At 36.2% G+C, this 288,358-nt stretch overlaps 4 protein-coding genes across 11 annotated transcripts; 1 reads left to right on the top strand and 3 right to left on the bottom strand.

Annotated features, from left to right (window-relative positions):
• Positions 1 to 27,090: 27,090 nt before the first annotated feature.
• Positions 27,091 to 149,752, top strand: LOC121425582 (1-phosphatidylinositol 4,5-bisphosphate phosphodiesterase epsilon-1-like). 4 transcript variants are annotated; one of them, XM_041621676.1, is made up of 41 exons: positions 27,091 to 28,705; positions 45,677 to 45,867; positions 50,952 to 52,019; positions 55,890 to 56,175; positions 59,420 to 59,661; positions 60,319 to 60,434; positions 62,855 to 62,969; positions 64,172 to 64,711; positions 68,302 to 69,003; positions 91,376 to 91,534; positions 94,837 to 94,999; positions 96,140 to 96,411; positions 107,050 to 107,195; positions 108,903 to 109,137; positions 112,969 to 113,159; positions 114,477 to 115,242; positions 116,115 to 116,261; positions 117,647 to 117,875; positions 118,335 to 118,484; positions 119,317 to 119,502; positions 120,744 to 120,955; positions 122,543 to 122,665; positions 123,302 to 123,406; positions 126,445 to 126,552; positions 127,436 to 127,552; positions 129,174 to 129,332; positions 129,901 to 130,045; positions 130,983 to 131,127; positions 131,632 to 131,936; positions 132,580 to 132,781; positions 133,650 to 133,774; positions 134,225 to 134,388; positions 135,140 to 135,401; positions 137,636 to 137,835; positions 138,883 to 139,008; positions 139,456 to 139,647; positions 141,495 to 141,566; positions 144,108 to 144,254; positions 146,215 to 146,430; positions 147,069 to 147,156; positions 147,697 to 149,752. In XM_041621676.1, the coding sequence occupies exons 1-41, from the start codon at positions 27,121 to 27,123 to the stop codon at positions 147,834 to 147,836; spliced, it is 10,842 nt and encodes a 3,613-aa protein (XP_041477610.1). In that variant the 5' UTR covers positions 27,091 to 27,120; the 3' UTR covers positions 147,837 to 149,752. The 4 variants fall into 4 exon arrangements, with proteins under 4 accessions (XP_041477610.1, XP_041477611.1, XP_041477613.1 ...); XM_041621679.1 differs by lacking the exon at positions 27,091 to 28,705 and adding an exon at positions 32,765 to 32,845; XM_041621678.1 differs by lacking the exon at positions 27,091 to 28,705 and adding an exon at positions 37,082 to 37,349.
• Positions 149,753 to 170,201: 20,449 nt separating this feature from the next.
• On the bottom strand, positions 170,202 to 218,515 carry LOC121425149. 4 transcript variants are annotated; one of them, XM_041621146.1, is made up of 20 exons: positions 218,309 to 218,515; positions 203,296 to 203,482; positions 194,807 to 194,895; positions 194,120 to 194,229; positions 191,249 to 191,350; positions 187,722 to 187,972; positions 186,874 to 187,096; positions 185,400 to 185,525; positions 183,937 to 184,090; positions 181,542 to 181,681; positions 180,896 to 180,997; positions 179,082 to 179,175; positions 178,553 to 178,716; positions 176,297 to 176,398; positions 175,141 to 175,257; positions 173,767 to 173,861; positions 173,065 to 173,224; positions 172,475 to 172,616; positions 171,640 to 171,761; positions 170,202 to 170,670 (listed from the first exon to the last, which is right to left on the bottom strand). In XM_041621146.1, exons 1-20 carry the CDS (start codon positions 218,358 to 218,360, stop codon positions 170,470 to 170,472), a joined length of 2,733 nt encoding a protein of 910 aa, XP_041477080.1. In that variant the 5' UTR covers positions 218,361 to 218,515; the 3' UTR covers positions 170,202 to 170,469. The 4 variants fall into 4 exon arrangements, with proteins under 4 accessions (XP_041477080.1, XP_041477078.1, XP_041477077.1 ...); XM_041621144.1 differs by lacking the exon at positions 218,309 to 218,515 and adding an exon at positions 204,382 to 204,862 and having other exon boundaries at positions 178,553 to 178,707; XM_041621143.1 differs by lacking the exon at positions 218,309 to 218,515 and adding an exon at positions 204,382 to 204,862.
• Positions 218,516 to 236,912: 18,397 nt separating this feature from the next.
• On the bottom strand, positions 236,913 to 244,528 carry LOC121425308 (pancreatic triacylglycerol lipase-like). The gene is made up of 6 exons (XM_041621335.1): positions 244,400 to 244,528; positions 242,954 to 243,240; positions 241,198 to 241,426; positions 239,590 to 239,720; positions 238,794 to 238,957; positions 236,913 to 237,374 (listed from the first exon to the last, which is right to left on the bottom strand). The coding sequence occupies exons 1-6, from the start codon at positions 244,443 to 244,445 to the stop codon at positions 237,242 to 237,244; spliced, it is 990 nt and encodes a 329-aa protein (XP_041477269.1). The 5' UTR covers positions 244,446 to 244,528; the 3' UTR covers positions 236,913 to 237,241.
• Positions 244,529 to 246,693: 2,165 nt separating this feature from the next.
• LOC121425643 (pancreatic lipase-related protein 2-like) lies at positions 246,694 to 260,458 on the bottom strand. Of its 2 annotated transcripts, none has more exons than XM_041621775.1 (5): positions 260,318 to 260,458; positions 249,965 to 250,248; positions 248,680 to 248,908; positions 248,100 to 248,251; positions 246,694 to 247,034 (listed from the first exon to the last, which is right to left on the bottom strand). In XM_041621775.1, exons 1-5 carry the CDS (start codon positions 260,370 to 260,372, stop codon positions 246,729 to 246,731), a joined length of 1,026 nt encoding a protein of 341 aa, XP_041477709.1. In that variant the 5' UTR covers positions 260,373 to 260,458; the 3' UTR covers positions 246,694 to 246,728. The 2 variants fall into 2 exon arrangements, with proteins under 2 accessions (XP_041477709.1, XP_041477710.1); XM_041621776.1 differs by lacking the exons at positions 246,694 to 247,034; positions 248,100 to 248,251; positions 248,680 to 248,908; positions 249,965 to 250,248 and adding exons at positions 253,259 to 253,653; positions 254,465 to 254,616; positions 255,193 to 255,421; positions 256,487 to 256,770.
• Between the last annotated feature and the right edge of the window lie 27,900 nt (positions 260,459 to 288,358).

Here is a 288,358-nt window from a genome sequence, read left to right on the forward strand (position 1 = left end):
ATTTATGCTCCTTATTTCCTAATGAATTATATTTACTGTTTAAACTAAAATTTTGTATCATTTTTTGCTTATCTATGTTTATACAGAACATAAAGCCTTATTATTATTATTTTTTTTTTCCAGTTAGACATAAAATTTGAAAGTTATAGCTTGTCTATACATTATATTGTACCTTTTATATTGTATGTGTGTGTGTGTGTGCGTGTGTAATGGTGTATTTGTATATGTGTGTATGGAGGGGTGTGTGTGTGTGTGTATGTTTATGTGTAATGTATACATGTATGCGTGTATGTATTTGTGTGTATGTGTGTGTATATATGTATATATATGTGTGTGTGTGTGTGTGCGTGTATTGATGTGTATGTATGTGTAGACATAATATAATTATATGCAGCAAATTAGCTTTGCATCCCTCTCCCTATCTCTATTTTCTTTCTATATTCTAGGCAGTTGTTATCGTACTATTGTCCACCTCATGTTCATGTGTTGTGTTGTTTCGTGTTATTTACTATTATTACTTGCCTTTTCGTTATCTTCATGTATTACTTTACGTATATTTCTATATTCCTTGTATCTATTTTTTGAGGGGTCCACATTATACAAGCTTTGCTTTTCAGTGGACCCCTCCATTCTTCTTATGATATATAATTGCGTTGATTCAATTATATCTAATGATATTAATTATATTGATTTAATTTGACATGTATGTTAATTTATATTTAGATTACTTTCAAATATGTATTTTTTTTCTTCCAATATTGAATTTTGTTCATGCTATTGTTTATTTTATTTAAATTGAATCAATCTATTTTGTACTTATTTGTATCATTTTGAAGAATGAAAATAAATTTGAATTGGAGTGAAGTTGAATGTGCGCAGCACAGGGCGAAAAGGGCACCTTTTCTTTTGAAAAGGGCATTTAAGAAAAACATATCAACAGTGTCGTAATGGGGCAAACATTTTGAGTGGGATAGATATGTCGTATCACGTGAATTTATAAGAAGCTGCGAGCAACCAAAATTGATACATTTTTATAACGAAAATTCAATTTTGTGATAGATTTTGACAATTAATATTCAGAAAAGAATATCATATTTCACCCTTCTCTATTTCCTTTTCTCTTTAGAGCCCCCCCCCCCCATCTGCACACTTCTGCTTATCTACCTTCACTCACATGACTCATGAAGGTTAAGGCACAAAGGATTATCCTTACATCCTTACATGTTTTGTAGTAACATGTGAAAATGAGAATATTGTATTCTTGTTTCAAAGGGGCACTCGTTAACCTGTAAAATGGGTCCTTCTCAGATGAAAGGGGCACAGAACAAGTTCGTGTGCGGTACTTTTCTTGGGTAAATAGGGGCTCTTACAAGAAGGCAAGGTGCCACTTGCTCACACATAAAACGGGTCCTTCTCAAGGGGCACAGAGCACGTTCGTTAGGGGTACCTTTCTTGGGTAAAAAGGGGCACTGATTCGAGAACGGGCACTTACAAGAAGGCAAGGGGCACCTGCTCATTATAAAATGGGTCCTTCTCAGTTGAAAGGGGCATAGAACACAATCGTGCGGGGACACTCTTATGTAAAAATTGGCAAAGATTCGAGAAATTGACTTTTCTAACATACAAGTTAGGTCCTTCTCAGACGAAAGGGGCACAGAAGACGATCGAAAGGGGGCTTTTTGTAATGAAAGGATATTCACAAAGACATGCCTAGAACTGTTTCACCGGAATAATGCAAATCTTTAAAATTCAATAACTTATTTATTAACTGATTTTGATAAAATTTTCAGCATTTTGCTTTGTGAATTTTACTCTATTTATTGTAATGTAAATATTTTCAGCCTGGATCATCCCTTTAAAATTGCGATTGTCATCAAGCCAGTACTGCATTCTTTATTCGGAGGATTGTTTTTCTTGTTTTTTTCTCGATAGGAACACGACCGTTGTCGAAGTCCTAGTACATGAGTTGTATTAGAAGATTTTGTGGAATAGATGATTAGTCATCAATCAGCCTGGCTCAGAGCTTAGTAATTGATGGCCTTCTTTACTTCCTCCAATATTCCATCTTTAATATTGACCTATATCCATACCAAAAAAGGGTTTGGGAAAACTTTAAAGAGTCATATTCGACCATTTATTTATTTATTTATCAACAATATTTCGACAGGATACCCAATCAACATAAAGATTTATCTCCCTTGGGGTCCTGCATATTAAAAAAACAATTACAATACATCTTGTTATACACAAATAAGTTAACATGAGAAAATGTACATACATTATGATAGAACATAATAGATGAAGTCAGATATAAACGAAACTATCAATATCTATTAATTACGTACATCATTAGAAAGAAGGGAACATACATACATAGAACATAATAATTGAAATTGACATCGGAGATATTAACTACTAGAAAAAAAAGCTGCAACTAGATTAAAAGGTTATCTTTTAAATATTTCTTAAAAATTGAGAGGGAATTTATGTTTTGAGATTCAGTTTGAAGACTATTCCATAATGAGATGGCTTGATAATGAAATGAGTGTTTGAATGATTCAATATGAAAGTTTGGGAAGTATAACTTATTTTGTAAGGAACTTCTTGTACAGTGTGAATGATTTTTTTTCTAAAAGTAAATAGTTCAGACAGATATGTGGGAGCAATACTTTTCATGCATTTCAACATTAAAATAAATATAAAAATGTGAACTTTGACTTTTATCTCCCCAGGCAATACAACAATAATCTAGAATTGGCAAACCCATAGCATTAAATAAAGTGAGTAAAGTATTTTCATTGACACAACATTTTCAATCATATCACGTGAACGTAAATTCATACACGTGTGCTTATTATGAAAGAGTAATTATGGTATAAAGGTCATCTGAATTTTATATGCCCATCTTGTTTGAGCTTATTTACTTCGTTTTCAAATTTAACATAACCATACAATGAATTTCTAGTGTATTTTAAGGTAAATTATTCTTTCAAGAAAAGTAAGCTTGGCCTATCACGCACAAAATGCAAAACAAAACTATTTCATGGCATTCTCTTTATTTTGCTGTCAACTGAATCCGATCCTGATGACTGGTGCTCGTGTATGTTACACAGCAAAAACTGTGGTGTTAACCGGTGTACATAGAGGACCACACCAGTTATTTTACACCGGTGTTGAATTGGTGGTGTTAGTTTTACACGTATAGGTGTTATTACAACACCTTTTCTTGTTACTTTTACACTCTTTGGTGTAATATGTTTAATCTCTAGGGTGTAATTTTAACACCTCATGTTGTGGTCCTCTATTAACACCAATTGGTGTCAATTTTAACACCGCAGCTTTTACACTGTAATTTTCGTTTGTGTTTGGGGACGGAGAAGGGGGAGTGAGTGATAGAATATAGTAAGGATTTTACAGACGTAGATCAAGATGATAATGTTTATAAATATACGTCTGAGACCGAATTTTACCCCATTATTTTAAATACATTATCCAGTTTTAAACCGCAGTCGGCTTCAATTTTCTGAATTGTAGTTGCATGCCACATAAGGTCTCCTAATGAGCCTTGGCGTACGTCCCCAATTCCTTTAAAGGACAAGTCCACCACATCAAAAAGTTGAGTTGAATAAAATGGGAAAAATCCAACAAACATAACACTGAATATTTCATCAATATCGGATGTAAAATAAGAAAGTTATGACATTTTAAAGTTTTGCTTAATTTCACAAAAAAAAAGTTATATCCTGGTTGGCATACAAATGAGGAGACTGATGACGTCATCCACTCACTATTTCTTTTGTATTTTATTATATGAAATATGGAATATTCTACTTTTCTCATCCTTGTGAAGTGAAACAACTATTAATTCCTCCCTGAACATGTGGCATGAGCGTTGTTTAATACTATATGATTCAGTCAAGTTGGTCCTCATTGTCATTGTCTCTCTCTCTTTCTCCCTCTTTCATCTTTTCTCTTCCTTTAGGGGGGGGGGGTTCACATTATACAAGCTGTGCTTTTTAGTAAATCCCCCTTTTCCACAGATATTTTTCTTCTATCCAAACCATATATTATTTGTCTACAAAATATTTTGTATTATTTTTTACATGTCAGTTATCATGATTATTATCAATGTATTGTAAATATTTGTTATATTCTATGAAAATGATTTGTATCAATATTTATGTTATTTCTGTTGGAAATAAATCTGAATATGATCTGATCTGATCTGAAATTTACAAAAAAAAAAATTGTATATAATTCAAACAATAAAAGACAAAAGAAATAGTGAGTGAGAGACATCATCGACTTTCTCATATGAGTTGTGCATATCACTGTTTTGTGAAAATAAGCAAAACTTTTAAGTATCATAACTTTCTTATCAGTATTTTACATCCGATTTTGATGAAATTTTAAGCGTTTTGCTAGTATGATTTTTCTCTATTCAAATCAACATTTTTCTATAGGGTGGACTTAACCTTTAATATTCTCCTTTGCGCATCCCTTGACACCAAGCCCGTAGATGACGTTAATGACACGTATCAAGAAACTAATTAATAGGGATGGTAGCTGATTGAAATGAAGTGAGAGATGCAGCAAAGATGGTGGATAGAAGACGAAACACTTAAGGGATTTTTCTATTTTGTCATGGAAAATTTATCAGTTCAGATAGACATATCGTATGTGCACAGGAATACATTTTAACAGGATTTTGTGCACTGTAAGGCGAGGCACACATTACACGCTATTACCATGGAAAGTATATTAGAACACAGTTTTTAACGGCTTTTCCCATTGTATAATTTTAAACATTTTTTTTTACTTGTCTTTACTTGGGTTGATTCAACTTCAGATAGGTAAGATGTTTGTTCCCACCGCCCCCCCCCCTAATTTCCTCGTCTCACTGTAGCCTTATTTTCAAATATCTTTTGTACCACAATCGTAAATTTATTTGTAATTTTGTTATATTCTTAATAAATGTTTCTAAAAAGTTTTAAAACCATTCTTACCGATGTGGCTTATGATACTGAGTGAAGATCCTTCGGTCAATTCGTCATCTTTTAGTGTAAGGTAATTAGTGAATGTATCTTTCCATTGCATTACGTCTAACCCCCCCCCCCCCTCCCTTTTTTTGTGGTGAACTTGTACATCTAGGTCTATAGTGAAAAATTCGCAGAGCGGCACCCAGGTCCCAATTATTTAAAGGTAAATGCTAGTTTTGGTAACGATATCAAAATGAGTTCGTACAGAATCCAATGAAATGACCACCAAAGTGTCTGTTTGTATAAATAAAACGCATGTGCCAGAGAATTCTGGAAGAAATTGTGTAATTGCTGAGAAATCAGCAAATAAGCACAGGAATCGGGTAGGGCGTCGGGCCCGACGCTCTAAGCAATAATTATACATTGTCCCACGTGCGCTTATCTGTGTTGGGGATCTTCGGTGTGAACATTTTTCAGCGTAGATTTCAAGATTTCACAAAGTTCAGTTAATGTAACTGTACCAGATCTAGATCCTCGATGATATACTGACAATTATGCCTTGTTTTACAGACTTTCTCATGAAATCAGTGTTTACTGCAAATAGTGGAATTTCTCTTTAACTTGTTTGGTTAAAGTGATTTTGCATTAGAGAGGATAAGCCTAATACATTCTCTATTAGGGAAATGTAAGTAATCTTAACAAGGGAATGTCGCCAGTTTTGTAGATGAAAATGCTTTTGCGTGGAAGAAACCGCATTTTACGATGGAAGCAACATTATCAGTTTTGTGCCGACAAAAATAATAAAGCCCCTGAAAGGTGCGCGGAAGAATCCAGGATGGTTTACATGAAATGGAGTGTATATGTGACATGATGGCTAAATATACTGGCTGAGGTTTTAATCAAAAAGAAAAAAAAAGGTGTATGCTTTCACAATGTTATACTGAGCGAATGTCAGGGGAACACATCTTTGCCCATGTCACACCAACAAAGCTGACCACATTACGATCTAAGATGTTACGTCATTTCTAACAGCATACTATTGGTCGTTTTCGAGGTCGTGACTGTATTATAAAGAATCAATGTGTTCGATACTTGACCAGGTTTCCTGAGAACGTGAGACAGGAGACAGCAAAATAAGGAAAGAGACTGAAAGAAGGAGTGGAATAGAGAAAAGAAGAAAAGTAAGGATTTATTATTATGTGTATAGATAAAGGTCAAAGAAAAGGGGAAAGAGTGTGGGAGAGAGGGAGAAAAAGAAGGAAATAAACACAAGGGTTAAGAGATGGAACGAAAGGTGAATTAAGGAGAGAGAGAGAAAGAAACGGAAAACACACAGAGTGTGAAGGAAGCATGCAGAGAAAAAGAGACATAGCACTGTCGCATACGGACGGGGGGGGGGGGTGGTGAGGGAAAAGGAAGGAAAGATACGTGGGGGTTGGCAGATGTTTATGAAACACAAGATTCGATTTGAATATACATCATCAGACATCACACATCATGGTTTGATTTTAAACAGTAAAATAATAACTGAATGAGATATGGCATGTAAATTCGTTTTCAGTGAAAAATAGACATTATAGACATTATAAACGTTAATGGAGGTGAGAACCTGCATAAAAAGCAAGGGCAAGAAATTGAGAGAGTGGGAGAGAGAGAGAAAGAGGGGGAGGGGTGGCAAACAGAGAGGGAGGGAGCAGAGAAAAGAATATTCTTTCCCGGAATAAACCCCCTTTAGAGAGATGTCATGAACCCCCGAGAGATCGGGTAAAATACTCTTAAATCTTCGCAATGACTGATCAGAAGAATAGACCTGCTATGAGCGGGCATTCATCAAGTATGCGAGAAGCAAAGGTCCACTGAATACACGTGCCTCTTTTCGACTGAAATCTATACTCGTCTATACCCGAGTAAAATGATTATCGAAAGTGCAACACTCTTTCTCTCTTTCAGAATTTTTCTCCTCTTTTAGCCTCCCCAGTTCAAGATCGAATCGGGACATATTGTAACACCATCTTCGAGTGTTTCAATTACGCTCTACATTACAATACACCTAAGTCTCCTCTGTACATCCTATCAGGTTTTGTTAATTAACTTCGGTCTTTTCTTGTTTAACTCACCACCTCTTCACTATGTCAGATAAAATCCCCATTCTTGAAGATTGTCATTGGCCTCCATATTCCTTCATTCTGCGCAATCCCATGATAATTTGTCAAATTCAAATTTTTTTTAGGACGTCCGTTCTTTATATCGACCATGTGCATTCGGATTGTTATCATCTGTGTATAAGAATGATGTAAAAAAATCGAATTCATTAAAAAGAGCAGGGGATGATATTGCTGTAAAATGTCAACCGGTTAAATGTGAAGTAACGCCAAAAATCATTGTCAGAAACCAAGGTGCGACAACGCCAGTATATAGACCAAAAATAATTATGACCGAACTACGGGTTGCAAAACGTGCGACTTCATTAAGCATCCAGGATACCTGTATGGAAAACTTGTATCAATCAATTGAAAATATGTAAATCGGTATATGCAACAAGCGTAGATTGTGATAACTTTAAATTATCAAGTATCATCCTTAAATTGAATTGAAGATTCTACTTCCGAAACATAATTTATGCATGACTACAAAGCTATACTTGCTCAAAACCAATGTAATATAAATTGATAGTTTTAGCTGTATTTTTTTAGGTTAAATATCCTTAAATTAATTATCTTCTTGGCTTGTCATTCTTCATCATTGATGTGACTCCACTCACTTTCGCCGAGATCGCATCATCTTACGGCGTCAATTATCTCTACATCTTTATGATGGTAATACTCACCTCTGATACTTCGTCTATACGATGGTCCTCGTAATCCTTTAAGTGATGCCTCCAGTGGCGTAACTACGGGGGGGGGGGCATGGGGGGCACGTGCCCCCCAATCGGCTGGCCAAAAAAAAAACGGGCGAAAAGGAGAAGAAGACGGAGAAGAATGAAACGTATTGGGAAAGAAGAAATTATTGTACACTATAATGTTATAATATGTTATGGTTATATTGTATAACATATTTTTTCATAACTTTATGAAACATTATTTGCTCAGGGCCTATTTGTTCATTATTCCTGGTACTCGCATTGTGTGTTTAACCATGTTAACGAGATATATAATCATGTTGTACTAAAAAGTCTTGTTTTTCAAGTCAATATGCACCAAATATATTTCATCGTCTTTCGAGTTATTATTGTTTTATGAAGTGACATATGTTTCTTTTTCATGACTAATTAAAGTGATTGCCCCATTTTAAGGTCTGCATATAAAAAATTCCTATCCGTGCTTACGTTCGAATTAGTGGATTGATGATATATGTCTGCTCTTCATGAATTCCTAAATTCAGTCCTTAAATGTCTCTTTTTCTAATCTAAATATAAAAAAGATTCAGCTCGCGCTTCGCGCTCTCATCAATTGGTTAGTGAAATACGTATGGTTTTAGTAGATTTCTACAAACAAGCCTTAGAATGCCCCTCTTCAGATCTGAATTTCCTATATTTTCAGCTCGCATTTTGCGCTAGTGAGATGCGTATGATAATTATAATTACTATGACTACAAAAGGCTCTTCATGTGTTTTGATGTGATTCTAACAAAATCAGCAATCGCTTGGCACTCGCATTAGATGACTATGGTGAGATATGTGTACTCGTAATGGATTCTAAAAAAAGAAATATTCCTTAAAATGTCCCTGTTTGGAGTCAATATATACAAAATTTTCAGCTCGCGCTTTCGCGCTCGCATGATTTTGTTAGTGAAATACGTATGGTCTTCGTAAATTCCGACAAACAAGCCTTAAAGTGCTTCTCTTAAGGTCTGAGTTTCCTAAATTTTCAGCTCGCGCTTCGCGCTCGCAATATTTGATTAGTGAGATACGTATTTTAATCGTGATTACATGACTACAAAAATCTCTTCATGTGTTTGGATGTAATTTTTTAGAATTACGTGATTATTTCACAGCGCTATCTCTCTCTCTCTCTCTCTCTGAAAAGCTTGCTCTCCACTGAGGATCCGATCAGCAAATAGGAACTATTATTACAATTTTGTAAAATACTGAATCATATTTTATGGTTTTGAATGCATTTATTGTCGTAACTATTAAACTGTGCACCACAACACAGATTGATGGCTTTAAGTTTGGAATTTTCGATATTTTGTTGACGTTATAAAATGCACCCTTTCCCTCAGTCGAATCCAAACGTACAGTATACAGTGCGTATCAAAAAAATATTACACTTTGAAAAAGCCCTGGGAATTGAAAAATATACACCATGAAGGTAATTTTTTCACATGTTATCTTGGGTTTGGGTCTCATCTATCCAATGAAAGTAAAAGTTTTGACAGAATGTTACACTTGAGAGAGCACTGTTCATTTTTGTAAAGCTCGCAGAAATCTGTTTGCACAGAAATGCTTGTTTTCACGCGGTGTCAATGGGAAAGGGCGAAATCAAACTTACCCTGCGAAACATTTCTCTTACATTTCCCTTGCACTTTTGGTCAATTGAAATAAGATAGATACATTCAAGCATTTTGTAACAATTTTCCCACCCAAATAGAAATTTCAACACTTAGTAAGCACAACCTTTACCCCTCTTGTGCCAGCTGGATCTTAGGACATAACTGAATCTGAACAAAAATTTATATCAGACATCTCCAGCATTTTTTTGACTAAGTTTTTATCTTTTAAAGTGGGTTTACATGTCATTTTTTATTAATACTTGTTTCTCCACACTTTTCCCAAGCTTGACAATGATTAACAAAATGAAAGCCAAGCCTAAGCCGTTTCATGTAAATTACAGCTCAGTGTAAAGCAAATATCGTCACGATGGCCTCGATGTGTGGGGGAACGGGGTTGGGCGCAATGAACTCTTCGAAGAATTTTTGGCAAGGAAACAGGTTAAAAAAGTTTAAAGATATCTTCATATCAATTTTACAAGCTAAATTTTACGTGTCCGTGATTATTAAGGTCGACTTTTATTCAAGCAACTATTTTAAAGTTCTGCGCAAATCATTTTTCACTAACTTTTCAAAAGAAAGTGGTGCTCACTCAAGCGGAAATATTTTTCAGAAGTTATATCCTAAATTGCTTAAATGGATCTGTACCAATGTTAAAATGTGGAAAAATGATCGGGATATTACAAATGTATAGTTTTAAAAGATTTTTTCTAAGTGTAAACTTTTTTTTGATACGCACTGTATTACTTGATTGTTTAACCATCATTTCAATTCACAGAGCAGCAAAATTTCCAAAGAACATTGCTGTTTATAATATTGCAGGAGATTGACTCCAAAAGCGGGCGATAAAGAATAAAGGCAAGGTCGAATACTTGGGATAACAAATTAAAATAGCGCCTGCATTTAATAGACTATGTGAGCTTATTCGTCCCTCGCTTTGACATTTCCGTTTAGAAGAAGCGTATGGAAAGCTAAACACTTGAAGGAGAAAGCGAGCTTCGCTCTCCTTTCTTTGGACGTAAAGAACATCGTATTTATTGACCTTGTCTTTCCACGCATCATCCGATATCTATACAATAGACTAGGAAACAGAGAGTGACAGAAAAGGAGAGAGAGAGATACATTCAGATATTAAAGAAGTTAGAGGGATGGAGGGAGACAGACAGACAGACATACAAACAAACAGACAGACAAACAGACAAACAGACAGATAGATGGAGCGGAGAAGAAGAAACCCAAGAAAGAACAGTCGTCCAAATGGCCATACTCTATATTTTTGTTATTTTGGCTTTGCGAGCAACCATACTTTAGAAACAACCATATACTCTTATAGTGTATCTTTTCTAAATCAACTGATCCGTTCTTTTGTTGTTGAAAAGTCAATAGTTACCTTTAAATTAAATACAAACCTCTTATCATATAATCAAGCCTATGGAAAGGCTACCGAAAGGTATCGTATATTCAACATATTGGTGGTTTGCTTATTCTCTCTATGTGGCTATAACGAGAAGAAAAAAAATCAGATAAGATGGGTTAAATACATCTTCTCGTGGTAAAAGCAGATTTATTATTTATGGGTATAGAGGTATATCAGATTGCAGTCATGAGAAATGGCTTCAGTCTTCCCAAGTTTTTCGTTTAATGTGTACTGAGGAGGATCGAATATCGCTTGGGTAAAAGCCCGCCTACGATGGTTAAGAAATCATTTGACCGTGTGCATGCGGAAAGGACATTCTAACGTTACCATGGTATTGTGCTAACATGCCGTAATGACACCAAGATATTGATGTCGTTTTTTCGTGGCGTTCTTCAATAGTATAAAGGATGTTAAGATGAGAAATAATATTCCAAGTCATTTCCCAAGTCAGACCTTGCATGAATTATAAAGAATGAAAAGATTGAAAGCTGTTTGTTTTATTCCATAGTCGTGATTTTTTTTAAACAGGGGCACACCTAGTTACCAATAATGCATTTAGCATATCCATTTATTTGAAAGCAGGATAAAAGAGCATTGGAGATTAAATGCCATGCTCATGGGCATAAGTGCCGCGGATCGAACCCCGGACTTTCCATGTATAGCCAGGCGCCTTAGACCACTCGGCCACGGTACCTCCATGGTATTATATTCGATTGCATTACTACAAGTTCTTTGTAAACAACCTATGATATGATTCACTGTTTAGTTAGATAGACTTATATATTCATTGGGGAAAATCTACCTAGCATTTCTCCATAATATATGGACTGAATATTCTTCAGCCAATATTGTTAGTCTTGTTCGGGTAAAGAGAGGGGTGGTGTGCGAGCGATTGTGTGCGTGTGTGCTGGGGCAGTGATTTGTATAGGAATCCCATTGATGATGAATGATGTTCAATTTAAAGAAGTCAATAGTGACACCAAGGAGGCAGCTCCCTGGCGACGCAAGTGGTGAAAATAACCTCTAGAAATTTGCCATTCTAGACTTTGTGGTTTGTTGGCTACATGCTTAGAGTGGCCATGTACTCATTAGCAAAATCAATTACTAGAATTACAGAGAGAGGATGAATGTTCAAACACTGCTAAAAGAAAAGGGACCCCTCTGTAAAACAGCGTTGATATGTTATCAACGCTGAGTAGGGCAATCCCTCCGTCTATTTTAATGACAATTTCTTTGTAATTGTACATATATCTATCGTTGTTGTGACTTTTAATTGACGGAAAATAAATATAATACAATACAAAAAGCGAGTACAGTCTATCTGAACATTATGGACAAGCTGACAAGTAATCACCATTCCCCTCCCCAGACCCCAGAAGAAAATAAATAAATCAATCAAATATAAATGAAAATGATATAAAGCCGAAAGAAAGGAAAAGTGAATAGTAAAATAGGGAGACATTATACTGAGATACAGTGACATTCTCCAAACGAGGGATAATACTGAATTTTAAAAAAGAAGTAGAAAGAAGATGGAAACAGCCAAAGTGGAGGAAAGTGATGGAGGGGGGGGGGTACACAGATAGTCAAAGGAGAAATAGGACTTGTAGAATATATAGATAGACGGGGGAGACATGGGAAGACTCAGAGAAAGAGAGACAGGCATACATGTAGAGGGGGGGGGGGCATGGCGACAAGGGGGCGTTGGTTATCAAGATGCGAAAATAGTACTCCAACAGAATACATTATATGGCATAATGTTGAAAGAGGATCAGAAAGCTCCATCTTGCAAAGAGTGGGGATGATGAGTAAGCGGTATCCGTTTGAGGTACCCTTAACGACGCCACAACTGATAGCCCAGGATTGCTGTCTTACGAAGATATTAACCTCTGGGATCCATAAAGGTCACAGCTTTTATGGCACTCTTCCATCAACTCGGAGATGATAACGGAATTCTGATACTTTGGGGTCAGATGCTTGTTCTAATTCTTGGAACATATAACAATGGAAGAAGCGGGAGCAAGAAGGGTTACCGGTAATCCATGTAAAGAGATAGGTGTTGAAGGTCCAATACTATCATCCCAAAATGTTGATGTACCAAAATGGTTCAGTCTTTGAAAGTAATAAAAAAAGATTGAATTGGGAAGGGTAGTTTAACAAAGAATGGAGCAAGAGAGAGGAGAGAGAGGGAGAGAAATGAAGAAAGATGAGAGATGGAGAGAGAGAGAGAGATTGGAGGAGGGCGGGGGTGAAAGACAACATCAAACATACACATACACACACGCACCTCCACATACGCAACCGAACACCCTCAACCATGTCGACATACCTCATTAAAAAAAAGGTATCTGTAAAAGCATGCACATCATGTTGTTACTGCATGTTGTGTAATTGTGAATAAACAAAATGAACAACCAAAAATAAGCAAACGCACACACACTCTCACACACCCACATCCACCACCACACACTTCTACACCCCCACACACGTTTATCCACATTGTGCCGCACTCGACCCAGGTGAGGTGAATGGGTACCCGGTAGGATTTATTCCTTGAACGCTTTAGCGCCTATTAATATGGCGGCTCAGCTATAGCCGGGGTAATAATATGATACCAAGTATCAAAGCGCAGTTGAGTATATGCACGTAGTAACTGCGCTATATATATTATTATTATTATTACCCACACTTTCTCTTTATTTAGACTGAAAGCAAGATATGATCGATAGGTTTATAAATTATGAATAAATAAACAGACTTATGAAAACTTTACAATCGTGCTCAATAGAATAATCAATAATTCATGAATAATTGTCTGGAGATTTTAAACACATGGTGTAAGGCCTCATCAAAATGTGTAAGTTGGCGTAGATGAATGTCTAAATTTAAACTGATTAAAGGCTAAGAAAATCATAAAAACACAAGACTCATAAATCCAGCGCACAATTTTTCCAGGCCTCCCCTATCTCCCCTCTTTTACCAAAATGAAATAACAACCAAATCTCTGTATACCGCCTTTGCTACTTCTTTCAAAGGTCATTATATATTATTATATACAATATATTATTACCCCAGTGAATTGTGATGCAAACGTAATATAATCCAGTCTTTTCTCCCTGGTGACTTAGCACGAATCTAATGTCAAATTCTAGGGATGTAACAGGTTTTATTGAGTCTGTTTGCATCGTAAGATGTTAATAGCTGTCTCCTTGATCAGTAAAGTTTGTTGAGTTGCGTCAGATACAATCACTGCTAAATACGAACCTTTTTTTTCAACTTGCCAAGTTAGATAATTTCCCCTTTTTTAGGGGGTGATCATTTTCCTTTTCAATGATTTATCCTCAGTTCAGTCAGTTGCCATGACATCAAAATTATATGGTTTTTCTTTAGTTTTTCTTAAGTATGCTCCCAAAAAGTGAATAAAAATGAATTATGATGACGAAAAAAAAATGAAAACGTTAAGAGTCTTTTCATTTGTGAGGGGAGGGGTTGAAAGGTTTATCTGATATTTCGGTCTAAGTTTTATTGTAATGCCGCTAGATTAAGAATGAAATAACATGCTGTGGTACCTAAATGCAGCAGATAGAATGTGTAGAAAAATTAATAGCGGATCGAATAAGTATGTACGCGTATATTCACCTCCCTCCTTTTCTTGTAGAAAATCCAGTAAGAAACTCAGACACTTATGTTGTCACTAATAGGTTGAGTGATACGAAGTAGAAATTAAAGAAAAAAATTATAATATTGAAATCAGCGTGAAAGTGTATGTGATCTAAGATTAGCAAAGTGACAAACTGCTATATTAGTGGTTATTTTCCTATATTCCACACCTGGCCAAGAGTGGTATTGTAGTCCCTCGAAGGATGTTATCCATCAACCAGAACTTTTTTTTTTGTATCTTAAGATAAACACGAAATTGATAGATCTCTCTGTTTTTAGGCACGAGATGCGGGTAGCCATTAGACAAATGAATGAGGATGATTAGTATGTCACTTATGAAGCATTTGTTGATTGACTTTTTTTAACGTGTCCCGCCCTTGTCCAAGTCATCATTCCAAACCTCAATTAGTGGGACTATAGTAAGCAAACTATTGATTGACATTCAATAGAAAGATTACACATTGTATACTGAGAAGAGATTACAGGCAGAGAGCAGAACAGAGAAAGAGAGAGAGAGAGAGAGAGGGAGAAGGGGGTAGAGGTGAAGAAGAAAACTGGAGAAAAACAAAACAAGAGTGGGAAGAATAATATTCGGCTTTATTTTTTTAAATAAGTGCACACCTATAGTTACCAGTAATGCATATAGCATTTCCATTTATTTGAAAGCAGAAAAAAGAGCAACTTAGATTAAACGCCTTGCTCATAGGCATAGGTGACGCGGCCAGGGATCGAACCCCGGACTTTCTATGTACATGTATAGCCAAGCGCCTTAGACCACTCTGCCACGGCATTGAAAACAAGATTGATTCATAGTAGCCTCGGTACCGATTAAATGTAATGGTAATGTCACATTGTCATATCAGTAATAATAATAATAATAATCGCTGGATTTATAAAGCGCTTTTTGCCAGAGGATACAAAGCGCTGCTATTATTACCCCGGCTTTAGCTCGAGCTACCATCACCGGCGCTCAGTGCATGCAAGGAATTACTCCTGCCGGGTACCCATTCACCTCACCTGGGTTGAGTGCAGCACAGTGTGGATGAATTTCTTGCTGAAGGAAAACAAGCCATGGCTACGATTCGAACACACGACCCTCTGTTTCAAAGGCGAGAGTCAGAACCACTAGACCACGACGCACCCACAGTAGGTGTATAATAAAATCTACGTAAATTTGTGCTTAAAAGTTTAAACACAATGATAAATTACAGTCGAGGATATCGTTTCCTATTCATAAGGGGGTTATTCGTTTGCGTTTTATAATTTAAATGCCATATCTGACATAAAGTGACGTAAATAATTTTGGGAGGGTATATGGCTCACAATTGTATTCCGATTGAAGTAAACCATGGAGGTAAATTGTACTTCCATGAGTAAAATGAGCGAGTCATGGCTTGAGGTTTTTTTTCCTTAATGAGGTAATCACTAGTTCATAGTTTTACCGATCTATATACTCACTTCATTCTTTCCCCCTTTTTGTAGCACGTGTCCATTTGCTTCTTCTTTTCTCTATATTGCGCCATGATGGATACCGGAGCATTACACATCTTCACATTATTTTCATTATCAAGAAGGTATACTACCAACAAAATTGAAAGAATGAAAAGATATCAGATTATCCAAATCCATTTTCCAGTTTATATATTATCGGATCGAAAACACGGGGTCCCTATCGTAATCCCAATACTCGAATGTTGAATCATAATCGTTATAATGTTTATTTGACAAAAAACAATTCCTTCTGTAATTCTTAAAATGTTATATCTCAGTTTTCATTTTATTTCTTTCAGCAAGAAACTGATCCACAATGTGCTGCACTCAACCAAGGTGAGGTAAATGGGTACCGGTAGAAAGTAATTCCTTAAGAAGCTGTGTGCGCTCTGAACGCCTAGCTTAGCCGGGTAATATAGGAGCGCCTTGAGCACCTAACAAGGTGGATATGTGCGTAATATAAATACCGTATATTATTATTATTATATTATTTTTTGTTTCTTAATTCACTTTTTTTGGGGGATGAAGTTTGCTTAGAACTAGACTGCCAAAGCACAAGAAAAACAAAGTCCTCACTTTCAAATAACATATCTGGAAATATTCTTTGAATCGAAGACCAATAAATGTCAAAGTTATACAATAAACTTTGGAGGGAGGATAATATAGGGTTTGTAACAGCAGTTTTTCTTTTGGAAGAGAGAAAAACCGTTTGAGGCAGTCAGGAGATGTATGATAATATCACGTTGACATTTTCTATCTAGCGCCATCCTACACCCTTCTCTGATGAGATACAGACATGATAATCTATAGTCTCTCACCGCTATCCGAGAAAGAATTTATTACGAGAGATATTTGATGAAAATTGTGTTGCTCCCTTTTCAATTCAAATTCAAAGCTTAAAATGTAAATGTTAAAATGGTGTGATGATAATAGATAATGCACTTTTATATTGTATAGGATCTTTTCGTCGTAGGGGGACGGGGCTTGGGGATCTATCTCGCTATCGTTCTCGCTATTCCGTTTACGATATTGAAGAACATTATCGCGCGTATGAAGTAATGATGATGGGTTGGATAGAGATCATAAGGTAATGAAATCATTGGTTTGAATGGAGTTTACAGAGCAAGAAGAACAAACAAACAAAAAATAAAGAAAATGTAGAAGAGGGGGAGAGAGAGAGATGTGAAGAAGGCATTGTGACGCTTGGATATTTACAGAGGGGGTGTAATGATGCAATAAAGATGACCTATTTTTGTTGAATAATTGATTAACAGGTTTAATTCAGAATTATTTGATCCAAGTCTTTTTTGTTCTTTTTTCTTCTCCTTTTTCCAGTACTTGAAAAATCATAATCGTCCGTCAACACCTACGAGCCCCCCCCATCTTATCGCTCTTCCATAGATGAAGGATGTGATCTCAAGAACATTATTGATTTGGTGAAAGTAATAGCAAGGCCTTGCATCCAAATTACGTACACAAGTCAAGCTTTTTTCTATCTAAATCTATCCATTCATCAAATTGAAGTGTGATCAATTTCAGAAATCCCAGAGCAAAATTGATTTTTCTTTTCATTACTTTGCATGGGTAGAATTCGTTTTTTGGTACAGTCATTCATCATTTCTGATTATGATCATCTTTTCATGCAAAACAACATACCCTCGTGAAAACGATTTTGATTGTGACATACCAATCGAGATATATATATATAGAATGTTGTCTATGTAAAAATAACTGAAACTGTAGGTCGACATTTAAATCAAATTTTATCAATACAGCATGACTATCTATTATGACTATCTATCTATCTATTTATCTATCTATCTATCACTCTATCTATCTATCACTCTATCTATCTATCTATCTATCTTTATTCAAATTTGATTTAATTTACAGCTTCGCTCACCCCAGGCTACCATGGTCTTTAACCTTCATCGCTAGGTACAATATAATCCTATCAAATTAGTTCATTATTTGGTTCAAATGGACAACAATATACTTTAAATGTGCACATATTTATTTCGTGGTTCACAATCGTACATGGAGTATTGTACCCACCTCCAACTTTGGCGTGTGGTATTTTTTAATGCAATAAATTTGTTAGAGTCGGCAGGTATATGCCTGGCGCGGTGTCGTTTTGCACGAACTTAATGGACAGGGGACTGAAGCAAATTGATCGGATTTGTTGTTTAGCTCAGTCCGAATCGTGGGAGGATAACATGTTAGGGATTGGAAGGATTTAACTTAAGGGAGGTGAGAGTTGAAGGGTGGAGAAAGGGCTGGTTGGGGGAGATGGAGAGAGAGAGAGAGGCTGTGTGCGTGTGTGTGTGGGGGGAGGTTTAATAAAAGGGAAAGAGAAAAAAGAGTAATACATAGGGAATCAAAGAGAGAAAAAAAACGAGAGAGGGACAGAATAAAATGGGGGAGAGAGAGGGGGAAGGGAACTGTCCAATAGTAATTTAGAGAAACATAATTAGCGTAAGAAGGGAGGGGGGAATGTTGAAGAAATGTAGAGAAGGCAATAGAAATGAAGCGGGGTGAAAAAAAGTGAGGATGCGAGGTTGAAAGGGGGCGGGCCTCTAACCGATTTCTTAATACTTTACAACTTTAGACAATTCTAATTTATTCATACAATATAGATTCCAAATTATCGGTAAACTTTGTTCAGGGCTTAAGGGAATTTTTAGTGATGCTCAACCCCAACATTTTCGTCCTGATGGAGGTTGTTGAGAGAGGAGGGGTGAGAACTGAGAAGATGATTAAGAGGGATAGAGAGAGGGAGAGAGAGAGAGAGTGGAGATATATATAGGAACATGAAATATAAACTGAAGATATAGAACTAAGAACAAAATCATTCAAGCTGTTAGCTTATATAATTATAATGTAAATATAATCATGTCAATAATGATAATTTAATAAGCAACGAGAATGCTGCTAAGTTAAAAATTAAGAATAATTTTTTCCTGCTAATTACCTGAAATTTATTCCTACAAATTGAAAAAAGAAATAATGGTAAGTTATGATGAATTTAAAAATTCGACGATGTTCCAAACGAAGGAATATGTCATTGTATCCACTGTATGCATTTCGAAAAAGTTCTGTTTTCAAACAAATGAATAAACAAAAATGATAAGTGCCCTTGCACTGAGTTTCTTTCTCAAAATCGCGGCTACAAAAAGCCCTCAAGCCATTTATGATCACTAAAGATGCATTGCTTATCTATCTAGCGCCCCTCGCGTTGGACCTTAATCAGTGAACTGAATTTATATGTTGTGGGGTATGTACCAATGAACATCTCTTACTTCATCAAAGATGTCAAACACAGACAAAGAAGAGAGAAAAAAAATAATGTCTTGAAATTCATAAGCAGAATTTTTTTTTTGGGGGGGAGGGGGTAATGCAAAATTCTAAACGCTCTACAACCGAGATTGCCTACCCAAAGAAACATCATACAATTTAGTATTTGTATGTTTATTTTCTTTTATGATGTTTTACAATATCAAACACACAATGAAACATGTATGATAGATTTTATATGATACTGAAATGAATATTATACTGCTCCTCAACATAGAGCAATAGCCATGAACGTCATTTTTCAACGGTTCCGTGCATTGATATAGACATAATGATACCACTTAAAGCGTTTGGGGTAAGATGGTTGTGAATTCTTCTCACACTCTCTCTTATTTATCTTGATACATGCCTGTATCGCATACACCTGATACATGCTCCGGGATATATCCCCATAGACAGGAACCATTTATCCCATTATGATCAGATATCTCACGCTTATTATACCACGCTGCAAGAGATCCCATTATTGACGAGATATAAAGCTATTAAGACTGGACATTGCCGCGTGCTATCTTTCATTGGGGGAGAGATAACCTTATACTCAACACCCTCAAGAAATATGGACAAAAGCTTAGTTTCGGTTACTTACTGGTCTTGTAGCTTTACCTGAGTTCTCTATATCTTTCCATAGGGCATGAATAAGAGTATAATATCCTTATTGTTCCATATCCATTTCTAGATAATGATGCTTTTTTTTCTTCGGGGATAGTTCTCCCGCCCCCTCCGCTTCTACACTGTAAAAACTTCGGTGTTGATTTAATACCAGCCCGGAATCTATATATGTCCACACAAGAGAAGTATTGAAACAACACCAGTTTGGAATCAAACCGATGCTGTTTTAATACTGATTGGTGTTGTATAAACACCTATCTGGTGTTAGACAAAAACGAAACTGGTGTTGTTTAACACTTCTCTTGTGTGGACATATATAGATTCCGGGCTGGTGTTAAATCAACACCACAGTTTTTGCAGTGTACCGTCTAGTTTCACGCAGAACTCCATTTCTTCTTCAAAAGATTGGAGTAATGATGATAATTTGACCGTATATAATACATCCAAACGATAGCCTCGATAAATAATAACTCTTATTTACCCATGTTTGTCACTTGACATATCCCAGTTTAAACCTTCACTGCAAAAACACCGGTGTTAATTTAAGACCAGCTATCTATATCGGTCCACACCAGAAAGGTGTTGAAACAACACTGATATTTGGCGTTAGGCTGACACCAATTTGACATTTGAGCAATTAGTGTTAAACCAATATCGCTTTGATTTTTAATTGGTGTTGTTTCAACTCCACTCTGGTGTGGACCGATATAGATACCGGGCTGGTATTAAATCACCTCGGTGTTTTGCAGTGTTCTTCCCCCACCCACACTCTTAACACTGGGGTGATATGTAAAACCAGTTGGTGTCCGTAGATGCCCACTCCCTGATGTAACATTAAAAAGTATAAAAGGAACAACGGAATGTGTCGTAGTAACACACATTGGTGTTGAACACTAATATTTATATTCATTTCTATTTCCATTTTTTAAAAGTAAACTGACTGGTTTAACACAAAAGTTTGCTGTGCAATATTTCGGGATCATCATATCCCTTTTCTTAAGCATCGAATGATCAAAGCTGATATACGTTATTTCGAATGGCATATCATCCGTCGGTTTGAAATCCGTTTCTTAAGTGAGGCTGCATCATCAATTTATACTCAGTCTGGAACTTATCCTTCATTCTGTCTCGATCACTTTTCTGAATATGCCGTCGAACTCTTGATGACGTCATGTCGATTAGGCTGTCAGGGTACTCCTATATTTATTCAGTGTCCCACACCGACTCTTTGAAAACTTGGAATAACAGCAATGTTGCAAAAATGTTTATCGCAAGAGCTGCAATGACAGTAATATCATTAGTTGTACTTTCAGTGGTCCATTTTTCGTCGTCGTCGCCTTCTTCTTCTTCCTCTTTTTTTCTCTTCTTCTTCTTCCTTCTTCTTCTTCTCCTCCCTCTTCTTTCTTCTTCTTCTTTTTCCTTTTTTAATTCTTCTTATTCTTCTCCTCCTCCTCCCTCTTCGTTCTTCTTCTTCTTCGTCTTTCTCTTCTTCTACTCCTCCTCTACCTCCTTGTCTTTCCCCTTCACCTTTTCCTTCCCCCTCTTTTTTCCGTCTTCGCCTTCTTCCTCTCTTCTTCTCATCTGCCTCCTCCTGCACGTACTCCTTATCAATAATCTTCCTCTTTCAGTCTTCCTCTCCATTTTCCTCAAACAATGATCCAAAGCGCAAATCAAATCCAATATCCCATGTCCACTCCAAGGTCCCGCCACCCTCGCCAAGAAATGCAAGATGAAATGTGACTGGAAGACAAACTCAAACCATGTCTCATATCGATTTTCCCCCAAACCCTTGGGTTAGAAAAAGTCTAATATTTCTGTGAGCGTCATACCTGACTGATATGAAGCCGTTGTTTGGGAGCATGAGGGATAAGCAATTGACCTAGTTACCAAGTCAGAGTGGTAATGGTGTGCAAGGTAAAAGAAGAATCGGTAATCCAGGCGTGCGTAGAGAAAAGGTGAAACGCGCGACCCGGTAAGGCATCTGAGATCAACTAAGGACTTGGATGCGCCTCCATGACAAAGATAGAAGAAATGGGTTGAAACTTTCACAACAGTCTTACAGTCAATATCAGACTGGAAACCATAGTGATACCTTGAACAATGTCTTGATTATCCACACCCGGTTTCATTTGGATCATTGTTTAATTCATCCAACAGTCACACCATGAATAGGTAGTTTTCACATTTAGTACGGGGGAAAACTCTCTATGTACAACGCATCGATTGCAATTGAAATCACAATGGAGAACTGAGAGGCTTTTGTCGAAAGTTGATGGACCGGCCGTCCCGGGACAGCAGATCATCCGAATATTTGCACCGGACGAACAATTGCAAATAATGTCGTTGTCCAGAGTCAAAATATTCCAATGCTGACCCGGTCCACGAACTTTCGACAAAAGCCTCTCAGTTCTCCATTGTGATTTTAATTGCAATCGATTCGACTTGACTTGCCTTTTCAAAGGAATTCAAGAAAGTTTCTCCTTAGTAAATGCGAAAAGTTCGGACTGACTATAAGCTGACGGATGGTTATGTCATTGGTAACAATGTATTAAAGCGTTGGTCGGTCTGGAATTGATTTCGAGGGTGAGACTGTCGCATTAGAGAGAGAGAAATAAAGAGATTTCAATGGTTTTATGCACCGCGACGCAAAACAATTTCAAGAGCGTAGAAAATGTAATGTCAAACGCCCTCTTTGACAAAGAGCAAACGAGAAGTCTTTGTCGAAAATTTGTTTCGTGTCATCTGGACAAACGACATACTTGCAATTTTTCCCTCAGCTCCGAGACTTATGACCGAACTGCTGGTCCGATTCAGTAATTTTCCACAAAAATTATCAGCTGTTCATTGTCAATTGACCGGCATTTTCAATGCATTTCATGTGTTTTTCAAGTCTTTCCGCGTCGCGCTTGCGAAAACTCCCTAATCTTCCGTACGTTGCGACCACCAAATTAGGTAACCCTACCGGGACCGTCTAAATAATCTTTTGTAGCGGATTTTATTATTACTATAGATAATGATATTTGTTATTGTTTTTATTATTGTTATTACCCTTATTGTTATTACTCACCATTATATGTGTAATCTCCTCATATCATCATAGTTATGCATGTATTTGCTGAAATTCAGCTCAATTCAATTTAGTATTTCCAATTGATTAAAAAGAACATAATAAGAGCAAAATATGCAGGTAAAGACCAAAATAAGTGAAAACTATCATTAGAACATGAACAACAGAAGTATGAATAAAATATTTGAAAAGATAAATCCAAACTTACCAAGTTTTTTAGAAATGTGAAAGTTAAAAATTAGATAATTATCCAATATATTTGATGCTTTTCATTGATTTGAAAGAATCACGAGGTCTTTTGCAACTTTTATTTCAATATCGCCTTTATCTGATTATCAAGATGTATTTGTTTTTGAAGAAAATGTTTTCACACAAACACAATCTGCATCGGGTAAACATCTTAAGTCTCGCCATTAATTCATCCCAAAGCAGTAAGAAGTCCGATTCTTAGTTGATCGTGGCCTAATCGAAACGGCATTGACGTTTTTTGAATGTCACGCCAAATCAATAATCATTAATTATGCTGCATTCGATCCCACATCCAACATTGATAGTTCTCTCCATCATGCAGTTCGATGTATCCTCCTATTTCTCTTTCTTTTCCTTTTCTCTCTTTCTTTCCTTCTTTCTTGTCTCTCGCTGTCCATGTATCCTTCCCTCCCTTAGTATAATTGTAGCGTCTTATACGTCCCACCTTTTCTTAATATTAACTCGCATCTATGTCCTTTCGTAGATAAATATACACTCCGTATCTTCGCATAACTTTTTATTTACCCCTCCCGATATTGCAAAAGAGTTCTATTCTGTGTGATCTAAATATTATGAAGAAAGCTTTGTAAATTACTGTGAACGACCAGTGATTGCGAATTACGATTAGAGCTAACCAAATGTTTTTTTTGTACTGCATGGTCCTCGTTTTGTCCGCATGGGTTTGAAATGCAAATTAGATGTTGCGTCTCTTTGATAATTATGACTTTTCTTGATTACGATACTGAAAACAGTTGCTATGATACGTCTCTTACTATCACTCTTTTGTGGTTTCGTTTTTGGTAAATGAAGTTACTTCTTGTCAGAACAACTCTTCCTACGTTTGTATTCGTCCTTGCGATTACTTCAGGTTTTCTACCCCCCCTTAATGACTGAGCATTGCCGAGCTTCTGCTTTTAGTAACAAGGAAAGTCACATTAAAGCTTTTCAACTTTTTTAATAAAAATGATATGTTTATGGTTGATAATCAGCTTGGTATCGTTTGATGTAAAACAAGAAAATAAAGGAATTTGAATTGTCAAATATAACTATATTATGTACGTGCTTGTCAGAGAGATTTATAGAGGAACGTCTGTGTCAAATGGAACTTAGAACGATAAAATCATCTTGAGATATGGAGACCAGAAGTTACTTTTTGTCAGAACTACTCTTTATAAAAAGTAATTATTCGTTCTTGTCATTATTTCAGGTTTTCTATCCCCATTAATGATTGAGTCTTTCCGAGCTCTTTTTTTTTTAGAAACATGGAAAAGTCGCATTAAAGTTTTTCAAATATGTTTAATAAAAAAAATGAAATGTTTATGTTTGAAAACATTTTCGGCGGATGCCAAACAATTTAGGGGGGACCACAAATTTTTCGTCCTTGCCATTACTTCAGGTTTTCTACCCCCCCCCCCCCTTAATGACTGAGCATTGCCGAGCTTCTGCTTTTAGTTACAAGGAAAGTCACATTAAAGCTTTTCAACTTTTTTATTAAAAAATGATATGTTTATGGTTGATAATCAGCTTGGTATCGTTTGATGTAAAACAAGAAAATAAAGGAACTTGAATTTTCAAATATAACTTTATTATGTAAGTGCTTGTCAGAGAGATTTATAGAGGAACGTCTGTGTCTAATGGAACTTAGAACGATAAAATAATCTTGAGGTATGGAGACCAGAAGTTACTTTTTGTCAGAACTACTCTTTATAAAAAGTAATTATTCGTTCTTGTCATTATTTCAGGTTTTCTATCCCCATTAATGATTGAGTCTTTCCGAGCTCTTTTTTTTTTAGAAACATGGAAAAGTCGCATTAAAGTTTTTCAAATATGTTTAATAAAAAAAATGAAATGTTTATGTTTGAAAACATTTTCGGCGGAAGCCAAACAATTAAGGGGGGACCACAAATTTTTCGTCCTTACCATTACTTCAGGTTTTCTACCCCCCCCCCTTAATGACTGAGCATTGCCGAGCTTCTGCTTTTAGTTACAAGGAAAGTCACATTAAAGCTTTTCAACTTTTTTAATAAAAAATCATATGTTTATGGTTGATAATCAGCTTGGTATCGTTTGATGTAAAACAAGAAAATAAAGGAATTTGAATTGTCAAATATAACTATATTATGTACGTGCTTGTCAGAGAGATTTATAGAGGAACGTCTGTGTCTAATGGAACTTAGAACGATAAAATCATCTTGAGATATGGAGACCAGAAGTTACTTTTTGTCATAACTACTCTTTATAAAAAGTAATTATTCATCCTTGTCATTATTTCAGGTTTTCTGTCCCCATTAATGATTGAGTCTTTCCGAGCTTTTTTTTTTTAGAAACATGGAAAAGTCGCATTAAAGTTTTTCAAATATGTTTAATAAAAAAAATGAAATGTTTATGTTTGAAAACATTTTCGGCGGATGCCAAACAATTTAGGGGGGACCACAAATTTTTCGTCCTTGCCATTACTTCAGGTTTTCTACCCCCCCCCCCCTTAATAACTGAGCATTGCCGAGCTTCTGCTTTTAGTTACAAGGAAAGTCACATTAAAGCTTTTCAACTTTTTTAATAAAAAATCATATGTTTATGGTTGATAATCAGCTTGGTATCGTTTGATGTAAAACAAGAAAATAAAGGAATTTGAATTGTCAAATATAACTATATTATGTACGTGCTTGTCAGAGAGATTTATAGAGGAACGTCTGTGTCTAATGGAACTTAGAACGATAAAATCATCTTGAGTAATGGAGACCAGAAGTTACTTTTTGTCAGAACTACTCTTTATAAAAAGTAATTATTCGTCCTTGTCATTATTTCAGGTTTTCTATCCCCATTAATGATTGAGTCTTTCCGAGCTCTTTTTTATTAGAAACATGGAAAAGTCGCATTAAAGTTTGTAACTAAAAGTCGCATTAAAGTTTAATTAAAAAAATGAAATGTTTATGTTTGAAAACATTTTCGGCGGAAGCCAAACAATTTAGGGGGGACCACAAAATTTCTTTGACAAGCAAAAACAAAAAAAGGTTATCGACAAGAAATTTAGGGGGGGACAGGTCCGCCTCCCCCCGCCCCCCTCCCCCACTTCCGCCGCCTTTGTTTGAAAATGAGCTTAGTACCGTTTGGTGTGAGTTATATGTTATTATCAGGATTATGCAGATCTCAAATGTCTATAACAAACAAAGTTTAAGAGGATTTCATGTCCAATTTGATGAAAGACTGATATAAGATAAAGGAATTTGATTTTTTTAAACATATCATGTCAGTGCTTGTCAGAGAGATTTATGGATTCATGTGGGCGCGTTCTGGTCTATTGGTTCTGACTCTCGCCTTTCAAACAGAGGGTCGTGGGTTCGAATCCTATAGCCATGGCGTGTTTTCCTTCAGCAAGAAATTTATCCACGCTGTGCTACTCTCGACGCAGGTGAGGTGAATGGGTACCCGGCAGGATTAATTCATTGAATGCACCAAGCGCCTTAAGCAGCTGGAGCTACAGCCGGGGTAATATATATAGGGCGCCATTGATAGGCAACTAGATAAATCGGCGCCTCATAAGTGCTATATATTATTATTATTGTTATTATTATTATTGTTATTATTATTATTGTTATTATTATTATTGTTATCATTATTATTACTACTATTATTATTATTATCATTATTATAGAGGAACGTCTGTGCCTAATGAAACATAGAAAAATAAAATCATCTTGTGATTTTGAGACTTGATCAATGTATTCTAGAGGGTAACAAGCTTTTAATTCTTGGTTTGTTCCTATGTCCAGGCCCGGCGTCTGGTGGAGGCGGTCTGTCGTCGAATGGAGAAACAAAGATCACGAACGGGTCTAGGAGCTGTTCTCAAATCGTCCAGGGGGCGACGAGCAAGCTTACAACCAAGTGAAGAAGCTCCTAGATTAACATCCATTGGTCGACGTCTCAGTTCGTTGACTAAAGAAGGTCCGCCCCACGGTCCTGACCATTATCCCCTGGGCTCACCGAGTTTTGGATCACCGCTAGGATTGGCTCATCCTAAACCAGCAGGAAGGTTTGGTATACCAAACAACAAGCTTCCAAGTAAGTTCCGCAAGTTCTCCCTCCCAAAGTTGAAGAGCATCCCTTGCATAGCAGCATTGACGATCAACATGTCATTGTTGGTTGGTGAAGTCGAGAGTCCACCAGGTACCGTGCTTGCCGATGCCCAACTCCTTCGACTCGCCATTCAAAGAAATAATGTGGAGAGTGTGACAGAGGTTCTTGATCGGCATTATGAGTTGTTCAACGTCGGACCCGAAGCAGCGACTGCACCATCAACACCTCAGCCACACAGGCGAAGCAGAAGCGATAGTTTGCAGGTGGAGGTCCTTTTACAGCAGAGCACTGCACTCATCAACAAGTTCCAAGATGGAAGGGTCACTCCTGAACCAGAAGAAGAAGAACCTGCGGAACTGAAAGACACCGTTCCTTTGGTATTCAAGAATGCACTTCATCTGGCCATTGCTCACGGGTCTCTGGATGTGGTTCAACTGCTTTTGAAGCGTGGTATTGATCCTTGTTTGTCTGGAAGATGCAGATACAGTCGGCAACCTACCGGGCAATCAGATGAGACAGGTTCGCCTACCAATGGCCGGTACAGCTATGTAGACATTGACGATGCTTATCTGGATAGACCTAGTTTATTTTTCGCTGTGCATAACGCAAGTGCCGTCATTGTTCGCATGTTACTTCGGTATGGTGCTGTACCAGACCAAACGGACTGTGATCGTTGTACTCCTTTACATGTGGCTGCAAGGGGGTTTCATCAACGATGGGAATGCGCTCAAGTACTGCTTGTCCATGGAGCCAGTATATTGAGCCCTGATAAGGATGGTATCCGACCAGTAGATCTGGCTCCTCGTCTGCGGAAGCTCCAAAGAAGGATTCTCCTAGATCACCTTGACGTTCTATCTCCGGACAATCTTCACCTGCATTGTGAAGATGGTCCAAGAGTACGGATTAGACCTCTCCGTGATAGCAGAAAGCATTCATCCGGTCTGATGGCATTACCAAGGTTTGTCGCTCGTGTGGCACGATCAAGGTCACCGAACACCAACGAAAAGGATCGACGAGCGACAGTGTGTGTATCAAACGATAACGAGGCCGAGGAAGAGAAGGCAAGATCACGGGCGGGGAGGAAGATGAGCTTCTGGGGCTGGCCTAAGAGACGACGTAAGTCCCGTGAGGATTCGAAGGACAGTGATTGTGATCCGGGTGAACAATCAGCCCCTTGTGGAGTTGCTGTCAGTGTTTCCGGGACACCAGGTGGCTCGATGAAAGAAAATGTACAGATCACCACAGAAACTGAAACACCAACTAAGAACCCGACAAGGAGAACAGGAAAAACGATGCTGGTGTCAGCAAACATTGGTAAGTTTAGATTTACGTTTATTCACATTATCGTCATATTACTTGAAAAAAATGAAAAGAAAATGAAAACGATTGAAACCTACTAGTTATCTCTTTAACTTAACTATAACACAATTATTCACACCATTATTTAAACAATAACCACAAATATACAAAGAAGGCCATTTGTTTAAAGACTACGTTGTATAGGCCTACATTCAACAAATTTCATTTTAATGTTTACTTTTCTCTTTTCTTTCAAAGAACATTATTGAATCATTCATAGCTGGCATTTTTCCCTTCCTGATCGGGTACGGTAATACGAATGCTTTTCATAAAATTCACTATAAGGAATGAACATGATTAAGACATAGAAAGAGGAGAGAGAAAAAGATCTAATTCATTGCTATTGGATCTTTAACATCTTTATCCCCTGGAGCCTTTAACCTATGTCTTCCTGGTATATCATGTTACTCCCAGCATAGCCTAGTGACGTATATGCCGAGTCTTCCGTGGTAATTGTCAAATCACAAATGAATCCAATTCATAAACTCCCTGTCTTTCATTAGCCATACTAAATTGAGCCAGGGCTAAGTTGGCGATTGAAATGATAATGGGGTTTGGGAGGGGGTGGATGGAATGAAGGAGAGTGTACATCATGCGAGAGGTATTTCCATGGGGGGGGTGGGTGTGATAACGTGACAAGGGGGGGGAGGGAGCGCTGTGGGAGTGATAGCAGGAACTGCGCACCATATGCAAGTGTGGCTATCGGGGGGGGGGGGGCGGAATTTTGTCTGTGTCGGTAGCCCCACCCACCAAAAAATACAAAGAAATTATATCATTATTAATCCCTCTGTATATTATGAATTACATTGAATGTATTCCGAATTGTGGACCTCAAATTTAAGCTTTATGCCATGTCAATGTTTACTTTCTCCAAGGAGCTTGAAGCTCCTTGTTTTTCTCCCTTTTTGTGAGTGTTTACATCAAATTGATATACATGTTCGAATAGCAACTTAATTTCGTAGGCTATGATCAATGTGAAAAATTTAACATGTTTGAGATCAATACATTTCCTTTAAACGAATATATCAATGATTAATTAAAAATATTATATCATTATCTATGAATGCCCTTTTAATTTCGGTGTTCTATAACTATATCTGATCATATGTTCCATCCCATAAACTTTTCTCCGATGAGAACACTCACACGAGGGAAATGAATGAATAAAAAAGAAGCAAGAATTATAAGTTCATATAGCACGCGTTACTGGTAAAATATCAAATTTCTGGTTCACCGTTCGACTTGCATTTGTCTCGTGTCGTCTTAATAATAAATGACGTTCACCAGACGTAAGAGGGGTTCACACTGTCCCGTTACCTGAGTGCGTTTGGTTTCCATGCGCACAAACACACACGCATTTGGGACTGGGTGAGAATTACTGGCGTAGATCAACCGATAAGGATGGGTCAGTGAGAACGATACAATACTCAAATGTAAGGATATCTTCTTATCACAGCCGCCCAAATATCGTGACCTTTAAGTCTTTTGCTGACGTACTCTTAGTTGATAGACAATAAAAACTGCGACGGCAGAAGGAATATTTATCTCCAGGGTATCTGGAAAGGGGCACTAAAGAAACATTTTTGAGGGGTATTTAAAATATGGCACGAAAAGAAATAATATAAAGGGTTTTTGCATCCGTCAATTGATTATGAAAAGTTGTAACCATGGTAACATGAATCAAAACGTTAACTACATGTATCAACCAATCAGAAATTTGCTCTATTAGGTCAATGCACTTTTGCCTCACCCCCCTCCCTCCATGTCGTAATATCTATTCTTGATCATGATTCAATCTATTAAGAGGAGGATGATTATATTAATGGGACATCAAATGATGCAAGTATGGTTTCAAGTGACATCAACCAAGAATTATATATATATATTGTCCAAAGTGCTATACAACTTGGACCAAAAGAAACTATAGCATTTCCACCTGAATGACAGGGAAATAGTTTTGATTGAGCAAGATAAAGTTTTATAGACAGGAAGACTCATTATAACACTGCCAGTCAATAGTTTCAAACTTTGTAAATTAGATCAATACTGATTGCACTTTAATGATAAAAAGGGAACGCTTCCTTTACACGCATATATACATGTATATATATATTTATATATATATCAATAAAAAGTTTACACTTTGAAAAAGCCCTGGGAATAAAAAAACTATACAACATGCGGATACTTTTTCACAAATAATCTTGGGTCTCATCTATCAAATGAAATTAAAATTTTTGACAGAATGTTGCACTTGAGTGAGCACTGTCCATTTTTGTTTGCGCAGAAATGATCGTTTTCACGCTGTGTCACGGGCAAAGGACGAAATCAAACTTACCCTGCGAAACATTTCTCATACATTTCCCTTGCACTTTTAATCAATTGAAATAAAACAGATAAATTGAAGCATTTTGTAACAAATTGCCAACCAAATTGAAATTTCAACACTCAGTAAGAACAACTTTTACCCTTTTTTTTTCTTCCAGCTGGATCTGAGGATATAAATGAATCTGAACACAAATTTATATCAGACATCTCCAGCATTTTTTTCACTGAGTTTTATATTTAAAGTGGGTTTACGTTTCATTTTTCATTTAATAATTGTTTCTTAACACTTTTCCAAGCTTGACAATGATTAACGAAATGAAAATCAAACCTAAGCCATTTCATGTAAATCACAGCTTAGCGTAAAGCAAATATCGTCACAATGACCTCGGTGTGTGGGGGAGTGGGATAGGGTGCAATGCACTCTCTGAAGTGTTTTGAGCAAAGAAACAAGTTTAAAAAGGTGAAAGATATCTTCAAATCAATTTTAATAGCTAAATTCCACGTGTTCTTCATGATTAAGGTTTACTTTTAATCGCATAACTATTTCAAAGTTCTGCGCAAATCATTTTTCACAAGTAAGTGGTGCTCACTCAAACGGAAATATTTTTCGACAGTTATATCGTCATTTGCTATAAATACAGCTAGAAAGCATGGAGACGAAGCCTGGTCTGGGCTTCATCAGATTTAATTACGAGCTTACGGCCATTGGGCCTCCTTCAGGTATCTGAAGATGTATAAGGAAATTTCAGCCTATTGAAGACATATAAAGATAAACACCATCTTACATGACTTTAAAACGAAATGGAATGATAGCATTACTGTTAGATAATAAAAAGTGGGCCAAGTCCGACAGAGAATAGAGTAAGATATCCATAATCTTTAGTGTCATAAAAGATTATGCAACAGCGGCGAGTTGGTTGAGAGGTGGATGCAAAATCGTGTTGCCGCAATTAGGAAAGTTAATATAAAGAAAATAAAGGGATGTCGGGCGGGTGGTGTAAGATTATTTTAGGAATAGGTTGGGGGCGATGTCACAGAGGGGTCTGGTTCAGTTATGGACAGTTCTTGGGTTGTAGTTTATGATCACAAGGAATTCTCATCATTCCCTGGAACAATTACATTAAAAAGAAACGAATCTGTCCGTTGTCTTCCTCAAATGCCCCCCTCCCGATCAACCTTCCTACCCCTCCCTCCATCACTGGCTGATGGAGATACGATGTGTCAATGCTGCCATAGCCCCCTGAATGCTACTGTCACAGCAACGAACCCGGCTCAAGACCGATCAAGGATATTACGTTATTTTATATAGCATCATCGGTCGGAATTGAGATCGGCTTCGTTGGAGTGACGGTGGAATAACGAAGACAAGATTGGAACACGTGGTTATTCTGAGAGAGAGAGCGGACTCGAGTCAACACAAATGAAGCACGACAGTTCACCGTGGCATTTTCTAGACAGATTTTTTTTGGGGTTGATATCAATAATGCAACCATGTACGTTCTGAGCCCTGGAATAGTTATCTGCTGAAGATGGCATTTGATTGAACAGCGCTATGACCGAGTTTCCTACTCTCTATTACAGTCCGAGTACAATGGTCGAGTACCAGGATCCTGTTTTCTTTTTCTCTTCATATTTCAAAGATACCGTAATCTGTTATCTTAAGCTGATGTGAACATACCACTTTTCAAAATAAGTCCAATGATTGTCAGGGACCAATCGTGTGCAAGATATTGTTTTTCGATGACGTGTGGACCAATCAGACGGAAGGTAAGTCGAGAATATATTTATCGGTCATGTGATAGATGACGGAATGCTTATAGGTGTATGAATGTTAGACTAAATCAGTGATGGCATTGTAATTGATCTTCGTATTTGTAAAAATGGTTAAATGTGGTTTGGAAGCCAATAAAACCAAAATGTACTTCCTTTTGAAATGCTTAATTAATTACTGGACCGAAAAGTTTATTAATTTTGAACTGTTGTGTCGCATCACATAGACGTACTCATGAAGGCTGGGGCGGGGGGGGGGGGGCAAGTGGGTAGGATGGTTTGGACAAGCAGGTGAACTATTTAATCTTTTTTATATTAACTGACGGGATGCTATATTGTAGATTCAAAGATAAAACAAAAATCAACGAGTTGAAATGTCCTTTATTTTTCAAAATGTTCATTTTAATCCCCTTTTTAGGCCTAAATATATTCTTTTAATTCAATTGTGCTCATATGGCATTAATCATTTACATGAATTCCTAGCCTGTATGGTCATGACAGTTTGAAAATGACATGGTTTGTTGAATCTTTGAAGGGATCAATATATGAGAGACAATTAGACAGTATCGTTCATCAAAACAGCATCGTTACCCTCTCCCCCTCCTTCTTGCCAACATGATTTACACTCTTGTTTCGGCTGTGTGACATAATAATCGGAAAGGTGCCAGTCGTGTCTACTTTGTTCTGTTTCAAAGTTACTCGTTTTCCGAGTTACCTTGACTCGAAATTAAGTGAATTTCAGCCGATGCCACTCCGTGTTAAATCAACGCGGAACTTGTGAGTCACTTTAACTGGGAGCAAAGTTGACTCCCAGATGGCACTATTCCGAGTCGAATTCGACTCTGCAAAAACAAATGTGTATTATTTCATTTGTGTAAAATTAAGATGTCCATTAACGAATGTTTTTTGCTCCTAATCAGCTAGCGTTGAGCTTTGCTAAAGTATGAAAATGCTCAAAACGCTTCGATCACTTAGATCGCTATTTTTTTCAAGACAGTCGATTCTGTATTTCTTTATACATACACATACAAGAGGGTTTTTTTGTATGAATTAAGAAAATACTTCCTTGACGCAATTAGTCGCATGATGAAAACATACTGAAAAATAGAATGAAAATAGTTTAACGATATTTCCTATCGTGATGGCAACCTACCAGTCCACAAAAGATCTAAAACATGTCCCAAGCAATGTATAGACAGAGCTGAAAACAAAGCAAAAATAAAAATTAACCCTCGATCAAACAATTTCGTGATCGGGTTGTTGTATACCACGTGTGACTGACGTCACAATACAATAATATACTACCGAATAGGATGTATGACAGGAAGGAGCATACACAGAAGCAGATGCATAGCTCTGCTCTGTTTCCGTTTTAGATAAAAAAGAACTGACATGTTGTTTCCGGGATTTATTTCTCTTTATTGCAATTTTCAAATCATACAGTATATAGGCATGAAAATACGAATAATGGATTGTGTGTAAGAGCAGTACACTATGTACATGTATGTAAAATACTGTGTAGTTTAGTGAAGTAAGCGGCCCTTTTTTCAATGAACTTTCGATAAATTTCTTTCAAGTCTAGATATGGATACTTACAAACTTGAAAAGAAAAGATATTGTATTTAAATGAAAATTCAAGAATTTTCATTGTTCGATAATGAATTACACCATAATCCGATGATCATGATAAGTAAAAAACTGTTAGAATATGTTTCGTCATACTAATCATCATCATCATCATCACCACCACTATCATCAACATCATCATCATCATTATCATTATCATCACTATCATCACCACCATAATCATTATCATCACCACCACCACCACCATCATCATCATCATTGCTCATTAGTTACTAGTCCATCTATATCGTTAAGTAATTAGCAAAACGGTATTGGCCCCGATGAACTTTGTCATTTTTGTGAGTGCCGAATTATAAAAGCCCTTTAAAAAGAGGCCGTCGATTGATTAAGCTTACTCGACCAAAGTGTGTTATACTTCACCTTTTCTACTCTATAGAATATCCCACCACAGTACAGTTTTCACGACATCTTTACTAATTAACCTATTGTTGGCTCAATACTGTTTGTAATTGTGTCTCTGAGAGAGTAGGAATTCGGGTAAAGGTGGAAGAAAACCTAGTATACCCTGTTTTCACAGGTTAATGCGAGTAAGTACATACAGTAAAGGTCGACGGAATGATAGTAAATACCTTGAAAAAAAAATGACAGACATAAAATAATTGCGCAACAGATTTACGAAAGAATACAAATAAAACGGAAAACGGACATTTTTTTTTAATAAGATCGGAATAAAGAGGGAAAGAGAATAATATAGATTAGAGAAAATGAAATATTTACGGGAAAGAAAAAATTGATAGAATTAGAGGATAAGTGTCCATAAGAAAGTAATGGAGAGACAGAGAGGATGGGGTCGGGGGAGAAAAGAAGCTGGTGAAGCAAAATTGAAGAAAAAAAGGAATGATCGGCACTGATGAAAAGAGACACCAATGTAATCACTGCTCTGCCAGTCGCATCATAGCAACGGTGCATAGCAACGGGTAACTGTGTACACAACCGTTCCCAATTTGAATTACCCCACGCCGCGTGTAGGGATGACGAATCAATGAAACATTTCGTAGATAGAGAGGTGCTAAAATGACCTTTAATCTGCTGAGCTAGGGAAGGGGAGGACTGGGACGAGGGGGCTGTTAGAGGGAAGGTGTCAATAGCGCCCAGCCGTAACATTACCGAATCAGGATAATAGAAACATGAATTAAGAGCCAAAAAAGGACAATGCCAACGTTGATGAAAATAATCTTAACAAAAGTATTGTTTTAGTCACCATCATTTATGACGGTATAAATAAAGCGCGTTGCAAGTTATCTCAGATCGTATAATTATTATATCATAATCCAATTCTATCATTTCAAATTCTGATTGATTCATTTTAAGAATTGCTTTCTAGCCAGGTATTCTGATTTATTTCATCACATTAAAAATAATGAACACTTTAACAATGTAGCTTTCTACACTATTCTTTTTATAAGGAGGTATCTCACTGGACGGCTAATGCTTAAGAACGTTTCAAATTTTGATTCTTGCGAATGTTTGCTTGTAATATCTAAATGTAGTTACAAACTGCTTTAAAACGGAAAAAATATGTTTGCAAGAGATCGACGTACATTTTTAATCAGAGGATCTATTTTATACGCGAGTCATTTGCTCATTTGATCGCTATTTTTGACGAATGAAAGAGAACTTCAGACAGCGGCGGATCCGGGATTTTCAAGGGGGGCGCACATTTGCCAGAAGAAAAATTTGACTAGCCAAAAAAAAGTTTTTTAACAAAAAATTAAGGACATTTCGTCCACGAAAAAAATTGACAAGCAAAAAAAGTCTGCAATTTCAAGGGTGGGGGGCACACTTCTGTTTTAACGGCATTTTGGTATTTGACATTACAAATTTTAATGGGCCTCTAAGGGGGGGGGCACGGTAGACTTTGCTCCCCCCCTGGATCTGCCAGTGACTTGCAAACGCCAGCAATAATTAAAGGAAAACAGTTTCGGAAAGAAATTTTGAATATGTTTAAACTTTCTTTGCGACAAGAAAAACTGTTTTCAGAAACGAAAACTGTTTAGGAGCTTTACTTTGGAATCTTTTACGAATCCTGGCGAAATCTCTGATTCGTAACGTTCACAAGCATTCGCCGCTCAGTCCTGAAATAACCCTGTGCTGGCCAATCTATGCTATTTATTTTTCCTGAATACATGTTTAAAATAATTAAGACAAAACGTCTTCTGTCGAGATGATACCATAGGTGTAAGGTAAAAAAGACAAGCGGAGACCATGTTTCTACTTCAAGAAACAATGTCTCAATGGCCCTTTTTTTAGCTATAGAATCACCATAACAGTATAATAGTGTTGTTATACGATCCTCGATTAATACAAACAGAAACAATGATAAAAGAAATAAAGGAAAACAGGGCGCTATGAGTCATAGGTAATATACAAATAATACCTCGAATTTGTTTGCCGTGTTTTCTTACGACTTAGCCTGTAAATACGAATTCGTTGCTCCGTTCCTTATTTCTGCATATTATTCTGTTATCTTAATCTTATGTGTTCGATTTACATCCTGATAAACAAACACATTCCAGGATCACCTCTAATTTATTGAGAAATATTCAGCTTCTGATGTTTCTCTAGGAAGCCGACTAAGCACTTGTTACTTTTGATCATGACAGAGAAGGTCTACCAGAATCAAACCGGGTCTTCAATTTGGGACCCAATCTCCTCTAAATTCCTCACTTTCTGGGCTGTATCTTTCAGATATCCAAAGTAATGAATTAATTTCAACTAACGTCATAAAAGCGTTGTATTTATAAAAAAAAGTGATGGGGGATCTATAAGAAGTTGATAAGAAGTAGATGAGTGTTTAAAATGGCGTTTCCGGTCAGACGTCGACGCATTGGCCAGACTCTCGAGACTATTCCAGGTATGTTACTTGCCATTTGCTATGTTTTCCTATACATTCGAGTAGTATTATCCTCACTAAATTGTTCTTCTTTTGGTGGAGTGGCGGGAGATTTATTATAGGGAATCATGGAGATATTGACGATACGCTGCTTGTTCTCTATTCAAATCATTATCCAGTTTTAGATCAAAATATAAAAAAAAACATTCTGCTCGCGCTTTGCGATCGCATTATTAATGTAGAAAGATATCTAATTACTCATCCTTTTTATGATGTACAAAAATCATGAATAGAGTGTTCAATTTTTAGGTGTAAATCTCGGATTGTTACGCTCGCATTAATTTTATTGGTTAGTTATATTCTTATCTTTTTTACGATTTTTCCTTCTTTGTTTGATCGTAGATATTCTATTATTGTACTCTTCCGAAATAGAGACTTGCATGATGATGCGTCGTAAAATGCCCTTTTACTATTAACACATTCGAATTACATGTTCTGTTGAAACAAAGTTTTTTTTTATGATGAGAATTAAAGCTTACTAGGCATTGCAACAAATGTACGCAAACTAGATTTTATTAATTGCACTTTTAACAATAAATTTGAATTAAATACAATTAATTACTTGGTGGACAGGATTATGTGTATCAATGTGGCATGATCTGTATAGTGCATATTTTTGTTTGCAAACTTAATTAAAGGCCAAGTCCACCTCAGAAAAATGTTGATTTGAATCAATAGAGAAAAATCAGACAAGCACAATGCTGAAGATTTCATCAAAATCGGATGTAAAATAAGAAAGTTATGACATTTCAAAGTTTCGCTTATTTTAAACAAAGACTCACTCACTATTTCTTTTTTTTTTTTATTGTTTGAATTATACAATATTTCAATTTTTACGAATTTGACGATTAGGACCTCCTTGCCTGAAGCACAAAATGTTAAAATATTGGAATTTCACGTGTTCAGGGAGTAATGAAACTTCATTTCACATGACAATGACGAGAAAATCAAAATATTTCATATTTCAAACAATAAAAAACAAAAGAAATAGTGAGTGAATGACATCATCGACTCTCTCATTTGGATGTAGCTGGCTCGTTCATATAACTGTTTTTGTGAAATGAAGCGAAATTTTGAAATGTCATAACTTTCTTATTTTACATCCGATTTTGATGAAATTTTCAGTGCTATGCTTGTTGAAATTTTCTCTTTTTATTCCAATCAAGTGTTTGTTGGGGTGGACTTGTCCTCTAACAACTCTCTACATTCTAACAGAACACTTTATCGGAAAAATTCATCCTGGAATCTGTACTTTGTGTTCAGTGTTCCTTCCCAAATGAAAGCATTTGTTATCCTTGTCTCTACCAGATTAGAAAAAAAGAAAGATGAACGTGAGTTATGTATAAACTTAGAAGGAGCATTGGTTCATGATTTATTCATGTAGCCGCCCATGTCTGTCTCTGATCGGAAAGAGGGTATAGCAATGGCAAGAGAGGGGCGAGAGAGGGAAGGTATAGAAAAACAGGAAGTGTGTATCTTGATGAATTAGTAGTTGTGTGCGTGAGAGGGGTGATATATGGTGGTTTGGGATGTGGGGTATGTGAGTGCGTGAGAGGGTAGTTTATGTTGGTTTTGGTTGTGGGGTGTGTGTGTGTGTGATAGAGAGAGGTTGGTATATGGTGTTTATGGTTGTAGGATATGTGTGTGTGAGAGGGTGGTATATGGTGTTTATGGTTGTAGGATATGTGTGCGTTAGAGGGTAGTATATGCTGGTTTGGGTTGGGGGCATATGTGTGCATGAGAGGAAATATATGTTGGTTTGGGTTGTGGGGTATGTGTGTGCGTGAGAGGGTAGTTTATGTGTGTTTGAATTGTGGGGTATGTGTGTGTGTGTGTGAGAGAGAGAGGGTGGTATATGGTGGTTTGGGTTGTGGGTATGGTTGTGTGTGTGTGCGTGAGAGGGTGGTATATGGTGGTTTGGGTTGTGGGGTATGAGTGTGCGTGAGAGGGTAGTTTATGTTTGTTTGAGTTGTGGGGTATGAGTGTGTGAGAGAGAGAGAGAGAGGTTGGTATATGGTGGTTTGGGTTGTGGGTATGGTTGTGTGTGTGTGCGTGAGAGGGTGATATATGGTGGTTTGGGTTGTGGGGTATGTGAGTGCGTGAGAGGATGGTATATGGTGGTTTGGGTTGTGGGTATGGTTGTGTGTGTGTGCGTGAGAGGGTGATATATGGTGGTTTGGGTTGTGGGTACGTGTGTGCGTGAGAGGGTAGTTTATGTTGGTTTCGGTTGTGGGGTATGTGTGTGTGAGAGGGTGGTATATGGTGGTTTGGGTTGTGGGGTATGTGTGTGCGTTAGAGGGTGGTATATGGTGGTTGTGGTTGTAGGGTATGTGTGCGAGTGTGAGGGTGGTATATGGTGGTTGTGGTTGTAGGATATGTGTGTGTGAGAGGGTGGTATATGGTGGTTTGGGTTGTGGGGCATGTGTGTGCGTGAGAGGGTAGTTTATGTTGGTTTGAGTTGTGGGTATGTGCGTGTGTGTGAGAGAGGGTGGTATATGGTGGTTTGGGTTGTGGGGTACGTGTGTGCGTGAGAGGAAATATATGGTGGTTTGGAATGTGGGGTATGTGGGTGCGTGAGAGGGTAGTTTCTGTTGGTATGGGTTTTGGGGTATGTGTGTGTGTGTGTGAGTGAGGGTGGTATATGGTGGTTTGGGTTGCAGGATATGTATGTGTGTGTGTGTGAGTCGGTGGTATATGGTGCTTTGCGTTATGGGGTAGGTGTGCATGAAAGGGTGGTATATGGTATTTTGGGTGTGTTGGGGTGTGGGTTTTATTTGCGTGGGAGTGTGGTATATGTTTTAGGGGATGTGTGTGGTAAATGTGTTACATTGTGATTTTGGATGTGGGTATAAGTGCGTGAGATGGTGATACATTTTCATTTGTGTTGGGGGTTGTATGCGTGAGATGATGTTAATATGCTTAGGGATGTGGGGTTTATTTGCGTGAAAGAGTAGTATAGGACGGTTTGGGGTGTGGGATATGTGTGTGTGATGGTAATGGTATGTGGTGGTTTTGGGTGTGGGTTATGTGTGTGCGTAAGAGGGATGCTATATGGTGGTTTAGGGTGCTGGGCATGTGTGCGTGATAGGAATGATATGTGGTGGTTTTAGGGTGTGTGTACGTGAAAAGAATGGTATATACGGTAGTTTGGGTGTTTGGAATGTTTGCGAGAGAGGGAAGGTGTGTGGCTGTATGGGGTGTGGGATTTGTGTGCTTTAGTGGGGTGGTATATGGTGGGGTGTGAATATGGGATGGTGTACAGAAAGTCAGAGAAAGAAAGAGAGAGAGAGTGAGTGAGCAAAATGGAGGGACAGATTGGTGAGTGCGTGGGTGCGGATGGGTTTGTGTGCGAGGGAAGGGAGAGCGTGAGAAAGTTCGAGATAGAAGGAGGTAAGAGTTGGTGGGAGTGCTTAACGTTGAACATGTTTTAGTGAGGATGTGAGTGTGTGGGGGTGAGACTCACCCACAAAAACATGGACATAAACTGGGTGATGAATTGCGCAAGGTGCCATTTCCGTAAAGACGTGTGAAATGCGTGTAACAGCTGTCAGAAGCAGGGCTCTGTTTGAAGCTCCTTGGCGTCACATATCACATGAGTTGAATAAGAATTGGACGAACCCACTGCGTGTTGATTGAATCATCATGGCATGCGATCGGATGCGAGCCACCGCATTACAGCAGACACAATGTAACATTAGTGCCCCCCCCCCATCCAGTATCAATCGAAGAGTCTCGATTGCATGGTTTCATGTCTCTCGTCAACTATCATTTAGGATGCTAACGTGATATTTGGTAAGGATAGTTCATCACCCCCCCCGTCTTCTTTCTCTCTGATAAATTTCATTAATATCATCCATAATCCTGTGTTTGATGTGGAGTACGTGTATCAACCAGTGTTCTATTAGTTCGCTCTGACTCTTAATTACTGAGATCATGCGCGCTTGTTGCAGTATCACTCCTTACAATTTCAGTCTGGCAGCGAGTGAATATACTAGCATATTAAGTTGGAAAATGACTCGTAGATTATTCTTTGATATCGCAAGGGTTGGGTTGATCTGAGCGATCTTCATTAGATCTTATGTTTTCAATGCACGAGTGAGAGAGCTCCCAGGAGAGTTTTGACGTTCTTAAGGGAACATTGGTGTTCAACTGATTGGAATAAAAATGTTCATGGTACTCTAGAACTATTCGGAAAACAGTTGTGGTCCTTTTCGAGACAACTTTGTTACGGTTTTATGAAAAGGTACGTTTTATTCAATCATTCACGCCGCTGTTTAGAGGGAAATTTCGTTTCAATAGTAAATGCCCTTACTCGTATTTATTTGAGTAAAACATCTCGAAATGTCGAAATGCAGGAAGGCTTGGGAAGAAGTAGCTATTCGTTTGTTTTTGAGGGGTAAGAAGGAAAAAGTGGTCTCACAAATTTAGAAAATCATCATGAGAACATCAAATATACCGTATCGTTGACCCGTTCAGACAATTCCTTGCTCTATATTATGATGAATTAATTTTATCAAGTTCCCATCCTTCGTAAAAATGTACCAATGTTATACTACTGTTGTATCAATCATTTATATGATTTAGACGATTCGTTAGAATGTCCTCCATATTCAAATTATGAAGTAAAGATCCTCCGTTGCCTGTAGATTGCGTAAGTGTTGTGTTTGTGTCAGTTATTATAATCACGGTGATAATATCGATGGTAACCTTTAAAAGTGATCAGATCTTATGAGCATCCTCTTGAAACGATCTCCCATCCTTCTATAGGCGTGAATTTTATTACCCTTCTTCACATAATATTGAGAGAAGGATTGATTTAAAGTTAAAGGGACTTGGAAGCGTTGGTGAAAATGCGTTTGAAAATGTGTCAATGAGATATTCCGTTATTGGTGACTATACCAATCAATTTGTCATTTTCTGTTTTCGTTTTGCCTGTTTTATTTATCTTACCATGCATACCGTGTAAGATGTTCACGTTGATGAAAACAGTGTTACATTTGCAAGAATACATGGTAAGATTGATTGTCAAATTTTGTGCAAAACTACACTTTGTCCGTTTAGCTTGTTAAAGCGCTTACGCTTCGCATTGATTCTAAAGGATTTATTCAACATCACTGTGAAGTCATATGTTATTAACATGTGCATGTTATCATGCTATCAACATGTGTGGCAGGGTATTTGCCACCACAAAATGATGTCAAAGCATGCAGGTAGTAATGAGAATATATATGTTTATTTTTGTTTGTAGGGGCATAGATAAATGTAAAAGAGTAGACAATTTTGAGAAAAGTAGACTGGTGAAACAAATCCAAAAAGAAGAATGATAATAACGATAACACTTTGTTCTTTTATAGCGCATCACACAGAGCAACTATGCGCGTCCCTATGCGTTAAAAGTATAAGAAAAGCTAGGGGACATGAAAGGAACATGTAGATACACTTCAATATGGGAATATTGGATACTGAGTTAACTGGAATATGATTTAAGTGTTTTGCAAGTATCACTTGACAGAAACTTTGAACTTCTCTAAATTACTTAGGCATATCAAAGCAGGAGGAAGTGCATTTCATAAAGTAGCGAGGGCGTGTGAAAAAGAACGTTCACCTTACGACTTAGCTGAGATGGAACAATGAATAATCCTTTTGAGCTTGATCTGAGAGTACGGGAAGGGCAAGGGCGGTAGTATGATACTAATTCTGTTAAATATGAAGGAGCAATATTATCAAAGCATTAATGCGCAAAAACTAAAAGCTTAAATAAAATACGGGAAAGGGCAGGAATCCAATGTAGATTTTGTTGAACAGAAGTGATTGACTCATATTTCTAGGACTTTGTTACTAATATTGCTACTCAAATTTGAATCGTCTGCAATTTCTTGATATGGCGATGTGTTAGTTCAAAAAGAAGACGAAAATAATTGTGGCATAAAACAAAAGCATGCACTAATTTTTCATTGGTGGGTCCGTACGAAAATTCGCGAAGTTTTATAATCTTATGCAAAGCATATGAGCTTGCACGACATTTTTGAGATGTAAAATTCTCAAATGTCAATTAATTATCAAAGATCACTTCAATATTTCTACAAGATCTGTTTGCCTTGTATATACAACCCATCAAGTTCTAAGGCAGGATGTTGTTTCTGTATCTCGAAAACGTGAGAAAATGTGAAGAAACTTTGTGTTTCTAGTATCTAGTTTAAGGCTATTCAGCTTAGACAATTCTTTGATAGCATGAATTCATTGTGTTATTTCAGTAGTTAGATCAGAAACATGTGTCTTTTATAAGTAATATAGAGTTGCGTGTCATCTCTTTAAAACGATTTCTGCACATTTTATTTATGTATTATTGATTCCAGAGGGGAGGTAGAGAGTGTAAATAAGATTAGACCCAACTCAGAGCCCTGTGGGACGCCTTGATTTAAAGAGTGGAAGGTTCATTGCTCGTTTCCAATATTGACACGATGGCTACGACCTAAAAGATATGACTCGAACCATTTCAAAGCCGTGTCAATAATCCCAAGTCAATGTTCAAAACGATTTATATCATGTCTAATGGTGTTAAAAGCTGACGATAAGTCTTGTAAAATCAAAATAACCTCTTCACCCTTGTCTAATGACATCAGAATATTTTGTAACCTAAAGTAAAGCTGTTTCAACGCCTTAAAAGAAATGTCTCAGAATTACACTTCACGTAAGATGTCGTATGTTTTCGTGGTCTATGAATATAGCCATGGTTGTAATAATGTAAAAAGAGTGTGAAACACTAACAAATTTGTTTTAATAACGTGTCACTTTTAGCCACGCAGTAGTAGAGTATCTCTTAAAAGGGAGCAAAGTTTAGTTTGGTCTCGCCTGCATAGCAGAGCGAGACTATATAGGCGCCACTTTTCTGAACGGCGGCGGCGTCAACATGGAAGTCTTAACCAAGGTTAAGTTTTTGAAATGTCATCATAAATTGCGAAGTATGTGGACCCAGTTCATGACACGTGGACATAACGATAATCAAGTACTATATTACTTAACATCCTGTCTGAATTTCAGGTCACATGACCAAGGTCAAATGTCTTCTAGGGTCAATGAACTTAGACCATGTTGGGAATCAACCTCGAAATCTTAACTAAGGTTAAGTTTTTGGAATGTTGTCATAACTGTAAAAGTTTATTAACCAAGTTCCATGAAACTTAAACATAAGTGTGATGGTGTATCACTGAATATCCTGCTTGAGTTTCAGGCCACGTGATTAAGGTCAAAGGTCTTTTAGGGTTAATGAACTTTGGCCATGTTTGGGTATTTCTTGACTTGCCATCATACCTTTAAAAGATTATGGATCTAGTTCAATAAACCTGGACATAAGAGCAATCAGGTATCACCGAGCATCTTGTGCGAGATTTAGGTCACATGACCAAGGTCTAAGGTCATTTAGGGTCAATTAAAATTTGGCAATGTTGGGGGTTTGCTGAATTACCATCATAACCATGACAGTTTTAGATCTAGTTCATGAAACATGAACATAAGAATAATCAAGTATCATTGAACATCCTGGATGAGCTTCAGGTCATATGACCCAGGTCAAAGGTCATTTAGGATCGACGAATGTAGCATTTCATATCTTATGAATGTCGTTTGTTGTGAATAATAATTCAATAGTTGATTTTCAAAGTCCGCTCTGTTGCTATATTTAATGGCGTAATGCAGGCGAGACTGCCAGAGGCGTTTAACTTGTTTTTGCATTCTGCGCAGTATATGGATTCATCGAAAAAAATTGTGATTTTTTTTTATTTTGATCGTACTTGTTGGGGTAAGTTATTTTTCACTACAACTCTTTTATGTTTCCCGATATTAATTAAATTGAAATAAAAGTTTAAGTTTTCAATTGTCATCCCAGGATCGAAACTGTGGTCACTATATAGAGAAAGACGTATTGTATTTTATAGTTGCCCTCTTCTTCATTTTGTAGGTTTCATTCTTTCACCCGAAAAATACTTATAAAGGTATTTCCAGATCATGAATTCCATTTTCCCCATTGTTCTGTAAATCATTCGTTAAAGTGTTTTCTTTTGTTTCTCGAAGCTCATAGTGTCAGTTTAAAATTTGGAACTTTGAATTTCCACAAGAAACATATTACAGTGTTTGAATGCAAACTTTATCAACATCGAGACTTCAAAGACGTCTCTTTAAAACAATTTCACTGCCTTTCTAAATGAATATTATGATGGATTGTTTTTCCTTTTTGTTTTGTTAATTTGTTATATTTAAATCACACTTCATGTTTCTTTCCTTGTTAACAGATGAGTGTTACGAAGCCTTGTTGGCAGAGCAGAGTGTTGAGACACTAAAACGTCTTTCTGGGAATAATGAATGCATTCCGCTCCTTCTTAATCGCCTACCACATTGTGTACCTCGTCTGTTAACATTAGCCAACAGTCTAGGAGAAGAAATTAGCCAGAGTATCAGTCAAATCGTTCTCAATCTTACACAGGTATGTAAATATTTTGTATTCTTAAACAACATTGATTAGACTACTTGGTAAATTAATGTCTTGTCAATATTTAGACATCCGGACCCCGTCTTACAAAACGTCGAGATAGATTAAAATCAGACTCAAATTACTATTGATCTGGAACACCTATCTGTGAGCTACATGAATGTTTGAGTTTAATCTGAATCAAAGGACTTCGCACACCTTACGACTGTTACACGATCCGATTTTGGAACAAATCGTATTTTGCTTATTTTCTGAAAATGTGAATTAAAAAGTATTTCTTGATTTGAGGTTCAAATTAACTGTAAGAGTACAAATGTATGGGTAATGTAAAGTGTGGATGATTGCAAGCATTAAGTAAGTAATCTTGAGTAAAGGTCAAGTTGGTTTCAAATCGTTAATCATACGATTGCTATGGCGTCATGACGACTCGATATTCAATTCGCTTTTATTCAACCAGGATGGTAGAATAATCGCAGATTTTTTCAATAAGTGTTCGTATGGTGATTTAGAACTTTTAACTAAAATGTTTTACGTTTTAATATTCGCATAAAATGTACTAATTTTATTCTAAAATCGCATCGCAGGCCAATCGTAAGGTGTGCGATGGGCTGTGTAAGACAGGGCACTGGTTATTATTGCATATGGCTCCGGCCAAAATGTCTGCTAAATAAGGGGAAATCGAAAATGTTGCAACGTTTGCTTACATTGTTTATTATTATTCATGTGTTGAATTAAGCTATTGCACTATAGGTCCGAGATAATTTTAGTAGTACAGGGAACAAAGCCATTGTGAAAAATTAGCACAATGCTTGGTGTTATTGAAGAGAGAAGGAGAGAGACATAGAGAGAGGTATAGAGAAAGAAAGAAAGAAAGAAAGGAAGGAAGAAAGAAAGAAAGAAAGAAAGAAAGGGGGAGGGGAGATTATTTACAACAATATTCAACTACAGCTCCTAATGACCTATAACGAATAAGAATAATTAAGGTAGAGTTGCAGAAAGGGAGGATTTTTAAATAAATGGATGGGAAACATCCCAAAAGAGCGAAAGGAATCAGACGAAAGAAAGAAACATAAAGAAAGCCCCCCCCCAAAAAAAAAATAAATATATGGATATAGAAATAAAGCTGATATTCACAATAAGGAACTGCCTTTGGTGGTTACAGCTTTCCTTCAAAAGAAAAAGATAATTGTTACCCGGTGTATCTTCTTAGTTATGTCATGCCTGTGTTATGAATGATTGATTCACATTCGTCGTATCTTTGTTGCTAAGCACGCCATGATAATCTAGGTAAATATTGACACCATTTTGTTTCCCGCTCATTACGAATGCAGCTATATGAGGGGATCTTCATGCTCATTACCCGCCAATGAGGGTGGTCTGTAAACAGGTTGTATGGCAAGTCCAGAAGAAATAACGTTGATATAATGAGCTGAAAGTTGTATTCAAAAGGGGACTTTTTTAAAGCTGTACAAGTATTAGCAGCTAGCATTTTTATTGTTGTATGAAATTGATATCCATTGGCATTTGACATATCTTTATGAAGTATGAAAACAACATAATGACTACAGGATGCACCGATGAATTGAAATCTTACATCGCTGAATACAAGGTTATTACATAAATATGTATATTTAATATCTGTCACGTTTACCCTTTAACAGAAAGTGGGTGGGGGCAGGGGGTGTGACAGTGCTCTTATGGTTTATTCAAGGAGTAAAACAATGAGAGAATAAACACAAAGAAAACGGAAGAAAGAATATCATATACCAAGAAAATAATGATATAAAAGAGATCTGAGTAGTGGAACTTTATGCTACAGCTCTTATTGAGAAAAATTGATGTCACCTTTAGGACATCCTACCTTCTCTCAAAATGTTAGTATCCGTAGTCTCCATAAACAGCCCATGCAGTGACTTATGGGGGCACAAATCTAAATCGGCAAAATGTATATATTGTATACGGAAGCTTCTAAAGGAAGATTTTACTGGCATGTGAATTCTCTACGATAATCCTCATGATGCGGGGAATAACCCCTTTAATACTTCAAGCCACATTTCATTCGATCGACTCGCCCGCTCAATCAATCGCCTCTAAATTAGTATCGGGGTCCGGTTTTTTGGTCGGTCTCGTCTCGTCTCGTTAACCATACAGCACGGGAAGAGGTGGGCGAAATTGAATAAATGTTATTAGAACTCTGACTAAGACGAAGAACAGATGTTCATGTTGACAGTCAGTCCAAGCAGAAATGAAATACTGCAAACCTCTCACCCATGAAATGTAATCGTATGATAAAATGATGGAGTACTAATGAAGGGGAACGATTCGATTCCGGGGAAGAGGGGCAGATTTGTTTCCATATTCATCAGGTTTAAACTCGCAATATATATACCTATTCGTCGTGTAAAGGAATCAGTGGATTGCGTTTTTAAGGTCATGCTTGGTAAATGAAAAAAACTTGTAAATTTCGACAAAAACATTACACAAGAGAGAGAGATTTAGGGGAAGGGGGGGGGGGGAGAGACACACACACATTGACACATACACAGAAATAGGGGGTGAGACGGAGATATGCGAATAGGGGAGACTAAAATAACGCAAATTGCTGTTTTTAGACGATGTGGATTAAATTTGTTCATATTAATCATGCTGATGGAATACCATCCGTAAACCCAATTTATATCTATCGTATAGACCCATCCCCACCTGTGAAATAAGATGCCATGTACTCCATCGATGAAATCACGTGATCAACATGCTTTGATTTCCAAGAAAGACAGGATGTTTTTCGGATCAAATTGCTCAAATTGTGAACAGGTTCATCATGATTATCATACACAGACAATGCAATTGAATATTTTTTCAGGAAGAGTCTTGCTTAATATTCGCAGTCTTGTGAATCTGTGGGCCCTAATTTATAACCGGTTTTCATTTCATATTTGATAGTCTGAATTGTTCTGGTTTTAAACGATTTCATGCCAATTCTGATTCAATAAACATGACAACTTGTAATTTTGGATGATTAATCCCTGTATTATCAAAGTGATTAAGGAAAATATTAAATTTCAGTGGTTTCTGATATACTAACGCCGAGTTGATAAATTTTCCGCAGAGAAATGTGCCCAAATTATTATTCAACTTTGTCGGACTCCAATAAAATACAAATGACAGGACAGAAAATCTTGATGAAAAAGTTAAATTTAGCACATATATATGTTAATAGGCACAGACTGACATTGCTCCGGCCATTTTGTATGCCCACTGCGTCGGTGAATTGTCTAAAACCGCTTTCGAAGTAGTCACTTTTTTTATGCCAACATGCTTTATGGGAAAGTTTGATTCTATGATGCAACATATCTATCTTAAGACTTATGACTTCTCTTCACATCTTTCGTAACACAAAAAAGTCATGGAAACCTTTCACTTTTTGGATGCATAAGTAATTCGGTTTTCATTTTTTCTTTCAGATCTTCTCAGTTTATATCCTGTGGCATGTTGACTTCCTCATTTGTATTTATACTAATCATTTCATTTACTATGACTCACCCTTTTCCATCTATAACAGCAACTGCTACAAATTTAAAGGTCAAGTACACCTCAGCAAAATGTTGATTTGAATCCATAGAGAAAAATCAGACAAGAACAATACTGAAAATTTCATCAAAATCAGATGTAAAATAAGAAAGTTATTATATTTCAAATTCTGCTTATTTTTAACAAACTAGCTATATGAACGAGCCAGTTACATCCAAATGAGAGAGTCGATGATGTCACTCACTCACTATTTCTTTTGTTTTTTATTGTTTGAATTATACAATATTTCAATTTTTACGAATTTGACGATTAGGACCTCCTTACCTGAAGCACAAAATATTAAATAATGGAATTCCAAGTGTTCAGGGAGGAATGAAACTTCATTTCACATGACAATTACGAGAAAATGAAAAAAAAAATCATATTTCAAATGATAAAATACAAAAGCAATAGTGAGTGAGTGATGTAATCAGTTCCTCATTTGCATAGCGACCGAGATGTGCATATAACTGTTTTGTTAAAAATAAGCGGAATTTTGAAATGTCATAACTTTTTTATTTTACATCCGATTTTGATGAAATTTTCAGCAATGTGCTTGTCTGATTTTTCTCTTTTTATTCAAGTCAAGTTTTTGTTTAGGTGGACTTGTCCTTTAAGAATCAAAGAGAGAAAGAGAGAGAGGGAGTGAGAGAGCGAGAGGGAGGAGAAAGAGTGGGAGGAGAGAGGGGAGAGAATAAGTGAGAGGATGACAACGATGAAGAATGGGGAGCAATAGAGACAAACATACAATTTATTGTAATTCATGAATGAAAAGCGATTGTGTTTTCCGGGGGGGGGGGGGGTCATGAAAGGACTTTTCGGACGTTTTATCCGACAGTTACCATAGGAACAAGGCCTCTTAGCCAATCAAAATCAGGAAAAGATGTAAGATCTGACAACTTGTCGGATGAAAATGTTGATGAAATGCTCTCCAGGTGTACATAAAAATCATTAGTTGATAGGGTTTTTTTTCGTGAGTTAAGGTCGCACTTGCATTCAGGTTGCTATGTTTCGCCTATTTGAAATTAGAAAACGACTTTTTGACATTCTAACACGGTGTGGATAAATGAAGATGTCGCCACGGGCGAGGATTTTTGTTTTTGTTGACAAAAAATGATTAGATTGAGAAAGAAGGCAAAAAGGGAGGAGGGGAAAGGGTGAAAAACTTCGAACTCGACATACTCCTCTATCCTATTACCGGGGACATTTTCGACTGCTGCTGCATGCCTGACGCAAGTTACTCTTGCTTGATATACAAGCCTTCATTTACAAATGGAGACTTTACGATTCTCGCGCTCCTGATAATTTACAATGGGAATTTCTTAGTGCATGCATAATGTAGGATTTGCAGGTAAAATAGACTTCAATCTAGCTGGCATGTCGAATAGATTACGGTACGCTGTCAGTGATGTTGCATTAGGTGATTATACGTCTCAAGGGCTTCCATCGACTCAGGCAGTATCTACTTGATAACTCATGTTTTATCATTATGTTTTGTTTATATACAGTTGATAAAAGACGACTTGGAGGAAGGTCTCTTGTTTGAAGTGCCGTATGGATCTGCCCAGAGGGAAGAGAGTTGGGAACATTTGGCCAGCTTGTGCAAGTTGGCTGTGTTGCTGTTTCCTGCGTCAGGCTCGGTTCGTCTAGCAGCCATCGTGACCTACAATCAGGTGCTTGAAACATTCCTAATGATGGGGGACCAACAGACAGCGCAGAGGAGACTAGGTCTCTCGCGCCAAAATGCGGAGGATGCCAAAGATGGCCCGTCCTCCCTCGAACCATCGGAACCCAAATCACCCAAGAGGGGTGGATTCGTGCAATCATTACGTAACAGTTTCAGACGGAAATCGTCATCGAGTATCGGACCAAAGCAGGACTCACTCTCACCGAAGTCCGCAGAGAAATCAAAGTACCTGCAGGTCGAGAGTGCAGTTGATAAGGACAATCTTTCTACATTCCAGACCACATCTTTGTCAGCAGTCCTGACAACCCTAAACCAGGTTGTAGCCCGTGATGACCGCATTGCCCAACTGAAGGCGGTCATCTGTAGGAATATACCAGAAACGGACATGACGATGATTCCTAGAACTGGTCCAGGAAGTCGGCGAGGTGTATTTAGTCATCGGACATCTTACACCTCACATGGACACCGGGACGATTCCAACCAACCGGTGGTTCAGGCGGCACTCCGCTTGTTATCTTCATTAGATATTAACCTCCTATTAGAATGTATCCAGACCGTCGGCATCGCTCCTGCCACACCCTCATCCAATACCAAACTCCACATTTATACGACTAAGCCCAGGGAGAAGACTGACTGTAAAGCCAAAGGATTCCCGACCACATCTATCCCAGGGATTCGGATATCCCAATCCGATGATGACAATCTCGATAGTCCTCACAAGACTAGTGATAAAACTAAACCAAACAGTACCGATCCTGTGCGACAGGCTAGGATTCTATCAGCGCGTGCTCTGCTAACCATTGCTAGCTTGCCAAGCACCAGAAGAGCCCTTGTTAGGGTGGAACATCTTCATAGACTCTTAAACGTCTTGGAGCCGACAGGAGACAAGGTAAGAACCGGGGAATCATTTCTTGAAGCAAAGAATCCGTGACTTCACAGTGATTTGTTATATATGCTACTGCAAATCCTTGCATCTAATCGGCTGGAAGCCAACTCTTATACGTGAAAATTATTGACAAAACTTTTCATGAAATGTTCCTCTCGTATCACTTGCTAAATGTATGTACTATTAATTGTGCAAAGATGTAGCGATGTGTCAAGATTGTATTGTTTATAATTTTACTTGCTATATGCAACGTTTTCCAGAAGCAGGTGGGAATATGCAAAAAAAAGCAACCATTTACGATTTTTTAAATAATATATTATGCATACACAATGTGCATGTCTCATCAACTTCATTACTAATGCATAAATCGTAAAAGCGTGGGTTGCGCTGGGTTGAACGACATTATGAGACTCTCCGCCGTCAAACAGAGTATTTCTAAACACTTAAAACTTGTTCCTTTATATTCTATGTAATATACTTACATCGTGGTGTTATATCACGTCTTTATTCAAGATCATATGGAAGATAAAATTACATAAGTACCAGGCCTGGCAACTTATCGGTTTTGCCGGCAGATTAATTTTCCATAATAACTTGCAATAAATTAAAGGCCGTGAAATAGACCCCGCCTCGTATTTCATCTACGAATAGGGTAAGGTTTTAGGATAATATTGCTACTATATGATAATATTATTTTACTTTTCTATACTACTACCACCACCACCAATACTACTACTACTACTATTACTACTACTACTACTATTACTACTACTACCACCAATACTACTACTACTACTACTACTAAAACTACTTCTACTACTACTACTACTACTACTACTACTACTACTACTACTACTACTACTACTACTACTACTACTACAACTACTACCACTACTACCACCACCACCACCAATACTGCTACTACTACCACCAATACTACTACTACTACTACTGCTACTACCAATACTAATACTACCACCACCACTTCTACTACTACTATCGAAATTGTGTTGGTGTCCAATGGGCGTACTCTGTATCATTTTTTAATTTTTAACGTGCAAGAGGATATGTCCAAATTTGAAAATAAATCATCCACATTTGCATTGAAAATAAATTATTCTTACCTGCAATATCATTATGTTGTATTTAAGTGCATAGTTAAAAAGCAATGTTAAAGTTATTTTAGCGAATTGACACCAATTCTTTAAAATGAGTAAAGATGTTACATTTAAAAGAAAACTAAACGAATAAGTAAAATTAATGAAAACAAAAAATTTAACGCCAACGTAAACAACTTTTTTCAAGTCATAAAAATCTGGGGGAACGTGAGTCATTATGATAACTTACAAAAAGACGAAATAACGAAATAATCTTTTTCTCAGGTAGAGACAAAAACATAATACTAACTAATCATTGGCAGGATAGATCCATATTTGAACTTTGTGCCATCAAAGTGCAATCTGTCTCATCTCGGGTTTATTCTCCGATACTCTGTGATAATAATCAATCGTGGCTCGTCGCTCTGAAATCGAGAATCATACAATATTCATGTCATGTATGGATAATTATTGAGAGTGTTCGTAGGCTTTATTGACGGTGATTAATAAGCCAAAGGCTTCCACATCCCCGACTTACGTCATTGGTTTGTATCAAAGATTAATGGAGGTAGACCCTGCAAGGTCACTGACAAGGTCATAAACATTTATAATGTTTGATGGATTGATTTTAAATTCACTATTCCTCCCTGGCTATCCCATTCTCATTTCACTTGCTGTAGTTGGTAAAAGTAATTAAGGAGAGAGAAAAACTAAGATCAGGGGATGATATGTAAAATGCCCTGTATGTTATATTGATGCCCATTTTACCAAGTCTCAAACTTTTCAATATTACTACTTATCTTAATAATCAAATCACACCCTTTTTTTGCGGAAATTTTATTAGGGCATTGTATTATTCCAATTATCAAATTTACTAGCATGTGAATTGCAACACGCAGAGGTTTAGGCGTGATATAACAGAATATTTATCCTGATAAACAATTTACAGAATCTCTATTTGTGCTTTAACTTAATATACATTTCAGTGATACTTATTTGTGTGATTTCGTCACTGAATGAGAGGCTGGCCAACGGGGGGGGGGGGGGGGGGGTGGGATGTGTTACAAGAAAACATATGCAATCAATTGCCAAAATTCTGATGAAATTTTACAATCAATAGATCAGTTTTAGCTAAAGCAAATCATTTTACACGCCATGTTGCAAGATCAGTAACCAATTAGAAATTGTGATTAATTGCAAGACATTAATTTAGGGGCCCCCAATTAAAGTTGCAATTGATCGTAAGTAATTGTAACGCCCTCTAAGCGTGCTATGTGTTAGAAAGGAATTAATAAATAAAGGGGGGGGGTCTCCAAACAATCAACATTTATGATCGTAACCATGGTAACCATTTAAGCAGCCTTAGGATATAGCTTACATGTAGGTTGAAAAGCATGAAGTGGACTTTGAAGAAAACTTCGCGATTTCAGATTGCTTAATTAGCATTACTACTAAACATTTAATATCATGAGAGGAAATGTGTGTTGAGAATGGCGAAACAATCCCGCACTGGTTTCATCTTCGATTTTCCCTAATTTTGATTTTTTTTTCTTCTCACTACCACCCCCATAAATTTTTATCTGAACGTGCAACATCTCACCTCGTATCTACAACTCCATAACACTTATAAAGCTTTTATTTTCATGTAAAACTGTAAAATTGAATCCATCATGAATCTAAACATTCGAGATTTTATCAGAGAGATCAAGGATAGGACGTGAATAAGTTTTTCAGAATTGATGTCAAAGTTAAATTAAAAAAAATATATTATGCAATAGCTACTCCTGAAGCCATTGCAATGTATCAAAAGATGTAACATGTAGAAATTGTCCAACTTAAATAATTATGTCTGAGCATCATCATTCAGGGAGATAATGTCTATCATGTTTATGTTTTACTATGTTTCTCATGGAGAAAAAATAACCATGTATCTAATCATGGAGTATTGTTTTCATCACGATGTAATCATCTTTAAAAAGCGTTGCAATGTACTCGCTGGTATTTCTTTAACAGTAATTAAAATCTAATGCTTTATCTATGAAGATATGTGTTTCCTTCCCCCACGCCTTGGAGTATAATCTTCTTTAGGATCCTATAGTTACGGGAAACCTTACAAAAATGTAATCATGGTGATTGATGCGATAGAGCAAACAGTTCCAAAAGATAGTTTGGAATAAGCATCTGTTTAGAAAAAAGGGTAAAAACAAACATCACTTGGATGGCTGTGCTGTGAACTAAGTTTATTCAAGATGAACGCAAATCAAATAAAAACATAGCTCAGGTAGTCTAACTTCATTGCGTGCAGTGAGCTATTTGTTGTATCACTTAATTTCTAATAGTTAATAGCTGATGCTTCTACGGTTTTTCTGTAAAAAAAAAATCAATACAAGTCATTTCAATTCAAACGACTTTACGGATATCAAGTTATTTCATCATGTGAAAATAAAATGTTGCAATTGTTGTTGAAAAAAAGAAGAAGTGTGTCTCCGTGATTTGCTATTCATGTAGATCCATTAGTCCGCTACGTTCTAAACGCTGGAGGGTCTAGGTAAGCTCGTCTGTGATGATGGGCGTGTCTAGTTAACCGAGAGGGGAAAATCCCACCGATTTATCAAAGGGAAAACCCCTTTTGTGATAAGCGCATGCGTACATTATCCTCGGGCACGTCGTAGAGAAAAGTCTCGGGGAGTCGCGATAGGGCATGAAAGTGTACTTTGACTTTGAGTGATTATGATTTTTTTTTTTAATCTTCATTTTCCCTCTCTTTGTGGTGTAGCAATTCTTGTGTTTAATTCTTCAAGTCTTGGAGAGTTTGTCACTCGACCCACATAACCACGCACCGATGCAGGCTGCAGGTTTAGCTCATCGCTTGGAAAGTATTCTCAAGTTACAGCGAACGGAGACCACGGAACCAGAGGAAAGCGTACCGGGCCAGTCCTGGGGGCCAGCAGACAGTAAAGTGCTACATCACATCCAGCTGCATGCTGGGAGGATTCTCGTGTATCACGGTTTTATTGAACAACTTCAAAGGCACACTCAGGCATCCATCTTAGAATTAGAAGGTAGAACTTATTTTTTTTTAGTGAATCAGTTGTTTCGTAAACTTGCATCAGTGTAGTCAGTTGAACTTGTTTGTAGCATGCAAGTTGAAAAAAAAATCTAATATAGCCCTCAACTAGGACTGGTCGAGGCCCTAAATAATTATTACTGATTTAAATGCAGGTCATTTCAAAGTAGGCCTTGCCCCTTAAAAGCCACTGCCTCATGCAACAAGTAGTACTTGAAATTGATAGTGTGGAGCACTTTGTACATTTTGAATGTTCCATGGTCTTGATCAATGTTCAGGATTAAGGAAAGTTATGAAGTAACTGAGTGATCGAGTGAGTGAGTAATATACTTAGGTAAGTAAGTATGTAAGACTTGTGTGATAATAAATGTTTAGATTGTGGGTACCATTAGCAAGACAAAAATATTACGTTTAAAGTTGATTATCAGATGTGAACTATTGCATTCCAGTACAAACAGAGAGTATAATCTGGTACATCAGCTCTGTTTGGTAGAAATTAGACCTCTCTGGGAAGGTGTACAAACCTGGAACAAACCACTCTTTTCATTGTTAATGTGAAAGTGGGGAACTTTCGCTCTTGGGCTATTGGGGCAAGAATGACGGACATCAATCTGTTGAGTGCCAATGACCTTCTCTGCGATTGTTCTCTGCGATTTCATTGTTAATGTGAAAGTGGGGAACTTTCGCTCTAGGGCTATTGGGGCAAGAACGACGGACATCAATCTGTTGAGTGCAAATGACCTTCTCTGCGATATAAAAACAGTTTTCCTTGCTCTCTCAGGCAACCTATGCAAAACTAATTATGTATTCAAGCACTTCAACTTGTGTTGGTTATTTCATGGGTTGAAAATGTGACAACTATCAATTTACCCAAATCTGTTCCCTGATTTAAAACAATTCCACATTTTTTAACCCTTAATTTATATAAGATGTGGATTATATAAAAATGCTATTAAGAAAACCCAAGACTTTTTATGTAAGATAAAGTGTAAGGTGCCAGTAATTCACTGGCTTAAGCATGTTCAAAATGTTAGTAGTTCATTTTCAACAAGTAGTAATATTTACACACTAATATTAAGGTTATTGAGCACTGGGTATATTCTCCATTAATAATATAAAAAAAAATAATGCTTTATGATAAATGTGTCATGAGTTCATTAGAATGAAATTGGCAAAGATGAAAATTTGTACTTTTAAAAGATTTTATTACCCCTTTGAAGAGAGAGAGAGAGGGGGGGGGGGGCTTATTTGATTCTGTGTTCTACTTTGATGCCAGTATTGAATGCAAAGTTTACCTTGCTGAGGTCCTTTAACCGTGTCAGCCATGAAGTTGAATTATTCAAGGTAACCTGAGCTTGTAAAGTGTCAGGTCGTGATTGAGAAATATTGATGTAATTCATAGCACTCAGCATGTCATTGATTGGAGAGCCTTCAACTTCAACATGGGTGAGACTGATGTTATCACACCTAAGAGAGGAGACAGGGGAGTGTTCATAAAACTCTTGCTTCTTCTTTGATGAAAACCTTGGATACGTTCTGCTGCATCTATAGTTTCTCGTAATAATTAAAAGTCATAATGAATACTTGAAGGGGAAGTTCACCCCGACAAAATGCCAATTTAAAATTGAAAAAAAATATAATGAAAAATATTGGCGAAGGTTTGAGGAAAATCCATCAAAAACAAAGAAGCTATTAGAATTTTAATCATTTAGTTTGTTATGTCATATGCAAGCAGCTTTCGTACATATTGTATGGTAAAAAAATAATGAAATGTAATTTTATCAGAAAATTTAAAAGGTTTATTCACAAAGGTGGTTTTGAAAACCCACGGTTGAGTCCATGGATTATGCAGATTTCCTGTATAAATTACGCTTATTTTACCAAGTATTATTATAACAAAATTCCAATGCTAATGTGCGCTTTTGTCACAGTGCGCCAAGTTGACGCCTGTTGCCGTGGTAATTCACGCTATATTATTCATGAGTCGACTGTTTTGAATTAATGAGTCCACTCTTCAAACAGTTGACGCATGAATAGAATAGTGTATCTAACCATGTTAACAGGTGTCAATATGGCGCACTGTGACAAAAGCGCGCATCAGCATTGGACATTTTTATACACACGCCTGATACACGCTAAATTAAAGGTCAAGTCCACCTCAGAAAAATGTTGATTTGAATCAATAGAGAAAAATCAGACAAGCACAATGCTGAAGATTTCATCAAAATCGGATGTAAAATAAGAAAGTTATGTCATTTCAAAGTTTTTCTTATTCTTAACGAAATAGTTATATGAACGAGCCAGTTACATCCAAATGAGAGAGTTGATGATGTCACTCACTCACTATTTCTTTTGTTTTTTATTGTTTGAATTATACAATATTTCAATTTTTTACGAATTTGACGATTAGGACCTCCTTGCCTGAAGCACAAAATGTTAAAATAATGGAATTCCATGTGTTTAGGGAGGAATGAAACTTCATTTCACATGACAATGACGAGAAAATAAAAATATTTCATATTTCAAACAATAAAAAACAAAAGAAAAAATGAGTGAATGACATCATCGACTCTTTCATTTGGATGTAGCTGGCTCGTTCATATAACTGTTTTTGTGAAATGAAGCAAAATTTTGAAATGTCATAACTTTCTTATTTTACATCCGATTTTGATGAAATTTTCAGTGTTATGCTTGTTGAATTTTTCTCTTTTTATTCAAATCAAGTTTTTGTTGGGGTGGACTTGTCCTTTAAGCATTATTTATACAGGAAATCTGCATAAACCATTGATTCAACCATGGGTTTTTAAAACCACCTTTGAGAATTCAGGCCATTGTGTCTCATCCACCTGGATCTGCAACTGAGTTTAAATGATATTTCAGTTGAATAACAAATCATTATTGTAAATTTGAATGTCTCCATCAATATTATACTATTGATACGATCTCTATTATCACTCTGTCATAATCTTTAAATTGTTAAATGCACATGTAATCACCCTATTTTTCTATTCTATCCAATTGATTCACTTAACAGAAACAGATTAACTATTCAAGGAAGAAAAATAACTCTTATATTATCAATGTTTTAATTTTTTACCTGAGTGCTACGAGAGCCTAGTAATGAGGATGAATGGGATATTTTCAGCCGTGCTTGGCTGGCCATTTTTACTTCATTCTACAAAGGACTTTGATAACTGAAGACTAATGAAAAAAAATTGTTTTATTTAATATTTCTTCAGCTAAAGTATGCGGACAGGATGTATCGGAGTATGAGTATGCTTGCTTCAGATTGAGGATTCAACAAGCCAAGGATATACCCCCTGCTACATCCTTAGAACGTCTAGTCTTGCTATCACTCAGTCAAGGTGAACGCGGCAGTAGGTCGCCCTCTGTTGTCTCGTCAGAGAGACTGTCTCCCATCCCGGCGAAGCGAACGTGCCTCGCAGTGGAGGTTCAGTCACTGCAAATAGACAGCGAGGAGGTACATCACGATTTTTTATTTTAAAAATGAAAATAGAATAAATATGTCCTGTTTAGTTCGCTTGTGATGGTGAATGGTAAACGATATTATTTGATTATGTTCTATGAGCTTTATAATGTCAAATGGGAATTTTCACTTTGTTATCATTTTTAAGCTCATCCTTTCAACCCACATTTATTATCTTCTAGGATCAGTCAGAAAATGTGTAAGAAGTTAAGAACCTTTAAAATTTGAACTGCAAATAAAATCTTGATAACAAATTGTGGTTAAACAGTAAATATCCTACATTGCTGCCCAATAAATGTTTTTTATTGATTAATCAAATATGCAATTCTTTACTATTTTTGTGAACTACAGTATGAGCATTGTCAGTACGGTACCCCAGGAATTTCTGTACAAAATTTGAAAGAGGAGAAAATGCAATGTATTTAATAATTGAAGTGATTATTAGATATTTTGTTCTCTGTTTTGTGCTGTATATGTTTTTATCAAGATTATTTTAGAATATGATATTTAGATGGGCTAGAAGAGGATGTGCTTAAAAATATAAGTCACAAAGTAAAGAAGTTTTTAAGCACCACTTTACGATATCGAAGATAGGCCTACAGTTTTGGTTGACATTGTCCCTTATTTCGATATTCATTTCATTTACCACAGACTAGTAGTATAGGTCATGGAATTCCACAGCGAGAGATTGAGATTGAACGTCCAGATGGAGGCTGCCCTCTCTTGGAAAGTTTACCTGTTTGTGTCCCACCTCCTATTGCATTCAGGTCAGTATTCAGGACCATAACAGAATTTACAGAGCTGCCAAGTAGTACTGATTTTCCGTATTTAGTACTGAAAATAGAGAAGAATACTGATGGTTTCATGCAAAATACTGATTTCTTAAGTTTCAGTTTGTGTGTTGTCCTATGGTCTTCCTGTGAAAATACTAATTTCCTCACCAAAATACTGATTTTAAGCCTTGAAAATACTGAAATGTTCTTGTTCAAGTTGGCAGCTCTGCAGAAAGGTTATTTTTGTTAAGTATGACAGATGCATCTCAATTTGATCCAAACCAATATAATTTTGCAGGTTCTCATCTATGCTATAAACCCTTAATTGACAAAAGATTCATAATACAACAATGAGTAATTCGGGTGATCAATCAAGTTGGATATTATTCCCACACAAATCCCTTATTTTTCAAAAATAGAATACTCACCCTGCAAAGTGACTCTTATCACCTTCCACATACTTGCACTCTCCTTGCTCAGAGAACAGTGGCTTTTGAAGGATTCATATTTTGGAATGGTCTCCCCCATGATGTGGTACATAGTACCTCACTAAATATTTTCAGACATAAATTGAAAGTGATGTTGTTTAATTCTTTTAATTTTCCTGTGTAGGTTATAAAGTAACTTCTACAAATATTGCTAGTACGCTAGTGGCAAACACATTTTTATGGACACTCTTTAAATACCGACAGTTGTAATATTTTGGCCCTTCTTATTGTAATCGAATCATTTTACTGTCCTCTCCTACATAATAGACTTCATATTTTGGGGGATCCTGCTGACTGAACAAGCGTTGCTTTTTTATGCAGGTTCTCTCATATTTCACGATGATTTAAATTGTCTTTGATTTCAAATTGCTGTATTTTTATATGAATGATGCCATGTCTGAATTGTACATCATGTTAATTCTTCTGATGTTGTTTTTGTATTATGTTCATAATTATTTGAAAAATGTGAAATAAAGTCAAAAATCAAATGCTTTCAAATTTAATGGTGCTTGGTTGCTACTCAGTATGTTTGTGTGTTGATAAGGAAAGAATGAAATAGAAGTGTGAAAATACACCTCTATTTAATTACTTCTCTAATCAGATCCTTTTAGAATGTGGATTTTCAATTAAAAGATTACATACATGTGTATAAAGTGAATACATCATTCCTTTTTTTAAATTTCTTGTTCCAGATATGAAATTGAATAATTGTACATTCTGTAAGCTATACATTTATATGTAAACAAATGTTGTTATATATATCATAGGCTGTTATTTGATTCAGTAATATATGTGTAGATATGGGTATAAATCTACTTCTTGTGCAAAAAGTGAAAAATATATCTAGATTCCATCTACATTCATCCTTTGACATTACAAACATATATACATTTTTGCATTTCAGCACTCATAATCAGTCATTTATAAGGGCAACTTTTGTTGAAGTATTTAAAACAAGGAGGCCAATTTTGTCAATATCCTGGTAATTTGGAATACATGCATGTATATATCCAATCTGAATATTCATGATTTAACCTCGGGATGCCGGTCATCTTGTCATAATGCCTTCGTTTTTTGTTACCATGGTAACTGTACAGGCTGTATGCCATATAAGGTCATGCCAGTGTTTGAAAGAGAGAGAGAGGGACAGAGATGGCTGGAGCAGGGGAAATGTCCTATGCCAGACTATTGGCGTGATCAGGCGGAGGGCAATAAAGCAAACACCCCTTGAACATCATTAAAAGAGTCTCAGTAAATTGTGTTATTAAGCTCAATACGAACTGTATTTCGTGTTTCATGATGCAACCTGTCAGTGATTTTCGCAGACAAATTTCCTCTTGGGCAAATCAGATGCAGGGATTTAGGTAGCTTATAACATACACTAGTTAGTGAAAACTGGCTCTTTTGTTCCATGAAAAGCTCCCAGGGAATAGGCCAAATAGTCCATGTACACAAAGTGTAGGCATAATTGTTTTGTTCCCTAGAATGAAGGGAGAGGAGGTATTACGATGGGGTTGGATGGGGGGGGGGGGTGGCTGAGAAATTGAAGCAAAAAGGAATAACAGCACACTGTTGATGAAGAGAGCATAAAAGGAAAGAAAGATTAAACACTGGGAATGAGAACTTTTATCAGTTTCAGATATTACATAAGATGTTTTAAAAAAAAACATAAATGTGAATAATCACCATTTATGCACTGAATTATTTTATCCAGGGTGATATAGGAATGCCTTCAGCACCTAGTTAGGTGAATTCATGTGTGCAATATAAATTCCCTATATTATTGAATGCAGGATATTGCTACATATATGCAAGTCAGTAAACTAAAGAACATAGACTTATATTCATCTACACGATAAACTGCAACCAGAAAGTTTCTTGTATTTCTTGTGATCAATCTTTATTTCATTGTAATTATAATTGTAGAGTTTTACAGCACATTCTCTTGGCTACCAGTGGAGGAAAGAGACGAGGATTGTTTGCTATGAATACCAGCAGCAGTGGTAGCGCAAATAATTCCAAGAGGATACTTCAAGAAAAGGTAAAAACCTCGATATTCTATTATAAACTATTAATAACAAGTTGATACATACTAGGCTTCTTTCTTGCTTGTACAACCCCCTCTTTCAAAATACATAATGTTGTGGTTCTTCATTCTTTTTTGCTTGACAAATTCTTGAGGCATTTTTTGGCCAATCCTACCACCAAGTGCTACTTCTTAGTTGGAAAGAGCAATTATTTCACACAAAGAGACGTGACCCCTCCAAAAACCAGCTTGTAGGGCTTGTTTTGTGTTATAGATTCTCAACTTTAATTAAATCCATGTCATATCTCATGATCCAAATCATCCAGAATCTGATCTTGCATAGAAAAAACCTTGGTAATCTTTAATTACATGTACATTGCACTTCCTCTACGGTAATTGAACACTATCTTGAATCTTAGCCAAATATAGAAATTAGGTTATTATATTTCTTCAGTCGCTGCCATTTCCTTGAAGAATTATCTTTGTTATCCAAGATTTAATTTGATTTTGAAATCTTGAGTGCTATTAAGAGACGGACCTGTTTTACCAATTTTGTAATGGATATATAAAGTTCACACCTGTTGCGTTCTCTCACTAGTAATGACTACACCAAGACAGTGTTTTACAGTAGTACATGTATCTATTCCACGAGTCTGTAATCTAGCGCTATCACCTGCTCAATGCTGGATTGAATGGGAATAAACTTCTTAAGACAGAAATGCTGGAATTTTCATTCTGTGTTGTAGCGTAAAGAAGTGCGCCTTATCCCTTTATCCACTAGACAGATGATTATGCATGCGTTTTTCCGGATTTATCGTTTGCCATTTACATGTAAGTTAACGCCTATGGGGAAATCAGTGATGTAAGTTGAGATACAATACATGTAAGTATGATATTTTGTATCATAGTTGTTCCAATCAATTTTTTTTAACCTTCAGGAGGTCTTTAGTATTACTTGTTCTTCTGACTTACTTTTTTTATCAATTTTTTGGTGCAGATTTTTTTTTATGAAATTTATATATTTATCATTTTATTGACTGTATTTTCACACATGTTTAACTCAGTTTTATATTCTTTTCTCGGATATTGTTACCTAAATGATAACAACTACTTTCATAAATGTTTCAGGAAAGTCAATAAGCTTAATAAATAATCATTTTTTTCTGATTATATGTGCATAATTGATAAAACTGCTTACATTGTGTTTCCATGAACAGGTTCTTCAAATGATCCGGCGATGGGTAGAAAACATTCCAGAAGACTTTCTTCAAGACAAGCTGATGAGGTCTGAAGCCACCAAGCTCCTGCAACGACTACGCCTTCTGGGACTCTCAGGACATCCTCTGGCTGATCAGTTGTCCCTTCTCTACCAACAACAAGAGGATACCCTGTCCCTACGCAGCCTTGGAGGTCGCTTCCGTAACCACCATCACCACCACCATGCCCACATCTCCCGAACCTTTTCCTCTCCCGCGGTCAGAGCCAGCATCCAGAGCGCTCCTCCCCTCATCATGGGTTCACCCGTTGGGGAGACTTCGTCAGCGGATAAACTCTCGCTTCAGTCATTCCCTGGGTCCTACAAGAACATGGGTTCTGCTAACTACATCCATAAGGTGACTGGGAATCGGTCTTTGACTGGATCCAGTACATCCAGTCTGACCTCCTTGAACAGTGTTCAGGGTGTTGGTCAGATTTCTCTTGTGGATAGATCAACGGTTCTGCTGACTTCTGAAGATCTTCACTGCCTTTATCAGAGGGTAAGAATCATATTGTTTCAAATACTTTTTTAATCTGCAGGTATGTAATGCATTTTCCATGTCTATGTTCACCTGCCCTTTTTTAGATGCAGATGTTTAGACATTCTCTTTAGTATTGACCGTCTGTCGGGCTTGTGGAAGTCTTGTTTATTCTATAATTTGAGAGAAGCTGTCATGGATGCTGGGTCACCAAAGTAAGGAAGGCATCTTTGGAGATGGATATGTCTTGAGAGGAGCGAAGGGAGTTGTTAGTTGGTTGCCTGATAAGTAACTTATAAGGTTACAAGCTTAGATAGAAAAGACAGAGCAGGGTCATGAATAATTTCGAAGACCTGTACAGAAGGAATTTTTAATCAATCTGTCTACTTGACAGATAGACCAATAATAATTGGGCTTTTTGCCGCAGAACTGTGATGATCCTTAGACAAGTCTGGCATTAGCATTTAGTATTGTAGAACACTTGGTTGCAGTGACATATAAATATAGAACCTATGCAGGAATGGATCCAGCAGGATGAGACAATAGTTTTGAGAGGTCAACTTCTGTGCAGAAAACTGTATGTCTCCTATATAATTATTTTGTGCCTAATCTGGCTGGATCCGAGCCTGCTCCAAAAACTTGTTGAACTATCATCATCACGTAAATTGGTGTGACTTTGTATAGCTGGTCACATAATGTAGTGCTCAGATAATGCAGGAGGAAATGATGATGATGAACCTTGTAAAAACAGCATTTCGGTCAATTAGAATCATCCTCCTTTTGAAGACTGACAATGCATTTTTGTCTCACCTGCATAGCAGAGTGAGACTATAGGCGCCGCTTTTCTGACGGCGACGGCGGCGGCCTCAACATCAAATCTTAACTATTCAAGTTTTTGAAATGACATCATAACTTAGAAAGTATATGGACCTAGTTCATGAAACTTGGCCATAAGATTAATCACATATTACTAAACATCCTGATAGAGTTTCATGTCACATGACCAAGGTCAAAGGTCATTTAGGGTCAATGAACTTAGACCATGTTGGGGAATCAACATCAAAATCTTAACCTGAGGTTAAGTTTTTGAAATGTCATTATAACTTAGAAAATATATGGACCTAGTTCATTAAACTTGGACATAAGGTCAATCATGTATCACTAAATATCCTGCATGAGTTTCATGTCACATGACCAAGGTCAAAGGTCATTTAGGGTCAATGAACTTTGGCCGATTTGGGGGTATCTGTTGAATTACAATCAAAACTTTAAAAGTTTTTGGATCTGATTCATGAAACTAGGACATAATAGTAATCAAGTATCACTGAACATCCTGTGCAAGTTTCAGGTCACATGATCAAGGTCAAAGGTCATTTAGGGTCAATGAACTTTGGCCGAATTGGGACGTATTTGTTGAATTACCATCATAACTTTGAAAGTATGTTGGTCTAGTTCATAAAACTTGGACATAAGAGTAATCAAGTATCACTGAACATCCTGTGCGCATTTTAGGTCACATGACCAAGGTCAAAGGTCAATGAACTTTGGCCATAATGGGGGTATCTGTTGAATTACCATCCTAACTTTGCAAGTTTATTGATCTGACTTTTGAAACTTGGACATAAGAGTAATCAAGTATCACTGAATATCCTGTGCAAGTTTCAGGTCACATGATCCAGGTCAAAGGTCATGTGAGGTCGATGAATTTTATCCACATTGGGGGTATTTGTTGAATTACCATCCTACAGTGTATCTCTGTAAGTGTATTGGTCTAGTTCATAAAACGTGGAAATAAGAGAAACCAAGTATCACTGAACATCGTGTGCGAGTTATAGTAGTTTTCAAAATCAGCAATGCTGCTATGTTGAATCGCGTGATGCAGGTGAGACAGCCAGAGGCATTCCACTTGTTATGACATACACCTTCGTAGTGGAATTTTTGTGAAAATACAAAGACGAGTTAATGGATCATAGCCTTTGAAGAATATGTTCATGTAGGTATTTTCATTCATTCCCAACTGGGATGGGTCTTGCTGAACAACGGACGGATTGTTGAGATTGCATACCGCCCTCAAGCCAATGTCTGTGCACTAATAAGTCAACAAAGCCAAGGAAATAAAATGTAATTGTTAAGCAAACATGACCCATGGGTGTATAAACCACAAATCAGTGTGGGTATGATTGAACAATCCACTGTGTAATAACCGGTCAATCAGTTTAGATATATCTTTGATAAATTCACACATGTGGAAAAGAATGAATCTATTGATGAATAGGCTTTAATAAAGCAGCTATGAGAAAGATTTGTTTTGCAAAGTGATTTTTATTATCTATTTTATGTGTCTATGTGGATTTTGTTGAATATTTCTGTTATTTTCTTTCACACCAGTTGGTTTTATCATTGTACTTAATGATCGTATATGATGATATATATGTTTTTTGTTTGGTTTATATTTAGATATGATTGAAGAGCTCCTTTATGTTTGATATATTGTTTTCTTTAAATCCTATTTGGTATGTAGGCCTAAGCTTATTCTATGCCTGTTGCTTACAAAATGGGAATTCCTTGAATGTTTGTTGAGTACTGATCGCAGTAATCATTAAAAGTTTCCAATGAAATTTGACCCTTTGTCTCCATGAGTAAATGGGTTATACTGGATAGAGAGATCCCTCATTAAAGCCAACTACTGCTGGGACTAAACGTCTTACATATTACCAATCAGAGCAAATAATTTTCCTGCTGTGCGAGGATGGAGAGAGAGGGAGAGAGATCTAGAGACGCAGAGACAGAGTTAGGAGACTATATTGAGTCAGAGATAGACAGAGATAGAAGGGGAGAGAGAGGCAGACAGAGAGGAGAGCGATACATAAAAATAAACAGGCAGAGAGAAGAGAGAGAGAATGAGACTAAGACATACTGACAGACAGAGAGAGGGAGAGAGGGAGGGAGATGGATAGATAGGAGAGAAAATGACAAAGATATACAGGTAGAGTAGAGAGACCGAGATATGCTGACACAGACAGAGTCTTGAGAGAGACAGAGACAGACAGTTACAGATATAAAGAGAAAAAGGGAGAGACGAGAGTACAAAAAAGGGAAAGAAAAGGCGTTATAATGTCCAGCCGAGGCAGGTATTGAACTTACACCGTGAGTGAGTCAGAAATTTTTGCGGTTACTCCCATGGGTGGACATGTGGTTAGTAAATAATCAACCAAAAAGCAAGGAAATGTATGCAAACAAACCCATACTGGTGGCAGTTCTCTATCCTTAAACTCTGTTGTTTTGTACAAAATAACGAACCTTAACAAATTGCACTGTGAGCTGATTTTCTTTTGACTTCGCGTCTTGTGATATATACACAAGTTTTGTAAGGTTTCACAAGGATGTAAGTTGTTTTTTCTTTTCCGTTTTAACTATTTTGCTGTTAAAAATTGATGATGTCCAATCCATGCTAAGATTTAAAAAGATATTTTGATGGGTTCTTCATTTTGTGCAGTGATTTATGAATTTCATGGCACCTGCTTGCATCCCTAAGAAGATAGTGTTGATACTGTACGACTGTTCTGTATTTTCACTGCTAATTGATTTGGTGTATTTTATTGTGCTACCAGTTGCAGAAGTCTGTCCTTGATGGAAGCTTACCCTGCAGTCAGGAAGATGCTGCCAAACTAGCCGCTATACAGATCATCATCAATAACCTGACATCCTTTCACCAGAAGAAAAGCCAGTCAACTCCATCCAGTCCTGCCAGTCATACATTCCTCCAGACCAATGCTACAGCTACAAGTACCCAGAAGCTTTCCAGTTCCAGTTCCAGCAACCGTACCTTGGTAGATTCAGAACCTGAATGGCACTGCTATGGGGTGGACCACATAGCAACAAGAGAGACCAGTATCTTGGACAGTGGACCTGGTCCTAGCGTTGGGTTCTTTGCCTCGGCTCAAAGGCGTTTATCCCGCCAGAGCTCGAAGCAAGACTCCTCACCTCTAGGACATTCCTTGCAGTCAGGACGGAAGGCTTCATCAGCAGATGTGGGTAGCGAAATCACGGAGAGGAGTTTGTTGGATAAGATATCTGTGGATTCTATCAAACTGTGCTTACCATATGGATGTTCAGGATCGAAGGTTGTCCAGAAGGCAGTCAAGAAGTTCCATACGACGTATACTACGGTGATGGGTGACCTCAAGGAATCTACCTCAGGGAAGATTCACCATGCCAAGCAGCTCTATGTGGATCTTTGTAAGAGGATACCATCCTTCAACAGTAAGGTGTTTCACGTCAAGGAATTGTACGGACATAGACTCAAGAAGAAGGTAGGACCAATATTCCTTCATTTTTGTAAAAAAAGTACATTGATGACCTCATAAAATAGTAAAATACCACCTCCCTTTCCCCTTTGTTGAAATAGCAAAACATTTAAAATTCCACATATCAACTGTCACAGTCTATGCTGCACTCTGATTGTTTAGCCAGGAAGCTCACACACTGTAATATGCAGCTATAACACTTTCGGGTTCCCTCATTGACACAATTTTATTGTGCCAGTTTATGACAATACGGGGCATGAAATGCATCGTTGGTTCATACCATTATCCCGACTAGTTCACGACATGCGCGTGAAATGCACGTCTCTCGTGCCATGGCACGACTTGGCCCAAAGAGGTTGCGCACAGTTTACGAATAGTTCACGCCAATAATCCCCAAAATGTTTCATTCCATGATTTTAGGAATTTTAAATTTTTGGCACGACGCTTGACTTCAAGCATTGTTCCGTACTGGCCTGCATACTCTACGACGTGGAACGACTTGGCAAGACTCGATGTGTGAACTAGTTGTGAACTATTCGGGCCCCAAAATCATGCAAGTGTAATAGCTACCATATACTCATATTGAAATCTTTTAGGTTCTTCATATGAGTGATTTCATACCAAAGTACATAACCCAATGCTCTTACTTTGAATTTGGTACCCACAGGCAAAATGTGGGCAGGGTCATTGTTGCCATGATAAAATTGTATTTATTTGTCAAATTTCTGTGTGAGCTCTGCATGCATATATCGCAATGATGGATGATGCGATTGGTTCGGGGGATACATGTGCTCGGCCGTGCGACCCGCCGAGCATCTCTAGTTTTAGCCATTTCTGAATCGACCTTACTCATGCAAATTTTTCTTATAGTGACACCTATCCTCAATTTTAAGCTTCTTGTATGCAAAATGACAATATGCAGATATTACTCTTGCACAGCAACATGCAATCCTCAGGTCAAAATTTTGGCAAGCATGGTACATAGTTTGAAAACACTCGCTGTACAAATAATAAGGTAGCATCATGAGCCTCATGAGATTTGAGATCTTGCAACTTTACTTGAGATAACAATAAAGAGTTTTGCTAAAATGCACAGAATGACAAAGTCAAGAACATGTGTAAATATTATAAAGTTAGAGAGATGCATGATGTCAGGTGAAATGTATACAGCACATAATGGTAGGGAACATGCATTATATAGCACACAATATGAAGGGAATGTGAGAAGAAAGTTGTAGAAAAGAAAAAAAATATGTTCCTGGCTTCAATCATGCTGAAGCTTTATTAAAAGACAAGTTCAGCCCAACACTAAAAAAAGTTCAAATCAATTAAAAGAAAATAATCCAACGAGCATAACACTGAAAATTTCATCAAAATCGGATGTAAAATGAGAAAGTTATGACATATTAAAATTTTGCTTGATTTCACAAAACAGTTCTCTGCACATCTTGATCGGTATGCAAATGAGCAGACTAATAATGTCATCCACTCACTATTTCTTATGTATTTTATTATATGAAATATTGCTAATTTTTTCCTCATTGTCAAATGAAACAAAGATTAATTCCTCCCTGAACATATGGAATTTACATACAGTAGCTTTATTTTGATACTGTATGGTTCCGCCAAGTTGGCCCTTATTGTCAAATCTGTAGAAACTTGAATACCATAATGTATGATTCAAACAATAAAAAACAAAGGAAAAAGTGATTGATGGACATCATTGACTGCCTCTTGGCATTTCACTGAGTTATGCATATAGCTGTTTCTGTGAAAAATAAGCGAAACTTTAAAATGTCACAATTTTCTTACTTTACATCTGATTTTGATGAAATTTTTAGCATTATGCTAGCTTGATTTTTCTCTATCTATTCAAATCAACATTTTTCTGGTTGGACTTGACCTTTAAAAAGAGTATCATATTGCATACTTTGTGCTTAGACTGATTAGCATTTAAATACCATTATAATTAATAAAATTATTTCATTTAATCAAGAAATATGCTTCTTAGAATGTTAAAAAAACAGGTTTGGTGGAAAAAGCTTGAATGACTTTTACGAGGTTGGTCTATAGATATAATTGGTTAGTAATTATAAAGTTCTAAACTTTTCAAACTTGTTTTGTTGTTTTAGAGAAAGAGAGAGGGGTTTCAAGAAAGGGGATAAAATTCGTAAAAAATGAAGGAGAATCGATAATGATGGAAGGGGGAGGGAAGAGGATGAGGTTAAGGTTCAGCGACTGTTGAAATTATTGCCCCCCACTTCAATTCTTCGCTTGCGACTTTAAATTTCTATGATTGATTTGTTGTGAAGTCAGTATCTGTTGATGGTGTATGAGGAATGCGGTTTGTTTATATCCCGGATCCATTTGACATGACGCTCTCAATAGAACTTAGCTGTCAAACGACCTTCAGAGCTAGAAGGGCATTCACTACACCTTAGAGCATAGAGTTAGCACCCTTCTGCCTCTGATACACAGATGATATGAGAGCTATATACTGTGTGTTGAATGAGCTATCGGGAGGGGAAGGGTAGTCAACTGGAAGGCTTCGGGGATTGAAAGACAAGCTATAAACCGTTTTATGGTTCTGAATATTTTTTATGAGTTTGATGAGAGAAAAGGGGGTATGGGCAATTATTTTCATGCTACACTTTCTTAGCAGAGTGAGCAATTACCAGATGCAGATGATATTTTTCATTGAAGACAAAAATAAAGAATAGAACATAACATTTTAATAAATGGAACATGTTTCGAGGTGTCGCACCTCATCCTCAGCCTGAAAATTATTAACAGAGTCATTGGTATTTATACAGTTGGGATGTCAAGTAAAAATTTCAAGAATGTAGTTACACAGGATTACAGGGAATGCAATTGTTGAATGGAATGAAGTAAAAAGTTACAAAGTCTATGGATTTATCAGATAGGTGTGGGTTTTAATTAAATGGATAACATTATTTGGTAATTGTACACCTGTTGGTTTAGTTGAGGTTGTTTCCATTTGATGAAAAGCCCTTCTTTTATTTTTAGTTGAAAATTTGTTTGAGCAGTATCGAGAATTTTGAAACAGTGGGTATTGCATTCTAACAAGCATTGGGGTGACGATTGCAAATGTCTCCAGACATGGGAGTTTTTGTCCTTCCCCAGGTGCTCCTGTACTCGTGTCCTATAATGACGCTTGGTTTGACCAATATAGCGAGCTTTACATTTTATATTTTTCATTAGAAAAAATAAAGCTGCATTTAGAACTAAACTTCTTGCAGCTAGCTGCAGGCAAGATGATATATTGAGACCTAAAATCTTATCTCTTGCCAATTGACCCTGTCTCTTACACAGAGTTGTGATTGATCTAGATGTATTTCAGCTCAGCTATGGAAATCCATCAGTGCCAGAATTTTTCATCTTAAAAAACAATCTGTACATCCTTCCTTTGACAGCAACAGGAGTGCGCACACTCATTGAATAAAATTATTAATCTGTATTCATCTAATTTAGAAAACACTGGATATATACATGAATTCAATAGATGTTGACATTGATGGCTTGCCATAGTCAGACCAGTCATAACAGTTTGTTTATTAGTTTGTTATATATTAGACCAGGCTCGGGAGGAATATTTACAGGACCTCATATTGAGATAAGTATTGAGTGAAAGGTTAATTGTTGCATGGCTGAATTCTCATGCTCTTGAACTTTAGTTTTGCATGATCCAGAGTATAGGACTGCAATGTTTTTTTACATGTATTTCTTGGTACATGGTACAACTTCTGGATTTGTAAGAAATCTACATGTAGGTCGACTGTGAATAGTGGTCAGCCAGAAATTAGATTTATTTTGAAACCTATGGCTTTACTTTTAAATCTTGTGTTGTTTTGTTTTCATTTCAGGATCACTGACTTATAAGTTCCTTGTAACTTTTCAGTGATCCTTCCACTATTCTTAAATATACTCACTTTTGTTATAATGTATTTTATTGAAATATTTATACTTCTTGATTTGTATGTTTTTTAAGATTGTGGTAAATAAAGTTTCAATTTTAATTTCAAAATCTAATAAAATTTAGCCTAATTTTTTTTTACTTTGAATTTAAATTCACAATATGTATGAATATCTGACGTTTGGCATGTCACCTTTTTGGATTTATTTTAAATCCTTGAAATTTAGATTTAAATGCACCATATCTACCCTGCACAGTGCTCAAGGTGCAGTGAAATAAACAAAGAAGAAAAAACGCAAGAAATTTATTAAAAAAGAGTGAATGACAATGAAGAATATGACAACTAAGAGTGAATAGGTCTTTAAGGAATGATTACATTTTTTAAAAGAAATTCAGTGAAAGAAGATGTGCTTACCATTTCTAGTAAAGCTTAAGTATCATTAAATATTCTTTTGTCAATTTCATGTTTTATTTAACAAGAAGCACAATCAAGAAAAAGATATATATGTGCAAATGTTGAGAACTTAACTGCTGCTTTAAAATAATATCGATGATTTGTGAAATGAATGCAAATACAAATTATCTTGACTCTCCGCTCATCATCCTTGTTACCAGTAAAGCAAATACATAGAAGAATTGAATTTGAACTTGAATTTCACTATTGAATAATTATTCAATTCATTTTGTTTGCATGAAATAGAGAGAGAACTTCATTTTCATTTATTAGAGGAATAGAGGATCATTTCCCTGCCATAAGAGGTCTAGAATGATTTGTCATCTTTTATAACAGGAGGTCATAGGACTTTCTACCTGCCCGTCTCGGCAGAGAAAGGACTCTTTTCCCAAAGTACAATGCCTCCTGTTGGCGTTTGCTCCATGGTTGTAGTGGAAATACTAGTAGTGAGCAAATAGATTGTATAGATACAGGTAATGATCCCTGGAGAATAGGGAAACAAAGTGTGATCGCAAGGGAATTTACAAATCCTACTAAATCACGTCATAATGCAGTCAGAATTTCATCTTACGGCGGAGAGACAGGTTCATAGTTTATCAAGAATTACAATAATATCCCAACAACTTTCAACTAGTCTTTTAGCAGACCTAGTCCCTATTTTTTTTTCAATAATTGCATGTTGTGTGGAACATTAACTTTTGGCTAGTCTTTTAATAGCAGAAATAGTCTTTAGGATCTAGTATTTTCTTTGCTGAAACATACTTGCTGAGCATATAGTTGTTAGTGGTTTCAATGTAAATTGAACTTGCTTTATATGGAAATTGTGCTGTGAGATGAAAATTCAAAATGTTTTAGAGAGATTAAGGATCTGTTGTTTACAAATTGTTTGTTAAATAACAAAGTTTGCAAGTTGAATAAACTACAGGTAGATGAGTAAGATTCTCATCGGTTAAATTTTAATATAATCTGGATGATTATTAAGGGGCTTGAGAGCATTGTACTATCTACAGTGGCGTAATGAGCCAAAAATTTGAGGGGGCTAGATACGGCATATCGCATATTAAGTATTAATTGAAAATTGTGAGCGAGCAAAGCCACCAAGCAAAAATTTCAACATTTTATTTAAAAAATTGAATTCTGTGATATATTCTGACATAATATTCAGAAAAATATCACCTTTCTCTCTTTCCTTTTTTTCTTTTATCCTTTTCTCCTTTTTTCTGGTTGTAAATTTTATTCTATTTTTTTTTTGGGGGGGGGTGCAAGAGCCCTCAAGCCCCTGTCTGTACGCCAGTTCTTTCTAAGCGCTTTGTTACAGATTTATTATTGCTCCAGTCATGGGATTCAATTAGTAATTCCTGCATACAATATGCACATTCCCCACTCCATTTGGAGTATTCTAGCAAGTCACTATTAAATGAGGCGCACATACACGTACATGTGTTGGATAATGAGTTTCACACATCCTACCGGGTACCCATTAAGCACCTGGATGGAGAGTGACAACGTGTAGATTGATGCCTTGCCAGAGGATGCTAGACTGGTAAGGGATTCAATAATATAATAGTATAATATACAGTTCTTATATAGTGCATATCCCAATTATGAATAATGTCTCTATGCGCTTCCAAAGGATTTGGATATTATTACCCCAGCTGTAGCTTGGCAGCCGTAATTACTAAGATTACAGCGCACACGCATTTCAAGGAATAAATTCCTGCCAGGTACCCATTCACCTCACCCGGCTTGAGTGCAGCACAATGTGGATAAATTTCTTGCCATTGAAGAAATTACGCCATGGCTGGGATTCGAACCCACGGCCCTCTGTTTCAAAGTCCGGAGACTAATCCACTGGGCCACAAGCACACAAACCCCTGATTAGGTGAGAGTCAGAACCAGCACTTCACCACGGCTCTTGAATGTTGAAAGCCTGTTTTAATTCATTTCTGAATGCGGACTGTAAATTTGAAGTCGATATCTTGAAATAAGTACAATATTGTATCGTATTATGATCTTGTTGTAAACCTGATCATATGAATTTCACAATTTAAACTTACGGTAATTTTTGTGAGCATTAATTCCTTGAAGAATTTGGATGTAATCACTCACTTCCAGTATGGTTGGTTTCTGCATTGGAATCTGTTAAGTTATAAACAATCAATACATTGAAAGGATTCTAAAGAGAATTGGATAATTATAAAACCATAGAAAACTTATAATTTTTGTAATGGTTGTCTGAGGAATCTTTCGCTGGTATCCCAATACTGTGTTCTCTCTGTTAGTGGCACACCGTGTTTAAAGACCCTCACCAGTGTAAAAACAATCTTATATTAAAAGAAAGGCAATGATTCATACAATACAAATATACCTAAAATATTCTATACATCTCCTTCCATTTTTTTGAAATATTAGATAAAAATCAAAGAAACTGCTCCTCCAAAGTACGCTTCGATTGAGCACCCCACGTCGCCTGGAAAGGATGACGTCATGTTGTGTCTGAAGGGTCGCGATTCCATAGGTTTGTGTACAAAAGCATTGGGTATTTTCTTCCATTTCTATATTATGAATCCAATTCTTTTTTTCGTTTTCAGATGAAAATGGCACTCACAATTATTCACTGTTGAAATTGATGGAAACCTACAACTATTCACTGCCTTTTTTGTGACTTCTTTGTTTGGCTCTTATTGGGCCTAAATTGCTATGTCAGGAAAAGTTGTGATACATAATTTGAATGCAGATAGATTTGAAATCTACGCTAAATAAGCAGGAAATAAAATATGGCAAAAACTATTTCAAAACTGTAGGAAAGCAAAAAAATAACCCAGTTTTTCTGTGTACAAACCTATGGAATCGCGACGCTTCTTACACAACGTGACGTCACAGTCTCGAGGCATTTGAAAAGCACAATAAAGCCTATTTTCTAAGCTGGGTTCGAAGCCCGATAATTAGAATATTCTTAAGCAAAGTACTCAGCTGGGAAGGGTGAAAATTAATAAAGCTCACAATGCTGTATTTAGTAGCTTATAAGCTTTCGATTGGTATATAATTTGTCAATTTCATTTTTGGGTCCGGTCTGGGTCTTTAACATTTTTACAGAGGAAAATCTAAAAAGTCTTCTTTTTTCATGAATATAGAAACTTCAAGAATTTTTTTTTCATGTACTTTATCTTTAGGTTAACCTTTCAGTTGTTGTTATTATATTATTTTTTAATTTTGTTATCTCTTTTTTTTGGGGGGAGGGGTGGCAGAAGTAGTGCATTCAGTGGGTATATGATATGTTTTGGAAGGAATTAATTAATCTATCATGTTTTATATCGTCATCTAACATATATATACATGTAAATTTCCAACTAAAAAAAAAGAGCTAATTTTGTAGACTATTTTGGAGGGTGATCGTATCATCCACAATTGTCGACTGGGTAGGTACCCGGCCCGAGAGAGGAGAGAGTCGGACTGGAAGAAGAAAGTTCAAGCAGTCAATCTAGCATTGTTTGACAGCAAACTCGGCTTCTTGTTTTGACAGGAGTAAAATTGTGGAATGGGAACAGATGTGAGGGTTTATTGGTAGATGTGTATGGGGACAGATCTACCCAGGTCTTTAACATACCTAGCTAGCTTGTTATGTCTGCTGACAGGGCTCGTACAGGCGTAGGGATCTTTCTATATGGATATATTAAGGTAGGTAAGAATTCAATATCATTGTATGTTTCATTTAATATGCAGTACAGTGTTCAAGAGATGGAAGGTTGTTTATATTATGTCCATGTTGTATTTTAGTTTGGCTTTCGTTTGGAGGGAGTTATTTGGGTGTGTGCCTTCTTGGGATGCATGCAGTCTGAGGCGGTGTTGCAAGAAAATATTTGCGATCAATTGCAAATATTCTGTTCCAATTTTACAACTGATAGATCAACGTGAGCTGTAGCAAGTCAGATTAAACTTTCTGTTTCAAGGAGCAGATTAGCAATCAATCACTTATTTGCAATTATATGATTGATTTAGGGACCAAAAATAGATTTGCAATTGATCACAAGTTTCTTGCAACACCCCATTAGATTCTGATACTAGGAGTGTCATGTATTACATTGTGGAGGATTTCAATTCTTCATTTAAAAAAATATTGGATATCTCATCTCAGTTTTGTTTGAGGCAAAATATATGACCATTTCAATTGAATGCAATAGCAGGGTAGTGTGTTTATCAGTAATAGGCCTATGTTGTATTAATATTATACCTTCAGACAAAAAGGAATTATCATGGGTACCCAAGTCAAATAAATGCATTATCTTGTAGTGTATTGAATTTTCGTCGTTGATATTGTTGTGTTCTATAATTTTCTTTTCATATTAGTACTTTTGGCTATATAAGGATGAAATACTGTTGTGAATAGTGAAAACTCGAATCAAATCAAAATCACATTACAATTATAGGTCTATAAAGTATTTACCCTGGTTGAATTAATGTGAATTCAGTAATTGAAATGTCATTAAAAAATATAAGTCAACATGATTGAAAAAATCAAAAGTGCAAACTGTGCAGTACTTGTGTATTGTGGAAGTAGAACCTGTGTTCAAAATGAATAATTCATAAGTTGGTCATTTTAAATATCTCGATGAAGTTGGAGAAATGGTGAATGCATAAATGCTATATGCTTTCTTTTAGTCAAGAACTTATAAACTTCAAACATGTGTAAATTCTTAATGTCGTTATTCCTTTTGGCAAAATTAATGGCAATTTATTAATTTTTGTTTCACATTGCTGTCCTTCTTGTCCCATTTTACGAGTTTGATGATTCAAATCCTCATATAAAGTTATTTTGTTATAAAGTCTACATTTTAAAGGGCTGACTGTCCCATATGTCTTTGAAGATCTAGCCTATATAAATGTGATTCTTGAATCGATTGATTCTATTCAGGACATTATTAGGCTCATAACAAACTTGGTCAGATCTTGTTTAAATGATCAAGATCAAAAGATGGAAAATGGGCAACAATGGCCAGACAGGGCAGAGGGTGGCCTACCCATAGGATTGTTCATGTTTAAACATAAAAATGGAAGATGATGAATAATAGAAAGGAAGAAAAAAAGGAGTATTAAAATTAGATAGAAGGCTGGTGAAGGAGTATTATGTGTTACACAGTACCTATTGTTCCATTAAGAAATGAATGATGCCACCTTTGGTTGTCATGATCTTTCTCTAGCTCCCAGGAAATACAAAGCCTCTGAATATGATATCAATTTCATGTTTATTTCTATTCTATCTTGAATTAAAAAGCAATTTAGATGATCTAACAACAGAAACCCCAATTTTAGTTTAGGCTGCATGCTGCAAAAGTTAGCTAAACATAGACCTGCCAAGATCAAATATCACAGATAAACTTTGACTGGTTTTCACACTTAATGAAGTGAATCGTAAATTTATACTCAATATTTTTGTGTCTGAAAGGGTTTTTATAGGGATTGACTTTCAAGTTCATTAGGAACTTGTGTCTGAGAAGTTTTACTCACCTTTCTACCAGCTCTGTTTGTTTATGTTTGACCTCACAACCTCAAGAGAGTTTGTGATATTATTGGAGCGATCATGAATCCTTTTTTCAGACCAGTTTTCTAGTCTTTGGACAATCTTTGGTAAATGATTTTGTTTCAGACTTTTCGTGTTTTCATTTTTTATTTTTCCATCTCACTCTATTTTTGCAACTGATATGTTTCACTGTAACAAATTGTTGCGCATTTCTTGCACTGATTTTTGTATGAATTGGTGTTTTACGAAAAATGTAGAAATTTGTGAAATGGAAGAAAATAAAATGTTTGTTTGAATTATATTGAAGAAAAAGTATTGTGCAACGAATTTGATTAATACACCTAAGACTTTCATTTGCACAAAATTTTTAACTAAACTGTTGGGTTATTAATTTTAATTCAGTGTGTACCTTTCTTTCAAGTTTGCCTTTCACGTACAGTTGTATGCCATATATATTGTGCTGGCATGTTTAAAAGCATTATCCAATGTACAATACCTGCACTCTGTCCATTTTCAAATTTCTAAATGAAAAAGGGTTACCTTTTATGAAATTCTACTTAAGATTTGATCAAACATTTTCTTATTTGTAGAGTCAAGAATAGTTGTGTTCTCGGTCCGTGTGAGTAGTTCATTCTTTGAGGAGTTAAAAATCCATGTATTCTTTCTCTGTCATCCAGTACCTATTCAATATCTAACCTAATTGACATTCTGGTGATATTTGGAATGTAAACATCCTCAGTATTTATCATCTTCAATCAAGTATTCCCAATTGAATACAGGACAAGTTCAAGTGTCTTCTTTTAGCTTATATGAATGAAGAGGTCTATCTCCATGATCTTACAAGTTTTTCTTATATTGCACAAAGCATACATAAGAGATGATATTATAAAGGGAAGTATAATAGAGTAAATATGATTATTCCTCTTTGCATTCTTCTGTGTGATTCTCTGCCTCCCTTCGACCTTTTTCTTTCTCTCTGTCTCTTCCTCTCTCTTTGTCTCTTCGTCTGTCTATCTTTGAATATAAGAACTCAACCCCGCTTTTGAACTGTTAAGTGGTGAGTTGATGATCATGTTCCATGCGGCTCCTCGTTGTTTTCTTCAGTGCGTGACTTTAGGTAAACACTTGGATTATAAGACCATTGCTTCGACCCATTATTAGACAACATGTAGAAATGCACCAGGTTATTTCATATGTAGAGAGTTAATCTAAGCAAACAACAAAAATTTATTTGCCATTTTATGAGATCTGGGACCCGTTGCAAAATTGCATTTATACAGTTGCAATCAATCGCAACTGTAAAAATTGTGTGCAACTTGATTTTCAACCAATCAACAGCGCGCATTCGGGACTTGCGATTGATTTTTTGACTTGCGTGTAAACACAACTCCTTTTGCAACGGACCCATGAACCAGGGAGACTAATAATTTCCATAGGTATTGAGAACATTCCGTATTGAATAATGACAAAGCTATCATATTGATCAAGTATCAATCAAAGTCACATATTTTGTGTCCATTGTCACATGGTGATTATTTTATGGAAATAAAAGTAAGCCTAGTGAGAGCTCTGGAGGCAATATATTTAATATACTTTTAATACAGCATGTATGAAAAACAGGTCATGTTTTTGTTTGTACTGTTCAGATTTGTGTTTGAGTTACACTTATCTTCTGACGAGTGATATACTGATTCAAATGCATTATTTGATATGAATTGGATATTTTGTAAATCTTGAAGAGCAAACATGCATTGAAAACGAAATGTTATCAGGCCATGGATCTTATTACAGATCTGTTTTTTTTTATAGATATTTGATTGCAAATTATAAAATATGTTGTATGAATATGGTTGAATGTATAAATGATGGAGAATTTATCGATAATGATGATAATTATGATGTTGATGAAGAAGATGAAGAGGATGATGATGATGAATATGATGATGAAGATGCCAATGGAGATGATGATGATGAAAGAATGATGATGTTGATGATGATGATGGTGATGATGATGATGATAATAATAATACTAATAATTGGCATTTATATAGCACTTTATCAATCTATGACTGTTCAAAGCGCTTCACAATTATTATTACCCGGTCACTGGATTCATAGCATTTCAAGCAGCCTGTTAGGCGCAGACTTGCTAAACCAACCACAATGACAGTTGTTTCATACCGGTACCCAATTAGCACCTGGGTGAGAGTGGCAATGTGTGGATTGACGCCTTGCCAAAGGACGCTATACCATGGTGGGATTCGAACACATGACCCTCTGATTACAAGGCGAGAGTCAGAACCGCTACACCATGGCGCTTCCACATGATGATGATGATTGGTAATGATAAAGAATGATGATGGTGATGATGATGATGATGATGATGATATAAAGCAGATAATGATGATTATGATGATGTTAATGATGATGGAGTAGAAGATGATGATGATGATAGTAATGACAATGATATCGAAACTATGATGATGGTGGTGGTGATGATGATGATGATGGGTACAGGGCGGACTTACATGTAGGTCCTAAGTTTGGTATATATACCGGAGAATACACTGTATAAGGCTTTACCACAAAGTTAATATCTACTCATGATTGCATGATCATAACATGTAAGCAAGACCAAGGCTCTGTAAACAGAAATATATACTGCAGATTTTAAGTAATGTACCTTTTCAAAATGTCTGCTGCGTTTTCTTTTTAGCAGGAATCGTGTTGTAATGACACTATGTATCTAGATAGATTTTCCCGCATCCCAAATGTGGTTTATGATAAAGTGTCATAATTGGCAATGAATGGCCGCTGCACGAAAGACATGATCTGGCTTTTGACAAGGAATACCCAAATTCAATTGTATCTTTTAATGGTACAGGGCCTTACTTTTTTCCTAAATATGATTAGAGGCTTATAATATCACAGTATTCCATTTCTGTTTATCTATACTTTGGACTTGATGGACCTTTGAAAACTGTTTTTGAACTATTTTTATAATATATAGAGAGTAGAGGTCTGTCCAGAATAGTACAAGGGTTAAGTAAATATGACAGGCTATTATTGTGAATACAAAATTTTCTTATTTACTTTCAATAGATAGAAATATTAAGACATTATGATGTAAGTGCAGTGGAGACATTGGGAAATGCATGTTGCATATAAACTCATTGATGTATTTATCAGCAGCTAGTACATGTATGTCTTCATTCTGGGCTCAGTAACACAAGATAAATGAACTGGCCAATCAAGATCAATTTTTACACGCGCATTAGGTTTAAAATACTGACCATGGACCAATCAGTGTGGTTCTACCATATTTGCAATTCATTGCAAACCTTTGTGTTAAGGAGCCCTGGAGAGTCAACTGATTTCTGGTGTGGTACTATAATCATGGGGAAATAACAGCGTATTTGTTTAAAATATGAGAATGAGTTGGGTTGAAGTAATTTTTCATATAAGAAGCTGAGTTGAGGGATTTGATCATGATTGAATGGTGTACTGGTTGTGGATTGAAATCCCAAAGGCTAGGCAATGACAAGCTATCTCACCTGTCTAATTTCTGCCAAATTGTTCCAGGTGCAGATGAGTTGATAGATAGAAAAATAGCCAAGAGGCATGTTTGCTTGCTTGCTCACAAGGAGGGCTTGAAGTAGTTCATGTATGTTATTTGAGAGAGAGAATGAAGGAAAGACGTGGAGAAGATGATAACATGATGCAGTTATATACAACAATACATGTAGAGATGCGTTCTTGAGAATGTCAAATGTAAAAAAGATGATTTTGATTTGAAAATATAAACAATAGAATAGAATAGAGTAAAAGTGGTCTATTTATGAAAATCATTTGTGGCCCAAAGGTCGAGTAAAAGACTTTTTCATACAATAAAATAAGCATGTATACATTGAAAGTTACGTGGAAGAACATTGTATCGTCAAACCGTCAAATGAATAACATATCATTCTCCAATAGATAGAAATGCTGGAATTCATACATGGTGCGAAAGAGCTACGGTAATTATTACTTAAAGGGGAATGAAACCTTTGGAATGAGTAGGCTTGTGTTGAAACAGAAAAATCAAAGAATAACAACAAAGAAAGTTTGAGAAAAATTGGACAAACAATGAGAAAGTTATGAGCATTTGAATATTGCAATCACTAATGCTATGGAGATCCTCTAATTGGCAATGCGACAAGGATGTGTGATGTCACATGTGAACAACTTTCTCTATGATGGACTATAAAATACCCCCAAAATGTCTCTTTTTGCTTTTTCTTATGGTGATACAAACTTATCCGTGATGTATTCTTTAAAAATCTGTATTACATGCCCTCCTATAGAAAGAATACATGATCTACTGATAGATTTGATAAAAGAGGCAATTTAAGTGAAATATATACTAGTGTAATGGGGAGAGTTGTTCATCAGTGACATCACACATCTTTGCCGCATTACCAATGTGAGGATCTCCATAGCATTAGTGATTGCAATATTCAAATGCTCATAACCTTCTCATTATTTGTCTGATTTTTCTCAAACTTTCGTTGATCTGTTTCTTTGATTTTTCTGCTTTCACACAAGCTATCTTGTTCTAGAGGTTTCATTCTCCTTTAAAATTTGGGTTTTAAAGAAATCATGGAGGAAACAGGCCTTTGCTCATGCAGGGCTGAACCCTTGGAATTCTCTTCCACAAATATCAAAAACCCAGATGTTAGTGACCACCTCCAGGGGCATCCTGAAATCATACCTGTATGTAATGACTAATGATGCCATTTGACTGACAACCATTTATGTACACATTTGTATCAACCTGTATTGTATATTTTTTTTCCCCCTTATTTTTCTCTGAAGGGTCATTCTCAAAAAAATGATACAATTCACAAAAAACGTGTCTCGACTATCTAATGGCCGCTAGCTTCACAACCCTGAACATTTTCGACAAAATTTTTATCAAGAAAATGACAATAATAGACTAGCTTCACAAAGCATATGCGACCAGTAATTTGCAAAGCTCTAATTTTATTACAAAGGCCTTTAAGTTTTGCTTTTTGTTAGAATAGACACTGTCTCGGGTCAGTTTTAGATTTTACTATCATTCTCTTTTTTTATTACTCTGTATTTCGAACCTACATTAATGTCTGATGAGGGCAACATGGTGTAAACATCTGACATACTGCGCTTATCCTAGTATTTGATGATCACTTTGTGATTAATTTCACTTTTAACTTTGTCCCAAATTCATTTTAACCTCCGTAACGAATACTGCCACAAGCTTTTTCTCCCTTTCAAACTGAATTATATAATATGATAATGTGTCTGCAAGTAGAGTGATAATCAACAATAAATAATTGATAGGGAATTATCATATCTGTTTCCTGTTTTACACGAAAATAAAGGACTATTCTTAAAAAATGAAATGTATGACTAAACAGCTTTAACATCCGTAACGCACCTTAAGAAAATATGCACTTTGGCAGTTCTGTTGAGAATTCAGTATTATATAAAATAAGAGACACCTTTTATAATAAATACAGTTTTCAAAGGTAGGGCTGCTAAATAAGGACCACGTTGGATCTTAAAGCATAAAGACGTTAACTTCCGTAACGCATTAACTTCCGTAACATTTTTTGTTGAATATGCTACAAATTTGTGCTATATTGAATCACTCCGGATCATACAGATATAAATCATATAAGGTACCCTCCACCTTCTTACCCATAAAAATGATAGCTCTTCATCCTTGCAAAATTATTATTACACATCTTATTTTTAACATCACTTTTTAAAGAGGGAAAATTGCCAGCGAAAACAATTTCCCGAGAATTATATACGATATTTAATGCTTTTGGAATTTTAAATAATTCATACTACAAATGTGGAATATTGGCATCTTCTTTAGAACTTAACATTTCTAACTTCTTTGCTATATAAATTGCATTAACTTCCGTAACAATTACTGTTACGGAAGTTAATACACTTCTTTGCTGTACTTTGCTGAGATTGATAGTACGATTCTAGTTCCAGAACAGGTGACATGGCTTTGTCTAATGCAGAAGTCGGCAGAAACGGTGGAAAGAAAGGGAAGAAGGAGAAACAATTAAGCTTTCATGGATAAGGGCAGAGAAAGGAAAACTATTTGCAATGACTCATGAGAAGGGTTATTTAACGATCAAAAATGTGAGCGCAAAACGCGAGCTAAAACTTGTGTATAGTCTAACCTGAAAACTTGAGATTCTAGCATTTTTTGGGGTAAAAATGATCAGGATGATATCTGAATAAACTATGCGAGTACAAAGTGCTAGCTGATTTTTTAGTATTCTGACTGAAACCTTGACATTCTAAACAGTGTTTGTACCAATTACAAGGATGGGTATCTTAATTGATGCGACTGTAAATTTTTTATGTTTTGATCTGAAAACAATCATTTTTTGAAGTTTTAATTTGAGAACAAGATATAATATATCCAATAAACAATTTCTGAAAAGGTAAAACGCGCGCTTTTTGAGGTTTAGAACCCAAAACGGGACATTCTATTTACTTTTTGTAATCATAACTGAAATGATGGGTGTCTTGCTAAGGAACAGATGCGCAGCGAGTGCAAAGCGCGAGCTGAAAATATGTGTCATTCCAATATAAAAACCAGACATTTTAAGCACGCTCTCGAATAAAGAGGATATGAATTAAATAAAAAATAATTTCATGCAATAGAATACAAAAGAACAAGTGGGGGTTACACGTACGTACACCACCAATCAACTCTTTTAATATTCATGAAGATGTGCATAGACCAAACTGTTTCACTAAAATAATGCAAATCTTTAAAATGGCATAACTTCGTTATTCCTTGTTCGATTTTGATCATATATGCAGTATTTTGTTTGTCAGATTATTATCTGTTCAGAACATATTTTTTCAGCCTGAATGACCCCTTTAATGCGCATGAAAATCGCTGAAATATTTGATATAGGTCTACTTACATGAAAACATAGAAAGGGGTATTCAAACACTCAACGTTTGTTGGAATTTGGTAATGAAATACGTATTTCGATAATCAAACATTTTGGCTATTCATAATGTTCATCATTTTCGTAAATCACGAACAGGATGCGTAATTGTGTATCTCGATGAAACAAAATAATGAAACAAAAATCGCGATTAGATCATATAGATTCCATTAATAATTTATGTATTTGTGATTTTTTAGCCTCTTGTTTCATTCACCTCACTTTATTATTATTCGTTTCCCCATGACGTTTTTAGATGTTTTTTCATCTTTTTTTTCTCTCTCTATCTTTTTTGGCTATTGGCAATTAGCGGCGGGATTCCTCGTAACCCAGAGAACTCATCCTGGTTACGGGACTACGATTGTTTTATTTTGTTTATTGCCAGAAACTTTTTAAGATGAACTGCAATTCTGTGGCCCTGTTATTCGGTTTTCTCATTCTAACTTTGAACAAGAACGACAATAAAATTACATTTTCCGTTTCCTGTTATGTTTTCACATTTTTAGGGGGTGGCAAATTAAGCTATGCGCTCCACATTTATCTTTATTTATTAAAAAATGTAATACGAATACCTAAGTATGGATTTTCCTAAGCTAATAAATAAATATTGCAATTTGTAACTTGATTTAGCTTCCGTAACAAAGATTGACAAAGTTAAATGCCATCGAGAGGATTTAATGGTAGACTATCTTTGGATTCCCAACAATGGTCATGCATTGCTTAGGATCCTAGGTTTTGGATGAAACTTATTTTAAGGTTGCCTCATTGAAATTATGAACATTACACTGAACGAAAGATGTGCAATGATTTTTATGGTACTTTTTGTTATATGTTATTTGGTAAAATCCTGCGTCTGAAAAACAATATTGAATATTTTTCCATCTTGCAAACATTTTGGCTTCAGAAATAAAATTGTTGATACCACACTTAAACTAAATTGTGTGCATTTCAATTCCAATCATTTCAAAAGTGATTTAATTGAGTAACATAAGTGGGCAATGCTAACGATTAACCTCCGTAACGTTGATAAACAGTGCCTGAGTTAATCCGGTCAGTACTTCAAATTGACGCAACAGCGACTTGCCCCTTTTCTGTTGCCACTTTCTCATACATGGTACTTTCACAATATGCATCTTTCAACCCATTCTGTAGACTTCACTTTTACGATTTTTTCCCCCATCAATTGTTGCATTTTTCTGAGAATGACCCTGAAGCGCCCCGAGCATCTTATTAAGATAGAAAGTGTGCTACAGCATAGATACAAGCTCTATGTTTATTTTGAAATGAGAGGTGCAAAAGTGAAGAAACATAGAGATTGAAAAGGAGATTGATTGAGGGTGGTTAGATGGGAAGTGAGATGAGACTGGAGTGAGATTTAACCGTAAGCAGAGAGAGATGGTAGGGGGGTGCGCATACATTCATAATTCCAAAGCTTCGTTAATCTGAAGGTTCGTATTTCCAAAGGTTTGTAATTCCGAAGTTCGTTAGTCCGAAAAAGAAATGAGGTTCGAAATTCCGAAGGTCCGTTAGTCCAAAAACGAAATGATTAACGAACCTTATTTCGCTTTCGGACTAACGAACCTTCGGAACAAAGAACCTTATTTCGTTTTCGGATTAATGAACCTTCGGAACAACGAACCTTATTTCGTTTTCGGATTAACAAACCTTTGGAACATCAAACCTTATTTCATTTTCGGATCATCAAACCTTCGAAATAACGTAACAAATGTTAGCATTAACGAACCCTTTTACGTTTTTGGATTAACGAACATTGGGGTATAGGCAATTTACGTGTTTCGGGATTACGAACCTTCGGAATTACGAAGTGTAACCCGGGGATGCTGATATTATGAAACAGTTAAAGGGATACTTCAGGCAAAATATTATTAGTTGGAGGATAAAGAAAAAGCAGACGAACTCAACACTGTAAATCTAATCAAAATTGGACAAGGGATAACAAAGTTATGGCAATTTAAATATTTTCATTATTTCAGTGAAATTCTGTTTCATTATATGAAAATATTATTCAAATTTTGTCCTCCAAGCACTAAAAATGGTTGGTCATCTGATTTAATGCATTATATATTAATTGCTGGAACTTATTTTATTATGCGCGAGACATAAAATGTGCATGTATGTATGAAAAAAAAAAAAATAATTATGATTTCATGTAATAACATAAGAAAAAGTAAAGTTGGGATGTGACATCATCAGCCCACCTAATGAATATTCATGACAACATTCATTCTGTTTTTACAAAATATTGCCATCGTTAAAGTTCTAGTATTTTTTTTAATATGTTATCAGAATTTGATGAAATTTTCTATATAAAAATAATTGGATATGATTATTTTCTGCCCAGAGTGCCCCTTTAAATCTTCATAAATGTAAATATGAAGCATGTTGAATACTGATTAATTGAGTCTCAAGGGTGAGAAGATTGAAGCAAGAGGAAACAGAGGAGGCAGATCTAAATGAAGAGGGGGAGGGGGGTGTTGATGTTATGAAACAAAACTTTTCATAAGTGTAAATGCGGAGCATGCTGAATCGTTATTAATTAATTGAGTCTTGAGGGTAGAAATTGGGAAACAAGAAGAGACCGAGGAGGAGGAGGCAGATGAAAATCAAGAGAGAGAGAGAGAGTAGGAGGGGGGGGGGGCTTGTTGATGTAATGAAAAATAAAACTTTAAAAGGGAATTATGCTGAATTATTAGTAATTCATCGAGTCATAATTATCTTATTATGTCTCCGACCTGATTTCCAAGGAATGAATTTTCAAGGATTTTCAAGCAATGTTGTATTTGCATTGTTGGCTCATTCTGCAGTAATTGTGACTTAGGCAAAAAAACTTGGTTTAAAAAAAAAAGCTGAATACTCAGAAGAGTTTAATGACTGTCATTACCATAATGTCCACAGTATCTATAAGGAAAGTCCTCCTTATCAAATGATGTAGATAAAATTCGAGATAGAGATCTCATGTTTTGACATGCAGTACATTATCTTGGCATTACCACAAAACCCAAAATGATCAAAACAGAAAGTAAATGAAAGAAAAAAAGATATAGAATCCTTTCCTATTCTTTTCACCCTGTCACCGTAAATGTACATTTTATTTTAGATTTGTTTTAAATGCATATTTTTTTGATATTTGGAAATGGAATATAATTCTTGAAACCCTAGTGAAGATTTTCTGTTTGCTTCACTGTAAAAACTGGTGTTAAAACTGACACCAATCAGTGTTAATAGAGGACCACACCCTGAGGTGTTAAAATAACACCCTAGAGATTGAACATAACACCAAAGAGTATAAATGTAACAACCATAGGTGTTGAAATAACACCTATAGGTGTAAAAATAACACCACCAATTTAACATCGGTGTAAAATAACTGGTGTGGTCCTCTATGTACACCAGTTAACACCACAATTTTTGCTGTGTTGACATTACACAATGTCTGGATTATCTCTCAGGACACTATATCCATGTCCTATGTTTGTCCACTAATCATTGATTAAGCTAATAAGCTTTGATTGTTGTTTACTCTGTCTTGTGCAATCTGTTACTATTTACCTTTGGTCATTATGTTAGAGACTAGTTCATCATTTATTCTTGTCTTGTGTAGGGTTGAGTTGGCATATATGCTGGCTAGCCATATTCCGCCAAGTTTGATGTTATTATTATTTATTTGGCCATAAAAAACATACAAAAATTGTACGATGTAATTACATGAATACAATTTGAAATTGAATAATTAAATATGGATAAAGTAGAAATGAAGGAGAAGAAGAAAAGAGTAAGAAAACAATTTTTCCATGGACCAGGGCTCGCAAAAGTAAAATTCAGTACTATTGCCCAGAGGCATGCGAGCCATCATGGGAAAACCGATGAGAGAATATCGCACATTCAACATATGAAATTGCACATTATTAAAATTCAAATAAAAAACATTGACCAACTTTATTGTAAAAAGTATGTAACGCCAGGCAAGATAAAAGAGATAAAGAGGGGTATTGGGAAGAATTGAATACCCATGCCGGATTGATTAAAGAATGTGTGCAATGCTTAACATAACATAGAACAAAAATAACTTAGATTTGTGTGAGGTACTAGAGCCTGAAAAGCAACAATGTACATGTAGATGTGATAGAGATTGAAGTAGAAGAAAGAAAATAGAAAATGAACAATTTGTCAATATAATTATTTTGTATCACTCCTTGTAAATATAGGAAATTAAATTGTCATAAAAGTTTACAAGTACAAATTCTTCATGTGTATAGTTAATTATGTATACTTTGATTTCATAGTTCGTTTTAATCAGCTCAGTATTTCCATATTTAAAATCTGTATGTATACATATTTTTACAATGGATAAGTAAATAAATGAATGACAAAATAAATGAGCATTCAACATTCATTTTCAAAGATTGTTTCTATGGTAATCGGTCTACAGGAGTTGTTTATCTGGTGTGTCTGAAGGCTGACATGATTACACATTCCATTTCTTTGTTAGGACTGATTGTTGACACAAACTGTCCTGTGATGCTGCCCTACCCTGTTCGAAGGGAATAAAATAAATACAAATAAATTCTGCATGACTGAGGTCACTATTGGTTGTTTGCAGTTTTATAATCCACATTTATTGGTAGAATTGAGACTTTATTTTTGTTTGTTGAAAAGAAGGCAGTAAAAAAAGATATAGGTCTCGAAAATGTACCAAGAAAGTCAGTCTGATTCGAGCGAGGGACACAACTGTAGTGACATTTAGACAAGCCTTATGGATTGGATTAGTCAGTACATTTAAGAATGCTTTTAGAATGCAGTCATACTATTTAGAACGCTATGTGAATATATAGGAATAGCTAAAGAATCTCATCTCAGCTTGGTTTTTCTACCTTTAGTGTGAGTTTTAGTGAATGATTTTACACTAAATATTGTGGATATCCCTGTTTTTATCCTATGCTCTGTTTATGGATGGGTAGAGATTAAAAGTTCAAGATTTTTCACACACGTAATTCAAGAATTGAACAAAGGTATCTTGTGGATCAATTTCTTTTGCTGGAGGAAATTACGCCATGGCTGCACTGTAAAAACTGTGGTGTTAAAACTGACACCTATTGGTGTTAATAGAGGACCACACCCTGAGGTGTTAAAATTACACCCTAAAGATTGAACATAACGCCAAAGAGTGTAAATATAACAACCAAAGGTGTTGTAATAACACCTGTAAGTGTAAAACTAACACCACCAATTTTAACACCGGTGTCAAATAATTGGTGTGGTCCTCTATGTACACCGGTTAGCACCACAGTTTTTGCTGTGTGGGATTCAAACCCACAACCCTCTGTTTCAAAGTCCAGAGAAAGGTCCACTGGGTCACAAAGCTCCAGTTTGTATTATATATAATTAATTAAATGGAAATAATGCAAAATTTGTATGTTTTATTGTTTGGAATTTTTTCCTTTCAGGCCCATCGGATCTTGTGCATCAATCGTCATCATATAGTACTACTGAGTACAGCTACAAAAGCAGTGGTACAGTCCACACCAACTGATCAGCTTAAGAATTGGCACATTGATGCTTGCCATAGTGGTCCTCTAAGCAGTCTATTAGTGGTGGAATTCCAGGTAAGTATTAATTGATTTTCATCTGTGACAGTTTCCATATCTTTTAACAAATTTATGCTTATTAATTCTTTTACCGTGAGTATAGTAGTTTGCAGTACCTTAATGTACTGCAGTGAAGTATTAATAAATTGGCATTCATTCATTCATTCATAATTTCATTCATTCACTCACTCACCCACCCACCCACCCACTCACTCATCCATCCATTCATTCAATTTAGATTTAAAACCACAGACACCACTAATACCGTGTTTACACATTGACTCGGCTCGGGTGTTGAATCCGCGAGCCGGGTTGAACACTGCGAAGAAGGGATCAGAGATCGCGTTTATACGTACATATAAAAAGGCGAGTTCAACACGGCTCACGAATCTCGAACGGAAGAAGAATTATGACGTCGCAAATTAAACGCGGGAAATTCACCGCCGGAATCGAATCTTGTCCGTGCGAACAACAACAATGCCAAAAGTGAAAGCGCGCGCAGTGACCTGGTCAAGAGAGTTCGACACGGCTTTCTGTTTACACACGAAAAAATTGCTGAGTCTGACTCGGCTCGCGGGTTGAAACCTACGATTTTGGCGGATCAAAAAAGCCGTGTTCGACACGCTCGCGGATCACACTGATCGCGTTTACACAGCATAAAATTGCCGTGTTGAGCACGGCTCGCGTGCCGAACCCCCCAGCCGTGTCACTGTGTAAACACGGTATAAAAGTGGTAGTCATTTCATTGAATTGAATAAGCTGAAATACAGTGCGTATCAAAAAAAGTTTACACTTTGAAAAAGCCCTGGGAATTTATAAATATACAACATGTGGGTAATTTTTGCACATATAATCTTGGGTTTTGGTCTCATCTATCCAATGAAAGTAAAAGTTTTGTCAGAATGTTACTCTTTAGTGAGCACTGTCCATTTCTGTAAAGCTCGCAGAAATCTGTTTGCGTAGAAATGCTCGTTTTCATGCTGTGTCAAGGGGAAAGGGCGAAATTAAACTTACCCTACGATAGATTTATCCTACATTTCCCTTGCACTTTTAGTCAATTGAAATAAAACGGATACATTCCAGCATTTTGTAACAATTTTGCCACCCCATAGTGAAATTTCAACTCTTATTAAGCACAACTTTTACCCTATTTGTGCCAGCTGGATCTGAGGACATAACTGAATCTGAAGAAAAGTTTATATCAGACATCTCCAGCATTTTTTCACTAAGTTTTTATCATTGAAAGTGGGTTTACATTTCATTTTTCATTTAATACTTGTTTCTCCAAACTTTTCCCAAGTTTAGCAATGATAAACATAATGAAAATCAAGCTTAGGCCATTCCATGTAAATCACACCTCAGTGTAAAGCAAATATCGTCACGATGGGCTCGGTGTGTGGGGGAGTGGGTGGGGTGAAATGCACTCTTCGAAGTGTTTTGGGCAAGGAAACAAGTCTAACAAGGTAGAAGATATCTTCAAATTAATTTTACTAGCTAAATTCCATGTGTTCTTCATGATTACGGTCTACTTTTATTCGCGTAATTATTTAAATGTTCTGCACAAACCATTTTTCACTAACTTTTCAAAATTAAGTGGTGCTCACTCAAGCAGAAATATTTTTCGACAGTTATATCGTTATTTGCTTTAATGGACCTGTACCAATGTTAAAATGTGGCAAAATCTTCAAGATATTACTAATGCATAATTTTACAGGATTTTTTCAAAGTGTAAACTTTTTTTTGATACGCATTGTATAGTAAGTTTTTTACTTTTTTGTTGAGATGAAGTGGCCAAATTTACTTAATTAAGCGTCTTATATAAAACTTGGAAACTTTCCTATAAAGTCAAATATATTAAACTTTAATGGACATGTATGTTTTCTTCACACACACAGCATACTGAGATGCAGTTCATTACACATTCCTTTTATACATTTGTCAGTGAGTCACCACAATGCATCTAAGAAAGAGATTTTGATTAATAAGTAATGTAAAATACTCAAGAAATTCTCAACCAAGAAAAATACCAGGTGATTATTTCTGTTTTATCCAATACACCCTGAATGCTGGCACTGATCTTGAAGCCAAATGATGTCAGGAATTTTAGTTCAAATAGTTTAATATAGGATTCATTCAGTTTTTGAGATTGATTAAAGAAAAAGCTAGGAATCTTTCACTAAATCATTTTGTATATTAAACATTATGAAAGAGCCTCAATTAATTGTAAGAAAAGGAGGCTTGACTTTTAAAAGCAGAGCAACTGCAGTTGCCGTATTATATTTCTGAATGTTCGTTATATGGAGACTGTGCTATTCCTTTAATTATGACAAATTTAGATGTATTGGTGTCTGTGTCTCCTGTTATCTTGTGATGTCTAAACAAGTGCCACTTCTAATCCTACATCTTCAGATTGAATGGATTAATGATATACGCAGACAGGCGTTTCCGCCATTTATCATTTCCGTTCACCCTTGAGTTTCCAATTGCAGATCAAAGAAAGATTTATGAATCCTGTGTGGACTTTTATTACCTTTACTTGGTAATGGATTTCATTCATGAAATTATGGAGGGTGCAATTACTTTTCACTTCCTTCATTTTATTTCATTTAGTTTTGTCACCTTATGTCTAAGACACTGAAAAGAACTAAATAAATTATTATATTGTTATCACAAATGTTTCATGGATGTACTTTTCTTCGTTGTTTTCTATGAATTTATGATTGGTTTTAAAATAGATAGATCAATACATGTTGGTGTCGTAAGGCAGTCATACATGTATGTTAGTTTGTAAACCAACCTGTGATCTTTTACAGTTGTTGACCTTTATGACATAAAATACGCAATAATGTCTCACCGTGAATTCATGCAATAATATCTTTTTGCCCTCTGTTAGATTTGTGGCAATGATTGGAAATCTGATATTGTCTGATAACAGTATCTTAATTCTTGTAGAGAACACTTTATAGGAAAAAAGATGATTTCCACTTTATATGCCATAACTCTAGAATAGAACTCTTTCTGATCTGTGCTAAAACGTCAAGATTTTTTGGTTACAAGGTTTAACACTCCATGGACTGTATATATGGTACTTTAAAGACAATGCAGCTTGCAGTAACTGTCACCATGACAATATCTTATCTCATAATGGTTGTCTGCTGGACAGCTTTTTCATTTGACAAGAATAGTCTGTGTCCTTTAGGATCGTGCCCTTCATCCTTCATCCCAGACAGTCATTCCATTTCAACGAAATCTTCTCTTTTTTGTCTGCAATTGTGGAAGAAAATGAGTGATGTTCAATTTGGAATATCATTTGATAACAGGGTAAGCCCCAGTGGACTCTACAGCCTTTGTCACTCGCGGAGCTGAGAGCCATCTGCGGAGCACTATCAGCCAACATGCAGGAGGCGTCCTCTTCCAACCCGGTATCGGATAGCATCCCGGATGGCGTTGTCACGGCATCAGCGCCTTCTACACCAAGTCTTGGTAAGTCACCAATACCAATCATGTGACTTTATGTGACCTTTTTCAGGTTTTTGATATTCAATTTCGTTGTTGATCTATCCCTGCAAGGGAAAGCATCAATTTGATGCAATAATATAAATCCATAAATAATAAATCTGAAAAATAATGAAAAAAAACTATTTCATAGTTTTGTTGTACATTGGTTTTGTTGTTGTGACTTGGTTGGTAGGTATCTAGGCTTTGAATCATGGGGTCCAGGTTTCAATTCCCACCACAGCACACATATCCTTTGGCAAGGCCTTTATTTACATTGGCCACTTTCCACCCAGGTGTAGTAAATGGGTGATTGATAGGAAGGAATTCCTTGAATGATTTAGCGTCTGATCAAGGTAGCCATGCTAAATTTGGAGTACTGGTATGCAGCTCTTAGAGACATTGTATATATTGTCGGACTTCATACAAACCATGTATAAGGTCCATGATGGGAACTAAGGTATCAGTCAATTTTTGTATTAAAAAAGATTATTTCGAAATTTTTGCAGAAAATGAAAGTATACTACATATTTTTATCTAGGAGGCAATTTATGTAAGTTTCTCAGATACGTGGGGATTTTTATGGCAATGCCATACAAATATTTGATAAAACGCGCAAATCCCATTGGAAACGTGTATTGTAGCAACCAAACAAAAGCTGCGTGCACTGGTTACTCGTATCTTCACTGCATTGACTTTGAAAGCGCAATAAAATGTTTTGCTTTATCGCTCTTATTGAAATCGCTGTCAGGGTTGTTGTATCCCCTATGACGTTTTTGTACAGGGAAAATCTAAACTGCTCAAACCAAAATTAAAAGCTTGTAGCTCTTATGCAATATTTTCTTTGATTCTTGGTTTTGTGCAAATATAAGATACCAATGTCAAGCGATTGTCTTGGTCTTTTCGACCACATTATTTTTTTCTAGCAATGATAATGTTGTAATGCTGGGTAACAAAGTGTGGAAATTATTGTTAACTGTGAAGCCAATTTTCTGTGCAATGGGAATGTATTGTGGTATGTGTGATATGACGGTATAGATGTATAAATGTAATTGTCATATAAAGGGTGCTTATTATTGTTATTGTAATTAGTATTGTTATTATTATGGTTATCGTTATTCTTGACAGATCGGGTACCGTACTCAGATTCCCCAGTTCTAGACTCCAAGAGTCTTCTCGCTCAAAGTGCATTATACCACGAAGAACTTTCAAGATGCGGACGTCTTCTCAACTTCCCCGAGGAGGTAGCCCTCATCCTAACACAGACAGAATTCAAGCTCTTCAACGAGGTTCCACCGGCAAGCTATGTCCGCCATATCGGTCACATGACCTTACCGTTGCCCGATAATTCAGCACAGCAGAGAAAGTCTGTTAGGGATCTAGATATCAGGTTTCATGAGGTAAGTTTTTTTTCTGCTGTAAGGACTGGTATCTTGATTTACAGTCTTTCAACCATTCTACTTTGGAATTCAACTTTGTAACATACTGATACGTGGAACATCCTACTGTTTAAATTTCTGTATCATTGTACAAATGCTTATGTTCAAATCTGTGACTATGGAAACATCCTTATTGGAATAAAAGTTAATTGAATATGTGGTCGTGATGACGTTAAAGTAATCAGAAAAATTGGCTATGATTTGAAACTAATTTGGCCTTTACTAAAAAAAAAAGGCTTGCAATCATCCATAGAAAGGTGTGCGGAGGCCTTTAGCCTCCTACATGTAAGATCTGCCAATTGTTCGTTGATGATGCCATGTGATATCCCACAGATTACATTTTTGAACAAATGACACAGAAATTGAGGAATCTGAAAGGTGTACAGTACATGTAGAGATATCAAAAGGATTTAACCTGTCACTGTCATTAATAAAACTAATTCTACAAGAGTGCTTGATCGAGGGTTGTACTGATGTCTACCATTGAACTCTCAGACAAGAATATATATTGAAAATTGAAGAGTGATGTTTCAAGCATTTTGAAATACAGATTATAAAAGAAAGTAGCAGACAGTGAGAGTAGTGAATAGATGCCTTAAAAGAAAGAGAAAGGGTTGAGGAGGGGTGTTTTGATTGTCTGAGAAGAAAGTAGCAGACAGTGAGAGTAGTGAATAGATGCCTTAAAAGAAAGAGAAAGGGTTGAGGAGGGGTGTTTTGATTGTCTGAGGAAGAATTTAGGAGTTAAGAGATAGAGAGAAAGAGAGAGCAAGAAATGCCACAGAGAGGTGGCATTCAAAGTAGAGGTTATTTGAAGCAAGATGCGAGTTTCCAGGGTAGGATAATATATGCATGCAGCTGCAGTAGTTACTTATCATCGTCAACTTGATTTTCCTTGAATTTTTGAGGTTTTCAACCTCAAATGTCATGACATTTAGGCAAGAAACGCTATTTGCCTCGAGCCAAATAGACCTGGCTTCACACATGTGGTGCATGTGAAATGGGCCGATACCTGTTCACATATTTTGATCTGAATTGGATTAATGAAAGAAGAATGACATTGAGTGATGCTGGCAAGAAATCTCTGTTTTTCTTTTTTTATTACAAATTAATTAGATCTATTAGTCATGGCAAATTGTCATTATGTGTCACCGACTATTCATCCACCTCTTATGAAATTGCTAATTTAATTTAACTCTTTCAGGACAGAATGATCATTCTTTTCTCAAATTAATTTTATGAAATAGCCTAAGATCATTCAGAATTCATGAATTGAAATAAAAGAGAATTGATTTCTGAAATTACTGTACCTAGTGTTCATGCATCAGTAATCTTTCATTCAAAATAGAAGACAATTTTTTTTAATCGAAATAATTACCAACTTCCTTGTTTGCGAGGCAATGGAAAGATTGCAATTTCACCTGTATATCCACGAATTTTTAACTAGCGAAGACATCCTTTATTAATCTTTATTCATTAAAAATGCAAACATTTTGAAAAGAAAACTTTAGCAATCAAAGAAATTGCTAATGTTTATAAGGTGAAGAATAAAAGCTCATTGTTTCAATAATTCATGTCCCGGATTGTCGCCAGTCTTCCGAACCGTCGTATCACACATACGACTTGATTTGATTTTATTTATTTCTGCATTCAAGATAATATATGCAACATAACAATAAGGTGATACAATTCAGTTTCACAAAGTAATAAAGCAATAGTCATAATAAAGCAATGAAAAATAAATATAGACTAGAAGCAATATTCAATCGAAAAAAAAAATAACAGTTTAAATGAATGCAGGAGACCGCCATCGTGAGCGGTTAAGCTTGAAAATGATGGCGGCCTCGTAAAATGGTACATAAATTTCTTTCTTCATTGATCAAGTGGGTGCAATGCAGGTGCAGGTGCGGGTGCAGTAAAGGGCAGTTGAATAATTAACTTGGAGAGGGGGATGCATATGATTCAATGGTTTTTCTATTAATAGTGGCTTTGAATGAGTATATTGTTGAGCATGACTTAATATTGTCTGGAAAGTTGTTCCAAATATCAGGACCATAATGTCGAATTGATTTATGAGTTATTAATAACTTAGGGTTGGTGAGATGAAGGTTTCCTGATGAGCGGGTTGGGTAGGAATGAACAGACCTGTTAAACCTAAACATATTATTAAAGGACGGAGGAAGTTGATTATTAAAGTATTTGAACATAAAGATGGCTACTTGAATTGTATTGATATCAAATATTTTTAAAGTTTTGAGTTTATGAAACAATGGGTCAGAATGAGCCAAGTAATGTGACCCTGTGCATATACGGATTGCTCTTTTTTGTAATTTAAAGATAGAATTGAGTTTAAAAGAACCACAATTTGCCCAGACGATATTACAATATGTTATATAAGGGAGGACTAACGAATTGTATAACAAGAATAAAGTACTGTCAGGAAGAGTGAATTTTAACTTGGAAATTATCCCAATACTTTTGGAAACGGACATCGTAACGTGGTGTATGTGTTGATTCCAAGTCAAAGATTCATCTATAATTATACCTAAAAATTTAGATTGTTTTTTCTGTTCTAGAGGGGTGCCGTCAATATTAATGTAAATCGGTGTGTTAATGTTATGGGAATGGTGTCTGAAGTACATAAAATGTGTCTTTTTTGTATTAAGAGAGAGTTTATTGGCTTTGAACCAGTTTGATACTTTATCAATTTCACAATTTACGATATTGTTTAATGAATTAAGGTCTCTATGCGAATAAAATATATTGGTGTCGTCGGCAAATAAAACGAAGGATAAAATAGAGGAGGTTCTAATGATGTCGTTAATATAGAGTAAAAATAAAAGTGGGCCTAAAATGGAACCTTGAGGGACACCACATCGAACTAAAAGAGAATCAGAGTCGAAACTGTTAAAATTGACATATTGCCTTCGATTATTTAAGTAGTCTTTAAAAAATGAGAGACATTGACCTCGTATTCCATAATGGTTGAGTTTGAAGAGTAAAATATCATGGTTAAGGGTGTCAAATGCTTTACTAAGATCGCAAAAAATGCCAATTACATGTTCTTTGTTTGCTATGGCATTTGTTATTTTGTCGTAAATTTGAAGTAATGCTAAATCTGTTGAGAAATTTTTTCTAAAACCATATTGATTACAATTCAGAATATTATATTTGTTAATGAATTTATAAAGTCTTGTGTAAACTATTTTTTCTAGAATTTTAGATATTGTTGGAAGTAAGGAAATGGGACGGTAATTACTTATTTCGTGAGGGTTGTCTTTTTTAAAGATAGGATTAACTTTTGCTACTTTTAATAAATCTGGAAAAACACCTTGAGATAGGGAATTATTAAATATGTGAGTCAGAGGGCTAGCAAGAGGGTGAATTATTTGCTTAAGAAGAGACATGTTAATGCCATCACAACCAGAAGATCTAGAATTATGAAGGGAACGAACAGTATTGATTATTTCGGAGGGGTTTGTTGGGGTTAAAAAGAGAGATTCTTGATTTGGATCTGAGAGGTAATCTTTAAAATGTGCGTTGGGACTATTAATTTTGTTTGCAAGCTCGGGCCCAATATTGGTAAAGAAAGAATTAAATGAATTTGCATAATTAGTTGGATCAAGTATTTCAGATCCATTAAGAGTGATTTTATCATTAGGTGGGGGTTGTGTTTTCGTACCCAACACTTCTTTGATAATTTTCCAAGTTGTATTTGTATTTCCATTGGCATCATTTATTTTATTAGCAAAATGCAATTTTCGGGATAATCGAATTAATTTTGTTAGTTTATTACGATATATTTTGTATTTTTTTAAAGAATCATCAGTTGGATTGCGTAAGTGATATTTATATAGGCGATTACGTGTCTGTATGGATTTCAGTAAACCTTTCGTTATCCAAGGATTTTGGGGTTTGTTACGTTGATTTTTTACTTTACCTATTGGGATATTCTTTTCATAATAATGTTTTAATGTATTATTGAAGTTATTGTATGCAATATTGGGATTTACTTTATTATAAACATCATCCCATTCTTCCAAAACTAGGTCTTGCTTCAGTAATTCTATATTTTGTTTAGATTCTTTACGATAAGTATATTCCTTGTTTGATTTAGGGTAAGAGAGTTTACATTCACAAGTTAAAAAAATAGGCAGGTGGTCCGAAACTTCAGAATATAAAATCCCTCCTATGATTTTGTTATTATGAACATTTGAAAATATGTTATCAATCTGAGTTGATGAATTCAGGTTAATCCTTGTGGGTTTATTAATAATAGAAATACAGCCAAACGAGTATAACAATTTCATGAAATCGGATGAATTATTATTGTAAGATGAGGGTAAGAAGTTAATATTGAAATCACCAAGCATAAAAAAATGTTTGTTTTCATTCCCTATTTCATGCAGAAAATACTCTAGTTCATCGTGGAAACGATCGATATTTGTATCAGGGGGTCTATAAATTAATCCTATGATGATATTTTTTGAATTAGAATTTTCAATCTCTATAAACAACGACTCTGCATGCAATAATTTAACTTCAGAACGAATCTTAAATTTGAGATTTTGTGAAATGTAAAAAGCAACTCCTCCTCCTCTTCTTTCCTTTCGGTCTGCCCTTATTAATTTATAATTAGGTATATTAAACATGTCAGGGGAATTTTCATGTAGCCATGTTTCGCTTAAACCGATGACTGAAAACTGAGTATTATTTAATGAGTGTAATAGGTTAACTAAATATTCAAAGTTTCTATTTAGACTTCTTATGTTTGCATGTAAAAGAGAGAGATTATCTGGAGTAATATTAAATTCGTTGTTAAATTCTTGGGGAGTGTAATATTTGCTATCTTGTGGGTTCTCAATGAAAATATCTGGAGTAAAAGTATGTGACTCAAACAGGGGGACGTGTAAATGTAAAGTACCGGAGGTTTGGAGAGAGGTCAACTGCAAGTGTGCAAGTGGTGCATGTGCGTGAGTGTGTGTGTTGAGGTGTATTCATGTGTGAAAGTGGTGCTAGTGTATCATTAACAAGAACATAATATACTAATGCAAAAAGAGTAAGACCCATCTTGGTCAATGATGGTTGGGCAGTAGAGCACAGCCCGACCACCCTAAAGATACAATTGATAAAAAATTTCAGCAAATAAAAAAAACTTAAGAGTTTACAACGGGAGATTGGAAGAAGACAATATTTACAAAACAGAACCATGAATCATAACAGGAAGCCCAACAAAATTGACTTCTGAGCATGTAACAAAACAAAACAAAAAAAGACCCTTTTACATAATTTTACATAATGTATACATTGGATCAATACATTAAAACCACACACACTTTTCAGTCTGGAAAATACCGAGACTGGTCTAAGTCTGTAGCCATGAGGAATAAATAAATGAGGGAGACTGGAAATGAGCTTTGAATCAATTTGGAAGTAAAGAGAGTTCAAGAAAGTACTAGAATCCAACCATTCACAGTTCAAAAATAGAATAATGGTTCTTTTTCTGACAGACCGATTAAAATATCCAAAAGAATGAGATGGGATCCAATTAGGGATTTTTCTAAATTGTATGAAGATAATAAGCATGTAGTTGGGGGACCAAAAATGTGTGTATACGGCCTAGTGATTGTTGGAAAAGTGGCGGGAAAAAAACAAACTATGGTGAATTCAAAATAAAAGACCAACACAATCTAATAGATTCATCATGTGGCTGAGAAGACGAGGCGAAAACTATTATACATTGTGTAAGCATAATCAACACAATCTCTAGTGATTAACCTAAAGGTATTGTCTTCCTTCCCCCACTCTCTCTTCCCTTTTCTTCATTTTAGAAAAGATTTGAAAGGCTGTTGTATGGATCAACGTCCGCCTCTAAGTTAAATATAATAGGGTGTTTTATGAACAAAAAGCCAGATATCTAAGTTGAAGTATGCATTCTTATAGTACACGTGTATGTACAAACTAGTATGGATATTTGCATACAGGTTGTTACTGTTATATAAAAAACACATTGTACGTCATGATTTGCCGCTGTAGAAAGAGAGAAAGAGTGGGGGGGGGGGGGTGGAATTCTGATTGGTGTAGACAAGGTGCGTTTGGTTCATTCATGCTATACATCGACCAATAAAAGTTCATGAACAATGTAATAGGCGGGAAATGACCAGTGGTGCATAAAATCCACGCCTTGTGTTAAGCGGAACCTGTGGATGTGGGCAAAGGAATGAAGTGAATACAATAAGCTATATAATCGCTTTCTTTCTTAACAAGTTCTTTAAGATAGTTGGAAAAGTTAAAGAATGAAATCGTATTCTAAGTTAGGACTCTGCCTAATTAAATAAAGAGATTAAGCCGTTGTCAAACAAAGGGTATTGCATTTTGGAATCAATAATAAAATTGGCGGGAAAAAATCTACATAGAAGTAATTTAAATACATGTCAAGGACGAGATTTACATTTAATGGTTACTACATGTACCTGAATAGAACGTCACTGACATCAATATACATTCTATAGTCATGATAGTGTGAGGGAGTGGTCCGCCACCCCTCTCTCTCTCTTCCTTTATAATTGGCTCAAAGAATGGTTGTTATAACAACAATTGCATTAGTCAATACACGTCAGTTGATAAAAGATAAAAGGATGCTATACTGATTTTTTTTTTCCTTTCTTTCTTTTGTACATAACTGACCGATACATTATACAGGCATGTATAGTCAACGCGCGCTTCCAGAAAAGGTAGACTTGCGTAGTGCAGATGATCGCAGAAATGCAGATTACGTAAATGAAATGCCATTAAATAGGCTGAGAGAGAGAGGGGGATTTGCATGATCCAAGTCAATGCATAATGTTTTCTCATGCTTGTTATCGACAATAACGTGAAGGGCGGGAAATGACCACCAGTGCATAAATTCCACGCCTTATTTGGTGAGAACTGTTGATGTGGCATGCAAATTAAAATACTACAATGCGTGTACAATAAACAAAACCCTTTACAGTGTAACCATGGAGCTATCTTCTTTGGCGAATTGTTTAAAATATTTGAGAAGTATAAGGTGAATACATAAGAAGCCGAATCAATCATCTTTTAACAAAGTGGTAAATATGTTGAAAGATCAAAGAATGGAATTTTATCTGAATTTAGGACTCTACTCAATTGGACCAAGCCGTTGTCATAAAAGGTATAAGCGTGAAGGATTAAAACTGAAAGATGGCGGGAAAAAACAACTGCATAATATGCAAGAAAATTGAATACATGTCAAGTGTACGAAACAAAAATGAGAATGGTTTCTCCATGTACCTGAGGGAACGTCGAAGGCATTAATATGCATTCTGAACATATAAGCATAACTGACATGATTTTGGTAAACCATATTCTCCCCCCCCCCGCTCTCTCTTCCCTTTATTTTTGAATCAACGGAAAGGATATTCGTGACCAATTCCAGTCTGTATGTATAATATAAAAGGGGATGTAGATGTTTTTAGTATACAAAACATACAACGTTGCATCGAAGCATTATGACAATGAAGAGTAGGCGTGTTAAGAAAAGTCAATTGTAGTCAGTTGTACAGTAATCATGGTAATGCAGGTGTTTGCAAACAGATTGCTGCCGTTTTACGAAATAATAATAACATGTCATTGAATGGGAGAGAGAGAGGGGGGGGGTGAATTAGCATAGTCCAACACAGTTTGGTTTTGGAATATACTCTCGATCGTGGTTACTCGACCAATAATATCAATGAACAGCGTGAAAGGCGGGAAATGACCATGGGTACATAAAAAGCCACGTCTTAAATGGATGCGGCCATGCGAATTAAATACTGCAATGTGTGTACAAGAAGCTAAACACTTTTCGGTATAACAATATGTCAATTCAGTAGTAATCTTTTCTGACGGACCGTTTAAAATATTTGAGAAGTCAAAGAATGAAATCGTAATCCGATTGAACTTCTAAATTGGATAAAGAGATTGAGATGTGACACACAAAATGGTGGGCGTGCATTAATTAAATTGAAAAGTGGCGGGAAAAGAGTCAAATACAAGACTGGAGTAATTCCTTCATCAGGTTTCATAATTATACACAAAGTTTTTAATCCAAAGATTGATCTACAGAAAAGACCAATAGGTTAAACAACAGAATTGCTTATGATAGTAGTTATTGAAAACTTCAGTCATATAAAATACAGGAAAAATAAAGACCGTTTCTTTCTTTCTTTCATACTTTTTTGGTAAAAAGCGATGTTTCCGAAAAACATGTTTCAGCATAATGAAATAATGAAAAACACCTATTGCAACTGATGTAAAGCAATCTTTATCTTAATATTGATAATTATGATCGGTAATCAACATTGAACAATTGGGAGGTGGTATTATTAAGTACATTCTGATAGAGAAAAAAAAAGAATTCTGACAAAAACAGATAACTTCACTTTTATCATCTATATAAACCATGTCATACATTTTTGGTTCAACAAAAAGTTTAGAGAGAGAGAAAAAAAAGCCTGATCTGCCCCGATATCAACATCATCGTAGGCTCGTGAGCAAAATGTCCGATAATTGGTTGGACAAAAGTCAGCATGAATCAAAATAATGTATACTAAAGCTCGTATGGAGTTTCCATTTTCGTATAATGTTAATGATATTCATATAAATGTTAGCAGGAGTTAAAATTGAAAATGTGGTTAAATTATCCTTTTATGAGAGCATAGTGCATTCAATATCATTCCATTATAAGTATAATTCAAAAATAAAAGTAGATATCACCTCAAAATGATGACAGGGTAGCTGCATTTTCAAAAGATCATATGTTGATGTCCCTGTATCCTTCCTCTGTGTGACTTTGATGATTTGTAGATAAAAAATAGTTGACAGGTTTTCTCCATTCCAACTTGTAATTGTATGTAATCTCAAAATGTAATTCTCGTTAAGATTGACATTTTATTTCCTCTTGAAGATTGATAATATTACATGTAATAATCAAGATGTAACGAACGACCAGTATTACTCTTCGTAGGGTTTCCACGTTGCTGTTCCTTTCTCTTTCCACTGTAGGACGATTTTGACTCCCAGCAGTTTAATCCGAGTTGACAGGTTTTTCTCCTTACGTAGCTTGAAGGCAACCTCGGCGAGGTAACCGCGGCGAGCCTTCAAGGTGGGTGGCAGGTCCGTCCTTACCGTTATGCGAGGGGGGCGTGGCAGCATAGCCGAGGCTGATCCTTGCGGCTGCGGGGCGGGCTGTGGAGTTGGTCTCGTCAGGTTCTCGAAGGTGGAGAGGATCAGGTCCCGGTCGGGCATCCGTACAAACTTTGCGATGATCGGGGCGGGGGCTGGTCGGCCTGATGGACGGGTGCCTGGGGTTCCAATCGGGTTACGGCGGGGTAGTCTGTGGGCGTTTACAAGTTGTATCTCCTTGGCCTTCTCTTCGTCGATGCCAAGAAAAGTAAAAACCTTCAGTAGAGTGTTGTAGATGTTTTCCTGGTTTACTTCTTCAACACCATAAAACAATAAGTTTGATTTTCGGTTGTAGATCTCGGCCAGCAACAGCTTTTCCTTCAAACTCGAAATTTCTTCTAGTAGAGGGGCGATTTTGGTAGGAATGGCATTTTCGACCTCGATGATTTTAGCGGAGTTCAGTTCAACGGTAGCTTCTACATCGTTCAAACGACGATTCATAGATTGAATTTCTCTAGTAATGCTGTCAAGCTTTTCTAAAGTCTTATTCGAGAAATTTGAAATATCCCTTTGAAGATCGGCATTCGATGGCATGGCATTCGTAGGGGAGGTATCTTTTTCCAATGGCCCACTGGCCGTGTGCTTGGCCGAGGCCTGCCGGGTGTTAGGGCGTTGAGTATGTGATAGCATAGCTAGTTGATGCTGAAATCAATTAGTATGTATTAGGCAATGGGTGGTCAGAGCTCCGCTCCGATGCGTCCTTCCACTACGAAAGCATAGTACCAATATACGACGGTGCAAACCCATTTCAGTGAAAATTGACTTCAAAGTTTACTATAATATTCACACTTAGCTCCCCAGCCTTACAACATATTCATTGCTAGAAAAATACATGGTTGGAAAGTCCAAGACAATTGCTTGACTTTGGTATCCTTATTTTTGCACAAAAACAAGGATCAGAGAAAATATCGCAAAAGAGCTACATGCTTGTAATTTCGGCTTGAGCGGTTTAGATTCCCCCCCCCCCCGTACAAAAACACTATAGGGAGTACAAAACCCCTGACCGCGATTTCAATGCGCATGGTCTGTCAAAATATCGTATCAAGTTTCCATTGGGATTTGCGCATTTTATCAAAAAAATGTATGGCATCGCCATGAAAATCCTCTCATATCTCAGAAAATAAAATAAATTGCTGCCTAGAAATTTAGTTATGAATAGAGTAGGACTTGTACTTTAATTTTCTGCAAAAATCTCAAAATTGATTTTTTTTTGGGACAAAAATTGACTGATACGACGGTTCGGATGACCGCCGACGGGATGAGTGAAATGTATCCAGTCTGGTCATGTTTGGTACATGCATTTTCTTAAATGATAGAAGAAAAGAATGGATATTTTAATAATCCTATATTTGTTTTATAATCAATTCTGTTTAGGTTAGCAATTGGGTGAGAGACATGATTTTGGGAGTGGAAGATCAAGAAGGTAAAGTTAGGAATGTACTCAGCTTTATTCAGGTGGCCAATTCAAGTTGGAACCTCGGTAACTTCAATACGGTCATGGAGATCTTAGATGGTATAAGGTAAGATGCATTCAGTGTCTTATAAGTCTGATGTCTTTCTCCTTCCATCTGTCTATCTCTATTTATCCCCCTCTTCCTTTCTTCTTGTCCTCCATCCCCCCTCTCTTTTTCCCTCACCCCTTTTCTCTCACTCTGTTCTCTCTCCGACATTGCATGTTCCCTTCTTTTTTTATTTCTTCTATTTTAATTTCCCAAACATTTTCTCTTTGATTGGCGTTTTCTAAATTATAGTGTTTTCTAAATTTGATTGATGATTATATAAAAGTGTATGTCAACTCTTAGCCGCTTTTACTGATATTGCATATCAATCATTATTCTTTTCTCCTCTTCTTTGATTCACACTTTGCTTTTTCATGGCAAGGAATTATTATTTTTTTAATTTATTTTAAATCTTATTAAGTCCTCACTGGTCTCCTTAGCTGATCCTCATGTCATAATTTCTTGCTTATTTTTTTACATTGTACAATGTATATATAATATAGATATTGTGATGACAGGTTTATATGTACGTGTACCAAACCCTCTTAAGATGTTCAAGCTAAGAATGGTTTCCTGCGCCATCTTTTGAGTTGACCTCATCTCACATATACAGTGCGTATCAAAAAAAGTTTACACTTTGAAAAAGCCCTGGGAATTAAAATATATACAACATGTGGGTATTTTTTCCACATATAATCTTGGGTCTCATCTATCCAATGAAAATAAATATTTTGACAGAATGTTACACTTGAGTAAGCACTGTTCATTTTTGTAAAGCTCGCAGAAATCTGTTTGCGCAGAAATGCTCATTTTCACGCTGTGTCAAGGGGAAAAGGTGAATTCAAACTTACCTTGCGAAACATTTCTCATACATTTCCCTTTCACTTTGAGTCAGTTGAAATAAAAACGGATACATGCAAGTATATTTTAAAAATTTGCAACCAAAATTTATAAATTTAACATGTACTTAGCACAACCTTCACTTCTTTTGTGCCAGCTGGATCTGAGGACATAACTAAATCTAAACAAAAGCTTATATCAGACATCTCCAGCAGTTTTTCACTAAGTTTTTATCACTTAAAGTGGGTTTATATTTCATTTTTCATTTAATCCTTGTTTCTCCACTTTTTCCAAGCTTGACAATGATTAAAAAAATGAAAATCAAGCCTAGACCAATTCATGAAAATCACAGCTCATTGTAAAGCAAATATCGTCACGATGGCCTCGGCGTGTGGAAGAGTGAGGTGGAGCGCAATGGCTCTATTTGAAGTGTTTTGGGCAAGTTAAAAATGGTAAAAGATATCTTCAAATCAATTTTACTAGCTAAATTCTATGTGTTCTTCATGATAAAGGTCTACTTTTACTCGCATAACTATTTCAGAGTTCTGCGCAAATCATTTTTCACTAACTTTGCAAAAGTAAGTGGTGCTCACTCAAGCGGAAATATTTTTTGATAGTCATATCGTCATTTGCTTTAAATGGATCTGTACCAATGTTAAAATGTGGAAAAATCTTCAGGATACTACAAATGTCTAATTATACAGGACTTTTTCTAAGTGTAAACTTTTTTTTGATACGCACTGTATATATATATGTGTGTATATATATATATACACACACATATTATATCGGCTGACTCAGAGCAGAACAATGTATACAATATATACTTGAATATGAAATATGATAAACTATGAACTCCTCCCTTCTCTTTAACTTGACTCTGTTCAGATCTGAAATCCTGAAGCCAGTGTTTGAGAACATGAAAGACTGTGACATGCAAGGACTCTCTGCCTTACAGTCAGCCATCAAGTCCAGTGCGACGGAATACAAGGAGGCTGTAGATAGAGCACTGAACATCCCTGGATGCTCCGTGGTGCCTTATTATGGGGCTTTCTTAGAGGAGCTTCAAGTGATCTGGGATGAGAATGTCCCTACCATGACAAACACTGATGCAGTCTCAGAGGTAAGTTACCTAGCAATCATCAGATTCAGTCAAACCTCTTTGTTTTCCAACAAGCATTTCAATGCTATAAATTATGGAGGAATATTTGTTTTTCAGACTTTTTTTTTTATTGCTGGTGGCCCTTCTACATTGCTCTCAATATTCTGTTTATTTTTTGCAATTGTTGTGTATATTCATGTATTTAAGGTCTTTTATCATCTGTTTTGTTACTGTGTCAGGAAGCCTGTAGATTGTTCAGTGCTTCGTATTCTTAATTGTTACTTTATTTATCTTTGTATTTGTACTGATCTCTATCTCTCTTACATTCACTGCATCTTGGGCAGTCTGCGGAGTGGATTTGGTGCATTACAAATCACATTTATCATCATTATTATTATTATTATTGATATTATTATTATTACTCTTATTATTATTATTATTATTATCATTATTATTATTATCATCATTATTATTATTATTATTAAAAAAATAGATTTTGTCCTCCACTGGCAGTACATTATGTTATGAAATGCATAAATAAACACTAACATAAATGAACAAATATTTGACATTGAAGGAATATAAATGAACATGTATTGCAATACAATAAAAAGGAATTCGCAAAAAAATAATTACTCATACGGCAGAATGAAAAACAAGTGGAGAGAGATAACCGAGGAGAAAGGATGGAAGAGACCATGTAAAAGCAAAAAGAAAGAAGTCAACTGGATAGAAAAATTGAGACATGGAGTGGCAAGTAAAGAAAGGGAAGAGAGAAAGGGGAATCAGATGGAAAGAGAGAGATACAGGGAATGGGAAACTTACAACATGGAAAGAAGATACACAGTTGCACTAATAAAGTAGTTACATAATAAGAAGAATACATTGAAAACCAGCTTTGTGGTACATGAATGGAAATGACAGAGGCAAGAATGGGCAGAAGGTCGGACAACTTGTGTTCTGAAATATCATCATCAATAATCATCATCAATATTGCATCATCATTATCATCATCATCATCATCATCATCATCATCATCATCATTATCATCATCATCATCATCATCAACAACAGCATCATCATCATCGTCCTCATCATCTTCAACATCTTCATTATTGCATCATGCTCGTTATCCTTGTCATCATCGTTGTCATCATATCATCATAATCACTATCATTTATATTGTTGCATCATCATCTTCATCATTCATCATTAATAAAAAATATAAGACAAAAACTTAAAGACAATGTGAGGCAATGGTGGATGTAAAAATGAGTGACTATACATGTAGGTCTACTTTGATGTTACAAAAAATCATATTCTGTAATTTTTACCAATCAAGTATGTAAGCAAAATACCAAAGTATGAAAGCTTAACCTGTGATAGTAACATTTGTTTCAATTTATAAGCAGAGTTGGTCGTATTTCAGGTTTATTCATATTCTTTCAAGCTATATTGTGTAGTCACTCATATGCATTATTGTTAATAGCTCTATGATTCTACTGTACTGGGTCAACTCTAAGTGAAAGTAGAGCAATTTGGTTTAAAAGACATGTAAAGTGTGTGAATGGAGTCACCTCATTAAATAGGTCTTGATGGGTTTGCTTCGGGCTATGCTATGGTGGACTAGATGAAGTAAAGTAAAATAGAAATATGAATAAATGACTAATGGATTGCTAGTGGCAAGGTATACAGACAAGCAAGAATCGCTTAGAGGTATCATTTTCCTGTAGTGCTTCAAGGCTCTGCACACACATAATGGAGTGATACCGCTGGGTCATAGTTTCATTGGATGTCTCTGGTCATAAGATGTGAAAGAAAATGGCTCATACGTTCACGCTATTTCTCATAAAATCCTTGAAATTTGATCTACTTTATCTGTGAATCTGCAAAGTGTTTCACACCCAAAACGCGTGCTTTCATGAAATGTGAGTAATTACAAACTGATGATAATTATTGTCATCCATTCTCTGAGAAATAATCTCTAGTCATCAACATATTTTCTTTAGAAATTCAAATTTATTATTTCATCAGTATAATGGCAATGAATTTTTAGTGTATTGTATTTAGACCTAGCTTCGAATAACAGCCAACATTGCCATCTCATGACTAAAGGAAACTGTGGAATGAATTTCTTGTAAATGAGGAAAACTTGTCATTTTTTTCTTGTGGAATACATAGAGATACTTGTTTTTGAAATTTTTATATTTCAGAAATTTAGGGCTTTGTGACTTTGATTCATGTCATTTAAAGAAAAAAAGGTCAAGAGTTGCCTCCATATTTACTTCATCGGATGGTAGAGTAAAGCGATGCTGTTTCATAGTGCTACACATAGCTCTGGGAGTGGGGGGGGGGGGGTTCATAGGGGTGCTGCATAAGTTACCCCTGGAAATCAGATTGGTATGCTAAAATGATTGGATGAAAATTACCTTAAGTTTGTAGTGAAAGCCCTTTTTTTGGTTCTTATTAACCAGCACTCCCTTTTCAAAATCTGATACCATGGCCCTGCTGCTACATGTACATTGTAGTTTCTTTAATTCACATTAATCTTTGTCATAAAACTATTCTGATTCTGACTCTAGTCTTAGACTTATTTTTTTTTAGTTCATTGAGTAAAATAGAATACATCTACAGATGGATAGTTATGTCATATTTGAGTCTATAATCTTTTATATTAATCAAATCATGGATTTTTTTTTGCTGAGTACAGGTAGTTTTCTGTGAAGTGCTTATTTCCAAAACCATGCTTTTCTTTAACTCTGGAAATAAATGATTGATAAAGCTGTCAGTGTAAAAAAAATAACTGTATGTCATTTTACCATTAGAAAATTATATCTGAATGTTATGTATTAAATACACATGAAGCACAAAGCACATGCTGATCATGCTGATATTTGGTTTAGAGATGAAATATATCATTTTACATAAAAATGTATGAAGTTCAAATCATTTGTAGAAATTATAGTTTTTAATTCATTCTAATGTAACAATTCAGTGTGTGACTTACTATTGAGTATAATAATTTGATCCCAATGTTGAAAGTCGGAACCATGAATCCATTGATGTCATTGCTTTATTGGTCTCATAGATTGCTAGTGATAGTCCGGTAGTCATCACTAAGATGTGGTTTCTTAATATAAACTTGACGATTGATGATCATTGCAATAATGACCTTAAGAGGGTGACGAGGGAATGCTTCACTACCCCAGACCAAAAAATATCTAATATTTTGCTTGCAAGTGTTAGATTAAAGTGTGTATTTGTAGCGGGTATCATGATATAGTTGTAATGTACAAAGCAAGGATATTCAGTTCACTTTCACAAGTTGTCTAACCCATTGATGGCCAAATTATGTGACTGGCATACCATTTTTACAGGGATCTAGTTTCAGTAGGCAATTGGACAGTAACTCTTTTTTAGGGATAATATTTTAACTTCAAGCAAGAAATATTCAATTGAATTATCATAAATCTATGGATGTTGGTGACGTGGTTTGCTTATGGCTATCCTAGTCAATGTAATTTGTCTAAATTGTATAATGTTACTTTGTAATAATTGTAATTTGTGTGTAGCAATGGATGATACAATTAAAAGAAATCAAACACAAAGTTGAAGATAATGCCTTCAGCAGCAAAATGACATTGAGATTTGTATTACTTAAAAAAAATATATATTATCATGACTGCATTATATGACCATGATTTTAGAAATAATATGTGCATGTTTGAGATCTGTTTAGGGCATCAAAAAGCTTTGATAATTAATATGTTTAATGAAATTGTTGACATGAAAACACACACTTTCTCCTTCCTAACTCATTACCATTTGTTTTATTCTGCTTTTCAATATAAGCTTGGTGATTATCTGTGGAATAGTAATGAGAGATCAGGAGGTCTGCCAACATCCATCCCTGCAACAGGTTTAATCAACACTGATAAGATGTACAGGGCCAATTGGGTTCTGAATGATATAAGACTGTGCCAAGAGATGGGGAAAGCAATGAGATCTGGAGAAGAGGTTGATGGTACTATTCCTGAAAACAAGTGAGTAAACACCAACCTAATTTCCAAGTTTATTTCATAATCAATATGTTCACAACTTTTCTGTTTCTGAAGGTTTTTTTTTTTTAATTTTAATTTTCAAAATCAAATAAGTCTGAATTATGACAAAGTAAATATTCAAAATGAAATAGTAAAGCATATACATAGTCAGCAACCAGAGGTTATCCTATTTAATCAGTGTTAAATTAACATTATTGTTTTCTGTTTTTTTAATTCTCAATTGTTTTGCCTTAACACGAACATCGCAGGAATTGAAAAGTTGATATACAAAGATATACATGTACAGAACATTACCACTTTAAATTATGAAATAATGTAACAATTTGCAAAAGGGAAAAACTTTGTCTTCATTCATTATGGAGGTCATACATGCATGTTGGTGTCAATCGTTTCAATTGTGAAGGTGTAATGGCTTTTGGTTGCAGGCATTTAGTACTCTCTTTTTTTGTCTTTTCAAGAAGTTTTGTAATCCTGGAATTAAATGAATCCCACATCAATAAAACCACTCAGATCTTCAGAGTTTTCTCTCTTATATATTTGTTGTAATCTTAACATTTGAAATAAAAGATGAAGCTGAACCTCTGCTCTCATTTCTATTCATAGCCGTTGGCCATGCCACTCAGTTCCTCATGAATATTCATGACCTGCTCTGTTTAGAAGTGTTTTGCTTCAAGGCAAGCAGCAGTTGAAATATGATCTTTAGACTAATTTGATCAATGGGCTTCAGAGAGTCATGTGATATATCCCATTTTGGAGAGAGTAAGAGATAGAATCATCTAAATAAGTTTACAAATGATTTTTTTACTCTTTACTGCCTGTTGTCAATAACTGCTCATTTCAGCTATTGATTAGTTCAGGATTGCCTGAGTTTGGTTCACCGCTAGGTGGAGCTGTTTATCACATCCACCAAATTTCTGCCCGCTCTAAATCACTCCCTGACCTCTACACAAAAGCTTTAGATAAAAAAATGTTAGATACGTGGGAGCATCTTGGTCTAGTGGTTTTGACTCTTGCCTGTAATCATAGAGACATGGGTTCAAATATTAGCCATGACATTGTTTCCTTTTGCAATATATTTGTCCAAATAGTGCCGCACTCAACTCAGGTGTACTAAATGTGTACAAATTTTGGCCTTTGTGCACTACATTATGCACTCTGCATAAATGTATGGGCAATTTAGAGATGTATTGTTATTGATATTGGTATTATTTATTGATTTTTCAAAACAATTATTGTTTTTTCTGTCTATATGCACAGCTGTAGAAATTGTTGTAAAACCATTTGTTGGAATCCTTGCAGGTCAACTCAGAGTGATAGTGATGCTTCTGACTTGAGTTTTGTAACATGTTGTGAGGATTCCTCCCCCTACGAACCCATCCAAGCTATCGCCAACCCAACAGGAATTGAGATCATACCCCATCAACTCTTTGATTCCGACCTACACACACTCCAATTCATGCATCACGGTTCTTGTGTGTCTCTCTTTGACGAAGACTGCTCAGGGCGCAACGTCCTGAGCTTGATGAAACTGGATGTCTGCAATGCAATCCTTGTTTGGGCCAAGTCCGTGGAAAGTCCCAGAGAGGAGGATCTAGACCTTCACATGATCTGTAGCGTCATGTTGTGCACCAAGTATCATTCCTCAAACCTTGCCAACACGAGTAGTTTAGATGGAGGCTACCTTGATCTCTCCTATGCAAAGTCAATCTCGATCAAGACCGGGACCAGCATGGAATCGGCAGCCTCCAGCACCGGTACCTCTGCAACGGTATCACCTCGTAAGACGGACGCCCCCATGACGCTTACCCCATCTAGTAAGGAAGAATTGAGTTGTATCAGTATCGTATACGGTACAGGAATCACCGACAATAGAGTACTGTCTTTCTGCGTGCCGTCCTTGACGGCATCTATGTGGCACCAAGGGTTGAGTATGGTGATCAGAGCGTCCCAAGCATTACATAAGTTTGCAATGGACAAGAGACTGCAGAAGCTACAGAGAGAGTATATGAATCTGTTCTTTGAGGCAGCTAGGTGCGCCGGACCAACACCATTGGAAGCTGTCAAGGTAAGTTGTTCAACCTGAAATAAGTATAAATCAAAATTAATTTCCATTTCATTTGAAGATTAGTGATAAAATATATCAATAGGATGTGTTGTTCCTTCTTTAGTCTTGCTGTAGATTTATTACAGGATTGCTATACTATAGCTTTGAGATTAACTCCTTGCTTTTTTGTTATTATTATTTTTATCAAATGGAAAGAAAAATGTTGTTTAGCAAAGACATATCAGACCACTTTTACAATGTCACTTAATATCCATGAAGCTGTCACTGCCACTCTTTTAGTGGATGCGTAGGTGTGGTTAAAAAAAAAGTCATGAAGAAAAACAATGAAGAAGCAAGACATGAAAGTGAAGTGAGTTCTATTGCAATGGAAATTTTTTTGATTGTGTCATGTTTGTTGTTGTGGCTGTATCAAAAGTCAGCAAACATAAATGTCAATTACCAATCTAAATTCTCAAACTCAAGTTTGTCCCTTTTGAATGGGAATGGCCAGATTTGACTGAATGTCATCGCAATTGCTTTTACAACCTCCTTCTGCTGATTTTTCATGAGATTATGTACATGTATGGTAGAGGGTCCTAAAGCTACGCACCACTCATCACAAATGCAATTTCAATGGCAAAATGTGCACTTTGTGAGTGGAATTGTGACTGCAGTGTGACAAACAATTTCGCTACATAAGCTGCAATAAATCGCTAAATGCATAAAAAACCTACAGCTGTTTGGAATTTTAGAGTTTACTTGCTTAAATTTTTTATTTAGTATAATAATATGAACATACCGGTAATTTAGAAATTGAATAAGAATTGAATAATAGATAATCTGTCTTTATTTTCATTAGTGTGTGTTATAATGCTGATATCCATTTTTTCTAGGTGTTTGGTGGTAAGAATGCTGCAATGAAGAAACTATCCACAGAAAGACAGAGTAGTACGGATACAGAGACTAAGAATGTCAGCCTGGATAGACTCATGATCCAGACCCCAATGAGGATAATGCTACGGAGGAAATCTTCAACTAAGGTATTCTTCACAGTGCTCTATCGTCTTTCGATCCTCAAATTTTCCACACTGGTTAATCCTTTTTCAATTTCCTTTTTTTCTAATAAAATATAAGGGTCAAACCGAATGAATATTAATTGCTGGATTTTATTGAAAAGTTGCCAATTTGAATATGTAACATTGTTTTGTTGTTATAATCTTGTTGCCAATTCAGAGAATGGAGTGATCAGTTATGACACTGATTAGACCCCTGCCTGCATATAATGTATATGGGCTTGGTCTCATACGAAACAAGTTAAACAGCCTGTAATGAGAGATGGAGCAACATGCCAAAGATTAAAAATGGTACAATTCTTTAAAAGCACATTTTGTCTTTTTAATAGTATTCAGAGTAAAGAAGAAGGTTAAAAAATGTTTCCTAAGGGAGACACTCCTTCCATTCGTGAAATTTGATTTTATTTGAAATTGTGCTTTTCAATAAAATCAATCCAGACCTGTATCCAGTTATGTATCCCATGTGGAAGGTAAAAACATAAGAATGAGAAAAATACATCTTTACTTACTTCTGCAGAGCAAAACTACTTGATTTTGTGAGATATTGAGTGAAATCTATATCAAGAACTGACATTACAATTCCCTGTGCAGGTGATATTTCTTGAGTTACAGTTTAATGGTATGTAGGTGCTTTACTCGTTTCTTTCAAGCGAGATGAGTGTCTGTATGCCACGTAGATGGATCGCTGTAGTCTCTCTGACCTTTGATGTGGATAGTCTTCTGAGGGAAATCTTGAGAAATAGATCGATAGAGCCGTCATTGATTAGTATTTCATGTAAACAGGGTAATAGAAATAGAAAGGTGTTAGTTTGATTCGATTTTCGTGTTCTATTTCGCTTTGTTGAATACTTTTGGGATAGGTTACATTAGCCATCGCTTATCTTTGGCTCTTCCTATGTAGTCTGATTTTTTTGGTAGTGTCCGGTCTCCTTGATTGCTAATTTCACAATTATATTAAAGAACCTGCAGAAATTATAAGCTTTGCTCTATATGCAGGTTACTTCTTCTTTTTTCACTTTCATTTATTGCCATTGTCATAATCTCCTGTATTCTGTATATTATCAAATGTATTTCTTGTATTGTGTCTATTTTGGTATATATTTTGTAAAGTATGACAATCAATTCAATTCCATTAAAAAAGAACCAATGAATTGGCGGTCTCCATTTGAAAATCTCTCTCCCTGCAAATATATCCAAAACATTTTCTTGTTTAGAGTATGTGAGAAATGTCTTTTTTACTTGATTTTATCATTTGCCTAACAGAAGATATAGCTGCATATTTCTCAAACTATAAATGTGATATTCAACTTCTTCTTATGAATGATTCATTATTTCTGTTTTCGAAATGTCAGAGCATCGAAACGCCAGGTTCACCTTTGGGCAGACGATCGCGGAAGAGTCTTCGGAGCAAGAGTCGCAAGAAGGTGCACCAGCGTGCCTATACCATTGATGTCTCAACGTTGTCACTAGGGGGCAGTATGCAAGATGGTGATACCAATAGTTTTGTTGGCGGTCAGACGATGGAAGTGAACGAGAATGGGATGGTGAAAACCACCCCTATGGTTGATGTGTCAGTCAGCAGTAAGTTGACATCCCTTTTATTTTAGAACCAAGTATTACCCACAAATCGCACATACAGTAAATTCACAATCCTCATGATACTGTACCCTTCCATATCCCATGCTTATGTTGACCTTGCTTTTCTTGTTGAGAAGCACAAATTGCAGATGATTTATTATATGATGATATCGGTAAAGCCCACCATCAAAAATTGGAATATGGTAGAAGTGCGCTGATGGTATGTGCATGTATATATGTTTATATCAGGCTCTAGCAACCACCTCTTAGATGGACCCCTCTCTATAGAGAACAACTCCCTGCAGTGTATATAAAGACCACAAGTTATTGTTCACAGTTGTTAACATTGAAACATGTACATCTATTACCGATACCTGTTCATATAGTTCACCTGTCTATTATTTCTATGGCCTTGATATACAGGTTTCATTTATCATTCTTATGTATCTTTTCTCACTGAAGATGATGAGACATTGCTGTCTGTAACCCCTACCAACGACGATCCTCAAATGCCTTCTGAACATGATATATTTGGTAGGAAACGAAGCAGTTCATCTATTGGTTGCGACGGTCAGAGGTCCCTAACAATGAACAGTAATTTGTCTTTCATAGGTAAAGTTCATTTTTATTCATATTTCTTTTGAATTATTTCTGTGTTCCTTTGTTATTTTGTTCACTCCCCCTTTACTTGTGCGCCTCAAGCATCTCTAATGAGATGCCTATGGCATTGAATAAATTGCATTTATTATTATTATTATCACATCAGCTGTGCCTGGGAAGCAAAAGGCAACTAAAACCCCTGTTACCTGCAGCTTGTCTTTCATTACAATATAACTGATTGGAGATATGCAGATAGACTTCTACAGGGAGTTTAGCTTCTTGATGTGAAAAGGTGCTAACTGTCCTCTACTTGTGACCATCACTTAACATCTAAATCCAAGGTTGTTCCAGAATGCTTGCCTTCAAATGATGTCATGCAAATTCTATTCCTGTTAATATACATTTCAAATTCAGGCAAGGAACATCTATGACTATGAAAAGTTTGTTATGGTAATAAAATGATATACTGGCTGTATGATCTTTTTTGCTTACATATTTCATTAAATGATGATTAAATGATTAAAGTTGCAATAGTGGAAATACAAATGGCCACTTGTACTGTTTCATTGCATTGCTAATTTTGTTTGTTCATTCAGCTGTATTTGTCATTATTCTGTTCTTGTTCATGTTTTTATAAATATCTTGTAACTTTCCAGTGAACATTAAATTTCTATGCAACTATGTTTTTGTAGTGGATCAAATAAACCATGTTGTATCTTGTATGTCAAATAAACCATGTTGAATCTTGTGCATCGCTTTATAATGTTGGCAGCATTTGTTGATGCTGTTACTCATTGGTCCATTCCACCTAATTTACCAAATTGCGATTAACGTTTTCTTTCAGAATTTGTTGAGCTGTTCAAATCGTTTAGTGTGTGTTCAAGAAAGGAATTGAAGGATATTTTTGATACCTACGCTCTGCCTTACAATGCCAACAAAGATGCCTCCAAAGACAAGCAACCAGAACTATATTACCATGGTAACCGATCTGTTAGTCAGGTGGAAGAAACCAGCTTCATAGGAGTTGGAGGTAAGGGTCTCTCAATTCTATAATATCATTTTGTATGTTTTTTAATCCTTCCTGTGTAAAGAATTTTGTCTGAATAGATATTTCAAGAGGTTATTTATGTTAGATTGTATGAGAATAGCTGGAAGTATCGTGGTTGTGTTGGTATTTATAAATGCATTCATATGAAAAAGTATCAAGTTCAAGGTTATATGAAAATACTTTTGTGTATTATACAGTGTGTGAGGATATAATTTTCTCAATTTATGACCTACATGTACATGTTTAGGATCTAATCTTTTGCCTTCTTAAACCTGTTGATTCATGTAAAAAAAAAGCTATGGATATTAGAGTATTGTTTAATCATGGATTAATCAGATTGGCACTTGGGTAGTGAGTCGGTCTTATCGTAACACAAGACAATAGACAGATCTTTGATTGATATAAGGGAAATTTTATATTTCTGATGATTTGCTGTTGTACATGTACTCTTGTGTTATGACACTCTTAATTTTCACTTGAAACGTATTATAACTAATTCTATGGTATCTCAAAATCATAGGTATAGATGTTGATTTGTTAAGTTTCTTTGAATGGAAACTGAGTTTTTGTTAGCAATTCCAAAAGTCAGTGCAGTTACTAGAGGCAGTCTTCTCATTGGTGGAAAATCAAGTTGTGATTGATTTTTAGTATTGTATTTGTTTGCAACTCTTTGTGTAACATGCTCCTTGGTCCCCTATTAACACAAAGCTTGGCAGTTGATTGTAAGCTTGATTTTTACATTTGACTGTACATTGTAAACAATGCAATCAATCGTAGAAAAATGTTTTACCATCATTGTTAAGCTTTGTGTTACGGGTGCCTGGATGGGAAATCAAAGCAAGTTCTTGTTATCATGATTACCAAAACTGTAATGCATGTTTATATCTATAATGACTGGTCTTATTGTATACTACCAATTTTCTCAAATCATTACGATATTGTGTACTTACATAATACATGTATCTTCTTTTTAATTTTCTACTATTAATATTATAGACCATTCCTGAGTACATGTAGCTTTATCCGGGAGGGAGACCTTCGGATCACAGTTCTCATGTTAGCTTTACCCAAACCTAGGCAGCTAAGTTACACGTATTCACCCATGGTTCAGTTTTTATTCATATATTGTTTAATCATTATTGTAAATATATTGTAATTGCCAAATTGATAAGAAATACAATGTAAGTAAATAAATTGAGTAATGAATAAATAAATCTTTCCAGTCATCAGCCTGACACGGAACTCTTTCCCACCGCTGGTGCCGGATTCAACTCGCAGAGTGACCAACGCCATCGCTGCTGCTAGTGTACAGACCAATAGTTCCGGTACGCAGTCGGTAACATCACATGTGATCACGCAAGAAAGATTCAAACAGTTCCTTAGCTCCAAGCAGGGTATGGACCTCACTGATGATGAAGTTAGTGAACTTATACAGGTTAGTCATTTTGGCCCGTATTCTGAAGTCAGGTTTAACTTAAACTCAGGTTTAAAGTTGTGGTTTAACTATGGAAAGCCAATTGTTACATAAATCACTAATGGTAGAGATATCATATTTCAACTCATTTGGCTCTCAACTCATTCATAATTGTCTAGGAAGTATGAATAGATTATTGTCTTCACCATCGATGAATCAGGAAAGAGCACATCAAACATAAGGAACGTACAACTTAAGAAAAATTTTGACACTTTTGGCTTCCCATAATTTCAGCACAGAGTTAGACCATGGTCTAAGTCAAGCCTGACTTCAGAATACGGGCGTTTGTGTGTGTGTGTCAGATCTATTTTTGTAACAGGTATGGCGAGTAGCTAGTAGGGCAAATTGTGAAGTAATTGTGAAGGAAAATGCATTATACCAAATACTCAGTGAATTTTGGTATTTTTTACTTCTCTTCTATTATATTTTACCTGTGTATCCTCTATCTTTCTAATATAAAACAGTCCTAAGTATTTGTATAATTTTTTCTGGCCTAACAGGAACATAAAATATGTTGCCTGCAACAGTATCATATTGGCGCAAGTCTTTAGACAATGGCAATACGGTTCTTTTAAGGCAAATGTATTTTACACTGTATGTTTCCCGAAAGAAGAGCCATTCAATATTATTATTGTTACCCTTAGCTGTATAATGTGTAATTTAAGCTATTATTTGAAAAAAATTTATTTGCCTGTTGGCTTATCAATTATTAGGTTATTCACGAAACTTAGCGAAGTAATCGTTGCTAAGCAATTTTGACGTAAATTGTTACCATATAGTCGCATGTCATGCAGGCGCACACATACAGTTAACACGTAAAAATCTTGCACTTTGGTTTGATCAGATGGGAATGCGTGTGCACTGGCAGCGCCGCCCATTATCTATGTTGTGTTAGTTAACAAACTGGTTCCAACCAGATTTTGCAAATACTTAAATTAGCAATAAAAATTGGCTCCTACTACGCAAGTAAATTAGCAGATATATGGCCAATGTTGACCTCTGTTTTTGTATAGTATTCCTATGGGCAAAGCCAGAGGAAGGCAACATGGCAAATGTTTACCCTGTTGGTCTAGGTTTAAAAGTAGCAAGGGAAATATAACATTTATTTACCTACTAAAATGCCTTGTATAGGTAATATTTCAAAATATGGAAACTGCTGTCTTTAGTAGATGTGAAAGTCTTACACTTGGTTTCATACATCAAATAACCTATTCACAATTGAAGTATGGTTTAAACCCCTCCTGAGGTGTTTTGAGGATGTATACATACATAATCTGAGTTATACTGATATTTCCAAGTTTTTGATGTGGTAATTTGAATCTATTGATTTGCATTTTATTCTTTTTGAGGTTTCATATTATTTAAATCTCTTAAGAACAATAGTTTGCCATTTCCTTTGATAAGAATCTATTTACATCTTTGAATCACAAGAATATTAATATTGGATTGGATGTTTACTTTAGAAATGTAATTTATTTTCCATGAGATATAATTTGTACATATATGACCTTTGACCTGTATGGTTGTTCTTGTGTTATCCCATACTAGCGGCATGAACCCTCACTGACCATTAGAGAACAAGAGTGCCTGACCTTTGAGGGATTTGCCCGCTACTTAATGGACCAAGATAACTATGCATTCCAGTATGAACAACTCTTTGTATGTAAACAGGTACGTACCCCTGTCTGAATGACTCTCTTTGTAAAGTAAATGGTTACAAATTGCAGTATGAATGACATCTAGGTATGTTTACCTGTGTTAATGGCTTAATGTATGTAAATATGTATATCTGCCCTTCTGTGTATGTAAACAATTAAGAACTCCAGTATTTACTCTTAAGGATGCACTCGTAACTCTAAATGCTTAGTTTACCTTAACTTGGATATTTCTTTTCAATCATATATGCTCATAACATTCCTTATGTCTTTAAGTAATTAATCTTTGCTGTATGGACCTTTGTAGCAAGTATTTTTCATTATGATACAATAAAAAGTGGAGCGTTGTGGCCCAGTGGATTAGTCTCCGGACTTTGAAACAGAGGGTCGTGGGTTCGAATCCCAGCCACGGCGTAATTTCCTTCAGAAAGAAACTGATCCACAAAGTGCTGCACTCAACCCAGGTTAGGTAAATGGGCACTGGTAGGAAGTAATTCCTCAAGAAGCTGTGTGCGCTGTGAACGCCTAGCTTGGCCGGGTGATATAGGAGCGCCTTGAGCACCTAACAAGGTGGATATGTGCGCAATATAAACACCCTATACCATTATTATTATTGAAATGATGATGTTATTCTCATTGCTTTTCTTACCAGGATCTCAATCACCCATTGTCTCACTACTACATTGCCTCTTCCCACAATACATACCTCACTGGTCATCAACTAAGAGGGGAATCATCAGTAGAACTATACTCACAGGTAAGCATGCGCAGAGTATGCAAGTATGAATGAGGCTTTTAAACTCCATTCACAGATATGCCAGTCTAAAGATTTTGGTAGTTAATATGGCATGACTAAATCAACTTATAAGTTAGCTAGCACAGAGTTTTTCAGCATAAAAGGGCACTTATAAACATATTGGCCTGTAAGCAAGCACAGATTTTGTCAGTGTAAATGGAACTTTGAACTCAATAACTAGGTACATGTAAGTGTGCACATATTTTATCAGTGTGAATGGGCCTTTTTTCTGTACTCACAACACAGAGTTTTGTAGTGTGACTAGGACTATAACCCTTTGCGTGCGGGCCCGCGAAACCGGATACCTCTCCCCGCGGCAGAGCCGATTTTGTACATTGCTGGTATTTGGATCTGTGGCGGCGTTTTCCTAATCTATTGCTAATTGCGCCAAACTGAAGTATTTTCAGGATTTCTAGTAAATGTAAAGATGAAAGATCAAACATTTTTTTATTCCAGAATTAAAGGTCTCGCGTCTCAAATCAACAGAATAGATAAGAAATTTACGAGGAAAAAGTCGTGTTATTTTTTCAAATCTTCGCTTTTTCCCAAGTCAATAGGCACTGTTTACAAAAATGCGTAAGGGCAATCAGCACGCGTGGACACTCTACTCATGAATGGTCTCTTTACCCCCTGTATACAATCATTTGCAAAGTGTATAATTACAACGTTTTGGGTGAAATCACAGTTTACCAAATACCTTCATTTTCCAGAATGAATAAAAGGGGTGAATATTCCCTTGCAAGTACGTAGATGATGCTGCGCAACAAAAGTTCGAAACTACTTTGTGATTTTTGGCTTCTTGGCTTCAAGACGGTGGTCTCAATGTTTCACTAAAAATTCCCTTTGGTTTTATTTTCATGAATTATAGTTTGTAATAAAAAATAATTTTGTTCCTGAAGTTTGCGCACCGGTATTCGATTTGTTTTCCTGTTGCAATTTCAAAGAGCGAAGGGGGTAAATGTGACTCAAATAGTGGATCTGAAATCATACCTTCCAACGCTCTCCCTGTCTCGTTATACGTTTCATTTTTCTCTCTTTCATCTTTCATCTCTTTTTTTCCCCTCCAAAATAACCATGCTACCAATTACTGTTCGTCACAATGATAGAAATTAGATTATTTATATCTATTGAAATTTTAGCATCTAAATTAAAAGTGTTTTATCTTGTTCTTTCTTTTTATTCATTTTTTACCATTCTGGATTTTTTCACAACCAAAAACAAAAGCAATAAATAAACCAAGAAAGATTTGTATCCCATTTTCTTTTTAATCGTTCAATTAAATACAGATGCGTTGGAGTCGGTAGGAGGCGTCAGTCCACCTCCCCCCTCCATTCAGCAAATGTATACAAAAACGCAAAGTCCATAAATTTGTGATTTTTAGGGGCCGGATCACTCCCTCCCACATTGAGCTCAACCCCTATATAATCAAAAGTCAAAATTTCACCAGGGGCCCGTTTTATATAAAATTTGTTTACAAATTTTCAATAACACTTGAAAGCTACTGAAATCCTTCTATTTGACTATTTGTCAATATAAAATATACATGTATAATGTATTTATAAAACGGTACCAATTAGGGATTTCCTTGTTTTCCCTTTCTTTGGTTTGTAACCTGTAACTGAATGTATTATATACCACTTTCATTCCCTTATATCTATCGTCTTTTTATATCCCCTCCCTTCTACACCTTTTTTTCTCTGAGTTCTTCTCATTTAAATTTTATCTGTATCGTCTTCCTTCTGTCATTTTACAATAAATTCTATATCATCCTTCATTTTCTATTTTTAACGTGGGTAGATGTCTTTTGCAAAAGACAATATGATGATAATGATCATCATCATCATCGTATAAAAATGCGCGACTTAACTATTTTTTTGTGAACTTGGGGCTTAGGGTTATGGCACGACAGAGGCCTCAATCTTTCACTAAAAGTATTTTTCTTTTTTAGATTTTTTCATAAATTATATGTCTCATTTAATTCGATTTTCCACGCAGCTATTATAATGATAAAATAATTTTGTTCCTGAAGTTTGCGCACCGGTATTCGATTTGTAATATCCTGAATTTTTTTCAAAGATTTATACGAATAAAAGTGACTGAAATTGTAAGTCGGAAATCATACCTCCCAACTCTCTACTTTTCACTTTCTATGTTTCTTTCTTTATCTTACTATTTCCTCAAAAAGAGCCATGATCGCGGTCGTGGAGCGGAGAGAAAAAATCATCACCGCTCGTTATTGTCACCATTTTCGATTTCGATTGTTTGTTTTTTTTATTTCGATTTTTGTTTTGGATTTTTTTCCCCAATTTTGTGCGCGAAATTCGACCCTCCCTACTGCTCCACGACCGCTCCAACAACGCTCGGGGGGTGTGACCAGGCCTTAAGCGTAAATACCATAAGAACAACGATATGGATCAAACCACGTGATCAGAACAAATCACGTGATCAGGTCTTGTGCGCGTGCGTACGTGCTCGTCACAGAATTTATCCTCTCCGTCAGACTCCAACGAAAAAATCGGGTAAAGTTGAAATGATTTCCTATTTTCGGGATTTTTCCCCACGTAGCTGTATATTTTTTTCAATCTGTTATCGAAATAGGTTTATAAAGGAAATAGTGGTAGAGGTTTTAGCACATAACAATTACGAAAAAGCTGAAATACTTCATTAAATTAAACCCAAAATATCTCGGCTTCTGTAGAAGCCTGTCGTAGCTAAGTGAACGACTAGCTGGGCTTCTGTGGAAGCCCGTCGCACGCTAAGGGTTAAAACCTGATGAAGAGGTTATTTAGTGCAGAGATATTCAGTGTGAACAGGGTTTCAGAACCCAGATCCCAGTTAATTCAGCACAGAGTTTGACAATGGAACATTTTTAAAGCTGTTTATAGATTATACATGAATTAACAAGCAACTGGTGATAATGAATTCAATTCTAGTTTACATCTGGGATAATAATATCTTAGATATGTTGAATGATTGTAATTTTCTCTTTCATAATGAAGGTTTTATTGACTGGCTGTCGATGTGTTGAATTGGATTGTTGGGATGGAGATGATGGTTCACCGGTCATATACCACGGGCACACACTCACATCAAAAATCAGTTTCAAGGTAAGTAATTTCATTGAATATATATCAGTATTTTCGCACAAGGGAGAGGCCAGACTCTTTGAGACCGCTAAGTCCAAGATCATCTAAGGCCAAGGCAAGGCTAAGGCTTGCTGCAAAGGAGCAATTATGCAAATGACTTCCCATGAAAGATGTATCTATTGATTTAGTGTTGCCTTCTTATTTCTGAAATATTCTCTGGCCTCATCAGGCCTTGTCAGAGGACCTTTCCTTGATGCAAAGGACTAGAAATCCGGGGCTTAGCAGGAGGCAAAGACCACTTTGTTGCCCTACATTAAGTTGGTGAGACTAAAAGACCGGATATCTTTCATTTTTTGGCCATGGAAGTCATTTTGGCACTCTTCTTTGAATTACAATTTTCCCACATGACATTGCTCTTGAACATTGTGAGCTTTAACATACATGTATGAAAGTGTAAGTAGATCTATCATTAGAAACAAAGGGGGCTCTTTCAGCTCTTAATGAAACAGAACCAGTAACAGTCTTTGTGGCTTCTTTTAGGTTCAATCTCACTCTGTGTCTAATTCTTCCATTTTGCCCACACAAAAGAAAGGGAATATTTGAAATGTAACCATGGAAGACGCTTACATGTAGCAGGATTCCTGCCAAAAGACGTATCATGTACATTTTTTTATCATGCCTAGTTATAAAACCTGTCAAATCAAATATCCCGACTTCTCTTCATATCTGTAAAAGTTGTGTGTACGTAACCGTCAAAAAATCATATTCACCAGACTTTTAAAAACTTGTACTTCAAAGATATACTTGCATTTCTGAACAAAATGATGTTATTGTTTCTTTGAAAACAATAATGTAGTTTATATTCACTGTTTATTCTTCTTCTGATTTATTTCCAATCTTACAGGAAGTGGTAGAAGCCATCAACCGATCAGCATTTATCGCAAGTGACTATCCTATCATTCTGTCTGTTGAGAATCATTGTTCTTTACAACAACAAACCAAGATGGCTCAGATCTTCACAGTAAGTTATTTTTCTATATATTTATTTTATCAACAAAATTAAAGAATGAGTTTGTATTCATATACATGTAGTTGGAAGAGGGCTAGAAATACTTTTTTTAAACCCTTCTTTCTTTTTCATCATATTTATCATCATTATTTGCTGAATAGTAAATATGTCTTTTTCTCTAGGATACATCTCCTCTGGTTAGGTTGAATTATATATTTTGGATCATATATGTTGATCATGATTAATTCATGAAATCCATTTTCATTTTTTGAAAATAAGCATATTACTCCCTTGGTTAGGTTGAATTAAATATTTTGGATTGTATATGTTGATCATGATTAATTCATGAAATCCATTTTCATTTTTTTTTAAACAAGCATAATACTATCAAGGTACGTGTCATTTTGCTACTGTGGTTATAATTATCTTTTAAGAGAGTTGATTCCAGTAGCGAGCTTGAAAGAAGATACTTATTATTTCATCTTCTTATTTCCCTGTTCAACCTAGGCCTTGTAACACAAAGTTTAGCCATTGATTGTAGGACACACTTTCAAGATTGGTTACAGTTACCACAGTGTACAATCAATCACGAATATCAATCGTATGATCAGTTACGAAGTTTTGTGAAACAGGATCCATGCATGATGTGTCGAGACAATCACCTTGTTTAATGTATGAATGACATTGCCAGAAGGCCTCAATACGAGCAGTTCTTTGTTTAGAGGCGTTTGAAATGTACATGTATATCAAGGCCTTGTATTCAAGGCCTTGTATCACCTTGTTTAATGTATGAATGACATTGCCAGAAGGCCTCAATACGAGCAGTTCTTTGTTTAGAGGCGTTTGAAATGTATATCAAGGCCGTGTATTCAATTGTTTTGTTTGACTTAATCATTTTCTACAGATCACCAATGAAAAAGAAGATATTGTTATAGTTACTTATGTAACTTGTAAGATCAGTTACAAAGTTTTATGAAACAGGATCCATGCACGATGTGTCGAGACAATCATCATGTTTAATGTATGAATGACTTTGCCAGAAGACCTCAATGCACACAGCTCTTTGTTTAGAGGCTTTTGAAATGTATATCAAGGCCTTGTATTCAACAATTGTTTTGTTTGACTAATATCATTTTCTATGGATCACCAATGAAAAAGAAGATATTGTTATAGTAACTTATGTAATTTCTTTCCATCCCTGGCATCGATGTGGCCCTCTACACCCTGTTTCTTGATTAAATTTTGTTCATTCAATGTTTGGGATTATGCTGAACAAAATTATAGTGCCTTATGATAATGATCAGAATCAGCATGTATTTCTATGTAGAATGATGTCAAAGATTGTACTCTTGAAAATACAGTTACCGTTATATTAATAATAAGAATAAATCATAACATATATTAGGTGTTTCTACATGTAAGTGCACTGTATTTTGTTTATAATGGTCCATATTGGGGAAAATAAAAGAAAATAAAAAATGACACAATTAATTCAACTTATACTAATAATAAAAACTAATGTGCACCTCTTATTGACCAACCCACAACTGTAAATCATCTACTAAACAGGTAGATTTGAGTAGGGTCTTGAACTGATATAAAGTATTTCTTTTCCATTTTATTTTCGCTGCAGGAAGTGTTTGGTGAGAAGTTGGTGAATAAGTTCTTGTTTGAGTCTGATTTCAGTAATAACCCGAGACTACCAAGCCCAGAACAACTCAAACATAAGATACTCATCAAGAACAAGAAGCTTAAGGCTCACCAAGCTCCGGTGGATTTACTGAAACATAGGGTAAAAATCACCTCCTTTATCAGATGGGTTCAAGATGATGATGATGGTGGTGGTGGTAGTATTGATGATGCTGGTAGTGGTGGTGATGATGGTAGTGGTGGTGATGATGATAACAATAATTATGGTGATGATTCTGATAACAGTGATGATGATTGCAAAAATGAAGATGGTGATGATGCTAGTGATGGTGATGAATATGACAACAATGAAGATGATGATGACGATGATGGTGATAATGGTGATGATGATGACAATGATGATAGCAATGATGATGACAATGATGATGATGATTATGATGATGGTAATGGTGATGATGGGAATGATGATGGTGGTATTGATTAAGATGGTGATGGTGACAATGATGACTATGATCAGGATTGTGGTGGTGATGATGATGACGATGATGATGATGATGACCTTGATGATGGTGATGTTGGTGATATTTATTTTGATGATGGTGTTGATGATGAACATTATTGCAATTACATATACGATGCTACTGCCTTGCTAATACATATACCTATGATCCTTTTAATGATAACTTGGAACCTTTTAATTTCAACTCTAGGTAATGCAGTTAGTGAGTGAGCATAAGAGTTCTAAGGTTGATCTGTTAGGCTCAGCAGCAAACTCAGTATCTATGGGTGATATATCAGAAGAAGAAGATGATGATTTCTTTGAAGATGCATATGAAGAGGTTCTACCTGTAGATGGTAGGTGTTCCTTTTTCATTTTTTCTTTGTATTTATTTACTTTTTATTTCTTATTTATCAATTTTATTTTATTATTTCTTTTTTATTTTCATTTATGTATTCATTTATTATTTGTATTTATTTATATATATTTTTATCTATTTATTTATTTATTCATTATTATTATTTGTTTTTATTATTAATTTTATTGTTTTTTTTTGGGGGGGTGGGAGGTCTATGGCACTGTAGCACAAATTCTAATTATTTACCTGTTACTGTACCTATCCTCCAGATGCCTAGTGGCACATAGGACCTCCACCGAACGTCTCCACCTTTGCCTATCAAAGACCACAGCTCTGACTTCTGTCCATGTCCTCCATCCAGCCAGGTTCCTTTTCTTTTTTCACTGTTCGCCGCCAAGTTATTTTGGGCCTGCCCCTTTTCCTTTTCCCCTTCTGGTTCCCAGGTCAATGCTGTGTTACAGATGCTTGCAGGTTCCCCCCTTAGTGTACGCCCAATAAATTTCCATCTTCTCTTCTTGTAATTTGGTTTGAAATTTAATCCTACCATCAATCACTAATCCTAGGGCACTTTGTCAAAATCAGAGCTGTTTCTTTCAGGAGGAAAACTGCAATTCTAGCTCTTTTCATAGCTAATCCTCACATTTTATCCTAGATAAGACAATTGAGAATGCAGGGATTCACAGTGAAAGATGCTTTGCTGGATTCTTGGTACCAGACTTGGCTCTTGTTTTTGCATTTTGGCTGGGTTGGGTTTTATGGAAAATGCATGTTGAACCATTATTATCCCTTCTCCAGCAGGTTAAATTGCTATGTATCTTCGAGTGAAATTCTGTAAACAATACATTTCACTTTTAAAAATATATTACAAGACCCATTAATGAAGAGTATATTATTAATCAGCCTCGTGCTTCTACTTTGTCTTCTTTTTACATTAGATAACATTCCGGAGACCCAAGTGGAGTTCTCTAAACCCCCTCTTGGACGCCTTGCATCTACTCAATCAGAAGGCTCGGAATCTCCACCCGTACCTGATGAAACCAAAGCAGGCTACAAGGGATCTATGGCTAATGGCAAACATAAGTGAGTTACATTATTATCCATTGCTCATTTAGACAACTGTTGATTATTGATAATTATGATATGCAGCATTTATATAGTGCATCATATGAATATTTCGGAGTGGTTCATGTGCATATTATGATCATCCACAATGTAGCATGGCAACCTCATCAGGCTTTTGAACGTTAAACAAGTTATAACCGGGTAACCATGGGTGTCGAAGGGGCTTAGTAGTTTTTACACTCACCTTTCAATCAGAGAGTCATGGGTTTGAATCCTGGCCATGGCTTGTTTTGCTTAAGTTAGAAATCTATCAAAATTGTGTTCTGCTCATTCAGATGATGTTAATGGGTATTCTGCCAGGTTCTAAACATTCTTGAATGATCAGAACGCTGGAAGTGGGAGTTTGACGGAAGCAAGGTCGAGGGTAATTGTGAACTTTTGAATAGATTACATCGAGATTGTTGGCACTATTCAAATGCCTACTATTATTTTCATGATTCCACTGTATTCAACCTCCTGTAGGAGAAGTGGTAGTGGCACCCAGATCATCCCCCTCACTGGAACAGAGCGTAGCTATGGCGACGACTTCTACAAGATGGCGCAGGTCAAACACAAGAAGAAGAAAGAAACTAGTCAGATAGCTCCAGAGTTGTCTGATCTAGTCATCTACACCCAGGCAGTCAAGTTTCCTGGGTTTAGCAGTACTACGGAACAGACTGTCGGGACACCCAGAGAGGTTAAACAGCTAGGTCGTCGTAGTAACCGTTCTAGCACACAAACCAGTGCTTCTAACAGCCCTGTACCAATAGCGAAGGACAACCCAAAGAGTAAGTGCAGGCATTTGGTATGTTTCCAACCACCGTAGGTGATGGCCGAAGGCATCATGTTTTCTGGTCTTCTTTGTGTCGATCAATCCCATCTTTGTTTTCACATAATTCAAGAATCCTTTGCAGTCAAATGCAAGTTGATTGTATGGATATGTAGGGCTATAATCAGGTCATAACATGATTCGTAAATCTAATATACCTTAATTAAGGTCTAGCTGGTAAGCTGTTGATTCCACTAAGTACTGCATAGACAAAATGATTTGGAATCAGGAAGTCCACTTTGAAATCCTTCATATGGTGAGGCCATTGATGTGAGATCCCTTGGCTACCTAATTTGGTAATTCAGGGACTACCCGGTTACAGAAGGCAATTGATAAGGTGCCTAACTAAAATTTTTCTTTTTACATTTTCCAGATGCCTCTTACAATTTTCATCAATTGATGACATTGTATAAAATTATACTCATTTTGATACTCTTACCAAATATGTTTGTAATTTGAATGCTTCAGCCACATTAATGAGGCCAACTCCAGGCAGGCCAAAGCTATTACATTGGTCTGAATGGCAAACCATTGGTCAGTTTGGAATTGAATTTGTTGGTTTGACTGAAGCACAACTGTTTCTATTTTCTGTTTGCTTTTAGGTTCTGAGGAGAGTCCTCAAGTAAATGGGTCTCCCGATGAGAGAAAGCTGCAGCATTCTGCCATGCTGTCTCAATCGCAGCAAGGTCTCGTAGCAGAGAAGCTGACGGCTTACATCCAAACACCAAAGTGCTTCCATATATCATCCGTCAATGAGAGCAATCTCAAGAGGATGTCCAGGAAGTACTTCTCGAAGTTTGTGGAATATCCTTTTAATGCTTTGACCACTGAATTCTGTATTTCCTGTAAGCTGTGTCTAGGGACAATTCGGTTTCAGTAGGCATTGGGTTAACTATTAGCGGTTGACTACTGGATTCTGTAATTCCAATAGATTTTGTAGAGGGATCAACCAGATCAAGATGGTAACTTGGTTATTCTTTTTTAAAGAGATATTGTCTCGTAAATGAGGGGGTTAGATGCAGTGAGAAAAGGCAGGGGCAAAGTGTTGGGAAAGTTGCATGTGGATGAAAGAAATAGTACTATGCTGGGTGAGATGATGGTGATGACCATCAGGCTGGATATGGTATTTATTTATTTATTTTGTTTTGTTTACTCACTCAGGGTAACCACATCAGTGGACTAGGCACTTTTTTTCTTGGGGGCCCTGCATACAAGTAACAAATACATACATATAACAAGTACAAACAATGAAAAGGTATCAAACAAGGAAGGAAATATGTTCAAGGAGACAAGCAACCTGCAGGACATATGCAAAGACATACTGAAATATATGTGTGTACATGTATGTAGAACAAAAGTCAACATATTGTGCATAAAATAAAGCTTAGTGGCAAGATCAGCGTTTAAAGTTGGTGGAATTGACAGTTTCTCGGGAGACACTGATGGAAAGACAAGGGGGTCGGATAGGTATGCTAGGCTGAAGGTAGAATGCGAGTAGCATGAATGGGGAGCAGAGGTACATGGTGTTGGGGTTGGATGTAGCGGGTTTGTCGGAAGCTGGAGTCAAGCAATAGGGTGAGGGGTTAGGGATTAGTGGGAGAGGTGATTGATGGGAGTTGTAAAACCACTTCGTTTGATAAAGGTTCACCATCCTTAACCATTGTCCTTGCACGCATACTGAATATCAGTTGATGAGGACCTATCCAGCAGGAATGCGGATTGACTCTTCTAATTATAACCCAGTGATCTATTGGTCATTTGGAGTTCAGCTCGTAGCTCTCAATTATCAAACAGATGGTAAGATTAACACAGTCAAGGATAACACATTCATCAAATATGTTTTCATTTTAAATTTCACTCTAGGAAATTCCATAAAGTATGTACATGTATAGTTGGCCCCCAATTTGTAGGACTTTCTTGAAATGATTCGTCTCTGCTTTTGGTTTCGTATAAAAAGGTGTAATGCTCTGAAATTATCATGGCTTCAGTAGTTCATGAGGTAAAATAATACTGTGAAATAAAGGTGTTGGATGTATAGAAAGGTTTATTTTACAGAATTTCCCAAATATTTGCCTTACATCACTGTGAGTTCAGAACTAATTTGATTGATATTATTCAATAAAAAACCTGGATATCACAAAAAGCATTTGATATGCTATTCATTTTATATTGACACCATACAACATCAGAATAAATGACCTGTAGAAAATTAAATCATGGAAGTATTCATTGTCTTTCCATTGTTAGATCCCAGCCTTCAGACGTACTCTTCCATGTTTGAAAGGACAGGTAACAGTGGCTATGTTCTCAAGCCTACGATACTATGGGACAAGAGCCATCCAGCATTCAACCGATTCAATGCGTACAATAAATCATTTGATGGCATGCCCATCAAAGAACTCACGATACAGGTAAAGATGTGATTTACACATGTATGTCATTAACAGAATCCTGGGGAGTTAAATTGATATTCGATAGCATTTAGAATTTATGGAAAACATTAAAGCACTTTATGAATAACCTACAGTAATGATTAAAATTTATTTGATCATGTACTTACCTAAGAATTGCATTATTAAAATTGCCCTAAGATAATTTGATTGGGATATTATGTGATAGATTTTTACTTTAAAAGATTGTCGATAAATGGTTAAAGGTACATCTATATTTCTCAATTACTATAAACATTCAATTCACTTCCAGGAGATATTTTACAGAATACATGTAGTGTAGGAATCAGATGCTAGTATACTAGCAAACTAAAATACATGTATTTGGAAGCAAGTAAAAACTTATAGATCATTTGTATGCCCATGAAATAATATATTTGTTAATTTCTTGTAATCAACAAAAGGAAATAAAGAGCTTTGAATGACATAATGTCATGATATGTTATTATTACGTACCAGGCTGCATTGGTATGTTTCATAGATAATTAAAACTATTGTCAATTTTCCATTTCTGTATCAACTATGAAAATCTTTATTGTGATTTGCTGCTGAGCCCTGTTACCATGGTATTAGCCACATTGGCAAAAATTACAATACATGTAGTTGTAACTCTTTATGAAATGGGCCATAATGTGTTTCACAAAAGACTTGAGCTTTTGACACATTCAAGGTAGCTTTTGAAAATCAATGGTCTATTTCTGTTTTGAATTAGATTGTGTCTGGACAGTTCCTGAGCCTTACCAATCCTCTGGGCAGTGTTTACGTTGAAGTTGAGGTGATTGGTGTCCCTGCAGATTGTTCCAAGTGGAAGACAAAAGTTGCTTCAAGAAACAGCATCAATCCTATATGGGAGGAAACATTTACATTCCAAGTGTCCTTTGAAGAGTTAGCATTTGTCCGTTTCACAGTTGTAGACAGTAACAGTTCTAGTACCCTGGCCCAAAGGAGTGTTCCTTTGGTACATCTTAGACAAGGTTAGTATGGCTGTCCTTGAGTCAGTGTTGTCTGTTTCATGGTTGTAGACTGTAACAGTTCTAGTACCCTGGCCAAAAGGAGTGTTCCTTTGGTACATCTTAGACAAGGTTAGTATAGCTGTCCTTGAGTCAGTGTTGTCTGTTTCATGGTTGTAGACTGTAACAGTCTAGTACCCTGGCCCAAAGGAGTGTTCCTTTGGTACATCTTAGACAAGGTTAGTATAGCTGTCCTTGAGTCAGTGTTGTCTCTTTCATGGTTGTAGACTGTAACAGTTCTAGCACCCTGGCCCAAAGGAGTTTTCCTTTGGTACATCTTAGACAAGGTTAGTATAGCTGTCCTTGAGTCAGTGTTGTCTGTTTCATGTTGTAGACTGTAACAGTCTAGTACCCTGGCCCAAAGGAGTGTTCCTTTGGTACATCTTAGACGAGTTTAGAAGTATGGCTGTCCTTGAGTCAGTGTTGTCTGTTTCATGGTTGTAGACTGTAACAGTTCTAGTACCCTGGCCCAAAGGAGTGTTCCTTTGGTACATCTTAGACAAGGTTAGTATAGCTGTCCTTGAGTCAGTGTTGTCTGTTTCATGGTTGTAGACTGTAACAGTCTAGTACCCTGGCCCAAAGGAGTGTTCCTTTGGTACATCTTAGACGAGTTTAGAAGTATGGCTGTCCTTGAGTCAGTGTTGTCTGTTTAATGGTTGTAGACTGTAACAGTTCTAGTACCCTGGCCCAAAGGAGTTTTCCTTTGGTACATCTTAGACAAGGTTAGTATAGCTGTCCTTGAGTCAGTGTTGTCTGTTTCATGTTGTAGACTGTAACAGTCTAGTACCCTGGCCCAAAGGAGTGTTCATTTGGTACATCTTAGACGAGTTTAGAAGTATGGCTGTCCTTGAGTCAGTGTTGTCTGTTTCATGGTTGTAGACTGTAACAGTTCTATTACCCTGGCCCAAAGGAGTGTTCCTTTGGTACATCTTAGAAGAGGTTAGTATGGCTGTCCTTGAGTCAGTGTTGTCTGTTTCATGGTTGTAGACTGTAACAGTTCTAGCACCTGGCCCAAAGGAGTGTTCCTTTGGTACATCTTAGACAAGGTTAGTATAGCTGTCCTTGAGTCAGTGTTGTCTCTTTCATGGTTGTAGACTGTAACAGTTCTAGCACCCTGGCCCAGAGGAGTGTTCCTTTGGTACATCTTAGACAAGGTTAGTATGGCTGTCCTTGAGTCAGTGTTGTCTGTTTCATGGTTGTAGACTGTAACAGTTCTAGTACCCTGGCCCAAAGGAGTGTTCCTTTGGTACATCTAAGACAAGGTTAGTATGTATGTCCTTGAGTCAAAGTTGTCTGTTTCATGGTTGTAGACTGTAACAGTTCTAGTACCCTGGCCCAAAGGATTGTTCCTTTGGTACATCTTAGACGAGGTTAGTATGGCTGTCCTTGAGTCAGTGTTGTCTGTTTCATGGTGGTAGACTGTAACAGTTCTAGTACCCTGGCCCAAAGGAGTGTTCCTTTGGTACATCTTAGACAAGGTTAGTATAGCTGTCCTTGAGTCAGTGTTGTCTGTTTCATGGTTATAGACTGTAACAGTTCTAGCACCCTGGCCCAAAGGAATGTTCCTTTGGTACATCTTAGACAAGGTTAGTATGGCTGTCGTTGAGTCAGTGTTGTCTGTTTCATGTTTGTAGACTGTAACAGTTCTAGCACCCTGGCCAAAAGGAGTGTTCTGTTGGTGCATCTTAGACTAGGTTAGTCTAGTTTAGAAGTATAGCATTGATACATCTTAGAAAAGGTCTTTGTCAATAAAATATAATTGATAATAATACTTTGGTCCATTACCTATAACTTGCAATAATGATAACTACATGTACCAAGGAAGCATTCATTTTGATTGGCTGATGAGCCCTGTAGCAATCGTAGTTATGGCAGAGTTACCATAAATAGTAAGTGTAATGTAACCAATCCCTTGTAAATACACAGATAAAACCAATACAATAAACGAATGAATGGCTAATACAGCATAATACTGGATTTGAGTCATTGGACACAGAATGTAAATGTCAAAGAATGTTTCTGTAATTCATGGAGTTGATAAACTTATTCAACTCTAGATAGGCTTTAAATTCTGATTTTGGTTCTTACGATGTCTTGCATTGCATTCTCCATAATTAGTGTTCACAATTTATTAAACTGTCTAATATGTTATGGTTGGAAGCAATGTTAGTTATGATGACAAACTTTGATTGTTACAGGATACAGACACCTTAGATTGCGATCATCTCAGAATGTGGCCCTTGAGATAACAACCCTCTTCATCCATTCTCATTTGGAAGAGATTCAAGATGTAGCTACTGAAGCCATCAATGAATCAAGAAGGAAGAGACAGATGCTTTCTAATATGCTCTATTATCATATAGGCAAGGATTCGGATGTCAAGATGGAATTTAAGGAGGTAAAAGAAATTGTTATCATCATTATCATGACCAGAGCAACATCATTATCATCATCATCATCTTCACCATCATCATTACCATCATCATTACCATCATCATCATCACCATCATCATCACCATCATCATCACCATCATCATCATCATCATCATAATCACCATGGCATCATCTTAATTATAATCATCATCCATAGCATGAATTTATTAGTCGTACCTCAAATATCAATAAAATTATATGGCGAACGTTTATTTGCTCATGCAGACCCTGTTTTATGGATCAAACTCCCAAATTTCCTGAAAAAGATTGATTCAGTTAACAAATTCAAAACAGCTCTTAAAACATTCTTAGTTGAATTATACCTAGTCTCAACAAATGAACTCATCAACCCTTCTCTTCCTCTCCTTTGTTTTCTCAAGTGCATTGAGACTATTTTTTATTATGCTCTATACAAAAACTGACTATTATTATCATCATCATCATCGTTGTCGTCGTCATCATCATCATCATCATCATCATTAAAATCTTGTGGATAAGAATGCACACACTGTCCAAAGATGCTCTTGATGCTAGTCATCATCCTTGTCATTATCTCATCAACATCATCCCCTTCTTCATCATCACAACAATCAGATTCTTATTCATTAATTGTTACCATAATCGTCACCACTTTCTTTATTATCTTTACCATCAGTAACGTCAGCATGTGACCGTCATAGTCATTGTAGTTGTACATTTGGTTTCAGATTGAGATTGAATCCAAACAGCTAAAAAAAATAATTACATGTATAATGGCAATGATATCAGTCCAGTATTCCAGAGAAGCTACAAACTTGTCATTTTGCACTACATAGAAAAATATTGATCCACCCTGGAAGCTTTTGTTTTTTAAGAAGCACCTATCATTCATTCTTGCCTTAATTTATTGACCCCTTAATTCTGTGGCTCTCTAGGTTCTGATCAGTTACATTGCAATTATTTACTTCCTTGTATAACAAGGTTAAGAATGCTTTTGTCATGTTCCTATGTATTGCTTTTTTGGTATATTCAGATGGTTGATGGTTCTGAGGTGAAGAGAAGAGCGTTTCCTCTGACTGTGTTTGGTGTCTTAGATGGAGAGGATAGCACCACCTTGAAAGCAACGCAAGAGACAAAAGCTCATGAGATAGTCGCACAGGTTAGTATGAAACATTTAATCAATAAATTTTCATAAGATCAGTTACATTGCAATTATTTAATTCCCTAGCTCTGTTGAGGAAAATGAGATGGCTCTCTGTTCTTGAAAAAGGTTCTCTATAATATTTCATTCGAAGAAACTACACACAGTGAGTTGGCAATAAATGCTTTGGGACAGAGTTTAAAACAATTAAATATTGCCCATAAACAATACCGGACATCCATTTGAAGCATTTTTCATAGGCCATGGCTCCTCCTTCTATTGCCTACCCAGCTATTTGAAATTCTTCATATGTCATTTATTTCTAATGCTAACTTCAAATAGTTTTGTATAATTTTCCTTCTTCTAAAAATTGTAATAATTTGTCTTTCTTTCATGCACACATATCATGTTGTTTGATTTTTAAATCTAAATAATTTAATGCGACAAAATGCTTGTACATTATAGGCCATGGGTCGAGCAGACCGCCCTCTCGAGTCCATGCATGACTATCTCTTGGTGGAGGAGGTTCAGGAGACTTGGGATGATGAAACCGAAGGAAGAACTGATGAACGAGTATTAGAAGGAGATGAGAGAGTAATGGAAGCACAGGCCAGCTGGACAGGAAAAGGAAGATTTCTCTTAAAGCATCTGCCACAGGTATTATAAATAGCTCCCGTTTTTTTCTATTTTGTATCGTAATCATGATGATGAACAGCGTTTGTATAGCGCCATTTACATGTATCTGTAAGAAAAATATTCATCATATTATTACATTGGCCTGTATTCTGAAGTCTGGGATCATGGTCTAACTCTGTACTAAAGTTATGGGAAGATGGGAATATTAAGATTGTGTATCATAATGTGTGTGTTCTTTCTTTACCCATGATTTTAAGGGGAATCAATCTATTTGAGTTACATGTAATATCCACTGATAGTAATGAATAAATTTAGCACCAAGTGTGCTGATAAATTGAACTTGTGATAATAGAGGTTTTTTTCATTGGCTATCCGTAGTTTAACTATATCTTTAGCCTGCATTACATCAAACCATCATTACACATTTCGTCACAGCATCTAATGGTTTTGCTACGGTCCTATAACCCCATAACACAATCCTCGTTGGAGGAACCAAGATATTTCATTCCCATAAGCACAATAAACCCTGAATCGCCCAATTGTCCGTCTTATGTAACGTTTCTCCTTCACAGCTAAATGCATCCCCAAGGGTTAGACCACAGCAGCTGTGATATTGCATAAGAGCAGTTTGCCTGTAGCTAGTAGGCCTTTTGGAATTAAATTATTGTATTTGATATTTAATCAAGTTTTCAAAGACATATTGTATTTTGATATTCAATGTTAATTTGTTTTCAATTTTGAACAAAGAAAATCGGCCCCGAAACAAGGAAACTGTTTAAGTGAAATCAAAATAACTGCATGCAATGGCGAGCAAGTTTGCTTGAATCAGCGCACTGCGTATGTAATTTTGCGGTTTACTTTTTTCTGACCCATCAATGTTTAGATACTTATATAATTGGCCCGGGGTGATGAGATTTTCCATGGTTTGTAATCGGGGTTTGTTTTCTACAACAACCATTTCGCTTCATGGAGTATAATTGAGTTCAGAATAATGGCAATAGTATTTTTCAAATGCAGTACCTATGATATTGATTAAGTAGACCAAGTGCAATGCAAATCCTTGCAATATTTTCATGTTTATGGAAGTGGTGAATTAGTTTTAAGAAAAAGAATCCACCGAGTTTGAAATAAATTAGTTTAAATGTAAGGAATTAAAGATGACATACCAGATGACCAAATCTGTAGAAATCTCACATGTTTTTTTATTTATTCAGTTTGTGGCCCAGGATACTGTAGAATTCAGAGATTCTGAATTTTTAGTTTTAATACATTTGTATCTGACAAAAACTCACAGTCTTGTAAATTTGTATGTAATACCAATATGCCATACATACTTGATTATTTGTCCTAAAAATAGTACGAAGTACTAATATAGATAAGTAGATAATAAGCGCATACATTCGTAATTCCGAAGCTTCGTTATTCTGAAGGTTCGGATATTCCGAAGAGTCGTTATTCCAAAGGTTCATATTTCCGAAGGTTCGTCAGTCCGAAAAAAGAAATGAGGTTCGTTATTCCGAAGGTTCGTTAGTCCGAAAACGAAATGAGGTTCATAATTCCGAAGGTTCGTTAGTCTGAAAACGAAATGATAAACGAACCTTATTTCGTTTTCGGACTAACGAACCTTCGGAACAATGAACCTTGTTTCTTTTCGGATTATCGAACCTTCGGAATAACGCCACAAATGTATGGATTAATGAACCCTTTTACGTTTTCGGATTAAAGAACACTTAGGTATAGGCAATTTACGTGTTTCGGAATTACGAACCTTCGGAATTATGAAGTGTAACCGATAATGATTACCCCATACCATCATCCTACTAACACATTGTGGCTTCATCCCCCCTTCATGCGTATCGATCATGTAGGAAGCTCAATCACCACAGTCAGCTTACGACCTACTGAGAACACCCCGTTCCTTGTTTTACAGAATGTACCGGGTAAACCACCACTCATTTCATCATTCAGTCTTCATTACCTTGTCCAGGGGAGTGTTTCATAAAACCTGTTACAATAACAAATTTGCAATAACAGTTTAAAGCTACTGAAATCCTTTAATCTGATTGGCTGATAGTATACTTGTTGTTGTGCATTTGTTATTATAACAAGTCTTTATGAAATTGGACACATTTTTCATTCAAATGCATATTCCCTTCCTTTCCAGTTTTGTTTGTATTCTGATAAAATGAAGTCATTTTCTATTCAGTTCATTTTTTCCCCCAATTAAATGTTATTATTGTGATCATTCACCTTTCTGTTGTTTCCTAATGCTTTCATTCATGCAGCATGTATAATTAAATTTCAAAGTGATTGTTTTAATATTTAAATTTTTGTTTTATATGTATTTAATTAAATATTGTTCAATCTTTCATGTACAGCAGCACAAATAATATTCCGACTCTAGAATATTTTTTTTCATATATTTCCACTCATAGTCAATGTTCATGCACTTTTCAAAGAAATCAATTTTAATTTTAAGTAGTCCATACATGTACATGTACATTCATGACCAGTGAATTGATGGGTGTTTCATAAAGCCGTTCGTAAGTTAAGAGCGACTTTAAGAACGACTGGTGATCCTTTCTTATGGTAAATGATTTTCACCATTAAATGTTCAATGGTGATTATTTAGAACATAAAAAAGGTTCACCAGTCGTTCTTAAAGTTGCTCTTAACTTACGAACAGCTTTATGAAACGGCCCCCAGGGATGTATTTCAGGCCAGAAGTTGCGAGTCATTAGGCCGCTGGAGGAACCTTCCCCATAGACTTTGAACTTATGACGCGAGTCGAGGCTGAGGCCAGGGCGAGCAAAATGTCACCATGAGGCTGGCCTCTGCTACATCCCTGCCACTGAATGGCCTTTCATTATAATCTTGGTGACTGTTGTAAGATTCCTGCATTCATGATCTTGATTTTGTAAGAAGGCTCCTACTCATCTGCTTTGGCACCCTTCCCAATATACTGTACCTTTTCAAAAAGAGTTGCATGCTATAAATCATTCACCCAATGATACACCTAAATGCACACTTCTGATTATTTTAAAATCATTGCGTGTCTTTTTTTTTCAACTATTTCTTGTCTGACTGCATCCAATCACTTTCCAGAGACTGCCTTTTTATTTCATCGGACACCCAAACTGGGAATTCCCAATCAACTTTCATGAAGTTTATTTATATCTATATATGAAACATTTGTTTCTAAATGCTGATCATCTTGTTGCAACTCTCTTTTTTTAGGTTATAGCCAATAATGCCATACTTTTGTTGAAATATGTTATTAAAGAAAACTTGTTTTGCAATGTGAACCATTTCTTTTTAAAATGCAGAGCATCTTACTATCTTCTGCTTATTTTGTGTTAGTAAGTCCGCAGTCTGTGTTTTTATATAATGCAGGGCCGCCATGTAATACAGTATTACTGATGGGGCTACCCTGTTGAAATAAATTGAATAAATAAATAAACTCTTTAATTTAGGTTATTGGCAATATTGTCACACTGGTAAATTGCCAATTCGTCTACTGCCAACTCATCCACTCACCACATGGTCTAACTTCATTTAGTCTAATGCCATTCTGTCCATCAACATTTCGTCTGACAACTGTTTGGTCCAATAACCATTTGGTCCAATCATCACTTCGTCTAATCAGCAATTCGTCTATGACCATTTCGTCTTATAACCAGTCAGTCCAATATAATATCCATTTCATTATCATTTATTTTGCATAATTAACACCTAGTCCAATTAGACCGAATGGTATATACATGTAGACTAAATGGCTATCGAACCAACTTTTTGGCAATTCGACAAATTGGCATTAGACGAACTGGAAATAAACAGCCACACTTTGTTGAAATGTAATATTAAAGAAAACTTTGTTTATAACCACCTTTTCTTTATGTTCAATTTATATTTGTAGTCATTTGTACGTTGTAAGAGCTACTTATCTTGACTAATAATTCTTTACAAATAGATATGCTGATTCCCAAAATAAGTGGTCCAAGCGTACTACTGTGTTGCAAATGTTGAGCTTTGGAGCATGTAATCCAACATTCATGATATCAAAATTTAGTATGAAAATTGTGTGAGCAATGTTTTACATGTACATGTATACATTGTATTTGTCTAACTCTGAGTTGTCTAATATACATGTATTTCACTGTGTTAATTTCTAATATTTTCATATTAACGTCATGGAGACGCCCATGGGCAGTGATATGCACTATACAAGCAACGTCGTATAATGATTATTATATCTGTTACGCAGAGTGAGGAAAATTTTAAGGTCATTATCGGCTTAGACGTTTTAATCTCTCTCTTTGTATATTTTCTATGACATTGTTGTGATTATTACCTTTCTATGTTATATAGCTATATGATAATGAGATTAATATGATATAGATAAATAATATAACTATTCAATGTTTAAATGAAGCAAAAATTGTGTTTATCTAAACTGAATATCTTTCTATTTTTATCATCAGAGGCATCGTTCTGATGAATGGACGTCAATGGATAGCGATGGGAGTGATAAGACATTCTTGGTATGGGTTTACAATGTCTCTCAGGACCAGCCCTATACGGTCTTCAGAGCTCTTACAAGCAGTACAGCACAGGATATTATAGCTCAGGTAGGATGTGTGGCGGGTCTAACTAAGTTGAACACACTACCTCTTTAGGGGCCATGTTGTTTTTGCTCAGTAGTCGGCCTCTCAAAATCAATGTGTCTAATCCGGCCGGATCGGTGCCTGGGTAGGCTTAGTATAAGGCCTCATCTTGATACAGTCGATCTAATCAATCTTAACCATGGCAAGCCATCAGTCGTTATGGAAAGCCATCTATGATGATCACAATGTGAGAGCATTTATGCAGTTTTTATTTCAGTAGACGTACCCGTACCAAGCCACAGCCTATATCAGCGTGATAGCGAGCTGGCCGTGGGCCGATGCATGGCCGGAGGATCAGGCGTAGCATCACGCCACGAACCAGTGGGGCAACTTGTGGGTTCAACATTTGCACTCTTGCTCTTCAAATGCTTAAAACGTTTTTACTTATGTTAGCACTTATAATGTACCAATATGAATCTTAGGGTGCAGACAACAATTTTAACTAATATTAAAGGGATGGTCCAGGCTGAAAATATTTATATCTAAAAAAAATTTAGTAAAATTCACAGAGCAAAATGCTGAAAATTTCATCAAAATCGGATAACATATAACAAAGTTATTGAATATCAAAGTTTATCAATATTCGGTGAAACAGTTATATGCACATCACCATGAATATTCATTAGGTTGGCTGATGATGTCTCATCCCCACTTTTCTTTTTCTTATGCTATTATGTAAAATCATAAATCTTTCATTTTTCACACATGTGTAAATGACGTGTCTCCATTATGGTGAAATAGGTTGTGGCAATAAATAACTAATGCACTTAATCAGTTGTCAATCCACTTGTTTTAGTTCTTGGAAGAAAAATTTTGAATAAACCTGATTTCATATAATAAAATACAAAGAATAAGTGGAGTAATGACATCATCAACACACCTAATGAATATTCATAAAGACATGCCTACATGTAAAACTGTTTCACCGGAATAATGCAAATCTTTAAAATTCAATAACTTTGTTATTTGTTATCCGATTTTGATTAAATTTTCAGCATTTTGTTCTGTGAATTTTACTCTATTTATTGAGATGTAGATATGTCCAGCCTGGACCATCCATTTAAGAAAATGGATCGTTCCATTTACACAATTTTATGATATTACACTGAAAATATGAGGAGAGATGCATGAATTGCGGAACATGACAGAGTTAATCGCAGCAACCGTGGCAGGGTCAGGCTGCCATGCCCGCTGAGCGCTGTTGCAAGCTAAACTCTAGAAGCTGGGTGTAAAAACGTGGTGCAAAAGCTGATACAGTTTGGAAATAGAACATCATTTACTTATGGGATAAAGTTTATGAAAACAGGACACACAAAATGTAATGGAAAAGCTGGTAACAAGCAGTTACTTGCTGTTTATCAGCCCTGCTGAATCAATGAAACTCGAAAGTTGATGTGGCTTCACTCATTTTTGCTAAACTTGGATGACGTCATCATGTACGAACTAGCGCTCATTCGAGCACTATGACACCGAACGTGAAAACTCTCAAATACGAGTCACAGATATGGGCAGTGAACGAGAAGGCTCGTCAGATTACTTTACGCATGCGCAGAGCTCCCAAAATTCCTTAATCTCGTACGTCCACATGGCTCATCGCAGAAAACGAAAGGTCTCTATTTATCTGATTGATTACACTCTTTGTGATGGAGGCAGGGCCGGGATCATTCATTCATTTATTTTGTCCTTCCGTCAATCTCTCATTAATCTTTTCATTCATTCACTCATGCAATATCCATAGTCTAGATGCTACATTGTAATCTTTCCAGTTTCACGTTTTCAAAGGTTTGCAGGAAAGGAGAACAAATTGATTGATCAGTTGATTGATCGATTGAAAAATTTATTGGTTGATTCATCCATCTATCCATTCATTCAATCCTTCATTCATTAATTTATTTTTAATCAAAGTGATCTCTTTTATTTCTAGGCTATGGCCAAGGCTCACAGACTAGACGCCAATCCTTCCAGCTTCGTACTTGTTGAAGATGTGTACAAGGAATGGAGGAACCCAGACACCAGCACAGCTAAGAAGAACATCGCTGAGAAGGTGACAAGCAGGGTGTTAGATGATGAAGAGAATGTTGCTGACATTCAGGCTCAATGGAAAACACCAGGGAGGTTTTCACTCAGAGAAAGAGATGAGGTACTTAATACAAATACATGTAGAATTACTCCTGGCACATACTGCCCAGTGGCTGATCCTGTCTCGAAATTATCTGTGTATAATGCCTGCATATTCCCCATGACTTCTTAAATTTTTCCCACTCTAGGGCCCGTATTCTGAAATCGGGTTTAACTTAAACTCAGGTTTAAAGTATGGACTGCCAATTGTTACATAATTACTTACAGTAGATATATCTACTTCAGCTCATTCGGTTCTCAAATCATTCATAATTGTGTAGGAAATAAAAATAGCTGATTGTCTACACCATCGTTGAATCAGGAAAGAGCACAGTAAACATAAGAAGCATACATCTTAATAAAAATTTTGATACTTTTGGCTTCCAATACTTAAACCACAACTTTAAACCTGAGTTTAAGCTAAACCAGACTTCAGAATACGGGCCTATAGGAGTTTACCAGTTTACATGTACATAACTAGCAAACAATCTGATAGAAACATTTTGCAGTTCAAGTTCATTATAATTACATGTAGCACGTCTATTTCTTATGAAGAATGATGGTAGTAGATCTAATCTGCATGACATTATTCTGAATTCCTTTGTAAAATTTGTTGTATCTTTTGGATAATGTTGATAACTGTAATTTCTGTGTTCTTAGGTGCAGGGAAGAGGAAGCAGTGGTACCTTTAAGAGGATCAAGAAGAAATCAAGCGGCAGTAAACCATCTACATCAAGTCAAAGTGCAGGTATGAACGTATGTTTGATGTAGGATGGACATTTGAGCTGATTCTTTGTTTGATCACATGAGATCCACACTCCTCTGATAATGTGCGGCCCAATGAAATATTTTGCTGGTTTATCAACTGCAAGCATTATACCCCCCCCCCCTCTGGTCTTATTTGGATGGTGTGCTTGGTATCTGAAATAAAAAGCCTGTGCTAATTGGTACCAGCAAAGTTGACAAGCAGACAATTTTTGAAGCATGAAATATTTAATTATTATTTCGCAACACCTTTTTATACCAATTAATGTAACTTTATTTAAAAAGACTAACAACCCAAGCAGACTTGGACATCTAATGAGGCATATAGAATATAAATCTGATTTAATTAGCAGTAACAATGACGTCAAATCAGTATGTATTATGTTACAAAATAAATGATACTAAATGTAGGCCCGTAGATTGAATGGCATATATAATTCACTTCAATTGAATAAAAAATTATGCCATATTGATCTCAAAGCTTTGCATAATTTTTCCAAATTTGTTTGTTTTTCTTTTTTAGCATCATCAAAGTTGAAGAACCAGACATTGCCTCGGAACTTCAAGCCTGATGAAAAGAAAATGGAATCGATGCAAGCTGAGAAGGAACCTCCTCCGAAACCAGCTTCCCTCCGAAGTCGAATCAAACTTTGGAAGACGTGATGGAATTATTTTATTTTACATGTGTCATCTAGTAGGAGGGAGTATCATCATAGCACCAGGGGCCCTGATTCATAAAAGCTTTAGTAATAACAAGTTTGTAGTAGCGGTTTTAAGCTACTATAACCATTCAATCTGATTGGCTGATTGTGAACTGTCTAAAGAAATAGGGCATTTGTTGTTATAATGAGTATTCATGAAATGAGACCCAAAGTCAGAAACCCTTTTTTGTAAGAGGGCAAATGGTGACTGATAGGAGTCATGATGTTGATGATGAACTGCTTTCATTTAAGAGAGGGAGAATAGACATCATTCTAATAACAGGCGTCTGAGACGTCTGTTTAGGAAAGCAAATCTTTGATTGTCTGAAAGTATTCAAGTGTATTCATGCCAAAGTCATTTATTAATTGCTATCTGATAGCACCTGATGTTTATGTGTTGAAGGATAATTTTTCCTGACTTTATCATGTTCTTTCTATTTCAGATGGATATTAGATTATTATTGTTGTATTAAGACTTTTTAGAAAGGTCTGAGCATTGGGATGCATAGAAGTATTCACTGCTGTTCACGCTATGGGCTGGTTCTCATTAGCACTCATGCTCACTTTACTGTGTAGGTATACCCAATTAGATCACATTACTATGTAATGTATTAATCATTCGGTAGTTATACAAGTATATTTATGCTTTATGATTTTGAATTCCTCTATTTTAGACACTGTGCTTGCAATTTTTTGAATTATTGTAAATGTTCCGTTTATTTTTCTCACCTTTAAATGTCGTGTATTTGACCCGTGTCATCGTTGATATTGTTTTTTCATATTAGAAATGAGCCTTATGTGTCGTATATGACTGAATATGTGTTAACATCTATTCATTTCTTCAATTACTTCGCTTTTTTTAAAAGTAGATCTAGCAAGCAATGTAAGTTGGTCCATGACTCAGTACTCGGCAGTGGTTATACTTTGCATAGTATACTGTACTGAGATAAAGTATTCCATTGCTATCATTCACACCATAACAAAATCACTTGACCAAGGTTGGATCCAGTCAGATACATGTACTCTTGATAAAAAATGTAGATGTAAAATATTCAATAATTTCAGGGTTAAAAAAATTGCTTTAATGCTTCCTGTATAAGACATTTTTTACTACTTGACCCTGATGCTTCCATGAGGTAGTACAGTGCCGTGGATTCATCAGGGTTTGAAAGTACAACTTAATTGTAAACCAATATAAGACTTTGTTGATTATTTGTTCTGATGAATTCAATATAACACTGTGCTTAAGGGTTTCATTACCATATTCTTTTCTCTCAAATAACTGCAGAATTTTTGCACAAAGGCATAATGAAAACACATATAAAACTCCATCATTTGCTTGATGATATTTATTAATATAGCAATGTCGTTGATATCTTCGAGAGCCCCCAAACAAGTATTTTTCTTAAGATTTTCTCTGGAGGATTCAGTAGAACAGTTTTTCATCCAGTTTTTTATTTGTTTTTTGACAACTTTGCTTCGACAAACGAAGAAGTAATACAATTTTTTTTTTACTTATTAAAGGACTGCACAAATCCCAAGACCCATTAAACTATCTTTATATACTATAATTCTTCCATCATGACACCCTCTTTGTAATCTAATCAAGTACAGACATGTTGCATTACACTTTTCAAACAAAAAATTAAAAAAAATTTTACAAGTATTTCCATCACCAAGACTACTACCACCACAACCGCCACAAGTACCACCACTACCAGGCGCGTATCCAGCATCAGATCCTACAAAGCATTTCATGGGTCCGATTGTCTGGGGACAAAAGGGACTCAATTATGCTTGTGCATGGGCCTATACATTTCTTTGTGATACATGTAATTGATGCTGGATACGCTATTGACTACTACTACTACTACAACTACAACAACTACTACTACAACTACTACTTCTTCTACTATTACTACTACTTCTACTACTATTACTACTACAACTACTACTACCACTACTACTACCACTACTACTACTACTACTACTATTACTACTACTGTCACTACTACTACTGTACTTCTACTACTACTACTACTACTACTACCACTACTACCACCACCCTAACCACCACCACCACTACTACTACTGTTGTTGCTGCTACTACTCATACTACTACTACTGTACTATTTTTACTTCTACTACTACTACTGCTACTACTACTACTGCTACTACTACTGCTACTACTACTGCTACTACTACTACTACTACTACTACTTCTATTACTATTACTACTACTACTACTGCTGCTACTACTACTACTACTACTTCTACTACTACTATTACTACTACTACTACTACTGCTGCTACTACTGCTCCTATAAAGTACCAAAGTGTGACATCGTCAATTTTCACTTTTTGCATATCACCATTTTTTATACCATATTTTTCATCATGCTCTACCAAAGTATTGTATTAAAAATGCTGAAATGTTTTTTTTAATTTGTGACGTCAGAACTTCAGTGCTCTATTGTGACTTCTGCTACAACCACTACTGCCCGTAATACTACTACTTTTACTACTATTACTACTACTACTACCACTACTACTACTACTATTGCTAATTCTATTACTGCTACTACCACTGCTACTACTACTTCTCCTGCTTCTACTACTACTACTACTACTACTACTACTTCTACTTCTACCACTACTACTACTACTACTACCACTACTAGCAACACTACTCCTACTGCTCTCCTTTTTTCTTCTACTTCTAGTTTTACTGCTACCACCACTTCTACCACTACTTTTACTGTACTACTAGTGTGAAGAGTGCTACACAGTGGATTAGTCGACCAGTGGCTTAGTCTTTTAACTTTGAAATAGAGGGTTGTGGACAGGAACTATCAATGGCATAAATTCCTTCAGCAGGAAATTGATCTGCTGCACTCAACTCGGTTGAGGTACATGAACAGTAGATGGGTGCCTTGCAGTGATTTATTCCTTGAGTGTTCTAAACAGCTGCTCTGCTAAAGCCACTGTAATTACACTGAAGAACGCTTTAGAGTTAAACGCTGTATAAACAAGCATAATTACTACTAATGATAATACTATTATTACTACTACTATTACTACTACTACTTCTACAACTACTACTACTACTACTACTACTACTACAACAACAACAACAACTACTACTACTACTACTACTTCTACTACTACTACTACTACTTCTTCTACTACTGCTACTACTACTACTACTACTACTACTACTACTACTACTTTGACTAATATTATTGTTACTACTACTGATATTACAGCACTACTATTAAAATGATTTTCTTGTAATAATACTATTCCTACTAGTAATATTGCTAAAAAATACTACTACTACTCAAGGAAGATGTGATATGGCTGATTGGATGATCTTCTGAACTTTGAACTACAAGGTCTGGGGTTCTTATTTTTCATCTTTTAAAAAGGAAACAACTGCTGCTGCTGCTGCTAATACTACTTCTACTTCTGTTACTACTACTACTACTTCTTCTGCCGCTACGACTGCTTCTGCTGATTTTACTACTACTACTACTACTACTACTACTACTACTGCTACTACTACTACTATACTACTTATACTTCTATAGCTGCTACAACTACTCTTACTAGTGCTACAAATATGGCTACTACTGCTGCTACTTCTACTACTACTAATACTACCTTATACTGTTATATAACTATTTTCCCTACCAATATACTACTCCTATTTTATGTACTACTTCTACTATTGCTGCTAATTTGATCCTTCAGCAACTACTATTACTAATAACCATATTATGACTACTACTACTACTACTACTACTTCTGCTGCTACAACTGCTTCTGCTGATGTTACTACTACTACTACTACGACTACTTTTTATCTATTCTACTACTATTTCAGCTATTACTATGGCAATTAATACTAATACTTCTACTACTACTGTAGGTCTACTACTAGTAATAATAATTACTACTACTACTTATACTACTACTACTACTACTTCTACTACTACTACTACTTCTACTACTGCTGCTGCTACTACTACTACTTCTACTTCTTTTTCTTCTTCGTCTTCTACTACTACTACTACTTCTATTACTACTAGGACTAATACTGCTTTTGCTATTACTACTACTTCTTTTACTACTACTTCTACTACTACTACTACTACTACTACTACAGGACTACTACTTCTAATGCAACTGCTACTTCTATTTCAACCAAAACTATGACTAATCACTTATACCTTTCCTAGTATATTACCTACTTACCATCATATTACCCTGTATTGCTGTTACTTTACTTCTGCTGCTCAAAATACCGAGGGGGGGGGTGGGGCTCTCACTGTGAATCATCCGTATTCACACTATTTGCTTGATTGGATGAAATATATACTCTTTTCACTTGTCCATTGTTGAAAAGTATACCCTTTCTGATATTGGTACCCTATTCAATGTACTTGTGCATATAGCCCCCCCCCCCCCCCCCCCGGCAAATACCATGCTTTTTCATCATTCTATTTCTTTTTGATCCAAACTGCTCTTCAGTATTTACATATCATCTCTACTGGTAAATTCTGTTGAAAATATGTGAACCATATTAAAAGGTACAAACTTGAACTGTTGTGTATCTACCATATAGATAAGAAAAAGTGAAGACATTCAGGCTGTACATGAAAATAATTTTAAAACTAAGTTTAAGATTTCTTACCTATTTTACCTTACATGTAAGTCACTTATATTTAGGCTGCTCATTGACTACAGAGCTTAGAGTGTGACCTGGTCCATATATACCTGTGTTTTTCCTTTTCTTCTAATTCAATTTCTTAAAAAAAAATAAACATTGCAATAGTCATTTTGTAATTTTTGAAGGCTTGGTGAAAATACATAAAGTACACGTAATTATCTAAAGCTATATCTGAAGGCAAAGGTCGTGACAGTACTGATTCCCTCATATTTATTTATTGTGGAGTGGCCATAAATTGTGCAATAATATGATAAATTGTCTATTTCAGTTTTTTGTTTTAAGAAAATGAAATTTGGCTTTATTTGCAATTCATATTGTATGAAAATGGCAATGGCTTTGACAAATCATTTTATGTGAAGCATACTGAGGGTACTTTATGTGTAGGGAATTGATTGTAATACTCAAATGAAAATATATGTATATTTTTAGAAATTTTTATGTGTTTCAGAATAATATTCAGTCTCATAAGTTAATTTTTCCCTCTTATATAAATTACAAAGCAGGTCTTTATGTACATTCATGTCATGTTATTGGTGTATTTTGAAATATTTTGAAATACGGGAAATCCTATGAATAGTACTGCAATGCAGATTACAAAATGGTTTATGATAAATATAGATGATTATATAGATATTGATATTTAATAAGATTGTACTTGCTTTAAGCTCATGGTAGACAATTTACCATTTATTCTTGTAAAGGTATATGCCAAAAATTGACTGATTTAACTTTAAAGATTTATGAAATATCAATAAATTCATCAGTTCTCTGTTTTTGTGGCATAATTTTATCTAATATTGTTTTTGTGTTCTTTAATATGTACATTGATAAAGCATTTTAGAGGAAGAATGACTAATTTGACTAGCATTTTTTGCAAGGATTTCTTTTGGAAGTATGTAATAAGGAATTGTAAGACTTGTATTGTAATTGATTAATGGGAAGATTACTTTTGAAAAGAAAATGAAATTCTATGAATTAACTTTTGTGAGGAAAGCTGGTGAGGCATCTGAATCCTTTATTTATCATGCATATTTAATGGGGAACCAGTGATAATTGAACACTTTAGTAATCATTGTTTTAATGATGAATTTAACCATAGTAATAGGATGTGAATTGATATTGATCAAACACGGTGCGGTTTACAACCAGTTTTTCTTTATATTGAGAATAGCCAAAAGTTCCCAGATGTAGCCCACACCGCACATGTGTGTGACCAAGTAACTTCTGGTAGCGTAAAGGTAAGAATAGTTTACAGCAAGAGGGATAACACAAGTATTTACAATAATTTCTCCTCAAAATGTAAGAAGAGAATGAGAAAGCGGTGCAAGCACTAGCAATTGTATGAGTGTTGGGTCACATTTTATTTACAAGGAAGTAGAATTTCAAGTTCTGTGCACAAAGTAAAGTGAATGGTTAATTCACGCCACGCGCTTTATCCTGCAAATTTCCGTTATTGCCAATAGCAAGAACTGAACAGCGGTTAAAATTCCCCGATTGTTTTAAGCCACTGTGATTATATGTTTGGTGTATGGCAAGAAATCTGTTTCTTCCTGCAGGAATCCACTCAGCATCTTTTCATCACTACTCCTGCCATTTTAACAAAGACCAAACAATGGAGAATGCAGGAAAGCCACTATGGAAGACGCTGATGTGGATTCCGCCCCAGCGCCTTTTCATTACTACTCCTGCCATTTTGACAAAGACAAAACAATAGGGAATGCAGGAGAGCCACTCTGGAAAATGCTTGGAAGGAATCACCCTCAGCACCTTTTCATCACTACTTCTTACCATTTCAACATAGATGTATACAAAACTACATGTATAGGTAATGCAGGATAGTCACATAATGACACTGGGGAGCATTCATCCTCAGTGCCTTTTCATCATTATTCTTGCCATTTCGACAAATTGGAATGCAGGAAGTCACTGAGAAAGATGCTGGGGAGAACTAATGCTAAAATATTAATCACATGGTCTAATATATGTACTTGACCAATTATCTTGAAATTAAATGATGGTCAAAGAATCAATTCAGATAAATAGTCATTGGACAATATATGGGATTTGACCGTATGGGAGTAGACAAAAAACAGAAGACCAAGTGCTAATTTCATTCTTATGGCATGATGAATAGACGAGTGTACTCAAAACATGCAATTTAATTACATTAGAGTCATTTTGTGAATCGAGATAAGAGGTAAGAACTTTTCCTTACCCTACATCATAGTTACATGTACATCATCTATGCGTCATATTTGAAGTCCCTGTAGATACATGTATGTGTATAGTGATGACCGTTTACTTTTTGTAACATTTGACAATTCAAGACTTTCCCATTCACTTTTGTTCAAACTGTCTTCTATCGTTTCTCTGAATTTTCTGTCGTAAGTTTTAACAACTTTTTACTCCATTGGATTCTGCTCGGTAACCTCTTTACATTTAGCTTTCTAGAGGTGAATATCGCAGATGATATCGTTCTTGAAATGGTATATGATGTTCAAATTTTTGTCATTTTCATCTCAATTAAAGCTATCTGCCTTGTGATTTTCTGAACTTTTTAAGTAGAGAACGGAAATGGACAGATATTATATAGAAAATAAAAATATTGCACAAAGTTCAAACTTAATTGCTCTATCAGCATGAAGAGTGTTTTGTGAATACATTGTGATATTAGAATGCTTCGTTATTTATTTTCTAGAATAATTTAATTGCATAATTTATCTGTGCAGTTTATGCCATGTTCTCAGGCTTTTGATTCCGTATGAAAAAAACATATTTCGTAGAAAAATTGATAATAAATGACTTATGTTCAAGTCCAAAGAAAGCATATTTACACGGTCTGTGCAGCTGGTTGTAAGTTTTCCTTCTGTATCTTAATATTTTGATAGAATTTTATTTATTTATTTGAACATGAGTCCAAGTCTGATAGTTGCGAAGGTTTTGGGACCATTAGTTACTGAACGAAGCTGCTCTAAAATAATTAGTACAAATAGAGGGTGGTTTACTTCCATGGCATATGAAATGAGCAAATTGTATAGTTGTACCTATGAACACTGCAATTACACATTCTACTGATCACTGACAAAAGGAAGCAACTCTTTTCTTCAAAATTGACCTTTTTATTCTCGAGTTGAGATATTTCCTTTATTATGCTACTCATGATGTTAAAGGCAATGGGGTCCCATAGCACCCAATTTGTGAAATAAATGTTGCAAAAGCATTGGTAAATATATTTCCACACACATTGTAAACACGATGGCCCGAATTCACAAAAAAAACCTAGCTCCTAGTTTTTTCATTTGCGTTTCAAAAGGAGGTTTAAACCCCCGAGGGGGTTTAAATTGGTCATAAAACGTCATGAAACGTCAAATTTTTTAGTTGGCTCCGAGATGTAGTTTAAACAATGGTTTAATTTTACGAGCATGCGCACTTGAGAAGTTTGTGAAAAATCCGTGAAGCGAAGATAATTTTTCTTGCGGTATTGGAAGTGTCGAGTGATCTTCTTGATCAGAAATTTTGCTATTAGACCAACAGGAAACCTCTATTGAACCATCCATCAAATACTTTATATTGGACCCACAAGAAACTTCTATGGGAGCAACAGAATAATTCTATTGAACCATCCATCAAATACTTTATATTGGACCCACAAGAAACTTCTATGGGAGCAACAGAATAATTCTATTGAACCATCCATCAAATACTTTATATTGGACCCACAAGAAACTTCTATGGGAGCAACAGAATAATTCTATTGAACCATCCATCAAATACTTTATATTGGACCCACAAGAAACTTCTATGGGAGCAACAGAATAATTCTATTGAACCATCCATCAAATACTTTATATTGGACCCACAAGAAACTTCTATGGGGGCAACAGAATAATTCTATTGAACCATCCATCAAATACTTTATATTGGACCCACAAGAAACTTCTATGGGAGCAACAGAATAATTCTATTGGACCATCCATCAAATACTTTATATTGGACCCACAAGAAACTTCTATGGGAGCAACAGAATAATTCTATTGAACCATCCATCAAATACTTTATATTGGACCCACAAGAAACTTCTATGGGAGCAACAGAATAATTCTATTGGACCATCCATCAAATACTTTATATTGGACCCACAAGAAACTTCTATGGGAGCAACAGAATAATTCTATTGAACCATCCATCAAATACTTTATATTGGAACCACAAGAAACTTCTATGGGAGCAACAGAATAATTCTATTGAACCATCCATCAAATACTTTATATTGGACCCACAAGAAACTTCTATGGGAGCAACAGAATAATTCTATTGGACCATCCATCAAATACTTTATATTGGAACCACAAGAAACTTCTATGGGAGCAACAGAATAATTCTATTGAACCATCCATCAAATACTTTATATTGGACCCACAAGAAACTTCTATGGGAGCAACAGAATAATTCTATTGAACCATCCATCAAATACTTTATATTGGACCCACAAGAAACTTCTATGGGAGCAACAGAATAATTCTATTGGACCAACAGAAAACCGCTATTGGACCATCACAGATATTCTGTAAGGCCCACAGGAAACTTGTATTGGACCAACAAAATAATTCTATTGGACCAACAGAAAACCTCTATTGGACCATCAAAAACTTTATATTAGACCCACAGGAAACTTCTATTGGACCCACAGGAAACTTCTATTGGACCAACAAAATAATTCTATGGGACCAACAGAAAACCTCTATTGGACCATCAAAAAATATTCTATAAGACCCACAGGAAACTTGTATTGGACCAACAAAATAATTCTATTGGACCAACAGAAAACTGCTATTGGACCATCACAAATATTCTATAAGGCCCACAGGAAACTTGTATTGGACCAACAAAATAATTCTATTGGACCAACAGAAAACCACTATTGGACCATCACAAATATTCTATAAGGCCCACAAGAAAATTCTATTGGACCAACAAAATAATTCTATTGGACCAACAGAAAACCTCTATTGGACCATCAAAAACTTTATATTAGACCCACAGGAAACTTCTATTGGACCCACAGGAAACTTCTATTGGACCAACAAAATAATTCTATGGGACCAACAGAAAACGTCTATTGGACCATCAAAAAATATTCTATAAGACCCACAGGAAACTTGTATTGGACCAACAAAATAATTCTATTGGACCAACAGAAAACTGCTATTGGACCATCACAAATATTCTATAAGGCCCACAGGAAACTTGTATTGGACCAACAAAATAATTCTATTGGACCAACAGAAAACCACTATTGGACCATCACAAATATTCTATAAGGCCCACAAGAAAATTCTATTGGACCAACAAAATAATTCTATTGGACCAACAGAAAACCTCTATTGGACCATCAAAAAAATATTCTTTCAGACCCACAGGAAACTTCTATGGAACCCACAGAAATCTGCTACTGGACCAACAGGAAACCTCTATTAGACCATCAAAAACTTTATATTAGACCCACAGGAAACTTCCATTGGACCAACAAAATAATTCTATGGGACCAGCAGAAAACCTCTATTGGACCATCAAAAAATATTATATAAGACCCACAGGAAACTTGTATTGGACCAATAAAATAATTCTATTGGACCAACAGAAAACCTCTACTGGACCATCAAAACTAGTCTATAAGACCCACAGCTAGAAACTTCTATTGGTTTTAGTAAGAAACTCATTCCATAGAGTAGCTTCATTTTGTCAGTACTGTAGATGGCAGCTGGGGTCATATTTTCTGTCACAACATCGCGAGCTTGAGTCACTGGTGCAAATGGTGTTCTCCCCTTTGCATGGCTGAGAGGTATGTTATATTGCCTGTCAGTTTCTATGTCAAAAGGTGTATTTCTGTCCATCCCTCTGTACTAAAAAATATCTTTCACCTTCCTGCACCTTTCTGCCATCTCCAATTCATTGGCAGTTGCCAAGATATCACCACATTTGTTAGCTGTCTTTTGGAAACCGCTAAGTGATCTGGTTGGAATACTCCTTGCTGTTATAATCCTGCTTGCAGCAGCATTTGCAATACTGCTTTGGTATAGTTCCACCTGTGGAGCCATGTTGGTATAGCAGTTTTTTCTCCCTGATTCTGTTTGAATGAAGTACATTTTATAATATTGAACAAAACAATGGAGGTAGCAACTCAGAAAGCACAGCTTGTGATGAGGGCACCTTCACAAAAACAATATACATAGCACACCAAAGGCAACTTTATATAAAATACTAATGTTATCGGAAACAGAAGATAAATTGTTACATGTAACTATCTCTCTGAAAAACTTTAGAGCAGTTGATTCAAATTTACAAGTCCTGCACTTGAATATGACAGTAACTGCAATTCCTCCCAGGGGGGGAGGGGGGCCACTTACATTGACGAGTGGATACCATGCGTGACCCCAAAAATACATGTTACAATCTTATAAGCGAATCGTTCTTATTGTCGCCAGATAGCGAATATTTTTTCCCGTACATGCCTGTCATGAACTCCTCAGTACCTGGAAGTAATTGTATTGAGCGTGCGTGATCGAGCAAACAAACTCTCAATTATTATATTAGGAGGGATGGGGCATGGGATTGGGCAAAACCTCTTTCATCCACCAAAAAAGTAAGGTACAGTATATATTTTTGCCACATATTCTCTATTAATTCCTACTTCTCTGCTGCTCTTGCAAATTCCAGTTTCTTTCAACCATTCATTATCAAGATTAACCTGCCTACGCCCTATAGCCTGCCCCAGACTACCTCTACATCTATCATTGCATACTCAACTCTATATAAGAACCAAAGACACATGTTGTACAAATATTTCATTTATGCATTTAATATCATGTTACATTTCACATTACATGTATTGTTGGTAAATTTACAATCATCAACTCAAATCAAATAAACATACCAATTTGCAATCAACTGCAAGATTAAATGGCAGAGTTTATACATGTTATAGCATTACACATATCATTGTATAATATTAATCGAATTCACGAGTTTGGACGAGTCAATTACACAATACAGGGATTTTAAAAAGTGTTAATACCTTTCTAGGTACAATCATTTTATCACAAAGTGTAGAGTGCTTGCTCTAATTACCACCTTCTTCCTTCTTCTTCATAATAAGTTGAAATACTACCCCCCCCCAATATAAAATAAGAAAAAAGAAAAGGACCAGAAGTATGTCAACTGCTTAAAAGCTATTTTTAGCACACAACATGAATATATGGCCTGACACATGTATTCCAGCCCTATTCTTAATTGAATGGATCATTAGAATTGTCATTAACACTAAAATTTCTTATGTATTCATTTCATCAGACGACTGACTAGGGCCCCAATCTTTACAAACAGTTGCTATGTATTTCAACAATCTCAAACACAGAAAGCCAAAGATGTCATAATTCACCCCAGAGACATTAAGTGATTTCAAGTCCAGTGTTGGCCTTGATGTCGGTGTTGAAATTTGGATTGCTTCCCCGAGCTCCAAAACTTATTCAGAGTTTGTAAAACTGATCCAGACCACATTATTGACATCTCAACAACTAGTGAATTTACGGAACCATCTTCATTTCATGTTTGGTGTCATAATTGTGTAAAAATTGACCTAACACTAACACCAAAAGGTCAACACTGAACTTGAAATCACCCATTTTCTATACTTTTATTAACACAATGGGTGATTTCAAGTTCAGTGTTGACCTTTTGGTGTTGGTGTTACATGTAGATCAATTTTTACACGATTATAACGCCAAAAATAAAATGAAGATCGTCCTAAAAAGTCACTCACTATTTGTTGAGGTGTTAATAATGTGATCTGTATCAGTTTTACAAACTACATGTATGAATAAATTTTGGAGCCAGGGGAAGCAATCAAAATTTTAACACCAACACCAACACTGGACTTGGAATCACACAATGAGCATGATAATCTCTCACACTCCTCGAAACAGGACCCAGTGCCCCTGCAATAGGATACAGAAAACAATCACAGCCATTACAGTCAAACTTGTATTTGTGACACAGCCAGTCCTGTATAGGCTTTCTGTCTATAACAAGCTAAAGATTGGTTTCCTCACATTCCCCCATAAAGCAGATAATAGCGAGTTTTCACATAGCAATGTACAGAGGATTCAAGAACTTAGAAAATATATTGCCAAATGTCCTTCATGACAAAGAACAACCAACAAGTTGCATACATTTGAAATTTCGAAGCTTCGTTATTGCGAAGGTTCGGAAATTTCGAAGGTTCGTTGTTCCGAAGGTTCGTTAGTCCGAAAACGAAGTGAGGTTCGTAATTCCGAAGGTTCGTTAATCCGAAAACGAAATGAACTTTGTAATTCCGAAGGTTCGTTAATCCGAAAACGAAATGAGGTTTGTAATTCCGAAAGTTTATTAGTCCGAAAACCAAACCTTATTTCGTTTTCGGACTTACAAACCTTCAGAACAACGAACCTTATTTCGTTTTCGGATTAAAGAACCTTCGGAAAAACGAACCTTATTTCGTTTTCGGATTATCGAACCTTCGGAATAACGCCACAAATGTTTGGATTAACGAACATCGAGGTGTTGGCAACTTATCTGTATCGGAATTACGAACCTTCAGAATAAAGAACCTTCAGAATTACGAAGTGTAACCCCGAGAAGTCATTGTTAAAAATTGGTGAATCAAAACAGCAGTTTAGTCTCTGACTCTGGACAAATAACATATATGCAATTTATCGTTGGCTCTGAAACTTGGGATGGAACTGCTATGGTGGTTCATATATTTTTGACAAAGACCTCCCAACTGTTCTTTGTCATTTGACGGACAATTTCAACAAATTTACCGTGTTCCTGAATCCTCTGTACATAGCAGAGCTAAAACTAACTAATATTACAGGAACTTGTCCATAAAGACCACCCTGGTGGGTGTTTCATAAAGCTATTCATAAGATACGAATGACTTTACGAATGACTGGTGATCCTTTCTTGTGCTCTGTGATATCCCATTGTAATTGAGATATGACCTAAGAACATGTTCCGGTCGTTCGTAACTATACGAACAGCTCTATGAAACACCCACCCGCTCAAAAAGACCATTTTCTGCCTCCCTTGGGTGGTCTTTAAATAAAGGGTTTACAGTATCAGAAATATCAAGACAGAGGATGTTTGCGGTTTAGATGTGGTTCAGTAGTGCAGCTGGGACCCTGTTACATAAAACTTTCTTTCAAGGTATCTTTGCCATCCAATGGTAACTACAATGGGCACAAATTCTCAACAGCCAATTAAAATCCAGGATTTCATGGTAGTTACCAGTGGATCGCAAAGTTACCATGATGGTGACTATCATGCAACCATGACACTTCACAAATCTCAGAAAAATTTGCTTTATATCAAATTTAATTTCAACCATTCCACACAACATAAAGCAAGTATAAATGCAAGAACCCAATACCTTGTCTTGTATAAGTCCTAAAAAATACATGTAGACGATACATGTACATTATAAAAAAAATTATGGAGGACCTCTTGCCCAAATTGCCCTGGCAAAAATATTGAAAACATTTTTTTTCCAATGTAAATTTCAAGAATTTTTTTCTCCAAAGAGTGGCCCAGATCATTTAATTCAATTTAAAAAAAAAATCTTTAAAATCAGCTTGATCACTTCTGTTCTACACATGTAGCTATCATTTATACACAAGTTATTTCCCCCAGCGCCCCTCCCCTGGAACATGCGTAAAACCATGACCTTGCACTTCGAGCATAGCATAGTCGGACCCATGCAGTAATACATGTATGTCAATATACATGAACATGTAGTACATATATTAACTTAGGATTAAAGTTAGTCACACTACCTCACTAACTCTTTATGACAGTACCCTTCAACCCCCCCCCCCCCCCAATAAAAAACCCAACTAACTGCTGCAAAAATGGACAAGTGCCCCCATGCCCAGTATTTTTCCAGCATGATAATACTGAAATTACAACATTATCTCTAAATATCAGTACCCCCATGTATTTTTATTTGTCCTCATGATTACAACATTATCCCAAAATACCACACCATGCAAAATACTTCAAACACAATTTCCAATGCAATATGCAAGAGTGCCCTCTATTGGCTCCTTCAGTCCAGGGTGGCACTCTCTTGTTTAGTACTGCCAATAAAACGTGACATGCGCATCAACGATATCACAACTCTTTACTGCTCTGTCTAATCTGTACAATTGCACATTATCAAATATCGGTACTATAAAGCTTTGAACAAGATATACATTTTATGTATGTACTTTAATCTTTTCAAGGGTACACACAAAATGATACACCATGTTCCGTTTTTATATATACATTTTTAGCCATCATGTTTTACATTTTCATTTAGAAATTTAAAATAGAAAAGCTATGTACAGTATTAAGTAGGATGACCGTAACACAATCAAAATCATTTCACTGGTAAAGTGATGTGCAAATCAAATGCACACTTAACACACAAAATGAGTTGATAAAGTATTGACTGAGGATGACATACATTTCTTTTTAAACATGCAATATTTCTAACATAAAAATATAATAAAATATAATCAGTAAAACTTACAAATTCCATCTTTGTTAATCAAATCACATGTTCAATAACACTAACTCAAGTATAAACAAAAAGGCACATGTTTTGAAATGCAAAAAGAGAAATCTACCTCAAAGATTCTGACAGTACATATCACAATTCTAATAGGTCCCTGTAAAAAAGGACCCCACATTAATACACAGTATACTGTTTTGATGACTGCAAATTTATTCACTATTTTTTCTGCCACTTTTGTTACTAGTTTACTTAAAGGACAAGTCTACCCCAACAACAAAGTGATTTGAATAAAAAGAGAAAAATCCAATAAGCATTACACTGACATTTTAAAGTTTCGCTCAATTTCTCAAAACAGTTATATGCACATCCAGATCGGTATGCAAAGAAGGAGATTGATGACATCATCCACAGAGATGCCAAGTTCAAAGACCAGCTATGCGTGAGATTTCTGTGAATCTGAGTGAGATCACAGACATTGTGTACAATGTATATGGGGATAGGCTGTGATAGTTGCGTGAGACAGAAATTTGAGGGGATGAACAAGAGTCCAAAATGCTTGAGTCTCACGCATAATGCGTGAGACTTGGTAGCTCTGCATCCATTCACCATTTCTTTTGTATTTTATCAAATACATTATTCTAATTTCTCCTCATTGTCCAGTGAAACAATGATTAATTCCTTCCTGAACATGTGATATTAGCATTGTTTGATATTATTTGGTTCAGTCAAGTTAATCCTTATTGTCAAATCTCTAAAAAAAAATGGTGTATTGTATAATTCAAACGATATATAAAAAGAAGAAATAGTGAGGACATCATCGACTGTCTCATTTGCATGTCACTGAGTTGTGCATAATACTGTTTTGTGAAAAGTAAGCATAACTTTAAAATGTAATAACTTTTTTATTTTACATCCGATTGTGATGAAATTTTCAGCATTATGCTAGTTTGATTTTTCTAATAGTCAAAGCAACATTTTGTTGGGGTGGACTTGACCTTCAATGGGCATTTGGTTTCCAATGAAGGAAACAGTTTTGCAGTTGTTTGGGCATATAAAAGCCATTTTCAAAAGTGCTACTATTCTAAAAAAATATAGACAAAGAAAAAGATGTGAATTAAGTGGCTAATATGTTGAATCTTCAACCACAAAATTATTCCTCATACGAATAAGTAAAAGTAATATGACATGGATCTTCAGCAGAAGTTATGTTCCGATAGGTTCATTATAAAACCTATTTTCATGAATGGTTTTTACAATGATATGAAAAGAAACAACAAACCAACCAACCAAATTTCCCTCTTGAGAAATTAAAAAAGGAGGAAAAAAAAACAGCATCACACAATTCATGCTCATATCAAATCTTACCATTTTCCATATTATCTATGATACAGTCACACTGAAAAATAAAAGTATTAAATATTAAAATTGTAACTGAGATCAGAACTTCATTACAATATCATACTGTTGTCTGTAGTTGTAATATCACTTCCAAATTGAAATATCTAGCAGGCAGGTGAAAACTCCATGTCATGTGACAGTGAGTATGCTCAATATACCTACTGAATTTGAAACTATATTGTGACAACAAGCTTTCTATATTTTTAGGGGGTCAACAATATCAAAGAGAAATTTGCCAATCAAGAACTGAGTTGTGAAACATACATTGGTGATCAATGTTTTATAAAATATTTTTAATGCTGTTCATAATTGAGGTCCGTTAAGTAATGAAAACATTAATGTTATTGTTTAAAAAGTTTTATCAATGTTAATATAAACTCATATACATATTTATATAAGTTTTTATCAAATTTATTACCAATATTATTCAATCACCAAACATTTTGATGATTTACTGGCAATATCATTAGTGGCAAGGGTAAAAAATAAATAAATGAAATAAAGCACATTAGAGCCTTTCTGAAAAATAACAAATATACAGTTCAGAAACTCCAATGACATCAATTTGGAAATGAATTGTGTTATTCATATGCTCCAGGAAGACATTAGAAGAGAGTGTCCAAATTGCAAAACTTCTTGATCAGCATTCAACTACACAGCCACATTTTCACCGAGAGTAAAATGTGCTAGATGAAAACTCTAAAAGAAAACATTACAGATGAAGATAGCAACAAGGAAGAATAATATTGTGCAAAACTAGCCCTAAATATTTATTCTACCTTTATCTAGTTGGTGTAACTAAATAATCTACAGGGAAAACAAAGACCCCCATGAAAATAAAGAAAATAAATTCAACAATATATCATGAACTTTGTGGTGCGTGTCTTTTTGATAAAAAAAATATGCAGCATTAAAAACTTTTTTATTTTTACACTTCAGCTGCATCAAAAGAATAAATGATAAGGAGCGCTAAAAGATCTCAAACTAAAAAAAAAAAAATACTTCAAGAAAAAATATGAGTGCTAAAATAAAAGAGATTTAAAGTGATTTATTCCCATCTTCCAAATCAACCAAATTCTATTCAACTATCTGAATATCATGAGTGCAGCTACATACATGTATCCTGCCAAATATATTTTCTGGTCCTAAGTAAGGTACATGTATCCAAGCATGAAATATATTCCACATGTTATTGTATGCAAACATTGAAGGTGAAAAACAACTTGATTCTTAATACATACAATCTTTTCGCACTACAATTTTAGTGTTAAAGATAAATTCCACTTTTGGTAACGATCTCAAAATGACTTTTTTTACGGAATCTAATATAATGACCACCCAAGTGACTGTTTGTATGAATAAAAAATATGTGCCAAAGGATTCTGGAAGAAATTGTGTAATTGCTGAGAAATAAGCAAAATAAGCGCGGATTCGGTCACTTCCATCAGGTCTTTAATTCCAGCAATAATAATACACTATCCCACGTGTGCCTATCTGTGTTGGTGATTTTCAGTGTGAACATTTTTCAGCATAGATTTCAAGATTTCACAAATTTTAGTTTATGTAACTGTACCAGATCTAGATCCTCGATGATATACTGACAATTAAGCCTGGCTTTACAGACTTTCTCATGAAATCAGTGTTTACTGCAACTACTGGCATTTCTCTTTAAGAATAAAAAAATACAGGCGTTTTCCCCCGAATGTGACTACATGATTGGAGAGATTGGAGAGAAAAATGTCTACTTTTTTCAGCGTAATCTGTTCAATTATGCCATTGTATTGCAAGATACATGTGTATGACTATTATCAAAATTAATGGATATAAAATAGTTAAAGGGCAAGTATCTGAAAACAAACAAATAAACAAAAGAGAAATATGATTAGATCTGAGTTGGGTTCAAGATTTCAAAATTATGCTGTTAAAAAAGTGAGATCTATTACTGTTTTTACAACAAAATGTCAAATGGTGCAGAAATAAAATGGAAACATCAAGATTATCAACGATTTCTGATATCACTTGTTGACCATGTGACCAGTCTTTATACCCTATTGCTCTCTTAGTAACTTTCCCCACTACAGTGCGTCCCCCAAAAACTATACACTTTTGACATGGCTGCCAAAAAAAATATAGCACTTTGAGGAAACAAGTGGAATGCCTCTGGCCGTCTCACCTGCATCACGCGGTTCAATATAGCAGCAGTGCTGACTTTGAATACTACTCTAACTCGCACAAGATATTCAGTGATACATGGTTACTCTTATGTCCACTTTTTATGAACTAGACTAATAAACTTACAGAGATATGATGGTTATTCAACGAAAAACCCCAACATGGCCAAAGTTCATTGACCTTACATGACCTTTGACCTTGATCATGTGACCTGAAACTCGAACAGGATGTTCAGTGATACTTGATTACTCTTATGTACAAGTTTCATGAATCAGATCCATAAACTTTCAAAGTTATGATGGTAATTCAACAGATACACCCAATTCGGCCAAAGTTCATTGACCTTTGACCTTGGTCATGTGACCTGAAACGCGCACAGGATGTTCAGTGATACTTGATTACTATAATGTCCAAGTTTAATGAACTAGACCAATAAACTTTAAAAGTTATGATGGTAATTCAACAGATACCCCCGATTCGGCCAAAGTTCATTGACCCTAAATGACCTTTGACCTTAATCATGAGACCTGAAACTTGCACAAAATTTTCAGTGATGCTTGATTACTATTATGTCCAAGTTTCATGAATCAGATCCATAAACTTTCAAAGTTATAATGGGAATTCAACAGATATCCCCAATTCGGCCAAAGTTCATTGACCCTAAATGACCTTTGATCTTGGTCATGTGACGTGAAACTCATGCAGGATGTTCAGTGATACTTGATTAACCTTATGTCCAAGTTTCATGAACTAGGTCCATATATTTTCTAAGTTATGATGACATTTCAAAAACTTAACCTCAGGTTAAGATTTCGATGTTGATTCCTCCAACATGGTCTAAGTTCATTGACCCTAAATGACCTTTGACCTTGGTCATGTGACATGAAACTCTGATAGGATGTTCAGTAATACTTGATTAACCTTATGGCCAAGTTTTATTAACTAGGTCCATATACTTTCTAAGTTATGACGTCATTTCAAAAACTTAACCTCAGGTTAAGATTTGATGTTGACGCCGCTGCCGCCGCCGCCGTCGGAAAAGCGGCGCCTATAGTCTCACTTTGCTTCGCAGGTGAGACAAAAACACTTTACATGTGAGAGAGTGAGCCTGGCAAATGGAGGCGGAGAGGGAAGGGTACATGACTTTTGATTAGTAAAAGGACAAAAAGAAGAGGAATGCACTTTTAACCAAATCTTACCATATCTCGCCCTCTTGCTCGTAACGGGTACCATCACATTACTCTGACTCTCATGAACACACTGCTGAGGTCCACAAGATGAATATGCTACACTAAAATTAAATTTCCTGTTCACTCATGCATTAAATTTCAATTTAGTAACTCATGAAATTTGCCTAAGAAACCAAAACTTATCTTACTCATTAACTTAGCATAACACCCTGCACTTGCAAGTTCCAAAGGACTAACCTCTCTAACAAGTGGAATGCCTCTGGCCGTCTCACCTGCATCACGCGGTTCAATACAGCAGCAGTGCTGACTTTGAATACTACTCTAACTCGCACAAGATGTTCAGTGACACATGGTTACTCTTATGTCCACTTTTTATGAACTAGACCAATAAACTTACAGAGATATGATGGTTATTCAACAAAAAACCCCAACATGGCCAAAGTTCATTGACCTTACATGACCTTTGACCTTGATCATGTGACCTGAAACTCGAACAGGATATTCAGTGATACTTGATTACTCTTATGTACAAGTTTCATGAATCAGATCCATAAACTTTCAAAGTTATGATGGTAATTCAACAGATACACCCAATTCGGCCAAAGTTCATTGACCTTTGACCTTGGTCATGTGACCTGAAACGCGCACAGGATGTTCAGTGATACTTGATTACTCTAATGTCCAAGTTTAATGAACTAGACCAATAAACTTTCAAAGTTATGATGGTAATTCAACAGATACCCCCGATTCGGCCAAAGTTCATTGACCCTAAATGACCTTTGACCTTAATCATGAGACCTGAAACTTGCACAAAATTTTCAGTGATGCTTGATTACTATTGTGTCCAAGTTTCATGAATCAGATCCATAAACTTTCAAAGTTATGATGGGAATTCAACAGATATCCCCAATTCGGCCAAAGTTCATTGACCCTAAATGACCTTTGACCTTGGTCATGTAACGTGAAACTCATGTAGGATGTTCAGTGATACTTGATTAACCTAATGTCCAAGTTTCATGAACTAGGTCCATATATTTTCTAAGTTATGATGACATTTCAAAAACTTAACCTCAGGTTAAGATTTCGAAGTTGATTCCTCCAACATGGTCTAAGTTCATTGACCCTAAATGACCTTTGACCTTGGTCATGTGACATGAAACTCTAATAGGATGTTCAGTAATACTTGATTAACCTTATGGCCAAGTTTTATTAACTAGGTCCATATACTTTCTAAGTTATGACGTCATTTCAAAAACTTAACCTCAGGTTAAGATTTGATGTTGACGCCGCCGCCGCCGTCGCCGCCGCCGCCGTCGGAAAAGCGGCGCCTATAGTCTCACTTTGCTTCGCAGGTGAGACAAAAACTGTAAGGCTAATTCCTGCCCAGCCTGGCCGAGCTTAGTCTCTCAGGAGAGAAGTGGGGGGGGGGCATAGAGATGGAGGGAGGGGTTGCTACATGTAAATGTTCTGTTGACCTTTATCGCATCAACATACTTCACCTAATTAAGTCCTATCTTACCCCTATTCTCCCGACTCTCGATCATGAACACATTGCTGAGATCCACATGATTAAGTCAAAATGCTGCACTAAAAATTGCAATTCATGATCACTCATACATTGAATTTCAATTGAGTAACGCATGGAATTTTCTCAAACAACAAACTGATCACAACTGATCATTAATTCATCACAAAACCCTCAACTTTGCAAGTACTAAACAAACAAAAAACCTGAAAGAAATTGGAAGGCTACTTCCTGCCCAGCCTAATTTTCATACCCTTTATTTCAGTAGGCAGTGCTTGCTCAAGCATGAATAGGTTTCCAACTTTTTAGTGTCATTTAAAAGTTGACTTTATTGGCTTTCCATATATATATATATATATATATATATATATATATATATATATATATAAATATATATATATATATATATGTGTGTGTGTGTCTTCCCCCCAAAGTGATTTTTTTTTAATTGGCAGCCATTTCAAAAGTGTCTAATTTTTGGGGGATGCAATGTACAGGGTGACACTAGATAATTCACGTAGGAATAATCTACAAAACACACTAGGATTTGTTTGCCATACAAATATGACTTGTCATGTACCAATATTGTATACCTAATCAATAGGCAACAGAAGTCACAGGCAACACTACAAACCTTATTCACATAGGAATAATCATCTACAAAAAAAATAGTAAAAACCATATCTACTGTCTAAATGAACCTTCAGTTGTTAGTCCTATTCAAAAATCCTAATTTCTTTTGCGAGAGCTGCTTATATGTCCACCTATTGTGTTTCAATGCACCTGAACTGTTGGGCAGATATATTATTTGACAGCTCTTTTTTAAATTTACTGCAGCTGTATCAAGAGCTTCGTGGGATGATTCCCCTTAGCAACCGTTTTTTTTTTTCACAACGTCCATAACGTCATCGATGCATTCATCATAACAGAAGTACCAAAACTTAAAGCACCATATCAAGCGTGGCAAGCCTTGCTCCAAATACTTTATATTCTCTCCATGTATGGGAGACTCTTACCCCTCAAAAGAGAAGGTCGCTGACGGAACGACTTCTGACACGTGATCTGTGATACCACTCCCTCTTGCAGTGCCCTCACGATGCGAGCCACGGCTGCACCTATCTCTACTGCCGACACAGACTTGTTGCTTAGCAACTGCCAGTCATCTCTATTGACACCCGGTGGAAGCTAAAAGGTGAGGAAAAGGGAAATTCAAAAGAGAAGATGACATACATGTATAACTCCAGAGGTTTTTTTTTTTTTACTTGAAATGGCGGAAAGCATTTTCTTTCAAAAACAATAAATAAAAAAAGCATTTCCCCTGATTAATCGCAAAAATATGCTGTTACCATGACAACACAGTACCAAAATATTTTTTTAAATGTGTCTTGGGTGTCCCCACTCCATAACCAAAGTGTCTACAAATCTCAGGGAACATTGGGCGAAACATGAGCAAATACATGTAGTTTGTTATGTAAGATGTTTCCCTGATGTACAGTATTTACTTCATATGAATCAACATGGCAACACATTACCCAAAACATTCAAAAATTTTGTCCTGGGGCATCTCTGCTCCAAGACCAGTGTGCCAAGGCTCACAAGCATTGAAGAAAAAACCAAGGAATAAATGTAATTTGGATTTTCTTGCAATGGACCGACTAGCCTTTAGACAAGGCTCTGTGTCTTTTATGATATAATATCAAATGCCTACTGACCAGAAAAAAGGCTGGGTGAATGCAAGGATTGCGAGCCCAGTCACAGGGACTTTAGGAACTTGACTAGGATTTAAAATCAAGTTATGTTAAACATTGTTTCTGACGATCACTATCTCTCAAGCAGCGGCCAATCAGCGAGCGTATCGTTTCCATCAATGAACCTCGTACCACAGAAGCAAATGTTCCCAGTCCTAATACGTCACCAACACCAACGGTGCGGATTGGCGCATCGGCATGCTCATGAACAATTCATAAATTCACATCTCCTCTGGGTTCCAAAAGGCAGTTGCTCGATCTCGCGCTCACCTGGGTCACACCACTACTTGACTAGGAATATAATCAAGTTGCGAGGCCTTGTCAAAAGGCTGTGGACCGATCGCCCATCCACCCACCCCCAAGGGTATAACAAGTTTGAATGACACCTGGCCCTTCTGTTACCTACCTCAAATATCTTGTGAGGCACCTTGAATTTGCCACCTGCTGCTCCCCCTGTACATTTGATTGGTATGACGGTATGGTCACTCCATGTGAACTCTTCTGCTTCATGCGCAGCACCAGGTCCACCTAATATGAGAAAGCAAAACATTACGGTCAAAGGTCAAAGTTAAGCTAAGCCTAAGGTGTAATACAGTGCAGTACATTCCATTGGTATGATTGTGTGATTACCCCATGTGAACTCTTCAGCAGCACGAGGTCCACCTGATATATAGAAAACAAACACAAGGTCAGAGGTCAAAGGTCAGGTAAGTTGTGTTACAGGGCAGGACACTTTATTTGTACGACTAAATGGTCACTCTAGGTGAACTCTTCTGCTTCATGGCCAGCACCAGGGCCACCTGATATATAGAAAAAAAACAGTAAGATCAAAGGTAAAGGACAAAGGTCAACTGAAGTTCAACACAAGGAATTGCACCCAATCGGTATGACTGTATGGTCACTCCATGTGAACTTCTTGCTCTCTAATATAGCAGTGACTACTTTACATATGGAAACAATGGGTAAATGTCAAAAGTAAGTGTACTATACCTCTGAAATTAAACATTGTAACTCATTCTGTCAGAAGCATTTTTTTTCCTAAAAAAATCAAAGCTCTAAAAAAAAAAGAAAAACCTGTACATCTGGAGTACAAGGGGGGCATTTCATAAAACAAATGATCAGTGGTTTCCTCTGACTATTTACAATAAGCTCCCGAAATCCTTGCATCTGATTGGCTAAGAGCAAACTCTGTCAATGAAAGTCACTGACAGGACGCCCCATGTAACACTCCCTAAACTTACCTTCTACAATGATACAGATGTCAAAGACCTTGGAAACAATAGACTCTCTCTGTCTGACGCTCTCACCGCAGTAAAGAGTTTGACCAAACGGTGGTTTCTTGAAAGACTTGTCTGGTCTCTGGTCAGCTTGGGCACTGCAATCCTAGTCAAGAAGAACAATCCAGAATAACATGGAAATCAATAAAATTTTCATTGCTAACAGCTACAGCTAAAATTCAATCTTTTGTAGATTAAAATATTGATTTTTAATCAAGAATCTTAAATACTGGAAAATTCAATACATTTCAAAGTTTTTTATCGTTTGAGGAAGTGTACTCACAAGACATTAAAATTGAGAAATTTGGGTTGTGTTGATTACCACCAGAAGGGGATATCCATCATGCTTAAAGTAGTGCATTTACATACAGTACAAACCGCCTTATGAAACACCACCCACTGCACCAATGACAATTCGTAATAAAGCTATTATACACTCAGATGATGGGTTGAAGAAAGTAGCAAACTACATGTATATCCAACGATAGAAATTTTCAGCTTATTCAAAGGCAAATATTTGGTCTGGAATCTCATTTTCTTCCATCCCACCTTACCCTTTCATCTTTGGTAGGTAGGATGTGCCACACCCTCGGTTCCATCTTCAGTTTTCTCCTCTCATCATAGAAGCTCTTGGATACGTCTTGACCCACCCCGTAGAATCCTCCGGTGATCAGGGTGACGGTCGGCAGCTTGGCCAGGGCTGCTCCGATCGCTCTGTACCAAAGAAGTCAAGATTCAGTCATGATTCATTTCATTCCATGCCAATAATTTTGAGGGGAGGGAACAAAAAGGAGTCCAATATCTCTTCAAATACTTTCTACAGTATCAAGCAAAAGAATGAAAATGGTCACTATGTCTGCAACTATCCCATTGGAAAAAAAAACATTACTCCAATGTTTTGTGCATGTGTATTCAGACTCTAATACACACTTGAACTCTGTCTTGATCTCTAATCAATTACTAGGCATGACTGCTTGGCTTGGAGTCACAATCACAAATGACTTTATTCTCCACTAAACTACAACATATTACACACTGTTATGGAAGTATAGAGCAGATGGAGAGAACAAGGGGTTGTTTACGATGGGGGTAATACAGTATGGTCAATGTTTACATACTTGGTCTGGAGGATGAAAGGAAGGAATGACATTATCACCGTAGGAGAGGAAGGAGTGGTGGTCAGGTTGCGGAACATAATATAGTTCGCAATATATACACATATTATTATACAAACACAATAGAGTGATAATACTTACTTGCATATTTCTGCACTCTTGTCATAGTAGTACTTAGTACCCCCAGCAATATATACACATCCTGTATCAGGCAGGCTCTTGCATACAAAACTAACCTGAGGAGAGACATGACCAGTGGCAAAAAAAAATGACCCTGTTCTCATCTACATCCTTAAACTAGTTTAGTGGAAACCAGTTCATCAATATTGGGGACGTGTGAAGCAGTCTTGGAAGCGATCTCCCAAACCAGTTTAGAAAAGTACCAGGGGGGCCGTTTTATAAAGCTGTTTGTAAGTTAAGAGTGACTTTAAGAACATCGCCGATTCAAAATATACCACTTACCACAAGAAGGGATCACCAGTCTTTCTTAAAGTCGTTCTTAACTTACGAACAGCTTTATAAAGCTTGGTGATGTGGTTTGGATGTACATGTAAGTAACAAAACCATTCTTCAGGAAGCGATCTTTGCAGAGGTACGAGAGTGTGTGGATTGGGGCACGGTACTTGGTACGCAAGTACAAGTTGTGTGTAGAATGCCTCTAGAGGCTGCGGTTTCGTGCAAAATATGTGACTCCACCGAGAGCGTTCCTTTAGCAACCAGACCACTTAACCTAGAGCGATTCTGGAAACCAGGAGATGGTGATGAGGACGCTAGTGAAGCAATCTTCTAAAACTGGTTTAAGAGAAACCAGTTCAAGAAAGTATACTGAGAACGAGGTCATAGTCAAATGATATTTTGAGAGGAGGTTCAATATATCTCACTCTCACATTCTGAAAGAATGATCTCTCAAATTAAGTACTTAAGTGATAAAGTAATTTTTTTTTCGTAAATGGTGGTGGTACTTTACCTGATTGCTATTAAAGCATAAACATTGAGAACAAGCAACTAGAGGACTAAAGGCTTAAGGTCCTCTCCAAGGGACCTGGTAATGAGGATAAATGCCTTACCAAAGGGCACTAGCACATCAAGTGGTATTCGAACCCGCGTCATCAGATTTCTAGACCACTGCTCTACTAACTGGGCCACAACTTAAAGTTTGTAAATTATGATTTGTTGAATGTCGAATAAAATAAAAATAATATTAACATGCCTCCTGAATATATCACAACACCAAAGAGATAGTGTTACTCATTCTTCAAAGAAAAGTCTAAAGTATAAGCATTTATTGTCCTTAAAAACAAAATTTCTTCTCCACTGGCTTCTTCAAGAAAATATGCGACACAATGTCAGACTTTCTCTACAATTTATTCAGTTCATTTATATCAAGTATAATCTGGCAAGAGGTCTGAATAAAGGAAATTAAATAAACAATGGTTTTAATATAACATAAAACTACAGTAAAAAAATGCATTCAATAGTACTTCAGCACATAAATATACTGTACTTTATACTTACTGCACGCGAAACTTGTTTTTCAATGGCAGTGTCTTCATCCTCTTCGAGGGTGGATGGGTCACACGCCCTGTCTATCCTTGCTAGCAGGTGGTCCTTGTAATCGGTCCGACTTACATTCTAAACGTAACAAAGAAAAGCAATAGAGAAACGACATTGAGTAAAATTAATCTTACAAGTCCTGAGAGTGTTTCACAAAGAATGAGGTGCGACTTAAACATCAACGCGAAGATGTTATGTAACACCTAACCTAATTGATAGATATACAGAAGTGCGTGTCTCATGCGCATGATCTGACCAATGTGGTGATGTGCTACATGTATGTACCGCACACAACTGAAATTTAAAGATAAATTCCAGTATTGGTAATGATCTCAAAATGACTTTTTACAGAATCTAAAATAATGACCACCCAGGTGTCTGTTTGTATGAATAAAAAATATGTGCCAAAGGATTCTGGAAGAAGTGTAATTGCTGAGAAATAGGTAAAATAAGCGCAGATTCGGTCACTTCCGTCGGGTCTTTATTCCAGCAATAATAATACACTGTCCCACGTGTGCCTATCGGGTTGGTGATCTTTAGTGTGAACATTTTTCAACGTAGATTTCAAGATCTCACAAAGTTCAGATTATGTAACTGTACCAGATCTAGATCCTCAATGATATACTGACAATTAAGCCTGGTTTTACAGACTTTCTCATGAAATCAGTGTTTACTGCAACTACTGGCATTTCTCTTTAACTGCGACTCTTAGGTCACATTTTATACACCCCAGATCAGTTCACAGGCGGGGGGGGGGAGCAATCACAAAGACATACCAAACAGTTTATTTGCAAAGTCTTCGTTATTTGTTTCAGGTTTTCAAAATAAAATTTACCTGAGTTGTTATAGAGTACATCTATAAAAACTTCTTTATATCTGTGAACTTCATGCAAATGATTCGCATTCATAACAATCTTGTAACTTCAAAGCATGTAAAGAATAACAGGTACCCATTTACTACACCTGGGTAGTAAGTGGAAAATGTAGCTTAACACTTTGTCAAAGCACATAAGAGCTACGGCGGGATTCCACCACGCCACAAAGAATTAGATTATTGAGTATCAATGAATTAGAAGTATTAAAAAAAGGACCTAAAGTTCTCAGAAGTCTGTCTTACCTCAAATGTACTTGTACCGATGAGCATCGACATCCAGCCAGGCATCTCAAAGTCTTCATACGCTAGAGGGACCACTCTCTTCCTCTGCTCGCAATAGAATACCTGTACAAAAGACGAGAGGTGATCAGTAACATGGTCAATGTACATGTACAGATGGAATGAAAGCAAATGAATAGCTAGATTTCAATTTCCATTTACTTGGTCATGAAATTCTATAATATACCAAATATACCAAGGTTAACATCATGCAAAGAGTCATTTTGTGGCATCCACTGACAAAAAGGAAGCAACATTTGATTTCTTTTTACTCAAAATTGACTTTTTCTAGACTCTGGGGTATTTTCTATAAGCTCTACGTGATGCTAAAGCAATTGGAATAGCATTACCCAAATTACTGAAATATAGACATTTCAAGAGCAAGTATCTATATATATTTCCACATGAAACAATGACACATTTTCTTCATTTAACAAGAAACTCATTCCATATAGAGGCTTCTTAAGTAAGGGGGGAGGGGCTGTCTTTCTACCTGACGAGTCATAACCCATGCAAAGGACGTATCCCTACCCCCCCCCCCCCCCCGACGAGCTTGAATACCTTTATTCCACCTTTTCTTTTTGCTTGTCAAATTTTTTTGAGGATGCTTTTGCCCCCCCCCCCGGGAAAAAACTAGGTACCTCACTGGTAAGTTGGCACCATAAATCCAAGGAGTCACTTTCCCAAGGGATTTTACTGCCAGCTCTAACGATTAATTGTTACTCTTCCATGTTTGGGATTCTTTGTTCAATTCAATATTTGCTTAATTCATCCCTTCTTACCCACTATGTGTGTTACATGTATCTATGTAATGGCTGTCAAAAAGCATGTGAAAATATATGCCTCTCATGTATATGGACGTTTGTGGCACATACAATAAGAAACAACCGAATTGGCCCGTATTCTGATTTCAACCATGGTCTAAATTTGTGCTTCAACTATGGGGAGTCAAATGTGACACAGATCTCAACTACATTATAACCTTATTGTCACATTTTGCACTGAAAGCACTGCCAAAAATCTGGAAATGACACATCTAGATATAATTTCTTCATCATTAACCCTATCTAGGCCGGGGGGGGGGGCCTCCGAGGCCCCCCCTCAACGAATCGCACAATGTTTTTGCCGTGCGAAATTTTTTGACCGTGCCGCTCGCTGACTTTTTACTTTCTTGCGCAACTTTTGAGACCAATTTTGCGTCACCCGGGTACGTGGTTCCGAAATTACTCAACATTATGTAAGTGCATGTCTGACCGAAAATTGCTCAAAGACGTGATTTCGTGTACAAAGTCAATGCAAATTGTGTTTCCAACCAAAATTCATAAATGTATGATTATTTTTAGTTTTGCTAGTCTAAATGTATTAATTTTATGCTTTTTATGATCACAGAAGAGTCCCCAACAAATTTCATTGAAAAAACAATGAAAAACAAAAGGTCCAAAAACAAAAAAATACATAAGAAATTGCAAAAGACAATATAATACATAAGAAAATGATTTGATATCACAATTTTTTTCATGTACACTTGCTAAGGACACCACAAAGAGTTTCTATACCAAAAATTAGTACATTTGGAGCTTTATTTAGGGAGTTAGAGGAATAAGTATGATTTCGCATACTAATTACGCATAAATTAGCATAATCACTTAATAGCGATTTGCATGAAATACATTTCTATACAATCTTGTAGATTATGTCTCAGGCAACCCGCGTGCCAATTTTCGGAGCAATCGCGCGGTCGACGGCCGAGATCTTAGGGGGGGCCTGGGAGGCCCCCCCCGGCCATAGGAACTCCAAAAATACCCCGGCCTAGATAGGGTTAAAACAGGGGAAAATCCCTGTAAATTCAAATGAAGCATAAGGTGTCAAGAAATGGATGTTTTTGAGCTTCTCATAATTTTAGTCAAGGTTTAAATCAAGGTGTAGGTAAAACCAGAGTTCGGAATACGGACCATTCAGAACACCTGTCAATGGGTAAACACCCTACAGGTATCAAGCAACAAATAGAAACCGGTCCAAGACAGTCTCTAACATGATGAAGCACGGGACCTCTTCTTACAAAGAGGTGCAATAGATTTCAGTCGAACTGAAATTGCAATTGATCAATTATTTGTGTAGTAAGGGAATTGAAATTGAAATTTAAGATTAAGTGCAATTTGAGATCGATTTTAATCCATCGGGACTCTTTGTAAGACAGGGCTCTGTTGGAAGCTTACATACCTGTCCTTTGCAAGTTGCTGATTCAGCAAAGGCCTTTGACAGGACAAAGAGAACGATAGAAGCCTCATCTACTTTCTCTTGGAAGAGCGTTGCAGGGTTACTCGCAAACACACCGTCCATCACCTCTTCATTGCTGTCTAGGATAAGTGTGCCATCTGATAATACTAAGCAGAACAAAAAAATTGAAATCAATGAACATTGTGAAAAACGCAATATAATACCAACAATATTGTTATATTACAACCTTAAAATTCCACTCATTAGGGCTATCACCATCATGATCATTACTAAGATCACCGGGATCATCAATGGCAGATCCAGGATTTCATAACAGACTGGCATACAAATCATTTTCTTAACCATCACCGTAATCATCATCATCAACATCACCATCATCATCCTCACCATCACCAAAATAATCGTCATCATCATCCTCACCATCACCAAGATAATCATCACCATCATCATCATCATCACCATCATCATCATCATCATCACCATCACCATCATCATCAACACCTCACCTCACCTGATTCTGTGTCTGTGCCACTCAACCTGGAGAGCTCTGTCGTCACCCAGACATCATATCCCTTACTCTCAAACAACTTCTTCAACTCGGCACCCTTTGGAAAAATAGAAGAGAGGATCTTATCAGCAAATGCACGCGAATCAATTTATAGAAAATCAATCCTGACACAAAAATGAATTCTAATATCATACAAGGCAAAAGCGATTTTGTGTCTAGCCCACGTATGAAAATAACCAGAAATATCGTGATTCGTGAGGGCATGCAACAGAACTGTATCGAAACTTCATTGTAATATGACTGGGATGGAATAACACTTGCACGAAAATTTTAATGTTGACCTGAAAATGACCTTTGACCTTATCGTGTGACCTCCGACTACAGCATAACATGCAGGTTCCCCAAGTCCATCTACCATCCAAGTTTGGTTGAAAAGCAACTTATGGTTGTGGAGTTAGGTAAGGTTGACCTGAAAATTACCTTTGACCTTATCATGTAACCTCAAGCTGCAGCATAACATGCAGGTCCCCCAAGTCCATCTACCATCCAAGTTTGGTTGAAAAGTGACTTAGGCCTACGGTTGTAGAGTTAGGTGTCATAAGAGAGTCTTGCATGCAAACTTTAACATTGACCTGAAATGACCTTTGACCTTACCATGTGACCTCCGACTGCAGCATAACATGCAGGTCCCCAAAGTCCATCCACCATCCAAGTTTGGTTGAAAAGTGACTTACGTTTGCAGAGTTAGGTGTCATCAGAGAGTCTTGCATGTAAACTTTAACGTTGACCTGAAAATGACCTTTGACCTTTCCATGTGACCTCCGACTGCAGCCTAACATGCAGGTCCCCCAAGTCCATCTACCATCCAAGTTTGGTTGAAAAGCGACTTACGGTTGTGGAGTTAGGTGTCATAAGAGAGTCTTGCATGTAAACTTTAACGTTGACCTGAAAATGACCTTTGACCTTACGATGTGACCTCCGACTGCAGCATAACATGCAGGTCCCCAAAGTCCATCTACCATCCAAGTTTGGTTGCAAAGCGACCTACGGTTCCGGAGTTAGGTGTCATAAGAGAGTCTTGCATGTAAACTTTAACGTTGACCCTTAATGACCTTTGACCTTGGTCATGTTACTTGAAACTCCAGCAGAATGTTCAGTGATACATGATTGGTCTTATGTCTAAGTTTCATCAACTAGGTCCATATACTCTCTAAGTTACGCTGTCATTTCAAAAGCTTAACCTCAGGTTAAGATTTTGACGTTGATTCCCCCAACATGGTCAAAGTTCATTGACCCTAAATGACCTTTGACCTTGGTCATGTGACCTGAAACTCAGGCAGGATATTTATATCATACTTAATAAACCTTATGGCCAAGTTTCATGAACTAGGTCCATATACTTTCTAAGTTATGCTGTCATTTCAAAAACATAACCTGCAATTAAGATTTGGTGTTGACGCTGAAACCGTCGGAAAAGCGGCGCCTATAGCCTCACTCTGCTTTGCAGGTGAGACAAAAATTAAATGAAATCAATTTTATCCATGTAAACAACAAAGCAGTCTTTTAGGGTTAGAAGGGTAATTTTCCCACATTTCCCTCTTGGGCTCAATTTGTCTAATCATCATGCATAGAATCAACAATATCTAATCTTCTACATGTATTCCTCACTTATTTCAAGTTCCAACCTTTTCCTTGAGGTGTAATTCATAGGCAAGCGCATTTCTGATAAGTATTTACTATTTTTGAATAACATACGAGTTTGCCCCCCCCCCCCAAAAAAAAGGCAATCTATGCAACCCCAAGGAGTTTAAACTTACAAATTCTTCCTGTTTTGGATGTGTGCTGATAACAAGAAGCCTGTCTCCATCCTCTCTCCCTTCATTCAAGATGTCTCCAACACTCACTGTCTTCCCTCTCGTCTGGAAAAAATACAAAGAGCAAGCAAAACAACCAAATTTAGCTGTTTTCAAAAACCATTTGATCTTTCTAAAATGGAAAAAGAGAAGAAGGAAAAGAACTATCAACTTAAAGCCATTTTTTAAATGCATTTCATGTTTCTAAATTGGAAAACTGAAAAGGAAAGGGAAAAAATGGGTACCTATCATCTGGGATCTATCAACTTCTGGCCATGTTCAAAGAGCCCTTTTTTCTTTTATGAACATTTAGGATATATGATCATTCAATAGTAGTGACATCATTCTAAAGTTGGGACTGTCCTATTTCAGTAGGGATAATGAACTGAAAACTTATTTCTGGTGACTTCCTGTGGGCACTGCCATGCCTGGTCACATATATCATTAAACATGCATGAAAAAATGAACTATCCATTAGTACAGGGAATAACAGGAAATATAACTAGTTGTCCAATAGTGTGAACAAATTGTATCTTTAGGTGCGTAATAGTGAGAACAAAAATGATATACCAGTAAGTTTAATACAAAGGTCACCTTCAAAGCAACTTACCAGAGCGGGCAGCCCATTAGTGAGGTTGTTTATCCTTCTAGATTGGCATCGTTTACCGATATCCACGGCAACACAATGAACATCTTTCTTTTCCCATTCATAGCATTTCTTCATTGGACTGTCCATGCTTGTCTCTTTGGCTGCGAGTAGAGAATTAAATACTACTACTAACACTCTGCTGGTAATATATCGAACAGGTCCAGTGCTTGGTAGTCATGGTAAAAGGGGAAGTCCATTCCAATAAAAAAGACAAATTAAATACCCCCGGTAAGCTTACAGCTGAACATTTCAACAAAATCAAACTTAATTAAAAACTGGGAAGTTATGACAATTCAAAGTTTCGCCTAATTTCACATAACAGTTATAAGGACATCCCAGTCAGTGTATAAATGAGGAAACTGATATCTATTTATTTATTTTATTTCTAGCACAGGAACACAAGAAAATACAAATTAGGCCCGTTTTGAAAGTCCATTTTTGATGCACGTGTACACCGCATGTTTTTCGGTCGTGTACATGTTGTAAACACTGTGAGAGCGAATTATGTTTTCATGTCGACACGGACCCACATCAACATGTCATAAAAAGGGGTCTATATAGCCTAAGTCACGCTTTTAAAGCTTACCTGAGAAGTTTGAAGCATCAATCCACAAAAATTGGTGCAAATTAAAAGTTTACTCAGCTTAGCAGCGCATTAAATTAATAAAGAATGCATAAGAAAATCAGTGCAGGGCCCTAGCTAGCGCCGACGCTCATTGGATGCGCATTTTGTATACTGTACCTTAAATGCATGCACAGATCGCTGCAGAATTAAGTGTGACTGAAGTTATCGATTGATTTTCATTATTTTGTTGCCAACTTGAGGAGTGTTTGTAGGCTTGTAAAACATGTGTACGAGCGTATAACATGTAAGTTGTAGCAATGATCGCTGTCGCAATTGGTGATTCTCAAATTGGCTCTGAGTGTGATTGAGCAACGCTTTTGAGCTTTCGAGACCGGAGCAGACCCATTTCGTGGTACAAAAACTTGAGTCTCCAGAAGAATAAATGTGGATTAAATTGGCGATTTTGGAAGTGAACTCACTCTACATTAATTGAAATATATTGACATGTTTATAGTGATTAAAACATGTACAGTGTCTAATAACTAAGATTTAATGTGAGGCTGTGAGCTTGTTCCCTGACTTTGTAGTCCCATGCAAGCTTTATGCAGATGCTACCATGTACACGGTGATGGAATTTAGTACACGTGCACTGACTTGACCGTGCATGTACAAGTGTACCCGAAATGGCTCTAATACAAATACAAGAAAATTGAAAGACATCAGCCACTCAACTCACAATTTCTTTTGTATTTCTCTACCAAAATGTATTAAATTTTTTCCTCATAATGTGAAACAAAGTTATGGCTTTTATGGGATTTCTTGTCATGTATCAATTTATTGCATTATTAATGCAATCCGGGAATATAATAAAGCACAGCATATTTGTTTATAAATTCTTTCTCCTTACATTTCTAAAAAAAAAAACTATATATTCCTTTATTTTGCTTCTCATGTCAGTGGCACATTTTTTGTTTGTATTCATCTGCACAGTTCATTACACAAGCTATCCGTTTCACATAGCATCTCTTTCATGTAGGTGTCATGAGCCATAATCCCCTAACAATGAACTTGACCTTGGTATTGTTTGTGAAGAGTGATTTATTGATTTTCTCCTCTCTTTTTTCAATGAAGTCCTGGGTCTGGTGGAGGATGTACTGATTTTTTGTTTGTTTGTAAAGAAGGTACAACAGCTCTCCCTTTAAGTGGTTTTGAGAGACAATGTTTCCAAACCAAAACATAGCCACGCCGGACAAAGGGGCATTAATATGACAATTAGTGGTTGTGCAAAAATGTGAACGAAACATGTGTGCGAGTGCTTTGATTTAAACGAAAAACAAAGAGTTAACTTGAGCTAATCATTACACATTCTTAATTGGCAATGCGATGACAAACAACCTAATCACTGTTTAAACATGCATATTGATAACCCTTCAGTTAAATTATGCTTTTAAAACTTTTTACTCAGGTTACATCTTTAAAACTTTTTACTCAGGTTACATCCCTATCATATATTTTCAGTATGAAAATCAAATAGCCATGTAATAAGCGATTGTTGCCAATTTGAGGAACAATACGATTGATTTTATTTTGCTCTTGTGAGACCATGGTACTTCTTCATTCACAAAAAACACTCCTCAAATCTTACCTCATTAAGCAGTCCTCTTAATTCCATTTCCTGTTCTCTCTCACTGTATTTTGCTACTTCTTTTTTCTCTTTCCAATGCGCTTAGAAACTGTTGTATTAAGCGCTATATAAATGTTAATTATTATTATTATTACTATTTGACTTACATGGCGAGTGTGGTGTGGCTGGCTGGCCAGGTTTAGGCTTCTTCCAGTTGATGAACTGTGTCGTGGCAAACTGAATGGCTAGGCACCTCGGAGGCCAGGAATCCAAGAAGCTCACGGGTACTATGTACTTCTGAAGTACATCGGCAAGTTTCACCTGAAGTACAAGACGATACGGAATGTCAAGACCATAGTATAATAGAGGGACCATGTGAATACAGAACACAGAAGTACATCATCATATTTAACCTGGTGGGTGTTTCATAAACTTGTTCGTAAGTTACAAGCGACTTGAAGAACGACTGGTGATCCCTTTTTACCATAAGTGGTATATTGAATTGGCGATGGTTTAGTGCGTAAGATTAACAGTCGTTCTTAAAGACGCTCTTAACTTACGAACAGCTTTATGAAACGACCCCCTGGCAATAGAAAGTAGTGATAATCATATAAAGACCAAAGTTACACAGAGAAGACTGCATATGTCTGCATATGGGGACCAAAATACATTAGGCCTAAAACGAAAATTATATTGCCCTAATAAGATCAAAATTGGAAAGTTGAATCTGTTAGTTGGTTTCCTTTTTTTTAAAATACCTTCAAAGCTGCACTGCACAAAAAAATGGACTGTGCTGCGTGTTATAGCAGAAATCCCACAAAGGCAGTAAAGGTCTCATCATAGCGGTTTTCCACATTCCCCATTATTTTGTTAGGACTGGCATCATCAACTTCCTCTCATGTATGTGCATAGAATTAATTTGTGAAAATAAGTGAAACTTATAATGCATGGGATGATTCATTAATGCAGTCAAACATATAAAAGAAAAAAAGAAGAAGAAAAGGCTACCCTGTCTGTTTATATTTTTATTAGAATTTTAAAGTTGGTCATTTTTTTTCATTTTAAAGCATTCTAGAGTTGGTCAGATTAGGACGACAACACAACAGTTTTATTTTGGGGTATTACAGTAAATCCTGTCAGGGTATTAAGAACATTTAAGATATGAACAGGTGTTCATAGACAGGTAGTCATCCTCCATATTATTTCATTTTATTGGTTACATATATTGAATTTTCTATGAAGATGATTTTTTTTTCAGCTGGAATGTATTACTATGACATAAATGTATACTTGAAGATTTGTGGAAAAAAATAAACTAAACTAAAACTATGAAGGTTTTAAAGATTATTTAAGCACTTAAAATCTCAAAATGACCTAAAAGCAAGTTACAACCTTCTGTGTGTCAAGCCTGAAAATCTCACCTGTCGATATAATGGTGTTAATGTATAGCATTGTACAGATATCTCAAAGTGACCTAAAAGTAAGTTACAACCTTCTGTGTGTCAGGCCTGAAAGTCTATCTCACCTCTCGATATACATGGCGTTAATGTATAACATTGTACTGAAATCTCAATGTGTCCTAAAAGTAAGTTACAGCCTTCTGTATGTCAAGCCTGAAAGTCTATCTCACCTCTCGATTGGTCCATTGTGTCTCCCCATACCTTGGTGTGACCAGGGGTACAAAGACTGCACAGTTACTCACTGCAAAGTTTAGACTATCCTGCCAGTCAGTTCCACAAAATATTTCATGTACATCCTTTGAAATAAATTATAAAAAAAGAGCAAAATTTCCAGATAAAAACACAAATGGACATTCAGTGATAACTGATGTACTTTCAAAACCGATTTAAAATAATATGAATTCTTTTTTGAGGTTTGTGATCTTAAGATTACTATGGGCATGACTGTGGCATTAAACTTACATTTATAATATCTTATTGATTTCTGTTGGGGTGGGGGCTTAGGGTAACATATATTACTAGTGGATAACCTTGAATTTCTTTTTTGTGTCCTCGGTAAAGACAGCACAGTATTACATTTTGCGGCATTCATTGATTTTTTTTTCACAAATTATCATTTTCATTATTGATTATTCGGTAGGCTCCAGGGATTGTGAGGGCAATATGCAAACCACACTGCTATAATTTTCAGGGAATTTTTGTCTGGAGTGCAGCATTCTGATTTTGAGTTAAAGAAGTATTTTGCCACAGGGATAACAAGTGCCTATGATACTTGAAGAATATTTTCACACTCTTAACAATGTCCATGCCTTGCACTGGGTGTGGTGATTGTGGCATAAAGACTTCCCACAAACCAATACTACAGAGCTTTTCAAATTGCTCCAATTTCCACCATGCCTTTTCATATTATTTTTTCTTTCAAGTCTTTTGTATTTCAACACCAAGGTACATATATTAAAAGTGCTCAAATTGTTTCTGAAAATGTGATTCTTTAAAGCCTCATATCAGCAAAAAAAATGATAATTTCTGAATTGAAAATGCATTTCATACAGTTCATTATTATCACTCTTTATCCAATCTCTTCAAAATTAATATTTCGACCATATTTCATCTTATTTAATCGAGTCCAACATCATTTTTTTTGTAATTAACTCTCTTCTTTTAAAACATTTTTTAATGTACATATTCTTTATATACAATTGCTGCACTTCAAATCAAATGATAAGTGCTAAAAGTTACATGTATAACCATTAATTCCCACAAAGAAAATCCCAAATACATGTAGGCCCAATCCGCAGTTCAAATACACTAAAAGAAAGCGTTTAAATGATTTTAAAAAAAATGTGTGACAAGTTGACAGATCTAATAATTTTCCTTGATTTTGATTAGTTTAAAAGCACAGGGGTCCTACCGTTACAATGGTAAGTATTGCTTTCATGAAACGCTCCTTAACGCTGCTGTCACATTCCCCTTATGGAGTCCTGCTTGTCAAAACAACAGTTTTCTCTATTTTACTACGAACGTTGCCATATGTAAATGGTAAAAAGTCACTGTTTGTGACACGCTGTACAAGTGTCATACAGGTAATATGACTGCAGCAGTAGACATACATGTATATTAGAGAACGGCCAAAACTCAGCTCACCAAGTACACACTGAACTTGAGCGCCTCTAGCTCTGTCTTCAGATCCAGCGCATACTGCGTTGCCTCCGCCCTGACATAGCTGATGAGGATCTGCTTGGCACTGGCTGGCGTCTTGCTGGTGAAGGGCGAGTCTGGGTTGGTGGTGAGGGGACTCCTTGGCTGCATCTTGTGAGGGGAGTAGTTTATGGATGTGTCAAGGGAGAGGTTGTTTGGTGATTTGCTCCTGTAAATGAATAGCAATGAACAGCAAAAGACCTTTGAACATAGATTAACATAGATTAACGTGAAGTTTAATTTCAAGGCAACTTGTGTTACACCGGCTGATTCCTCCACAGCTCCCAGAACCCCTAGGATCCTGATCTCTATTCAAAAACTCATGAACTCCTAGAAAACAAACCACGCCGTATCAAATGGTTTTAAAACACCGTTTATTTACAAATGTACACATGACATCCGATTCCGACCATTCCGACTAACAGGTCCATTGTTTACCCATGGCTATTACTAACTTCCACTAGTCTGCCCTAAAGACTTATACATGTATTATTATCTTGTCACACTTGTCAAAGGACTGTGCTGCGTGTTATAGCAGAAATCCCACAAAAGCGGTGCAGGTCTCTTCATAGCGGCTTTTGCACATTCCCCATTATTTTGTTAGGAATGGCGTGTGTCTGGCATCATCAACTTCCTCTCATGCATGTGCATAGAACTTATTTGTGAAAATAGGTGAAACTTATAATGCACAATGCTATAACTTTCTTCTTTATTGCTCTATTCATCTGATTTTTCTCTGTTTGTTCAAATCAAATTGTTATTTGGATGGAATTGGCCTTTACATTGACACTTACACTTTCTGCATTTTCGAAGGCGGGGTCATCATGCCGAACTCAGCCATGGTCGATGCAAAGCTGCTCTGGGACTCCTCAAGGGCAGACTGACCGGTTAACTCTAGTAGTGAACCTTGAACTCTGACCTTGACCGAGGACTGGACCATGATGTCGAGGATGGTCAAGGTGGATTCCTGCTGCCTGTTGACCGGCCAGCCGTTGCAGTCAAGGAAGAGGAAGTCGTTGTGCATCAACTCCCGCATGCTACCCAACTGAAGTGTGGAGAGAGGAATGAAGAGAAAGAGAGAGAGACAGAGAAAAGATGAAGAGTGACAAAGAAAGACAGATTGAGATAAATAGAGTCAAAGAGAAAGATAGAGAGCGACAGAAAAGGCAGAGATAGCGGATGAAAGGGAAGAGTGAAAAGTAACATAATGGACAAGGACATAATGAGAAGTACAAACAAGAAAAGCATATAAAAGAAAGGAATAGGGAAAGACAAAAAAAAATAGAAGTGAGAGATAGGGGAGGGAGTGATAAAGAAAAGAAAGAGTGAAATAGAGAGGGAAAGAGAAGAGAGACTTAAAAAGTGATGATGGATTATCATATTCAATAAACCTTTATCTGTTTGAGTCAAGGAACATCTCTATCATTTTTATCAATGTGCACACCATTGGCAATAGCAAATTGTTCAAGTTCATACATGAAAAAACAATCAAAATGAATTTAAAAATACACAGCAATGCAGAGATCAAAATACATACATCTATACACAGCAAAAATTAGGTATATCTTGCCAAAAATAAAGTTTGTATACAGGGTCAGAAGGAAGTGGTAAAATCAAAGTGCAAGGACACAACTGAGTGTGGACATGCATCATGACACATATTAACCTTCATTTGTACATGTACCTACATGTACACATTGTGCATGATGTTACTTGATTTTAATTTCCATCAGATAACACGTACATGGTGAGGTGTAAAACCTTGCATTTCATATTCTAGAAAATTCTGAGGGCAGCTTAAAAACTTAGCTCTACATGTATATTATACAAATAATGCACGCAAGTGCATGCATGCAGGGCCAAAATAATGAACGATGTGCGAGAAGAGCCAATTGATATGCAGCACCGAGGTCCACAGGACCAAGTGCGGTATATCCATTTGGCGGGTCGAGCACAGAGTTCATTATTATCAAGATCCTCTACGCAGAAGAATGCGTGCATTGTTTGTTTTATACAACCCCCTCCTCCATGTAACTGAGTTGCCCCGAATGCTATATTTTATCTAAATTCTAAATAATTCCAGACCTCGCACAATCCTGCACTCTGACATCAGAGTGCAGGATAGTGCATTTTGGATGCAATAGTGCAATTTGCTGAATATCATGTGATCCGATTTAGACCAATCAGATTACTGAACATTCTTGGGAGTTGTACAATGGAAATCTGGCAATGGTGTGGCAACCTCATATTGTCTGATTCCTAATTCCTCGAAATAACTCTTTAGATGGGCAAAGAAGAATGCTACATGCCTATGTTTTAACTCTAAAATCAATCTTTTTCTCAGCTGTCCCCAATTTTTTAAAATTTTATATTGAGATACATGTACAATGTTTTAAAACCCAGCTAACGGATGCTCCTGCCTTAAAATCTCAGCATACATTGTACATTACTATCAGCACAGTTGTATTAAATGTTGTGGATTCAGAATAATTCAAAGAAAATGATTTGGTTTCTAATGTAAGGTTTAGGGTCACACAGAGCTGAACTGTCGACTTTCTTTGAAAAAGGATTGACCCAGAATTCATAACAGGATGTTCCATCTTCCTACGAAACTACAAATACTACAAATTTACATGTATTCAAACTACCAATAAAATAGCAACATGGAAGATTATCAACCATACCATCGGCATTCATCCCAACCGTCGTATCAGTCAATATTGGTGAAAAAAAAAACGATTTTGAGATTTTTGTAGAAATTAAAATTAAACGTCTTTTTTGTACATACCGGTACTTGAATTTCTAGGCAAAAATTTATTTCAGTTTCTGAGGTATACATGTATGGGGATGTTCACAGCATATGATTGCCATACAAATTGTCGATAAAATGCGCAGATCCCATTGGAAACTTGTAATGTAGCAAAACAATTGTTATTGTTTTTGTTCTAGCGGTCTGTTTATTAATTGATTTTACTCTGATGAGTGCATGTGAAAACATTTCAGTATGTCCGTTTTTAATGCCATTTTCTGATTTTGCAGTACCAAATAGCTTATTTTCTTCTTATGAATGATTTGGTTCTACTTTTATAGATTTTGCAATATCTTTCCAGATCCCCCATTGTTTTGTCAGCAGAAATTTGATGATTGGGAGAATGAGAGAGAGAGAGAGAAAAAGTGAGATTCCAGCTAAGAGAATATCAGGACTACAGCATCTCTGACTTTTGTTAATATGCATACTGGGCAAAGTAAAAGTGGGAATAGAGTGGAGGGGGAGGGGAGGGGGAGGGGGTGAGGGGAGGGGAGGGGAGAAAGACAAGTATAGTCAGTGGGGGATGGGGCGTTCATATTTTAAAACATTTTTCGGCTGAAAGAATGCAATTCACATATTATTAGTATTAAAATTCATGTCATTGTTAGCTTTTTTCCCATTTTTAATAAAAAAAATAATGGGTTAGGCCTTTGCATTTGTTTTTTTTTCCTTATGAAAGATACAAACCTTGATCCATCATGATAAAATCATCATATGGGAATGAATAATTCTTGAAATAATGAAAAGATTAGTAAACTTTAATATACATGAATGACATGCCAACACACCCATGCAAGATAATCACTCCCTTTTCAATATACAATGGTCCATGTCGGTAATGATAGATAAATTTTTAATAGAGTTATAGAAAGGTCAAGTCCACCCCAGAAATAATGTTGATTTGAATCTATAGAAAAAAATCAAACAAGCATAATTGCTGAAAATTTCATCAAAATCACATGTGAAATAAAAAAAAGTTATGACACTTTAAAGTTTTCCTTTTTTTCACAACATAGTTATATGCACAACTCAGTGATATGCAAATGTGACAATTTTTGATGTCCCTAACACACTATATCTGCTGTTTCTCATTGTTTGAATTATACAATATTTCACTTTCTTTATTCAGATATCTATGACAATAATTTCCAACTTGACGAACCACAAAATGCTAAAGCAAAGGTAATTCCACATGTTCAGGGATGAAAAAATCATTGTTTCATATGACAACGAGAAAATAAAAATATTTCATGTAGAGAAATACAAAAGAAATAGTGAGTGGGTGACATCATCAGTCCCCTCATTTGCATACCAACAAGGATGTGCATACATGTTTTATGAAATTGAGCAAAATTATAAAATGTCATAACTTCCTTATTTTACATCCGATGGTGATGAAATTTTCAGAGTAATACGCTTGTTGGGAATTTCTTTTTTTTCTTTTATTCAAAGCAACTGTTTGTTGGGGTGGACCGGTCCTTTAACAATATGTTGGTTATAATTTCAACTTACAGAGCAGGGGGAAGATTCTGATTGGGTGGGGTCAAACTTGTTTGAATCTTGGCTCGGCTGTGAGCTGGAAGGACTCGGCAACACAATGGATACATCTTTAGACTGATAAAAAGAATGCACATGTAATACAATACACACCAAAATAGAACATAAAGAGGTTACTGAGCAAAGGAAATAATGTCAACATCTGAAAAAACAAATACATTTACATGTATCTGCAAAATCAATGTAAAGAGCTGAAAGATAAAAACAGTCACCAGCAAAATTTATTTCTTAAAATAGAGTATAAAAATGCCACAATTTTTTCACGACAAATGGACAATTCTTGGTTGAAAGCCACAATCAATACCCGTACCCATGCAAACAGGGACAATGTAAGAACAGATGACAGCATGCTTTTCTACATTGTTCGACAACCATGGGGGGGGGGTTAAACATATGGAGACATACATGCAAATCAAACAACATTTGGGACTTCCCAAATTTTGACAATACAGGTTCAGGTTTTGTAAGTTCAGAATCACACATCCTGAATATCAATATTAATGTTCCCCTTTTATAACAATGTCTCTTAATACTGCTTTGATCCAGATTAGTACACAGGTCAATGCATGCTAGGTTGCCCAAACTCATAGTATGCACTTTTTTCCACTCCCCAGGATGGATACATTTCATTTACATATATACTACTGTGCAAGTTAAGGCAGATTAAACAATATACAACAACATTTAACATTAATCATTTCATATTTAGCTGAATTAACATTTTGAATTCTCCTTTTTCTTTAGAGAATAAAATAACTAACCCAAAATCTCTGTAATATGAACAGTTGTATACAGAATTAAGTGAACCGTTCAAGGAAATCAGAATCAGTATGCAAAATAGCTTTCTATATAATATAGCATTCCTTTTTTATTTAAATAGAAGGCACTGACATAATGAAACCATGAAGGCATTCCAACAAGAATAATGGTGAACCAATAAAAGAATTAAATGTTACTGTCATGCAAAAAAAAAAAGAGATGTATTTGAGAGACAGGAAGGAAGAATTGCTTGCCAACAGCTCTCATAGGCTGTGTATCCCTTTGTATGTTAAACCCATGGAATGAATTACTAACAGTTGCATACACATGAGGAAATCACATGCAAATGATTAAATAGGATACAAAAAAGGTTAATATTTGGGAGTTCTGAAGAGAACCAATTACGAAGGCAAAACCAAGGTCAAACACTGCTAGTACAGCTACAAGGATATTCAACACAGCAGGGATTAATTTTGCTTTACAAATTTGAATAGCATTTTTGGTCTTTTTGGTCATAAGAGAAAAGCTCTCAACTAAGTAATGTACAATCCTATGTAAAAATATGCTATACAAAAGACTTTATGCATAGCAGTCTTTCAAAAATGAGGAGCAAATTGCGATGCGATGCCAGGAACATTATTCCCTGCACGGTTAACAGACCCTATGCCCAAGATAACCAAAAATATGAAGGGTCTGTGAAAAATTTGTATTACATGTATATTAAAATCAAATTGAACGAAAATAGCATTCAGGGGTAAATAGGAGAAAAACGACAGGTTTTCACTCCAGGTGGGTGTTTCATAAAGCTGTTCGTAAGATAAGAACGACTTTAAGAACGACTGGTGATCCTTTCTTTTGGTAAATGGTATACACCATAGGTGATGGTTTAGCGCGTAAGAAAGGATCACCAGTCATTCTTAAAGTCGCTCTTAACCTACGAACAGCTTTATGAAACGGCCCCTGATGTACAGATGGTTCAAGAACATATAAAAATGTATTGTCGAATGCCCTTCATGACAAACTACAACCGCAAACTACTGGTCGAGAATTAGAGAATCAAACAGCAGTTTCGTCCATGACCCTGGACATACTATATATTTGCAAGTTTTCATCAGCTCCGAAATTTAGGATGGAACTGTGGTTCCGGTTCACCAATTTTCGACAAAGACTTAGATGCTCTTTGTCATCTGAAAGGCATTTACAATACAATGTGTTCCTGAATCCTCCATACAACAAAAGCTTGTTCATAACATTCAGAAGGGAATACAAGAAAACAATCTAGGGCCAATGACAGATAGAGGTATAAGTCATACACATCTTGATATTCAACCAGTCAAAAGCATGCATTGAGATCATGTGATTGATTTTTTTTTCAGTTGCATTTATATGCACCTCTTTCTGAAACGGGCCCCTAGGGATATTCAACACTGCTTGCACTCCCAACAACGTTTGAAAACTACAGAATCAGGTTGGTTAACAAAAAATATAAACATGTACAAGTAAACAGACTAGACAACCAACACTGTGACCAACAACATTGAAACTGAAAAGTTGGGTTGGTTGAAGGAAACAATATGCACTATTCTGCAAAGAGGGGAATAGAGTGTACAAGAAGACAAACTGTGGACATCCAACACTGTAACAAACAACTTTGAAAACTACAAAAACTTGACAAAATCATCACTGTCAGTCACTGGTTCCATGACGTTTGCTCCTGTGGTGATTGCTCCTACCAAAAATTCCCACATAAGCATGACATGAACCGGAACTTCAATCCTAATTTTAACCTTAATCCTGATTCTTACCTCAATCTGGGTCCCATTTCATAAAAACATGTTATAACAATTCTCATAACAAGTTTACCATCAGCCAATTAAATTGAATGATTTCAGTAGCTTTTAACTGCTATAGCAAATTTGTTATCACAACAAGTCTTATGAAACGGACCCCCTGAACCGAAAACCCTAGCTATCACAATCCTGACCTTCACATTACATCTCCAGATTAAATAGCAGAGGAGCAATTTGTCGCAAGAGCAAACGTCTTGTTACCCCGGCCGTTACTCACTTGGGCAAGAATGGCTTGACGTAGCTTGTTAATGGTGAGTTGTAGAGACGACATGAAGACAAAGCCCAGAGCGGGCCCTGTTTCACAGATCACACCGACACGTGGTTCTCCTAAATTAACAATATATGAGGGGGGAATAGGACAGAGGTCAAGCATTTGATATTATCACTATCCACTTCTTAGCATATAGTTCAAATATTGAGAAAATACAAACAAACATCATATGACCCAACAAATATAACAAATATATAACATGAACAAAGAATGAGAAATTCCACATTATAATGAGATGAATCTAAAGTAAAGGGGAGTAATAAACTTTTAATATATGTAAGTAGAAATTTGCATATTTTTGAAAATTTCAAGAAATTGGCATTGAATAAGAGAATTTTAGAATCGTAAAAATAACAAGCACAGAGGAAGAAATGGATGGGGAGGGGGATAGCATCAATTCCTATATCATATGTACATATGGAATGCATATTTTTATACTGTAAACAACAACAGTAATAATGCAACTTAAAGAGCACTAATATCCACTTCACAGAGTGCTTGCTTTTGGTACTGTTGTTTATGGATCACAAAATTGTAGCAAACAATTTTTCGGCCAACTATCTCTGTCAACAATATTTTGAGGTTAATTTGTCTGACGTAGTCTGGAAATATGAAACGAGCGAGCTTACTTACCATAATCCCGTTGTATTCTGATAAGCCCTTCCTCTGTGACGAGATGAGATGCTTTGATCTGAGGTTCCTGCTTCTGTCTCACAGGCCAGCTATGAAAGAATGAAATACAAAATAATTATTGAAAGAAAATTCTCCTTTCAACTCTCTTTCTCACCTCAACAACCCAAGACATTTAAAGGTATTGTGAGCAGCCGATTAAAAAAATTCTCAAACCAAGATAAAACATGTGTACAAGTGCATGTATTAGAACTAATAAACCCTGAAAACAACCATTATTGAGAATGAAAAGCTAAAACTACAAGGCAAATGCTGATTATGTAAATAGGCGTCTTATAGACACCTAAATATTACACATAAGTGTATGGGATGAAATTAAGATGGTGTTTCTGGTCAATTTATATTTCAATTTTTGAAGCACTAAATAATTATTTTCGAATGCAATTTTTTCTGGGCTTCATTTTTGTAACATATCGCAGACACAGGTGACAAGTGTGACCTTTTAGCTCAGATTTTTTAAGTCAAACCAATGTTATCCAATCACTTTAAGACCAGGGCCAAGAATTGTAAAGGGTTAGCAATTAATCATGGGGCTAGTATCTATTACTGACTGCATTGATTATTGTGTATGATCCTTCATAAAAATTAGTGCCAAGATCAATCGCTAAGCTTTGTGTTACAGTCCCCACGTGTTACTATTATCCTATTCATTGCCATCTGTTTTTACTTTCATCTTTCTTTCTTTAAATTTCTTCTAAAAGAGCAATGCTTGAATATAAAATATATAAAAGATATTTTTCTGTGTTTGTTCCACATATGATGCAGTATTTGGTACCCTGGGGTACCAAATAATAATCCGCCATTTTGTTGAATTATTTATTTTATTTTTTGCGCTGTTCCCTGGGTTACCAAAAAATATGTACAAGTATATTTTAATGTTTTGTACAGATTTTTTTTTTCTTTTTAGTGATCTTACTTATGTAACAATTAATGCATGCAAATGAAAACTTTATTCTAATTTTCATGTTCTGTTCTAATCTTCACTTCAAATGCGCTGCACATGCACTGCGCTGTGCCTGTGATGGACGAGTAATAAGCCTACACCACCCCCACCGCGTGTACCAGGGCGAGTTTTGGGACTATAAGCTAATCTTTTGTGTACATGTAAGTTAGCTGTCGAAAAGTATACTTAAATTCTTAAGTATAACATAATTTGTTTACTATTATTGGCATTAGATTGTATCAAAGAAAGGAAATAGGCGTTGTGAACATTGTCCCCATTCATTGCCATGATTGTCGCACCGATCGTACGACCGTGATCAACATGACAACAATGTAACTGTACACTATTACAGCACGAGATGGCGCTGCACAACGCCGTACCCCGGTGTACGGCGTGGTGCATCATATAACCAACCCTATTCATGTGCATGATTACTATTGCCAAAGTATGGCTACTTCTAAACACAATATTGATTTTTTTTTTCTTTCTACAAGATCCCATATGAATTTGTGACCCTCGATTTCTTTCACCTAATTTGAAGCTTTTAATCAGCCCGGGTCAGCTGTGCGCGCACACAGAACGGACTAAGCGTACAATGTCCGCTCAGCTGTGCGGTTGAATCTGATTGGATCACGCTAGGTTCGCGACCGTTCTATTTAGAGCAAGGGTGACATGGAGGTGGGCATGGTGGGAGGGACACGTACAATGTACGGCGATTTATTGAGACTGTTTATTTTCAGCAGGCATTATGTTTCTTGTCATTTTCTTGTCAAGGAATGTGAGATCGCTCTCTGCCTACGTGATTATTTACTGAAGATTAGTACAAATGTCGCCTCTCTTCTTCATCTTTTTCTCATTCAATCTCATCGATACCCGGTGTCGGGTTTCTCTTCCCCTCCCTCGTGGAGAAATGAAAAGTGCAAATGTAGCAAAGTTCCCCAAATAAGACGGAGGCTCCAATTGGTTTAATCTTTTGACGCAGGTTTTTTTCATCCAATGAAAATCACTTTATATATCAAAATGTTCAGAATGAACTGAATGACTTGAATCTTTTTACGGCGGTAAAAAATAGCCCATTCCCGGCAAGAAACCGCCAGATCTAGCCGGAAGCATTCAGTCAAAAAGTTTAATACCACAGAAATTTTGACCAACTTGATGGAAAATGAACAATAAATGACTGTGCGATGGCACAACAAAAAATCTTGATTTTACATCACCATAACGAAGAAGAGTTAAATTTTCTTATGCTTTTCCTGGTGGTGAACTAGGCCAATCGGATCAAAATATGTGGTTGAAAAAAGGGGGGAAACGGCACATTTTTGCGGCTTTTCACGGCGGTGCGCGGTGTGTTTGAAGAGGTTGACGCTTAAGTGTTTGGGTAAAGTCCATATGCTTATCATGAACATGATTTTATTGATACTGTAATGTACATGTACATACATGTAAGTATGAACTTGAGGAGTGAAATTAATGCAAATTTTACTCATTGGTGCAGACAAAAAGTGGAAAAATTACTGAAAGGGGTTTTGAAACTATGGAAACAACATCAAAGACAAAGCTCTGCATGAACTATTAATGTCAAAGGGGTAATAGTGTGTGTTTGTGTGTGATTGTTTTCTGGAATTCCAGTTTCTATTTCAGCTTAAAAATCAACAGTGGACCTGTATAAAATACATTATAAAACCTTTTATTGCTTTCAAAGGGGTCAAGACTCAAGCCATTGAAATTTTCAAAATAATAAACTTCCTTGTTCTTTGTATATCAAAGTGTACTATCAAATATGATAAGCAATGTTTTTTGTATCATATATTTTGCTGTTAAAAATTTATTACATGTATGAATTTAAATGTGAAAAGTGGTGACATATATTGCATGAGCTGTCATATCTATACCATCTTATACCCCTTTCATAAACCCAATTATGCGGCTAATAGCAGCATAATTTGGTCGTAAAATTGGAGGAGGACAAGAGTTATCCGCATTATTTTGATGCTGCTATTATCCGCATACATGTAATAGCAGCATCGGGACAAGATTTTGAGTTTATGAACGCATTTCCAAATAATGCGGATAATTGCCATGGTGGGGTCACAAGGTCACACTTTTCCAACACAAACGCATCGGAGGGGGCATGTCCAGTTGTCATGACGATTATCCGCCTCTTTCAGGACGGGCGCTCGTAAAAAATATTTTCGGAGTTTGTGAACACAATTTTTATTGAATTATCCGCATTACTCTTAGGCGGCTAATTGAAGGATAGGTTTATGAAAGGGGTATCTATAGGTACATGAAGTGATATGACATTTCGCATAGTGTATGATGTAGAGTCTGAAGTAATGAGACTAGCTGGCTCTACACAAACAGACAGTTTGGCATAGAGTCTGCACTCTACACATGGTATAATTGGTTAACGTGTCAAATATGAGTCTGGTCTTGCAGACTAATGTATTACCTAAAGGCCTGGTCACACCGCCCGAGCGTTGTTGGAGCGGAGAGAAAAAAATCATCACCGCTCGCTACCGTTCACCATTTTCGATTTCGATTTTTTTTTTAGGTGGTCTGTCGTTGACAGATCACCTCTTAATTTCGTCAGAATTTTCTTTATTTTTATTATTTATTTTTAATGACCACATATTTGTCGCCAAGATATCTCAAATTTGACATTGTCAATTTCATTGAATTTTATGTCATCAATTAGATCTGTCATGGAAACGCCAAAATAAGCTTTTCAAGGTCATCATGTCATGATGACGTCATCTAGGCGCCATTTTGTAAAATCACATTATCAATCATATCTCCATTATCAATTATCAAAAATCAATCAAATTAACATCACATCAACTTCAGGTCAAGTATTAACATGTCATGTCATCAAAGGTCACCTGGAGGTCACGACGCGCGCGTACGCGTGCGTCAAAATTTTAAAATGCTCAAAATCACTTTTTGACCAAAGTAGAGTACGTTTCAGGTCATTTTAAGCATTTTTAATTTTTGCGCGCGCGCACGTATGCGCGCGCGCTTCCGCGCGTCCGCGCGTAACGCCTTAACACAACGCAAAAACACCGTTTTTTTTACAACTTTGCATTGATAATAAGATTCTGAACAATTTGATACCTTGATCAACCTTCTACGACCATTAATGACGAAATTACCACCCGTTTAAGGTTACAGCACGTGTGCGCGCGAGCTCTCACTATAGGCCATATATGGGCAAAAACATGCCTATTGCAAATTCACTGTAGCTCTTTAAATAGTCCATTGACCCCCATTTTTTTTTTCATATATCGATAGAGTATGAGTTGTAGATTCGATTTCATGTCACCATTGTCCCTAAATTATATCGTGACGTCATCAAAATGGCGCCTAAACTAAAAATTTCATTTTTTCAAAAATGACGTCATCAAATTTATGCAAATTTGGTTGTAACTTCTCGAATATAGATCATTTTTCGCCCAGATTTCGATATGTTGTAGATTAGAATGTACTCTTTCTCGTCAATAAAACATAAATTTTCGTTTTGAGAAGCGCATCATTGCGTAAAACAGCGATAAAAAGAGGCATGTCATTTTTCCTCATTTTGCGTGTAATCTCTATGGGACATGACTTTTTCCCAAAACTAGATTCGACATTCCTCTATTTCGTGAGCCATATCTCCATTTTTTCTTGTCAGCTTTCCTTGAGCTTTTAACATGTTGTAGCTGAGATTCTGGGCTATCGGAATGTGCCCTTCATTTTTTGATCAGATGCCGGGATCATGCCCGTATTTCACTTGCAAAATTGGAATTGTAATTTTCAAAATTGCTTACGTGTAATCTCTATGGGGAATATCGTGGCTCAATGGATAACGCATTTGACTTGCTTTCTCGAGGGCGGAGGTTCGATTCCTGGGGTAGAAAAGATGATTTTTTTTTCATTTTTTTTTTCATTTTGCCACCTCTTACATGATCCTTTATGATAATTAAAAGGTATGAAAGTTAAAATTTAGCAAGATAAAACAGATTATAATTGTTTTTTTCATATCACATGTATTTTGTGTGTAATCTCTATGGGACATGACTTTTTCTCAAAACTAGATTCGACATTCCTCTATTTCGTGAGCCATATCTCCATTTCTTCTTGTCAGTTTTGCCGGAGCTTTTAATATGTTACAGCTGAGATTCTGGGCTTTCGGTAATGTGCCCTCCACTTTTTGATCAGATGCCGGGATCATGCCCGTTTTTCACTTGCAATAACGGAATGGTAATTCTCAAAATTGCTTACGTGTAAAGTCTATGGGAAACATTAATAATCACATTGAGCAATGGTCAAAATTTATTCTTAGGATGTCTAGAATCAAGATTATCAATCATATCTAAATCATTCATTTTATACATTAGCCGACTCTGAATGAAAAATCTTGACAGACCACCTAATTCGTCCGCATGACGAATTAAATTCTAGTATTTTAATTGTAATTGTTAGCATTTCATTGATTTATTTTTCGCACCTATGTTTGTCGCCAACTTTTCTCCGAATCGGCTGAATCAATTTTACTAATTTTTTCGTCATCCATAGGATCTATCATGGACACGTCAGAATAAGCTTTTCAAGGTCATCAGGTTATGATGACGTCATCTAGGCGCCATTTTGTAAAATCACATTATCAATCATATCTCCATTATCAATTATCAAAAATCAATCAAATTTACATCATACCAACTTTAAGTCAGGGGTCATCAAGTCATGTCATCAAAGGTCACCTGGAGGTCACGACGTGCGCGTATGCGCGCGTCAAAATTACTTTTTGATTAAACTAGAGTACGTTTCAGGTCATTCTAAGCATTTCAAAAATTTGCGCGTGCGCGCGTTTCCGCGCGTTACACCTTAACGAAACGCAGAAACACCGTTTGTTTTAGATCATTGCATTGATAATATAATTCTGAGCAATTTGATACCGAATTTAGCTCTCTACGACCATTAATGACGAAATTAACACCCGTTAAAGTCTGCAGCACGTGTGCGCGCGAGCTCTCACTATAGGCCATATATGGGCAAAAACATGCCTATTGAAAATTCACTGTAGCTCTTTAAATAGTCCATTGACCCCAATTTTTTTTTCATATATCGATAGAATATGACTTGTAGATTTGATTTCATGTCACCATTGTCCCTAAATTATATCATGACGTCATCAAAATGGCGCCTAAACTAAAAATTTCATTTTTTCAAAAATGACGTCATCAAATTTATGCAAATTTGGTTGTAACTTCTCGAATATAGATCGTTTTTCGCCCAGATTTCGATATGTTGTAGTTTAGAATGTACTCTTTCTCCTTAGTAAACATGATTATTCGTTTTGAGAAATGCATCATTGCGTAAAACAGCGATGAAAAGAGGCATGTCATTTTTCCTCATTTTGCGTGTAATCTCTATGGGACATGACTTTTTCTCAAAACCAGATTCGACATTCCTCTATTTCGTGAGCCATATCTCCATTTTTTCTTGTCAGTTTTCTTTAAGCTTTTAGTATGTTGTAGCTGAGATTCTAAGCTTTCGCAAGTGTGCCCTCCATTTTTTTATCAGATGCCGGGATCATGCCCGTATTTCACTTGCAAAATTGGACTTGTAATTCTCAAAATTGCTTACGTGTATTCTCTATGGTGAATATCGTGGCTTTGACTGCTTCTTAAAGGGCGCGGGTTCGAGTCCTGGGGTGAACAAGATGAATTTTTTTTTTCACTTTTTTTTTCTTTTTGCCACTTCTTACATGATCCTTTATGATAATTTAAAGGTATAAAAGTTTAAATTTAGCAAGATAAAACAGATTATAATTACTTTTTTTCATATCACATGTATTTTGCGTGTAATCTCTATGGGACATGACCTTTTCTCAAAACTAGATTCGACATTCCTCTATTTCGTGAGCTATATCTCCATTGTTTCTTGTCAGTTTTCCCTGAGCTTTTAGTATGTTGTAGCCGAGATTCTAAGCTTTCGAAAATATGCTCTCCATTTTTTGATCAGATGCCGGGATCATGCCCGTATTTCGCTTGCAAAATTGGAATTGTAATTCTCAAATTTGCTTACGTGTAATCTCTATGGGGAATATGCTAGCTCAATGGATAACGCATTTGACGTGTTCGTCCGTATTGCTGACGTGAAGGTCCGTGTTGCTGACGTGGTGGTCCGTGTAGCTGACGTGTAGGTCCGTGTTGCTGACGTATTGGTCCGTGTTGACGACGTGCTCTGCCGGCATGATCCGTGTAGATCCGTGTGAAGCTGCCGTGTTGATGCCGTGTTCACAGTCATCTGGGGCAAAACTATCCCAGACCTCCCCGGATCATGCCGGCATTGCCGTGTTGATCCGTGAGGTATAATCATCTATCTTGTATGTATCTGTTTGAAGATGTATGTCTGACGATTGTCATCACCACATCAATAATCACATTTAGTAATGGTCAAAACTTATTCTTAGGATGTCTACGATCAAGATTATCAATGATATCTAAATGATTTATTTCATACATCAGCCGACACTGAATGACAAATCATGACAGACCACCTAATTCGTCCGCATGACGAATTAAATTCTAGTTTTTTTTATTGTTGTTTTCGATATTTTCCCCAATTTTGTGAGCGAAATTCGACCCTCTCTCCCTACCGCTCCAACAACGCTCGAGCAGTGTGACCAGGCCTTACAGTACATTTGTTTCAATTTATGCCTTATTTGTTAATGTGTATGATCCTCTATGGCATAATTACGTACAGTAACTACGGGAATTACAATAAACAGAAACAGAAAGTACATGTTATCTGCACTCCTTTTTTTCCAGAAGTGGAAATCAAACAATTTCTGGTTCAAGATGCCCACAATACGCATTAAAATTCTAAACAATGAATGGGTAAATACTACTTGTCCAATATGAACCTTGCCTTGTTGACAGTAACTATGATCATGTGTTCATACATTGCACGTGGTCTCATCAAGTATGCCATTGTCATATCGGAAAAAAAAACTGTGATACATGTACTGATTATGGCAAAAGTAAATATACAACTTCCTACATGTATTTCCTATGCTGAACTGAACCCTTATAGGACATTACTTTTAACAGGAATTCTTCTGAACTATAAAGTCCCATTTATCTGCATATGAGGCTACAAAATCTAACCATATTTATTTTACAACATTGGTCAATATATAATGAGGAGTCTCTTTGATGATTATTTGTCATGTCGACGCAAAAACACACTAAGTAGCATGCATATTAAGGGCGTTTTTGCATTGATGGGGTGCCTGAAAATGTTTCGTAAGGGCGTTCTTACTCTGACATAATGATATGTGCTAAGCATATTTCTAAACAAACCCTGTAATCAAGTTTTGAGCATTAAATTACACAATCAACAAAAAGTCTGGGATGTACCGGTATGTTTGGAAGGGAAGAGCAGCTATTTTACATATTTGTTTTTCTCCTTTGAAACTTGCAATAATACAAAGTGTCATATTTACCCTTGTTTTGTGAGAAACCTGTAATTGACTGGCACAGTCTCCAGTTGTTGAGCGATGGCCCCTCTCAGGTCACTGACCACTGTGTCTTCTGGATTGACCAGGACAAAACCCAGTTGTGTATGATAGCGCTGGTCATCCTGGCTACAGCAGTTTTCACTGGTCAAGCTTATACCAACAGGTGATATATCTGAAATGGAAAAAAAACAGAAGCCCTAGGTAAAACACAAATGAAAAGACATAATGCTATCAAGGAGCTTTATATCAATGAGTATTTGGATTCTACATGAAGTCAGAAAAAAGGGGTTAAAATTGTAATTTTTGCTGGTTGAAGCATGTTTTGAGTGTACATTATGGCCCATACATAATAACAACATAAAAAAACCTGCAGAATTAATGTTGAATATGAAGTTGTACTAGACACCTTTCTCTCTATCTTCCAAAAACTAACTTAGTGCAAACTAATTTAACGTGTAGTGAGGACGGTCGAAGCGATCTTGGAAGCGATCTTTCTAACAGATTGATAAAACCTCCTCACAATGTAGTTTTCAAGATTGCTTTCCCTCGTTAAACTGGTTTTCTCGTGAGCACACAACCGTTCTTCGGGAAGTGATCTTCGCACATTTTGAGCACGCTACTCCACACAAATTTCGGTTCCTATGTTCGCGCAAAACGCGTCACCCACTGAAAGCGTTTCCACAGCAACAAGATCACTTTGAAAACCACTTTCGTGTGATCAAAATGGGAATGCTAGCAAAGCGATCTTCCAAAATGCTTTCCTGAACCGGTTTCCAGTAAACTAGTTTTAGAAAGCGTAATGAAAACGGGTGTCCAAGCAACCTCCTTAGGTTCTTGTTAAACAAAAAAAATACAGGTACATTGTACGGTAGAGTGTAGACTTGGGAGTACCAGTGACTGGATGTCATCCCAGCCAAGCCATTCTACACTCGCGTTTGAAATTTGTTTGGTGTGAGGGGTGAAATGTCCAAAGTGTCTGAACTCAACAATCTACTGCGCATCCAGACAACAAATCCTAACACACCCTTGTAGTGGAAACTCTGACCATGAAATAACTTTCAAACAACTTACCAAGGGCAAATTCAACACGCTTTCTCTTCCTACTCCCCGATGCCATAATTCCTTGGATGTAAGCAAGAAATCGAAAACTTCTCAAAATTTCATCGATCACCTGACTGATAACCGGATACATCCACACCATAGACTTTCCATGAGAACCAGTGAAATACATACAGAGAAATGGTCTCACCAAGTTCAGACAGAGAGACTAAAAACTGTTCCGCAAACACACTTGAAAGAAAACCTGCAGTTCTATCAACAGATATCAGTCAATAATATACCCTATGCAAACAAGACCTCCTTTGTGAATGAATCAATGGGAATTATATTTATAGCCAACCAAAAACCTTTCACAAAAGTTTTCACACTTCCTGCCCCCTCTGCTAACAAATGCTCCCGTCCACTTTTGGCAGCTCTTGGCTAGCATGCCCGAGCACGCCAGAAAGATCAAATATGAAATCTGATATCAATGATAAAAACAGGTTTCAGTATATCAGAACAGCAGGCACTTGACATTGAAGACATCGAAGATCCAAAGTTTGTGCTTTATGCTGGTAGTAGGCTGTGTGTGCGATGATATAGGCATAAAAATTATGGGCATTTTTGTTTTGGCTTGATTTTGCCAATCTTGGCAGTGCCATTAATCATATCCTTTAGCTTATTAGGTTACTGAGACATGTTCACATGGTGAAATCAATTCATTTAAAGTTTTAAACATTTTACATGTATGAGTATTCTAAACTACTGTTTTGATTTTTGAAAATCTGTTTTGATTTTGAAATCTGTTTTGATTTTCTTTAATATTTTCATTGTTATATTCTTACTCTTTGATTTCAGTCCCTCTTCAAGGAAAATGGCAATTTTCAACTGAAAATTACCATAATCGGTACAGATGCCTAGGAAAGGAAAATTACATGTAATTTTCCTAGGCATCCAACAGATATATATGACAACTTTCCTTGATTCTGATTGGTAGAGAAGCACGGGTGCCTGTTCTTATGGTAAATGTTGGTTAAATCAGATTTTCTTGGACAAAACATCCCAAGACCTTCCATGAAATGCTCCCCCCAGTAGTGATACTGGCCTGTATTCTGAAGACAGGTTTTATTTAAACTCTGGTTTAAAGATAAATTCCAGTTTTTGTAACGATCTCAAAATGACTTTTTACGGAATCTACATGTAATATAATGACCACCCAAGTGTCTGTTTGTATGAATAAAAAATATGTGCCAAAGGATTCTGGAAGAAATTGTGTAATTGCTGAGAAATAAGCAAAATAAGCCCGGATTCAGTCACTTCCGTCGGGTCTTTATTCCAGCAATAATAATACACTGTCCCACGTGTGCCTATCTGTGTTGGTGATCTTCAGCGTGAACATTTTTCAGCGTAGATTTCAAGATTTCACAAAGTTCAGTTTATGTAACTGTACCAGATCTAGATCCTCGATGATATACTGACAATTAAGACTGGTTTTTCTGACTTTCTCATGAAATCAGTGTTTACTGCAACTACTGGCATTTCTCTTTAAAGTTGTGGTTTAACTACATGGATAGCCAATACTGGCATACATGTACATATCTCAAACAATATGATTTCAATGCATGAGCTCATTTTTCTCTCAAATCTTTAACTGTTTTGTAAGGATAACTAAGGAAGATATCTTCACCATTAATGAGTTAGCAAAGAGCACAGTAAAAATAGGAAACACATCATTCAAGGAAAATTTTTACAATTTTGGTTTTCCCTAATTTCAGTTAGACTATGGTCCAAGTATGATCTACAGCATACATGTACGAGCCACTACGTTTTATTAGAGAGGATAGAAGCAATTTACGTGCGTGTTATACCAGTCCTTTTATTCATGAAAATGAAAATTAAATTAAAGAAAAGGAGACAGACTTTCAGTGTCAAATGGAATGAAAATTGATTGATTGCCCACCAATGGACATTTATCTTTATTCATATGAAAATGAAGTGGGGAAATTCTTCTTTTAATCCTTCTGTCTCCCTCCTCCTCTTCCTCAATACCAGACCTGCCAACCTCTGGGATATTCTGTGATTAAAACAAATGTATTTTTCCCCAAAAAGTGTATTTCAAAAATAAAATGCGTGGCGCACTCGCTCATTGCGGCGCTCAAGCTAAAATGTGCACTGCTCTTGCATATGTAAAAAAAAAACTCACATTGAAACAAGTGTACAGTGTGTATATCTCACCCTGGTTTTAACAAAACGATTGAAAAAAAAGTTACCTGAAATTACATTGATCTAATCACCATATTTGTGTAAATTTATGAAATAGAGACATAGAGATGATTTATTTTACAAAATGTATTTAAAAAAAAAACAAGTGGAATGCCTCTGGCCGTCTCACCTGCATCATGCGGTTCAATATAGCAGCAGTGCTGACTTTGAAGTTTGAAAACTACTCTAACTCGCACAAGATGTTCAGTGATACATGGTTACTCTTATGTCCACTTTTTATGAACTAGACCAATAAACTTACAGAGATATGATGGTTATTCAACAAAAACCCCAACATGGCCAAAATTCATTGACCTTACATGACCTTTGACCTTGATCATGTGACCTGAAACTCGCGCAGGATGTTCAGTGATACTTGATTACTCTTATGTCCAAGTTTCATGAATCAGATCCATAAACTTTCAAAGTTATGATGGTAATTCAACAGATACCCCCAATTCGGCCAAAGTTCATTGACCCTAAATGACCTTTGACCTTAATCATGAGACCTGAAACTTGCACAAAATGTTCAGTGATGCTTGATTACTATTATGTCCAAGTTTCATGAATCAGATCCATAAACTTTCAAAGTTATGATGGGAATTCAACAGATACCCCTAATTCAGCCAAAGTTCATTGACTCTAAATGACCTTTGACTTTGGTCATGTGACATAAAACTCATGCAGGATGTTCAATGATACTTTATTAACCTTTTGTCCAAGTTTCATGAACTAGGTCCATATATTTTCTAATTTATGATGACATTTCAAAAACTTAACCTCAGGTTAAGATTTTGAATTTGATTCCTCCAACATGGTCTAAGTTCATTGACCCTAAATGACCTTTGACCTTGGTCATGTGACATGAAACTCTAATAGGATGTTCAGTAATACTTGATTAACCTTATGGCCAAGTTTTATGAACTAGGTCCATATACTTTCTAAGTTATGACATCATTTCAAAAACTTAACCTCAGGTTAAGATTTGATGTTGACGCCGCCGCTGCCGCCGCCGCCGTCGGAAAAGCGGCGCCTATAGTCTCACTTTGCTTCGCAGGTGAGACAAAAACTTAACCTCAGGTTAAGATTTTGATGTTGATTCCTCCAACATGGTCTAAGTTCATTGACCCTAAATGACCTTTGACCTTGGTCATGTGACATGAAACTCTAATAGGATGTTCAGTAATACTTGATTAACCTTATGGCCAAGTTTCATGAACTAGGTCCACATACTTTTTAAGTAATGATGTCATTTCAAAAACTTAACCTTATGTTAAGATTTGATGTTGACGCCGCCGCCACTGTCGGAAAAGCGGCGCCTGTAGTCTCACTCTGCTATGCAGGTGAGACAAAAAGTACTGCCGTATTTCGGTTGCAAAACGTACTGGTTGGCAGGTCTGCAATACATGTAAGTCTCATTCTTCTTTTTCCTTTTATTTCTCCTCTTCTTGCCCCTTCACTTCTATTTCCCTGACTCCTTATCTTTTCCTCCTTCTTTTTTTTCCACCCCCCTGCCTTGATTATTTTCATGAGCAAGTACCTGTACGTACACTAATTATATTTGTGGTATTGGTGTTTTGTGCATGCCCAGTATTTTAGCTCTGATGTACATGAACGCCTACACTACATGTACATATTTCTTTTTATTCTAAAAAGAATTATCAAAAAGATGATCCATACTACTGTATTTCAAACAAACACATTTTTCAATCCAGGCAAGTGTTTGTATTGAATATACCCATCCCCCATCTCCATGACCTTGAAGACAACGGATGATTCATGGTAATTTTAATGATGCAACTCCATCACTGACACTGGAAAATGGTTCAAGTGTCTGTGAGTCATGGACAATCACCACACTGTCTTTTTTTCCTCTCTCCCTTTCATGTATTTTTCTTTTGTTCTCTGTCACTTTCTCCTCACCTTATTAATCTTTTCTCATTTCTCTCTCTCTTACTATCAAATATTATTCTCTTGCCAAATCTCTCCTACATGTAGGTAATATCTTGGCCTCTCCCCTTTCTCCTTTACCACGCCCCCCCCCCCCTCTCTCTCCTACTCTCTCCCCTTTCTCCTTTACGTTTTCTTCCTTCTCTTAAGTTCTCTCCTTACCCCCTCTCTCTCTCTTTCAACTCCTCGCCCTTTGGCTACTCTGGGTCAGAGTCCTCTTTTCCACTCTCTACTCTTGGTCTCCCTCTCTCTGTCCTTGTCTTTCCCTCTCTCTCTCCTTTCTGTCAGTGTTTAACTATGTGATGCCATTTGTGTAGAAGAGTGATTGAGTCATCTTACATTTCATGAATACCTCAGTCAAGTTATCATGGACAAATTACGCAACACACATTACGTTGCCATCATTTCACGTGGCTCTGTAGTGGTATTAATTAGAAAAGAAATCCTACTAATAGCTGATGTACAATGTATGTACCTCCAGTCCATACTGAGTCCGCTTTCTATTCATTGATGATTTCACCATGGCACAACCCCAAAATTTGCACTAAAATTAAATGTCACTTTCATTTTCATGACCCAGATCAGAGTTATTAAGAGTGCAATTGACAAATGGAAAATATGTACATGTAAGGTAAATAATACAACAGAGTAAGTTTTATGCATATTCACCACTTGACAGCTGAGTATTTTGCTTTATAAGAAAAACTGAAATTAAAATGGGTTTTGCGGAGAATTTGGACAAAAGGCCTACTTAGCCTTTCTCCAGCCTCAAGACCGTGACGTCATGTTATGTTAATAGAAGGGGGAATGATGTAGAAAAGTTTTCTGCCAAGCACAAAATAAAAGGTCACCGCCATTACTGGAAGTAGTTTGCTTTTTTATCTAACAAATTATAATATGAGGTCAAAGAGACCATTATATATTTGTATAAGCAATGACTCAAAGCAAACATCAACAAACAAAGATAAAAATACATGGAAACAGGGGGGGTGGAGGGGGTCATCTAGATATTTAATGCAAGGCACCAAGACTAAGTTCAAATCGGTTGACAAACTTTTGCAATCATACACGTATAAAGACAAAGGACAAGTCCATGTCTGTCCACCCCAACAAAAAGTTGATTTGAATAAAAAGAGAAAATCAAACAAGAATAACACTGAAAATTTCATCAAAACCCGATGTAAAATAAGAAAGTTATGACATTTTCAAATTTTGCTTTATTTCACAAAATAGTTATATGAACAGTCCGGTCGGTATACAAATGATGACATCACTATTTCTTTTGTATTGTATTATATGAAATATTCTAATTTTCTCCTCACTGTCATGTGAAACAAAGTTTCATTTCTCCCTGAACATGTGGAATTACCATTGTTTATTAACATTTATGGTTCTGTCAAGTTGGTCCTTATTGTCAAATCTGTAAAATAATGAAATATTGTATAATTCAAACAATAAAAACAAAAGAAATGGTGAGAGGGACATCATTGATTCTCTCATTTGCATGTGACTATTAAAATTCTGCATGTAACTTTTAAGTGAAAAATAAGCAAAACTTTAAATGTCATAACTTTCTTATTTTACATCCGAATTTGATGAAATTTTCAGCATTATACATGTACTTGTCTAATTTTTCTCTATTGATTCAAATCAACATTTTTTCTGGGGTAAACTTGACCTTTAAAAACATGCTATTGCAAATCATTTCTTATGAGGACTATAATTTGTTTCATAATAAGAGGTACATGTAGAAGTATGGCCTACCCTGGAAATTGTTAAAAAAAAATATTAAGTTTTTTAATCAATATTTGTAAGTCTGTTCTTCATAATACACTGTATAAAGATCCAGTTGAAATCCTATAATTACAGCAACATGTAGTAAACTGTATCGAAACAAAAGTTTTTTTTTGTTGGTGGTGGTAAATACCACAAAAATATTGTGAAAATCATAGCACCATGTCAACAAATAGCTTCGTTGCATTGATATTATTCACAAAACTAGAATATGCTGTATCAGTTAAATCAGTTTTGTTTAGGTTTTGATATTGAAGGTAAACATGGCTGTCTATTGTAAGGTGTAAAAAGAAATTGATTTATTTAAAATCTATTGCAATGATCTTGCTATTCAGAAAAATGCAATTTATACTAATGTCAGTATTGGATTCGATATTAGTTTCAAACATCACATGCAGTATAAGTATTAATTCCTTGTTTTATGGCTTATGGTCATGCGTAAAAAGAAGTAAATAATTGCAAAGGTGGTATTTGATGTCATCAGTCTCCTTGAATCTTTTTATATTGGTAATAAACCTGATATATGCACATAGTACTTTCTTGTTTATTAAAGTCTTAAATGGATGTCATTTATAGTTAACTTATATTTCAAGAATTAAAAAAATGACCATATCAATGGTATCAATATACTACAATTTATCCTGATGAGTTTTTCGTTTATTATATTAGGGCAATTCCACAGGTTGGTGGACATGAGCTTAAAAATTCAAATTCAATATTTTCTTGAATTTTTTAATACTTTAAGTCCTTCATACATGATAGTATCAGGAACTAGAAATAAAGTTTATTTTCATATGTATACTTTGGAAAAAAATGGTCAAAAGTTGTGTCTTTCATTGTGTACCAAAATACAAGAAAAATAGTGAAAAATGAAATATGCCTTATTACCATTTTGTTATTGCAACAACATACCACTTTATATATTTCTGAAGTTTAGAAGAGTCAAATTACTTAAAATACACAACCGCTTTTCAAGTAAATTTGTAGTACTCATTAAAAAATGAATATTGCAACCTGCTCAGGTGATGTAACGTGAGTAACCAAAAAACTGACTTTGTTTTCTGAGAGAAAAATTCTTCACAGTTAATTGGTGGGATTTTAAATTCTCTTCCTTCAAACAATCTTTGACACAGTGATGACTATCAAAATCATTAAAAAGTAAAAATTTTTTAGAAAAATGATGAAGAACTGTAACGTGAGTAACCATCATGTAATGTGAGTAACCAGTAAAAATTATTCAGTTCGGTAACATTTTCTGTGGGATGTCAAGTTTTAAGTGTCATGGTGAGTTGAGAAGTTATTTTTGATTAATTCAAAGCAAAATGAGGGTACATCTCTTTGATGCGACTCTTTGTTCATCAAAATATCAGTGGTCATACAATCACACAAAAAATTGAATATTAGTAGAAGTATTCACAATTTGAGAGTGCATTAGTAAGACTTGGTTTCGATTAACCAAACTTTAAAGAGTGTTCGAACAACACATTGAATGCCCATACCTGTAACCCTATCTAGGCCGGGGTATTTGGGAGTTGATATGGCCGGGGGGGGGGGGGGGCTCCCAGGCCCCCCTTGAGATCTCGGCCATTGGCCGCACGTTCACGCCGAAAATTTGCGTGCAGGTTGTCTTGGACATAATCTACAATACTATACAATAATATATTTCATGCAAATTGGTATAAGCAATTATGCTAATTTATGCAGAATTAGTAAGCGAAATCATACTTTTCCCTCCTACTCCCTAATAAAGCTCCAATTGTTCCAATTTTTGGTATAAAATCTCTTTTTGATGTTCCTAGCAATGAATTTTACACACATTATTGAATTTTTAATGACATGTGTGTTGTTAACCATACATGGACAAAATGTAACGTGAGTAACCGTAACGTGAGTAACCATATTATCTGCACCCCAAGTAAAAACCATGTGTTCTTTATTTTTTTTAATCATATACAAAGTTTGTCTCCCTAATATACTTCTTTGAAATGGATATAATCAACTTTCATAAAAGCCTTGTATGAGGAGACTTTTCACTTATGTCGACTTTTCATTTTATGCATGTCCAAATCATGTAACGTGACTAACCAACACATTCCAAAGATTTGCCAGGAGCATAATAGAATTTCCCAAGTTTTGTTTTTATACAAAGGATAGTCAGACTGTGTACTTTGTTGTGATAAGGAGATGTTTAGTTCCTATCAATAATAATGGAGTTACAGCTCCAAGTATGAGTCAAGGTGTCTCCAAATGTAAGGTGAGTAACCGTGGAATAGCCCATTAACAAAATATGCACATTATTCAAAAGTTGACTTTGATTTCAAGGATTTACATGTATATCCTTTGTGAAAATGAAAGGAACATCAATTTTTTTGTTAATGTGAAAAAAATAATATTCCTTACAAAAAGCTTAATAATACAGATTGATGGTTTTATTGTGTACAAGTATGTAATGATTTAACAGCTACTTTGACAAATTTATAGCCAAGTCTGGTTTTTCACTTTTACGTTACGTTTTACGTTACGTTGGTGTCAAATTTCTAATGGTCATCTTGACCATTTTAGGGGTCAAAATGGGGTAAATATTTTCAAAAGCCCCTGGCTTCACCACATCAATATTACACAAAGAAGTGTACAGCACCATATACTCTTGACCTTCCATTAAAAAGTTATGACCAGAAAGGTCAAATGGTCAACAAACTTTCATTGGAAGGCACTTTATACTCGTACATGTACACTAAAAGCAGTTAGAAAGCTCATTTGTGTGTGTGTTATTTTTGTTTTGAAAAATCCCTTTATCCAGTAGATAAAAATGGTGTCAAATGTGCTCAATTTAGGAACAAATTATGTAAACAGTTTAATAGATGTCATATACTGGTGTATGTGTTGGCTCAGTTTGTAGAGCATCCGTCTCACAACCGGGAGGTCGGGGGTTCAAACCCTGGCCGCGTCAGACCAAATGACGTTAAAAGATGGGAGTTGCTGCTACCCTGTTTGGCGTTCAACGATTAAAGGCATAGAGCCTCGTCGATCTGGCGCTGCACAGCGGCTGCCGGGCCCACGATCAATTGGGCAAATTTTCAGAGTATTTCATTTCTGGTGTCTATTTTGCACAATAAAATATGGATTTTAAGATTTAAGATTTTATACATACATGTATACGTCCAGTGTGGTATCATTGCATTGCAGGAAAACTGCACCTCAAGACAACTTGACAAATCCCTTTAATAAAAGCAAATTGTCTGTGCTCTTAAAATCTTACCATCTTCATGGCATCATACATGTAGGTGCAACTCTTTCTAAGTTTCCTGACTGAGGAATTACATTCAAGTTCGATTCCATTTCAATTCATAAGTCTTTGATATAAAGAAACATATTCCCCCTTGATTTTACAGATAATCACAGAAAACTGTAATGTATTGAAAAATTGGGGTAATACAAAATGTGTACTCTGCCTACAATAGTAGCTCCATAGTTATAACTATAGTCCTTTCTCTTGTTTCATCCATTGGCCTTTAACCATGTTCACCCTTGGCTTTGGTCACTGCCAGTCCACCTCTGACTCCGCATAGTCTACTACACCTATCCATTTGTATTTGGGTGTGTTTATGCTTCCATTGCGAGGACAGAATCAGCGATTTCAAACGTTGATTCAAAACGCTGATCGAAAACGTAGTTCTGGGAGTGCTGTTTATGCTTCACTTTTCAGAGCAAATCATGATCTCCAGCTGGCTTCGCATCGTAAAGCGAGGTCAAATTGGGCGCGCCTTTTTTCGAAAGTTTTTTTCCAATTGTTATTATTACGTAGAGATAAATGGAGCAATACGACTTTATTTGCCCGCGGATTTTCATCTCACCGGAAGCATGTACCAAATGATGTCATTTAAACACGTTTACGATCGTGGTTCTGTTTATGCTTCCCAAGAAAGCCTGATTCTGGTCAAATGACGTTTACAAACGCACCTTTTTGTGAGTTTACGATCAGCGTCTTGAAACAGCGTTTAAATGAAAGTAAGCATGGACGCAACCGTGTTTTGGACTAATCACGTTTGGAAACGCTGATTCTGGCCTGAAAAGTGGAAGCATAAACACGGCCTCAGAGGGTTGCAACAAAATCAGACATTACTGTATACAGCCACAATAAAAAGAATCGCAGAGTTGTACAGATAAAAAGTACATGTAATCAGACAGGCAATTTGACATCATCACCAGCAACTGCAGACTGGTTTTTACCCAAAATATCCCATGTAAACTTTGATACTATGACCTGTTTAATGCATATACAGTACACCTAAATTTAGGCTAAAGTAAAAACAAAATGTATCACCCTCATCAATTTGCAAATGTAGATTGGACACATACATGTACATGCACACACCCATGCACAATATTAATGTATTTTGCTCCCAAAATTACCAATTACCATGTCTTGACCCTTTCTATCTTCTGGATAAGGACTTCTGAAGATGAACTTCTTAAAATTATTTTTTTTAAGTAGCTTGCGTAAGCCCAATATCAATATGAATCTAGCAAGACATGCGCATTTTTTTTCACATAGCCTCTGCCAATTACGCCTATGAACAATATACTGAGTTCCGGAGACCCTCTTTTTTTATAGAGTTTGATATGGTCAGTTCCAGAGCTGAGCATTGAATTTTTAGCAATCGTTGATCCAAGAGCCGTTTTAAGACTAAGATTTAATTCCAGAGCCCCTGACCCCTGACTTTGGCACGACACATAGGTAACATGATATGATTTTATTACACCCCCCCCATAAGAAGAACTTTTGTACATTTGGATAAGACCTGTAAATAAGCTTTTGTTTAAGGGTATTATTCGCCCTATCTTAGAGTATGGCCAGGCTGCGTGGTCACTGTATAAGCTGGGTGAGAAGAGGCGGTTAGAGAGTGTCCAACGTAGAGCTACTAAATTGATCCCAAGTATTACGCACCTATCATATTCTGAACGTCTTCGCCTCCTGAAATTGCCATCACTCAGTCACAGACGTAAAAGACATGATTGACGCGTACAAATATCTGCATGGACTATGATACAAGTTCTGAGCTTTTCTGTCTGAGAAATGGTGGTAAAACACGTGGTCATTCCTTAAAGCTAGAAAAAAGATATTCACATCTTGATGTGCGTAAGTTTTTCTTTGCTGAGTGGAACAGTCTCCCAGAAGATGTAGTTAACTAGTTACTGCTTGTTCAGTGACACTCAAGGGTTCATACATGCCGCCGTGCACAGAAAAACCAAGCCATAGAAGTTGTGTGTTTTGGACACCAGAAGTGGGATCGCAGCATGTGCGACCCACTACTCTATAGTGTGTATCAAGAAAAAGTTTACACTTTGAAAAAGCCATGGGAATTAACAAATATACAGCATGTCGGTATGTTTTCACATATAATCATGGGTTTGGGTCTCATCTATCAATGACAGTAAAAATTTTGACAGAATGTTACACTTGAGGGAGCACTGTCCATTTTTGTAAAGCTGGCAGATATCTGTTTGCGCAGAAATGCTTGTTTTCACATGTTCTTCATGATTAAGGTCTACTTTTATTTGCATAACTATTTCAAAGTTCAGCGCAAATCATTTTTCACCAACTTTTCAAAAGTAAGTGGTGCTCACTCAAGCGGAAATATTTTTTGACAGTTATATCATCATTTGCTTAAATGGATCTGTACCCATGCTAAAATGTGGAAAAATCGTCAGGATATTACAAATAATTACAGGATTTTTTCTAAGTGTAAACTTTTTTTTGATACACACTGTAGTTAGAAATCTACTGCCAAACGCGGTTCATGGTGCGAGGTTGTATACTAATACTAACCTCGCAATACATGTGAGTGGTTCAGTGATTGCATTTAAGAATAGACTGGATAAGCATTGGGAGAAGATTGCCTATGGTTTTTAGTGATTTTCATTTCTCGTGAGTTTTTCATGGAATTTTTTGCTGTATACGATACCCCTGCCTCCCTGCCAGATAAGAACCGCATCAAATTTTGTCTGAAGGAGAGTGGCAATAGACTCTAGACATGATCAATGAACAGGCTGTCCTACATGACATCATTGGAGTAAACTAAAACCAATGTTAGTAAGTCTAACGTTAAGATCAGACCAGAAAAATGTTTGTAAAACTACATTTCTGAAGCTGAATTAACATTACTCCCTTATTTCATAACACCAGTAAAAAGACATAAAAATCGAGAAGAAATGGAACCTTCTTCCTTAAAAAATTGTTTTTCGCTGTCTCAGTCAGGGTGACCAGATTTCACAAAATGAAATACGGGACAGTTGACAAACGAAGATCAACAAAGAAGCCCACACAAAGTGTTAGACTTTTGATAAAATATAAAGAATCGGAAGGGAAGGTGAACGAAAGAATGAAGGAGAGAAAGGAGATGATTGAGAAGGAAAGAAAATAAAGGAAAACAGAAAAATAACAAAGTTAGAATAAAAGAAGGATGAAAGAAATAATAAGAGATAAAAAAAGGTTTCCGTCATTCTTTAAAATGAATATAGAAAGAAAGAAAAGAAAGGAAGGGGAGATGAATAAATGTCTGAAAGACAAAATAAAGGAGAGAATTAAAGGGGGAAAATGGAGAAAAAGAAGGAAAGAAATAATGAAGGAAATAAACATGTTTCCTTCATTCTTTGAAAGAAAGGAAAAAGAAAACTGGAAGGAAGGGAAAGATAGAAACAAAAGAAAGAATAAGAGAAAAGAATAAGAAGGGGGAAAAAGAAAGGAAGAAAGAGTGGAAGGGAAGAATGAAGGGAGGAGAGAACGAAAAAAAAGAAAATAATAATGGAAGGAGAGAGAGAACGAAAAGAAACAGGAGACGAAGAGAGAAGGAAGCCAAGGTAATTATAAGGAAAGAAAGAATGAAGGAAATAAAAAAGGATATTTGATAAAGAAGGAAAGTAAGAGAAAGAAGGAAAGAAAGAAAAATGAACAGAGAGAGAAAAGAAAATTCTAGGAAAGAAAGATAGGAAATAGATAGATAAATGGTTTATTAATATAAATCAAGACATCATTGAGGCTAAGGCCGAAGTGCGATGTATTCATAATTAATAAAGACACAAAAAATATTCAAACAATAACACAGATAATTACAAAATAAATAATACGGATAAAGTATGGTATTGAAAATAAAGATAGATGGAACAAAAAAGGGCAAGCAGAAAGGATCGGGTATATATAAAAGAAAGAAAAAGGGAAAAGTTCAAACTTCAAGTAAACAAAAAAATCCAATCATCTAATAAGAATCATAATTCGGTGGTTTTTTTTAATGTATTTTTAAAATTGAAAAAATAAAATGTTTTAGAAATGAATAAAATTTCAAAGTGAAACATATTGTTAAACTTAAAACTACATCGCGGCATCGTGCACACCAAGACTCAAAACGAAAGCTGAAACAGCTAGATCTATAAGAGTCAATAACTTGTTCCTCCGATTACATCTCCAAATCATTAATCTGAGAATCCATAGCATGATTATAAGAATTTCCCGCCGATTTTGTGATTATTTTGGTGGAAAAACTGTTTATCATGTGAGATTGTTTTCACCATTGAGAATTTGCTTCGATCCCACATGCCTAGTTATCGCAGCCTGCCATGGGGTAGCAAGAAATCACCGCAGAACTTGCAAAAGTTTACAGTAAATATCGATTTAATTGTTGTCACTGCTTCGTCAGCTGTTGGTTATTTAATGAAAGTTCGTCACTTCTAAATGTAACTACATTTTGTTCAATATTCTGAAATACGGGACAAATAGGCGGCCCGGGAAGGGTTTGTCAGGACGCCGGGACACAGGAGCAAAATACGGGACAATCCCGGGAAATACGGGACGTCTGGTCACCCTGGTGTCAGTTTCAATCAATGTCAATGACAGCTACCACCCCCCCCCCTCCCCCAGAGAAAACACCATTATCATTTCATGGGACTGTACACATACCGGTATCTCTTGCCCCTTCCGTCATTTGTGGTGGAGATGAAACAGGATTCATTAATGTCCATGAAGAGAAACCTGAATGTCGAATCGATCCAAGAAAGTTGTTATTTCTTCCAAGTCAATTTAATCAGCTGTAGATGTCCACGTACTGACGTAATAATGTAAAAATGTCAAGATACCAGTTTCATTTTTTGACAGCACAGGCACAGCCACAAAACCTTTTCCAGAGAGCAGCTGAGCTGATATGACTGCAGAGGTTGTAATGTTTGAAACAAGAGATGGCGCTAAACCTAGGGGGTGGAAACTCCGCTTCTGCATCCGGTCAGACATGGGGAAATTTTGGAAGGTCAAAAGTGCACACTGCTCCCATTTTTCGCGTACAAGGCTATGGACACCGCAACTTCATGGCACACCAGTGAAACAGAGGCGTGGTCATAAATTGGCCTGCGCGCACAGCGTAAAAATATGCAAATAAGCAAATTGTCACAAATTAGCATAATACGCGACGTGATTGAATATGAAATGTATTCATAGAGCTGCGTCTTTGGTAAATTCATGTCATTGATCATTCCCCCGTTCACCCCCCTCAAGGTATTCATTCATCTTTTCTTGTTTACATATTTTTTATTCTTTCGCGATTATTACTACATCAATTAATTCCCTTATTTATTTGCTAGATATTTCCCTGGAAGACATTTTGGAAGCTTACAAGAGATTCATTAGTAGGATTGAACTTAAGGGATCTGCTTGCTCTATTGGTGTTCATCACTGCCCATTATTTTCATTACACATCATGAATAGCCACAAATATTTGGTTATTATTAATTTTTTTTGGGGGGTGGGGTAAATACTTAAAATGATGAGAAAAATCTGAGCAAGAGAGCAATCAGGTCATTTTGTCTTTATTTTGAAATTGAAATGAACAATCTGGTGCAAATCTTATGAAGATTTTTTTTTAAAGTCTGAGTTTGGGATGGGAGCAAAAGAGAGCCCAGTACCCCCCATGTATTTGCTCTCATCAAGGCTATCTTAAAGGTCACTTCCAAATAAAATAAAAATTTTGTACCTGCCCACCCCCTATATTTCTCTATCGATTCCACCCCCCCCCCCCCTCTCTCTCTCTTCCACACACACACATTCCACATAATCATGTGAGCAAACAATTATTCTCATTTCATTTTAATTCCTATCCCACTTTTAAATCAAACTCATTCATGTCTTTAATTCGGCTGCACCTGAATGTCACAGTATGCCATGTTGCAATGGCTTTTATGGGCTATCTTGCCACGCATGTTATTTTGATACTAAATACCTGTTGTACTAGTATTATACCCATGGATACCCGACATACAGAATCAATCAATCAATCAGTAGCACTATCATATTCCAGTCATATAGAAGTAATCTTCAGTGCCATTTCATCACAACACAGTTTGGTAGCAATAACATCATCATCACATATCTTTCACGGAATATAAATTGGTGGATTAATTAAATCACGAATATCAAGATTAGAAAGTAATATTTCAAATTAAAATGTTTATTAATTAATAAATTTTTGAATACATGATAAAAATATTTTTTCTCTTTTTTCTCACCAAAGCATCAAATTACATCAGCAAAATGCCTATAATGAGTGCAAAAGAAATTGCAAGGATATTACAAGAGACGGGATGTATTTTTTTGGTAAAATCTAGAGAAAAAAAATTGAAAAAAAATAAGTATGTATATTCACTTACATAGTTATTGATAAGCCTTACATAGTCAATATAAGGGGGGCATCAAGGATGCCATTAATAAAAAGATTATCGATATACCTCTCAAAGTCAGTTACTCAAATATCAAATCATTATTTTAGCATTTGCTGACAAGAAATAGCCTGCTAATCTAATCGGGGACACTTCATAAAAAAAGGGGAGCACATTGCCACATTTCTCTAAAGAGTGCCTTCCCAAATCTGCACATTAGAAAATCAGTAACAAAGTTGCTTATTGTCTATTGTTGGGAAGTGCTGCTAGAGCTGTGTTCTATTTCCAACAAATTCTTTTATTTTCAGAGCTAATCTAGTTCATTATATGGGACATCGACAATACAGTGTTACAAAAACAAAGAGATTAAAAACGAAAAAAAAAATAGTACAACTTTTCACTTCCCCCAGAAAATGAATTCAACAGCTTAATGTCCAGCAATACATAGAGGTTCTTGTTTCATAAAGACTTCAATTATGGTAAATTGGCCCCAAATGTAACTAGCAACTAGCATGGGAACCCCAATTTTGATCTGTTGCTTTAATGTTTCCATAGTAATTACCAGAATTTCAAAGTTAGAATAGTAGTTAGTCTTAAAGGGGAGGTTTACCCTGACAAAAAGTTTATTGTAAAAACTGTAGAAAAAATAATAAAAAATATTGCCAAAGTTTTGAGAAAAATTCATCAAATAATTAAAAGATATTAGAATTTCAATTATTTGATTTGTGACATCATATGCGAGCAGCATTCATAAATAGTGAATGGTAAAAAATCAAATAAATGTCATTTTCTCAGAAAATTGAAAATGGTTTTCACTCTACCTTTTGTGTATCAATAGACAAATCATTTCATACCCGATCATGAATAGAAAACAAAATTAGGTCATCAGGAACCATACAAAATTTGAAATTCATACATTTTATATTACATAACACATGGGGCAGCTGCTCGTCTACTATGACGTCACAAATCCAAAACTTTGAACTCTAATAACTTTCTTACTTTTTAACGGATTTTCCTGAAACCTTCACCAATGTTTTTTTTACTAATTTTTCTGCTATTTTTACAACAAAGTTTTCTTCAGGGTGAACTTCCCCTTTAATGAATTGGGGTCCTGGACTGAGAGTGATTTCTTCGCCCTTTGTTCTGTCACATTGTTTTTATTATGCACATTTTTTCAATGAAAATCCATTATTTCTTATCACCTTTATATGTCTGTAGGCATGTATGTTACATAGCCCAGACCTCAGTAAAGGTCCATTCTGCATTGTTTAGATAACCAGAATACAACCTATCCCTTTCAAACTACTAATATTATTCAAAGTTCTTTCACTACCAGTATAAGTACTACATGTAGATGATTAGAACATTGATAAGGGGGGGGGGGATAAGTGTGCCCTTTGGAAAAATATTTTAATCTTGTGTGAAACCTATGGACCTAAATATCTATACTCCAATTAATTTTTTTTTCAACAGATGTGTAGTTTAAGCAGCATTCAATATGTATTGACACATTTATTTAAATTCATTCAAGTTTTTAAATCTGTAATTGCAATGAAGAAACTGCTTGTTATGAACCTGGCCTTCATATTTCTTCTTGATCTGCCCTGGTGATACTCAAACTGCTTGTGAAACCTGCATAGTAAACAAAAAGAGAAAGGAACAAAATGAGCTGCTGATATAAATTATTCTTACTCATCTAGTCCAGTTTATTTAGAAGTTTTAAACTTTTTATGAGCCCCTACTCTTCCATGCAATATTATTTAGAAAATGCACATGTAGTAACTTATGTTGCCAGATAAAAATCATAGATCACTATTATAGATCATTATTCATATAACTTTTTTTTATTAAGTGTGAAAACCCATTCAAATATATATATCGAAAGATTAATCTCAATATTTTGTCCTTTTATCTCTGTCTTCAGAGTAACCGAGTTTTAAAGTGAATTTATGTATGATAAATATAGCTAAAAGACATGGACAAGAAGTATGCATTGATGATAATGGAAATACTGGTGAATTTGAATCCAAAAGAACATTATCTCATCATGGAGCTTTACTTTATGGGATAACATGATTCAGAAAAAATAGTTTTTTTTATATTTTTATGAAAACAAGCATACCTGGCAAGCTTTTAGATCAGATATCCTGTTACTCATCAGATTGTACCTCTTGGTGATGTGCAAATGGTATTTGACTTTGTACTTCTGACTAGGCTGGGACTGCTAAGAACTGGAACCCATTGGATCTGCAATTCAATATACATACAATACTTTACAGTTAAACATTTCAAAAGTGATAAACAAAATTCCTCTCTTAAAACAATTTTTTCAGAGTTCCAGCTTTCAAAATTCCCAACACAAAAAAAGCAGGTCTTGACCAAAAACTAAATGGTTCAAGCATACGCGGCCTACTATAGTGAGGTCTTTTGTCAATCTTCAATATATATATACACCAAGCCAGCTTTGACAGATGTAGGATAATTATCGTTTGTGTAATGATATGGCTCTCGCTCATTCATCAGTGCGAGACAATTGTTAATTTTTTTGCACTCGTCTATAAACATGTCTGATTTGAATCTCTACATTAAGTGAGTTCCTCTTTAAGTTTGATTTTTATTTTAAAAAAGGGTTAGCTCACTTGCTGGCAGGTTTAAATGACCCTTTGCCTTTCACCACAAATATCAAGTGAGGACAATAAAGATAAATCAATTGGATCAGCTGCTCTCTCTGCTTAGCCTTATACTTAAACAATTCAAAATAGGGCACTATATATTTTCTCGGTTACAGCCCGATAGACCGCGGGTCCGATAGACCGCGGGTCCGTTAGACCGCGGGTCCGATAGACCGCGGGTCCGATAGACCGCGGGTCCGATAGACCGCGGGCCCGATAGACCGCGGGCCCGATAGACCGCGGGTCCGATAGTCCGCGGTGTGTGTAAAATTATCATCATGACAATATAGTGAAATCCATGTCATATAGAGGTCAAAAGGTCAATGATACGAGTCCATGGGGTTCTATAACGATGACCCACAGGACAATCGCCCCCTGACATCTACTTCAAGGAAAATATTATCCCCATATTTTTATCGTCGGGGACTGTTACCCCCCCCCCCCGGAAATATACCCTCTAGACGCCATACGGAGCCTCTAAAATGCCATCGACCTGACGACATGGCGAGATACTTTATCTTGCCATATCGACTAAATAAGCTTATTATGTCCGCATGGCGAGATACGTACGTTATCCTGCCAAGTCAGTCCACTTATAAAAAGTTATATGTCAACAGTCAACATGACGAGATATTGTATCTTGCCAAGTCGACTTAAATATGTTACATGTCAACATGGCGATTCATCGGGATTCTTGCCGGGACTTGTACACTTCATATCTCGCCATGTGGACATATCGACTTGACAAGATAGAATATATCGCTATGTCGAAATAATAAGCTTATTAATTACTTAGGCGGCGGAAGCGGGGGGGGGGGCTTTCCCCCTAAATTTTTAGTTCAGAACCTTTTTTTGGTCGTCAATCTCTTTTCTACGTCCCCCCTCCCTAAATTGAGGTAGACCACCCTAAAATATTTTTGCCCCCCCTAATTTTGGTTGATAACCTTCTTTTTTTTTCCTTGTCAAAATATTTTGGTGGTCCCTCCTAAAATTTTGGTTGATTTGCTTGTCAATTTTTTACCTGTGTCCATCCCAAAGTTTCAGGTGGATCCCCCTAAATGTTTTGCCTTCGGCCGCCAATGATTAATTAAGACATGGTAAGATAAAGTACCACGCCATGTCGTCACGTTAAGGCATTTTCACAATTATTATTTTCATAATTATCTGGGGCAATTGTCTGGAGAGTGAATTTCCGGGGGGGGGGTAACAGTCCCCGGCGGTAAAAAATATGGGGATAATATTTTCCTTGAAGTAGTTGTCAGGGGGTGATTGCCCTAATTGGGTTATTGTTATAGAACCCATGCAGGCGCGGATCCAGGATTTCGTGGGGAGGGAGGGGGAGCAAATTTGACCTGATGTTTGGCGCCCATGTGTACTTTTCGAAAAATGGCGCCTACTCCCTCCCGGTCAGACTAACTTAAATTATCTTATAATCACAAAAAAATAAAGACCACTTTTTAATGTGTTCTTGAAAAAAATCCATGAATACATAAATACCAAATGGTAGGGGGACACAGGGGCGGTTCCAGCCTTCGCCAATACGGGGGTGGGGCGGAAATTTGTTTCAGCCATATTTTCCCCGATCGGCAGCTCGAAGATAATTTTTGTTTGTTTCTTTGAAGGGGTAGTCCTTATTAGTCACTTCTTGGCTTTATTCTCATAAATTAATACATAATATCGTAATCCTCATTTATATGATGCGAGCGCGAAGCGCGAGCTAATTTTGGGGGAAATTTTATGTATTTTTTCCTAAAAGTTGAACTGATTCTGGGCAATGTTTGTTATCCTGAAAAGGACACATATGCAACTTAATAATTACTACGAACGGAAATCGCGAGGGGAAATGAACTGATGAAAAAGATACCTGTTAAATTTGATTTAACAATCAAATAATGCGAGCGCGAAGCGCGAGCTGAATCTCTTCGAAATTTTCACCCAAAGAAAGGAAATTCTAAGCACTTTTTATTAACTCAAGCAGAATAGGTATATGAGAAAACAATTAAATCAAGCGCGAAGCGCGAGCGGAAAATTTCTAGATTTAGTCCCATAATATTTACTGAACGAGACACTCTATTCATGATTTGTAAATCCTAAAAATATGAGTATTAATAATACGAGCGCAAAGCGCGAGCAAAAAAATTATACGTTTTGAACTGGTACCTGTTAAGGACTGCTTGCACTTAGCCATGAAGGCGTCACATATTTCAACAATCAAAAAATGCGAGCGCGAAGCGCGAGCTGAACATTTTTGAACATTTTTAAAGAAAGAATGGAAAATTTCAATCAGTTTTTGTAATCGTGAACAGGATAGCTATGTAATTTAACGATTGATGCGAGCGCGAAGCGCAAGCAGGAAAAAAATAAGATTTAGACCTAAAAGGGGGCCACTCTGTTCATGTTTTGTAAATCATCAAAAGGATGAGTAATATGGGGTCTTCCTACATTAATAATGCGAGCACAAAGCGCGAGCAGAAAATTTTTGATATTGTGATCTGAAACTGGATAATGATTTAAATCAGAGAACAAGTTGGGTATCTGAATAAACATGCGCGAGCGTGTTTCATATTTAGACCTAGAATCTAGGCATTCTAAATACTCATTTAATCATGAAAATCATGAAAATTTGATAGTCCGATCTGAAAAAAGAGAGTCAATTTCAGCTTTATATTTCTAGCACTTTGTAGAAAAATTGTAAGGTGGATATGGATCGCACTTAAAAAAGAGCCGATATCATTATTACTTTGAGTTTTGACATATATAGGACCGGGACATCCTTACGACATGCCATCATATGAAAATGATGACTATCTTCCTATTCATCTTGCTAAGCGCGAGATGAAACAAAGGGACAATTTAATTATTAAATAATATTGATATCATATTTATTAATGCCTAATGAGGGCACGAAATCTGATGATATCATGGCATAAAAACTGGACATTTCACTTTTGTGATTATGAATAGGATGCATCAGTTAATATATTTTTAACCATTAATGCGAGCGCAAGTCGCGACCTATAATTTTTGATAAACTGTCATGAAAAGGGGATTTTAAGTAGTTTGTTGTATAAACTATATTGAAACATTTATATAACTCGCCAATCAAAATGCGAGCGTGCAGCACGCTAGCTGATGCGTCTTAACAATCAGACAAGAAAAGGGATATTTTGAAAACTTTATGGAATACACGAAAATATAGGTACATGATAAATCAAAATTTGCGAGCGCATAGCGCAAGCAGCAAATGTTAACATTCAAACCATAAAATTGACATTTTTACAGAGCACTTTTTAAAAACCAATTTGTAAATTACACAAAATAATGAAAGTTCGATTTCCGAGGTGAAATATATATGTGTTGTATATTGACTTCCAAACTTGATATTCGAACTACATATTGAACAAGATATGTAAATCACCTAATAAGCAATGCGAGCGCGAAGCGCGAGCGAAATTAAGTTTTATATAGTTGCACGAAAGATTCTTTTTATTTTCCAAGTCTTCCCCTCATCTTATTTCATGCCTTCGTCGTCCTTCTCTTCCTTTTCTCCTCCTTTTTCCTTCTTTCCTTCCTTTTTTTTTCTTCTTTTGCTCCGCCAAGGGGGGGGGGAGCTCGGCCCCCTGGATCCGCCTATGGGGACAAGGGGCGGGAAAATATGACAAGCAAAAAAAAGGTTATCATCGCCAAAGTAAGGTCATCTTGTCCCAAAATACATGTTTTATTTCGATTTAGAATAATGTATTTCTATGATTATAAAGGACCAAAATAGTAGGGGAAATTTTATATTGTGTCCCCCCGACTATTTTGAGTAGGTGGGACACGTACCCCCCCCCCCTTTCCCCCTGGGATTTCCGCCCATGATGTAATATCAATGGGAGCGCGAAGCACGAGTGATTTTGGGGGGTTTCAATTTGGTTTAACTTCTCACCAGATTAGGCCCTACTAGAATATTGTGAACCGGAGCTGTAGTTTCTGTACTGTTGTTTTAGTATACCCTTCAATATTATTAATGATAACCTCTAGGGAATATGCAATCTCGACTAATTATCCTCATCAGTGGCGTATTTATTCAGCATGGGTGCAGGGGGGGGGGGCCGAGGGCACCAAGATATACAAATAGATGAAATGGGGGTAGACTTTAAAGAAAATCTGAGATTTTATTCTTGAAAAACACATTGAGGTATCTCACAAGGCCTAAATAAATATGAGAACCCGAAGCGCGATCTGATTTTTTTTCCCTGTATTTTATCTTGGAAGCCTAAGTCAGGGGCGGACCCAGCTTCTGCCAATGGGGGAGGGGCCATTTTTTCACCCATATTTTCCCCGATCGGCCGCTCAAAGTTGATTTGTCCAAGTGCCGTAATGAGCCAACAATTTCGAGGGGGCTCGATATGGCGTATCGCATAAAATTAATAAGAAGTTGGCAGTGAGCGAAGCGAGCAAGCAAATATGTTGACACTTTTATTACAAAAATACAAGGTTGTGATAGTATTATAGATTTTGACATAATATTTGGAAAATAATAGTATATTTCATCCTAATATCCCTTTCATTTCTCTCTATTTTTTCTTAGCGTTGATTCTCTCTTTTTTGTTGGGGGGAGGGGGCAAACGCCCATGTCCTAACAGTCATTTCCTAGATTTACTTTATAAGCAACATAAATGTGTTATAATCTCATAAGCCATATGCAAGCTAAAAATTAAATTTCATGTATATTGTCCTAAAAATTTAACATTCTGGGGCAATGTTTGTGGACCTGAACAGGACGCGTATGTAACTAGATAATTACCACGAGCGCGAAGCGCGAGCAGAAATGTTACATATTATGGCCTGGTCGAAAAGTTAGCCATTAAGACGATACATATTTCAACGATTAAACTGAACATTTTTTATATTCCAACCTAAAAAGATGAGATTTCAAATCCCCCAATGGGACATTCGACATTCATTTCCATCTCTCTCTTTCTTATCTTTCTTCCCATCTTTCTCTCTTTTAATATTATTCTCTTCCTATTTTTTCTTCTTCTTTTCCCCCTTTTCCTTTCTTTTCTTTTCTTTCTTTTCCCTCTTCCCCTTTTTTCTCTTTCCCCATTACTTATCCCTCTTTCTTTTTCTTTCCTTTCCCCTTTTTTCTCTTTTAATCTTTTTTCTTCTCTCTCTCCCCCTTCCACTCCCTCTCTTTATTCTCTTCTTTTCCCCTCTTCCTCTATCTCTCTCTTTCTTATATTTCTTCCCATCTTCCTCTCTATTTAAATATTCTTCTCTTCCTTCCTCTTTTTTTCTTCTTCTTTTTCCTCCTTTTCTTTCTCCTTTCTATTCTTGTCTTCCTTTTCCCTCCTCTCTTTTTTCTCTTCTTTCCCCTGTTCTTCTCCCTTTTTCCTTGTCTTTCCTTTCCCCCTCTTACTCTCTTTTCTATTATCTTCTTTTCCCATCTTCCTCTCTCTTTTTATTCTCTCCTTTTCCCCTCTCCCCCTCTTTTTTTGAGCTGGGGGGGGGGGTGAGGCAGTTCCCCCTCGCCCCCATGGATCCTCACCTGATAGAACCCCATGGTCTTGTATCATTTGACCTTTGGACCTCTCGATGACATTTGATATATCTGATCATAATTTTACACGCACTGCGGACTATCGGACCCGCGGTCTATCGGACCCGCGGTCTAACGGACCCGCGGTCTATCGGACCCGCGGACTATCGGACCCGCGGTCTATCGGACCCGCGGTCTATCGGGATGTCCCCATTTTCTCAACCCTTCCAAAAAACAATTGAGCAGTTTGAACCCTGACAAATAAATGTTGCCCCCCCCCCCCGAAAAAAAAGAATCATTAAACTCCGTTGCTAGGCTTATTATATTTTAGTCCAATGGTCCAGCCACGAACTGAAATAAAGTTAACTTAAATATTTGTAGAAAAAAAGTCAAACTAGACAGATCTAGAATTTTATTTTTTAAAATCTATGTTCAAGTTAGACCTATCCTAGGGCCTTACTTTTATTTAAAAAAAGAAAAACGTTAATATCTGTCTCAAATCATTTCTTTTCTCTTTTTCCTTATGTAAAAGAAGGAAAGAAAATGTTAAAAGATGTTTACAATAACTGATTAGAATACTCAAAGCTGAACCAAAGTATTATAAAAGTATGACAGCAAGTCTTGGATGGAATGAAATAAAAAAAAATGATGACAAAAAAAAATGTTTAATTACAGTTGTTTTGATATCAAGTCATTTTTAGAAAGAAGTGTTGAAAAGATATAGTTAGGATTTCATTGATTGAGGAAGAAAAAATCACTTCACATAATCTCTTTACATATAGATATAAAATTACAAAAGAATTATTTAGGTCTTAATTCCCATACTTGTATTTGTATAGATAATGGGGTATGATTTCGTCTAACAGCTCCAAACGCATGCATAAATAATCTCTTTTCTTCTCTTAATGCAACTAATAATTCCAAATAAGGAATACTCACTTGTTAAATGTATCTGATAAAATGCATGCATAATATTTTGCGTGTCAATATTTTGGTCTTCTATTTCCATGAAATGTTGTTGAGGTCAACTATAAGTAAATGATTTTTTTTTATGTTGGAGTGCCTTTCCTCAAATGAAAAAAATGGAAAAAGCTGGTGCTGTTATTTGCGTATTGCATTCCTCTTGCATTTGTAACAAAAAATATAGACATTTCAAACGATTCTACAAAATCTGATGTAGAGGTTTAATGTCTCGGACATGAGTCCATTATTTTTTGTTATTCCATCAACAAGGATATGTTTGACGTATATAGAAAACGCATTAAAGAAATGATATATGACGGTATCGAGAGAGTTGAGATACATAGATTTCATTCAATTCTTTTTTCATGTTATATAATTTTGTTTACATCAGATATAAAATCAAGAAAAAAAAATATAAGGCACACTCATTTGTATATAGGTGTATATATACATGTTTATAATGTATTCGCATGACACTTGCATGTCTATTTTTTAAGTCCTTGAAAGGTTTGCGAGGCCAAGTGTAAAGGAGTTTTTTTTTCTTTTACCTATATTCAGTGCCTTTTCTCTGATTAAAAAAGGTCTAGTGGCATGAATAACGGGTTTCAATTGCTTGGAGTAGCTTGACCTTTATTTAAACTGCTCAGTTCATCATTGACCTGCTCTAATATGCAATGTGCTTGTTTCATATTTATGAATAATTATGATAATGACAAATTGCAGTTTAGAGGATAATGGAAAATAAAACCATAAAATCTTAGATGTTTTATTATTAAGGCTTGTTTAAATAATTTCATTAATCAATGAAAAAAGGGTTAATCAGCAGGAGTTTTTTTTGTAATTCACATCCTTACAGGGGAAAAAGAAGCTAATTCAATGTTAAATTGAGTTGAATAAATTATTTTTTTCTATAAAGTTTGCATTTGTCATAAACCTGTAAAGCATTTTTATTCAGAGTGTTTCTAATTTAAGCAAGATGAATAATTTGTACATACACCAAATGCGAAATTAAGTAGACGATGTACCACTTTGATTTTAGATTAAGAATATTGTTGTAAAATTCGAACATTGACTCTTTTCACCTCCATTTACTTTACTGGGAAGTCTGCCCTGAATTGTTTGCATCAATGACTATGCCACTTTAAGTATTGTTATAGGGAGGCTTCCCATCTTCGTTATTATCTATGGGAGCTCACCCATGTTCGTTATGCGTCTGTTAAGAACGCAAAGGTTAACATTCAGTAGACATTGTATATATGTAAATGTTAACCTGTTGAATCTTTGTTTGTTTGTAGATTTTTTCTTGTTCTCTTTGTGTGTAACCAGTTTTTCTTCATCGAATTCTTCTCTCCAGGTCTTTGCCTCGTCTACACTCACGTGCAAGCGGTATCCATGGTCCCCACAGGAAGCTCCGTTTTTCATTTCGTGTTATTCTCACAAAATTCCCGGTCATTGAAAATCAACCTTTTGCAATGTTGAATGATGATGAGTTATACCATTTGTTTAGGCCGAATACTGAAACCCAACAGAAAAATTGCAACCTGCCGTATTTTGAAAACCTTGTATCCAAGGAAATGAATTTAGCTGTAGACTTAAACGATAATAATGACAATAATTATCACAGTTCAAATTACTTTACCATAAATCAATTTAAATCTCCGGAAAAGTCAGCGAATACATTTTCAATCATGCACATGAATATAAGGAGCCTGAGCTGCAACTTCGATAATTTACGTCTTTTAACTGATACATCTCCACAAACGAATTTGTCTGTAATCGCGTTAACCGAGACATGGTTATCTCAGGAATCTAATACTCTATACTCACTTCCTGGTTATACCTTTGTAGAAAATAATAGAGCTAATAGGAGAGGAGGAGGGGTGGGTCTCTATATTAATGAAAAATTAGAATATTTCATACATACAGATCTTAATTGTATGAATGAATTTGCTGAATCTATTGTTATTGAAATTCAAATCCAAAAATCTAAAAACATTATTATAGCGGTATTTTATAGACCTCCCAACTCCAACACACATATTTTTTTAGAATACTTACAAGATTTTCTACAAAATCCAGTTTTTATAAATAAAGATTGTTATATAGCAGGAGATTTCAACATAGATATATCTAATACTAACCATAATGCCTCACAAGAATTTTTGGACATAATGATATCCTCATCTTTTTTACCTTTAATTACAAAACCAACCCGGGTTACTAACCAATCTGCAACTCTTATTGATAATATTTTTTGTAATGTTACTCCTTTACCCGAGTCGGGAATTATTTTATCTGATATCTCAGACCATTTTCCGATATTTTCAAGAGTCCCGTTTAGTTTAACAAAAAATCATTCCCCGCAGCATAAGTTCCGAAAAGTAACGCCAAATAATATAGCAAGGTTTAAAGAAGGTCTAGAAGACACTGACTGGTCTGAGGTGTTCGGTTCGCAAGATACCAATACTGCATATAATATATTCATTAAAAATTTAACCACACACTTAGATAGACACGTACCACTAGTCAATAAATGCTACAATTATAAAAAGAGTCCAAGACTTCCTTGGATATCGAAATCAATATTACGGTCAATAAATCGTAAAAACAATTTATACTATGCCGACAAAATAAATCGTTCAGAGAAGTCGCATCGCAAATACACCATGTATAAAAATACCCTCACAAAAATTTTGCGCAGCGAAAAACGAAAATACTTCACAAACCAATTAATTCATTTCAAGCATGATATAAGAAAAACATGGCAAACTATAAACAATGCCTTGAATAAGTATAGCGTAAAATCGGACATAAGAACAATAAAACACAATGATATCGAAATTCATGATTCTGCGCGGATAGCTGACATATTCAATCAATATTTTTCACAGATCGGAAAAAATCTAGCCGACAATATACCATTAACACAAAAGAAATTTACCGATTTCACTCACCGACCAAATCCTAATTCTCTTTTTCTATTACCAGTGCATAGGAATGAAATAATAGATACAGTGAATAATTTAAAAAACAAAAAGAGTTGTGGTCATGATGGTATTGATAATATTTTATTAAAAAATATCATAGAATATATTGTTGATCCTTTAGTACACATATTTAATCTATCCTTAATCAATGGCGTCGTTCCCGACAATATGAAAATATCTAAGGTAATACCTGTGTACAAAAAAGGAGATAAGAATAATGTATGTAACTATAGACCGATATCTTTATTGCCTACTCTATCAAAGATTCTAGAAAGAGTGATATATACAAGACTATTAGAATTTTTGAATAAATATAACATAATTTCTGACTTTCAATTTGGATTCCGCCAAAAGCATAGTACTTCTCATGCCACTCTTTCATTTGTTGAAAAAATCACAAAAGCTATTGATAACTTTGAACATACAGTAGGTGTTTTTCTGGACCTCTCCAAGGCCTTTGACACTATAAATCATGAAATACTACTATACAAACTTGAAAATTACGGAATCCGTGGAAAGGCCTTGGAGTGGTTCAGGAATTACCTAATAAACCGTAAACAGTTTGTTCACATAAATGAACACAATTCTTCTCTACTAAAGGTTAATTGGGGTGTTCCTCAAGGCAGCATACTGGGCCCACTTTTATTTTCGATCTATGTAAATGACATTCACAATTCTTCGACAATGTTATCTTATATTCTTTTTGCAGATGATTCAAATGTACTTTATTCTCATCCTAATCCCGATATTTTAGTCAATATATTGAACATTGAACTGGAGAAACTAGTACAATGGATAAGATCTAATAAATTGTCAATCAATGTACAAAAAACGAAATGTATGCTTTTCAGCAATTCTTTAGATAAATTACCATACGATATTAAATTGGACAACGCTGACATTGAAGTGGTCACTACAACAAAATTTTTAGGTCTGATAGTAGACAACAATTTATCTTGGAAAACACACATTGATTTTATATGCCGTACAATTTCACGCAATATTGGTGTTATAAATAAGGTCAAGTTTTTTCTTCCAACTTCCTCCCTAAAAATGCTTTATTCAACATTAATTTTACCCTATCTAAACTACGGGATAATTGTCTGGGGAAATACACATACATCATATCTAGAACGAATATTACTTTTACAGAAAAAGGCATTGCGCGTTATTTTTAATATGTCCTGGAGATCCCACACAGACCAATTGTTTATTGACAATAAAATCTTAAAAGTAAAAACATTATATCAATATAACTTGGGTCAATTTATGTATCAATTAAATAATAATATGCTACCATCAATCTTTGATTCTTCGTTTAATAAAAACAAAACTATTCATAAATACCCTACACGTCAATCCGAGGAATTTCATTTTCCTCTACCCCGGACAATTCTTGCCAAATCCATCTTCACTTTCGAAGGCCCTCGACTTTGGGGCACTCTTGATAATACTATCAAAGATTCCCCAAGCCTAAATTCTTTTAAATTTAAGTTGAAAAAGTTTCTCCAAGACACTCGTTAGTTTTTTTAACTCTTCATCACTCATACATTATATTTTTCATATATACTCAGCACTACGAGCAGTGAAATATGATATTTTTCGTTCTCCTGTTCTGTAAATTCGCCTTGAGTGTTGGGGCAAGAATCTGGAGACCACTGATCTTGCTATTTTCTCTCTTTTTCTATTTCTTTCTTTTTATTTCTTTTAAATTATTCATTCAGATAGATTTAAGTTCAAATTTCTACTATGTTGGGTTTGTGCTTTTGTTTACGTGTGTTATAGGAGGCTGCATCCTACAAGCTTCGCTTTTTAGCAGCCTCCTCCGTTTCCGACCTGTTATCTTGATTATTATACATAATAAGTTTCTTTGTTTTATTGATTATAATTATATCAAGATGTATGTAACAAAACTATTGCAAATGTTAATGATTGTTGGAAATGGAAAATAAATGAAATGAAATGAAATGAGCATGGCAAAATGTACCAATATCATTCCAAACAGATTCAGTTTATTTAGATTTAATTTCATTTCATTTTAAATGCAGATAATTATATTGAAATAGCGGTGTCGAAAAATCAGTACTAGGCCCATGGCCTATAACTTCAAATTTCAACTCAAGCTTGTTTGACAATTAATTTCCAACACCTAATGACCTAGCCTACATCGGCAATTTCGCAGCCGGCTGGCACCGGCGATATCAAAGTCCGCATCCCGCTCTGGCTATATGGTACGGTACCGTATTTGGCTTAATTTTGATGCAGCTTTGCCGTTAAACAAGTCCACATCTACCCCTGATATTTGACAATAAGAACTGAAATACAGATTTAATAAGGGCGGACATGAAGCATCCCAATTAACAAACTTAGTTCTACGAAGAACTATGTTATTTTCTGAGAAAATATGTCAGTCAGATTTCAGACTAATTTAGGATCAGGACAGGAAAAAGAAATGGAAATATGGAAATTGTGGTTTGCGTTGTAAACTGCACGTAAAGCCATGCATGCGACGCCGAACCCCAGCAAACACACTACAATTTTAATTAGGATCAAAGTAAGGAATTGAACTTAACTTACTTTTATTCCTATGGAATGTCATTAGATTGATATTAATGTTTCCTCCAAGATTTTCTGCTCCTTTGAAGTTCACTCAGAAATCATGATTTCGAACATCAATTCTAAAAACAGATAATTAGACTTGCTATTGTATTTGAAAAAGTTGAATTTCGCAGAATCAAAAAGAACGACACTTCGCACAGATATCGTAGGGAATTGTGGGACGGAAAAAAAATGTTTAATGCATGAGACATGAATAAAACATTAGCGTTTTATCCAATCATACAAGTGCATTGTGCGTATTTTGACGTCATTACTCATGAATTAAACATTGACCTTCCAAAATCAACCTTCAAATTGGACAAATGGCAGCCATGTTTGTTATGTACAAAACCTATGGAAAATCAAAAACGCGCAAAAAGAGTTGCCTCTCTAGCTCCCTTCGGGAGCTTACGTATACGTAAGATCGTATCTCTGTGCATTGATAGTGAGGTGCGGCCGTGGCCGACTGTTCTAGAAAAAACACACTCGATAGGTCCGGGTTCGATAATTCTCGGGCTCCCAGCAGCATTAGCGTACCTAAGTGGGGGGCAGACTGCCCTCTGATGAGTCACAACTCATGCAAGGGACGTACCCCTGCCCCCCCCCCCCTGACGAGTCACAAGTGATCCCTGACGAGCGACAAGTAGCCCCCTCTTTTGAACTTGAAGACCTTTTTTTTTTTTTTTTTGCTTGTCATTTTTTTTCTGGCGCGAAATTTCCTTTATTTGAGGTTGAAGACCTTGTCAAATTTTTGGCGGACGATTTTGCCCCCCCCCCTTTGGAAAATCCTGGGTACGCCACTGCCCAGCATCTTTTTTTCTCCAACATTTATGGCATTTAAAGTGTGCTTGTATCTTAAAAAAAAATAATAAAACAACAATAATAGGCCTAACATGCCTAATAATGAAATTATTAAAACGAAGACCACGAGAGCACGGCATTTATATTGTATTGTGTGAAACAGAAAATTGTTCAGAACTCCTTTGTGCAGCATTAATGTGTTGAATAAAATTAAAAAAAAAGAAAAGGTAATACTTCCTGCTAGCTGGGGCTCACCCTTTATTATCTTCATCGTCACCATCTTTATCGTCACCATCATCATCATCATCCTCATCATCATCGTTATCATCAGCATCATCACCATCATCATCATCATCACATCATCATTATCATCATCATCATCGTCACCATCTTCATCCTCATCATCGTCACCAACATGATAATGATAATGTTGGTGATAAAACGACGCGTCGTTGTCTCAAACATCGCCATCACCATCAACATCGTCATCATCATCATCAGTTCGCATATTTACACCGTAATATAGACTATTAACATCTGATATTATTTCCCCAAAGTAAATAATTACCAGACACTCTCCACACAACTCGACTTTGAGGGATTTTTTTCGCTGTTTTTACTTGTTCACTTTTTTTTCATTCCATAGGCTACTCTTTGACATGGGGGAATTATGCTCATGAGGTAGCATCTACTTATATCATCCATGGATTCTATACATGCTACATCAAAACAAAAACAAAATTTCTCTGAAATGGAAGTTTCACACTGCACAGCAAAAAACTGTGGTGTTAACCGGTGTACATAGAGGACCACACAAGTTATTTTACACGGGTGTTAAATTGGTGGTGTTATTTTAACACATATAGGTGTTATTACAACACCTTTTGTTGTTACATTTACACTTTTTGGTGTTACGCTTAATCTGTAGTATGTAATTATAACACCTTAGGGTGTGGTCCTCTATTAACACCAATTGGTGTCAGTTTTAACACCGCAGTTTTTACAGTGTGGCTTTAAGACGAAAGCAGAATATTGAGGGAAAATAATCTTCGAAATAAACCTTACCCTGTTGTTTGTAACAAGTGAGTGTTGAATAAAAATTATGTGTAATCCTCATTTGCTTGTCAAATTTGCTGCATCGGATTTACGTCACTTGGTTATGAGTGACAAAAATTACTTTTAAACCATCTTATTTTCACAGATATACACTACTGTAATGCAAAAAACACAAATGTTTACATTTCTTGAGTTTTCTATGCATACAATGAAAAAAATCTTATACAATGAAAAAAATCTTACACAATAAAAAAAACTGGGTTCAAAACAAACTGAAAAGCTACAAGACATAATTAGCTTCGGGTCTGCTCATTACCTTCAATATGACGTCGTGATTATGCACAACAAAATACAAAATGAATATTTTGAATGTATTATGTTACCTTTATTAACATCTTCTGATGTTTAGGAAAACATGTTTGCCATTATCACATAAAATTTTACTTAATTATTAAAACAAAATTATTTTATTTCTTAAATTAATCTCGACTCTTATTTTGAGTGGATTAAAAAATTGCACCATTTAGACAAAATAATTGATAATTAATAATCACATAATAATCCAATAATTTTTGATGATTATTTCATTCTATGCAGAATGGAGATTGTGCGTTGGTTCGGAGGTAGAATGTGCCTTCGATCGGGTTGAGCTCGGCATCAATCCCCATGGATGGACACCCATCGTCGCCGCAAGAAGTACATCGACCGAGACGATAACTAAAAATAAAAAAAAATAAAGCAAAACGAAAAAAGTTAGACATAAAAAATGGCGTATAATGTATAAAACAGACCATTCTTATGTAGCAGAGTATTGGCAAAAAATAAAGATTAAAATTACAACATGCGAGCATTCCCTTCGCCGTATTTTTGTTTTTGGTATTCTCTCGACGACGGGGCGCGAGCGGCGACACATGTGGGTGCATGGGGGCTGTCCCTCATTATTTTTTTTTCAAGGAGATTTCATTTCATTTCATTTAGGTTTTATTTCCACAAATCCGTTATGTTACAAAACTTTGATAACTTACATAACTAAGCTTAGCAACCCTTACACACGTAGACTATATAAGTATAAATAGCAAGCATTCTTAATCAATACATATTAATACATGTTTAAGTACATAAAACGGAAAAGTGGAGGAAACCTTAGAAGCAGAATGCTTGTAGATAAGGTTCCCTTTTTTATACATTACTTTTGATATAACTACTTAATAATAATACACGTGACGACATTTTATAAATCAAATTACACCGACAAATTACGAGATGAGATGGAAGAAAACAAAGGAAGAAAAACGAAGAAAGGAGAGTGTTAAGCAAATATGCCAACCTATTGGTAACACGCGCCGGCAGAATGAGTATCGTATCTTTCCATCACAACGACTTCACAAGTCATCACCAAATCGTCTTCCCCGCCACCCCACCGTTCCCTAACAGATTTGCGCGGTCCCTGCATACCTGATGGTGAAATGACTTCATTGAAAAAAGAAGAACTGGGGCCCGTTGCAGAAAGAGTTGCAATCAATCGCAACTCTAAAAATTTAGGCGCAACTTGATTTTCAACCTATCAACAGCGCGCATTTTGGACTTGCGATTAATTTTTTGGCTTGCATTTAAATGCAACTCTTTCTGCAGCGGGCCCCAGTTCTTCTTTTTTCAATGAAGTCATTTCACCATCAGGTATAGTAAGTTATAATCCGTTGATTTATCATGTTTATTCTTTCAGCCTGTGAATTTATTCTTAATTTCCCGTGAATCACTTTGTCGAATTGCCTAATCTTCTCCCATGTTAATTTCATCTCGAATATTTCTATACAGGCTCAACAGCTAGGGTCCCGTTTCATAAATACTTGTTATAATAACATAATGTACAATTTATGTACAGTTTCTATAACAATTTTACTATCAGCCAATCAGATTGAAGGATTTCAGTAGCTTTAAACTGTTCTTGCAAATTTTATATGATAAAACTTTTTATGAAAGGAACCCCGCGGGTCCCTCCTCCCATCTCCACTCCTTTCCCCTTCGCCCATCCCTCCCGCCCCCGCTCATCCTATTCTTCTTTTCCACTCTCTCTCTCTCTCTCTCTCTCTCTCTATCTATCTATCTATCTATCTATCTATCTATCTCACACCTTACCTATTCCAGTCGGAGCACGGATAGGATGTAAACTGACAGTCTTGGTTGACCAGACTTTCGAGGAAGTAATCTCTACCTCTCATATGACTGCATACAGACACGACATCTAAGGAACACCCCTCCTGATCAAGACCACCATTGGGGTAGAAATCCATGTGACCAAACTGTATAGATAAATAAAAAGTTGCAGATAGATAGATATATATACAGATATATTGATTGATAGATAGATAGATAGATCAAAAAGCTAGCAAGTAGGGAGAAAGAAATAAGAAAACAATTAAGAATGAAGCAACAGAACGATAAGAAAGAAAGAAAGATAGATAAGAAAGAAAGCAATTATGAATGTAAAGAAAAGGGAAGGCTAAAGAGAAGGAGAGAGAAGAAGAAACAAATTGCAGAAAAAACGGAGGTGGAGAAGACGAGGGTAATGGGAAGAATAAAAGAAAGAAGATAAAGACAGCATCGTTAGTTTATGATTGACAAAATAACAACAAAGTAGGAACAGACACTTCGAACCGCGTATCGCCAACACGTTTTATATTCACAAAGATATTATGAAAAATACAACGTTTTTTTTACGTGTTGCAGAGCAAAACTTTAAATATAAAACAAGATTGGTCAGGGATATTTCCCGTCAGCGAGAGAAAAAAAATCAGCGATTTGAAAAAAAATATATATGTGAGGTGAATGTTATGTAGCAAAACTCGAGAACATATTTCACAAAAACTGACAATCCTAGTAATTAAGGACCACGTGCAGTTAAATCATCACAATCAGTAAAGAGTTCTTATACCGGTGTAAGTGTTCCGTATCCAGCAGGTCTCCCATCGGTATGGATAACGTCAACGAGGATCGCATCACTTTTATCCAGTCTGCATTCGGGAATGTCAGTGTTCTGAAAACCAGGACCGGCTGGATCAAGACCTGGGGCCCGTTGCAGAAAGAGTTGCAATCAATCGTAACTCTAAAAATCATGCGCAACTTGATTTTCAACCAATCAACGGCGCGCATTTGGGAGTTGCGATTGATTTTTTGACTTGCGTTTAAACGCAACTCTTTCTGCAACGGACCCCTGTAAGGAAGAGGAATAATAACTGTTTTATCTAGAGAGTGTTCCTCAATTTTTCTGAGTTTGAAATAATTCTACTACATATCTCCATGTTCTACTATCACTCCCCAAATCGGCAACTATTCAGATGTTCTTCACTAAGTAACACACTGTAAAAACTGCGGTGTTAAAACTGACACCAATTGGTGTTAATAGAGGACCACACACTCTGAGGTGTTAAAATTACACCCTAGAGATTAAACATAACACCAAAGAGTGTAAATGTAACAACAAAAGGAGTTGTAATAACACCTATAGGTGTAAAACTAACACCACCAATTCAACACCGGTGTAAAATAACTGGTGTGGTCCTCTATGTACACCTGTTAACACCACGGTTTTTGGTGTGCATGATTTTATAAATTAAATATGGAAACAGCACGGGAAAAAATACGAGCAAAAAAAAATCATTTTGATCGAGATCTATACATTGATTTGATTGATTTAATTTCTACATTCACATCAGAAATGAGTATACAACATTACAAACACAAAATTGATATAATTATGACAAATACAATAATCGTGTTATAAGCAATGGGAATACATAAAAAATAAATGAGTCAGACATTGTGATGGTACCATATATTGCATAACTCCTATCCCCACCACATTATTTTCAACTTAAAAAAAAAAAATCATTTTTTTAAGTGCTTGAAAAGCCATTGAGATTGCGCGCAAAAAGGACCAAATTCACAAGACAGTTGTTTGGATTTAAGAGTATGTTAGTATTTATAGAGAATTAGCGAGTGAAAAGACTTTAAATAAAATATGTCGTGCTAGTTCTTGTCCCATACCCTTTTGACATAGTTTTTGTAGCTCAAATTACCCCCAGACGGTGGCTTAATTTACCCCATGGATGGGGCAAGTTGACATCTTCTTTTTCAACGATGACAGTGAGTTTCAACGTGGGAGTAGAATCACTAGCGTACCTACGGGGGGGGGGGGGGCAGAGGGGGCAGTCTGTTCCCCGCTGACGAGTCACAAACCCATACAAAAGAGATATACTTTTTTCTTTTTCTTTTTTTTTGCTTGTCAAATTTTTAGACCGGTTTTGCCCCCCCCCCCTGTGGAAAAATCCCAGGTACGCCACTGAGTAGAATGTTTTATAACATAGGTAAAAATGTTTTCCAAGAATTAAACTTTAAGGCAAGGTACTTATTTCTATACAAGATTAAGAATCATAAGTTCTAACATAAGTCATTAAAAAAAATGGTACAACTTAACCCGTCTTTCCCTACCCATGGCCGACTATATATCATCCTGATCATAAAAAATGGTCAATTTATTTACCAGTAATCCTCCCAAGTCCCGGTATCTCTTGCCCGACGTACCCCGCGACGTGGCCGCCAAGACTGTAACCCATGATGTGGACGTCTTTGTAGTAGGCCCCAAACTCCATGTTCAATGCCTTGATGAGAAGGCTGAGCTGGCGGGCCACCACCCTGGCGTTCTGCATGGCCCTCGGATAAAGCGTCACGGCCCCATCCCGCCAGTCAAGAAGAATGAAATTCACATCTTCCTAAAAAAATATTTTGTAGAGAATGAAATTGCTAGTTGAATATAAAGTTAAGTAAATTACCTAATATCGCTATACTTGTAACAAATCCCTAGAACTTTAAGGGGTTGTTACGTTTTTTTTTTCATTTTGTCAATCAATATTGGTTTATTATTAGTAACTTGCTCATTGCGGGGGCGGGGGGGGGGTTACGTGCATACTTCTGCTCTGTAAAAAATGTGGTGTTAAAACTGACACCAATTGGTGTTAATAGAGGACCACACCCTGAGGTGTTAAAATAACACCCCAGAGATTGAACATAACACCAAAGAGTGTAAATTAAATTTAACAACCATAGGTGTTGTAATAACACCTATAGGTGTAAAATTAACACCACCAATTTAACACCGGTGTAAAATAACTGGTGTGGTCCTCTATGTACACCGGTTAGCACCACAGTTTTTGCTGTGTGTAGGAAAATGTATTACAATCAGTAGGGAGTCTTGGTTTACACGACACACGAAGGATTTCAAGAACATAGAAAATGTATATTGTCAAACGCCATTCATGACAAAGAACAACGGAAAAGTCTTTGTCAAAAATTAGTAAATAAATAGCAGCTTCACTCTGGGACAAACGACACATTTGCATTTTTGTCAACTCCGAAACTGCTTCTCCGGTTCACCATTTTTGAAAAATTAGGGCTAGAATTTCAATTAAAGGAACTGTTTTTATCAGGGATGATTATAAAGGTAAAAACAACACATCCCTGTTGGGCTCGACATCGATTTTCAGGCAGCAGCTCGACTCTCGCATATGCTTTATGACTTAATGGACTGCGGATCTGGTGGGTGTTTCATAAAGCTGTTCGTAAGTTAAGAGCGACTTTAAGAACGACTGGTGATCCTTTCTTGTGGAAAATGGTATATTCATTGGCGATGGCTAAGCGCGTAAGAAAGGTTCGTCAGTCGTTCTTAAAGTCGCTTTTAATTTACGAACTGCTTTGTGAAACGACTCCCGGTGTGACTTACTTTGGTTGAATTCGGTTCATGATAGCGAGGACCAAAACAAATACATTGTCACCGTGACGGTGCTTCTTTTGACTCTAGTCGGGGGGGGGGGGTGAGGGGGATGGGATTGTCCGGGAGGTAGTTGCCCTATATGGGGTAGTTGTCCGAATATATTGCTTTTAGGATGACTCGATCCACGCTCCATTTCATCTTTGAATTCATGAATGGGTCTCTCTAATAGATTACACACAGTGCAACGCATTTTCATTCTAAATAGTGCACAGTCATTCATAGGCATAATTTGATGGAAGGGGATCTTCTCACGTGATTAACTTTTGACCAATCACATAGCAAGATTAGGACCTATACCACGTGACGTTCGTCATATCTATATACGCGCGCACTCATCTAAAATTATACAAATGATCGCATTCATAACTTCAATGACATACATTTATGGTACTGACCTGATCAAATAAACTATTGTCGAATTTCATTGGATTGTTGTTGTTTTAGTTTTGTAATCACCACATCAACTTACCCTTGCAATAAAGGCATCCTTAATGTTGGCGTAAATAGGCTCCGAGTAATTCCCAAGGAAACCGTGCGTCACAATCTTTGTCTTCTTCAGCGGGTCAAAGTTCGAGCTTCGAATATTCTCGACGTCATTCCAAAATAGCTCGTATGGTGTGTCCCGTGTACGTCGAGTGTAGAGGTAGAAATGGAGGTCGATTTCTTCCAGAGTTTGTGGCGGGAAGCGGTATTTGTGGCACTCGAGATCGTCTGTGAAGCAGCCCAAGCCTTCGTAACAGATCTCGGCTGCTTGAACTGCAGGGGGGGGGGGGGGGGGGTTAAAGAATATGATATAGACCACAAGTTTCACTTTTGTTTGTGTGTATGTGGAAGGGGTAGGCATCTGTCATAGCATTTTCGAAATTAAAAGTAAACTTCGCTTGATCACGTATGTAAGCAAGTCGTGTATAAAATAAACATTTCCGACTACATGTCTAGAATATCCTCAATCTTGCAAATATCTTATTTAAATGAGTTCGAACGCTGTATGCATCGACTTGTAATGTCGCAGGAAATCAAGCCAATTTTCCCCAGAAAACTTTAACTGTGCTCATATACAGCGTGCATAAGAGGTTTAATCATGATATGATATTGGATATGAATTTACAGGTAAATATCGCTATACAAAAATGCTTTTCATCATCATCATTATCATATGAATTTGTTGCTTTTGATATAAAGGTAACAACTGAACACTAATGAAAATTACTGAATGCAAATTTATATACATTGATATAAAATTGCAACATGCAATACTTAAGCGATCGATGGAAAACACACAAGTTTCCAGGAAAGAACATCATGTCCACATTTTGGAACAAGTGTGTTCCATAGTGTGTTTACAGTTCATAGTGTGGAACACAGTGTAAACATTTTATTCACACTGGTAAATTCTAAAGTTTAACAGCGTGAATCACATTTTTGCACACATAAAATGCGCACACTTTGTGATTGCTCATGAGATGTCCCAAGTTGAAAATCATCTTCACACTGTTCAATTTGAGCATTATTACAATGAGAACATGGCGAATCACATGACCCACAGATCCATTTTGTGAATAGGTTATACACTGTTAACACACAAGGTCCTTTCCAGTTTAATCTCATATTGTCTCAGTCGAAGAAAAAACGACCATCGTTGAATCTTCTTTGCAAAACCAGGCACATCCAATAACATGAAGCAATATCAAATCTGTTCAGTATTATTTATAAATCGTAGGTCTCCAGATATAATTTAACATTCCCGCAGGCCTACTGCCAGAATTTTCTTGATATAAAATCACTCAAACTTGTCTGGTTTTGGGCTTAACGTAGATTTACCAAACAAAATTAATGAAGGTCCATGGAATGTAGTTCTGATTTATAAACATGTGTCATTGATATTCTACAAAAAAATAAACAAAAAATCACTCACCATGATAAGTAAACAGCAGAGCGAAAAGTGGAACGTATAATTTCATGATTTTATTTTAATATTACGTAGCATCAAGACAGACGGCAACGTATTTTGGAATTGTCCAAACCTTGAATGATTATAATTATGAAACTGCAAATAATATGACCCTCCAAAAGCTCGACCAACTGTTTATCATTTTGCCATGAGAATTGGTGCAGATGCTATATTCAGGCCACAATCAGATTACCATATCTTATCTTTGCTCTAAGAATTAGTCAAATCACCCATCACCCAATGCATCGTTTCGTAGAGTTTTACTATTTAGAATTCAATATCCCAATCTGCTACAAATCAAACTCAATATAAGGTCCATAGTTCTGATTACCAAGATGCTAAAAATTGAAACGTTGACCGACAACTATCTAAATTTATAAAAATACAGAAGATGTTGAGTATCTTGCCTGACCGATATCTCGATTCTCCAGAATTGCTCAGTAATAATTCATCATTGTCTTCAACACCAACCCCGTCGTCGCCATCATCGTCATTGTCATCCTCACCATGTATCGATTTAGTGTAAGAGTCATCGTTATAAGCGTCGTAGTCTCGAACATCGTCATCACCACCCGAACCACCAACACCATCATCATCGTCATCATCATCACCATCATCAACATCACCACCACACCACCACCATCATCATCATCATCACCACCGTCATCAACATCACCACCACCATCACCATCATCATCATCATCATTATCATCACCACCACCACCATCATCATCATCATCATCATCACCACCACCACCACCACCATCATCATCATCATCATCTATATCATCACCGTCATCATCATCATCATCATCATCATCACCATAATCATCTCCATCATCATCATCATCTTCACCACCATCATCATCTATATCATCATCTTGCCTCACTGCCATCTTGATTCTCCAGAATTTCTCAGTAATAATCCATCATTGTCTTCACACCAACCCCGTCGTTGCCATCCCAGTAGCACATATATTTTCCAATGATCAGCCTTCAGTTTTGTTCATTGTTATTGCTATGCCTTAATCTGACATGACATAAATCGATGTCCTTCAGCCCTTATTGCTGCAATATGTTACACTTAATCATCCGAATCACCACAGCAATCATCGACATCCATATCATCACTATATACCAACATCATTACTATCATCAATTCTATCGCCATCTCAGTACCCACATCTCATCTCATTCATCATCCATATCGCATCGGATCGCATCCCATTTGATTCCACCATGATTAGCATTTTTCTTTATTGTTAGTATTGTAGATTATATTTTTATGAGATCACAGAAACAAAATGAAATACATGGCTAAAAGTTGTGAGGTATTATACTTGTATGTATAGCCAATTATTTTATTACCCAATATTACATAGTTCGCATTTTTTGTCTGTTATATTCATGTCCAATTATCAACTGGAACATCAAGGAGAATAGTGTCTCTATTACCAGCAAGGTATACAACAATACCCCCAAAAAGTGACAAAAGAAACTGCAATCAAATTCCAGTCTACATTTTCAAAAACTACTGAACCTTGAGATCACCGTCCCTTATCCAAACTTTCACAATTTTGCATCAAATATATGAATATATAATTTTTTAACCTATAGGAATCCTGTGTTATTTTGTTAATTTATCCACAAACGTTCTTGACTTTCTTCTCATCTCCTTCTATTCTTCCTCCCGCTTAATCATCTCCCACTTATCCTTTTTCTTCCCCTCATCGTCCTCCTATTACCCCTTCTCGTCTTTCTGATGTTGCCCTTTTTGTAAAAAAACAACAACACAGAAAAATGAATCCTGCATATTGGACAAGTCCCCAATATAGGGGCATATTTTTTAATGTGTATATAGTAAATATAGTTGCGTATGATCTCAAAAGGTTGTAAATTTGACATACAAATGTCTTGCTAATTATTATAAAAATTAATGTGAATAAAGATCTTCTTGTCTGTTTTCTGAACTTGGACCTCTGAATAAACCCTTAATTTCAGAAGTCAGCAAATGAACATGCTTTAAAATGTTAGCATTGTGCTAGTACCAATGGCGACAAAATCGCTAGTAACTGTATGTATTGCGTTACTATTACTAGTAGAAATAAAAGGGCTATTTATAATAACATGTAAACTGATTACTATTTTTCAACAAACATTGAAACAAAAAGAATATACTCTGTCATTATGGCATCATAACTATGACATATTGCACAGTCCGCATCAGATATTTTGAAAGTAAATATAGCTATTTTTATGTATAATGAAACCCAAGAATAAGGCTATGCATCCGTTAATCTTGCAAACAATAGGGCGACTGCGAATCGGTGTGGAGGTAAAAGTTACCGCTAACCGCGGTATTTTGGTCAGCGTGGAAGCCCATCACAGCGCATCCGCTCTCTCCGCAATCACCGCATCCACCGGCTGTAAAGTTTCTCCAGCTGTCGCACGGGTACGCGGTAAATCTGCAGGTGGTTGACCGCGCGCTCTCGCTGAATAAAGCGACAGCGCGCATGTGACTGCAACCAGAGAGGAGGTCTGACTCGGTGCAACCGGGCTGGGTTCGTCCACCATTAGGGTAAAAGTCCTGATGCCCCATCTATGAATATAATAGAATGGAATATGATTAGATTTGGTGTAGGGGGATGGGGGGGATGGGGGGGGGGTGGAGGGGGCGTGGAGATACAAGGCATTAAGGAAAAGATCAAAGGTACTTGTATGAAAAGAAGGGGAAATCGGTTTGTCAAGTTGAATTCAGTTTAATATAACCATTTCAACTTCCATCATCCATATTGAATCAAATCATACAAATCTAATAGGTGACAAATAAAAATAATCAGTCTCAATAATGTTTAACATTGAAGAAAAAAAAATCAAAAAAATCAACACAGGTTGGAAAAACAAATAGTCAAGAGATGATGATCAATGATAAGATGATTGTTAAAGGTCACGAAGAGTAACATGGTTGTAAAAAAATGTCAAAAGCTCTTGGAGTTAATATTTTAGAAATCTTTTTGTTTTGCTATAGTCAAATTTCGATAAGGTGTTCATAAGTCCATTTGGTCGACCTTTTTTTTTACCGACGAGAACTATAAATGTTTGACACAGGGACCCGGAAAGTGAACCCGTATCCACAAAGATATTTCATGCCTACAGGATCGTTGAGGAATATTAGAAAATAATTTAAATCTTCAATTAACAGAATTGTCACAATCGGTTTATTATGTACACGAAAAATGAATTTCATTACTATTATTATTATTGTTCAGTGTCACTTGTGCCTGGTGGGGAATAGCGAATTGAATCACTATGACCCACAGGTCTCTCCTCCCGATATAACTAATTGGGGGAATGCAGGTGGACCACTACACCGGGGTTTCCCACTGCTCTTATACAAATAGTGCAGTGGGTTCTTAAAGTGCAAAGGTAGTGACTCTCCTCTACACGGGGCCTCCGTTTAACGTCCTATCCGAGGGACGGAGTGTTTTCCACCGTAACATCGCCTGCATCTATTAAACAGGAGAGAGACGTTCACACAACGCACTGGCTTCAGTCATCCTGGGGTGGACTCGAACCCACGATCTTTGGTTCGACAGGCATTTGTTTCTTTTATTATTATTATAACACAATCACATATAATAAAAACAAGAAAAGAGGGCCAGACCTGTTGCATCTGTCCGAGTCCTGTAATGTCATTCGCATCTGTATGAATGACGTCAACAAAGATGGCGTCCGTCGGATCCAGTCGACACTGGGGTCCGTTGTTACGGAAGTCGAAACCTTCATCGCGAAAATAAGGACCTGCGGGGTCGAGGCCTAAAAGAAAAATTAAACAACAAGGTAAAGTCGGCCTATTAAAGGTGTGGTCACACCGGCCGAGTGTTGTTGGAGCGGTCATGGAGCGGAGAGAAAAAAAAAAATCATCACCTCTCGCTACCGTTGACCATTTTCGATTTCGATTGTTGTTTTTTGTTTTCGATTTTTTTCCCCAATTTTGAGAGCGACATTCGACCCTCTTTCCCTACCGCTCCACGACCGCTCCAACAACGCTCGGCCGGTGTGACCATGCCTTCAGATCTTTGTATGTATGTGTTTGTGTGTTTGTGGGGGGCGCTGTGTTTTTGACACAAAGCCAATATCCAACATAGTTATATTTTGTAAGCGTGTTTTTTCCTTGCAAACTGATGAATATACAAAGTCCAAGGTAAATAGGCAAAAGGAAACCACACCCTCTGTCAGCATACCTGTTATTCTTCCAATACCAGGTTGAAACTCGCCGGCGTATCCCATGACGTGGGCTCCGAGACTCATACCGACCAAATGAACGTCCTTGTAATACATGCCGGTCTCGAGGTTGAGAAATCTGGCCAGCAAACCGACCTCTCGGCCAACTACCCGGGTGTTCTGATGGCATTTGCTGTATAGACCCAGGGCGCCCGCACCCCAGTCGACGCAGATGACGTTTGCGTCCTCCTGCATTCGATGACAACGATGATAATGATAGAAATGATGATGAAGAATGATGAGGAGGAGGAGGATGGAGGATGGAGGTGAAGATGCCCGGTAATGATGATGGAAGAAAGATGTAAGACAGACAAAATCATACAATGCTATGGATAATGGATTAAATTGATTAAATAACATATAATCTATGTTATTTATGTATGCCCTGCTTGTTCTGTTACTCAGATATGTCCAGGGCGTTCCTTTCTTCTATGTTTGTATATATTGTATTCCTTTGTTTGAACGATTTGAATGTTAATAAAGTGATGAATTTCTACTGGCATTATGACTTTTTGTACCAGCCGCACAGAAACGTCGTTAGCGTTATAAATACGCCAAGAGAGATCCTGTTACAACGGATAATGTGGCAGCGATTCCTTTCCATGTAAAACAATGCATTACTAACCTTGCACATTGAAATAAATGTTTTGACTTTAAAATCCGAAAGATATGACTGGGCTCACTGTTAGCGCTCCGATAGGCTAACAACGTTTTTGTGCTGCCGGCACTGGTTTACAAACATATCAAAATCATAATTCACAACTTTGCCCAAAGCTTGCTTGACAAGTGTGTTGAATGGACACCAAGTGCTGTGTGACTCGCCAGGGGAATATTGTACTTTTTTAAGAGTATTACGATTTGAACACTTTTATGACCATAAACCATTTAGTAAGTTTGCCCACTTGACCCTTAGATCATTTGCTGTGCATTATTGTTTTATTCTACGTATTTGTTTAAAAAGAATCATTCAGATGTGGGATGCGAAAGCTAGTGTAGTGTGCAACAGTTTGGATATTCATGCTGGAATTATGGAATGCTCCCCAGGGACTGGAGAAAGTGCACACATCGTGTGCGGGCAAGCAATGATCAGATGACAGAGGCAATATTATATCATGGACCTAAGTAGTAGGTCCATGATTATATCAAGCTCTTCGAGAAGTCGCTCCGTTATAACTATTGGAATATTATTAAATTGGAATATCATCATTTCAAAATAATTTATTGGAAGAATGATTAGACACCCACCGCTTCGAGGAGGGCATTCTTTTTATCCAGCTCCCAAGACGTGAAAGAATCCGAAGTATAACCATGTGCAGAGAAGACCGTCTTCTTCCTCGGGTCAAAGTTCGACGCTCGAAGGCCGTCGATGTCACCGCGTCGGAGCTCCTGCGGTTCAAACCGGTTACGTCGGGTATATAGGAAGAACCGGGTATTGATATCGGATGGTCGGTTTGGTGGGAAACCTAACCAGTGGCAATCTTCGTCCGTAAAACAACCGACATCATCATAACACATTTCTTCGGATAAAACTTTGAAATCAAGAGGCAAAACAAAGAGAAGGAAAATGATTACTTTCTACAATTGAAAAGTGAGTAGATATAACACTGTATAAGCCCACGTGTATTTTCATGATTTCTAAATCCAGTTATCAGTTTAGGTAAATCTGTTAGCTTACGTTAGTTGTTTGTAAAAAAAATATTTTTTTTTATGTAGGCCTAGTTTCGATACTTTGTGCAATTTCAAACTAATAGTTGACGATTCCATACATTTATTACATAACAATCCTATTTTTTTCTGAACGTTTTAGGCAGTCTTTTGTCCCCAATTCTCAACATGTGTTTAATAGTACAGTTGTCAGATAGAATGGGGAATTGCACTTAGCTTACTGTGAACCCCGCCCCTTTTAATACTCACTTTTAATTTACCGTCTCGCAATACTCGTTCCACCCCCCATCCCGGTATTCGGGCTGGAGAGGGAATCACAAACCAATTAACATTTGAATAATTAATCAATTTATATATCTGCAATTGTACTTTTTCTATTATATTTGAAATAACGTATACGGCATTTTATTTTGTGTATGTAATCCCACGGTATTGTAAGTCTATTTCATTCTATGTGCATATGTTTTTATAATTTTTGTAAACCCGATGTGAAATGAATTTCCTACACAGGACAATAAATAAATTCAATTCAATTTTTTTTTCAATGCAGAAAAATGAATTTTCAATTAAAGACACATTCCACACTCTCTTTAAAAAGGGAAGGTACACGCATCATTTCTAAACAATTCGTCACATTGCTACTGTAATAATGCTTATTTCCTTTTATAAATCATTATGCTTCCGGCGTAAGAAAGTTTTGACTACAAAAAGATTGTATACATTGCATTCTAAAGAAAATGTAAGTGAATAAGAGTAAGAGAGAGAGAGAGAGAGCACACTTTACAAATGCATTACCAACAAAACATTGTCACGGCCTTTGTCATAGTTAATACTGGTACAAACTGATGAATATTATGACTAGCGAGATTCAAGAAAACACGTCTTAAAAATTTCAATAACTTACCCTTTCTTGAAACAAAACTAAGCCAGATTAGGCATGTTAGATACATGAAATCCATGGCAATGAAGTATGCCTGAAATGTTTCTAAATTTTCACAGATATGTAATTACTCAAGATGCTTTGTAATGACCCTCTTGTTGTGTTAATAGGTTTGATTCTAAGCTTAAAGCTGTCCTTATTTTACATAATTTTATTTATTTATGTATAAAGCGATAATGGACCTCGTCATAATCCTTGAGTAGAACAAAGTCTACTTAAGAAGAAGATAGAGAGGTGGGGTGGGGGCTTGCGAGGGTTTGTACCTCAGTATTTACACTCAACAGTTATGTAGGGAATTACGATTCTTGGTTGAATATATCCTTGGAAATATTCAAATATGTGCGTGGGGGAGGGGTTGTGAGGGGTGTGTGTTGGAGAGGAGGGGGGGGGGGGGACTGAGAGTAAACGGACATTTTGTGTGGGGTTGATGATATAGAACAGGGGTTCTCAAACTTTTTCTTTGAAGGGCCAGATTAGACTCCAAGTAAACCTGAAAGGGCAAGGGTGAAGTGGATACTTAGAAAAAAATGTGCGCGAAGTGCAAAGACCCTTGCGGTCGGGGTCCTAGATGCTCTCTTGTGCAATCTTGCCCTTATTTTCTCGCGAGTCTCGCGAGCCGAATCGAGAAACTCCAAGGGCCGGATCCGGCCTGCGGGCCGTAGTTTGAGAACCCCTGATATAGAATATAGGCGTTGGGATTAGAGAAGTGGCATTATTTCCTTAATAAGATACCTTTCTCGTTTCAAGTGCTTCATAATTTAAAAAATAAAGGAAGAGATAAGAATATGAGAGAGACAGAGAGAGAGAGAGGGGGGGGGGGGGGGGGCTGGGAGAAAACGGACATTTTGTGTGGGGTTGATGATATAGAATATAGGCGTGGAGATTAGAGAAGTGGCATTATTTTAATAAGACACCTTTCTCGTTCTTGTGCTCCATAATTTGAGAAATAAAGGAAGAGATAAGAATATAGAATATGAGAGAGACAGAGAGGGGGGGGGGTGGGGGAACAGAGAGGAGTGATGAAGGGGAGATGATAGGTACAAAGGGGAAAGGAAATAACTAGATATTTTAGCATGGGGTTAGTTTGAATTTAAATGTCTACCCCCCCCAAAAAAAAAAAGAAAAAAGACGAAGAAATGATTTAAAAAGGAAAGAAAAAAAAACAAGCTGAAGCATAGAACTAAATATAGCCTTCATGGCACTTATGCAGACAACAATATTGCTAAAAGCTTATTTTTTTACAAATTGCTTACATTCACAGGCCTGTGTTAATGTGCACACACACAACCCCACCCTCACCCACACACAGATTACTCGTCTCATCCATTATATTTAAACATAAACATAGCAAATGACAGATCTAAGCACTTGTGGATACAAACAACAATTTATTTATGAACTAAAATAAAACAATATGCTATGTGCACCGTTCGTTAATAATCAAACTATAACGTATAGTTCTGGTTTGATCACCTCGCATTATCCGTTCAGTGATGAAATACGCAAAACAAGTATACCAAACAGGATGGTATTATAAATGGCAACAAGGCAAAAGAAAAAAAACTAATAAAGAAGAGCATATTGATTTGAATATAGCCTTCCTCTTTTCGTTCATTTTAAATACAACATAAATTGCTATAAAATATAATAATTCTTATTCTGGTTATTAACGGCATACCCAGCATAAATAATTGTCATATTTTGTACATAAGGTGTCTAATTGAATCAATATACTTCTCATACAGGGGACGCATTCGGTATTATTTTGATTTAAGTAAAAGAGAGGGAGTGGACTACTGGACTAAGTCGTAGAACTAGTTGCTTATACCATTATTCTAAGTCATGAAGTTCATTGTTAAACACGATCCGCTTGCCGTCTATCGAAGCTGCCTCCTTTGGAATATAAACACAAGCGGTTTTTTTTCCTTCAGACGATTCGGCAGCACAGAAGAGGGGATGTTTAACATGATTGAAAATTTGAAAGAAAAAAAAATCATTGGTATCTGTATCGAAAATACGCTACTCATTCAGGTATGCAATATGGTATCTCTGCGTTCGTCGTCAAGTAGAACTTTCCCGTCACTGCAGTGTTCTGGTCGGCATGGTAGCCCATGATTGCGCAACCGCGGTCACCGCACTCACGGCAGTTACCGCCGACGAACAGGGCCCAATTCTGGCAGGGGTACGCGGTAAAATCGCAACTTGTGGATCGAATGCTATCAGTAAATAATCTCCATGCCCAGGAATGGCTGCATCCGGACGTCAAGTCGGGGCCGTCGCAACCAGGCTGCTTGCGTCCTCCATTTGGGTAGAAGTCTTGGTGGCCAAGCTGCAAAGATAGAATATGTAAATGCGTGTCGAGTCCACATTCAAAATGTAAAAAAAAGTGTCATCAAAATTGAAACTCTTGTACCCGAGACGTTCATAATTATGATAAGGTATAATTTTTGGGAATGCATGATTTGGCGTGATTGTTAGTCATTTATTTCTTATGAGGACTGTAACCCTGAGAGAGTCTTATTCCGACTTTAGTAATGCAAAACTTAATCGAAATTAATGCGCAATATGTGCATGTATATTTGAGCACATGACGCAAATATGTGCTTTTTTAAAGAGCAAAAATTTCCTAGAACACTATATTGAGATGATAATGATCAGTACATTTTTGCAAATAAAAAGAAGCAACGAACGAAAGCGAACATTGCCTGAAGGTATTATTAAATGAGTTAGTGCGCGAATTCATATGAGGGTATGTCTATGTAGGTTACACTGGGCAATGTGTCTAATAAAGAATAATTATGTTTTCTGAAAAAAATCATCTTTTAACTAAGAAAAAATATTCTAAAGTTTCTATTCAGAGATAAGTCGATTTTACCGTCATAACATTAGAAATAAAACTTCCGAAGAGTGAAAAAAGCTGTGCTTGTGTGCTGTATTCTTTTTCTTAAGGGTCATTGCTAAAAATATCTAATCATCATGAATTTGGGATCAACTTTTTAAAATTTACATATTATATTCTCACAGTAATATCCTTCTGGTCAGAAATGAATTTGTTAAGTTAAACTAAAATCTCGTGACTAAACTAGTTGGTTTAACAGTTAGAATGGTCCACACCCTGCTTGCTCCGATAACGGTCTTACCTGTAACATTTGACCTGCTCCTGTGATGTCGTTGGCATCTGTGTGGATGACGTCTACAAATATGGCGTCCGTCGGATCAAGTCGACACTGGGGTCCGTTATTGCGGTAATCGAAACCTTCGTCACGGAAATACGGACCGGCAGGGTCAAGACCTGTATAATAGCATAAAAGACTCATTAAGACAAGATATCAGATAAGAATGTCACAATTTTAAATTAACAGGACTCAAGAATAACAAGGGTCTGCTGTTCGGATCGAAGCACTCGGTCGTATACATAGAGCTTGATTAAGTGATTACTCAAAATGGTCACCGTTAATATATATTATCATATAAATGATCATTATTCCATATATTCTGGAATTAGGATGGGCATTAATCTAGCTGTATATGCTAGATATACCAAAATGAAGCGTATCGTAAACAGGTTCAGGGCAGTGTCAGGGTATTTTGATAAGGGTAAGTCGGCATAAAAATATCTCTCCTTGACTCCTTTTAATACTCTTCTTTGATCATTTTTGATGGGGTGATCGCCCGAGTTCTCTAGTAGCACCGCCCCTGATACTATTGGTTGCTTTGAATAATAATAGAAATGTTCCATCTATTTGATATGCGATGTACTGTTCCATGTAAATGTAGGCTATTACACATGGCGATGCGGGACTAAATTGAATTCAGTCACATAATGGTATGAACAGATTCAAAGGAGAAGGAATCGCAGTCCTCGCACCTGTAATTCTTGCAATTCCAGGTTGGAATTCGCCGGCGTATCCAACGGCGTGTGCCCCAAGACTCATCCCAATGACATGGAGGTCCTTGTAGAACATTCCCATCTCCAGGTTCAGAAAACGAATGAGAAGACCAATCTCCCGCCCGACCACGCGGACGTTCTGGTGGCATTTGCTGTACAGACCCGAGGCGCCTTCGGACCAGTCGACACAGATGACGTTTGCATCTTCCTGTGGGGGTTGCAAAAAAAAAAGGCGCGATGAAATAACAATAGCGAATTTTCGCCATCTCGACGGGGGACGGATTCAACAACATAGAAAATCTATTGAAAATGAACGTCAAGTGACAATGAACAGCTGAGAAGTCTTTGTCGAAAATTGGTGAACCGGAAGAGCTCGTAAGATTCTGAGCTGAGGAAAACTTGCTAATATGTCGTTTGTCTAGAGTCCAGGACACAACTGCTGATTTGATTCAACGATTTTCGACAAAGGCTAACTTGTCGTGAAGGGCTATAGGTTTTCGACGTTATCTTTCTCCTCCGCGATCGCGAAAGCTTCCCTAATGTGCATACAAACCACACAAAGATTTGGTTTTCCTAGCTGGTGACGATCCATATTCATTAACCAATATATTTCTACCCTGATAAAGTGAATAATAAATCAACGCACTGTAGGCAACCGTACAACTTTCGTAAAAAAAAAAACCCCGCTTAAGATAAGGCAGATAACCCCGAATAAATTAATATGTACAGAAGCATAGGGGGAGTCGAATTATTTTAAACTCATGAGCCATCAGTTAATTAAGCCATTGATTTAGACTCGAATATTGAAAGGTTTCGTGGCTGTTGAATTTATAGGAATGCAACAAAATTCTGCATTTCCTGTAAGGATTCAAATGAAAACTTTTCGAAAAGCTTAGAGATATGGGGCCGACTGCACGAAAGGGTCTTTGCAATGACCGTCTGTCGTGTCACCCATTTTTAATGATGCGCCACGTGAAACGCATTTCAAATAAGTTATCTGCAAACATAGTTTATTTTCCGTTAAATAAAATGATGTGATATCTCATGAAATTGTATGAAATTTGATTTAAAAGCAAGCTCATAATTGGCAGAAACACCCCGCTAATAGATCATCATAAAAGATGGGCGACACGAAAGATGGTCCTTGCAAAGACCCTTATGTGAAATCGGCCCTTTAATTATAGTTGACTTATCTTAGGTCTTGTATTTTACATCTGTCTTTTGATTTCAAATCCTCATGATAATCGGAGTGAATAAAAAAGTATTTCATTACCGCTTCAAGGAATGCATCCTTTTTATCCACCTCCCATGGCCTAAAGGAGTCAGCTGTGTAGCCATGAGCGGAAATCTTCGTCTTCTTCCTAGGGTCAAAGTTCGACGCTCGGAGACCGTCGACGTCACCCCGCTTGAGCTCTTGTGGTTCGACCGGATTGCGTCTTGTGTAGAGAAAAAACCGCGTGTTGATTTCTTGCGGTGATTTTGGCGGGAAACCGAGCCAGTGGCAATCGTCATCGGTGAAACAACCGACGTCATCGTAACATATCTCTTCGGATGAAACTTCGTAATATACCAAAATGAATAAAGAGGATGTATTCATAATGAGGTGAATTATTGCCATCGATTCAGCTTGAATCATACATAAAGTTTACATCTGAAGTTAAAAATCCGTTGGCTGATAATGGTCTAAAAATTCAGCACAAGTTCTGTGAAAAAAAATCAATGCATTACTTTAAAACCAAATTATCCTGTCTTCATTGATCGTGTTTAACATACCCTCAATGAGATTGCAGCTTGCTTACCCAAGATATAAAGAAATAATGCAAAAGGCATTACCATTTCAAGTACATTCCATAAGCCCTTTGATTCCAAACACACCAATGAATAAAATTAAATCATTTTATTTTAATTGAAGAAATATGAACAAATTTTTACCAACGACTTTTTAGAGAGTCAATAACTGTAAAAAAAAATAATGTTCTTTGAAGTATCTTGTTCACATTTGTTTAGCTTATGCTTCCATTTCCAAAATTATTCATCCATGTTTGTTTTAATACATTTGAGCAGACAAGCAGCACCCGAGGATTTGCCCAAAAGCTAATGCATTTACAGATCTGATTCCCTGAACAAGTATATTTTAATTGTCATATCACGGACGTAATCACGGACGTCGGCTTCACCTTTACTTAAATTGGGTTTACCGCCCCACCTCCCATAAAAAGTACATCCTTTAAGCATTTTGTCTTTTTAAAACCTCGCACATTTGACCGTAAACACGTAGCTTTAGTATACCAAAAATATACCCCTTTTCAGCATTTTAATGTTTTGAAAGCCCTTATTATATTACGTACACTGTTAGAAAATTCATCCTTAAAATAAAGGAAGTTCCTGCAGCAGACTCTCGAGAACACCTGTAATCTTACAGGAAATTGGTATGGTGTGTGTATATATATATATATATATATATATATGGAACCTTACAAATTTCCTTGAAGAAAACACCATTTTCCCTTTTTTAAACAGACCTTATCATTATTATATTATTATTATCATTGTTATTATTTCTATTGAAAAATAGTATACTTATTCAAAATCTCCAATGTGTTGCCCAAATTGTGTGTTTTTCACAACGTATGTATAATTATTTTTGTTTCTTTGCAACGGATACAAATACTTATGTTTATATATGGTATACAATTTTTTTTTGTTTGATGGAAGTGAAATAAATAAAATTGAATTGAATTGAATTATTATTATTATTATATTATCATTATTATCATTATTATCATCATCATCATTATCATTGTTATTGTTTATTATCAGTATTATTATCACGCATTACAATAATCTCTTTTCTCATTTTTCCTCCCTATGCAGCTTTCTCAGCAACGCAAGACCAAAAAGGTAGTAAGCTTAGCTCTTAACAGCATTGCTCATTGCGGGGCACGGTATAGATTAGACAAGTTTAAGTTTTCCTACAATAAAAACTTGAGGAAAATGGCAGAAGGGAAGAGTGGTTCGTTTGATTCAAACAGACATATAAACAAAGAAAGTGAGAGGGGTTAATGCTTGGGGGACCCTTGCCTGAAATTATTTCTTTCATATATATTCTACGAGCAAGCGTCGCAAAAAAAGAGAATTTATGATAATAGAAAACAGTGGCGTACCGTGGGTTACGGCATGGGCACCTGCACAAATTTTGAGTCACATATTCAGCGCGCGAAGCGCGCTGTTCACAGATATACTGACCCAATATAAATATTTTAAAGACAGTACCATTAAACGAATGTGTATCTCACTGATCAAATAATGCGAGCTCGAAGCGCGAGCTGAAATTTTTTTATATTCAAACCTAAAGAGGGATATAAGCATATTTTGTACTCATGATACGTACCCTTCTCGCTAAACAAACAATGTGAGCAAAATTGCTAAAGTTTTTGTAAATACTGACCCGAAGCAGGGACATCTTAAGGAATTTATTTTAGGAAACCATTAAAAGTATACATATCTCACCATAGTCATCTAATGCGAGTACCAAGTGTTGGCTGATTTTGTAAGATCTAAAAACATGAAACACTTTATTGCGGTGTTATCATAATTATCATACGCATCTCACTAATCAAATATTGCGAGCGCAAAGCGCATGCTGAAAATTTAGAAAATTCAGACGTGAAGAGTGCATTCTAGGGCTTGTTTGCATTAATGCACTAAGGCTAACCAAATGATGCGAGCGCGAAGCGCAAGCTAATTTTTTTTACTTTAAGTTCAGATCAGAAAAAGGGACATTGAAGAGACAAGACATATCTCACCAGTCCACTAATGCAAACGTAAGAACGGACAGGAAATGCTTTATATTGAGACCTCAAAATGGGGCAATCACTTTAAGTATTCATGAAAATGAAGCGTATGTCACTACATAAAACAATAATAACTAGAAGTGCCTGGTAATATATTTAGTGGTGTGTATTGACTTGAAAACGGGAGGTTTTAGTACACAGGATTATATATCGCGTTAAACAGACAATTCGAGCACCAGGAACAATAAAAACATACATAGGCGGCGGAAGCGGGGGGGGGGGGGGATGGGGGACGTGTCCCCCCTTAATTTTAGGTGGGGAATGGTCTCCCCTAATTTTTTTTGATAACCCTTTTTTTTTATTTTTGGCTTCTCCAATTTTTTACCTGTGTCCATCCCAAATTTTCAGGTGGACTCCCACTAAAATTTTTGGCTTCCGCCGCCAATGAAGACATAGGCAATGAGCAAATTATGTTTCATAAAGTTATGAAAAAATATTTCTTGATATAATATAACATAACATAATCATAATATAATGTAACATTCTAATGAACAATAATTTCTTCTTTCCCATTACGTTTCTTTTCCTTTCTCCCTTTCCCCGTTTTTTGCCAGCTGATTTGGGGGCACGTGCCCCCATGTCCCCCGTAGTTACGCCACTAAACGAACATGTTAACTGATCGATGCCGTTATTTGAAATAGAACAATAACAAATGAAAACAAAATAAGTGAATTGTAAATTATAGCTAGGTCTTGAAAAATGTAAAAAAAACAAATTGATAGATAAATAAACAATGAAAAAAGTTAGCAAAATATAATAATTTATAATGTTATTATCTATCTCATATGATATACAGCAATTAAATTGTTCATGTTCTGGTATCCTGACAGTGTCCATAACCTGCTAGTGGCGGTGCGAATCCGGGGAACAGATCGAGTGTCAGAAATTACAGAGAGCCAATAATAAAGCAATATTGACCGGCCTCGGGGCGATACGACATATATCGCCCAAACTAGATTTATATCGCCCGAGTCGTAGACGACGGTGATATCAATTTTATCCTTCTACAAATCATTATGCTTCCTGTGTTCGAAAGTTTTATACATAATGTATTGTATACATTGCATTCTAAAGTAAAAATGTAAGTGAATAAGAGTAAAGAGAGAGAGAGAGAGAGAGAGAGGACACTTTACAAAGGCATTACCTACAAAAAAAACGTCATGACCTTTGACATTAGCCTGGAAAAATCTGATGAATATCATTACTAGCGAGATTCAAGAAAACACGTCTTAAAAATTTCAATAACTTACCTTCTCTTGAAACAAAACTAAGCCAGATTAGGCATGTTAGATACATGAAATCCATCGCAATGAAGTATGCCTAAAATGTTTCTAAATGTTCACAGATATGCAATTACTCAAGATGTTTGGTAATGACCCTCTTTGTTGTGTTGATAGGTTTGATTCTAAGCTTAAAGCTGTCCTTATTTTACATAATTTTATGTATTTATGTATAAAGCGATAATGGACCTCGTCATAATCCTCGAGTAGAACAAAGTCTACTTGAGAAGTAGATAGAGAGGTGGGGCTGGGGGCTTGCGAGGGTTTGTACCTCAGTATTTACACTCAACAGTTATGTATGAAACTACTATTCTTGGTCGAATAAATCAATGGAAATATCATTATGCGTGGGGGAGGGGTTGTGTTTGTGGGGCAGAAGGGGGGGGGGGACTGGTTGGAAACGGACATTTTGTGTGGGGTTGATGATATAGAATATAGGCGTGGGGATTAGAGAAGTGGCATTATTTTCTTAATAATAAACCTTTCTCGTTCTAGTGCTCAATAATTTAAGAAATAAAGGAAGAGATAAGAATATAGAATATGAGAGAGAGGGGGGGGGGGGGGGCTGGGAGTAAACGGACATTTTGTGTGAGGTTGATGATATAGAATATAGGCGTGGGGGGTTATAGAAGTGGCATTATTTTCTTAATAATAGACCATTCTCGTTCTAGTGCCCCATAATTAAGAAATAAAGGAAAAGATAAGAATATAGAATATGAGAGAGAGAGAGAGAGAAGGGGGGGGGGGGGTGGGAGGGCAGTAACAGAGAGGAGTAATGAAGGAAAGACGATGGGTACAAAGGGGAAAGGAAATAACTAGGTATTTTAGCATGGGGTTAGTTTGAATTTAAAGGTCCACCCCTCCCCCAAAAAAGATGAAGAAATAATTTAAAAAGGAAAGAAAAAACAAACAAGCTGAAGCATGGAACTAAATATAGCCTTCAATGCACTTATTCAGAAAATACTGTTCGTAAAAGTTCATTTTATTTACAAATTGTTTAAATTCACAGGCCTATGTTAATGTACACACACAACCCCCCTCACCCACACACACACACACACAGATGACTCGTCTCATCCATTACATTTAAACATAGTTAAATGACAGATCTAAGCACTTGTGTATACAAACAACACTTGTGTATACTTGTGTATACAAACAACATATGAACTAAAATATAGCAATATTTTTTTTCTCTTTGCCTCTTCCTTGAGGATTAATTGTTTCAAAATATTTAAATATATACATATAACTTTTTTTTCAAGAGTCAAATGATACAATGTTTATAACAGGAATTACAATATATCAATAATTTTCTTGACCTTTAATACATAAAAATGTCTAGATCCGGAATGAAAAGGGGTTTAGTTTATATAATACAGAGGTATATATTACTTACAATCCAAAATGTGAGCGCACAGCGCTAGATGATAAATTTTGACAATCATCTCTGAAAAGGGGATATTTTGATAACATTATGGAATACACGAAGAGAATATGTACTTACAAATCAAATAATTCGAGCGCGCAGCGCGCTGTAAATGTTGATACTTAAACAATAAACCTGACATCTAAATTTGTTAATCATACAAAATAATGAAAGCTCGATGTCTGAGCTGAAATTAGTTTTGTAAATTGATTTTCAAAACTTGACACTTTAAGCTCCATATCAGCCTATTTATCGAGCAAGATATGTGTATGCGAGCGAGAAGCGCGAGTAAAAAATTTATATTGTGGCATGAACAATTTGTTTGATATTATTTTCCAAGTCATCCACTCATCTTATTGTGTTCATTCGTCTTCCTCCTCTTTCTCCTCTTTTTATTTTTTCTCTTCGCTTTTATATAGCTTCTTTTCTTTCTCCCTCTTTTTTCTTCGTCAATGGGGGGCCCGGGCCCCTCGGCCCCTGGATCTGCCTATGGATCATGGATGGCAAGCAAGTCAGCTACATGGCCTAAAAGATAACGCCATTTTTCTCCATCGAACATGGATATAAACGATCCAAAAGTCTGATATCGTACGCTATTCTCTAGTTGATATTTTTTCTTTCCACTCCACCAGTGTGCCATTTAAATATAACAAGGAGCCCAGATTAATACTCTTTTAATGAATACACTACACAACAAGGAATCCAAATCCATTGAAATTCGTTCGGGCAAGAAAAAAAACTTCTTGACGTAAAAATATGCTACACACCTGTTGGTAGGTTCTGCGATGGGTCAGAAATTATTTGGTATATTATGTCGACAACAATGTATGTTTCACGATCAGGGAAGCATTTAACGAAACAAATATAATCAGTGATTGCTACAGGCTACTAATTTCCATGCACCCAATTGGCTCAGAGACAATTTGTCATTGAAAATCGTTGACTATTTGTTTTATGAAATACCCCCCTCCCGTAGTGGCCAGTGAAAATGCAGGTGAAAAGAATATTTCAACCTTAAACATATCTTTTGGTAGTGTTATCTATTCAAATGACCGTTTTACTCAATTCGAATTCATTTATCCGACTGAACAAAAAAGTGCATGGACGACGCCATGGGAGGGGGGGGGGGGAGACCCGGCCTTAAAAAATAAAGGAAATTGTGTAATTCTTGTATATCTGTGATATCCCCTTTCTGCACAGCAAAAACTGTGGTGTTAACCGGTGTACATAGAGGACCACACCAGTTATTTTACACCGGTGTTAAATTGGTGGTGTTAGTTTCATACCTATAGGTGTTATTACAACACCTATGGTTGTTACATTTACACTGTTTGGTGTTATGTTCAATCTCTAGGGTGTAATTTTAACACCTTAGGGTGTGGTCCTCTATTAACACCGATTAACACCACGGTTTGCTGTGGGAGATACACGTAATGAGCTTTTTTCGTGCCCCTCCCCCATGAAGTACCAGCCCCTGCATGTGACAAGTTTAAAGTGACCGCTTGACTGGTTGTTGGATTAACGTGCTCGATTGCGTGTAAAGGGATAGCACACAATTGTTGCTACGTCGGAATGCACCTTTTGTACTGCATCGGCGACTTGCAAGACCACGTGATCTGAATGCAAAGAAATGTATTCATCCGCGCTGTCACAGCTCATATCAGCTCAATTGGCCTAGAATGTTTGGATGAGGGCTACAATTCCACGTTTATCAGTTTCATCCTACAAATATAGACAATTAATGTCATCGAAAAGGAGAGTAAAGAGGTTAGTTTATCATTTGAATATTTTATTTTTATGAAATATTATTAGGCATGAAGTGAATTTTTATTTTTTTGTCAGTTGACACCACAAAATCTTGTTAATATAAAGAGTACATAAGCATGTTAAGGCACACTCCCACAACATGCGAGGTTAGTAATGGCCACTCATTCAATGAACAAGGTTATGATATAATGGCAATGGTTCAAATGCATTTTACATTTCCATTGTCATTGAATCGTGAAGATAATGAATTTTATTTCTAGAAGGTTGAATTAAAAAATGCAATGATTAATTTACCTTTGCACAGACTGTGAAGCTTATTTCTTGAACACAGAATTTAAAGTAAAATAATTGTGCACTGCAGTTAGATTTTAATCCAAATGTAACCAGAAGACAGTATTAACCAGAAAGGGGCAAGGGTTCCGTTTGTCCACTCCGATGAAACAAAAAATAGGGAAAAGGTTTTTAAAATTACATCTGATAAAACACAAAATTGAAAATATTAAAATATCTTGCCCACAAAGAAAATGTTCAGATCTCAAATGGCGTTAAAGTGAAAGACTCCCATCTTGACTAACCATTTACATTTTTTTTAAGGATAGGTCGGCCTCGAAACAGCAGGAGGAAATTCACTGAAGAATAATTTGAGAGAAGGAAGCAACCCACAAATATTGTAAGATCAGCCAGAAGGCATTACGTCTTGCCGATAGCCTATCCTGTACCGGGAAGGACGGAAGAATAGTAAGTAAAACTCTACAATAAAGAATATTACATTTCGTACATGTTGATCCCATTGTTATTACCTTTGCAAAATTTTAGGCAGTCAGGGCAATATCGCGAATATTGACATAGTATTTTCCCCGAAATGGTACGACCTGGAAATAACAAAAAACATGTATTGACTTGTAACCATCTCACAAAAGTGAACAATTGTGCTTGTGGTTACGGCAAAATTCAGAAAGCAAGAAATATTTTTGTTTCGGGAGATTATTCATTTTTTTTAAAACGTACTCCCGAAAATACAAAAGTTTGTAATGCTTATTGTTATAATTTACTCTGGTAATAAAGATGTGCGGAAGACTAAACATCCCCCCCCCTGCAACGTGGCAGCACCAGGATTTAAAGTTGAGGGCTGTGAAGGGCAAAATAAAATGTGTTGGGGGCAAGGGAGGATGGATTTACTCTAGAACATCTTTTCTGATTTTCAAAAATTTCGGAGGGGCAATTCATGAACCTCCTCACCTTGATGCCATCATTGCCCCTCCCCTCTTTCTCTTTTTTTTCTCTTTCGCTCGCACTCTTCGATCTCATGAGCCTGAGTTCTTGATTGTAATAGCTGCCAGTAAATGTATGAAATAACAAGTGAAGTATTTCAAGTTTGCGTTCTACCAGAGAAATTTGTACCTTTCACTGATGCAAGCACGCGCTCATTAAAAGGGACGTAAACTTCACGATCCGTTTTGTTGACGATGAAGCGCGCGTGAGCGGCACGTGCACCGGACTGTCCTCACTTCATGCAGTCATATCATAAAAAAACTGATTTTAAACCCATAATTTCATCAACCCCACTTTTTCAATCTCTTCATGGAGATACTCTAGGCTGAAAAAAGTTTATTGAACAGAATAAAATCATCAAACACACAAAAGTAAATACACCAAAATTCATTCATCAGATGATGAATGACGAAGTTGAAGATATCTAAAATAGTTTTTAAATAATTTTAAGCATGTCTTTATAAATATACAATTAGAAAGCCTAGTTGATGTCATCTCATTTATTCTTTTGTATTTATTTTATGAAAGCATAATAACCTCTGCGCAAAACCAGGATTGATTACTGATTTGATTTGAAGGATCATCAGTGCAAAGGACCAAGTAATTAAGATAGTTTGATTGATTTCAGCCACCTGTCATACCTTCAGATTAAACAATATATATGAAACTTATATATATGTGTGTGTGTGTAAATAAAATGAAAATTTAATTTGAAACATTTGATGACATTCTGACAAAGTTTGTATTGAATTTTAAAGTTTAGTACTAATAATTGAATGAAATACTTCATGACTATACATCATAAAAAATGGGCTGATATCATATACCCATTTTCACTTTTTACCGTATTCCCTAATAGTATGCCTATTTCATAATTTTGAGAGCATGCCTAATTATTTTATCAACCGCACTCAGCCACTCATCCATCTTAAATACATTCTGCAATAAATAGAAATAAAACATTTCTTAGCAGCAGTGGCGTAGCTAGGATTTTTTCCCTGTGGTCCTTGCTTTTTCAGGGGGGGGGGGGACCTTTTTTTCCCGTGTGTGTGTATGTGTCACAAGGGCGGATCCGACTTTCGCCAATAGGGGACGGGGCCCGAAATCATCTTCACCTATATCTTCCCCGATCAGTCACTTCTTAATTTTTTTCTTATAAAACAACATAAACATGAACTAATCTCATAAGCCTTATAAACAGTGCGAGCGCGAAGCGCGAGCGATTTTTTTAGTTACACTCATATATTTTGTCCTGAAAATTTAATATTCTGGGCAATGTTATGTATGATCCTGAACAAGATTCGTATTTAACTAGATGATTACTGCGAACGCCAAGCGCGAGCAGAAATTTATATAACCTGTTCTAGCATTATCGAAAAGGGACCTGTTAAGGACTGCTTACAGTTACCCACGAAGACCTTATATATTTCAATAATGGGAGCGCGAAGCGCAAGCAATTTTTTTTACATTTCGACCTAAAAACTGGTCATTCTAAGCACTTTTTGTATAAATAAATGGGATAGGTATGTAACTAAACAATTGATGCGAGCGCGAAGCGCTAAAGGAAGAAAATTGAGATTTTAGACCTAAAAGCGGGACACTCTGTTCATATTTTGTAAATCATAAATAGGATATAGTTAACTGGGTATTATCAATAATGCGATCGTGAAGCGTGAGCAGACAATTGATATTCTGATGTGAAACTGGATAATTTAAGTACATTTTTAATAAAGAACATGCAGGCTATCGCGCATGTTTTAGATTCAGACCTAGAATCTGGGCATTCTGAATACAGTTGTTTAATGGAACTTTATGGAATACACGTAGACAATAGGAACTTTGCCAATCAAAAAATGTGACCACGCAGCGTGAGCGCAGCGTAATGTCCCCCCTTTCTCTTGTCTTATGTTATTACATGAAATCATAATTATTCACATTGTCATATATGACTGTGTATGCCATGTCTCCCTCATAATGAAAGTTGCAGCAAAAAAATATCTAACGCAATAATTCAGCTATCAAACCCTTTTTTTTATAATTGTTGGGGACAAACTTTTAACAAGCATAATGAATTATCAAATTATGATAAAACACCAAAGAACAAGTTGGGATATGACATACATTTTGCTAATTGAATATTGAAGAAATGCTTAGAACCGTTTCACCGAAATAATGCACATCTTTATCGTGTCATAAAACTTTGTTATTCCTTGTCCAATTTTGATCAAATCTTTAGTGTTTTGTTTGTCCGAATTTTCTTTCTGTTCAAATCATTTTCAGCCCGGGGCACCACTTTGATTCAATTTTTGCATCATAATGCGGATATTACGTAGGTTTGTGACAACTTATTTCACTTATATTTATAATCCTTATTGCTATGGTATTAACAATCCTTTTTGTGTAAATCATTCAATTTCACAGTTCTGACGGGTTTGGGGAAATCGCAAGCTACCAAAAAATCGTTCCGAAACCTGGAAATGAAGATGGACTGGAATGGAATGCACTACGCACATTTCAACAATAAAGACTCAATTTCATGCAGGCCTGTGTTTAAATTCATCCATCATCAACGTTAGTACTACCACAGCATACCACCCCCTCAAATGTCGTAACCCCAATGCGAGTGGGTTTAGCTAAAAGAAGCCTGCCTTATTTTGTAGACTATGGACACGAAGAACGGAGAAAATGACTTGTAAGGACATTCTTTGCGCTCCACTGCACAGGTGCATTTTGTGTTATTGGCGCGAACTGCATCCACCGCACCAAAATTAATGCGTCACGTGACCAATCAGAATCTTTCTCCCCGAAGACAAGCGCAATAGGTACAATACTGGAGCTACTCAAACGGGATATGATTGATGTTTAAAAAGATATCCATGGCAGTTGGTGAATCATTATACATTGGAATATCAACAGGAAGACCTTGAGATATAAATAATGAGTTTACAAAGTTATTTTCTTGGACAGAAAGTATCTAATTATTGTGTGCGGACAAGACACCATTTTTACGGCAGAGCTTCGCCAAGGCTAACCCGAATCTCAGCCCCAGCTCACGGGGGTTTGTCGATGGCTTTCTGGACGGTTGTTCTGCCACTGCTTTATCAATTAGAACTTGATTGATTTTGTGACTATCAGTGGACAGACATGCATGTAGAGCTGTGGAGAAATATTTCTTTAATGGATCTTATGAAAATTTGTAATGTTGCTGAATTTGTGTTGGATCATGGATGCATGACGACGCCATTAAAGAGAGGACAGATGAACATGCTGAGACTGATCAAACGTTGCTGTATGAGTGAGTCATTTTACCCGTAGAACAACACGGCAATATCACTTAATGGTCTTAATGAAACTTTAAATTTTATGGAAATTGGTTAAGTTTAGGTTTTAGTGCCAGGATTCGTAGTGTAAGTTCATTTAGCCCCCCCCCCCGTAGGCGTAGAATAGGCGCCTGGTCGAAACTTATTCTTTAGCCCTTTTCCATAAAATTTAATGTATCATGTCAAGAAGATTGCTGTGTTGTCACCTGCGGGTAATGGAAATAAATTTCTGATTTTTTAATTGTGTATTGTTCGCCGAAAGCTTTACAACTTTTTTTTTTTATAAAAAGGTGGTAACGCTTTTACTGTTGTAGACGATTCTTGTAGAATCGTTCATGTATGAAACAGGGGCGGTGCCACGGCGAGGGGACACGGGGCCTCATCCCCCATGAAAAATCAACACACAAAGGAGGGGAAAACGCGAATAAAAAAGATATTCAAATATTCAAGTTTGGGGTCGTTAAAACTGCAATAGACTCCTATCATTGATTTGACAAAAGAATTGTGTTACCTTCGGGTAGCCTTGCCCCTAATTCCCTGGCACCGCCCCTGAATGTCAAATATTTTACCATGCCAATATTTTGGCTGGTGAAATTTGCGATACTTCGATATTCGATTTCGCATCCGAAAGTGGACATCTCGTTTGTCCTCGTCGAAATACCCGTTTCGTATGTTTACAAGGTGAGTTTCATTTATTTTGTTATCAATTCTTTCTCCGTTTCATTTATTTTTCCCTTCTCATTTCGTATATTTCAACTTGGCATGGTAAGTATATTCATAATTTTGTGAATTATCGTACATTTCTTCGCAGACAAGAGTTGTTCAGTTCACAGTCCCAAAATGTAAACCCATTGAGAATTACTTTGGTAATCCTCAATAAGTCTAGTATAAGTGAGACTAGAATAGATGCACCATTGAATGATAAAAAAGGGATGACAAATATCTAATACTCAAATGTCAAAAGGTGGAAAAGGCAATATTAGTCTAGAACTCCACAACAACTTCATTCATGTTAGAACCTAGATCTTTTCCTAATAGGCTCAGATGGCATTTACGCAATTCTTGCTCGCCAAAGTTACAACAAAAGTCCAATTCAGTCCCACACACGTAATATAGACATAGATCTAGAGATCGTTGCCATGATTACTCGAATGGTCGTGAATGGGAAAGGGCCATTGGTGCATACAATGGGGAAGGTGTTTGATGATAATAGACTACTTGCAAAAACCTAGTTTTATTTCGGTTATTTAGAACCTAACAAACAGAAAACTAATGATTTCAAGTATGACAGACGAAGTTTATTTAGAATCTAACTGACAACAGAAATCCTCGCTAAAACAAAGGTTTCTGATGATGATTATGAAAGGTATTATGATTATTGTCAAATATAAAAGACATTGAACTTTATTTAGAATCTAACTGAAACAGAAACCCTTGGTAAATCAAAAAGTATGAAAGTGATTATAAATAATAATGCTATTGTCAAATATGAAATTAATTTTATTTAGAATCTGATACAGAAATCCATGCTGATAAAAATAGGTTTATGATAATGATTATAAAAGTAATGATGATTATTATGACAGACGATGAAGTTTATTTAGAATCTAACCGAAACGGAAACTCTTGGGAAAGCAAAAAGTTTTATGATTATGAAAGTGATTATAATCTAAATTTATTTATAATCTTATATAGAAATCCATGCTGATACAAAATGGTTTATGATGATTATAAAAGTAATGATGATCATTGTCAAATATGAAAGACAATGAAGTTTATTTAGAATCTAACTGAAACAGAAAACCTTGCTAAAACAAAAAAGTTTATGATATTTATGAAAGTGATAATGATAATTATTGTCAATTATGACAGAAAATGAAGTTTATTTAGAATCTATCTGACGCAGAAAACCTTGCTGAAACCAAAAGGTTTATGATGGTGATTATAAAAGTAATGGTGATCATTATGACAGATGATGAAGTTTACTTAGAATCTAACTGAAACAGAAAACCTTGCTAAAACAAAAAGGTTTAGGATATTTATTAAAGTGATTATAATGATTATTGTCAATTATGAAAACCTTGCCGGAACAAAGCGCTTACTGATGATAATGAAAAAATAATGATCATTGTCAAATATAAGAGGCAATGATATTTGTTTTATATTCTAGATCTAGTGCATAATTCATTTATTAATAAGAAACCATTATAAAAACCAAGCTATTTCATTAACATTGATCTTATTGTGTGTTTATATTTCAGGTATGGAATGCCAAAAATATATTCGTATTACACTGATAAAGGAGGTGTTTCGATTGTAAAAGCAAACCGTTGCTTATGTTTTTGGCCTGTCGAGCTGAGATAACCCCTGAAATTCTGCAAGAATTATTATTTACCTGTAGAACAATACAGTAATATCACTTCATGATCTTAATGAAACTATGAATTTTATCGAGCTGGTTTGTTAAGGCCAAGTTTAGTGTCAGGATTTCTAGGCAAAATTCAAACATTAGGTCCCCAATAGGCGCCTGACAGTTTAAGCTTGTTCTTAAACTAGCTCGTTAAAATTTATTATTTCATGTCATGAAAATTGCTGTAATGTCACCTACAGGCTACTTGTTTTCAACTTGATTGGAATGGTTCGATTGTTTCGTTTACCTTTTTGCTTTCGATTAGCAAAAATCCGTTGTAAACACTCGTTTAGTAATTCTGTCTTGCGGTCGTCTGTTTTTTTCCTTTTATCGTCATTCTCAACTCGTCATGCACATCACAATTCATCGATCGTCTCGTTCTTGATCGCGGTAAGTTCAAAATCCTTAACACTCTTTTTTTGTTATATATTTCGTTATACACCTCAATAACTAGATATAGTCACTCGTTATTTGTTTAATGCTGTAATTCATATGTCTTTGAGTTTAACATTTTGTAAGGTGTCACATTCTCCTGCACGTGCATGTACGGTGATGGAGACATAAAATTATCTTGAATTTTAGAAATATAAAAGGGGGTTTAGTCTAGTTATAGACAAAGCGCTAAAATTGATAATGATGATAATCAAACTAGTGGTAACATTGATTGATATTAGCTAGCAACAAGGAGTGACAAAGACGCAATATTCAGTGCCAAAATGTGGATAAGGGCACGAGTCGGTTTAGAATTCCACATCTTCAAACCTGTAGTGCCTAGATCTAATCTGCCCAGATGATAATTTGCGTAGTTCTTGTTCGGCTGTTTGAAGCTGTAACAACAGTCCCACGCACAATCCAACACATATTATACTAGAAATAAATCTAGAGATCGTTGCCATGGTTTTTACTCAATCGTGGATAGGAAAAGGCAATAGGCGCATACAATTGGGAGAATGATAACAATTAGAGTACTTGGCAAAAGCCTTTCTTTCGGTCATTTAGAACCTAACTGAAACAGAAAACCTTACTGAAACAAAAAGGTTTATTATGATTATGAAGTAATGGTAATGGTCATTGTCACAGATAAAACAAAGTTTATTTAAAACAGAAAACGTTGAAAAAAAAGGTTTGTGATGATGATTACGAATATGATGAAAGTGATGATAATGATCATTGTCAAATATACAAAACAGTGAAGTTTGTTTTATGTAGATCTATTATAATAGCATAATTCATTCTTAAGATTAAGAAATCATGACCAAAACCAAATTATTTTAATTACATTGATCCCTATTTGTGTGTTTATGTTTCAGGTATGGAACGCTCAGAATACCGACCTAACACAGTAGGCGTCTCGATTGCAATAAAGAAACCTCGTTGCTTAAATACATTATCGGCCTCTAAATCTGAGTAACAATGGTAAACCTCATACACGCGCAAGCATAATTTACCTGTAACAGTACAGTAATATTACTTCATGATCTTAATGAAACTATGAATTTTATCGAGCTGGTTTGTTAAGGCCAAGTTTAGTGTCAGGATTTCTAGGTAAAATTCATACAATAGGTCCCCAATAGGCGCCTGACAGTTTAAGCTTGTTCTTAAACTAGCTCGTTAAAATTTATTATTTCATGTCATGAAAATTGCTGTAATGTCACCTACATGCTATTTGTTTTTAACTTGATTGGAATACTTCGATTATTTCGTTAAGCAAAAAACCGTTGTAAACACTTGTTTAGTAATTCTGTCTTGCGGTCGTCTGTTTTTTCCCTTTTAATCGTCATTCTCAACTCGTCATGCACATCATAATTCATCGATCGTCTCGTTCTTTGATCGCTGTAAGTTCAAAATCCTTCACATTTTTTTTTAAATTTTGTTATGCACCTCAATAACTAGATATCGTCATTCGTTAATTATTTAACGCCGTAATTCAAATGTCTTTGAGTTTAACACTTTGCAAGGTGCCACATTCTCCTGCACGTGCATGTACGGTGATGGAGACATAAAATTATCTTTGATTTTAGAAATATAAAAGGGGGTTTAGTCTAGTTATAGACAAAGCGCTAAAATTGATAATGATGATAATCAAACTAGTGGTAACATTGATTGATATTAGCTAGCAACAGGGAGTGACAAAGACGCAATATTCAGTGCCAAAATGTGGATAAGGGCAAGAGTCGGCTTAGAATTCCACATCTTCATACATGTAGGGCCTAGATCTAATCTGCCCAGATGATAATTTGCGTAGTTCTTGTTTTGCTGTTTGAAGCTGTAACAACAGTCCCACGCACAATCCAACATATAGTATACTAGAAATAAATCTAGAGATCGTTGCCATGGTTTTTACTCAATCGTGGATAGGAAAAGGCAATAGGCGCATACAGTTGGGAGAATGATAACAATCAGACTACTTGACAAAAGCCTTACTTTCTTTCGGTCATTTAGAACCTAACTGAAACAGAAAACCTTACTGAAACAAAAAGGTTTATTGTGATTATGAAGTAATGGTAATGGTTTTGTCAGAGATAAAATCAAGTTTATTTAAAACAGAAAACGTTGAAAAAAAGGTTTGTGATGATGATTACGAATATGATGAAAGTGATAATGATCATTGTCAAATATACAAAACAGTGAAGTTTGTTTTATGTAGATCTATTATAATAGCATGATTCTTTCTTAAGATTAAGAAATCATGGCCAGAACCAAATTATTTCAATTACATTGATCCCTATTTGTGTTTATGTTTCAGGTATGGAACGCTCAGAATACCGACATAACACAGAAGGCGTCTCGATTGCGATAAAGAAACCTCGTTAAATACATTATCGGCCTCTAAATCTGAGTAACAATGGTAAACCTCATACACGCGCAAGCATAATTTACCTGTAACAGTACAGTAATAATACTTCATGATCTTAATGAAACTATGAATTTTATCGAGCTAGTTTGTTAAGGCCAAGTTTAGTGTCAGGATTTCTAGGTAAAATTCACACATTAGGTCCCCAATAGGCGCCTGACAGTTTAAGCTTGTTCTTAAACTAGCTCGTTAAAATTTATTATTTCATGTCAAGAAGATTGCTGTAATGTCACTAAAGGTTGCTTATTTTCATCGTGATTGAAATAGTTCGACTGCTTTGAAAAAACCGTTGAGGTTATGCCTAATTACTACTGTTTTCTTTTCGCGTTCTGACGTTAGACTGTCGATTCGTAGAAAATCGTTCGTATACACTCGTTCATTCGTTAATTATCTCGCGCGATTGTATATGTTTCTCGCTTATAATCGTCATTCTCAACCGCTCAATATGAACATTATAAATCATCGATCGTATCGTTCGTATGAATGGTCGCGGTAAGTTTTAAATCATTAACTTTATCGAAAACTTCTTTACTGATATAACTATATACATTTTCATTCGTTATTATTGCTGCAATACAAATTTCGTAATTTGGATGTAACATTTATGTCGAGCAACGTGCTCCTGCACGTACTTGCTGTGCTGTGATGGAACTAAAGTTCTTAGTAAATTATCTTAAAATTTATAGATACGAATATGCCTTCAAACCAACTAGTTATATACAAATCGCTGAATTTGATAATTATAATGAAATTACATGTAGTAGCTAGTAGATACATTAATTTCATATTGGATGATTCTTGCAGGTAGTGTAGGGTATCCAATATTCAGCATCAAAAGGTGAATAAGGACAAGAGAAGTTTAGAATTCCACAACTTTATATATTTTAGGCCTAGATCCTTTTTTAAAGATGCTCAGATGTAAATTTTGGTAATGTTTGTTCGGCAGTTTGAAATTACTACAGTCCCACGCGCAGTCCCACATACGTGATAGAGAAAGACATAATGTTACTCGTGGATAAGAAAGAGAGAAAAATGATAAAACTTTGTGTTATTTTGAAACTAACTGAAGCAGAAAATCTTGCAGAAACAAAAAAGTTTATGATGAGTATGAACATGATAAAATTTATAATGATAATCATTGTAAAAGAAATGAATTTCGGTTTATATTCCACATTTAGTGCGTAATTATTATGTTTATTAGATTAAGAAACCATTCTCAAAACCATGCTATTTCAGTAACATTGATCTATTTGTATGTTTATGTTTCAGATATGGAATGCTCAAACTATCTCCATAATACGCTGATAAAGGAGGCGTTTAGATAAAAAAAATCCTTGCTTTTTCGGCCTGTTGACCTGCGTTAAGCTGTTAACCCCATGAAAGTGAGCAAAATTATGCAAGATTAATTTACCTGTAGAACAGTACAGTAATATGAATTCATGACCTTAATGAAACTATAAGTTTTATCGAGCTGGTTTGTCGAGGCCAAGTTTAGTGTCAGGATTTTTAGGTAAAACTCATACATTAGGTCCCCAATAGGCGCCTGACAGTTTAAGCTTGTTCTTAAACTAGCTCGTTAAGATTTATTATTTCATGTCAAGAAAATTGCTGTAATGTCACCTAGAGGTTACTTGTTTCCAACTTGATTGGGATATTTTGATCGCTTCGTTTAGCTCGTAAAAATGAACCGAGCTCTGCGCAAGCCTCATGCGTATGGAACAAAAAGGAATGTCACAGCAACGAACATACAACTGAATATTTTATGAAATCTCTAAAGAAGAATTAGAAATAGGGTGTAAAGTAAAGCAATTATATTATATTGGGTGTATGTTTTTTAAGGTTCTGATTATTTTGCTCTATTTGATAGAGCATAGGGTATACTGATTATTTTGTTTTATACCATAGAACAACAAGTCACCTTTCATCCACCACTATTCTTCATCCTTTCATCAAAGATCATCAATTCACTTTTCTTCTCCTTTTCACCGAAGAGCATCAAGTCACACTTCATCTCCCTTCATCAAAGAGCATTAACTCTATTTCATCACGTGATGAAAAAGATTTAATGCTCTCTGATGAAGAGCAAGGGTGACCAAAAGTGACCCAATTCCCTGATGAAAGGGTACCCTTTCATCAGGGAATTGGGTCACTTTTGGTCACCCTTGCGACAAAGAGCATAAATTTTCCTTTCGTCATACTTTCATCAGAAAGCATTTAGTCACCCTTTCATCACAGAACCCCCTTTCATTTTTCGTCACATTTCATAAAAACGCATCGAGTCACCTTTCGTTGCCCTTTTGCATACAGCAACAAGCCATCCTTCATATTCCTTTTATCAGAGAGCACGAGTCACTTTTCGTCACAATTTCATCAAACATCAAATCATCATTCATCTCCATTTCATCAGAGAGCGTCAATTTGCTTTTCGTCTCTTTCTCCAAAGAGTATCAGGCCACACTTCATCTCTCTTTCATCAATGAGCATTGAATCTTTTTGTCACCCTTTCATCAGAGCATCAAATCACTCTTTGTCATCCTTTCATCAAAGAATATTAAGTCACTTTTTCTCACCTTTCATCAATGAGCATCGTAATATTTCGTCACCCTTTCATCAAAGAGCAACGAGTCACTTTTAGTCGCCTTTCATCTACAAATCTTCGACAACCTTTCAGCAAAGAGAATCAAATTACTTTTCCTCACCGTTTCCTCCCTTTCATCAAAGAGCATAGAGTCACCTTTTGTCACCCTTTCATCGTACAGCAACAAATCGCCTTTCATATACAAATCTTCGGCAACCTTTCAGCCAAGAGCATAAAGTCACTGTTTATCACCCTTTCATCAAAGAACATCAAGTCACTTTATGTCAACTATTTGTAAAAGAGCATCGTAACTTTTCGCCACCCTTTCATCAAACAACATCGACACTTTTCGTCATCCTTTCATCAAAGAGCATCAAGTCACTTTTCCTCAGCCTTCAAATATCACCAAGTCAGTTCTCTTCTCCCCTTCATCAAAGAGCATCAAGACACTTTTCGTCACCCTTTTATCTAGGAGCATCGAGTCACTTTTTGAAGCACTTTCATCATACAGCATCAAGTCGCCTTTCATCTACAAATCTTTAGCACCCTTTCAGCAAAGAGCGTGAAGTCACCCTCCGTCACCCTTTCATAGAAAGGCATTAAGGCATTAAATCACTCTTCATCACCCTTTCATTAAAGAACATCAAGTCACTCTTTATCACCCTTTCATCAAAGAACTTCAAGTCACTTTAAGTCAACCATTTGTAAAAGAGCATCGTAACCTTTCGTCACCCTTTCATCAAAGAACATCAACACTTTTCGTCATCCTTTCATCAAAGAGTATCAAGTCACTTCCTCACCCTTTCTTCAATAATCACCAAGTCAGTTCTCTTCTCCCTTTCAACAAAGAGCATCAAGACACTTTTCGTCACCCTTTTATCTAGGAGCATCGAGTCACTTTTTGAAGCACTTTCATCATACAGCAACAAGTCGCCTTCCATCTACAAAGTTTTGGCGCCCTTTCAGCAAAGAGCGTGAAGTCAACCTCCGTCACCCTTTCATAGAAAGGCATTAAATCGCTCTTCATCATCCTTTCATTGAAGAACATCAAGTAACTTTTCGTCACCCTCTCTTGAAAGTGCATCTTAACCTTTTGTCACCCTTTCATCGAAGAACAACACTTATCATCCTTTTATTATTAAAAAGTATCAAGGTGCCCTTCGTCAACCTTTCATCACAGAGCATCATGATATATTGCGTCACCCTTTTTATCAACGAGCATCTTAGCTTTTCACCACCCTTGTTTTTACCAAGTCACTGGTTGTCTCCCTTCCATGAAAGAGTATCGGTCTCTTAATTTCTCTATCGTCAAAGAGCATCTAATCACTTTTCGTCACCCTTCATCAAAGAGCATGAAGTCACCCTTTACCTTCCTTTCATTAAATAGCAGCAATTTACTTTTCGTCACCCTTTCAGCAAAAGGCATTAGGTGTCTTTTCGTCATCCTTTTAGCAAAGAGCATCAAGTCTGTTTTCGTCATCCGTTAAAGAGCATTATGTCTTTTCGTCACCCTTTCATCAAAGCGCACCGAGTGACTTCGTCATCCTTTCATCAAAGAGCATCCATTTACTTTTCGTCACCTTTCAGAACAGCATCAAATCACTTTTGGTCATTCTTTCATCAAAGAGCATTATGTCTCTTTTCGACTCCCTTTGACCAAAGAGCATCAAGTCACATTTCGTCACCTTTTCATCAAAGAAAATCCAAGTCGTCCTTTGGCAACTTTTCATCCAAGAGCAGAAGGTTATTCTTCATAACCCTTTCATTCAAGAACATCAAGTCGCTTTTCGTCACCCTTTCAGCAAAAGGCATTAGGTGTCTTTTCGTCATCCTTTTAGCAAAGAGCATCAAGTCATTTTTCGTCATCCGTTAATCAAAGAGCATTATGTCTTTTCGTCACCCTTTCATCAAAGTGCACCGAGTGACTTCGTCATCCTTTCATCAAAGAATATCCAGTTATTTTTCGTCACCTTTCAGAACAGCATCAAATCACTTTTGTTCATTCTTTCATCAAGGAGCATTATGTCTCTTTTCGACTCCCTTTGACCAAAGAGCATCAAGTCACATTTCGTCACCTTTTCATCAAAGAAAATCACGTCGTCCTTCGGCAACGTTTCATCCAAGAGCAGAAGGTTATTCTTCATAACCCTTTCATTCAAGAACATCAAGTCGCCTTTCGGCACCCTTTCATCAAAGCGCATCAAGTCACTTTTTGAAGCCCTTTCATACAGAAACAAGTCGCCTTCCATCTACCAATCTTTGGCACCCTTTCAGCAAAGGGCATGAAGTCACCCTCCGTCACCCTTTCATAGAAAGGCATTAAATCTTCATTATCCTTTCATTGAAGAGCATCAAGTCACTTTTCGTCACCCTCTCTTGAAAGAGCATCTTAACTTTTCGTCTCCCTTTCATCAAAGAACATCGACACATTTCATCCTTTCATTAAAGAGGGTCAAGTCTTCAATCGGCACCCTTTCATCAAAGAGCATTAAGTTACCTTATGTATCCCTTTCATCAAAGAGCATGAAATCACAATTTCAACAGAGCATCAAGTCCCTTTTTTCTCCATTTAATTAAAGAGCATCAGGTCACTTTCATCACCCTTTTATCAAAGAGCATCAAGTCACTTTCGTCACCCTTTCATCAATGATTACTTAGTCACTTTTCGCTTACCTTTCATCACAGAGCATCATGATATATTGCGTCACCCTTTTCATCAACGAGCATCGTAACTTTTCACCACACTTGTTACTTTTTGTCTCCCTTCCATGAAAGAGTATCGGTCTTTTTTAATTTCTGTATCGTCAAAGAGCATCTAATTACTTTTCGTCACACTTCATCAAAGAGCATGAAGTCACCTTTCACCTCCCTTTCATTAAAGAGCAGCAATATACTTTTCGTCACCCTTTCAGCAAAAGGCATTAGGTCCCTATTTGTCTCCCTTTCATCAAAGAGCATCAAGTCATATTTCGTCATCCTTTCATCAAAGAGCATCAAGTCACTTTTCGTCATACACTAATCAAGAGCATTATATCTCTTTTCGTCACCCTTTCATCAAAGCGCATCGAGTCACTTCGTCGACCTTTCATCATACAGCAACAAGCCGCTTTTTGTCACCCTTTCATCAAAGAGCATCCATTTACTTTTCGTCGCCTTTCAGAACAGCATCAAGTCACTTTTTATCATTATTTCATCAAAGAGCATTATGTCTCTTTTCTTCTCCCTTTGAAAAAGGAGCATTCAAATCACATTTCGTCACCATTTCATCAAAGAAAATCAAGTCGTCCTTCGGCAACTTTTCATCCAAGAACATCAAGTCGCCCTTCGGCACCCTTTCATACAAGAACATCAAATCGCCCTTCGGCACCCTTTCATCAAACAGCATCAAGTCACTTTCGTCACCCTTTCATCAAAGAGCATCAAGTCACTTTCGTCACCCTTTCATCAATGATTACTGAGTCACTTTAGCTTCCCTTTCATCAAAGAGCATCATGATATATTGCGTCACCCTTTTCATCAACGAGCATTGTAACTTTTCACCACCCTTGCTTTTACCAAGTCAATTTTTGTCTCCCTTCCATGAAAGAGTATCGGTCTCTTAATTTCTCTATCGTCAAAGAGCATCTAATCACTTTTCGTCACAATTCATCAAAGAGCATGAAGTCACCCTTCACCTCCCTTTCATTAAAAAGCAGCAATATACTTTTCGTCACCCTTTCAGCAAAAGGCATTAGGTGTCTTTTCGTCACCCTTCATCAAAGAGCATCAAGTCATTTTTCGTCATCCTTTCATCAAAGGGCATCAAGTCATTTTTCGTCATCCTTTCCATCAAAGAAAATTAAGTCATCTCGTTATCCTTTCATCAAAGAGCATCAAGTCACTTTTCGTCATACTTTAATCAAAGAGAATTATATCTCCTTTCGTCACCCTTTCATCAAAGTGCATCGAGTGACTTCGTCGCCCTTTCATCATTCAGCAGCAAGCCGCTTTACGTCATCCTTTCATCAAAGAGCATCAATTTACTTTTCCCTACCTTTCAGAATAGCATCAAGTTACTTTGGTCATTCTGTCATCAAAGAGCATTATGTCTCTTTTTCGTCTCCCTTTGAACAAAGAGCATCAAGTCACATTTCGTCACCCTTTCATCAAAGAAAATCAAGTCATCCTTCGGCAACTTTTCATTCAGGAGCAGAAGGTTACCCTTCTATCGTCAAAGAGTATTTAATCACTTTTCATCACACTTCATCAAGGAGCATGAAGTCACCCCTCACCCCTTTCATTAAAGAGTAGCAATTTACTTTTCGTCACCCTTTCAGCAAAAGGCATTACGTCTCTTTTTGTCACCCTTTCATCAAAGAGCATCAAGTCACTTTTCGTCGCCCTTTCATCTTTCAGCAACAAGTCGCCTTCCATCTACAAATCTTTGGTACCTTGCAGCTAAGAACAAGTCATTTTACGTCTCCCTTTCATCAAAGCGCATCAAGTCACTTTACGTCAACCTTTCATAAAAGAGCATCAAGTCACCCTTTACATCCCTTTTATCAAATAGTGTAACGTTACTTTTCGTCACCCTTCATCAAAGAGCATCAATTCACCCTTCCTCTAATGAAAAGTGTAAGTAATATTGGATAGTTTTAAGCGATATATATTGGTTTGGCAGTCAATTACAAAAATGGACATAATATGTGAACACATTTAACATTTTTAATGCAATCTATTTTAGACAAATATGAACAGGAATGAAAGTAATATTGCATGGCAAAGATAAATTTCACATATTCAGCAAACTTGATGGCATCCTCGTATCAAATTTGAATAGGAATGTACAAACATTTTATTTCACATATTTCAATTATTAAGTGAGTCCTTGATTTTGAAAGGGAGATCAAAAAATATCTTCTGTGAGGCCAAATTTGAAAGAAAATGCCTTTAAATATAAAATTTGATTTTCATTCAGCAGATAGAGTAAGAGTCATTTTAACATTTTCGAATGCTTCGTAATTATATTACGTCGGTTTAACGATATTGTTTCCGTTTTATTCAGGCGAGCTTTGATGACAACATATTTGGTGTTATGGCGACCATGACCAATGAAGGTATTGATGTACAGAAAGTAATGCTACGATAGTTTCAAGAGCTAAACTGATATATCATTCTCTTTACAGTGTAGACGTGACTAAAATGAACGAGGATAAATAAAAACAATTCTGAGTCACTTCACTCCAGCATATACATGTACTGGCAGTATTTCTGCTTGGCTTTTTAAAATATTGTTTTACCCTTTATAATAGCCTTAATATGCCTTTTCCGCTTTTTCCGCCTCTGATAGCCAACTCGGCTTTTATTGGCTGTGTTATAGCATGCCCTTTTAACATGTGCACAATACCACTTTATTCTAATGCTTTCATTTTCGAACGGAGAGTTGCTGAAAAAGACAGAAAATTTCAATTTCAAAATATGTTTCAATTGTATAATTGGTCAATATATTAGCTGTAATTCGCGTTCATATTCGTTTCTCATGACTCTTGATACATTCTCTTTTTAGGCTGGATGAGTATTTACTCATAATATTGATAATGACTCATATTAATCCATTAGTAGCCAATTGGGCTTTTATTGCATCACTTCAAGTGGCCCTAACAAATTTTCATTTTGCCCAGTTTGGCAACTTTGATTTTATAGCGGCTATCCAGTGTGTGACATTGCATCATATATGAGGCAGACGTCCCGTTTAAAAATTACTTTTCTTTTTATTATGTGGATTTTCATACCATGTTATATTGTGTGTGTGGGTGTGTGTGTTTCAGTTTTTACAGACGTGTATCAATCAGATATGATTATTTACGTCTGGGACCGACCTTTAACGTCAACATCCGGAAGACGTAACCAGGGTTCGAACTTCAAACCGCTGAATTAATTTGTAACTTCCCCTACACAGCTGGATCACAGGCGCACGCCACAGCGCCTACATCGCCCACAGCGCCCATAACATTTGATCACCATTCCCTTTTAAGGCTTGATGTGTTTTAAAATATCGATAATGTATTGTAATTACTACCCAGGATAGCGACTTCAGCTTTTATTTGATGTCTTTCAACAGGCCCTACTTAACATGAAGTTTTTTTTCCGGTAATACTGATTCTTAAGTTAGCCACACGTGGATTCTTTTGGAGATCTTACAGCTTTATTGCTAAGAGAAAATGAAATAATCGTTTCATTAATTGAGGACTGCTTATTTATTCAAGGGATATAGCCACTTCCAATATCAAGGGTGGTTTCTAATATTAACGTTTTTTATTCTTAAAAGCGGAGATGGTGATAAGAAATCAGAACGACAAATTTAAAATTCCATGTCGGGCAAATATTGAAAAACAAAGTTATCCAGGATGATTGTTTATTATTTTACTTTCTTTTATACTACTAATCTTGTTCTCTTTCATGATTTGATACCTTTAACGCAGTACAATTAATGAACGTTGGTGGCAGCATTCCAACAGTCCCTAACAGAGGCTTTTTAGTGATGCAGTGTTTCTACTTCAGTGTTTACTACCAGACCTTATGCTTACTCACTCTTCACGAAATATTATTATTACCCTTATTAAGAAAGGGTTCTTATTTACAGAGGGAGTCCACTCCAGCTACTAGCGGACGTGCAACCGGGCTCTACTCAATGTTCGACCAGAGTACACATTTTAGCATTTTAATTGGCGGTCGGCTGCCAGTGGTCCCACTAATATGTTTACTTGTATGTAAGAGTTTTTATTTACTCAGTGTAACGACTTTGACATGTTAGGCGGCAACCGAGTGACACTGCAACATTTAAGTTAGATGTATAATTTGAAAAATCAATTCTCAATAGTATGTGGATTTCCACAGCCTTAACTTTTGACCATTCTCTTTTTAGACTGGATGCATCTTAAACGTTATATAGATGCCTGTTATTTACTCAGCATAGGCACTCTCTTTCTCATGAATTTTCATTCTGTTATTAAATAAAGACTCTTTATCTCAGGTATTCACTTCGAACAGAATCAACATAATCAAATATGTTTTCATTCTTAATTATGACCCTTAATTTTCCAGTGGAGCCACTTCGGGTTTTACAGGTTTTATTCTAATATCAATATTTTCCCTTTTCATTTTCGAAAGTAGATCGGATTATAAGAAAACAGAGATACCGATGTTGACACCGTATAATTCGTCATATTTTATTATTAAGAATATGAAGTAATCCTAGATTACTATTTAATATAGTACTTTTTTACTTGCCACGTCGAAATATCTCCCATGTATTTCAGGGCTGGAGGCTTTAGTTTCAACGCAATAATGTGCATTCCAACCTTGCCCAATAATTTATAGTTTTCAGTGATGCATGGTGGCCACTTCATTGTTTATCACCAGACTTTCAGCTTACCCGCCTTTAAAAAAAATTATTTATGAATGTTCTTTTTTTACCAAGGAGCCTTTATCGATCTTCCGGTAGATTCTGCTAAACATTTTTATGTAAAGTTATACATGATTGTTCAATATAGTATTTTTTTACTTGTTGCGTCGAACTCTCTCTTTTCAGGGCTGGAGGCCGTAATTTAACGCAATATTATGCATTCGAAACAGACTAAATAATTGACACATTTTAATTTTTATTTGATGCAGGGTAACAACCTCATTGCTTACTGCTGGACATTGAGCTTATCCACCTTTAACAATCTTATTAGTGAATTTTCTTATTTACCCAGGAGTCTTTTTCGGTCTTCCGGTAGACTGCTAAACATCATTATGTAAAGTTATCATAGATGATTGTTTAATACTACTGTTTTACTTATTGCGTCGACATATCTTTCAGGGCTTCAGGCCAAACAGGCCTAATAAGTGATAGTTTTATTTTTCATATTGATACAGGGTGACCACTTCATTGTTTACTACCGGACTTTCAGCTTACACGCCTTAGACAATCTTATTAATGAATGTTCTTATTTACCAATGAGCCTTTATCGATCTTCTGGTAGATTCTGCCAAACATTTTTTTTTATGTAAAGTTATCATACATGATTGTTCAATATAGTATTTTTTACTTGTGTCGAACTCTCTCTTTCAGGGCTGGAGGCCGTAAATTTAACGCAATATTATGCATTCCAAACAAACCCAATTATTGATACACTTTTAATATTTATTTGATGCAGGAAGACCACTTCATTGCTTACTGCCGGACTTTCAGCTTGCCCGCCTTTAACGATCTTATTAGTGAACGTTCTTATTTACCCGGGAGCCTTTATCGGTCTTCCATTAGATTATATGCTAAACATTATTAACATTGTGGTCTTATTTTGTACCCATAATGACTGTATGATTGTATTAGTTGGATACATTTTCAAACTTTATAAGGTACCAAATCCAGGGTAGTCACTAAGGCATTTATTCGCTGTCTTCCAGCAGGCCTTAGCTGAACATGATATTTTTTTTATTTCCTATAATAATGAACCCCATTCATCTTAGGAAATCACTCCTTTTTCTTTATTCAGGGTAGTCACTTCGGCATCTAATTGCAGACTTCTACCATGCCTTGATTTGCTGAACATGATACAATCCTATTTCCAGTATTAATGACTTTTATTCATCTACATGTAGATTAATCTTTCCTGCTTTACATGTAGTCAACCTGGTAGTCAACCTACGCTGCTGATCCTGCTCGACATTACCTGTGATAACATGTACTGTATGGTTATCCTTAATCACTATTGTTTTACCCAGGCATTATAAGTTGGCTTTTATCGGTGGTAAGGTATTCCAGCTGGCTTCGTTTAACTCAATTTTATCTTCAACCTTAACGATTCTTCTTTATCCATGTCAGCTTTTTGTCTATTTCCCACCAAGCTCAATTAACTCAATTTTATTTTCAACCCTAACGGTACTTCTTTACTCATTTCAGATTGTTGCCTGTTTCCCACCAAGATCTGGTTTTACAATATAAGCAGACATATTGGTTGCTCTGTTTATGAATAGAATCTAAATTTTTCTGTTTGTAATATGTTCTGGTTCGACTTTTATGAATCTCGTTTTTATCATTCTTGTGTATGCTACTGTTTTTATTTTATCTATTTGTTATCTTTTAATACAGAAATCCAGTGGCATAAAGGAGAGCAGCATTGTAATTCATAACCTAATCATTTCATCCTCACACCCCCCCCCCCCCAAACCTCGATGGAGGCCTAGTAGTCCAGGATAGGCCCCATAGAAACTTGACCAAACCTTGTTTTTTTATATATACAATATTTTTTGATGGTTTCTTGTCAATTCGAGGGTGCTGATTCCGAATCTGGATGATGCCACTCGTGTAACCTTGAGCATTTTCCGCAAATTGGCAAAATCCAATATGGCCGCCAAAATATGCAAATTACCCATGAAAATCCTAAAATTGTCCGCACATTGGCTATGACATGCATGAAATCGTGTGGCGGGGTGAAATACTCTCTGAAAAAAATAATTTTTGACAAAATATTCATTTTCCTGATATTCAAAATGGCCGCCATAGGCCATTGTATACTCTATTATGTACAATATGAATAGGGAAAACTAATTTTCACAAAAACTAGCACTAAACCGCAAAAAATCGCGATGTATGAACGAAGTAATATATGCAAATCATCATTACTAACGAGATATATCACTCATTATCTCATATATGGGGATATTGCTGTATTTTGATGTCTAAAATAGCCGACACTGGCCCAAAGAGATGTAAAATGGCAATGGCTGGGGCCAAAAAATGACAAGAGTGAGGACTAAAATGCATATTATTAAGATAAACAAGTGGAACGCTGACTAAAAGCATCATTGCCATCATTGCCATTAATATGCCATTTATGTGATAAATGCTGTATTTTGACATTCAAAATGACCGCCACCCATATAGGCCCTATATTTATCATGTACAATGCGAATGGACGAACTAATTTTCACAAAAGTGAGAATCATAAATGCATATAACTGTGATATACGATTAAAAATATTGTAAAAAAAATTATTTCTAACTAAATACATCACATATTGGTCGTGGAGGTAATGAATGCTGTACTTTGAAATCCAAAATGGCTGCCATAGGTCCTAAAAGTATTGTGTACATTGTAACATGGGACAAATTTTGACATAATTTGGCTTTTCTTGACTCTAAATATTATATATAATTGTGAATTGTGAAAGGGTGAAATATTGTCTAAAACCATGTTTTCTACCGAGATATATTATCATGTGTAATTAAGTTGATAAACGCTGCATTTTTAAATTGAAAATAGCCACCATAGGCCCTTATCGTAGAATATACAATTTGAGTGGAGATAAACAATGTTCACAAAATGGGCATATGGCAGCCATTTTGAATGCTGAAATACAGTTTTTATCACCTTAATTACTTAAGATATGATATATTCTGTTATAAACATGTTTTCAGACAATATTCCACTCATACATCACCATATGGCCAAGCAAAGCCAAATTCTGTTGATATAATTTGTTCCCATTCACATTGTGCATAATACCATAAGGGCCTGTAGCGGCCATTTTGACTCTCCAATAACAGTATTTATCACCTAACTGGCAGAATAAATGATATATCTTTATAGAAATTTTGCTTTCAGACAATATTTTACTCATAGATCACCATTTATGGTGCTCACTCCTGTGAATATTGGTCTCCCACTTTGCATTATACATAATACTGTTAATGTCTATGGCGGCCATTTTGAAAGTCAAAGTACAGTATTTAACACAAACTTGAAACCTGAATGATGTATTTCGTTAGAAAATATGTTTTAGACAGTACCCCATTAATTTATCACATTTATATGCATTTCAGTGCTCTCTCTTTTGATTTCTTTGCTACTCTTTCTCATTGTGCATAATGCTCTTAGGGCCTTTGGCAGCCATTTTGAATATCAAAATAAAACATTCATCACATACATGGCATATTAATAATATATTTCGTTAACAATTATGTTTTTAGTCAGTATTCCACTCGTTCAATCTTAATAATATGCATTTTATTGATCACTCTTGTGACTTTTTTGGCCCCCATTGCCATTGTACGCAATACTGTTTGGGCCAGTAGCGGCTATTTTAGATATCAAAAAACAGAAATGTTCCCAAATATGACATAATAAATAATATATCTCGTAAGTAATGATGATTTTCATATATTACTTCGTTTATACATCGCGATTTTTTGCACTTTAGTGCTAATTTTTGTGAAAATTAATTTTCCCTATTCATATTGTACATAATTGAGTATACAAGGGCCTTTGGCGGCCATTTTGAATATCAGAAAAATAAATATTTTGTCAAAAGTTTTTTTTTCAGAGAGTATGTCACTCCTGCCACACAATTTTATACATTTCATAGCCAATGTGTGGACAGTTTTAGGATTTTCATGGGTAATTTGCATATTTTGGCGGCCATATTGGATTTTGACAATTTGCGGAAAATGCTCAAGGTTACACGAGTGGCATCATTCAGATTCGGAATCAGCACCCTCGAATTGACAAGAAACCATCAAAAAATATTGTATATATAAAAAAACAAGGTTATGCCTCTTCTATCCTGGACTATAGGGAATCACCTCAGCCACCATCGCCTTGTATCTCCGGTTACCGCCATCACGGCCTTTTCGCCGGTTATCTTTGGCCTTTTCTTTACCCCGTCATGACTCTTTAGCCACTACATTCGCCATGAACACGACCGTTACCGCAGCGGCGCTTCCGCTTTGCTTGCTCCGGCTTTCGTGCTTTTGCCTATCATTTCTTTCTATCTATCTATCTATCTATCTATTTATATATAAATTTATATATACAAAATGTCTTTGTATATTTGAGCGTATTTGTGCATGCATGTGTCTATATGTGTGTATATCTGTGTTGTGCATATTGTGCCTATTTGTGCTTGTAAGTGCCTATTTGTGTATGTTTTGTGCATAATTGTGCGTTTTATATATCTGCTTGTGAAATTTGCTATGCATGTATAAATTATCATTATGCACCTTTCATTTTTTGAGGTTGTTATACTAACTTTATTTTTCTTTGTATATTTTTGTTTTTTATTTTGTTTTTCGATCACCTTTAATTTGTACTAACCCGGGGTCATGCTGCTACCTTCACGTGGTGACTCTGTTATGTGCAAGGGCATCACTAGGCCTTATATATATAGGTGGATGCCAAAAGCCGACAACTATCCAACTAGAATTTGCCGACAGTCATTTATAGATTTTTTTTTGTTTATACAGTCCGTCCAAGAAAAAACGGAACCGAGATTTATCGATGATTTATCATAATTTAATCATAAAAAAATGGACAAATGACCTACCAATGTAGATTCTCCTCTTTCATCTGGTATTAC

The sequence above is a fragment of the Lytechinus variegatus genome, chromosome 12, assembly GCF_018143015.1.
Source record: "Lytechinus variegatus isolate NC3 chromosome 12, Lvar_3.0, whole genome shotgun sequence".
Lineage (NCBI taxonomy): Eukaryota > Metazoa > Echinodermata > Echinoidea > Temnopleuroida > Toxopneustidae > Lytechinus > Lytechinus variegatus.

Bases quoted from the DNA above. Each gene is read 5' to 3' on its own strand.
- LOC121425582 (XM_041621676.1), top strand. From the start codon at position 27,121: ATGGAGAAACAAAGATCACGAACGGGTCTAGGAGCTGTTCTCAAATCG. The intron at 126,553-127,435 runs GTAAGTAATTTC...CCAATCTTACAG, and splicing joins CATCAAAAATCAGTTTCAAG to GAAGTGGTAGAAGCCATCAA. The intron at 137,836-138,882 runs GTAAAAGAAATT...TGGTATATTCAG, and splicing joins TCAAGATGGAATTTAAGGAG to ATGGTTGATGGTTCTGAGGT.
- LOC121425149 (XM_041621143.1), bottom strand. From the start codon at position 204,541: ATGTATTTCACTGGTTCTCATGGAAAGTCTATGGTGTGGATGTATCCG. The intron at 191,351-194,119 runs GTGAGTAACGGC...TCTTTTTATCAG, and splicing joins GTCAAGCCATTCTTGCCCAA to TCTAAAGATGTATCCATTGT. The intron at 180,998-181,541 runs GTAAGTTGCTTT...TATTTTTTCCAG, and splicing joins CTAATGGGCTGCCCGCTCTG to ACGAGAGGGAAGACAGTGAG.
- LOC121425308 (XM_041621335.1), bottom strand. From the start codon at position 244,445: ATGAAATTATACGTTCCACTTTTCGCTCTGCTGTTTACTTATCATG. The intron at 243,241-244,399 runs GTGAGTGATTTT...CCCCCCCTGCAG, and splicing joins TCTGCTGTTTACTTATCATG to TTCAAGCAGCCGAGATCTGT. The intron at 237,375-238,793 runs GTAAGGTGTGAG...TTTTATTTTTAG, and splicing joins CCGTGCTCCGACTGGAATAG to TTATCGTCTCGGTCGATGTA.
- LOC121425643 (XM_041621775.1), bottom strand. From the start codon at position 260,372: ATGGATTTCATGTATCTAACATGCCTAATCTGGCTTAGTTTTGTTTCA. The intron at 248,252-248,679 runs GTATGCTGACAG...TTTTTCTTTTAG, and splicing joins TGGTATTGGAAGAATAACAG to GCCTCGACCCCGCAGGTCCT. The intron at 247,035-248,099 runs GTCTGGCCCTCT...TTATATTCATAG, and splicing joins GACTCGGACAGATGCAACAG to ATGGGGCATCAGGACTTTTA.